Source organism: Hypanus sabinus, chromosome 8 (assembly GCF_030144855.1).
Source record: "Hypanus sabinus isolate sHypSab1 chromosome 8, sHypSab1.hap1, whole genome shotgun sequence".
NCBI classification, from domain to species: domain Eukaryota; kingdom Metazoa; phylum Chordata; class Chondrichthyes; order Myliobatiformes; family Dasyatidae; genus Hypanus; species Hypanus sabinus.
Genome location: NC_082713.1, coordinates 29,314,499 through 29,602,856, shown reverse-complemented (window position 1 = coordinate 29,602,856; position 288,358 = coordinate 29,314,499). Strand labels below are relative to the sequence as shown.

Sequence of the window (288,358 nt, the reverse complement as noted above, 5' to 3'; positions counted from 1 at the left end):
ACAAGTAATATTATCGTCACTGCAGTGGTAATTGCTCCCTTTACTGATAGTGAAAGAGTTAATAACGACATTGAACCTCCTGATCGAGATTCTGCTCACATTTTGCTCTGTCTAGTGTATGTATCTGTCAGCTCTGTGAATTCTGAACCACTTAGAAATAAATCCTGCCCATATTTTTTCTAATCTCCATTTGACATTTATTCTTTCATGGGATTCCCAGCACAGCCTTTTCCTGAGAAGCAGTGTCAACAGTTTCAGAATCTGTTCTGTTATAGACTAATAAAAAAAGACTTACTAACATTGTGCAAAGAGCAGATGCTTATAAATGAAGCCTCTGACTGTGTGTAGAATAGGATAAAAATTCTCTCTTTAAACCTTTCCTTCCTTCTCCATCCCTGGTACCTTTCTTCATTCCTTTCCAAAAAGATACAGAATTGCATAGTGTTTTGCATAACGTGATTGAAGCCCACATGCAGGGCAATTTAATGCAAATATTACATGCATTTGCCTGAATATATATAGGCAGCCTTGCCTCCCTTCTACACTGAAAACCTGTTTCTGTGCTGTCACTGCCATTACTACTCTAGTGAAGAGACTCCTAAACAGTGGGGTGATGGGGGGGGGGGGGGGGTGGAGATTTGACTTGTCAGGGGATAGGGGAAGTTGGAGCAATCAGGACCTTCACAGTCTTTAAAGGATGATCAGCACAAGACCTAACAACTCCTATTTCATTATTAACTGTTTTTGAAGTAATTAATCATGATAAAGTACTTTGGTGATGAATCTGAATGAGAGGAACAGCAAGTAAGGGCAAGGTAATGTTGGCGGGGAGAAAAGAATGCTTACTTCAAGGGGTCTTAAAATTTTGATGGAGACTCAACTGTATGAGGTTGACCTCATTTACAAAGAGTCACCAAATGGACTCTCTTTTGATTTTTCTATGAAAAGTTTTTGCATGTATTTTGTTTCAGTAGGGCTGGCCAGCACTGTTTGATGTCAACATGTGTTAAAAGAAATTTTAAGCAAGTGCCAATAAAACATGTAGTGAACACACTTGATACTTAACCACAGGTTTGACTGTCTCCATTCAGAAACGTGTCAGAAGAATAGGTCATCCAGAAGCAATCTGGCATCCTCTAGGTTCCTGTTTGTATTTTGTGGTATACTTTTCATTAAATTATTTTATGAATACACAAAATTATTGTGTTTTGCCAAATATGTTCTGGACTAAGGTACTTGATTCAAGTTGCATTTATTGATAATGATTGTCCGTGGGCTATTTGATTGTGGAAAGTATCACATTTGAGCCTAATTATATTTTTATTTGTCTGATTTGCATCTTTCCAGCAGGAATCACACTATAACAAACAAGAATCAAAGCCCCATCTGATTTAAAAATTATATATGCCTAATCATAGCAAATAAATCTAATTGCTCTTCAAATTGTACAAAAATACAATTTTAAACATATATATAAGGGAGTAGATTGGAGTGTCTCATAACACTTTTCTCTTGAAGATGCCTGGTTGCAAGCCTACTGAAAATGCTTATATTGTTTAAACATTTGGCAAAATACAGTCTGGTTAATGCCATGAAGGCATTAGCATTACTGCTTTTTTAAAAGCATAGAACTTGCACTTCTAAAAGATAAATTACAGATGAGAGAAATTTTGGTCAGATTTGTATAAGTGTCTTGACAAAAATGTGAATATGTTGTTTTGTACACAGAATTATAAGCTTCCAATTGAATTTATTTTATTAATAGCTTTAAAATCTGTTGTGGGCAATAGTGTATAAAACATTGGCAAATATATAATTATTTTGCAAAGATGTGATACATTTCTTACAATAATAAGTTTATTTGCACTGTGTTTACCTTTTATTTATGGGGTAACTTTATGTTGCTAATGACATAAATTCAATAAGCAGTTTGAATATATTTTTCCAAGATTCCTATTAAAACATCAAATCTTCACATACTTTTTTACAGCTCTGGGTAAAATCCCATGCAGTTTGTTTCTAAACATGTCTCATATACTGTTGAATCTTTATTTTTAACTGAAGCATGTGTTCAATTCTGATAAATCTAGCTTAAACAAATGTCAAATAGAATCAAAATACAGTATATAATTATCATAATTTCCATCATTTAAGGTCCAAAGTTTTTTTTAATGAAGTTTTATAAATAAGTATATATCAACTTAATGAATGAATTTAATATAGTTATGTCTCCTTAATGCATTCATGTTGAATCTGCAGATTCGGCAAAGTTATCGATTTAAAATGATGGTGTGACATTTCGCATTTTCATTTCCTTAATTGCTAGCCATCTGTAATCGACTGTAGTGATCAGATGTGGATCGAAACATTGAGTGGCAGCATAGCTTTAGTACTGAATCCCAAAAGAGACCGTTCCTTTTTTTTTTGTAAACATACCAGCAAAGAGAGCCTGCTGACATTCGCTGATTCAAAGTCTAAAAACCACCGACTTGCACGCTGGTGAAAACATCTGCCTTGCTGACATTATCCACGGATGAAGAGACAGGAACAATGACATGCTTTAATCTGTAGAGCACAATGACCACGACAACAAGCAAAAGGACCAGCAGGCTGAAAAATATCGCCACATAGGTGTAAATATTTGTCGGATTACCGACTGAGTCCTCTATAACTGTGGCCATAGTTGGCTGGTGGAACAACACAGCGGTGAAATTTCCAGGTTGCCTGAAGTAAGACTCAGTCATAGTCGAAATTTAGCAAAATGAAATTAACTCACAGGTTTTGCATGCTGAAGTAACCCAGAGATCTAGTTTCCTTGGCGTAGAGCTGAGACTCTCCTTCTTAAGCATTGAGCTTTGCAGACAGTTAGTAATGTTTTGAAGTTTCTGTTAGTACCATGCTGAAGCGTGAAAAATGTATTCAAACTATGTCGAGAGGTGGCTTCACAATGCTGTAGTAATGCTGCTCTCCCACTGAGCACTTAAATGCAGACGTGAGAGCACAAGAGTGCAAACGAGAATGAGAGGACAACATTTCATATTAGCCTCATTTACTTAAACAGATGCTTCCCCTAGTGACTAGAGGATCACTAATGATAATCACATTACCTGTCTGACAGCCAGCTTCCAATGCCTCTGGCAGCTTTCATGAGGTGAATCACCAGTACCGGCTCTGAAGCTGACAAATTGTCTCATAGGCTGAAGTCCCTTCCAACACATCACTCATGTCACAGATTCTTGCAAATAATGGTCTTCTCCCAATTGTCTTCCTTTCTCTGCAGCACTTTAGTAGTAAAGGAGCTTGTCAGTGAATCAAAATTTGCCTGATCAGCAGCATCAGAGCTAATGGGAAAAATTATGTCAAAAGTTCAAAGTAAAATTATTATTAAAGTACATACATGTCACCATATGCAACCCTGAAAATCGTTTTCTTGCAGGCACACACAGAAAAATGAAAAATACAATAGGATCAGTGAAAAACTACACACATATACTGACAAACAACTAATGAGCTAAAGGCAACAAACTATGCAAATACAGAAGTGAAAAAAATTAAAACACTTTGTAGTAATAAATCAGTAAGTAATAAATATTGAGAACATCAGATGAAGAATCCTTGAAAGTGATTCAGTGATGGGTGAGTGAAGTTATTGCTGGTTGAAGAGCCTAATAGTTGAGGGTTGTTAACTATTCCTGAAGCTGGTGGTGTGGGTCCTGAGGCTCCTGTACCTTCTCCTGGTGGCAGCAGTGAAAGAGAGCGTGATCTGGGTGGTGATGGCTCCATGTTTGAATAAAGATAGACAAATTTATCTTTCACTTCATGTTTTTACAGACTTGATTGAATCATTTCTATTTCTCATGATCTTGAAACAAATACCAAGTGTCCTCATATGGCTCTTAACATGGCGTGTACAAATCCCTGTACGGAAAACTGATGGTGGTTTTCCAATCAGTGTTGTTTTTGAATGTTGCATCAGAATAAGGTTAAGAGAAGGAAGATAAAATACACTGTTTGTTTTCATCACCAATCAACTTCCCAGCTCTTTACTTCCCTCCTTCTCCACGTTTCACCCATCACCTGGTGGTTCACTCTCCCCTCCCCCACCTTTTAAATCTACTCCTCAGCTTTTTTTCTCCAGTCCTGCCGAAGGTTTTCGCCTTGAAACATCGACTGTACTTTTTTCCATTGACGCTGCCTGGCCTGCTGAGTTTCTCCAGCGTTTTGTGGGTGTTGCTCTGAATTCCAGCACCTGCAGATTTTCTCGTATTTCTATTCTTGTTTCAAATCTGTGCAGTTGAAACCGATTGCTCATTTGTGCATTTTAATCCTTATGTTAATCTCAATGGGAAAAGCAGCTACCTGCATGAAGCAGGGTTTGCTTTCATCGTTTTGTATGTTTTTGTCTTTTCCCCACCTGCTGATCCATGAAGATGCAGATCCCATTGTAATTTGCTTCTTTCTAAGTGACTTTATTTTAATATAAATCATGACATCAGCAACACACACTCTGCTGGAGGAACTCAATGGGTCAGGCAACATCTATGGGAGGAAGCAAATTGTTGACATTGCAGGCCAAAGCTCTGCATCAGGACTCCTGATGTCAAAGCATCGACAAATCCTTCCCTCAGATGCTGCTTCACCCACTGAACTTCTCTAGCAGATTGTTTTCTGATCGATATTTATCTTCCAGGGCCCTAGAGGCTTATTGTTAATCTTAGCTTTTTAGCACAGCGGCATTGCCTTCCCAAAGGGTCAGAGTAGGGGGTGATAAACTTAAGCTTTTAATAAGTATTCTTTGCTCAGCTTTTGTTGTAAGCAAGAACTAGTCTCCAGCTCTTAATGGAAAATGCAAGCAGAAATCTGTTTGAAAGCACAGTTTTGCTAACAGTTACAGAACATAGGCTGCTCACCCACAGCATGGGAGGCTGGCTGCTAAGAGATATGGTTTTACAAACTGCTTGTCTGTATTAGCCAAAGACAAGACAATGGGGTTGTGTCACGTCAAACATGGTTACAAACTGAGATGTTTGTCTACTCAGACGGTCAGCCTTCATAGCATTGATTGTGGATGTTGGGGATCTCTGTTGTCTGACGCTTTTAAGACCGTCTGTCTGAGTTACTTTGTCCCAGCAAGGGTATCTGGAAATCATCGCATGCGATGACGTGATCTAATAGAAAATAGTATAAACATCATAAGGGTTGGGGATTGTTGGGAATGACAAGGACGATAACAGAAAGACGGGGTGGCAGAAAGAAGAACAAGGATTCATTCCTCAAGCTTCAGTTTTGTATGGATGACTCGTTCATCTGCAGATCATTGGTAAGTTCTTTAGTTTCTAAGAACGGTTTCTATGTTTGGAAATCATTTGTAGTTTGTAAATCTTTTGTAATTCAGAAATCTTTTATAAATCAGAAAACCTCTGTGAGTGTTAAATGTGTGTTAAGAATTATTTATTTAAATTTAAATGTACAATTCTGATTGTGGCTATATACGCTCTCCCTCCACACCCTGCCTCCTATGCTAATACTGCATGGGCTCTATGGCACCATTACTGTCCTGCAAACCACACACCCCGATGGTTTCTTCATCATTGCTGGTGACTACAACTATGTTAACTTAAAAATAACCCTGCCTAAACTTAATCAGCATCTTGACTTTGCTGACTGAGATAAGAAAACATTAAACCTGGTTTCTACCAACATTCCTGGTGCTTATAAAGCTGCTCCACGTCCCCACCTCGGATACTCTGTTATGTTAATTCCTGCATACAGACCACTGATTAAACACTTCAAGCCATTTCCATGGGAGACAAAGACCAGAAGGAACAAACTCAGCAATGTGGCAATGTTTTGAAAATGTGCCCTGGAACATGTTAGGGAGGTGGCTACCTACAACAACAACATTAACATCGATGAAAACATCGATGATCTGTGATTGGCTATATAGAGAAATGCACTGAGGACATCACCATTATTAAATGCATTTATATGATGGCAAATAGTGGCCATGGCCTACAGCAGAGGTCCAGGTACGGCTGAGAGATTGGGATGCTCTTCAGACCGAAGAATAAGATGGCTCTCAGGTCAGCAAGAGCTGCACTTTTCTGCACTGTTGGGAAGACGAAATAGGATCACTCGCAGAGAATACACAATCATTTCTGTGACACCAGAGACATGAGGGTATTCACATAGCAGGGTATTCAGATCATAATGGACTACAAGTCTACCCTATGCATCAACAATATCTCTCTTCTTGATAGGCTGAATATCTTTTAAGCTCAGTTTGATGCATGGAATGATGTGCTAGGGAGGAAGACCCTCTTTCCTCTAAAGAGCAGGTACTTTATCTGGCCACATCTGATGTGAGGAAGGCCCTAGCCAGGGTTCAACCCATGTAAATCTGTACAGCCTGATAACATACCTGGTCAGGTGTAGAGGGACTGTGCAGTCCAGATAAAAATACATCTAATCTAATCCTTTTTGCCTGCACTTGGCTCATTTCTCTCTCAACTTCTTCCAACATGTATCTGTCCAAGCGCCTTTTGAACGTTGTTCATGTACCTGCCTCAAACACTTCCTCTGGCATCTCCTTTCTGAGTCTCTGGTCATCTCTGAACACACTGTGGGTGTAAAGGTACCTATTATGTCTCTCTCTTCTGACGTTAAACCTAGGTCCTCTAGTTCCTGATTCCCTGACCCCGGGAGAAACACTGTTCCCCTGAGTCTATTGCCTCTCTTAATGAATCATGGCTGAACTGAATGAAGCTACAGTTAGTGTTGTAATGTTTCATTCCCTAATTTGTTACAAATTTATCCTTCTCTGCCTGAAATATATTCAAAATTCAAGATCGTCAAGATTACTTCTACATCAAAACATACAGTGATGTGTTAACAGCCAACACATTCTTCTTTCGCTACCTTTAAAGGAACAGATTTCCAAAAGATCACAATCATAAAAAAATCTTCTCACCCGTATCTCCAAATAGGCCACCCCTTACATTTAAACAATGAACTTTAGATGTAAGTGCTTTTGCATTTTCATACCCATCCTGTCAAGATCCCTTTCCACTTCAGACATGTCAGCTCTCACTCACCTGGTCTGTCCCACCCTTCCTCACCAAACATTCCACCCATTCTAGGTGTTAGCCTTGTCTGAACTACTTCCACTGTTTTAACTTGCATTGAAAAGGGGATGAATATAAAGTCATAGAGCACAACAGCCGAGAAACAGGATTTTGGCCCATCTAATCTGTGCCAAGCTGTTAATATAGTTGAAGTACTCCCAAAGTTGTCTTACCAATAGCCTTTTAACTGAAGCATAATAACCTCCAGTAACATTCTGTTAGCTTTTCTAATTACTTTCAGTGCTTGTAACCCACTCCTCTCTCTGGAAACTAACATCGTATTAAGATGTGTGAGTAAAACAGTATCATATTCTTTCCCAGTCAAGACCCTGCATCTAATTATAAGAAATGTATACCCTCAAAGATTAAATGTCTGATCTTGAATTTAAGGATTATTCCAATGAATATATTTAGTTTTGTTTGTTCATGACTTATAAATGTCATGATGCAGCATGGACTGTCTGTCTCAATTGCCCCCCCCCCCCACCCCACATAGAATGTTTTACTAAACCACTTTGGAGGACAGTTAAGGATTGACTAGATCAATTAAGCCTAGAGATGCATAGAGTCCATTTCAGGCAAATTAGTATTAACAAACCAAATAGATTTTTATGACACTCCAATAAACACCGTTACTGATTTAAGCATTTCTTTTCCAATTTTATTTAATTACTTGAATTAAATTCCCCAGATGCTATGATGAGAATGAAGCTAATGTCTTCAAATCAATGATTCATGCCTTGAGATAGTAAAAGGATTAGTTAACCCCTAAGCACCTGCAGTCTGAAATTTTGTTTTAAAGCTTGCTACTCATATAATTACTCTAACCTAATGAAATATCCATGGTTCCTTAAGAAAAGTATTATCATACCAAAATCCCAGTGTAACCTGAATCTATGGTGAAAGATTTGATGACAGAGGTAAGCTCAACGCTATTCACTCTCACACATGAAATGTGGGTTGTCCACTTGTTGTTTGCCTTATGCAGTTCATTGTTGAGGAAACAATACTTCCTCATATTGGGTGCGCTTACTTTTTATGAGTGTAAATCACTGTCACTGGTAAGTACAATATTGTACTTATCATTCCAATCCCTTAACTAATTCATACACCCCTTGGATCTTTCCATTCTATACATTTCAAATCACTTTTATCAGGCTAATTCTTTGACACCATTGCCCACTTTTGGTTATTTAAAGCACTGTTGCATTTTGCTGCTAACACAGCTCTCTAGAAAATGCAGTATTAAATGTAAGGATTATTAGATGTTATTAAGTGTTAGGATAGATTACATAAGAAACAAGATCTAAAACAGATGTTCCATTACTTTTGATGGGTCCACACCCAATTCTGCACAGCTCTATCTACTCAACTGCGTAATGTTCAGAGAAAAGTGTATTCTCCATGGTTGCTATGCAACATTGACACATTATGGCTGCCAAGACAGCACCCACATTCATTCAGAAAGACATGTCAGACCTGGTCCATGAATGTCAGGAATGTCAGGAAGGAATGTTTTTGCACTACGGGGTGAAATTTGAGATTGTGCTGACATATAAGACCTGCCAGGCCCACCATTAGAAGGGGCTGACAGGAGATGGCTATGGTAGTTTCCCCAAGGGTTGAGCATCACAACAGTATGGAGTAATGTAGAAGGACTTTACATGTCCACATAAAATATGTTTGAGTGAATCATGCACTAATGATAACACTGGAAGTCCAAGCAGGAAAATGTATTTTATGCAGGAGTCTGAGTTCTTTAGTGAGATTCTATTCATCAAGAAGCAGAGGGATGTTGTAGCAAGATATTTGGTACAAGGATTTATTTGTTCATATGTTACTTTCAGTTCAAGTAAATCTGCAGTGTTATATGTGGATGATTTCATGTCATCTGATCGTCCACATCTAGTTACTGGTGCATGATATTAATGGCAATGCTTGGATTATGATGAGAGTTTTATAGAGTCATAGAACATTACAGCACAGAAACAGGCCCTCCAGCACACCTAGTCCATGCCGAACTATTAATCTGCCTAGTCCGGGGGTCGGCAACCCGCGGCTCCGGAGCCACATGTGGCTCTTTTACGTCTGTGCTGCGGCTCCCTGTTGCTTTGGGAAAAAATTGGTTGTGGCGACCCTTTTCCTGGCACATCCGAACCGACTCACAATTAGATAGCTTACGGGGGTTTGCGAGCACAGAGCTTTGGAGCCTCTGCGCCATGGGGGGCAGGTTGAGGGAGGCTTAAAAGTGAGGCTGAAGATTTCGAATAAAGTTTTTTCCTTCGACTGCAGTTACCGACTCCGTGTCGTAATTTTAGCGCTGCGTGTAGCACACTGCTACATGGTCAGTATTTAATTAAAATGTATTTTATGTTAGTTTGTTAGTTTTTGAAATGTAAATCTAAATTTGAAGATTATGGTGATCTTGTACAATCTAAATAAGACGTTGTGGCGACCCATTTCCTGACACATCCGAACCGGCTCACAATTAGCCAGCGTTCAGGCTAAGGGAGATAGCCTACGGGGGTTTGTGAGTACGTGTCTTTTGCAGCATCCGCGCCCATGGGGGGTGGGTTGAGGGAGGCTTAAAAGCAAGGCTGTTTAGTTCGAATAAAGCTATCTTTGACTGCAGTTTACTGACTGCGTGTAGCACACCGCTACAACGTGTTTTTATCGCTGGCTGTCCAGAGGGGAGGTGCTGAAACGCTTTGTCGCGTGTCTGGAAGAAGTGAAAACTTTCCTGGGCAGCAAAGGGCTCACCTTTCCTGAGCTGGAACAGCCAGAGTGGCTAGAAAAGCCACTTCATGGTAGACATGACAGCACACCTGAACACAGCTCTTCAGGGGAAAGGAAGTACAGCCCTACACATGTTGGAGGATGTTTTGGCATTCGAGCGCAAGTTGACAGTGTTTGCCAGAGATTTACAGAAAGGCACATTGTCTCACTTACCCAATTTGAGAGAGTTCAAACAAGGTCACGACATGATAAATTTGGAGTGTTTACATTCTGCAATCATTGCAATGCAAACATCGTTTGGGAAACGCTTCTGTGAGTTCAGAGAGGAAAAAAACACATTATCCTTCCCGGTCACTCCCCTAAGCATCGATCCATCCCTACTGAATACGACTGCATTGTCAGGTGTGAGTCAACCTGACCAAGGATGATAAATATTTTAATTGCCTATTATTTTACGTATATTCATATGTTTTCATTGTTCAGTGAAATAGTCCTTTTATTTTTCAGGTTGACAGCTGGCTGATGTTATTTTTGGTTTGCTGCTGGCGGCAAATTTAAGTTTGGCGTTTTTCATAAATACAAGAAGGACTCAAATAGACATTGAGTATTTTACTTAAAAGTAACCTTCAACCCAACGTCTTTTTTTCGGAGGTCAAAATGTTTTTGTTGCATGCAGAAATGTAATTTCGTTTTCTCTGCAGGAGTTCATCAATTTCATAAATGCAACACATTATAGTTTGTTTATACATAGCATAAAGGCAAAACAAAACATTGTATGCAGTGTTATTTCATTTTAAATGTCAAACGGGTTTTGCGGCTCCCAGTGTTTTCTTTTCTGTGGGAAACGGGTCCACGTGGCTCTTTCAGTGGTAAAGGTTGCTGACCCCTGGCCCTAGTCCCATTGACCCGCACCTAGACCATAGCCTTCCATACCCCTCCCAACCATGTACCTATTCAAATTTCTCTTAAATGTTGGAATTGATGCAGCATCCACCACCTCTACTGGCAGTTAATTCCACATTCTCAACTCCCTCATGTTTCCTTTAACCATTTCACCTTTCACCTTTAACCTTTAGTTCTAGTCTCACCCAACCTCAGTGGAAAAAGCCTATTTGCATTTACCCTATCTATACTCCTCATAATTTTGTAATCCCCTATCTCCCTTCATTCTCCTACGCTCCAGGGAATAAATTCCTAACCTATTCAATCTTCCCCTATAACTCAGGTCCACAAGTCCTGATAATATCCTTGTAAGTTTTCTCTGCACTCTTTCAATCATACTGATATCTTCCCTGCAGGTTGGAAATCAAAACTGCACACAATACTACTGATGCACCATCAATAACTCTCTCTGAGACGTAAAGACGAGATATCGGCTTTTATTGACTGGAAGAAGGAACAAGCAGCGGTTGACCACCATACTACATCCTGGAGACAGAGAGGCCGGGCTCAGACCTCAATCGCCTTTATACCGGGGTCTGTGGGAGGAGCCACAGGAGCAGTCAGCAGGGGGCGTGTCCAGACAGGTATATGTAGTTCACCACAACTACATGTCAGGCCTCACCAATGTCTTACTACAACTTCAACAGAACATCCCAACTCCTGCACTCATTACTCCTGCATCATGAAAGCCAAGGTGCTAAAAGCTTTCTTTGTAACCATTTCTGCCTGTGGTGTCACTTTCAAGGAATTATGTTTCTGTATTCCCAGATCCCTCTGTTCTACTGCACTCCTCAGTGCTCTACTGTTTACTGTGAGTCCTACCCTGGTCTGTCCTCCCAAAGTACAAAACCTCACACTTGTCTACATTAAATTCCATCTATCATTTTCCAGCTAGTCCAGATCTTCCTGCAAGCTTTGCTAGCCTTCCTCACCATTCATTATGGTCACAATCTTGGTGTTACCTACAAATTTGCTGGTTTAGTTTACCACATTATAATCCAGATCGTTGATATAGATAATAAACAACAATGGACCCAGCACTGATTCCAGCGGCACACCACTAGTCACAGGCCTCCGGTCAGAGAAGCAACATTCTACTACCACTCTCTGGCTTCCCCCACAAAGCCAATGTCTAATACAATTTACTACCTTATCCTGAATGCCAAGCAAATGATCCTTCTTGACTAACCTCCCATATAGGACTTTATGAAAGCCTTGCTAAAATCCATGTACACAACATCTACTGCCTGGCTTTCACCAACTTCTTCAAAAAACTGTATAGAATTGGATAGACACGACCTACTATGCTCAAAGTCATCTATCCAAATACCCAGTCCCTGTCTATCCAAATACTTACATATACGGTCCCTTAGAAAACCTTTAAAAACTTAACCACTACTGATTTTGTATGCGAGGTTTCAGACTCACAGGCCTATTCTACAGGTTCTACAATAATAGTGTCTCCCTATTCCCACAATGCTTCTCTTCTGCGCTCAGTTGGGAAATAAGGCTGTTGATGCTGAGGGGGGCATCCCTCCTGCTTCTTGCCATCTTCCTCTCTTTGCTTCTGTTGCATTTTCAAATACTGTGGTCATAAGCCAATGTCTTTACTGATTGTGACAATGTACCAACTTGGAGTGTTTGACAGGTTCCCTCCTTTTCTCTCCATTGCTGAAGTATTGAAATCTAAATCTGTTGAGTATTCATTAATTCCATCTGTCATTTAATTCCATTAAGTTAAGAACTTTTCATGCAGACATCTAGGTAATAAACTTTGCTAGGCCATCAGAGCCAATTCTAATTCTGCCCTTACCAAATTTCCACTTCAGTGGATAGAAATGAAGAATGACAAACTAGAAAATTATTCCACCCTGACCACTTACAATGTCATGGATGCTGGTGTCCTGGCTGAAAGCATCTAATTTAACACAGGCTTATACTGAGCTGGGACATGTAGTTTAGTGCCAAATTAGATGGCTCATTCACAGGCCAAGTCTGTAGGAGAAGCTAAATCCTATTTTGTGAACGTACTCTCTGGATTCATCTCTGCTGATAAGTTGTTCAATGAACAGGTTCAATTCATATTGAGATTTATTGTGCTCGCTGTCAAAAAATATATTTATATACAAATATATTTGGGATTAGAGAAATATATTTCCCATAACAGGTAATAAGATGCAATAATAAAATAATGAATAAATTATCATATTTATATCATTTTTCCATTAAATCGTTTTTATCTAAAAGGGAAAGTTGTTCCTTCTTTTCTGATTTTTGTTTGAATTGGCTTTTACAAATAGTTGAAAAGCATTCTCACAAGCTGTGTTGCCTAAATAATATAGAAATGTAAAGGTACTTCAATTGTTATTCAATGTGCTATTAAGAAGCAGTCATTTAAATACTGATTGGATAGACTTGAAAAATATGATTGAAAATGCTAACATGCAAATTGGAGCAAGCACCTATTATTAGGAATGTGATTTGAAATAATGAAATAAAGTTTCTCAGAAAATGGCTTTGTAAATGAACTGCCAGTTAGGCTCCGTTTGACTTGGGTTCAAGCCTCTTTCTGGAGATGAACGCAGAAGTTAAATGCAGAGAGAAGGATAACTTATAACAGGACAGAAAAGGAAATGGAAGAATAGTTAAACAATTTCATTGTGATTGTTTTCGAGCAAACACACACACACAATCTGCCAGATAAATTAGAGAACCAAGGTCTGGCAAGAAGGGGGAACTCGAGGATCTAAGTATTAACTAGAAAACAGTTATCATTTCATAAGGTCACAGCCTCTCAAAATAAGGCCCTTCATCCCATCATCTTCATACTGTCCATTAAATCCCGTCTGTACTGATTCCTAGTCCATTTACATCAGTTTTTTTGAGGGAACTGCCTCCACCAGCTTTTCAGTCAGTCTATTCCAGATTGCAACTGCCTTTTGGATGAAAACAAATTGTACCTCTCATCCCTTATAAATTTTTCTTTCTTCACCTTAAATATATGCCCCCCCCCCGCCCTGGTCTTAGATGTCTTTACCATACGGAAAGAGCTTCTTACATTCTGCTTTATTTATGCCTCTCACAATCTTCCCCCCTGCACAATGTCCTCCTTAGAGAGCAAGATCGACTAGTCTACCCTTCCTTTCCTCAAATCTGGAACACTTCATTCCTTGCAACATGCTGGTGAATCTCCTCTGCACCCTCTCCAGAGCAATCACATCCTTCTAATCGTGTGGCAACTATAAATGTACACAATAGCGATGATTCTGAAGAAGTTGTTGGCTTGAAAGCTAATAAATCCAAAAATCTGGTTGTCTTCATCCTGTAATTTTAAAATAGATGGCTTTGAAGATGGTGGATATAATGGCTATCATCTTTTAATATTTTATAATTATTGAAATTCTTCCTGTGGATTAGAGGTTTGATTAATTAAGACAAAGGGAGAGAGGAAAATGGGAACAACTGACCAGTTAGCATAATGTTAATCATGTGAAAAATACTGCAGTATAATGAAACATGCAATGACAGATCACCTTGAAAAGTTATTTATGAATGAGCAATACCACAATTTATGAAAAGAAATTCCTATCTGACTATTCCTTGATGAGTAGGATAAAGGAGAACCAGTGGTTGTGATGTATTTATATTTTCAGTGGGCATTCAATGAGGTTCCATGGTCAGCTAGGTACAGCACATGGATGTGAAGGTACGTTTGTACTATAGTGACATGTTATTGGTCAGAGAGCATAGAGTAAATGGATCATTGACTTGTGGAGTACCACAGAAATCAATGCTTGGGCCTGGCTTATTATGATCTAATTGGCAGAAGGAACTGAATGTAATAACTCCATGTATGTTGATGAAACTGAGTGTGTCACAACCATGGATTCAGCAGCGCAGCAAATTTGGCAATTATGCTCGTGATTATGCACATGTCAGCTAATTATTATTTCATTGTGACAGTATTTAACTCCATACTTGTCATTGTAGTGCTTGTGGAGACTTGAACACAGCAACGCTTCGCTGCCTGCTTGCTTTCCGCCTTGCCTGAGAAATTGGACTGTTGAGTCAACTGACTCTGAAGACTAGCGATATTCATGATATTCTTACTTGTTCTTTTCAGCAGCAGTGTAGACTTTGTTTTCCATTTGAACGGCCCTGTTTGGCCTAGCGTTTATTGTTTTCTTTTCCCTTTAACACTGTTTGCATTAAAGTCTGTGAACTATCGACCTGCTTCAGTGTCTCTGCACTTAGGCCAGATCCACACCGGGTGACAGCAAGTCTTGACCACACAAAGATGGACCCAGCAGAGAGAGGGCAGCTGACCTTGGCCATAAGATTCATTGGTCAAAGTGATTTGTTGAGGCAACAACGGTTCGTTGGAATTTCTATGTATAAACTGTTGTTTCTGTCTCCATCATGACTGAAGGATCTTGCCAAGTAATGGACCCAGCAAAGTTTGAGCAGTGATGTTTTGATATTGGTGGCCTGAGGAGAGGGTGCCTTTATTCTGAGTGCATGTCCCAACTCTACATTCCAAAAGTCCTGAGTCTACATTCTGAGCTTGTCTAGTTTACATTGAGTTTCTGCGGTATCCATTCCAAGCTTTTCAAGTCACAGGAACCCAAGTTCCCAGCTTTGAGGTCCTATGACTCAGGTCTGCGTAACAAATGAGCACTTCAAGCAAGCTTATCAATTGATTCAACAAATCATCATTCAAGTCAATAGTGCAAATTCTCGAAGAGACCTACTCCAAAAGCTGATCCCTGGCTGGAGTGTGTGAATACACAAGTAAAATAACCCTATCAAGAGTATTTTTAACCTCTTGATGAAAGTCATGGTACAGACTAGGAAAATTGAACTTTCATGTGGCAAATTAAACAGGTCTACAGACAACCAGCTAGCTTAGCGATGTAAGAAATCTATCTATGCCATCTTGATCTCTTTAATTGAGAGTACATCCTAATTGCCTCTGAAAAAAAATTGCAAAAGATAAAACACTGGGAGCAAGATTTGAAACGACTCCTTCTCTAGGTTTCAGGTTTCAAGTTTCATGTTGTCAAGGTTTCCCAAGGACTTTTCTCTATGCACCCAAGGTTTTTATTTTTCCGATTGTTTCCAAGGCTTATTCAATGTGTTCAGGGTTTTACAATGTCCTCCCCATTTAGAGGACTCCCAAGCCACCCTCTTGGTTTTTTGATTTCACTCAAGGTTCCCTGGTTTCTCAGTCTGTTGGGGTTCCCAGGTCTCTCTGGATCTCCAAGTCTTTTTACCTCTTGAGTTCCCCAGGTCTCTCGAGTCTTCCCTGGATCTCGAGTTTTCAGGTCTTCCAGGGCCATCAAGTGTCAGCTATGGGGGGGCGGGGGGTGTTCCTGAGTGACTCCTTCAGGCCTTTGCAGGGCTTCAGAGAGCTTTTGGGCTCTGGGGCTTTTAGAGCACTTGAATTAGTTAATTGTTGCTTAACAGTTATTAATGATTTTAGAGTTTCTTGTGTTTTTTTCGAGCGACTCACTCTTTGAAATGCGGTTTCTTGGTGCTTGCTGTTTAAGTTTAGGTTTATTTTTGATAAGTTCGGATTCTGTCAACACACACAAAATGCTGGTGGAACGCAGCAGGCCAGGCAGCATCTATAGTGAGAAGGACTGTCAACGACTTGACCCGAAACGTCGACAGTGCTTCTCTCTATAGATGCTCCCTGGCCTGCTGCGTTCCACCAGCATTTTGTGTGTGTTGCTTGAATTTCCAGCATCTGCAGATTTCCTCATGTTTGCTTTTTAAGTTCAGATTCTGTATTAGTTTTATTTTTGAAGCAGATGCCGGATTAGCTCCAACTGGAGGCTCCTCATTTTGAAAATGATTTGTTCCATGGTGTCACTTGGTCGAGCTACCTCTGTCTAAGCCCTTGTTTCTGTCTCTACATAGAAGTCTTTGGCTGCAATATTGGCAGTGCACACTATGGCACTTATCTAGCAGCATCACTGAAGGACATCTTGGTCAAGTCCCTCATTTGGGCTTCCAGTGGACATAGGACTGTGGTGCCTCAGGGGCTATGCGTTGTTGGGGGGGGGGGGGCTGTCACAACCACAGATTCGATAGTGCAGCAGATTCAGCAATTGTGCTTGTGAATATGCACGTGTCAGCTAATTATTATTTCATTGTGATAGTACTTAACTCCATTGATTCCGTTGTAGTATTTGTTTGAGACTTGAACACAGCAACACTTCACTGCCTGCTTGCATTCCGCCTTGCCTGAGTAATTGGACTGTCGAGTCAACTGACCCTGAAGACTAGCGGTATTCATGATATTCTTAGTTGTTCTTTTCAGCCACAGTGTAATCTTTGTTTTCCATTTTGAGAGTTTTAGTTAATGGACCTGTTTGACCTAGGGTTAATTGTTTACTTTTCCTTTTAACACTGTTTGCATTAAAGCATGTGAACTATCCACCTGCTTCAGTGTCTCTCACTCCGCACTTGGGCCATATCCGCGCTGGGTGACAGAGTGTCATGGAATTGTGAGTATGAAGAAACAGAGAAGCTTCAAGGGGATATGGACATGCTGAATAGGTGAGAGAATTCAAAGTGGAAAAATCAACTGTGGTGCACATTACAGAAAAGGAATTTTTTTTGTTCAAAAGGTGAGTGGTGGGATACTATTTATGTTCAATGGGATGTAAGTGAGATTCTACACAAGTTGCACAGTTGTGAGGAAAGATATCCAACCTGAAATGTTGACTCTGTTTCCCTTCCCACAGATGCTGCCCGTCCTGCTGAGTGTTTCCAGCATATACTGGTTTTGTTTTAAATTTCCAGCATCTACAGTCTTTTTGATTTTCACTTAGTGCTATGGATGTTGGTCAAGGAGAGGATTTATTTTATTTTTATTTATCTACTTAGAGGTACAGCATGGAACAGGCCCTTCTGGGCCAATGAGCTGAGCCGCCCAGCAACTCACCGATATTAAATCCTAGCCTAATCACAGGACAGCTGACCAGTATATCTTTAGACTATGGGAGTAAACCCATGCAGTTACAGTGGAAAAGGTACAAATTCCTAACGGGCGGCGCTGGAATCGAACTCTGAACTCTGATGCCCCGAGCTGTAATAGTGTTGAGCTAACCACGATGCTACCATTGTCCTGCTCAGAGCTCCAGAAGAGTTGGTGGAGTTTTCAGACACCACCTTAGTGGTGCCTCTCCAGTGGCTTGGGACTTCTGCTAAACACAAAGTACACTGCGGATGCTGTGGTCAAATCAAGACGTACAAAAATGCTGGATGAACTCAGCAGGTCGGGCAGCATCCGTTGAAAGAAGCAGTCAACGTTTCAGGCCGAGACCCTTCGTCAGGACTAAAGAAGGGAGTGGCCGGGGCCCCATAAAGAAGGTGGGGAGAGGGTGGAAAACAATCAGAGGAAAGGTCAAGTGGTGGGGGAGGGGAAGCAGGGAGGGGATAGGCAGAAGAAGGAATTTAAGAAGAAAGCACTATGGGTAGTAGAAGAAGGCAGAGTCATGAGAGGTGATAGGCAGCTAGAAGAGGAGACAGAGTGAAGGTTGGATGGGGGAAGGGAGAGGGAGGGAATTACTGGAAGTTGGAGAATTCGATGTTCATACCAAGGGGCTGGAGACTACCCAGACGGTATATGAGGTGTTCCTCCAACCGAAGTTTGGCCTCATCATGGCAGTAGAGGAGGCCATGTATGGACATATCCGAATGGGAATGAGAGGGAGAGTTGAAGTGAGTGGCAACCGGGAGATCCTGTCTGTTGTGGCGGATGGAGCATAGATGCTGGACAAAGCAGTCCCCCAATCTGTGTCGGGACTCAGAGGAGGCCGCACCAGGAGCACCGGATACAATAGATGACCCCAACAGACTCACAAGTGAAGTGTTGCCTCACCTGGAAGGACTGTTTGGGGCCCTGAATGCTGGTAAGAGATTAGGTGTAGGGACAGGTGTAGCACTTACGTTTGCAGGGATAAGTGCCAGGTGGGAGATCCGTGGGGAGGGACGTGTGGACCAGGCAGTCGCAGAGAGAATGATCCCTGTGAAAAGCAGAGAGGGGTAGAAAGAAAAAGATGTCCTTAGTGGTAGGTCCTGTTGAAGGTGGCAGAAGTTGCAGAGGATAATATGCTGGATCCGGAGGCTGGGGGGATGATAGGTGAGGACAAGGGGGACACGGTCCCTGGTGTAGTGATGGGAGGATGGGGTGAGGGCCGAAGTGCAGGAAATGGAGGAGATGCGGGTGAGGGCATCATTGATGACGACAGAAGGGAAACCATGATTCTTAAAGAAAGAGGACATTTGGGATGTCCTGGAACAGAAAGCCTCATCCTTGGAGCAGATGCGGCAGAGACGGAGGAACTGGGAATAGGAAATAGAATTTTTGCATTTAGCAGGGTGGGAAGAGGTATAATCAAGGTAGTTGTGGGAGTCAGTGGGTTTATAGAAGATGTCAGTGGACAGTCTATCTCCAGAGGTGGAGACTGAGAGATCGAGAAAGGGGAGAGAAGTGTCCGAGATGGACCAAGTAAATTTAAAGGCTGGGTGAAAGTTAGAGGCAAAGTTGATGAAATTGACGAGCTTAGCATGGGTGCAGGGACCCATGTAGTCGTCAATGTATCAAAGGAAAAGCTGGGGAGCAATACCAGTATAGGTTTGCAGCATAGACTGTTCCACATAACCCACGAAGAGGCAGGCATAGCTGGGACCCATGTGAGTGCCCATAGCTACACCCTTGGTCTGAAGAAAGTGGGAAGAGCCAAAAGAGAAGTTATTAAGTGTGAGTACCAGTTCCGCCAACCTGAGGAGTGTGGTGGTGTTGGGGAACTGGTGAGGTCTATTGTCCAGAAAGTAGCGGAGGGCTTTGAGGCCTTCTTGATGGAACTTGATGGTCTTGGGACTTCTGCTGTTGTTCGTTTTTCTGCAATTGAAATGCTATCTTGAATTCCTCTTCCTGGCAGTGATAAACAAAACTGAATTAGAAACATGAAGGCATGTTGATTTCTCTTAACCTACTTCTTTCATTTGGGAAATCCTGGGGTCAGATGCAAGGCCGCTAATTGTCTATCAGTCAGGCTGATAGTTCATGCAGACTGTAATCTGTTAATTGTGCTGTTCTTACTTTTGCACCAATTTGTCCTTTAGGAGACATGTCACAAAATGACAATAGATGTCCAGTCCCTATACACCTCCATTCCCCATGAGGAGGTCCTTAAAGCTCACTGCTTCTTTCTGGACAACAGACCCAAACTGTTCCCCTGCACCATCACTCTCCTCCATCAGGTAGAACTAATCCTCACTCAATAATTTCTCCTTAGGGTCCTCCCACTTCCTTCAAATCAAAGATGTAGCTGTGGGCACTCGCATGGGTCCCAGCTATGCCTGCATTTTTGTCCGCTACGTGGAACAGTTTATGTTCCAAGGCTACACCAGTATTACTCCCCCTTTTCCTCTGTTACATCGAAGACTGCATTGGTGCTGCTTCCTACACCCATGCTGAGCTCACTTTTTCATCAACTTCCTCCAACTTCCACCCTACCTTCAAATTTTAGCTGGTCCATTTCTGACACCTCCCTCCCCTTTCTCGATATTTCTGTCTCTATCACTGGAGACTGTTTATCTATTGATATCTTTTATAAACCAATAGATTCTCATAGCTACCTGGACTATACCTCTTCCCACCCTGTCACTTGTAAAAATGCCATACCCTTCACTCAGTTCCTCTGTTTCCACTGCATCTGCTCTCAGTGAGAGGCTTTTCATTCCAGAACTAATGAGATGTCGTCCTTCTTCAAATAAAGGGGCTTCCCTTCCTCCACCATCAATGCTGCCCTCACCCGCATCTCTTCCATTTCACTCATGTCTGCACTCACCCCATTCTCCCGCTGCCACACTAAGGATAGGGTTCCTCTTGTCCTCATCTATCACCCTAGTGCCCTCCATGTCCAGCACATAATTTTCTGTAACTTCCACCATCTCCTACAGGATCCCACCACTAAGCACACTTTTCCCACCTCCCCCCACCCCCCCTTCCTGGTTTCTGCAGGGATCATTCATTACACTCCCTATGTGTCTCCCTTTTCCATTCGTCTCCACCGCTGATCTCCCTCCTGGTCCTTACCCTTGCATGTGGAATAAGTGCCACCCTTGACCCTACACCTTCTCCCAAACAGTCCTTCCAGGTGAGGTGACGTTTCACCTGTGAATTATTGGGGTCATCTACTGTATCCGGTGGCTCCTGGTGTAACTTCCTGTATATCAATGAGATCTGATGTAGATTGGGAGATTGCTTTGCCAAGCACCTACGCTCCATCCACCAGAAATATCAGGATCTCCTGGTGGCCACTTATTTCAATTCTACTTCCCATTCCCATTTCGAAATGTCAGTCGATGACCTCCTCTATTCCCACAGTAACACCTTATATTCTGTTTGGATAGCCTCTAACCTGAAGGAATAAACATAGATTTTTCAAATTGCCGGTAATTGCCCACCCCCCTTTCACCATTCCCTCTTCCCCTTTCCTTCTCTCAACTTATCCTCCTACCTGCCTATCACCTCGTTCTGGTCCTCCTCCCCCTTCCTTTTCTTCCATGACCTTCTGCCCTCTCCTATCAGATTCCCCCTTCTCTAGCCCTTTATCTGTTTCACCAATCAACTTCCCAGCTTTTTACTTCAGCTCTCCCCCTCTCCCGGTTTCATCTATAACCTTCTACTTCTTCCTCCCGCCCTCCCCACAACTTCTTACTCTGACTTCTGATCTTTCTTTCTGGTCCCGATGAAGGGTCTTGCCCAAAATGTAGACTGTTGTACTCTTTTCTATAGATGCTGTCTGGCCTACTGAGTTCCACCAGCATTTTGTGTGTGTTGCATAAGTAAGTGACACCAGCTTGTGACTATTGTATCCCCTGATTGCTATTCATTGCAATTACAGCCTGTGTTACTTGTATACTGCCAGTATTGAAAAGCAACCATGAAAAGCAACACATCTCACTCAGAGATTGATTTATTCCCTTGTTTCTCTTTGACACTTTCCCGATGTAAAGTAGGTTAAAAATACAATTAAAATAAATCTATTTTCTAACAGAATATTCCTTGCAAAGTTGAACATTTTAATAAAATTTTCTTATTAATATGCTGGCATAATCTCTGAATTTGTCTTTGAGAATATGTCTATATGATGTACTCTGTTAACTTTAATATTTATACATAATCGCATGGATATTTATAAGGGTGATAACTATTACATTGGTGTTTCAGCTGACAGATTCAGGAGGGAATTTGAGATCTGCTATGTACAGGATCTCCATGTATGTTATAAATGGTACAAGAACAATGATGTACTAGAGTACTTAATGGTAGGTTGGCACGTTATATCGACATTTCAGGCCAAGGTCCTTCATCAGGACCTTTGTATGTTGCTCTGGGTTTCCAGCATCTGCAGCCTCTTGTGTTTCCATTCAATTCATTTGAGACTAGTAGCTCACATTGTGAAGAAGTGCAGGCGTGATACTGTCCCTGTATTCTTTAACATGCCACATCCATCTGATTGCTGGATGGCCCTTTGTAACTGGTATAACTTAGTGTAAGGTTGGGTGACATAATTCTGCTTCTTTCTTAATAGGAGGGTAGAATTAACATTTCATTTTTAAAGTTGCATGGAGCATGCAACAATGTGCAATGTGCAATGATGGCTTGAATAGTCACTGGTTTTGCTTTCACGTTGTTGTCCTAACACTGGTGTGAGGCTGAGTTTGCACAGCATTTTCATCATATTGGGATGAACATTTAACACTCTTTAAAATGTGGAGAAAATGTATTAGGCAGACTAGGGGAACAATGCCACATAAACTCTTCTCAGGCTTCCAGTGGGTACAGGTATCAATTTTAACTGATGCTTCGATGACAAACTCTGTCACCTTCATCAGGGATGATGCCTGGGCATGACTAGTTTAGTGGTGTATATATCCCTGTCGTCCATCCCTCCTGATTGGTTAGTTCTCATCCAATCAGGTTTCTTCTGTGCCACCTTGTTTACAATCGAATTCCAGTTCTTTTCCTCTAGTTTTATTTCAACTACTTTGGTGGTCATTGAAATACAACTAGAGAAAAAGAATTTTAACAAAGATGAAGATCTCACTCTAAGTGAGAATGGAATTCGATGGTAAACAAGGTGGGACAGCGAAAGCTTGATTGGTTGAGGACTAACCAATCAGGAGGGACGGATGATGGGGCTATATATGCTACTGGACTAGACATGCCCAGGCATCAATCCTGTTGAACATGGCAGAGTTTGTCATTGAAACGTTGAAAGCCTGAGAAGAGTTTATTTGTCATAAATGCTGGGAAAGAACAACGTCCTTTCTCAACTCCACATAGCTTGTCTTAGTGATCCCCAACCAGGTAGCATCAACATTGATTGCTCTAATTTCAAGTAACCGCTCCCCTCAATTCTTCCCATCCAGTCCTTTGCTTTCCTTTAACTCTCTGGCTCCCTTTACCCCCTCTGCTTCCTTTTGCCCACCCTTACTACCTGTCCAAAACCCATACCTTCCTCACTCTGGTTCCCCACTTCCTTCCCTTTATTTCATGATCTACTGCCCTTCCTGTCTGACTCAATCTCTTTGTTTTTTCACCCATCACTTCTTTGCTTCTTGCTTCATTTCCACTTTCCCCCCATCTACTACCTTCTTCCCTCACCTGAATTTACCTATGACCCACCAGCATGTGCTCCTCCCTGTCCCCTACCCTATTCTGGTTTCTACACCTTCCTTTCCAGAGCTGATGAAGGTTCTTGGTCTGAAATGTTGACAATGGATTTCCTTCAATCAATGATGGAACTTTGCTCACATCTTCATTGCTTATGGTGATAGTTTACCAATAGTTAGTTTAAAAATGTTATTAATAATGGTTTTAATCAAATTCCTTTGCTTTTGAACTACCAGTAAGTGGCCACATGTCTTCAATACCACCATTTTAAACTGGAAAAATGTCCTTTAATATCTTAGCAAAAACCTAAATATAAACTCTCAAGGACACTGAGGAGGGGTGGGAGAGACTGGAAGGTGGATTTTGCTTGACCCTAGTCCTGTGGTGACAAGATTTCCATATTCCAATACAAGGTTGGCTATTTGTGTGGTTGTCAGAATAGGATACCCTCTTTTCTCGAAACACACACAGAGATACACACACAAAGTGGGATGACTGTGTCTGAGCTGTCAGCCCTCTCTCAGGCATTGCGGCACTGACTCTATTCAGCTGCTTTGTTGGTCAGGAAACGTGGACTGACAGCTACTACCAGACCCCCAAAGAAAGAGTTTTTTAAAATCATTATTTATTGAGTTACCGCATGGAGTAGCTCCTTTGGGCCCTTTGGGCAGTGCTGCTCGGCAATCCCTGATTTAACCCTGGCCAATGACTGGTCATGGGAAGAAAGTACAAACACCTTACAGACAGCGACAGGAACTGAACCCAGGTCGCTGTTACTGCAAAATCGTTGTGCTAACCACTATGCTAGCATGCCACTCATTTTGTTCCTTCGTGGCAAGCATTCTCCAGTGGGACAGTGAAAATGTTTGACGGTCTATCTCAAAACCTTCTTCAAAAAATGTAACACCTTTAACAACTCATGCTAACCATGGGCCACAGTCGCTCAATGTGGTGGAGTAGCATCTGAGGAAGGTGCAAAGAATTTTGTGTCTCTCTGATGAGAGCATACAGAAGCTTGGCTAGAGCAAGAGAAGGGGCAGGCAAGAACCAAAGTGACCAACCCATCTCCCCTGGCCAGCTACACCTGTGGTGAAGGACTCAGGCGGAATAGAGTACAAGCAAGTCAATTTCCATCCTGAGGAGCTGCTTTGAAAGATGTTTTTCTTCTTTGTTGAAGAACAGTTGTCCTTCAGAGCTGTGCCTCTCTGATAAATTTCAGCACAATCACCTCAACCACAGAAATAAGGTTGCAGACTTTTCTTTTGGCATTGCTCCTGCTAGACTATGTGCAACAGCTTGACTCTTGTAGCAACATAATTTGACACAGAGATTGATGGGAAAGAGGCCAAGAACGAAAATGCTGACAAGTTGGGTGAGCATTTGTAAGTGTAGTTGGCAACAACTGGAAAAAGTAACTTGAAAGGACAGTCAAGTGAAGCCAATAGATTCCAAAAAGGCAAAGACAAATGCACAAGGATTAAATAACAGATTTCAAGGTAAGAAGGATGTGAATCTGAGGTTAGTTGATTAGAGGGGGAGAACATCTGGTGAATCGGTTAGCCTGGGTGTCTACAGTGAGTCTTATTTTGCAATACTATTCAAATAGTAGCAGATTGCATTTATCAGCTGACAAACTATCAAAAGAACCTCCATGCTATATATAACAGAAAGCGTAGGAGGTCAGGCAGCATCTGTACACTGTGAAAAAGACTGGACATTAAGGAGTTTGTTTATTTCTGAACAAAGCATTTTTTGAAAGGTTGGTTATTTCAGATACTAAAACTTACTACATGTATAAAATGAAATAGAGATTCGTTGGCATGTACCTAATTTGTAAGTGCATCCAGATTGAAAAAAACAAGTATTTTAAAACAGGAAAATGGTGGTAACTAAATCCAATAATTTTAAAAAAGATTTGCCTTTAAAGCAATAGAGGGTTAACTCACAAGATTGTTTCTTCTTGTAATGAAGAGATAAGTTTATGTTCACAAGCACTTGAAACACCTATTAAAGCATCCAAATATCCCAGCAGGATTGACAACATGGATGCTGAATGTTTCTTCACGCTGGGGAGCCTAGATCTAAGGGCATCTTCTCAGCCTAAGGAACCAATCATTGAGGACAGAGATGGAGAGAACTTTCTTTACCCAAAGAATTGTTAATCTTAATAATTCTTTACTTGGTTGGCTGTAGATACTCGGTTTATGCAATACTGGACTGATAGTTTTTTTCACATTTAGAGAATTGAGAGACGAGAAAATTAGACGGGAAAATAGATCTGAGGTCGAGGCTAATTCATGACCAAGTCATTGGGTATATTTAAAGTGGAAGATGGTTGGTAAGGGTGTAAAAGGTTAAGGGAGAAGGCGAAAGAATAGGGTTGAGAGCAACAATAAATCAGTCATGATGGAATGGCAGAGCATACACGATGGGCTGAATGGCTTTGTTCTGCTCTTTTGGTCAAATGGTCTTATGATCTGATTGAAAGATTGATCAGGGCTGAAGCAGTTTTTGGCCAGTCCGGCTTCTATTTCCCAAGACTGATAAAGTTCTGATGAAGGGTCTTGCCCAAAACGTTGACTGTTTATTCCCCCCCCATTGATGCAGCCTGACTTGCTACATTCCTCCAGCATTTGCGTGTGTGTACCTCAAGATTTCCAGCTTCTGCCGGAACTCTATTGTTTATTCTTAGGATTATTAAGTAAAATAATACCAATGTTAGAAATTTGAAACTAACACAACAAGGATTAATAACGGTAATAAAACAGAAAATAATGGAAATATTCAGCAGATCGGACACCATCTATAGAGGGAGGAGCAGGGGAATGGTCATTGTCTTGATATATTAAGACTTTCACTCATGTCCATATTATTTCAGATGGTGGAAGTCTGAGACAAAAATAGAAGTATGTATTTCTAGCCATTTCTATTTTTGTTTCAGATTTCCAGCATCTCAAGTCATTTGCTTCTAGTTAATGTCAGTCCTATTCCTCATATTCCATGCATATTTTACATGACTCTTTGTGGCCTTTTTCTTTTTGCAACTCAGGGAGCATCTGGACATCTTGGAAACACTTCATGCTGATTGGAGGTGTTGCATCACCTCTGCTGCTATTCATGGTGTCTTGAATAACAGACCAACTTCCACTATCAGTCACTTCCTGATTGCTGCCGAATATGAATTAGAAGCAGGAGTAGAGAATTTGATTTGCTTGCTTTTGCAAAATGATCTGCATGATCTGACTGTAACCTCAATTTTGCCCTCCTGCATACCAAAATAAACTTCGACCTCCGTGCTTATCAAATTTATCCTCTTCTGCCTTAAAAAATGTTCAAAGATTCTGCTACCGTTGTTTGGGAGAGAGAATTCCAAAGACTGACAAACCTCTGAGAGAAAAAAAAATTCTGTTCATCTTGTGTTAATAAGTGAGCCTAAATTTTTCTCCTCCAACAGGAAGCATCCTCTTCATATCCATCCTGTAAATACCACTCAGGATTTTGATCAAGCCACCTCTCATTCTTCTGAACTCCAGAAACTATCAGACTAGCCTGTCTAACCTTTCCACATCAGTTAATCCACCCTTTTACATTAAATCTTGTCTGAATTGTTTCTTTTACATTAACACCCTTCTTTAAACAAGGAGACCAATACAATACGTGATATTGTAGATGTGGTCACATTAGTGCTCTGCTTAACTGAAGCATTAATTTTGTATTCAATTCTCTTTACAATAAACAAATAGGTTCTGTTTATCTGTTTATCTGGCATACTAGTCTTTAGATAACCACACACTTGGACACCCAGATCCCCCTGCTCCTCAGAGCTCTATAGGCTCTCAATGTTAAATAACATATACTTTGTATATCCAGCTCAAATGGACAGTTCAATATTTTCCTATTGTACTTTTACCCCCATTTGCTTAACTGATCTTAGGAGGATGATGGCGCTTGACAGCGACTCCTTTGCTCGCATCTTTGGAAACAGCTCTTTTTCTATCTTTGATATCTCTTTTTTGCCTTTTCAAGGTTTTTTCTTGACGACCTTGACCTGGAGTTACATGTTGTATTTGGTTCTTTGCAGGAATGGGACCCGCTCTCGGGGCCTCACGGCCGGCCGCTTTTCGATATGCCAAGCATGCGGCCTAGAAGACCAGCGTGCCTTCAGGGGGCCGGATTTTCGTAGCTCTGGAGGCTGGCGGATTCAAGGCCTGCGCCGCCACCTGATGCATCGTGGGAGATGGGAGATTGTAAGCAGAGAGCTGCTTACATATCCCTCTATGTCCCGGTTAAGAACCTTTATAGATTTTTCCTGCAAGTTGTTATTCCTGCCTTCAACAAATCTTCTGACAGCTCATTTCAGATACTACTCTTCTCCCTCACATCTTATACCCACGCCCTTCCATTTTTGACACCTCTACTACAGACATTGTCATATGAAGAGTGTTTGATGGCTCTGGGCCTGTACTCACTGGTATTCAGAAGAATGAGTGGTGACCTCATTGAAATCTATTGAATGGTGAAAGGCCGTGACAGTGGATATGGAGTGAATGTCTGGTAGGAGAGTCTAAGGCCAGAGGACACAGCCTCAGAATAGAGGGGTGTCCTTTTAAAATGAAGATGAGGAGGAATTTCTTTAACCAGAGACTGGTGAATCTGTGGAATTCTTTGCCACAGGCAGCTGTGGAGGCAAAGTCTTTATGAATACTTAAGGCAGAGTTTAATAGATTCTTGATTGGTCAGGCTATGAACGTATATAGGGAGAAGGCAGGAGATTGGGGCATGATGAAATAGCGGAGCAGACTTGATGGGCCATATGGCCTAGTTCTGCTCCTATATCTTATGGTCTTATGGCTTTCTACCTTAATTTATGCCTCTCATAATTTTACTAATACTGATTTCCTTCTGTAATTTCCTCTGTCTAGATCCTTGGTTACTATCATGAGCAGGAATGAAGAAACCAGTTTACTTCCAATACAAAAAGAAATTTTACTCTCATACAGTGACTTTCACATTTCTTTTAAGTTATCTCCAAGCAAATGCTTGCCTCAGAGGACTGGTGTCGTATCAGCAATGCAGACCACATTTCCTGTCCATTAAAGCAGCTGAATAGAGTCAGTGATTCAATGCCTGGGCAGTTCCCTCTTCATGTGTGTCCTATTCTGATAATCACACTGATGGTTATTTTTGTACCGGAATACAGAAATCTTGTTACCACATGACTGGAGTCAACCCAACCAATACCTTGCTGCCTCTGCCTTCTCCCTTCAGCGTCTTTGATAATATGCATTTTGATTTTAGTTAAGATATTGTTAAAATGTTGTTGGAATATAGATTCTGCTCTATTATTGATGCTCTGACAGCTAGTTTGCTCACAGGAATCTCCATAATCTGTATTAGTAATGCGAGACTGATAAATTTAGATCTGACTCTATGGATAATTCCCTTTGCTCTCTTTTGGAATAATGTCAGAGAGTTTTCATACAATCACTCAAAAAAATTTGGCTGAGTCTTTGGTTAACACACACACAAAATGCTGGAGGAATGCGGCAAGTTGGTCTACATCTATGGAAATAAATAAACATTTCAGACATTTCATCATGGGTCTTGGCCCAAAACATCTCAACTGTTTATTCATTTCCATAGATGTTGCCTGACCTGCTGAGATCCTCCAGCATTTGTGCGTGTTGCTCTCTATTTTTTACATCTGTGAATTCTCTTGTGTTTAGGAGTCCTTGGTTTAATGCCTCATCCAAAATACAGCCTTTCTGGCAGTGCAACATTCCCTCAGCACTACACTGGACCCATAGCTTACATCCTTGTGCTCAAGTCTCTGGACTTAGACTTGAACCCACCATCTCTATGCAACACTGGCTACTTCAGCTAATGCTGTTATGGAAGTAGCTCAGTGTTCAACATAAATTGTTACAATATATTTTGGAATTTTTAGTTATTGTCTCTTCGAATTAACTAAAATTAAATACGGTAGATTCCAGTTAGTTGGGCAATTGGTTAATCGGAGCAGCAGGTTATTTGCGACAACTCTTAAAGAACAGAAAATAATTGAGGAAACAGCTGAATTCCCCTAGATTATTTTGGACACTTCGCCACTTAATTGGTACAGGAAACTGTTGGATAGCCGTTTCTAATTAGCCTCAGCCATGTGCAGTTGTGTGGCCTTTAGACACTACACTGAGCTTAGTGCATCAATTTTTAATAGCATCAGCTGCATGTATTTGTGTTCAAAAAGTAGTGATTTTTGTCACTGATAGTTGGGAAGAAATAAGCAGTAAGACTTTCAGAACTGTTTTGTTCAGTATGGTTTCAAGCATTCAGACAGAGATGCTGGAAACAGCTGGGAGTAAAAATGAAACTATTTCATTACTTCAGCAAGTTAGGAACTACAAAGAATTTGAAGGCATTAACAATCATTTTGAATGTTACCTTTGGTCACCACCGGACACTCAGCTCTCACTTGTGGCTTTATGTAGCTTTATGCATTTGACAGCAGCCACACCCCGGTACGCTGCTTCAACAGGCGGGCTAAACCAAGTGAGGGTAGCCGGCGGGTCTTATTCCCAGCGAAATAGGGAAATGCCTGTCCTAGCATGTGATGTCAGTTCTGGGCGTCCGGGTGGATGAGAGCCAATGGCTGGGAAGGCAGTGCTGTTATGCTCTGTGGAGAGCAAAGGGCTTAACGAGGCACAGAGGACATCATGATCATCCACTGAAGCAAGTTGTGACATCTACTTATACCACTGGACCCAGATGCTTCCAAAGTTAATAACTCCTCCTTCTACCTTAGGCCATGAACTTATCAATCACCCATGATGAGTTATTAACTGATGCATTATTAACTTCAAACTTTCTGCATAATCACTCAAAGAGTTGAACTGCATGTGCATGTACGGAGAGCTGTATAACTCATCTCCTTCTACCTTAGACCACAAACTTATCAATCACCCCTGCTGTGGACACTTGCTGGAGGTCCAAGATCTGTATGCTCCATGGCCGCTGGACTAAGTGTGTAAATGTAGGAGGGGACTATGATGAAAAATAAATCTGCTAGGTGTTCTAAAATAGACCCTTCCGCCTTAGGCCACAAACTTATCAATCCCCGCTTGTATAAACTGCTCCCCGCGTGGCTTCAGTGATTGAATTTGCATTTATTAAGCCTATCCAATTCATTCAAGCCCTCTTCTAGTCTGGAACCTAAGTTTCTAACCTGCTGTATTCCTGTTCAACAATGTGTATCTCCACTGGTGCAGAATCGCCCATGCCATGGAATACCTCAATGCCTTTTATTATGTTCCTATCTTAATGTATAATGAGGAGTATCATTTTGTGAATAAAACTATTAGCAGCATAGTCATCAGGGAAGGCAATGGCATCACCTTAGCAAACTCATCTATTCAAAATTCTTTAAGTAGAAACACAACAAAGTGAAGATGAAAATATAATTTTAATTTGTTTTCAAAATTCATCTTTGGCCTTGTCAGCAGGTTTTCCAACCCAGCTTACCTTATAGGCTGTCTGTCCTACTATCTACAAAAGACCCTGCTGGATGTTGATAATGAAAGATGTGGCACAGCTGTTCCCCTTGTTTGGTGGCATGAATGGCAGCGGGGAAGCTGCGTAGCCTTGGTTGTAGCGAGGACTAGGCCTCAATCCATAGGCTCACCTGCTGCGGAGGAGGAGACGCCAGAGACGGTGCAGCGTGGCATCCATGCTCGTTTCAGGGCTGGCCTCTCCTGTTGGTGCTGCCCTCCAGTGTTCAATTGGTGGAATGACAGGCTGGACTGTCCTCATCTGTGCACTGCCGGGAACCGTACCATCAATTTGCAGGACATGTTGCTCAGGTTCTTGGGTTATATATGTGCTGCTTTTTTTTTGCATGATTGTATTTTTCGCTTGCTATTTTCAACATTGTATGTTGCACCTTAGCGCTGATGTTTCATTCAGCTGTATTCATCTATGGTTGAATGATAATTAAACTTGAATTTGATTTGATCTGAATTTGAAATTATTCATTTAATCACATTTCTAAGATCTCTTTTCTATATAATTTCTACAGTCCATGCAATTTTCATAAAATCTTTGAATGGCACAGCTACTTGAGCTGCTCTCATACAGCCCAGGAGACCTAGCTTCATTCCTTACCTTCAGTTCTCTGTACAGGTAGTTTACACATTCTTCCCATTACTGCTCCAATTTCTTCAATCATCTTAAAATGGTTAATCACTGTAATTTGCCCCATGTGTGTAGATAAGTGATAGAATCTGGGCAGGGATTTAATAGAAATTTGGGGAAAATAAAATGGGTTAAGACAGGATTAGTGTAAAATTGGTGCTTTATGGTCAGTGTGGAGTTATATAGACTACAGGACCAGCTTCTGGACTGTTTTACTCTATAGCTTATGACTCTAAATAACATTTTAATAAAACATGCATCGGTTTGAGTTGCAAACACGAGGAAATCTGCAGATGCTGGAAACTCAAACAACAACACACACAAAATGCTGGTGGAACACAGCCAGCATTTTGTATGTGTTTGGTCTGAGTTGAATGATTTGAAATTATTTTTACATCACAGATTTGAAGGGCAAAGTAACAGATGTAAGACTTCAGCAATCCTTTTCAACTTTGCAGGAACCAATAAATGATGCTGGGAAAGCCTAAGAACCACATATCTTTCTGCATCAATTAATGAGCAGAAGCATCTGCTCTCAGACCATAAGAGCATAAAACATAGGAGCAGAATTAGGCTGATTTATTATCCCTCTCAACCCCATTCTCCTACCTTCCACACATAATTTTTAATGCCCTGGCTAATCAAGCCTTGACTTTAAATTTACTCGATGAATTTAGCTCTACAGCTGTCTGTGGCAATGAATTCCACAGATTCACCACCCTTTGGCTAAAGTTGTTCCAATCTCTGGTCTGAAGGGACATTGTTCTAAACTGAGGCTGTGCAGACTGGTTTTAGACTCACCCACTATAGGAAACATCCTCTCTATGTAGGCCTTTCAAAGTTTGATAGGAATCACTGAAATCCGCCCCCCCCCCCCCCCCACCCGGCTCATTTTTCGAAACTCCAGCAGTACAGGGCCAGAGCCATCAAATGCTCCACATATGTTAACACTTTCATTCCCATTCTTGTGACTCTCCTCTGGACCCTCTCCAATGCTAGCACATATTTTCAAAGGGGCCCAAAACTGCTTACAATCAAGTGCTCTCTGACCAATGCCTTATAAAGCCTCAGCATCACATCCTTGCTTTTATATTCTCGTCCATTTGCTTCCTTTACCTCCAATTCAACCTGCAAGTTAACCTTTAGGGAATCTGCACAAGAACTCTCATGACCCTTTGTACCTCTGATTTCAGAATTTTCACAATGTTTAGAAAATAGTCTATGTCTTTATTCCTTTCATCTGGCTCCCTCCCTTCTTAAAGAGTGGAGTGACATTTGCAATTTTCCAGTCTTTTGGAACCATTCCAGAATCTAATGATCCTTGAAAAATCAATACTAACGTCTCCATCCTTTAGTTCTTTCAGATCTTTCAGATGTAGTCCACCTGGCCCAGGTGACCTTTATACGTATCTTTACACCATTTAGTTTCCCAAGTACCTTCTCCTTAGTAACAGCAGCTACAGTCACTGCCCCCGACACTCAGATTTCTGGCATACTGCTAGTATCTTCCACAGTGAGGACCGATGCAAAATACTTATTAAGTCTGTCTGTCATTTATTTGTCCCCCATTACTACCTCTCCTGCATCATTTTCCAGTGGTTAAATATCCACCCTCACTTCTCTCTTACTCTTTAGATATCTGAAAAAAACTTCTTCCTCTTTTATATTATTGATTAGCTTCCCTTCATACTTCCATCTTTTCCCTCCTTATGGCTTCCCACTATTTTTTGTTACATTATGTGCCCTCTCTTTCGCAGCCACAGAATCTGTCTGTCTGTCCCCTAACTACTGGGTTTCCTACCACTATCAGTTTGCCTGACATTATCCTTCCCTTCTAATCCTCAGAGCTGGCCACAGTACTAGTGGCTGCTACTTCTGATGGGTCAAACCCCCCCCCCCCACCCTCAGTAGTATCCGGAGAGGAATACTGTGTCTGAGGGGAATGGCCACAGTGGAACCCTGCATTGTCTACTTACTCCCCTTACTTCTCCTGGCGGACACCAATCTACTATCTGAAGCGTGCACTCCGGGTGTGACCACCTCAGTAAAAGGCTCGTTAGTGACATTTTCAGTCGCCCAAATGGTCTTGAGTACATCCTGCTCCAGCTCCACTTCCTTGAACCTGTCAGTCAAGAGCTGCCGTTGGATGCACTTCCCGAAGATGCAGTCATTAGGGAGACTGTCAGGTACCATGAAATCCCACATTCCACTGCCTGAACAATCATCCTGCCTGCACTTGTTATGCCCCTAACTTCTCAAGCTTCTAGCCTGTGCCTGTTCTTGCCCAGGACTTTGAGCCAAAGCTTAACCACTCCAATAATCGCCACTCTGCTTACACCTCACTTCTTTTTATTGGCCCTTGCTAAGTTACTAATAACCCAAACAACATCCTGCTCTGCAGACAGGTTCCTGCAGGCCCCAGTAGTTTTTTAAACCTGGTGGGTAAAGTCAAAAGGAATTGTCTCCAACTCATCCCACAATCTCCTGTGCCACAGACTGTGTTCAGGGTCCTGTTATTGCCTAGTATGTAAAATGAATAATGTTTTTAGAGCATCTTTTACAAAATTAGCTTTTACAAAATTATAATGCTAAAGAAAGGAGGCTTCTGTTTAGTCCAGATTGCCACCTTTAGTGTGATGACTCAGTCTTATTTGGGGATTTTTTTGTTGACTAAGCAGGAGCCTCCTTCTGGGTGTTTTGAGTGTTTGACAAGAGGTTGCAATCCAAACCATTGTAGATGCTCTATTTCCTCAGGCTTGGGAAAGCAAAATATTTCAAGTAAGATAAAGACAGAATATGGTCATTTCATTGCTTGTGAATGGGGCAAAATGGAGTGCTTCACATATTCTCCAAAACACACATGGTCAGATTTCACCCCACAATCAAAGATAAAGCAGACTATCTCCTCTGGGTCAGACCTCCCTCACCCTCCCAAAGGTTGGTAATCATGCCTACCTAGTCTATGAACTGCTTCAGGCACCCCCCCCCCCCGCCCCTCCCCACCAGTCCACCATCCACAAGTAGACAAACTTCTACTGTTTTCTAATAGGGAACCAAGCTGTGCAAAAGAAGCACATAGAGTCATAGAAATCTACAACACAGGAACGGGCTCCTGGACCCACATATTTCATGTGGAACTAATGTTCTACCTAGTTCCATTGACCTGAAGCTGCACCAAGCCCTTCATACCCCTCCAATTGATGCACTTAACCATATTCCTCTTAAAGATTGAAATCAAACCTGCATCCTTCCCTTCCATCCTTTGTTCCGCACTCTCACCACCCTCGGTGTGAAGAAGTTCCTCCTCATGTTCTGCTTAAATATTTCAGGCCTCAACCCATGACCTCTATTTCTAGTGTCACCCAACCTCAGTAGAAGCAGTCTGCTTGCACGTACCCTGCCTATACTCCTTATAATTTTGTATACGTTGAGAAGTTCAATGTCCATTGTGTGCAAGGAAACCCAAACCTTCCCCATTTCCAGCTGTGCAACTTGTCTGCAGTGACAAACCTAATCCTATAGATTGCTGGACCAGTTACTACTTAATTCCATTTAATCCTGCTCAGAAGTCAAGCCGAGATAACATCCCTGTAGTGAATGCAAGTATAAGTGATGATGCTTTGAATGAGATTTAATATATACATGATTGATACCCAAGTAATGTGAAGCATCTGTAACAAATTTCACATGCCAACAAAAGAGTACATGTATAAAACGAAAAGGTAGATTAAATTTCCAAAACATAAATGCACCCAAATTAAAACCAGAAGAATTAGCCATAAAACATGTTATTCAGATGCTAAGCACAGTTTTGTGTAACTTCAAACTGTATCTTTAATCCATTCTGTTTAAGTGAAATCATTCCACAAGCACCTCAGAAATTGATAGTCTCTCATCAACAGAAAACAGCTTTTGCATTGGCAAAGCTTGATGCCTTGAGAAGATTAAGCAGCAATCTCATGGGTCTGCCTTGCCAGAAGTCAGGCATAATGAAATGGACAGCTTGAAAGCTGAGAGATCATTACTCAGTTATCACATGTGAGTATGCAGCATCTTTTAGTCATAATTAAAATGGCAACACAGACCAAGCTCCATTATATCCAGTGCACTGAACTGGCCTCTTCCTGGCTCACACTTCTTGTAGCACATTGAAATATGATTTCACTTATTGACAATATAAATATGTTTCCTCTGAAACACATTTATCATAGAGGCTACAGCATAAAGTGAGCTGAGTTTGTAAGAGGAAGATGGCACTGTTTTCAGATTTGTTAAGGGTGCAAGAAGAATGTAAAAATTCAGGCTTTTAAAGATAAAATAAATCCTCTGATTTTATTATCAAAAAAACTGGGGAAATCATGAGAAGAAGGATGCATCAAGTTAATATGTCACATCAGGCGATTGGACAAAATGCCTCTTTAACCACAGTTAGCCTCCAATTGGTCATATGGGGATTGTTTATGATACATTTGTTTGGAGAAAATTCAAAGCCATTGTCACCACTGACCAACTGTCGAGTGGGCACACACCCAGAAAATATCAACTATACAGGAGGTTTGCTTCAATATTTCAAGATTATTGTGAACACTAGACTTAACACTAGCTTGTTAAGATTTTCAGCTTAAAAAAAAGTATATATTCTTTATGCACTCCGGGGTACAAGCACTTAATACCAGAATCCATGCATTGAAGTCAGAGATACCCTTAATTAAATATGGATTAGGACCTTTCTAATGCACAGAGACAATAGGCCCACCCCCTATTCTGAAGAGCACATTCCTACATCTGGAATACACAGAATATACTCCTTAGAAACAGGACGTACAACACAATTGGATGGATGATAATGCTCTATGGGAATCTATTTTTTAACTGTGCTAATGCAGTTAGCAAATCCTTCTGCTCCATTCCTGTTCGGGTATCACCCTACACTAGGTCAACTATAAATGGTACGGAATAGGCCACTTCAGTAGGTACACCTGCTCATTAATGCAAGTATTTTATCAGCCAATCATGTAGAACCAAATCAATGCATAAAAGCATGCAGACATGGTCAAGAGGTTCAGTTGCTTTTCAGACCAAACATAAGAATGAGGAGTAACTATGATCATGGAATGAGTGATGGTGCCAGATGGGGTGGTTGGAATATCTCAGAAACTGCTGATCTCCTGGGATTTCCACAGTCTCAAGAGTTCCCAGAGAATGGTGTGAAAAGTATAAAACATCCAGTGAGTGGCAGTTCTGTGGGCAGAAACACCTTGTTAATGAGAGAGGTCAGAGGAGAATGGCCAGATTGGTTCAAGCTAACAGGACAGTGACGTTAACTCACATAACTGTGCATTACACCAGTGGTGTGCAGAAACACAACACTTAGAACTTTGAAGTGGATAGGCTAACAGCAGCAAAAGACCACACCAGGTTCCACTTCTGTACCTAATAGAAAGGCCATTTAGTGTGCTTTCTTACTTCAGGTCCATTATACCGCTGGCATTTCAGGCAGCAGAGAAGCTCCTCCATCTGTCTCTGTCCTTGGCCATCTTCACATTGCAGAAAGCTATCCTGGTCTTGGTCTTGCCGGTGTTCAGGGCTTTCTTCACCATGTCAGTAGCTTCTTCTGGGTTTCACTACGGTTACCCATGCAAGTGCTGGGTGGAGATTCACAACACCGTCGCATGCATATGTAGAATGATTCTTCGTTGATGTTTCTGTAACAGTTTTGCTTGACCAATTAGGGTCGTTAGCCCTGAGCTGAACCTCTCAACCTGGAAGAATGGCGGGCCACTCTTAGTGTGGCTTCTACCCTTTGACCTGTTTGGCATGGCTGGCCCTATTAAGAGCCAAAGCATAAAGCCCTCACTTCAGCCAACATCGCTCTCTGGGTCATTGAGGCATGCAAGCCTCCAAACCACGACAAGGTTGTAGTTCTTAAATCCTTTAGGGGGCTTCCCCTTAAATCCTCCAGACCTAGTTGTTCTAAAGCTATAGTCCTCGGATCCTTAGGAATGCGTGATGTTGTTGCCTCAGGTGTCAGATTCCCTCTCATTTCCTCAGTTTTCACACCAACTCGTATCCTTTGAATGCTGCCTTAGACTTTTCACCTTCCTCTCACCCCATACTGTCTCAGGTGAATGCAGACAAGCAACTAAATTGTGCTCAAATTTGAGGGTATCTACTGGGTAGAAAGGGTTTTTTTTTGAAAGTTCTGGGAATAGGCTGAGGTATGGAGGGAGAATTTGTGTGCGTGCATGTGTACATATATTACTGGTTTTGTGAAGAAGAGAGGAAAAGTGAAAGAAAGGGTAGGAGAGAGAAAAAATATAGAGAAAAGGAGTGGAAAAGGAGAGGGAGTATGGGGAAAAACAAAAACTGAGGAGAGAGGGGTAGGGGGAGGATGTGAAAGAAGAAATAGAGCAAGATGCAGCATATGAGGAAGACAGTGAGAGACAAAAGGGTAATAATGGAAAGTGAACGAGAAAGAGGAGAGAAACAAAGAGGGAGAGTGAGAGGAGGGAGAAAAAGAATAGGGGACAGGAAAGTGGCAAGGGCGGGAGAGAGGAGGGAAGAGGTAGAAAAGAGACAAAAGATCCGTGGTAAATGAGGAGGGAGTGGGAAGTTTCAAGACAGGTGAGATTGTGAAGGGTGTAAGGGAAAAGAAAAAAAAGGAGCAAGAGGGAAGTGAAGAGATGAAAATGGAAAGGAATCAGGTGTGAATATAATTTGATACAGCTCTATGTTTGGTACATTGACTCCCTCCAATGGAGACTGGGGATAAATCATCCAACAATGTTCACTGTACAGACAATAGATTTTCACCAAGGTTCAGCATCTGAACATTTTTTTTAGATCCATTAAAAGGGAAGGCTGCAAACCTTCGCTCCCTGCATCTCACCTTAGCCTACTCCATGTGATACTATGATTCTTCTTTTAACCACACCTTATAAACCCATTGGAGTTCTTTGAAAGATGTTGTAATTCTGAATACAATTTGCTCTAAGCTGAAGCTTAAATGTGATAACACAACTTGGGTGCAGAGATGTAGGAATTATGTATATCCCAGTGGGTCTCAGCTCCATAAGATCAGCCATAGAGGATGAAAAGTGAGGGGATGTGTGTAGGGGGGGGGGGGGAAGGAGTAATTTTGAACTAAACATTAAAATGGCACTTGATTGATCTGTCATTTGTTTTTTTTTCTTGAGCTGTTTCCAAATGAATGAACACAACTAAAGAAAAATTCATTTCACATTAAAATAAATATTAGGCATTTGTACACAACAGTGTTGGGGGGGGGGGGGAACTTTAAGGCTCCAAAATATTCATACAAGCTGTTAAGAAAGTGTAAACTGTAGAACAAATAACATCTGTGGCTTGTAGCTGTGGTAAATAAGCAAACACGTCCCTGATACAAGGTCATCAATCTGAAACATTAGCTCTGTTTCTGTCCCTGTGGAATTTGTTTGATCTATTGAGTATTTCCAGAATTCTCCCATTTTATTCCAGGTTTGCAAGAGTGTTTTACTTTCATAAAAAAAAATTCCCCTTTTCTCATTTCTGACATAGATTGATTGAGAGATTTATTTCTCAACCTAATTTACACATTCGGATTGCAAAAACAGGTCTCAAACTTGTAGTAACATGCATTTTACAAATATTCAAAGCTAATTTGAATTAAGGCTACACATTTAAAAAATTTAAACTGCATGGCCCAGCTGCCATTCATAAATAATCTTATTAAAATAAATTCAATAAGCTTATTTAAAAAATAGATCCAGTTCTACAACAGGAAAATAACCTTATTTTTTAGAAAACAGAATGAATTTCAACAATCATGAAAGTAATATTTAACCAAGACAAAATTCACTCCATTGTCATTCACTAAAGACATAGGCACAGCTTCAGAATGGAAGTACGACCCTTTAGAACAGAAACGAGGAGAAATTTCTTTACTCAGAGGATCTTGAATCTGTGGAATTCATTGTCACGGATGACTATGGAAGTCAAGTCTTTCAGTACATTTTAAACAGGGCTGGATATGTTCTTTTTAGTAAGAGTGTCAAAGGCTACAGGGGAGAATCCAGGAGAATGGGATTGAGGGGGACAATAAATCAGCCGTGATGAAACAGTGGAGCAGACTTGATTGGCCAAATAGTCGAATTCTGCTCTTATGTCTTATGGCCTTATATTTCAAAGTTTTCCCCAAATCTGGTTATCGAAATTAGCACACCCGACAGTCACAGTCACACTTTCATGCTACCTTGAAAAAGAGAGGAAAAAAAATGATCCCTGCAGAATTGGAATTGGTTTATTACTGTCATGTGTACTGAGATACAGTGAAAAGCTTGTTTTGCATACTGTTCATACGGATCAATTCATTACAGAGTGCATTGAGGTAGAACAAGGTAAAATAATAACAGAGTAGAATAAAGTACAAAAGCAGCAGAGTAAGTAAGTAAACAATTGTGCAAGTCAACAATAAAGGGCAAATTTTTAACGAGGTACTGTAGATTGTGAGGTCAAAAGCCCAGCTTATCGTATTAGGTAATCATTTAATAGTCTTATAACAGTTGGCTAGAGGCTGTCCTTGAGCCTGGTGGTATGTGTTTTCAGTCTTTTTTATCTTCTGCCAAATGGAAAAGGAAGAAGAGAAAGCGTGTGTTGGATGGGTTCTTTGATTATTCTGGCGGCTTCACTGAGGCAATGAGAAGTACAGACAAAGTCCGGACATGGGAGGCAGGTTTCTATGATCTGCCCAGAGCTCTGCGCAGTCATGTGCAGAACAGCTACTGTACTAAGCCATGATACTTTCAGATAGAATGCTTTTTATGGTGCATCAATAAAAATTACTAAGGGGCAACAGAGACAGACCAAATTTCTTTAGACTCCTGATGGGTGTTATTGAGAGAGGCGCCTACATGGATAGGCTAGGAGCTTGAAGGTTTGAACCCTCCCAAGCACCACACCATTAATGCAGGCAGAAGCATGTGCTCCATTCCCATTCTGATGTTAATAATCACCCTTTAAGAAATATAGCCACTGTCTTGCCTTCTTTATAGCCATATTAATATATTGGGACCAGGTTAAATCCTCAAAGATCTTGACACCCAGGAACTTGAAATTGTCCACTCTCTTCATTTCTAATCCTTCTATGAGGATTGGTTTGTGTTCCCTCATCTTACCCTTCCTGAAGTCCACAATCAGCTCTTTTGCCTTACTGACATTGAGTGCAAAGTTCTTGCTGTGACACCACTCAACTAGCTGGTGTCTCTCACTCATGTACATTCTCTCATCTCCATTTAAGATTGTACCAACAATGGTTGTCTCATTAGCAAATTTATAGATGGTACTTGAGCTATACCCAGTCATTGGTATAGTAGAGCAGTGGGCTAAGCACACACCCCTTAGGTGCACCAGTGTTGATCATCAGCAAGAAGGAGATATTATCACAAATCTGCACAGACTGTTGTCTTCTGATTAAGAAGCTGAAGATCCATTTGCAGAAGGTGGTTCAGAGGCGCAGATTCTGTAGTTTATCAATCAGGGCTGTGAGAATGATGGTGTTAAATACTGAGCTATAGTCAGCAAACAGCATCCTGACATAGCTGTTTGTATTGTCCAGGTGATCTAAGTTGTATGAAGAGCCATTGAGATTGTGTCTGCCTTAGACCTGTTGTGGCGATAGGCAAATTGCAGTGGGTCCAGGTCCTTGTCGAGGGAGGATTTGATTCCAGCCATGACCAACCTCTCAAACCATTTCAACACCTTAGATGTGATTGCTACTGGGCGATAGTCATTAAGGCAGTTCATACTGCTCTCCTTAGGCACCTGTTGTCTTTTTGAAGCAGATGGGAACTTCCAACCGTAGCAGTGAGAGGTTGAAAAGGTCCTTGGATACTCCCACCAGTTGGTTGGTACAATTTTTCAGAAGATTCATTAGGGTCTCCCACCTTGAAAGGGTTCTTCCTCCATACAGACTGAGCAATATCGGCCTCTGAGACAGAGATCACAGGGTCACTGGGTGCAGCAAGGATCTTCACAGTTGTCATTATATTTTTTTATTTTCCCTTTCAGAGCAGGCATAGAAGGTGTTGAGCTCATCTGGTAGAGAAGCATTGTAGCCATTCATGCTATTGGCTCTCAAAAACTTCTATGGAGAGCATGCTGACAGGCTGTATCACTTTCTGGTCTTTCTGGTGTGGTGGTGTGGGGAGGCACTGCATAGAAGCTACAGAGAATTGTAAGATTAGTCAGCTCCAGCTTGGGTACTAGCCTCCATAGTATCCAAGACATCTTCAAGAAGCAGTGCCTCGGAAAGGTGTTGTCCATTATTAAGGACCACTGTCACCTCAGGCCATGCCCTCTTCTCATTGTTACTATCAGGAAGGAGGTACAGAAGCCTGAAGGAACACATTCAGTGATTCAGAAACACCTTCTTCCCCTCTGCATCCAATTTCTGAATGGACATTGAACCCATGAACACTAACTCACTTCTTTGAAACACGTATTATTTTTGATTTTGCACGATTTTTAGTCTATTTAATATACCTATATATAGTATACTTACCGGAATTGAGTTACTTATTTATTTCTTTTCTTTCTGTATTATCATGTATTGCATTGTACTGCTGCTGCTGATTTAACAAATCTCACGGTGATAATAAACTGATTCTGATTCTGATTTTTTTTTTGCGGATATTGAGGGAAAAGTTGTTGCCATGACACCATTTCATTAGGCTCTGTATCTCCTCCCTGTACTCGGACTCGTTATTTGACTACGGTGGTATCATCTGCAAAGCTGTAGGTGGAGTTAGAGCAGAATCTGGCCATGTACAAGGAGTAGAGTTGGAGGCTGAGTATGCAACCTTGTGGAGCACCGGTATTTAGAATAATGGTGACAAGATATTGCTGCCTAGCCTTTCTGATTGCGGACTGTTGGCAAGGAAGTCAGGAATCCAGTTGCAGAGGGAGGTGTCGACTCCCAGGGTCTGGTGTTTGGTGATTCCTTGCTTGGAATTATACTATTGAAAGCAATGAACAACAGTCTGATGTAAACACAAGGCATTCTGCAGATGCTGGAAATCTTGAGCAATGCACACAAGATGCTAGAGGAGCTCGACAAATTAGTCAGCATTTACGGAGGAGAATCAACAGTAAATGTTTTGGGTTAAGACCATTCATCAGGACTGACATAAGTGTCTTTATTGTCCAACTGCTCCAGAGATGAGTGTAAGGGCAGGGATTGGTTTGTTTTGGTGGTAGATGATTTTCAGCGAGTCAAGGATGTCTGGGAGGCTAGAGTTAATGTGTGCCAGGACAAGCCTCTTGAAGCACGTTGCAATGACAGATGTCAGAGCTACTAGGCAGTGTTGTTAAGACATGTTATCTTATTTTTAATAGGTACTGGGATGATAGTGGTCTGAAAGCAGGGGGAAACCACAGACTGAAGCAGAGTTATGAAATATTTGTCCAATTTTGTGATGATATTGGGTTGCTGACTGCAAAGTTCTAAACTGAAAAGAAGATCTTAAGCTCTATCTGATATAGGTTATACTGTAGCTAGGAGAGGTTATACTGTAACTACCTAGTCTTCAAAAATTAGTTCACTTTCATTGTTTATCCTCCATGGAGAGTTTAGCTGCCAATATCCACCTCCCTACCAAGGAGTAGATACTTCCTGCTAGCAAAGTAGCTGAACACTGTTTATTTAATTTTAGTTGTTGTTTATTTATCCTTTACGCACCTTGTGGTGCATCGGGTGGCATTTTTGCCATTTCCATAGCATTTGACTGCTTTTATGTTGCTAGCTCGATGATCAGCCCAGCCTGAATAGAAAGTGTGCGAGGAGCCTGCTGGACTGGAACTTGGGACCATTCACCTCGATGTCCGGTGCTGATGCCACTACGCCACCAGTGGGCAAATTGATTTTGAGCGATTTGTGCTTAAATCCAGACAAAACCTTTAATACACATTTAAAACTCACAGAGGATTTTTATCTCATAAAACATTTCCAAATTACAAAAATAATCTGAAACATAAAAGATTTCCAAAACACAGATTCAATTCCTGTAAGCCAAAAAGACATAACCAACATTATGACCTTTTTACACACACATTCTAAAAGCTTCTGGAGACGGAGTTTCCAGCTACCCACAATAAAAGCTCTGAGTCTGACTCTCTGAGCGCACAAACCTTCCAACTATTAACAGGTCAGTCATTTGATATGCTAAGTGATAACAGGCTGGCTTCCTTGAATTAAGTAACTTAGCCAACTTGTTTGGTTTGAAACAAGCCCAACTAAATAACCCCAATGTTTTACACTACAACTCTTGAGGAGTCAGTCCAGATGGTGTGGCGAGCATCCCAGTGCGTCTGTTTGGAAAGCTGTCATTTTAACTTTAAACTGATTATTGCTTTCCATTTACTTAAGAATTTAAAATGGCTCCCATTTACAACAAAAAGCTAAACAAATAATATTAATTGGAGGTTTACTTGACTCATAAACAACACTTTGATCACTAGAAGTATCAGCTGATGCATTAAAAAGCTGAGTCTGACAAAATAGAAAGAAAGGCCCCTGGTCCTGGACTGTTAATATCCATCACAATTTTGTGTGATATTTCCAAACTGAGATCCTAAGGACATGACTCTTAACATCCTCATTGCACCAATGATTTATCAATGATATTGGATTTCCATTGTCACTCTTATTTCAATGTCATAATGCATCAAGATATAAATCCTTACTGTTTATTGATTTTTTTTTCTCAACAGCTGTTCGTGTATCTGTGGTGAACTACATATACCTGTCTGGACACGCCCCCTGCTGACTGCTCCTGTGTCTCCTCCCACAGACCCCAGTATAAAGGCGATTGAGGTCTGAGCCTGGCCTCTCAGTCTCCAAGATGTAGTATGGTGATCAACCACTGCTCGTTCCTTCTTCCAGTCAATAAAAGCCGATATCTCGCCTTTACGTCTCAGAGTGAGTTATTGGTGGTGCATTAGTATCCCACAATGCTTTCTATTCAATACTTCTCTTTGTTAAGCAATTAACTCAATGGCAAGTGAACTATTGAAAAACAAGGCTTGAAAGAGAGTTATTAGACTTAGCTAAAGATGCAGAATATGGAATACCAATATGGTTCCACACTGTAGTACACCAGAAATGACATTTTTAAATGTTAAATAACAGGTAACTTAATTAAAACACTTAATATATGAGTGAGGGCAGAGTTAATTTAAATACCTTTCATTAAATGTAGCCATTTAGATTTAAAAGAGGTACCTTTGTAACTGGATGGTAATTACTTTTGTGTAGCACTTAAGCTCTGAGTATTTTACTCCTCGTGAGTCATGACGTGTTGCTGTGGTGGAATACATCAGTACCAAACAGTTCTATAATGTGCCAGTATCTACTGCTTTATTCTTAATATAAGTTGCAGATGATAACAATTATACACCAATGTCTGAACAATCTGAGATACTGTGACTTTCAAGTTGGAATTGTCCATTCAGAAGTGTTTCCTGAGGTCTGTTGAGTAGTTGCAATGTCCTGTTAAATGTCTTATGCAGGCACAATGGAACATGATGTGAAGTCACTGGCACCATTATTTTAAAGAGATGATGAACTCTTTAAATATTTCTTGTTGGATTATGTTTCTTATCAGCTGGTCCAATTTCATACTTGTCTGAAGTATGAACAGTCTGCTGTGCTGTTGTGCTCTCTCATTTAACTTCAGTGTTGATGAATGAGTTGCTTTGAGGCAAAAGTAGTCCGATAGACCATCCTCTTGAAACTGAGTGTGTCCAAGAGACTGTAGAGAAGGAAGCTGCCAGAAGGATGTCATTGCCAAGGGATTGTACGATATAATTTCTTTACCACAACTCTAAGTTCAAAGTTCAATGTACATTTAATATCAAAGTGCATGTACTTTATATTACCTTGAGATAAATCTCCCTACAGGCAGCTACTAAATGAAGAAATTTAATGGAACCCATTAAAACAAGTGAAGTCTGTCGAACACCCAATGTGCAGAAAGAAAAAAACAAATTGTGCAGACATCAAAAGTAAGCAAATAGCATGCAAAACTGAAGTTCATGAAAGCGAGTCCACAGCCAATTCGGAAACTCATTAGTTGCAGGCCACAGCCTCAGTTCAGTTCAGAGATGAGTAAGCCTTGTGAAGCAGTGTGTGTTCAGTGCAGAGACAAGTAAACCTTGGGGAGCAACAATCAGAACAGGGCTGTCCCTCACCTCCAATCGTGACACCCTGATCTTTTTGATCTGACTCAGCACCTAAATGGTCCAAACCCCGGATTGTTGCGTCCTCTCAGACCTGGGCCCAGCCACTTCAATACGCTCTCAGGCCTGAACCCCAACGCCTCGATTCAACTCATACCCAATCTTTCCAATTCAGCCCAATGCTTAAATAGATCAAATCTCGTGCCCTTCCTGACATCTCTGGCCCGGGCTCTGCTTCAACTCTGCCTTGCCTTTGCTCACCTCACCTTGGTTCTGCCACATCAATTTGTCTCCAAGTCCGCACCAGCAACGGCCATATATTGGCTCATTCAGTGCTCTCTGGCTGGACTACACCTTTCACAATTGTACTGCACCTTTTAGACCTGTTCACACTGTGAAAATGCCAGGCCATTCAGGCAGTTCAAAAGCTCTGCTCCTACAGAGAAGTTACAGGCTATTGTTGGCAGTGACCATTTACCAGAAAAAGTGTGATTAATAAAGTGTTTAGTTGTTTTTTTTTTGTTTTATTTGCCACCAACAAGTAGTCACTGAGCTTCACCAGTCCTACCTTAAGCTGAAACTGTCACCATGGTTTGGATATGACCCAAGTGCGGAGTGAGAGACACTGAAGCAGGTTGATAGTTCACAGACTTTAATACCAACAGTGTTAAAGGGAAAGAAAACAATAAGCGCTAGGCCAAACAGGGCTGTTAGTTAAAACTCTCAAAAGGAAAATGAAGCCTATACTGCAGCTGAAAAGAACATCCAAACATTAAACGTATACTGCTAGTCTTCAGGGTCAGTTGACTTGAAAGTCCAATACCTCAGGGAAGGCAGAATGCAAAACAGCAGCGAAGCTTTGCTATGCTTTGACCAAGTCTCCACAAGCACCACGATGACAAGTATGGAGTTAAATACTATCATGATTAAATAATTAGCTGACACGTGCAAATTCACAAGCACAATTGCCGTATCTACTGCGCTGCCAAATCGGTGGTTGTGACAGGAGCTCTAAGTGTGGACCAGTGTTGGAGGTGTCATCACTTCAATGAAGAGCCCAACTCAGAAATATGCTAAGTGCCTTAGCCACAACTGTAACCTCAACACAAGGGCAGCATTAGCTGTTGCCCAATGTTGTGATCTTCCTGGTTGTTATGTTACGCATTAAGATCATTCCAAGCTGCTGTTAAAGATATACATCACAAAGCTTAATGGTGAGTCTCACATTGCTGCATTTGGGGAATCATTAAAGTTGTTTCTGCACAGAAGCTCATTTCTTCTTGCCAGAGACAAACCGCCAGAGGAAGGATGAATATTAGGCAGATTGTAGGCTTCCTGGTGATGTCCAGTGCCATGACTGAACATTGTTGTGGATGTGCCTCATATCACACGTCCATATTCACCGAACAGAAGTGACTCCTCTCCTTCACCGTGCAGATGACAAGGCAGCACTGAAGTATTCTGTATGTGTGAAAGGGTATCAGTCATTTTTGCCAACTGACACAGGAGTCAAATCCCTGGACCTACAATCATGCGGCTTTGTTTCTTTCGTCAGTACTCAGTTAAATGAAGATTTTATCAAAAATGGCACATGAATACTACCCATTCCCATTTCAACATGTTGGTCCATGGCCTCCTCTACTTCCATGGTGAGGCCACTCTCAGGTTATGGCAGCAACACCTCATATTCCATCTGGGTAGCCTCCAAGAGATAGCATGAACAGTGATTTCTCTAACTTCTAGTAATTTCCCTCATCTCTCCCTTCTCTCTTTTTCCATTCCCCACTCTGGCTCCCCTCTTATCTTTTTCCTCTCCATTATCTCTCTCTGGTGACCCTCCTTCTTCCCTTTCTCCCATGGTCCACTCTCCTCCTGTACCAGATTCATTTTTCTTTAGCCATTACCTCTTAGTCAATAAGGTTATAAGACATAGGAGCTGAATTAACCAATTCAGATCATCTTCCAAATCCCAACTTCAATCCCCCCCCACCTACCTACCTTCCCCCTCACCTGGTCGCACCTATCACTTGCCAGCTTGTACTCCTGCCCCTCCACCCATCTCCCATCTCCTCATTCTGACTTCTTCCCCCACCCTTTCCCAATGAGGACCTCAGCCCAAATTGTCGACTGTTCTTTCCTTTCCATGGATGCTACCTGACCTGATGAATTCCTCCAGCATTTTTTTGTTTGTTATATGAATACAATCATAACCTAGGTATCTTTTACAATCAGGACTGGAAAGGAAGGGGGAAGAAGTCTAAATAGGGAGGTGGGGGAGGGGAAGGAGTTACTAGCTTGAAGACGATAGGTGAAGCCAGGTGGGTAGGAGAGGGATGTCTTGAAGTAAGAAGCTGGGATAGGTGGAAATGGTAAAAGGCCGGAGAATAAAGAATTTGATAGGAGAGGAGTGTGGACCATGAAAGAAAGGGAAGTAGGAGAGGCACCAGTGGAATGTGATGAGGAGGAGAGGTAAGGATAGAGCTAGAGTGGAGAATGAAAGAAGAGGTAAGGCGGAAGGGTGGGAATTAACTGAGGTTGAGAAATCTGCGTTCATGTGATCAGATTTGAGGCTACCCAATGGAACATGAGGTGTTGTTCCTCCAACCTGAAAGTGGACTCATCTTAACAGTAGAGGATGCCATGGACTGCCATGACGGAATGGGAATGGGGGCCAGAATTAAAATAGTTGGCCACCAGGAAATCGTGCTTCTTGTGGATGGTGTGAAGGTACTCGACAAAGCAGACCCTCACTCCATGTTGAATCTTGCTACGGCAGTGGAGTCCACATTGGGTGCTCCAGATACAGTAGATGACCCTAACACCTTTGCATGTGAAGCGTTGCCTCACCTGAAAGGACTTTTTTGGGCTATGAATGGAGGTAAGGAAGGAGGTGAATAGACAGGTATAGCACTTCTTCCGATTGCAGGGACAAGAGCCAGAAGGGCGATTAGTGGGGAGGTAGGAATCGACAAGGGAACCGTGGAGGAAATGATCCCTGTGGAAAGCAGAGAATGAAGAAGAAAACCTGTAACTCCGAGTGGAGTCATCGGGACGCCATCGTGACAGCTTTTTTTAGCAGGCTTTCTTATTTTTACGAGGCTGAGTTGCTAGCTCAACGCTCAACCCAGCACAGATGGAAAGTGTGAAAGGGGGCTGGCTGGATTCGAACCCGGGAGCCTTCGCTCTGAAGTCCACTGCAGAATGTGCGTGAACTTCGAGCCCTCAAGTGGCAATGCCTAAGAAACCGTCATGCTACTGTGACAATTATAGCCACCTGGGTTCGGGAGTACTTCAGAAAACCATTGTCACTTAACACAGTCCGTCGCTGCATCCAGAAATGCAATTTGAAACTGTATTACGCAAGGAGGAAGCCATACATCAACTCTGCACAGAAACACCGGCGAGTTCTCTGGGCCCAAGCTCATCTCAGATGGTCTGAAAGACTGTGGACCCGTGTGCTGTGGTCAGATGAGTCCACATTTTAGCTAGTTTTCGGAAAAAATGGGCGTCGAGTTCTCCGTGCCAAAGATGAAAACGACCATCCTGATTGTTATCAGCAAAAGGTTCAAAAGCCAGCATCTGTGATGGTATGGGGGTACATCAGTGCCCACGGCATGGGTGGGTTACATGTATGTGAAGGTACCATTGACTCTGAGGCGTATATTAGGATTTTAGAGAGTCATATGTTGCCATCAAGGCGACGTCTCTTCCCGGGACGTCCATGCTTACTTCAGCAGGACAAGGCCAGACCACATTCTGCTCAGGCTACAACAGCGTGGCTTTGTAGACACAGAGTGCGTGTGCTTGACTGGCCTGCTGCCAGTCCAGATCTATCTCCTATTGAAAATGTATGGTGCATCATGAAGAGGAGAATCAGACAACAGAGACCATGGACTGTTGAGCAGCTGAAAGTCTTATATCAAGCAAGAATGGACAAAATTTCCAATTGCAAATCTACTACAATTAGTATCCTCAGTTCCAAAATGATTAAAAAGTGCTATTAAAAGGAAAGGTGATATAACACAATGGTAAACATGCCTCTGTCCCAACTTTTGTTGAGTGTGTTGCAGCCATCAAATTCTAAATTTGTGTATATTTACAAAATACAATTAAGTTGGTCAGTAAAAGTATTGAAAATCTTTTCTTTGTACTTTTGTCAGTTAAATAAAGGTTCACGTGAATTAACATATCAGAGATTTTTGTTTTTATTGCATTTTGGAAAATATCCCAACTTTTCTGGAAATGGGGTTTGTACATCATTGTCTGCATGTGAATGTGTCTTTTCCTTCATTTAAATCCTGTTCTGACAAATGTAGTGATCAGATGCATTATTACTTAATGGTAATTATTGCCTGAGTGGCAATGAAGTTTTGAACATCCTCTTGAGAATTTATTCATGTTGAATACATCAGTTCCATAACAATTCTGCAATGTAAGGTCTGATGTCTTCTGTGATACTTATAGTAGTTCTTAATAGCTAAATTAAGGAATCCTTTATTGCCCCATCTGCAGTTGTCTCTGTCACAAATCACAGATGACTCTTCATGGTTATTAGCCTCAAACTCTGGAACACACAACCTTGACTCATCAAATTCCCATAAGACCATAAGATATAGGAGCAGAATAGGCCATTTGGCCATTCAAGTCTGCTCCATCATTCAATCATGGCTGATCCAATTCTTCCAGTTATCCCCACTCCCCTGCCTTCTCCCCATACCCTTTGATGCCCTGGCTAATCAAGAAATTATCTATCTCTGCCTTAAATGCACCTAATGACTTGGACTCCACAGCCACTTGTGGCAACAAATTCCACAGATTTACCACCCTCTAAATAAAGTAATTTCTTCACATCTCTGTTCTAAATGGACACCCTTCAATCCTGAAGTCTCTTGTCCTAGATTCCCCTACCATGTGAAATAACTTTACCATATCTAATCTGGTCAGGCCTTTTAACATTCGGAATGTTTCTATGCGATCCCCCCTCATTCTCCTGAACTCCAGGGAATACAAACCAAGAACTACAAAGCGTTCCTTATACAGTAACCATTTCATTCCTGGAATCATTCTTGTGAATCTTCTCTGAACCCTCCCCAATGTCAGTATATTCTTTCAAAAATAAGGAGCCCAAAACTGCTCACAATACTCCAAGTGTGGTCTCACGAGTTCCTTATAGAGCCTGAACATCACATCCCTGCTCTTATATTCTATACCTCTAGAAATGCATGCCAACATTGCATTCACCTTCTTCACCTCTGACTCAACCTGTAGGTTAACCTTTAGGATATCCTGCACAAGGACTCCCAAGTCCCTTTGTATCTCTGCATTTTGAATTCTCTCCTCATCTAAATAATAGTCTGCATATTTATTTCTTCCACCAAAATGCATGACCATACACTTTCCAACACTGAATTACATTTGCCACTTGTTTGCCCATTCCCCTAAACTATCTAAGTATCTCTGCAGGCTCTGTTTCCTCATCACTACCTGCTCCTCCACCTATCTTTGTATCATCAGCAAATTTAGCCACAAATCCATTGTAAGAGGCAGCGGTCCCTACAGCAACCCCTGTGGAACTCCACTGGTAACCGGCAGCCAGCCAGAACAGGTTCCGTTTATCCCTACTCTGTTTTCTGCTGATCAGCCAATGCTCTATCCATGCTAGTAACTCCCCTGTAATTCCATAGCCTCTTATATTGTTAAGCAGCCTCATGTGCGGCACCTTGTCAAAGACCTTCTGAAAATCCAAGTACACCACATCTACTACATCTCCTTTGTCTACCCTGCTTGTAATTTCCTCAAACAATTTCAGTAGGTTAGTCAGACAGGGTTTTCCTTTTAGGAAACCATGCTGGTTTTGGCCTATCTTGTCATGTGCCTCTAGGTATTCCATAATCTCATTCTTAACAATCGATTTCAACAAATTCCCAACCACTGATGTTAGGATAACAGGTCTATAGTTTCCTTTTTGCTGCCTCCCACCCTCCTTAAATATCAGAGTAACATTTGCAATTTTCCAGTCATCCAGTACAATGCCAGGATCTATCGATTCTTGAAAGATCATTGTTAACACCTCTGCAATCGCTTCAGCTACTTCCTTCAGAACCCAAGGGTGCATTCCATCAAGTCCAGAAGATTTATCAACCCTCAGATCATTAAGCTTCTCGAACACCTTCTCAGTCGTAATTTTCTCTACACATACTTCACTTCCCTGACACTCTTTGATGTCTGGTATACTGCAGGTGTCTTCCACTGTGACGACTGATGCAAAATACACATTCAGTTCCTGTGCCATCTCTGCATCTCTCATTACAATATCTCCAGTGTCATCCTCTATTGCTCCTATATCTACCCTCAACTCTCTTTTACCCTTCATATACTTAAAAAAGCTTTTAGTATCTTCTTTGATAGCTAGCTTCCTTTCATAATTAATCTTTTCCTTCCTAATGACCTTCTTAGTTTCCTTCTGAAAGTTTTTAAAAGCATCCCAATCCTTTATCTTCCCACTGGCTTTGGCTTCCTTGTATGCCCTCTCTTTTGCTTTTACTGGCTCTGACGTCACTCGTCAGCCACAGTAGAGTCCCCCTTCCATTCAAAAATTTCTTCTTATTTGGAATATATCTGTCTTGCACTTCCCTCATTTTTCACAGAAACTCCAGCCATTGCTGCTCTGCTGTCCTTCCTGCTGCCCTTTCCACTCAACCTTGGCCAGTTCCCCTCTCATGCCATTGTAATTTAGTTTATTCCACTGAAATACCAACAAATTGGAATTTAGTGCCAGCTGACCTGCAGGCTCAGAGGGGGTATATAATGTCCCGCGGCGTCTGAGTTCCATGATGCAGGTTCTGGCCTCATTGAAAATGAAACAGAATCTAAAATTGCCACATCCTTAATGGTGTTTGGCGGGATTGTAATTCTGTAGTTGGTAGAAGTCGTCTCTGTCCAAAGCCCATCATTAAAGCATCATCAAGGAATAGATTCTAAACAAACTTGAATCAGTACTAATCAGCAGCAAAAGAGAGAATACTGCAAAGCTAAGCATAAAAATAACACTGAGCGATAACACTGATTGCTGATGTGGATTCCTTTGTGACTGTGTAGACTCATAGATAATGAGGCTGTGGAATGTCAAAGGAATAGGACCATTGCTTTCAATGGCTATTCCACACTATTAACAAAATCACAGTATGCCCCAAGGGCACATACTTTCCTCTGATTTCATTTGGTGCCGCATTTCAAAAAATATTTGGGCCTGAAGCTTAAGCTATTGATAATGTTACAGCTTCATCATTTTGTCAATGCATTTTAATGAAATTTATTTGGAAATGCATTTAAGCTTTGACTTACTCATTTCCCAAGCCCAGACCTGAATATGGAGTGAACAAATAGAGAAAAAAATGGGAGGACAAATACTCACACAATGCTGGAGGCACTCAGCAGGCCAGGCAGCATCTTTGGGAAAGAGTACAGTTGATATTTCAGGCTGGGACCCTTCGGGAGGACAGTCCTGCCAACGGTTTTTGGCCCAAAATGTCGACTGTACTCGTTTCCATAGATGCTGCCTGGCCTGCTGAGATCTTCCAGCATTGTGTGTGTGTGTGTTGCTCAGATTTCCAGTATCTGCAGATTTCCTCTTGTTTTTCTCTTGGTGAAGCCATCCATGGTCACAGAACACATCCTGCACAGTCAGGAAAGCTCAGAAACATCTTTACCTTCTGAGCAGGCTGAACAGAGCCAGATTTTGCACATCCATACTCACATCATTCTATAGAAACACAGTGGAGAGCAACCTAACCACTGTATTGCTGATTTTACAGAAACTGCACAGGAAGGCTCTACAATGAATAGTCAAAACTGCCCGGTGTACCACTGGCACTAGTTTACCAGCCATCAAGGATATATATATTGAAAGGTACCAGAAAATGGCCAGTATGTCATGAAAAATCCCACACACTCTGCTCATGAATTGTTAGTCCAATGAAGGAGGTTGCATAGCATGCATGCCAGGATTGCCAGACTTAAAAACATTTACTTTCCCCAAGCACTAAGGCTGATCAACACCCCCACCCACTAACTCTACCATTATTTCCCATCAGTCACCTTATGTACAGCCTAGCATCTCTTTATGGACATGCAGTGAATCTTCTGTATGTATATAAGGTATCATATATTTATTGTCACAACAACACACACAAAATGCTGATGGAACACAGCAGGCCAGGCAGCATCTATAGAGAGAAGCACTGTTGACGTTTTGGGCTGAGACCCTTCGTCAGGTTATGCTATCTTGTATGTGTGAGGTGAGCGGGAGTTCGCAGTCTTTTTCAGGAGGAGAGCGAGGAGGATGGACGTGTGAGGAGTGGACAGCGGTTCCAGAGCGACGGATACTGGACGTCGGTGGTTCGGACAGTGGCCGAAGGCTCGGGAGGTCGTTGTGAATGGAACCAGAGGTGTGAGCTCCAACGTATTGAAATATATTATGTGCAAAAATTAATGAATTTATTTATTTGGCTCCTTTAGATTATCTGTTTCTACTAACCCATCACCAAGTGATAACTATAAGGTTGCAATGATTTATTCGCTTTTGGGTGTATTGTCTGGTATTTGTATTGTGACCATGTACTGGGGGAGGGGGGCATTACTCCATATTTACACCGATTATTGCACTATTGGCGGGGCGACGGTGGTTCACCCGAACGGGGGCCAACTGGGGGCATGGAGGCTACATAAAATTATTATATGTTCTTTATCTCTTGTTTCTTTTTGTATTGCATTGGATGTGGGGTAACAATTATTTCATTCTTACACTTGTGTACAGGAAATAACACTGAACAATCTTGAATTATTACATTGAACATGGTACACTGCAGCACAGTACAGGCTCTTTGGCCTGCTATGTTGTGTCAACCTTTTGACCCACTCAAGGACCAATCAAACCTTTCCCTTCTGCATAGACCTTAATTTCTCTATCATCTGTGCACCTATCTAAGAGGTTCTTAAATGCCTCTAACAGAATATTCTAATGATACAATAATTCTATAAATTCTTTTAAACATAATCTTGGTTTCATTTTCTTGATAGCTGCTCTGAACAAGCCTTTGTTAAGCCATTGTAAATATAAGGAAATGCATTAAGTAATAAGGTACAGCAGTATTAACAATTAGCAATGTTGAGGCCTGGTATGTTTCTGCAAGCAAATATAAACTGCTGGAAGAACTTAGTGGATGAAGTAGCATCTAGGAAGGCAGAGGGATGGTCAACATCTTGAGTTGAGAACTTGCATTAGGACTGAGAGCAGAGAAGTGAGATCACCAGCATTTCAAGGTGAGGGAGCGGGGCGATACTGAGGATGGCAGGGAGAACCAGATGAGGGAGGTTAGGGAGTGGCCGAAAGCTGATGGGGCAGTGGTGTGTTGAAAAAAGACTGTCAGCTGATAGGTGAAAACATAACTTTAAAACGGGTAGATGGATCCAACTGAGGGTGGGAGAGTGGAGTGAAGGGCAAAGGTAAGACTGAAGCTTATGATACGTGGTACCAGATGAAGGAAGACAACGGGCTGATGCAAACTGGTAGGGAAGATAACCAAAGAAGAAGATACCCAAGTGAAATCAGAGGCGTTGTTTGTATTTGTCCTCAGCATGATAGTGAAGAAAAGCAAGGACAGGCAGATTGGAATAGGAGTTAAAAATGACATGGAACTGGAAGGTCAGGGTGGCCATTTCTGACAGAGTGCAGTTGCTCTGCAAGATCATCCCCTGATGTTTATCTTTTCTGTTAAGGCAAGGGCTGGTAGCTGACAGGTGGAAATGTACAAAAAGGGGAAAAAAGCAAAAGTTTCACTTCTCCATGTCTCTTCCATATACTGCTGTTCTGCCCTCTACATTCTCAGTCCTGATGTAGGGTCTTGACACCCCCCCCTGACCAAAACATTGACCATCTCTTTGCCTCCACAGATGCTGTTCCAACAAATGAGTTCTTCCAGCTTTTTTTTATGTTCTCAGAATCAGAATTAGAATCAAGTTTATTATCACTGGCATGTGTCATGAAATTTGTTAACTTAGCAACGGTAGTTCAATGCAAAATGTAATATAGAAGAAAAAAAAATAAGCAAATAAATAACAAATAAATTACGGTATATGTATATTGAATAGATTTTAAATTGTGCATAAACAGAAATAATATATATTAAAAAAGTGAGGTAGTGTTCACTTGTTCAATGTCCATTTAGGAATCGGTGGCAGAGGGGAAGAAGCTGTTCCTGAATCGCTGAGTGTGTGCCTTCAGGCTTCTGTACCTCCTACCTGATGGTAACAATGAGAAAAGGACATGCCCTGTATGCTGGAGGTCCTTAACAATGGGTGCTGCCTTTCTGAGTCACCGCTCCTTGAAGATCTCCTGGGTACTTTGTAGGCTAGTACCCAAGATGGAGCTGACTAAAGTTACAACCCTCTGCAGCTTCTTTCGGTCCTGTGTTGTAGCCCTCCCCCCATACCAGAGAGTGTTGCAGCCTGTTAGAATACTCTCCACGGTACATCTATCACAGTTTTTGAGTGTTTCTGTTGACATACCAAGTTTCTTCATACTCCTAAAGAAGTATAGTCACTGTCTTGTCTTCTGTTTTGCTACATCGATATGTTGGGACCAGGTTAGGTCCTCAGAGATCTTGACATGCAGGAACTTGAAACTGGTCATTCTCTCCACTTCTGATTCCTCTATGATTGGTTTGTGTTTCTTCATCTTCTCCTTCCTGAAGTCCACAATCAGCTCTTTTGTCTTACTGACATTGAGTGCCAGGTTGTTGCTGTGACACCACTCCACTAGTTGGCATATCCAGTACATCCTCTCGTCACCATCTGAGATTCTACCAACAATGGTTGTATCGTCAGCAAGTTTATAGATGGTATTTGAGCTATGCCTAGCCACACAGTCAAGAGTATAAAGAGAATAGAGCAGTGGGCTAAGCACAAACTCGTGAGGTATACCAGTGTTGATCGTCAGCGAGGAGAAGGTATTATTACCAATCCGCATAGATTGTGGTTCTTCCGGTTAGGAAGTCGAAGATCCAATTGCAAAGAGTGGTACAGAGGCCCAGGTTCTGTAAGTTCTCAATCAGGATTGTGGGAATGATGGTGTTAAATTTTGAGCTATAGTTGATGAACAGCATCCTGACATAGGTGTTGTATTGCCCTGGTGGTCTAAGGCTGCGTGAAGAGCCATTAACCTATTGTGGCGATAGGCAAGTTGCGGAGGGTCCAGATCCTTGCTGAGGTCAGAGTTCAGAATAGCCATGACCAACCTCTCGAAGCATTTCATCACTGTAGATATCCTGATACTAGCATCTGCAGTCACTTTTGTTTCCCAATCTTTTACTACTGCCGAATAAGCAATATAGTGACTATTTGAACTTGTGAAATTGTTCTGTTTATGATGCACAGAAACAGGTTTATTTCTGCTAGTGTTCATTTGCCTTATTATGCTCTCAGCACAGTGAATCCCAGATGGCCGACATTCTAGTTGGACAAACCATAAATCAAGCATCTCAGATCATTTGCACAGCACTTCTCCAGGAACCAAAAGTGAAAGGAAGGTAGTCTCCAAGCACACTCGACTATGTTATGGACAGATATGATTTAAAGTGTTTTGCCAATATTTCAAACATATTTTGCAGATAATGAATGAGTTTATTTCGATGGATACCTAGAAACTTCAATATTTTCAACATGAAACCCTAATAAATGGCTAAGACATTCACAAAAAATCAGAAGCAGAATTAGGTTTAATATCACTGAATTAAGTTTAATATATGATATGGAATTTGTTGTTTGCAGCAGCAGTACATTGCAATACATAATAATAAAAACTATAATTAAAATAAGAAATGTAGATACAAAATAAATTAATAAATAGTGCAAAAAGAGAAGAAAATAGAAATAAAAGAGAGGTAATGGGTTCATTGTCCATTCAGAAATCTGTTGGTGGAGAGGAAGAAGCTGTTCCTGAATCATTAAGTGTGTGTCTTCAGGCTCCTGTATCTCCTCCTTAATGGTAGCAATGAGAATAGGGCATCTCCTGGGTGATGGGGGTCCTCAATGATTGATGCCATCTTTTGAGGAATTATAAAACATACATTCTTTTCTGATGTAAATGATAACAAAAAAGCAACACTAACATGCTGAACAAAAAATTATAGAATTAGATCCATAGAGAAACTGTATGATTAACCCAGAGAAGTTAGCGGGTTTGAGGATTGCAAGCACAAAATAGAAAAGCAAATTTACTATCAAAGTACTTATGCGTATATCACCATGTAAAGCACCGAGATTCATTTTCTTGCAGGCATTCATAGTAGAACAAAGAAATACAATAGAATCAATGATAAACTACACACAAAGACTGACAATGTGCAAAAGAAGACATAACGGGCAAGTACAAAAAAGACAAATAATAATAAATAAATAAACAAATGAATAAATAAGTAATGCTGAAACGCTGAGCTGTACCATAGAGCCCTTGATAGTGAGTCCATAGGTTGTGGAGATAGAAATTGTATACTAAAAGGGAAATGTTACAATAGTCATGGGGGATTTCAATATGCAGGTAGATTGGGAAAATTAGGTCCCAAAAGGGGTATTTCTAGGATGACTATGAGATGGCTTTTTGGAACAGCTCATGGTTGAGCCCACTAGGGAACCATCTATTTTGGATTGGGTGTTATGCAGTGAAATGGAATTGATGAAAGAGCTTAAGGTAAAAGAACTCTTAGGAGAGAGTGACCATAATATGATCAAATTCACCCTGCAATTTGATAAGGAGAAGCTCAAGTCAGATGTATCAGTATTACAGTGGAGTAAAGGAAATTACAGAGGCATGAGAGAGGAGTTGGCCAGAATTGCTTGGAAAAGAACACTAACTGGGATGACAGCAGAGCAGCAATGGCTGAAATTTCTGGAAGCAATTCAGAAGGCACAGGATATATACATCCCAAAGAGGAAGAAGTATTCTAAAGGCAAAATGACAGAACTGATCTGGCCCTCGGGTAGAAGTTCTAAACTTGCAAAAGGCCAAATTTGAAGAAATGAGAAAGGATCTAAAAAGCGTAGATTAGGACAGGTTGTTCTCTGGCGAGGATGTGATTGGTAAGTGGGAGGCCTTCAAAGGAGAAATTTTGAGAGTGCAGAGTTTTGTATGTTCCAGTCAGGGTTAAAGGCAAAGTGAATAAGAATAAGGAACCTTGGTTCTTGAGGGATATTGGAACTCCGATAAAGAAGAAGAGAGATATATAACATGTATAGGCAACAGCGAGGAATTAAGATGCTTGAGGAGTATAAAAAGAGTAAGAAAATACTTAAGGAAGAAATCAGGAGGGCTAAAAGAAGACATGAGGTTGCTTTGGCAGTCAAGGTGAGGGATAATCCAAACAGCTTCTACAGGTATGTTAAGAGCAAAAGGATAGTAAGGGATAAAATTGGTCCTCTTGAAGATCAGAGTGGTCGGCTATGTATGGAACCAAAAGAAATGGGAGAGATATTAAATGGGTTTTTTTGCATCTGTATTTACTAAGGAAACTGGAATAAAGTCTATGGAAACAAGGCAAACAAGTAAGGAGGTCATGGAACTTATACAGATTGAAGAGGAGGAGGTGCTTGCTGTCTTGAGGCAAATCAGAGTAGATAAATCCCCAGGACATGACAGGGTATTCCCTCGGACCTTGAAGGAGACTAGTGTTGAAATTGCGGTGGCCCTGGCAGAAATATTTAAAATGTCGATATCCTCGGGTCAGGTGCCAGAGGATTGGAGGATAGCTCATGTAGTTCTGTTGTTTAAAAAAGGCTCAAAAAGTAATCCGGGAAATTATAGGCCGGTAAGTTTGACATCAGTAGTAGGTAATTTATTGGAAGGAATTATAAGAGATAGGATCTACAAGTATTTGGATAGACAGGGACTTATCAGAAACAGTCAGCATGGTTTTGTGCGTGGTAGGTCATGTTTAACCAATCTGTTAGGGTTTTTCGAGGAAGTCTTAGTTAGGAAGATTCAGTCACTAGGTATACATGGAAAGGTAGTAAATTGGATTAGACATTGGCTCAATGGAAGAAACCAGAGAGTGGTAGTGGAGGATTGCTACTCTGAGTGGAGGCCGGTAACTAGTGGTGTGCCACAGTGATCAATGCTGGGTCCATTGTTATTTGTCATCTATATCAATGATCTGGATGATAACGTGGCAAATTGGATCAGCAAATTTGCTGATGATACAAAGACTGGAGGTGTATTGGACAGTGAGAACGGTTTTCAAAGCTTGCAGAGGGATTTGGACCAGTTGGAAGAATGGGCTGAAAAATAGCAGATGGAGTTTAATGTGGACTAGTGTGAGGTATTGCACTTCGGAAGGTCAAACCAAGGTAGAACATACAAGGTAAATGGTAGGACACTGAGGAGTGCAGTAGAACAGAGGGATCTGGGGGTACAGATACATAATTCCCTAAAAGTGGCGTCACAAGTAGATAGGGTTGTAAGGAGAGCTTTTGGTACATTGGCCTTTATAAATCAAAATATTGAGTATAAGAGTTGGAATGTAATGGTGAGGTTGTATAAGACATTGGTGTGACCGAATTTGGAGTATTGTGTGCAGTTTTGGTCATTTAATTACAGGAAGGATATTAATAAGGTTGAAAGAGTGCAGAGAAGGTTTACAAGGATGTTGCCGGGACTTGAGAAACTGAGTTAAAGGGAAAGGTTGAATAGGTTAGGACTTTATTCCCTGGAGCGTAGGAGAATGAGGTGTGATTTGATAGAGGTGTATAAAATTATGATGGGTATAGATAGAGTGAATGCAAGCAGGCTTTTTCCACTGAGGCCAGGGGAGAAAAAAAACAGAGGTCATGGGTTAAGGGTGAAGGGGGAAAAGTTTAAAGGGAACATGGGGGGGGCTTCTTCACGCAGAGAGTGATGGGAGTGTGGAATGGGCTGCCAGTTGAAGTGGTGAATTCAGGCTCACTTTTGAAATTTAAGAAAAACTTGGACAGATATATGGATGAGAGGGGTTTGGAGGGATATGGCCCAGGTGCAGGTCAGTGGGACTAGGCAGAAAAATGGTTCGGCACGGCCAAGAAGGGCCAAAAGGCCTGCTGCTGAGCTGTAATGTTCTATGGTTCTATGGTTCTAATAACAAGCCAGGATAGACTCAGTTGGGGAATCAGTTGATCTTCTGTACTTGGATTTTCAGAAGGCCTTTGACAATGTCCCACACATGAGGCTGTTTAACAAGCTACAAACCCATGGTATTACAGGAAAGAGCTGGCGTGGATAAAGCAGTGGCTGATTGGCAGAAGGTAAAGTGTCGGAATGAAAGGAGCTTTTTATGGTTGGTTGCTGGTGACTTGTGTTGCATTGTTCCACAGGGGCCTGTGTTGGAACCACTTCTTTTTACATTATATATCAATGACTTAGACAATGGAATTGATAGTTTTGTTGCAAAGTTTTATAGTTGATACAAAACAAAGATAGGTGTCAGGAAGTGTATGGTCATGCACTTCGCTAGAAGCAATAAAAGGGTAGACTATTCTCTAAGTGGAGAGAAAATTCAAAAATCTGAGGCACCAAAGGACTTGGAAGTCCTTCTCCAGGCACTCCCTAAAGGTTCATTTGCAGTTTGAGTTTGTGAAGAGAAAGACAAATACAATGATAGCATTCATTTCAAGAGGAGTAGAATATAAAAGCAATGGTGAGGTTTTATAAAGCACTGGTGAGACCTCACTTGGAGTATTGTGTGCAGTTTTAGCCTCCTTATCTGAGAAACAATGTGCTGACACTAAAGAGGGTTCAAAGGAGATTCACGAAAATGATTCCAGGACTGAATGGCTTGTCATATGAAGAGCATTTGATGCCTTTGGGTCTGTAGTCACTAGAATTCAGAAGAACAAGGTGTGACCTGACTGAAACCTGTGGAATGGTGAAGTGTCTTGATAGAGTGGTTTGGAGTAAATAATTCCTATGGTGGGAGAGTCTAGGACCAGAGGACACAAAATAGAGGGGTATCCTTTTCGAATGGTGATGAGGAGGAATTTCTTTAGCCAGAGAGTGGCAAATCTGTGGAATTCATTGCCGCAGGCAGCTGTGGAGGCCAAGTCTTTATGAATATTTAAGGCAGAGGTCGGTAGATTTTTGATTGGTCAGGGTATGAAGGGATACGGGGAGAAAGCCGGAGACTGGGGCTGAGAGGTAAAATGGATCAGTCATTATGAAATGGTGGAGCTGACTCAATAGGCCAAATGACCTAATGCTGCTCCTATATCTCATGGTTTAGGGACCTATCACCCAGGACATGCCCTCTTCTCATTGCTACTATCAAGGAGGATGCACAGGAGCCTGAAGGCACACACTCAATGATTCAAGAACAGCTCCTTCCCCTCTGCCATCAGATTCCTGAATTGACAATGAACCCGTGAACACTATCTCACTATTTTTTCCTTTTTTGCTATTGTTTTGCACTACTTATTTTTCTATGTATATTTCTTATTGTGCATTTTTTATTATGCATTGCAATGTACTGCTGCTGCAAAAATATATTTCATGACATACGATATTAAACCTGAGTCTGAGCCACTGAAAGCAAACAGGTGTAGCAAGCTGGGAAAAAAGGCACATGATATGTTGGCCTACATTGCAAGAAACAGGGAGTAGAGAAAGCAATGATATCTCACGGCAATCATACAGTGCCTCAGTGACATTACACCTGAAGTATCCTATGCTGTGTTTCTCTCCTTACTTAAGACTTGTTATAATATTCACAAAAGACTTGTCAGGTTGACTGACAGGATGCTTGGAATGTGATAAGAGGAGAGAATGTGTTGACTGAGCCTGATATTCTCTAGGATTAGATGACATCTCTTTAAAGTATATTAAACTCTGCAACATTGGAGCCTGCACATGCTGAAATCTGGGGTAACAAGTGATCTGCTGGAGGAGTTCAATGGGTTTGTTCAATGGGTTCCTGCTGGAGGAGTTCAATGGGTTTGTTCAATGGGTTCCTCCCACAAAGCATTTGTGGGAGGAAAGAACTATCCAGCATCAGGGTGAGGCAGTAGCCAGCTAGTAGTTACTAGGTGGTCTGAGAGGAGTGAAGGCTGATGGGCAGACGGATAAAATTCTGTCAGGACCTGACCGGCAAAATGAAGAGAGGATGATTTCTCTATTTGGGTAATCTAGAACCATTAGTCATTCTCAGGATTTGGGAGAGTAACTTCAGTTTGACAGAAGGTAAAATTTCTTAGTTCGGAAAGTTATAGAAGCATGAAATTTCCTAACTCAGAAGTCCATTGAGACAAAGTCTCTGAACATATTGAAAAAAAAGAAGGAAGATAGATTGCTGGACATCAAAAGTATGAAGAGGGGTGGGGAAACATTCTGACTGGTTACATCACAGCCTGAAATGGAGCTTTCAGTGCACAGAATTGCCGTTGAAGGTTGCAGATTTACCCTGCTTCAGTGAATACACAACCCTCCCTACCCATGAGGGCATCTTCAAGAGATGGTGCCTCAGGAAGGTGGTAGCTATCACTAAAGATGCTCACCATTTGGAGCATGCTCTCTTTTCATTACTTCTATCAGGGAAGAGCCCCAGATCAACACTCAATGATTCAGAATTAGCTTCATCCCCTCTGCCATCAGATTTTATGAAACCATGAACACCACCTAGTTATTCTATGTTTTTGGCAGTATTTATTTATTTTGTAATTTATAATAGTTTTATGTCTTTGCATTGTACTGCTGCCACAAAGCACCAAATGTCACGTCATAAAGACTGATAATAAAACATGATACTAATACTGATTCTGAGGAAAAATTGGTATTGTGACAGGGAATGGTTCAAGGTCATCTCAACCTTGACCTCCACAAGGTCAGAGTGGAGTACATTCAGACTGTTAAAAAGTCCACTCTTGCTTTTGTCTCTGGCTTTCTCTGGACAATGGCTGCCTTAATCAATTATAAACAAATATTCCAGAAAAAAACCATTGTTATGTGAAATGATTTGGTTGTTTTTTTTAACGCTGATTAAATATATAACTCAAGAGAAGTGAATGCCAAGTATTATGGGAGATGATAGATCTTTTACTTTGATATTTTACAGGAAAGGATAGGATGTGAACTGTTATAAAATATAGAAGCATTCCTAAAAAATAATATCTTCCCGTACAATTATGGAAAGACAGTCCCCACAGACTCAAACTAAAATGGTAATTTCAAATCATCCTTGTCATCTTTAACAAACAAAAATAATTTGCATTCATGTAGTGTTTTTGAAAAATATCCCAAGGCACCTTGGAGACATATCCAAACTGACAATCCTATTTACATAAACATTACTTATTAATCTGGAACAAGAAGACATTAAGTATGAAATGAGTAAGTGTTTTAACTCACCAGTTTCCACACATCTAAGATTAGTGCTGTTTTTTGTTATGGTGGATTTGAACTCACCTTTGATGAAAACCATTGTCTGTCATCTGGGTCTGCTACATTGCCCATGGTATTACTGGGTAATATGTCTACTCGTAGACTGCCAGTACCCCAGCTCATAGATAGCAGAACATTGGGATTTACCAAACTCAAATCATAGACACTCTTCTGTAGAAATGATAGAAGGACTAGTTTCTTTGAATCTTACAGGATAGGTTTTTAATTTTTTCAAGCTCTCTTGCAAAGGGAAATGTGCACAGAGTGGAAGAACTAGTTACCCAGAGGATAGATTACATTACATTATGATCTCATTGTATCGTTTGAAATGAATTTTTAAGTGAAACCCCCTGGTTTCCTTGGGTTTGTAAGTCCAGGGAAGACAACCTCCAGCCCCACCAAACTTGTGATATTGAGGCGCTCTCCAACCCCAAACCCCTGTTTGTGTGGATGTTGTGTAATTTGCCACCCCGTTACAAATTAGTGCCATGAAATAACAGACAGTACACCACATATGATTAAAAGATTATCTTTATGATCCCTAATTTGACTAAAAGGTTAGTTAAAAAAAGAACAAAAAAAGAAAGGCGTCCATTTTAACAAAACAGTCTAACGTGCACAAGTTGGAGCTCACAGTTTCTCCATAGTCACCCCTGGCTTCATCGAATCACGGTCCTGCTCCGGGTTGAATCCTACAACCTCTTCTCTCCTACATCTTCCCTCTTCATCTCCTCTCAAACGAAAGTCCCAAGCCCAACGTTAATGTCCCTCACCAGAGAAACCTCCCCTTCATTCGACCATCCTAATTGAATGGCACACATTTCTCCTCATCTCTTATCTTCAACAATATCCCAAACAAGCTGAAAACAGAACAGACTGCTCTTACAGAACTGCTAAATAAATTACCTACAGCATAGCAGTAAAAATGTGAACCAGGGCATTACATAAGGAAGGATAACTAGAGATAATGGCAGTTCATTGACAATATATTGACAGCTCTGTTGCAAGAGAAAGTGATTATTGGGCACTTCCGGTTGAATCAGTAACAGGCTTAATATCACTGATATTTGTCGTGAAATTTGTTGTTTTGTGGCAGCAGTGCAGCAAAGTATATTACAATAAGAAATATAAATTAAAAATTAAGTAAGTAGTGCATAAAGAGAGCAAAATAATAATGATTCATGAGGTTCCTTAAGGTTGTTACAGTGGTGCTAAATTCCCACAACCTGTTAAATGATTGTAAAAGCGTGCATCTCAAATAGCCTCTAACAGCCAAGTCCAAGACCTAGCCTTCGCATGTTCAAAGTTCAAAGTAAATTCATGTCATCATATACAACCTGAGATTTGTTTTCTTGTGGGATACTCTGTAAATCCAAGAAACATTATAGAATTGGAAGACTATTCCAATAGGATGGAGAAACACCTAGTGTGCAAAAGACTACAAGCTGTGCAAATACAAAAGAAAAAAAATAATAGTAAGAAATAAATCAGCATGAGAACATGAGGCGAAGATTCCTTGAAAGTGAGTCCAAAGTTTGTGGGGACAGTTCAGTGATGGGGTGAATGAAGTTGAGAGAAGTTATCACCACTGATTCAAGGGCCTGATGGTTGAGGGGTAATGACTGTTCCTGAACTTAGTGGTGAGAGTCCTGAAGCTTCTGTATCTTCCTCCGGATGGCAGCAGCAAGAGGGGAGCACGACCTGGGTGGTGGGGTCCTTGATGATGGACACTGCTTTCCTGCGACAGTGCTGCATGTAAATGAACTCAATGGTGAGGATGGCTTAACCCATGATGGTCTGGGCTGCATCCACTGCTTTTTGTTGGAGTTTCTGTTCAAAGGCATTGGTGTTTCTATACCAGTCCATGATACAACCAGTCAATATACACTCCACCACACATCTATAGAAGTTTGTCAAAGTTTTAGACACCATGCTGAATTTACGCAAAGATCTAAGAAGGTAGAGGCGGTGCTGCACTTTCTTCATATTTACACTTACATGCTGGGCCCAGGACAGATCCTCTGAAGTTATAACATCAAGGAATTTAAAGTTGCTGACCCTCTCTACCTCTGATATCTCAATGAGGTCTGGCTCATGGACCTCCACTTTCCTTCTCAAAGTCAATAAACAGCTTCTTGGTTTTTCTGACATTGAGTGAGAGTTTGTTGTTATGGCATCGCTCAGACAGATTTTCAGTCACCTTCATATATGTTCATTCATTGTCATCTTTCATTCGGCCAACGAGATTAGTATTGAAGCAGCGCTGAGCTTCATAGTCAAAAGTATAAAGTGAGTAGAGCAGGGGCTAGGCACACAACCTTATGGTGCATCTACTGATGGAGATTGTTCAGGAGATGTTTTTTCCAATCTGAACTGACTGGGGTTTGCAAGTGACGAAACTGAGGATCCAAATGCACAAGGAGGTATTGAGGCCAAGGTCTTGAAGATTATTGATTAGTTCTGAGGGGATGATAGTATTGAATGCTGAGCTGTAATTGATAAAGAGCATCTTGGTGTGCACATCTTTGATGTCCTGATTTCCAGGGTTGAGCGAAAAGCTGACAAATAGCATCTGCTGTGGACTCGTTGTGCCGGTAGGCAAATTGGAAGAGAACTAAGTCAGTTCTAGAATATAGTACAGTGCAGCACAGGCCATTCAGCCCACATGTTGTGCCAAACCAGCTAAAAAGCAAATCAAAAGCACTTAAACACTAACCCCTTCGACCTATACCATGTTCATATCCCTCCATCTTCCTTACATCCATGTGCCTATACAAATGTCTCTTAAAACACCTTAATGTATTTGCCTCTGCCTCCATTCCAGGCAGCACATTCCATGCATCCACCACTCTCAGAGTAAAAATCTCACCCCTAACGTCCCGCTTGAAACTACGCCCTCTCACCTTCAATGCATGCCCTGTGGTATTTGACAGTTCAACCCTGGGAAATAGATATCCTCTATCTATGCCTATCATACTTATGTAAACCTCTGTCAGATCTCCCTCAGCCTCTGGTACCCCAGAGAAAACAACCCAAGTTTGTCCAGTCTCTCATGATAGCACATACCCTGTAAACCAGGCAGCATCCTGAGAAACCCACTTCATAGCCTCAACATCCTTCCTATAGTGGGGTGACCAGAACTGTAGGCAATACTCCAGAAGTGACCTAACCAGAGTTTTATAAAGTTGTAACATAACTTCCTGACTTTTGATGCCTCGACTAATAATAGCAAGCATTCCATAAGCCATCTTGACCACTTTATTAACCTGTGTAGTCACTTTCAAGGAGCTATGAACTTGGATCCCAAGATCTCTCTGCCCAGTAGCACTGTTAAGGATCTTTCCCTTAATAGTGTACTCTCTCTGTGTACTTGCAGAGAGTACCTAGGTGCAACACCTCACTTTATCTGGGTTCAACTCCATCTGCCATTTCTCTGTCCATATCTGCAACTGATCTATATCATAATGTATTCTTTGTCAGTCTTCTACACTATGCACAACTCCGCCAATCTTGGTGTCATCTGAATATTTACTAATCCACCCATCCACAATTTCATTCAGGTGATTTTTCTACTGTACATCACAAACGGCAGAGGTCCCAGCACCGAACTCCACTAATTACAGACCTCTAGCTCAAATAAATTCCTTCAACCACTACCCTTTGTCTTCTATGCACAATCCAGTTCTGTTTCCAAACAGCCAATTCACCACAGACCCTATGCATCTTAATCTTCCGGAGTAGCCTCCCATTGGGTGCTTTGTCAAATGCCTTACTGAAATCTATGTAGACAACGTTTACTGCTCTACCTTTAATATCAGGAAACACACTCAAGAAGGGGTGCAGAGGAGATTTACAATGACCTTGCCTGGATTGGGGAGCATGCCTTATGAGAATAGGTTGAGTGAACTTGGCCTTTTCTCCTTGGAGTGATGGAGGATGAGAGGTGACTTGATAGAGGTGTATAAGATGATGAGAGGCATTGATTGTGTGGATAGTCAGAGGCTTTTCCCCAGGGCTGAAATGGTTAGCACGAGAGGGCATAGTTTTAAGGTGTTGGAAGTAGGTACAGAGGAGATGTCAGGGGAAAGTTTTTTTATGCAGAGAGTAGTGAGTGCGTGGAAAGGGCTGCTGGTGGCAGTGGTGGAGGTGGAAATGATAGAGTCTTTTAAGAGACTCCTGGATGGCTACATGGAGCTTAGAAAAATAGAGGGCTATGAGTAAAGCCTAGGTAGTTCTAATGAGGGGACATGTTCGGCACAGCTTTGTGGGCCGAAGGGCCTGTATTGTGCTCTAGGTTTTCTACGTTTCAATGTTTCTAATCTCTCTCGCCACCTTGTCAGGAAACTCATTAAGTTGGTAAGGCATGACCTGCCATGTACAAAGCCATGCTGGCGCTCCCTAATTACCGGTAAGCAATGGGTTTCCAAATCCTTATATATCCTATTCCTAAGAATTTTCTGCGGCAATTTCCCTACAACTGACATGCGACTCATTGGTCTGTAATTCCCAGGACTTTCACTTGTTCCCTTCTTAACTAGATGTAAAACATTAGCCACTCGCTGCTCACCTGTGGCTAGAGAGGACACGAAGATACTGATCCAGAACCCACAAATCTTGTTTCTTGCTTCCTTCAATAACCTGGAGTTAATTCCATCATTCCCTGGGGACTTATCCACCTTAATGCTCATTTGGAGGCCCAACACTTCTTCCTCCTTGACCTCTAAATACCCCAATGTATTTGTATACCCAGAACTGAACTCCTGGTCCTCCATATCATTTTTCTTGGTCATTACAGAAGCAAAGTACTCATTAAATACTTCACTCACTTCTCCGCACCCAAGCAAATGTTCCCCCCACCCATCCTTGAGTGGTCCCATCCTCTGCCGAGTTATTCTTTTACTCTTGATGTATTTATAAAATGCCTTGGGATTCACCTTAAACCTACTTGCCAAGGACTCTTCATGCCCCCTGCCTGACTCTCCTAACTCCCTTCTCAAGTTCTTCTGTATACTCCTCATGTGTTTTGTTGGATCCTAACTTCCAAAGCTTTACATACTTTTTCTTTTTCTTCTTGACTCAATTCATCACCTCTCTGGATATCCACATTCTCTGATCTTTTTATCCAATTCCTTTACTTCCAACAGGAGCATGCCTTTGCTGTATTCTGTGCAATTGATCTTTAAACACCCTCCATGTCTGATGTGGACTTGCCAGAGAAAAGGTGTTCCCAATTAATGCTACTTAGATCCTGTGTAATGCCCTTATAACTTGTTCGATTTGAGTTTATGGAGTTTAGAAAAATAGAGGGCTATGCACTTGGGAAATTCTAGGCAGTTTCTAGAGTAGGTTACATGGTCAGCACAACGTTGTGGGCCAAAGGGCCTGTAATTTGCTGTAGATTTTGATGTTCTATGACTCCAATTTAAAACACTCCCACAAGGAGCATACTCAACTTTATAGCTATCCTGAAATTTTTTTAAAATATTATTTTAAAAATTTTATTCTTTTTTTTCTACAAACAAACAACAAATAAAAAGCACATCCACAAAACCATGACCATAACAAAATCAAATCAAATATTGAGCAGCAAAAGGGAGAATAATATAAAGGCAAAAGTAAACATACACTGCAGAGGTGTACCGCACCAAAAAAACCTCAGTCCTCACCCCATAAGAAAGTCAAATACAGGGCCCCATATCCTTTCAAAGATGTCCCCTTTGTCCTATTCTGAAAGTTAAGGAGTTGTGGTCACTGTTCTGTAACTGCTCAGCTGCTAAAAGGTCAGTCACCTATCCTCTTTGAGTGATTATGCAGAAAGTTTGAAGTTACTCTTATACTTTAGGCCACGAAATTATCAATCACCCAGGTGAGTTATTAACTTCAAACTTTCTGCATAATCACTCAAAGAGTTGAACTGCATGTGCATGTAATGAGAGCTGTATAACTCACCTCCTTCTACCTTAGGCCACAAGCTTATCAATTGCCCCTGCTGTGGACACTTTCTGGAGGTCCAAGATCCAAATGCTCCAAGACCACTGGACTAAGTAGGAGGGGACTATGCTGAAAAATAAATGTGCTAGGTTTTCTAAAATTGATCAGCAAATCTACCGGCCAGGAAATGGGTTCCCCTCCAGTTCAGGTGCAACCTGTCTCTCTTGTACAGGTTACACCTTCCTCAGAAAAGGATCTAATGATCCAAGAAGTTGAAATCTTGTCCCTTGCACCATCTCCACAGCCATTCATTCATCTGTGCTGTCACCCCATTCTGACCTGCACTAGCCTGTGGCACAGGAAGTAATCCAGAGATTACTACCTTGGAGTTACTTCTCTCCAGCCTCTTTCCTAGCTCTATGCACTCACCGCGTAGGACTTCTTCTCCTTTTCTGCCACTGGAGCCAATATGTACCATGACCTCTGGCTGTTCTCCCTCCTCCTTGATAATATCCTACAGCCTCTCCAATACGCCATGAACCTTAGCACCTGGGAAGCAACACACCATCCTGGTATCTCTTTTGTGGCCACATAATCTCCTTTTTATCCCCCTAACTTTTGAGTCTCCTATAACTACTGCACTTTCTGACTTTTCCCTTGACTGTCAAGCCTCAGAGCTGGCCACAGTGCTACCATCCTGGCTGCTACCGCTGTGAACTCCTTCTCAGGCAAGGGTTGGTACGCTTCATTACCAACCTCTCAAGCATTTCATATTGGATGAAAGTGCCAGTGGACAATAGTCATTAAGGCAGGTTACCACGTTCATCTTTGGTACAGGTATAATTGAAGCCTGTTTGAAGTAGGTGGCTACCTCAGACTGCAAAGTGAGAGATTAAAGATATCAGTGAACACTCCAGTGATCTGATAGGCAGAGGTCTTTAATACTCAGTCAGGTATCCCATCTAGGATGACTGTTTTCCGTGGGTTCAGCTTCCTGAAGGATGCTCACATGTCAAGTCAGGTTGCTTTTTATTGTTATTTCGACCATAAACTGCTGGTACAGTACACAGTAACAACAAGACAACGTTCCTCCAGGACCATGGCGCTACATGAAACAACCCAAAACTACACAAGACTATGTGAGACAACTCAAGGCTAGACTACAGACCTTCACAGGACTATGTAAAGTGCACAAAGTAGTGCAGGGCAGTACAGTAATTAGTTAATAAATAATTAATAAACAAGACAATAGGCACAGTAGAGGACAAACTTCAATATAATAAAAAATGATGTAGATGTCAGTCTAGACTCTGGGTATTGAGGAGTCTGATGGCTTTGGGGAAGAAATTGTTGCACAGTCTGGTCGTGAGAGCCCGAATGCTTTGGTACCTTTTGCCAGATGGCAGGAGGGAGAAGAGTTTGTATGAAGGGTGCATGGGGTCCTTCACAATGCTGTTTGCTTTGCGGGTGCAGCGTGTGGTGTAAATGACTGAAATGGCGGGAAGAGAGACCCCGATGATCTTCTCAGCTGACCTCACTATCCGCTGCAGGGTCTTCCAATATGAGACAGTGCAATTCTCGAACCAGGCAAAGATGCAGCTGCTCAGGATGCTCTTGATACATCCTCTGTAGAATGTGGTGAAGATGGGAGTGGGAGATGGACTTTCCTCAGCCTTCGTAGAAAGTGGAGACGCTGCTGGGCTTTCTTGGCTATGGAGCTGGTGTTGAGGGACTAGGTGAGATTCTCTGCCATGTGAACATCAAAAAGTTTGGTGCTCTTAACAATCTCAATGGAGGAGCTATCAATGTTCAGCAGAGAGTGGTCATTCCGTGCTCTCCTGAAGTCAACAACCATCTCTTTTGTTTTGTTCACACTCAGAGACAGGTTGTTGGCTGTGCACCAGTCCGTTAGCTGCTGCACCTCCTTGCTGTACGCTGACTCATTGTTCTTGCTGATGAGACCCACCACGGTTGTGTCATCGGTGAACTTGATGATGTGGTTCAAGCTGTGTGTTGCAGCACAGTCATGGGTCAGCAGAGTGAACAGCAGTGGACTGAGCTCATAGCCCTGGGGGGCCCTTGTGCTCAGTGTGATGATGTTGGAGATGCTGCTCCCGATCCGGACTGACTGAGGTCTCCCAGTCAGGAAGTCTAGGATCCAGTTGCAGAGGGAGGTGTTCAGGCCCAGTAGGCTCAGCTTTCCAATTAGGTGCTGAGGAATGTTGGCCTCAGAAACTGAAATCACATGGTCATCGGGTCCGTGAAGCTTCCTCCATGTTTTTATAGTCAATGTGAGCACAGAAGGCATTGACTTTGTCTGGAAGTGAAGCCTTGCTGTCAACAGTCTTGCTGGTTTCACTTTGTAAGAGGTAATAATATTTAAGCCCTGCTACAGTTCTTGTGATCCTTCAGTGATTCATGTTTGGTTCAGAATTGCCACTTCACCTGCGAGATGGCTTTCCGAAGATCATATCTGGACTTCTTGTATCTCACTTGGTCCAAAGACCAGAACGCCATTGATCTGGCCTTCAGCAGATTGTGGATCTCGTGGTTCATCAGAGCTTCTGGTAAGGGAAGGCTGTGAATGATTTTGTGGGGTCACACTTGTCAAGGAGAGTTTTTATGAAGACAGTGCCAACTGTGACGTGTTCATTCAGATCCTCTGAGTCCTTGAATACGGCCCAGTCCACCAACTCGAAGCAACGGTATAGATGTTCCTCTGCCTCCTTTTACCACCTCTTTGTTGTCCTTATCTCTGGAGCCTTAACATGTGGTTTAGCTGCTATATCCGGTGACAGGAGAAGGGGAAAGGCGGGTTACTAGCACCTTAAAACAACTCGCTTCAGGCAGATAGGGCTCCCCTGTCATGGTTGGCAGCTCAGCTAGAAGAAGGAAAACTCTGATCTCAAAGCACCTCTGCCTTGTGGCTATACTCAACTCACAGGGAAACCTCTGACCGTAAACCCCAAGAGAAAAATCCAGATCTGGAGTTCCTGAGGGAGTCCTATGTTTAGTTCAATTCTGAGTGGCACTTCCTGTGACCATCGGTCTCTGCTATTCCTTTGAATTCATCAGCTGCATGGGAAGGGGAGAGGTCTGCTATATGGACAACAGTATACTCTCTGTATCATACTGCCCTGGCTTGCATATCATGTAGACAGCTAGGACAAAACATCGGTGGTCGAACCTGAACAACAGAGGGCATTATGTTCATTGACAATTTGGAAATCTGAAGGCAGTGGGGAAGAAGTTGTTCCCGGCCTGAAACATCGACTGTACTTTTTTTTCCATAGATGCTGCCTGTCCTGCTGAATTCCTCCTGTATTTTGAGTACATTGCTTGGGTTTCCAACATCTGCAGATTTTCTCTTGTTCCCAAATTGTTGAGTTTGTTTCTTCAGAGTCCTGTAACTCCCCCCTAATGGTAGAAGAGGGGAGAGCATGCTCTGAATAGTGGAGTCCTGCATGATGGATGCTGCCTTTCAGAAGCATCATCTTTAAAGATTACCTCAACAGTGGGGAGGCTAGTGTCCATGACTGAGTTGGCTATGTTTACAACCATCTGCAGTTTTTTTTCCAATCTTGTGCAGTGGCCCCTCCATACCCAGCCGTGATGCAATCAGTTAGAATGCTCTCCACACGACCTCTGTAGAAACTTGCTAGAGTCTCTGGTGACATACCAAATCTCCTCAAACACACAATGAAAAGTAGCTACTGGTGTGCCTTCTTTGCAAATGCATCAATATGTTGGGCCCAAGTTAAATCTTCAGAGATGTTGACATCCAGGAATGTGGAACTTCTCACACTTCCTTCTCCTGGTCCCTCAACGAGAACTGGTTGCTGTTCCCTGGACTTCCCTTCCTGAAGTCCACAATCAATTCCTTGATCTAAATGACATTCAGTGCAAGTTTTTTGCTGCAACACCACTCAAGCAGCTGATTTACCTCACCCCTGTACGCCTCCTTGTCACCATCTGAGATTCTGCCAACAGCAGTTGTGTCACTGGCAAATTTATAGATGGCATTTTTGTTCTGTCTAGCTAAACAGTCATGAGTGTTGAGAGAGTATAGCATGGATCCTTGAGGTGCACCCATGTTGACTGTAAGGTTGGAAGTATTATTTCTGCTCCACAGTAACTGTGGTCTCCCAATGAGAATGTCAAGGATCCAGTTGCCAAGGGAGGTACAGAGGCCCAGGCTTTGAAACTTGTTGATTAGTTCTGAGGGGATGATGGTGTTCAACGCTAAACTGTACTCAATAAACAGCAGTCTGAGGAGGTGTTGCTGTGGTCCAAAGCCAAGTGGAAAACCTGTGAGATCTCTGCCGATATGACATTGTTGAATCAGCTGAAACAGCATTTTATAGCTGTGGATAAATGAGAAGAAAATTTAGTCTTACTGGGAGAGATATGTTTTGCTGATTCTACTAGCAGCAAGATACATTTGAATAAATTCACTCTGCTTCCCTTATTTTCAGCTTTTGCTTCCTCATATCTCATTGAACAGGAGTAGGAGAGCATTTGAAAACCTCACATTAGCATTTAAAATTTACTTCATGATACAGCAGACGTACAATATCTGATTCTTTGGGAATCCCTGGAATTCTGATTGTGGTCACTGGCCTAAAGCCCTCCAGTTACTCACTGAAGAGAGTCGAATCACTCAGGCACTGCAGACTGACTGCTCTTGTGTGGCCATTAATACAAAGGGAGATATTTTTGTAGCAGCAAGCAATTTATCAGAATTGTTCAGTGGAACTCAAGGGGTCAAGAGGCATCTGTGGGGAGGATGTGGAGAAGGAAATACTGATGTTTTGCATTGAAAACATGAGGGTGAAGAGGGGAGAGAGAGACCACCAGTATAAAGAAAAGAAGCAATGGTGAAACGGGCCTAAGGTGATCGGTAGGCTGAGAGACAGAGGAGGGAAGAAGGCCGGATGAGGGTCAGGTGATATTTCTGTAATCATGTTATAACACTATCATAACCATGTCGTGACGCAGTAATAAAAACAGAAAATTCTGTGGAACACAGATGAAATGCTGAAGGAACTCAACAGGTCAGGCAGTATCTGTGGAAATAAATGAACAGTTGATGTTTTGGGCCAAGACCCTTCATCAGGACTGGAATGGAAGTGGAAAAGTGTCAGAATAAAAGGGTGGGTGGGAGAGGGGAAGGAGGATGTTAGAAAATGATAGGAGAACCCAGATGGGTGGGAAAGGTAAAGGGCTGGAGAAGAAGGAATCTGATAATAGAGGGGAGTGGACTTGGGAGTCCTTGTGCAGGATTCCCTAAAGGCTATCTTGCAGGTTGAGTCAGTGATAAGGAAGATAAATGCAATGTAAGAAAGGTGGATGAGCTTAGAGCATGGATTGATAACTGGAAATATGATGTTGTAGCTATTAGTGAAACATGGTTGCAGGAGGGGTGTGATAGGCAACTGAATATTCCTGGATTTCGTTGCTTCAGATGTGATAGAATCGGAGGGACAAGAGGGGGAGGTGTTGCATTGTTGTCAGAGAAAATGTTACAGTGGTGCTCTGGCAGGATAGATTAGAGGGCTCACCTAGGGAGCCTATTTGGGTGGAATTGAGAAATGGGAAAGGTGTAGTTACACTTATAGGGGTGTATTATAGACCACCTAATGGGGAGTGAGCACACACAAAGTACACTGCAGATGCTGTGGTCAAATCAACACATACAAAAGCTGGATGAACTCAGCAGGTCGGGCAGCATCCGTTGAAATGAGCAGTCAACGTTTGGGGCCGAGACCCTTCATCAGGACTGAAGAAGGAGGGGACAGGGGCCATATAAAGAAGGCAGGGGGAGGGTGGAAGGTGCAGGTGAAAAACCAATCAGGGGAAAGATCGAGGGGAAGCAGGGAGGGGAATCATTTGCAGCTTAATGTAAAAAAGACTAAGGAGCTGGTGGTGAACCTGAGGACGGCTAAGGCACTGGTGACCCCTGTTTCCATCCAAGGGGTCAGTGTGGACATGGTGGAGTATTACAAATACCTGGGGATACGAATTGACAATAAACTGGACTGGTCAAAGAACACTGAGGCTGTCTACAAGAAGGGTCAGAGCCGTCTCTACTTCCTGAGGAGTCTGAGGTCCTTTAACATCTGCCAGACGATGCTGAGGATGTTCTACGAGTCTGTGGTGGCCAGTGCTATCCAGTTTGCTGTTGTGTGCTGGAGCAGCAGGCTGAGGGTAGCAGACACCAACAGAATCAACAAACTCATTCATGTTGTCGGGGTGGAACTGGACTCTCTGATGGTGGTGTCTGAAAAGAGGATGCTGTCCAAGTTGCATGTCATCTTGGACAATGTCTCCCATCCACTCCATAATGTACTGGTTAGGCACAGGAGTACGTTCAGCCAGAGACTCATTCCACTGAGATGCAACACTGAGCGTCATAGGAAGTCATTCCTGCCTGTGGCCATCAAACTTTACAACTCCTCCCTCAGAGTGTCAGACACCTTGAGCCAATAGGCTGGTCCTGGACTTATTTCCACTTGGCATGATTAACTTATTATTATTTATTTATGGTTTTATATTGCCATATTTCTACACTATTCTTGATTGGTGCAACTGTAACAAATCCTAGTTTCCCTTGGGATCAATAAAGTATGTCTGTCTGTCTAGGCACGAGAGGTGAAGAAGGAATGTAAGGGGAAAGCACTAAGGGTAGTAGAAGAAGAAAAAATCATGAGAAAGGTGATAGGCAGCGAATGGGGAGCAAGCATTGAAAGAGCAAATTTGTAAGGAGATAGCAGACATTTGTAGTAGGCACAGGGTTGTGATTGTGGGAGATTTTAATTTTCCACACATAGACTGGGAAGCCCATACTGTAAAAGGGATGGATGGTTTGGAGTTTGTAAAATGTATGCAGGATAGTTTTTTGCCGTAATACATAGAGGTACCTACTAGAGAAGGGGCAATGTTGAATCTCCTGTTCGAGAATGAGATAGGTCATGTGATGGAGGTATGTGTCAGGGAGCACTTTGGGTCCAGTGATCACAATGCCATTAGTTTCAATATAATTATAGAGAGGATAGGACTGGACCCAGGGTTGAGATTTTTGATTGAAGAAAGGGTAACTTTGAGGAGATGCGAAAAGATTTAGGAGTGGATTGGGACAACTTGTTTTATGGGAAGGATGTAACAGAGAAATGGAGATCATTTTGAGGGTACAGGATCTTTATGTTCCTGTTAGGTTGAAAGGAAAGGTTAAGAGTTTGAGAGAGCCATGGTTTTCAAGGGACATTGGAAACTTGGTTCGGAAAAAGAGAGATATCTACAATAAATATAGGCAGCATGGAGTAAATGAGGTGCTTGAGGAATATAATGAATGTAAAAAGAATCTTAAGAAAGAAATTAGAAAAGCTAAAAGAAGATAAGAGGTTGCTTTGGCAAGTAAGGTGAAAATAAATCCGAAGGGTTTCTACAGTTATATTAATAGCAAAAGGATAGTGAGGGATAAAATTGGTCCCTTGGAGAATCAGAGTGGACAGCTATGTGTGGAGCCAAAAGAGATGGGGGAGATTTTGAACAATTTCTTTCAGTATTCATTGAGGAGAAGGATATTGAATTGTGTAAGGGAAGGGAAACAAGTAGGGAAGTTATGGAAACTATGATGATTAAAGAGGAGGAAGTACTGGCACTTTTAAGGAATATAAGAGTGGATATATCTCCAGATCCTGACAGGATATTCCATAGGACCTTAAGGGAAGTTAGTGTAGAAATAGCAGGGGCTCTGACAGAAATATTTCAAATGTCATTAGAAATGAGGATTGGCGTGTTCCATTGTTTAAAAAGGGTTCTAAGAGTAAATCTAGCAATTGTAGGCCTGTAAATTTGATGTCAGTGGTGGGTAAATTAATGGAAAGTATTCTTAGAGATGGTATATATAATTATCTGGATAGAAAAGGTCTGATTAGGAACATTCAACATGGATTTGTGAGTGGAAGGTCTTATTGAATTTTTTGAAGAAGTTACTAGGAAAGTTGACGAGGGTAAAGCAGTTGATGTTGTCTATGTGGACTTCAGTAAGGCCTTTGACAAGGTTCCGCATGGAAGGTTCAATCGTTAGGTATTAATATTGAAGTAGTAAAATGGATTCAACGGTGGCTGGATGGGAGATGCCAGAGAGTAGTGGTGGATAATTGTTTGTCAGGTTGGAGGCCGGTGACTACTGGTGTGCCTTAGGGATCTGTACTGGGTCCAATGTTGTTTGTCATATACATTAATGATCTGGATGATGGGGTGATAAATTGGATTAGTAAGTATGCAGATGATACTAAAGTAGGTGGCGTTGTGGATAATGAAGTAGATTTTCAAAGCTTGCAGAGGGATTTAGGCCAGTTAGAAGAGTGGGCTGGAAGATGGCAGATGGTGTTTAATGCTGATAACTGTGAGGTTATCTTTGGTAGGACTAATCAAAATAGGACATACATGGTAAATGATAGGGTATTGAAGAATGCAGTAGAACAGAGTGATCTAGGAATAATGGTGCATAGTTCCCTGAAGGTGGAATCTCATGTGGATAGGGTGGTGAAGAAAGCTTTTGGTATGCTGGCATTTATAAATCAGAGCATTGAGTATAAGAGTTGGGATGTAATGTTAAAATTGTACAAGGCATTGGTAAGGCCAAATTTGGAGTATTACGTACAGTTCTGGTCATGGAATTATAGGAAAGATGTCAACAAAATAGAGAGAGTACAGAGAAGATTTACTAGAATGTTACCTGGGTTTCAGCACCTAAGTTACAGGGAAAGGTTGAACAAGTTAGGTCTTTATTCTTTGGAGCGTAGAAGGTTGAGGGGGGACTTGATAGAGGTATTTAAAATTATGAGGGGGATAGATAGAGTTGACGTGGATAGGCTTTTTCCATTGAGAGTAGGGGAGATTCAAACAAGAGGACATGAGTTGAGAGTTAGGGGGCAAAAGTTTAGGGCTAACACGAGGGGGAGCTTCTTTACTCAGAGAGTGGTATCTGTGTGGAACGAGCTTCCAGTAGAAGTGGTAGAGGCAGGTTCGATATTGTCATTTAAAATAAAATTGGACAGGTATATGGACAGGAAAGGAATGCAGGGTTATGGGCTGAGAGCAGGTCGGTGTGACTAGGTGAGAGTAAGCGTTTGGCACGGACTAGAAGGGCTGAGATGGCCTGTTTCCGTGCTGTAATTGTTACATGGTTATAATGTCAGCATTCATTTTGAGAGAACTACAATATAAGAGAAAGATGTAATGCTGAGGCTTTAAAAGTTCAGACCATATTACAATCAGTTTGGGTCCTTTATCTAAGAAGAGATGTGCTGGTATTTGAGAGGGTCCAGAGGCGATTCACAAGAATGATTTCGGGAATGAAAGGCTCAGTGTATGAGGAGCATTTGATGCCTCTGAGCTTGTATTTGTTGAAGTTTCGAAGAATGAAAGGGGATCTCATTGAAACCTATTGAATATTGAAAGTCCTGTATAGAGTTGATGTTTCCTATAGTGGGTGAGTCTAGGAGCAGAGAGTACAGCCTCAGAATTGAGGGAAGTCCACTTAGAACAGGGATGAGGAGGAATTTCATTAGCCAGAGGATGGTGAATCTGTAGAATTCATTGTCATGAATGGCTGTGGAGGCCATATCTGAGTATATTTAAAGCAGTGAGGTTGATGGGTTCTTGATTAGTCAGGGTGTCAAAGGTTGCATGGGAAGGCAGGAAATGGGGTTGGGAGGTATAATAAACCAGTTTTGATGGAATGGTGGGGCTGAATGGCCTAATTCTGTTCCTGTAACTTATGGTCTTATAGTCTTATGACCATGGGACCTGCCAGAGTGGGGAATAAAAGAGGGATGCCGGGGGGTTTGGGAAAGAAAAAAGAAACTACCAGAAGTAGAATTCGATGTTCATGTCATCAGGCTGGAGGCTACCTAGACAGAATACGAGGTGTTGCTCCTCTACTCTGAGAGTGGCCTCATTGTGGCAAAAAAGGAGGCCATGGACCAATATGTCGGAACAGGAATGGGAAAAGGAGCTCATATGGTTGGCCGCTGGGTAGAGCATAGGAGGGCATAGGTGCTTGACAAAGTGGTCCCTCAACTTGCATCAGATCTCAGCAATGTAGAGGAGGCTGCATCAGGAGCAGCAGGAACAATAGGCAACCCCAGCAAGTGAAGTGTTACTTCTCCTGGAAGAACTGTTTGGGGCCCTGAATGGAGATGAGGGAGTAGGGGAATGTGTAGGCATAGCCCTTCTGCCACTTGCAGTGATAATTGCCAGGAGAAAACTTAGTGGGGAGAGACAAATATTCAAGGAAATCATGAAGGGAGTGATTCCTGCAGAAAGCGGAGAGCTGGGAGGGGAGGGTAAGGATGTGTTTGGTGATGGGATCCCATTGATGAATACAGAAGTTGAGAAGTATGATGTGTTGAATGCAAAGGCTCATAGGGTGGTAGGAGAAGACAGGAGGAACTCTATTCCTGTTGAGGCAGGGGAAGATGGGGTGAGCATGGATGTCAGGGAAATGGAAGAGATGCAGGTGATGGCAGCATCATTAAGGAAGGGAAATCCCATTCTTTGAAGAAGGAGGACATCTCTGATGTCCCGATAAGGAAAGCCCTCACCCTGGGAACAGATAAGGTGGATACCAAGGAGCTGAGAAAAGGGAATAGTATTTTTACAGGAGGCAGGATGGGAAGAGGCATTAGTTAAAAGTCTGAAGATACACAGAAGGTCAGACAGCATCTGTGGAGAGAGAAACCAGGTTGTTTCTGATCAATGCCCTTTCATCAGGACTTGGAAAATGAGAAAACAAGCATGATTTAAATTGCAGGCAGGGAAAGATGAGACACAGCAACAGATCCGCAGTGGATGGCAACTCCCTGGCACTCATCACTGGAACTTCTGGATAGCAAAGATGTCAGGCTCCTATATTTTGACTGCACTCCATCTTCAATACTATCATTCCAAATGAACATTACTTCAAACTCCTAGAACTTGGACTCAGCACCTTCCTTTTCAACAGGATCTTTGTCTTTCTGACCAACAGGTCATAATCAGTAAGGACAGACGCGCAACACCTCTGCCACAATTATCCTCAAATTAGGTACCCCACAACTTTGCATCCTCAATCCTCTACTTAATGCCCTATACATTCATGACTTTATGGTCAGATTTTGCTCATACTCTAATTCGTCGTGGCCCTCGTACCTCATTTTCTAGTTGCACCGCACGTTCTCTTTAATTGGAATAGTAACACCATATGCTACATACTGTTAGTACTTTTCCTTTGCACTACCCTGGTGTACTTATGTTTTGAAGTGATCCATATGGATGGCATGCAAAACAAAGTTTTTCACTGAATCTCAGTACATGTGACAATAATAATCCAATTTTCAATGACTTGTTACCTCTTCCTGTCAGTGAAAATTGCACCTCCGAATCAGGAAGTAAAATGAATCAAAGACAGCCAGGATTTCCACATAAATTACTTGTAGAAACAGAATAATCCTTTGTTGCAGGCAAAAAATATATATTTGTTGCCGGATTTTAAGTGTTGCAGATCATGAGTGAAGTCCACCCCTAATTTCCTGATTTTTTTTCCCCATATGTCCATGGGATGTGAGTATCACTGAATATAGCTAATTGTCTCAGTTATTGCAGAACTGAGTTCTTAATTAGGTCATTTCAGATGGTGGGATTCCATTAATCAGACTATCCAAGATCTACTTTCCTGGAGGTTGTGAAACAAATGGGATTTTACAACAATCTGATAGTTCTGTGGTGACAATTCCTTGCACCAGCTTTTAATTCCAGATTTACTTAACAAGTTAAATTTAATTTCCTTAGCTGTCATTTAGGTTTTGAACTGGTAAATTCAGATAAATAATCCAGGGCTCTGGATACTAGTCCGGTAATTTAATCATGATACTGGCATTCCTGCTCTTTGTATCACAGAAGACCGGTAACTGTATGTATCACTGATACCTTTCATTATTAACATACAGGCTTATGTAGCAATTAATATGAACACATTTACCATTAACTTGAATATGACAGTAATCTGGCTGCAGATCTAGTGCTATTACAGATTAACTCCAATGTTTGAATGTCAGTCTCATCAGCCATATTGTGCCTACAGCCGTGAGAGATAAATGTACTGATGGCGAAGGACCGGCTGTGCAGAGACATGATTACTTATTGCCAACTCAGCTTATTATATCATGGGATCTGAGTGGAAAAGGAGTTTTGTTTCAAAAATGTCAGTTCTTTAACATTTGTAGACATTTTGCATAAAAATTTAATAAATTAGCTATTAAAATATGCAAATGTACAAAGTCATACAGTAACAAAGAATATTTTTTCCCCACATTAAGTGTCCCCGGTACAATAGTGTCACCAACAGGGAGGTGGTATCACTACAGGTCCAAATGGATGGTATTGAGAGCACACAGAAGCATTGTGTAAATAGTGGAAAGAGCAGATCACCTCACACACTGTTCACTCACCCACCCCTCGGTAGGATTGTCTGCAGTTCACCCATCGGTTTCAGAACCTACTAAGCTGGAGTGGAAATAAGTCTTGTTTAATCCAGAGAGACTGCTTAAGAAGAATGTAATAGGAATAAGGTAACATGCCAACAAGCAGAATCGTGCAGCCTAGAAAAGCTTAACTATCATAAAGAAAAATCAACAGCCCACTGAATTTGTGGTAATTTTTTATGTATTGCTGCAAAACAACAAACTTCACAATATGCGGCTGATTCTGAGCTTAAAGATATCACAGAAATAATAAAAATGTGCAGTGCAGAAGGAGACTACTTGAGCTTTTTTGTTGCAACAATTTCCCCTAGGTTCCTCCCACTTCCCAGTTCCTGGTACATGGCCATGTGAGTTCATCTAGATACTTTCTAAATCTGCTGAGGCTCCACAACCTTTCAGGCAGTAGATTCCAGTTAACATCACGTATAAAATGAGATACCTTTTTTCTCATATCTTCTCTAATCCTCCTACCAATTATCCATGCTCCATTGTAATGACATGAGCATAGAAGGAAATTGGTCCTTCCTGCTCTAAGAATGACACTCCATATACTTGATTTAAATCTCTTGGCTGTCTCCTTATTTATCAAAAAACAATCTAAGTTTAGATAAATTAACTTACTACCCATTATGCTACTGGCATTTAAGGCAGCAATGGCGTTCAGGGTTTCCTTCATCACGTCAGTAGCTTCCTCTTTTTTTCACCACTATCAGTCATGCAAGTCCCAGGTGGAGATTCAGGAATACTGTCATACTCAGATGTAGAAGAATTCTTCATTGCTGTTTCCGTAACTGGCTGGAACTTCTGGAAGCAATTTGGAAGGAACAGGATTTATGCAGACATCCCAAAGAGGAAGTAGTATTATAAAGCATTGACACAGCCATGGCTTACAGGGGCAGTCATGGCCAAAATAAAGCCAAAGAGAGGACATATAGTAGAATAGAAATTAGTGGGAAGTTAGAGGATTGGGAAGCTTTTAAATACCAACTATAAAAGTCATTAAGGTAGAGAAGGAATACAAAAGGAAGCTAGCCAATACTATTAAAGAAAATACCAGAAGTTTCTTTAGATACATAAAGTGTAAAAAGAAAGATAAGGGTGGATATTGGATCACTGAAAAACAATGCTAGAGAGGTAGTAATGGGGTACAAGGAAATGGCAGACAAACTTGTTTAAGTATTTGGCATCAGTCTTCACTGTGGAAGATACTGTCAGGACGCTGGAGCAGGGACCCAATCACAGACCAAGTACTGTGCACACTGTGATTTTTATTGGGTAACAAACCCAGAGGTGCAAACAAAGTTGGCATCAAAGTTCAGGCAGAGATCAAAACAGCCAGAGAAATCCAAAACCAGAATTAGGAAACCTCACTGGCACAATCTGACAACAAAGAGGTGAAAACACAGGACTGAAATACACTGAGCAATAAACAGAGAGGCAGATAATAGTTGGAACACAATGAGACACAGGTGGCAGCAATACAGGTAATAATGAGAAACAGGTGAGGGTGGAGTACTCAGTGATACAGGGGCCAGAGTAGAGCAGGGGTGGGGACAGGAGCACATGGGGCTTGAAAACAAACAAGAGAACATGGCAATACAAAACCACAGAATGATAGCTGGGGGAAACACAAAAAAGAACGGAGTTCAACTGGATGTACTGACAGATACTAGCAGTATGGTGGAAGTTCAAGGTGTCAGGGGTTATGAAATGTGTGGTTATATAACTCAAGGAAAGGTTCTTGGGAAACTGAAAGGTCTGAAGATAGATAAATCACCTGGACCAGATTGTGCACATTCAGGGTTCTGAAAGAGGAGGCTAAAGAGATTGTGGAGGCATTAGTAATGATCTTTCAAAAGTCATTAGATTCTGGAATGGTTCTGGAAGACTGGAAAATTGCAAATGTCGCACCACTCTTCAAGAAGGGACAGAGGCAGAAGAAAGGAAATTATAGGCCAGTTAATGTTGTTGGGAAGATGCTGGGGTCGATTGTTAAGGGTGTGGATTTGGGGTACTTGGAGGCACATGATAAAATAGGCTGTTGTCTGCATGGTTTCCTCAAGGGAATATCTTGCCTCGCAAATGTGTTGGAATTCTTTGAAGAAATAACAAGCAGGATAGATAAAGGAGAATTGGTTGATGTTTTGTACTTGCATTTTCAGAAGGCTTTTGACAAGGTGCCACACGTGAGGCTGCTTAACAAGATGAGAGCCTGAGGTATTACAAGTACTATTCTAGCATGGATAAAGCAGTGTTTGATTGGCAGGAGGGAATAAAGGGAGTCTTTTCTGGTTGGCTGCCATTGACTAGTTGCATTCCACAGGGGTCTGTTTTGGGACTGATTCTTTTTACGTTATATGTCAATGGCTTGGATGATGGTATTGAAGGATTTGTTGCAAAATTTTCAGATGATACCAAGTTAGGTGGAGGCGAAGATAGTTTTGAGGAAATAGGGAGGCTATTGAAGGACAGGCAGATTAGGTAAATGGGCAAAGAAACGGCTGATGGAAAATGTGTTGGGAGGTATATGGTCATGCACTTTGGGAGAAAAAATGAAAGATTTGACTGTTTTCTAAGTGAAAAGAAAATACAAAAATCTGAAGTGCAAAGGGACTTGGGAGTCCTTGTGCACAATTCTCTAAATGATAATTTGCAGGTTGAAGTCTGTGGTGAGGAAGGCAACTGTACTGTTAGCATTCATTTCAAGAGGACTAGAATATAAAAGCAAGGATGTAATGTTGAGACTGTATAAAGTACTGGTGAGGCCTCACTTGGAGAACTGTGAGCAGTTTTGGGCCCCATATCTTAGAAAGGATGTTCTGAAACTGGAGAGGGTTTAAAGGAGGTTCACAAAAATGATTAGAGGATTAAACAGCCTGTCATATGAAGAACATTTCATGGCTCTGGGCCTGTATTCACTGGAATTTAAAAGAATGAGGAGTGACCTAATTGAAACTTATCAAATTGTGAAAGGCCTTGATAGAGTGGCTGTGGAGAAGATGGTGGGAGTATCTAAGACCAGAAAACAGCCTCAAAATAGAGGGACATCCTTTTAGAATGGCAATGAGGAGGAATTTCTTTAGCCAGAGAGTCATGGAAGAAGAAGAAGAAGAAGAAAAGCCCTCAACTCGGCTGTGGAGTTATCGGGGCACCATCACGACAGTGTTTCCTTTGCAAGCTATTCTTGTTTTTACGAGGCCGAGTTGTCAACTTGACGCACAACCTGACTTGGATTTGAACTCAGGAACCTTCACTCCGGAATCCGACGTTGATATTATTGCGCCACCAAGCAGGACAGAGAGTCATGAATCGGTGGAATTCTTTACCACAGGCAGCTGTGGAGGCCAAGTCTCAATGTATATTCAAAACAGAGGTTGACAGATTCTTGATTGGTCAAGGCATGAAGGGATAAAGGATAAAGGGGAAAGGCAGGAGATTGGGGTGAGAGGCAAAATGGATCAGCCACGATGAAATGATAGAGCAGACTCCATGGGCCACATGGCCTAGTTCTGCTCCTATATCTCATGGTAACAATTTTTTTTCCAATCATGGCTGTTAGCCTGAGCTCAATCCCTGAACCTGAAGGACTGGTGGACCACTATTAGTCTGGCCTCTACCCTGTTTGGCATGAGTGACACTATTAAGTGCCAAAGCATAAAGCCCTGAGTTCAGCCAACATATATCTCTGGGTCATTGAGACATGCAAACCTCCAAACCCAACGGCAAGGTCATGGTTCTCTTGGAAGTCTCTCTTTATCATTAATCATTTATAATTCTTCAGCCTCGACAACAATATTGTAAAACCTTTCTGCGTCCTACTGCCGTCAGATCCCTCCTGTAGTATTGTGACCAAACTTGTGCAGCATCCTGTCTCTGGACAAACCAATATTCTAATATAGCTCTTATATGCCTTAACCAATAAAAACAAGTACCCTACATGCTTTCTCAACAATCTTTTGCTCTAGCATTCACAATGACCATAGATTGACTTCAACAGCACAAAACTACTGAGCCAAACCAAAGACTTTTGGGACCGCTTGGTGAAGGAAGCCATTGAAATACAACTAGAAGAGAAAAATTTTAACAAAGAACCGGAATTCGATTGTAAACAAGGTGGGACAGCAGAAACCTGATTGGATGAGGACTAAACAATCAGGAGGGATGGATGATGGGAGGCAAAAAAAATCACCGGGCTAGTCATGCTCAGGCATCATCCTTGATGAATCGAAATCTTGCCATCGAAACATGGGTTAAAATTGATACCTGTACCTGGCTGGAAACCTGAGAAGAGTTTATTTCCTTATATTGAGCTGCTAAGTAAATGAACAACCACAGGATTCGCAAATGTGAAAAACATTTCAGTTCTGCAAGAACAGAAGCTCTGCTTCAATTAATGTAAATATTAATGCTTTGATTCACAATGTGTGTTGAAAGATTTGCTCATCACAGAAAGTTTGATCCTCGCTGGATGGAGCAAGTCCAAGGTGCATGTTGAGGTCTTTGCATGTCTGCTGGGTCAGTACACAGCAACCTTATGTCCCCTGACTTCAATACTTGACCTGCACTAAATCAGGCCTGGCCTTAATCCCTGATCTTCAATAAGCAGCTGTTCATTGGACCTAGTAATTATGTTTCTTGATTGATTAGAAAGACTGCATTGATTATAGGCTTTCACTGAAGAAATCAGGCCATTGATGAATGCCTTCTCCAGCCATGCACGTGAATGAATTGAATGCATATCCCTCTGTGACTTTTGATATCATCATACAGTTCAGCTGGCAGAAGGTGACCCCATGCAGTGAAATCAGACGGGATTGTCTCTCTTAATATTCTGGGTGCATCCACTGCTGTCAGCTGCCTACCCTTGGCTTATTAACACGTACCGAATAACTTGGTACACAACCAATGCAAATCACAATACAAATGATTGACAGACTGAAGAGAGCCAGCTGTCGGTAGGCGTCAACCACAGTAAATCAATATAAATCAAACATCCCAGTTATTATTAAAATGAATTATTGCTTCCACCATTTCATTACTAAAACACAATAATATCACTACCCAAGTCATTAATAAAAACTTTTACCCATAGAAACATTATGATTTAAAGAATAGTTGGAAACTGCTAAACATCAATAATTTTAAAATACTATAAACAAAATCAATGTCATGCTGCCTGGCTCTGCTGTAATTTCCCTTCTTTACTTGAAGGAAAACTTTTGTTTTAAGTGTGAGTGTGTAAGCTGAAATCTGTACGAGAGTTAAGTTTTATTGGACATGTGTGCTTCACAGGATGGAACTACACAAATATGAGATTTAGTGGACAATTTCCTCAAATCTGAATAGATGTGTGAAAGTCTGAACAAATCTCTTCTGTGATAGTGGAAGCCCTGTGGGACCTCACTAAAGTGATCTTATTCTGAACTGAGCTCGAGTATTAGCAGCAGGCTATTTAAGTACAACTGAAGTGACAGCTGAGGCTCTTGCATCCTCCAGTACCTCATCTGCCCTCTGTAAGGAGTTTGCACATCTTCCCCATAGAACGTGTGGGTTCTCTCCGGGTGATCTGGTTTCCTCCCACAGTCCACAGTAGGTGAATTGATCATCGTAAATTGTCCTGTGAATTAAGTTGGCATTAAATCAGGGGTTGCTGGGCAGCGTAACATGAAGAGTCAGAAGGGACCATGCCACGCTGTGTCTCTAAATAGGTAAATAAAATCTGATATTAGGTACAATTCTGTCAGATACAGATCATCAGTATTTACCTTCTGGCTTTCGATATAGTGAATGGTCACAAGTGAAAACATTAATTTCATTTTCAAAGATGATTAACATCAATAATTAACAAAATTTTCAAATACTATGTTGTGCATTTAGTAACACATATATCTCAACAAATTTTTCTTCCCTCCCAATCCCAAAGAATATGCTACCTCTAATCAGAAATTCTCATGGTTTTTCTCTTCGCTCCCACCCACCTTCCCCTCACCTGGTCTCACTTATTATCTCCCAGCTTGTCCTCCTTCCCCTCTCCCACCTTCTTATTCTGGCTTCATTCCCTTCCTTTCCAGTCTGGATGAAGGTTCTTCTGCCCAAAACATTGGCTGTTTATTCCACTCCATAGATGTTGCCAGACTTGCTGAGTTCCTCCAACATTTTGTGTATGTTGCTCTAATCATAAATTTCTGATCACTTTCTGATTATTTATCTTCATGACTTGGCAGCTTGCATCATCGATGTAATGATAATAAGAGGTCACTCTGGTCCTATTCATGATAGACAACAATGACCAAGCCTAAAATGGTGTAAGCCTCATTTCATGTATGCCCATTATAACTTCAGTGTTTCCCACAACATCTGCTAACAGGTGACCAATTGCTTGCACTTCCAGCTGACATTAAAACACTGGGATCTGTAAGAGTGGATGTGAAACCAGATTATTGTAAAACCCAACTAGTTCACTTGGTGAAGGAAAACCACTGCCTTTATTGGTTTTGGTCTATATGTGTTCGGCTAATAATTGTCCTCAAGCCACACAGTTCAAGACAAGTTGAGGGCATTAATGCTAACCCTCCTAGTGATTCTATTTAAATTGAGTGAATGCATTTTAAATATGGTTTATTGTGAATGGATGTTTCGGGGTATGTTAGCAAAAGAAAATCCATGGAACAATTGAACATTGAGATTTTTTTCTGGGTTGAAATCTGTGTTTGTTTCGTTATAAAATGTGTAATGGGGATGTGGGAACTGTCGTATCAGCTGCAAGTCTGTCTTGGTGACATTCCTGCAAGTTTTATTCTCTTTCAGAGAAAATCTGATAACTATTTTCTGTATTGTTAGCCGTATATACTACATTAACAAACAAACAAGATAAATATCATTACAGAGGCATTAAGATAGGGACATGGAGGAAGGATGCTGTGGTTGGCATGGAGCAGAAGGACTGAATGGCTTCTTTCCATCCTGTATTACTCCATGACTAAAGCAGGGTTTCCCAGCCTGGGGTCCACAGGCCCCTTGGTTAATGGTATTGGTCCACGGCATAAAAAGAGGTTGCAAACCCTTGGTGAGATTGTTACATGAGCACAGAGATACTAATGAAAGGAGGCAGAATGGACTGACTGAAATTGTGAGCGTTCCCACAGCCTGCCGCTCATGTCCTGTGCTTTGCTGATGTCCTGCGATTTTGGTTCATAGGAAGAGTCATAATAACCGGTTCTTTATTGTTGCCAAGTTATGTGTAAAAAAGAAAATGGAATCTTTTATCAAACAAAAAGTAACATGAATAATTAAAGTAATATGAATGATTATTTATCCATTGGTGAACAGCTCCTTCTGTAATAAACTCTGCTTATCCTGAACTACCTTGCATAATATTCAAGGAGAAGCTGCTGATGGATCAGACATGAACAATTAATAAATGAGTTCCTATTGCAAGCTGTTTGAATGCATGGTTTCAGTAAATTTTGTGGGTGTAGACACATCCAGTGTCCCAAAGAAATCTTGGACATCAGTGGCTGCATGCACACAGTCCCTAACTCCTTCCAGTGTTTTGATTATGTCGGCAAACTATTGAATACCGATCACTTCATCCTCTATCTCCCCACTGTTGCTTTAAATGGTGTGTCCAGTCTGTATGGGTGACGTCATAAGAGCTCCACGGCAACAGGTGTCGCCGCTGCCACTACCGTTGCGAGATTGTGGTGACATCACCTGTCAAAGGTTATCCCGCCAGAGTGTTAGCGGAGGGGGAACAGCAACGCCGATTGCCGAAACTTGGGAAGCAAACATTTTTGCAGCTTACTACAGATTAAGGCCATTCAATTAATGAAAGAGCCATTTAATTCAACCATATATTTTCTCCTTTTGTTTTTAAAATCATGTAGTTCTTTACCTTTCTGGGGGATGAGAGGAATGAGAAATCAGTAAGAGTACACCTATCTGAAAATGTGTGTCCCAGGATCACACTCATTTGTGGGAAAATGACTGGAATTGCTAAATAGCAAAAGTTGTCAATAACAAGAGCCCCCGAGAATCAGGGCTGTCGGATAAAGGTGAAGATGGCGCAGTGTGTCAAGGAGGGAGATCTACTGCAGATGTACTACAAGTCCACTACTCATAATGAATAATTTACTGCACTACTAACTAATGTTGTGTGTTTTGTTCTCTTCTGTCTTTTAATTACTCAAAGCAAGTTTCCCATCAGATTTGCCCCCCCCACCCCAGAAAGAATTCAAACTGACTTGCCAGCTACAAATAACAATCTCATGTATTCCCTTTGAGCTTCACTACAAACCTACAAGGACACAACAGTTTTCAGGATACTTACAAACTCTTGGCTTAATCTCAAACTGAGTGTGAGAAGACCGTCACTTATTGGAAAATCAGAAAGCTATTTACAGAACATATGTTAGTTTCAAAGGGCATTTACACATGCAATTAACTTTTGTATGAATAAAACATGCTTTGTTAAATACTATACTGCAGCAGTTGTGAAATATGTTGCCCGTTTCTGACGTCAGTCTGCTGGGATATGAAGCTATAACAGAATATGATTAAAATGAGTTTGCCTCACTGCAACTTTGCAATGAAGTCAGCAGATGGCAACAGACTCAGTGGAACTAGAAAACGAACAATGGGCACTCTGATTACTTTAGTTTTTGCATAATAAATACAGTTACAAAAAAAATGGATACATTATTCTTGAAAACAGCAGGAAGGAGCTGAGTTAAAAATAAACATATTCATTACAGGATATTTTAATATACCACAAAACAAATTTTGTTAAAGAACAGTAACAAGCTAGGAAGCAACAAAACCACAATAGCCACTGCAGTCTATCCTTTTTTTCACAGATCATGGGTACTTTGTATCTTTATACATGGTATCACATCTGATTAATCACAGAAGAGATTTTTTCTCTGGAAGTTCTTTGCTTATCAGTACACTGTGATGATTCAAATAAATGTTTACATCTCTTGTATGCAAATCAGTTGCCACACTTCCAAAATCCCAGTCTGATTAAATAAAGACGCATGGGATCCAAGGCATATTAGATCCAAGGCTGGCTATGTGGACAGGAAGTAGACCATAAAAATGTTTTTTTTGTGATTGGATAGCTGTTAACAGAATACTTCCACAGTCAAGACACTACTTTCTGTATGTAGTTTGTTTTTGCTTGTGAGATGTATTTTAATGATTCAGTTTAAAAGTACAAAACATGATTAAAAGGTTTGCAAATAACAGAGATGAAGATGAAAGCTTTCAGTTTCAGGAGGATATAAATAGTCTTGTTTGTTCAGTAGGAAGTGGCAAATTGAATTTAGTTCAGAAAAATGGAACATAGTGCCTTGTGGATGTGCAACAAGCCAAGAGACTTTTTATTAAATGACAGAATATTGGGAAATGTGGAGCATCAGAGGTGTATGTCTATGGTGACAAGACAGGTGAATAAACATCAATACATGGGATGCCTTCCTTTATTAGCTTAGGCTTAGAATACAAGAGCAGTAAGGCTGTTCTAAAATGATTGATATTGCTTACTAATCCACAGCTTGAGTTTTGTGTCTGATTCCAGGAAAAATGTGATTGCGCAAATGACTAGAAGTGGCAATTTCAAAGTATTTATCCAGACGTGGAGAATTCTACCAATGAGGAAAGATTGGATTGGCTGGGGAAATCTTCTGATATGAACGGGATTGAGATGACAACATTTTAAGCCTTTAGATTGAGTAAGAAGGACCTGTTTACTTAAGCAAAGGATTTGAAAAATCATAGAGATTTAAAGTAATTGGTGGAAACATCAGAAGGGATCTGGAAACCCATTCCTTGAAAGCATGGTAGAGGCAGAAACCTTTGTCACATTAAAAAGTTCCTGTGTATGTATTTGACGATTCATGACCTGGAAGGCTATTGTTCAAGTACTGGATGATGGATTAGTTTGAATCGTTCATTATTTGAATGGCCTCCATTTTATAAACTTCCAGTGGTTCTTCCCAGCAACGTGGTAGTTGCAGCTCAGAACTCAGTCCTCTAGCTTTGTGCTCATTGTCTCTACTGAATAAGTACGTATTCTGTAGCGGCTTCATTTTAACCCATTTTCTCTTCGAATATCTGGCCTTGAACAATGCTCAATAATGCCGGAAGCTCATTTTTAAAAGTGAACATTCTTACCTTAGCCGATTTATATTTGATTTCTAAAACTATACATGACAGTAAATGAGAATGTCATTTTAATTTCCATTCATGAGTCATTTCAAGATGAAAGATAAGGGAGTTGGGAAGAAGCTCATCCAGTGCAGGATGGTCACGGCATGGTGAGTACGGGCTGAATCGAGGCAGCAAATCCTGAGCCCGATAGCATGGAACGAGCCAACATCTGGCCTTTGCTGGAGCAACGCCTGGACTTGGAGGCGATTCGATGCAGCAGAGCTGAGGCAATGCAGAGTCGGGGCGATGGGGCCTGAGACTAGCTCCGAGAGTGAGGAACGAGCTGAGGTTTGTTGATTTAAGCGCTGGTTCAGGCTGTTGGGGCCGGAGGCAGAGTTCAGTCTGGCGTTTGCACCATTTTTTTTCTGCTCATTGGCTGTCTGACAAACTTCTTTTTTCAATGGTTTCTAATGGGTTTCTTTGTTTTGTGGCTGCCTATAAGGAGTCAAATCTCAAGGTTGCATAAAACATAAATACTTAATGTACTTTGAACTTTGTACAGTGAACAACTAGACATTTGGCACATTTCTTAGACAAGTGCTAGAATGGGTAAGACTGAATGGAGTTGGTGGAATTCCTCCACATAGATAGAGAAAGTCACCTTGCAATTGTAATGAGTACCTTAAAGATAATGCAAGGACTAATTGGGTCTGTTGTTTTTGGAGACTTTTGTGACATTTTAGTTTACTATATGGAATGTTGGATATTTTTGTAGCGTTGTGTCTAGAAGTTTTGCTTTATTTTCTGTTTCCTGTAATCCCCACTAACCTAGATCAGAGGTATGGTGCGCAGAAATCAGCTGTTTAGATACCACGTCCTTGCCAACCATGAAGTACCCTGAGGAGCAACACTTTATGTTCTGTCTCCTTCCATCCCTCTTTCCGATTTAAAAAAAAATCCCTCTCCTCCCTTCTTCTTCTATTTCCCACTCTGGCCTCTTACCTCTTCACACCTCCCCATGGATCCCCTCCTCCTTCCCTTTCTCCTGTGGTCCTCTCTCCTCTCCTATCAGATTTCTTCCTCTCCAGCCCTTTACCTTTCCCACCCACCTGGCTTCACCTATCACTTTCTAGCTGTCCTCTTTCACCTCCCCACACCTTCCCCTCCAGTCCTGAAGAAGGGTCTCAGCCTGAAACGTCGACTGTTTATTCATTTCCTTAGATGCTGCCAAATTTACTGAGTGCCTCCAGCATTTTATGTGTGTTACTTTGGATTTCCAGAATCTGCAGAGTTTCTCATGTTTAAAATAATTAAATCAGTGCTGGTATAAAATTTATCACTTCAATTGTCCTGATAATTTGCCTGATATGTTGTCAAACTGCAGTTAGAATTCTTCTTTTTATGTTAGTTTCTTTATACATTTTCTACATCGTTACAGATAAAAAAAACCCCCAGATCAAAATGAAGAACATTAATACAGTGCAAAAATAAACATACAATAATAATATAATACAAAAAAAGATAATTGAGAAAGCACCTAAATTGAAGACATGTAAAATTAGTATCCTCCCCAAGCCCCACAACAAAAAAAACTCCAGACCAACCACAACACAATATAGAGAATATAAATCAGGACTGCAGTTAGAATTCAATGAACCCCAGCTCTACTCTGCTCAAGTGCTTATAAAGAGGTTAATTGAATAAAACCATGCTGTAGCATTGTCCGTGCAATGCTACAGTAAACTAAAAATGTATATAATGTTGCATTTTCTCATTAGTTTGCAATACTTTAGTCTTTGAGAAAAGTGTGTCATTATCATTTGAATAGAATTTCTACAAATGTTTAAATTTGTTTTATTAAAATTTCTGTAGTTAAGTCAAAGCCAAAGTATATTTATTATCGGTACATATATGTCACCATATGCAATGGAGATTTGTTTTCTTGTGGGCATACTCAACAAGTTCAATAACCATAATAGAACCAATAACTATAGTGAGGAATTGCACCCAACAGGGTGGACAACAAGTGTGCAAGGACAATAATATGCACAAATACAAAATAAGTAATAATAGTAATAAATAAATAAACAATAAATAATGAGAACATGAGATGAAGAGTCTTTGAAAGTGAGTCCATAGCTTGTAGGAACAGTTCACCATCAGGATGTATCATGGAGAGGACTGCATCACCATCTGGTATGGAGGCACCAATACACAGATTGTAAGAGGCTTCAGAGGGTTGTAGACACAGCCAGATCCATCATGGGCACAAGCCTTCCCACCATGGAGGAGAACTTCTAAAGGTGGTGCCTCAAGAAGGTGGCATCATCACGAAGCACCCTCAAACCAGGGACGTGCCCTCTTCTCGTTACTATTATCAAGAAGAGGTATAGGAGCCTGAAGATACACATGTAATGATTTAGGAACAGCTTTTTCACCGCTTCCATCAGATTTCAGAACGGTTCTTGAATCCATGAACACCATCTCACTGTTCCTCTTCTGCACTATATACTTTTTATTGGAACTTATTTGTTAAGCCTGTACTGTGCTGCTGCCTCAAGGCCATAAATTATTTCACTAATGTCAGTGAAAATAAAACTGATTTTGATTCTGCTACTGAATGTGCAAATGTGACAGCAGCAGATGAGCTCAGGAGATGTAGAGGTGGAGATGTGAAGTGTTAGAGACCGTCTGCTTCCCAGTCAGGTGGCTGTCAAGATGAGGGAAGAATTTAGTGAGGTGGGATCAAAATTTGTTATAGGGAAACAAAGAACGTCAAAGTAGCTATTTCCCAGTACATGCAAGAGATTAGCATTTAAGTCCTATTACATTCTATTACCAATATTTTCTCCAAAATGTTTACCATTGAGCTGTGACAATGTTATTTATTATATGAAACCCTTTGAAATGTATTGATGAAGCACTACTGTTGTTTTTTACTATGCTTTAGTAGTATCATAAAAATATATTAATATTTTGAAGGGTAGATTTGAAAACCTTGACCATATTTTAGTGCCACGACCAACCTTGGGCATTAGTGAGAAAGTTGACATGCACTGTCGTATAAATGGAAACTAGATCTCAAAGGATGTTCCTGACATTTTCCTTACTTTAACTCAAGAATCTTGGACTTTTCTACTTAAGTTTCTTATTGGCTGATAGATGACTTTGGTCCCACTCATATCCTTGCTCCTGCCTTCTTCAATTCTGCATGTTGAATTGCCGGCATTATTACATCCTCAATGTGTTGTTACAAATTTGTTGCTTTCTTCACTAACCATACATAGAACTTGCCCCAAGGTCCTAAGGATGAATCAACTATGAAAGTTTTGCAAGTGAAAATTTTTTTAAGCTTTGTGAAAATATGAAGTTGGCATCTTAAACCTGGAGTTGAGATTCAAGCTGATTCCAAAATAAAGTGATGCTTACATGAACACTTCTGTCATCGTACTTCTGTTCAACCTAACTTGGATCTTACAAATCCAAGTATTTGATGCACCATCAATAATTCTAGGAGACTGGAAGTGAACGATGGGCTTTTATTAACAGCGAAAAATGGGAGCATGACCATGTTGAAGACTGAGGGGGGAACTGTGCCCCAATTGTCTTTATACAGGGGTCTGTGGGAGGAGCCACAGGAGCAGTCAGCAGAGGGGCGTGTCCAGATAGGTATACGTAGTTTACCACATTATGTATCAAGCTTGAAGTGAAAACAGCAGATGCCGGTTGTATGAAACTAAAACAAATCACTGCAAACTTTCAGCAGATCAGATAGTGTCAGTGGAGAAAATAACAGACTACATTTCACATCAATGACCTTTTAACGTGGCCATTGATCATTGGCATGAATAATAACTCTGTTTGACTTCCCACAACTGCCATCTGATCTGCTATTACTGGCATTTTCCATTTTATAACAAGCTTGCTTTGCAAAGAGATTTATAGGCTCAGTTATTTGATAATCCTCTTGACCCTAAAGTAAGTTTTTAGATGGAAGGGATTCTCTTGTCCTCTCCCTCTAAACCAAAAACTCACAACCTTTTTTATGCCATGGACTCCTACCATTAACCAAGGGGTCCATGGACCCCAGATTGGGAACCCCTGCTCTAAACATATGCATTTTTAAATTTTTGGACCCATTTGTATACCAGCCTGTGCAGAGGCACAAAAGAACTGTGGTCATATTATTGGACTAATATTTCTATAAGAAAGAGCTCATAAATGAAATAAATTAATTTAAAATATAAAGCTAGTCTCAGTAATGGTGTCCATGAAACTACTAGATAACTGTAAAAACCCAAATGGTTCATTGCAATCCTTCTGAGATGCAAAACTGAGCTTGGATCTCCCAGTGTGGAGGACTCTTAGCAGGTCTAGGAAGCTAATCTGTTTGAGGTGCAATTAGGTGTTTCAAAGTTCAAAGTAAATTTATTATCAAAGTACATATATGTAACCATAAACAGTACAAGCCTGAGATTCATTTTCTTGTGGGCATACTCAATACATCCAATAACTGTAATAGAATCGAATAACACCAGACCATGTGTACATGCTATGACTGACTAAGTTACTGGAAGTTGTTCAATGCGCTGTGCATAGGAAATGCTTAAGTACTGGTTGGTATCACATGGTATGATTCTTAATATATTCCGGTACATAGACACAGCAAATTTACTGTTATTGCAGTCAATGAAGAATGGTCTCACGGCATTTCTAGCTCTATCTATTTGCTTATGTTGGAAGCAACAGAAAAGAAACACAGTACTTTCCCTAAAGTGATATTTATGTTCCAGCCAATGAAGCCAAATAATAAAAGCTGCTTCTGCTTGGCTGCAACATGATTTATGGTTTATCATTCCGGTAAATGTTAATGTAAGTTTATTAATTGAATCACAGAAAATCTATAACGCAGAAAGAGACCATTCATCCCATCGTACCTGAGCCACTTAAGCAAAGAGTTTTCTAACCTAAACTTCCTGCACTATGTCCTCAGCCTTGCAGATCACGTCACCCCAAATAAATAGCCAGGAACTTTTTAACTTGCTCCACCTCCCTGACAGGTAACAAATTCCAAACACCTATTAGGGAAAAAAAATACCTTTCTGATGTAAAAATCCTTCCTCATCTCCCTGCTAATACTTCCTTCCACTAACTACTTTAAATCTGATTAATGACCCCTTTGTGAAAGGAAACACTGTAGGTCTTCTTTTTTACTTTATTTAGACCCCTTCATAATTTTAAACACCTAAACTAAAACTTCCCTCATTTTTGTCTATTCCAAAAGAAATCAACCTCACATTATTCAATTTTTACACGAACTAAAATTTTCCAGTTCTGGTAATATTTTGTTAAGTTTTCTCCGCACTATCTCTATCCAATGTGAACACTTTTTTAACTACAATGTATAGACCAGGATCATAGACTGCATTCAAGCTGTTGTCTATCAAGAGAAGCATAAAATTTGAGCATTAATTCATTGCCTTGTCTTAAAAAAGAAACTTTTTTTAACCACCTTATTGATCTACTCTAACAATCTGGCATCAAGGTAACTCTCAATATCCTTCCATTTACAGAGCATTTATTTGTCTTGTTATAGCTCTTCAAGTCCATTACCTCACTCTTCTCTGGATAAATACTGTTTGCAAATTTTCTATCGGAATGATCAATCAAAAATGTGAACAATTCCATTATTTAACACATAAATAATTGCTTTCATGCGGTATTTGACAGATGATGTCTCCTTGAACTGGTTAAATGTTAGTTAAAGTTCAAGATTATTGTCATTCAACTGTACACATGTATACTACCAAACGAGGCAACATTCCTCAATGCCAAGATGCACAACACATGAAATAATACTACCAAATTCACAAATGATATGGACTATGTTTTGTCACTCCAGAACATAAAAACTAATTGAAAGAAAGCCACGAGGAGACTAGGAGAAAACATGTAAGCTTCACTTGTTTACTTTAGCGAAGCGATTGCATGTGACATGGTGGTGTGATGACGTATACAATTTACATATTTTACATATAACTCATAATGAATTATTTAAACTATCAAAGAATGCTTAATCAGACAGGATATTTACAAAATTACTCAAATTTTTACTGAAATTTTAAATACAACATCCTTCCTGCATGGGTACAAACTCTAACTCTATATAGAATGTATCTCAACTATATACGGGATCAGACATAATGAAACGGTGGAGCAGCTTATGGTCTTATTGACACGGTATACTACATAATACAGCTACTATACAGACATTAGCAGCATAGTAAATTTTAAATTATCCCATTCAGGCCTAAAGATATAATCGCAGTGGAGGATTTCTTATTCTTGTGGGATAACGTTTTTCCTGACTGGGGTGGGGTGTTGTTAGGGGTGGGTTGTCAGTCACTCTGTTTGGCAGATGAGATTTGTGGCTGTGAAACAACCTCAGGCTATGAGGCGTGTGAAGCAATCTGGGGCCTCCTCTGTAGTGGTTGTAGGACTTGACGCTGGAATTGCAGTAAGTGTGTCTGGCCCTCCGACATCTTTCTTCTATTTACTTCTTTCCTCCCCAAGAAGCTCTTGGCATCTTCTGGTCATGTTGGCATCCCAAACAGTTCATGGCAGGCTGATCAATCTGTTAATCTATTCCAGGCATCCAGACAAAGTTTTGAGCTATTGTTTTCATTTTGACTACACCTAGATGACTGCACGAAGCTCCTCCAACACCTTAGCTCTCATCTGGATGGTACAACAGCTCTCAATCTCCACATAAGGCAACCCCCATCAAGGATAAGTTCATCCCAACACTGGTAAAAAAGTGCTGGGATTTATGCTGTGCTTTCCAGTAATTTTGGGTTTTCCTGTAGACCTAAGCAGAGTAGGGCCTTTTCTGGTTTCAGTTTGGATCATCTTTGCTGTAATAGGGAAACTTTTGATTTGCATTAGGGAGAAAACATCAAGAGGAATGTCCTCTTTTGTAAATTTAAGAGGAATGTCCTCTTTTGTAAATTTCTCAAGTATTTTCTTTGCCAAGGGTATATGGGACAATCCATTAGCATTTGCATGATTAGTTGTCCTCTTAAATTTGATCTTGTAATTGTGTCCTTCAAGAAACAGAGCCCATCTCTGCATTTGTGCCGCAACTGATAGAGGAACACCCTTCTGTGGATTGAAAATGGACTCTAGTGGTTGATGATTGTAATGATGGTAAACTTTCTCCCATACAGTTACCGATCTAAAATGTTTTACACCCCAAATTTGACTCAAAGCCTCTCTGTTACCCTGTGCATAATCTTTCTCTGTAGTGATAAGAGGACATGATGCAAAGGGTATTCACATCAATGGACAATTCACATCAATACCTCATAACATGTGACATAACTACATCTATACCATTAGGCAGGGTGTCACAGGCAAACTCCACTGGACAATGTGGATCATAATGTGTTAGTAAGAGTCTGACATCACCATTTCTTCCCCTTTTTGAAAGCCACTTCACATTGCTTTGTCCATTGCCATTTCTTCCTAATCTGGATTAGTGAGTTAAAGGGGTGGAGCACAGGAGCCAGGTTTAGCAGGAACTTATTATAGTAATTTACAAATCCTAAAAATTACTGCATATGTGACATATCCTTGGGATTTGGGGCATCCATTTTCGTGTGAATTTTCTCAGCACACTTGTGTAAAACTTGTGTGTCAATGGTGTGACTACAGTAAGTGATGCTTGATTTAAAGAATTCACACTTGTATCATGCTCTGAGCCCATAATTTTTATATCTTTTTAACACTGTCTCGAAATTTTGGAGATGTTCCTTGTCAGTTTTACCATTAACAATGATGTCATCCAGGTGACACTGAGAGTCTGGGCATCCTTGCAGCACCTGGTCCATTGCTTTCTATTGAGTGCAGATGCAGATGCTACTCCAAAAATAAGCCTATTATAGCCACTTGCAAGCGTTTGAAGGTAAGAAACTCTTTGGACTCTTCTTCCATCTTCATCTGTAGCTAAGTCCACTTTGCTGTAGTGCTTTCCTCCAGAAAGGTTTGCGAAGATATCCTCTATCCTGGGCAGAGGGTATTGATCTATTTTCAGTACTGGGTTGATGGTGACCTTAAAATCACCACAGATCCTGACAATTTTACCCTTAATATGGTTGAGTTTACCAATGCCATCTTGGAAGACTGCAATGGCATCATCCAGTACATTTGTTAATTTGTTTTCAATTGATTCAATTGCAGAGGGTGTGGCATGCAGATGGTGGATGGATTTCCAACCATCTCCATCTCCATCTCCAACTGGATGGATGGTGGTCTTAGCCAGTCATGTCTCCACAATGCAGGCTCTCCTGTTTATACCACATGCAAGTCAAGTGTGGCTTGTTGGTTGTTGTATTCCACAGTTACAAACCTCTTTCCCACAACAGTTATCATTTTCCAGTATAAGTTCTTAGTGGGATATCTGCAGTATCTTTGAAATGCTGTTCAAACTCATTTTGTAGAGTGATTGAAACAGCTGAGCCTGTGTCCAGTTCCATTTTACTTTTAATTTGCCATTGACTTCTGGTGTAAGCCATATTGCTTGTTTCTTGTTAGTTTTCACATTGTAAATCTCAAGGCTACTCAATTCTGTGTCACTCTAATCATAATCATGAGAAAATCTGCAGATGCTAGAAATTCAAAGCAACACACAGAAAATGTTGGAGGAACTCAGCACGCCAGGTAGCATTTACTCTTTTCCATAGATGCTGCCTGGCCTACTGATTTCCTTCAGGATTTTGTGTGTGTCCCTCTCGATATAATCAAATTTTTCATTAACAGCATGCCGATTAGTGCTCTTTTTGAAATTGCTACCTGACTTTTCATCTTTCTCTCTTCCATGTGCATTCCATTTATTTTTTTCTGTCCGACATGCTCTTTGTACATGTCCTATTTTGTTGCATTTTCTGCAAGTTTCACCTTTAAACCTGCATTGGTCTGGGGTATGTGAGCCCCTGCCACAACAGTAAAACAATTTGTTCAGCCAGGCTAGTTTCTGTTTATTCGTGCTCATATTCATTCTTGACTGCAACTTAATTGTGTCTCTGTATGCTGTTTCTATTGTTACGAAATTCCCGTAACTGGATCACTTACCAGCAAAGATAGAGAGGTCCGTTGAAGTCTGATGGTACTATTTTTAAAAGTCTTTATTTATAAAGGGGCACAAAAATAAAATTAATACAGACATTCAGATAATATACATCGTCAATACTCAATCTAAAAAAGCGGGTATAATAATAATCATTAATTTAAGCAATAGCTCTATCGTTTGTCTAGGGGATATTGTATTGTCCGATGGAAAGATAAAAGTCACTGTCCTTTCAAGCTGCAGCTCTTTGGGTTTAAGAGAGAGATGGTTTGAAACTTGCCCGGGTCTTTTATGAGGCCAATCCGTTGAGTCAGGGGAGTTGGTTCCCCGTTGTTAGTTCCAAGTTGTTTTCCGTGGTACCAGCCACCAGCCCCCAGGCAAGGGAACCGAATGCATGTGGCTTCCTTCAAATGGCTTCCCGCTATTACGGGATCGCTAGCGTTTCTTCTGGTGCGTCAGAAGGGGTTGTTCCCCAGACCCTCTTTTATACTTCCTCACGGGGTTTCAGATGTAAATCAGGTTGGGATGATGCAATCTCTCTCTCAACCAGCCCACTTTGCCCGAGGGCTTGCACGTAGCATAGTCCCCAGTCCACAAACGTTGTCTCCAGGAGACAATGGCCATGTCTCTCTCTCATTTCCTGGGTCCTCTGACCCAACCCAATAATGCTCTTGCGATTCTCACAAAGGAGGGGGCTACCCCGCACCCTTCGGCCCCTCAGAGCTGTGGTACATTCATAACACTATTGATACAGAAATTTCAACTGTTCTTTTAAATGTGAATTGTGCTTCAGTTAGGAGCCATTTTTGAATGCTTTCTTGCAAGATTCCAGATACTAACCAATCTCTAAGTACATCATTACCCCATCACTGAACTGACAATGCTCTTCAATTCAGCCATGTAGGCTGAAATAGACTCCCTTTCCTTTTGATTCTGCTTATGAAACCTAAAGCACTCTGCAACCAACAATGGTTTTGGTTCTAAATGTTACCGCATTACTTTCACGATATCAGCAAAGGTTATTTTGGCTAGTTTGGCTGGGTCAGTTAAATTTCAAAGCAAACTGTATGCCTTTATATCTAATGCACTCTGCAAAACCAGCACTGGTTTCTCATTGGCTATTTCATTTACTTTATGATACTGATAAATTTGCTCAGTATACAATATCCAGTTATCACTTGTGCAATTGGAAGTACTTCTCTTTCCGATGTAGCCAGGCATTTCTGCTTATTTAAAATTTATGATCATGATCACCTGGCACTCACCATTTATGAACCCATGAATTTATCCATTTTCTGCTATCTTTTTAAACTCAACCGTGTCTGCTACTTCACGAAAAGGCACATGCCGTGCTGTTTTTTTACTCAACCGTTTCTTGCTGCACTTCAACAGGCAGGTAGTTGTTTCTGGTTTGTTTCAAAAATACCTTGTCAACATTGTAATGTTTTGTAACTCCAAGACATGAAAAACTAGCCAAAGGAAAGACCGAAAGAACATGTATGTTTCATTTCTTCACTTTAGCAATGCACAAGCATACGGGTGGGTGGTGTGATGATGAAAGTAATTTACATATAACCCATAATGAATTATTTAAGCAAATAAAGAATACTTAATCAAACAATATACTTACAATATTACTCAAATATTACCAAAAATTTTAAATACACAACATACACAAGTTAAAAAGTAAACAGTTTAACGCTCCTGGCCCAACATATGTGATGAGACCTGGGTGGTGGTAGGGAGTTCAGTGATTTTATGGCTTGGGGGCAGAAGTTGTTTCTCACCCTAACATTCCTAATGCTATGGTACCTCCTGCCTGATGGTAGGAGGTCAATGAGATTGTTGGATGGATAGGAGGGATCATTGACAATGCAAAGGGCCCTGCATACGCTGTGCTCCTGATAAATATCTCTGGTGGGTGGAAGAGAGATCCCAATGATCTTCCCAGCAGTCCTCACAATCCTTTGTAAGGACTTGCAGTCGGATACCTTGCAGTTCCCGTACCAGGCGGTAACATGGCTGGTCAAGATACACTTGATGGTGCTCCTGTAAAAACTGTTTAAAATGGAGTGGCTGCCTCAAAACTGTGCTCAAAGCAGAAAAATACACTGATCATCATTGATCCCTTGGTCCATTAGTCCTTGTTACTAAGCAGCCCCAAAGTGCCAAACTTTCATAATGTACCAACTGAGGAATAAAAAACAAATCATGAAAAATTAAAATACTTAAAATATTTGGTTAAGGACTGACATGAGATTCTGCAGATGCTGGAAATCTGGAGCAGTGCACACAAAGTACTGGAGGTCAGGCAGCATCTATTGACAGGAATAAACAGTCAGCGTTTCAGGCTGAAAACCTTCATGAATTTGTTGGTTAACTTAACTATAGTGGGAGTTGTATGTGTTAAGCAGTATTTGGAATTGAGGAGATGTAGAATATTTGGTTATTTTGAGGTCACAATGTATGTATAATGTGTCTATATTCATGAAAGTCACAACCTTTGGAGATCATGTAGGGTCTGCAATAGGGAAAATGGTGCACAAACTGTTGAGGGAAAACACAAAATGCCACTGCCTATGTAAACAATGATTAAACTCGTTAAGGCCGCCTACCATCAGTGATGCTCAGCTGGATGTTTTACATCTCTGAATCGCTTTACCTGCATTGCAGATTAGCTCTTGTACTTCAAACGAATCTTCCCTTTTCAAATTGGATGTGCTTTACCATTCAATTAATATAAACAAAAATGCAAAATGTTCAGTTAATCCTGCCCTCCAACCCTGTTTGTTCTGCTTTTAAAATTACTTCTGGGTTTGATTCCCTGTGTGAAAGGTCAAAGGAAACTGACTAATATTTATTTGTGAACTCATAATTGGCAATATTACAAAGGAAACAAAAGAGGCTCACATTGATATAAGATCCCCATGACTTGAAGACATCCTAAAGCACTTTACAGTCAATGAATTGCTGTTGAACTGTAATACGGGTGTATTTTAGGAAAAGCAGTTGTGCTTTAATAATATGATTTTTAAAATTGGTTGAACAATAAATATCATTTGGAACTTGTGGAGAATGTCATGGTGTTCTTTGAAATTTTACATGGGAATTACATCCATTTGGGAGAATATACTTGACCTTGGTTCAATGACTCATCTGCAAGATTCATCTCAAACAACAATGCAACACTTTCAGTTCTATTCTGGGAAGTTAGCCTAAATTTGGTCTTGAGTTGCTGGAATTTAATGAATGCATAGCCTTCGGAGTCATTAGTGGGAATGCTACCACTAATGTGTAGCTGACAACTAATGGCACCCCATGCTTGCCATTAGAATGGAATACATCTGACTATTTCCACGTATAAAACATCAGCTCAATCCATCCCTGTCTCAGTTGCTGAAACTTCAACTATCTCTAGAAATGTGGACTTGACATCCACTTCTGACTAAATTGTCATCTTCCAATCCCTTTTCAGGTTATCCAAAACCTTGTTGAATCCTAATTGCTTTCGGCAGGGTGGTTTCGTGCAGAAGCTAGTAGAGTTGCTGCCTAATGGTTGCAGTAACCCAAGTTCAGTGCCGACCATTGGTGCTGTCTGTATGGAGTTTTGCATATTTTCTGTGACCTTGTAGGCTTTGGCTGAGAGTACTGCTTTCCTCCTACATCCCATATTTTGAGGTTAGGTGACAACTGTAAATTTCCTCTTGCCTGTAGGTGAATGCAGAATTGGAGGTGAGCTGGTGAGAAAGTATGGAGAATAACATAGAATTAATGTAGGATTAGAGTAAAACAACTACTAGATGATGAGACTGGAGCTGTCGGCAGAATGACCTGTTTCCGTGTTTTATGAAGTGCAATCAAGACTGAATCTGTACTTACTGACCTACATTGGCACCCAGTTAAGCAAGATTTTCTTATTATTTTTGTATTCCTCAATGGCATCTTTTTCCTACCATATTATTTTCTTCCACATTATTGACACGTTTCAAATTTTAGCAATCCAATTACATGAACATTCACATTTATGTTTTCAAGTGCAATGGCCTTAGGTTCTGGACTTCCCCAATCCTCTGTCTTTCTTGTTTCCTATTTTATGAGATGCTCATTACGTATTTCCTTGATTAAACTTTAAGTCAGCTGATGCAATCTTGCTGTCTCTCCACTCTGGATTGGAGCACCTAGATAAACAGCATAATGTCCTGTATATCGCACTGCTGCTTATCAGTTACAGCTCAGCTTTCAACACCAACGTCCCCTTACTACTAATTAACAAGCTTTAAAACCTGGGCCTGTGTACTGCCCCCTGCAACTGGATCGTTGACTCCACAACATTTGCCTCCCCAAAATGAAGCCTCTGCATCCAAAACATTATTCTCTGCAACTTCCCCCATCTCCAAAGCGATCCTACCACCAAACATACCTTTACCTTCCCTGCCTCCCCAACCAGTTTACTACAAGGATCGCTCCCTCTGTGATTCCCTTGTCCATTCATCCTTCCCCACTAATCTCCCTCCTGGTACTTACTCCTGCAAGTGGCCAAAGTGCTACACCTGCCCATTCACCTCCTCCCTCAGCTCCATTCTGGGCCCAAAACAGTCCTTCCAGACGAGGCAACACATTGCCTGTGAATCTGCTGGAGTCTCTATTGTGTCTGGTGCTCCTGATGCGGTTTCGGCTACACTGAGACCTGCCATAAACTTAGTCGAGTACCTCCACTCCATCTCCCAAAAGTAGAACTTCCTGGTGGCCAAATATTTTAAATTCAATTCCCATTCCTATTCCAACATGTCAGTCCATCTTCTTGTGCCACGATGAAGCCACCCTTACGGTGGAGGAGCAACACCTTATATTCCATCTGCGTAGCTTCTAACTTGATGGCATAAATATAAATTTTTCCTTCCAGTAGAAAATGTTTTCCTCCCCCTCTCTTCTTCTATTCCCCACTCTGATCTCCTACCTCTTCTCATCTACCTACCACATCCCTAGGTCTCCTCCTCCTTGCCTTTCTCCTATGATCCACTCTCCTCTCCAATCAGATTCTTTCCTCTCCAGCCTTTACCTTTCCCACCCACCTGGCTTCACCTTTCACCTTCTAGCCTTCCTCTTTCACCTCCACACACTTCTTTATTCCGGTGTCTTCTCCTTTCCTTTCCAGTCCTGAAGAAAGTTCTCAGCTTGAAGCATCACTTATTTATTTATTTCCATAGATGCTGCCTAACCTGCTGAGTTTCTTCAGTAATTTTTCTGTGTTACTTTAGATCATTGACTTCCTGATTAACAGAAACATAGAAACATAAAAATCTACAGCACATTACAGGTCCTTTGGCCTACAATGTTGTGCCATGTAACCTACTCTAGAAACTGTCTAGAATTTCCCTAGTGCATAGCCCTCTATTTTTCTAAGATCTATGTAAGAGTCTCTTAAAAGACTCCATTGTATCCACTTCATCCACTTTCATTGGCAGTGCATTCCACACACCCACCACTCTCTGTGTGAAAAACTTACCTCTGACATCCCTCTTGTACCTTCTTCCAAGCACCTTAAAAGCATGCCACTCGTGTTAACCATTTCACCCTGGGAAAAAGCCTCTGGCTATCCACACAATCAATGTCTCTTATCATCTTGTACACCTCTATCAGGTCATCTGTCATCCTCCGTCACTCCAAGAGAAAAGGCCAAGTTCACTCAACCTATTCTCATGAGGCATGCTCTCCAATTCGGGCAACAGCTTTGTAAATCTCCTCTGCATTCTCTCTATAGTATCCACATCCTTCCTATAATGAGGTGACCAGAACTGAACACAGTACTCCAAGTGGGGTAACATTCCCTCCCTCTCAGCTCTTGTTCTCAATCCCATGGTTGATGAAAGCCAAAACACCATATGCTTTCTTAACAATTCTGTTGACCTGCGCAGCATTTTTGAGCATCCTATAGACATGGACCACAAAGATTTTGATGATCCTCCACACTGCCAAGAATCTTACCATTAATATTATATTCTGTCTTCAAATTTGACCTACCAAAATGAACCACTTCACACTTAGCTGGTTTGAATTCCATCTGCCATGTCTCAGCCCAGTTCTACATCCTATCACTGTCGCTCTGTAACCTCTGCCAACCATCTAGACTATCCACAACACCCCCAACTTTTGTGTCATCAACAAATTTACTAACCCACCCTTCTACTTCTTCATCCAGGTCATTTATAAAAATCACAAAGAGGAGGGGTCCCAGAACACATCCCTGCAGAACACCCCTGGTCACTGAACTCCATGCAGAATCCAAACCCTCTACAACCACCCTTTGCCTTCTGTGGGCAAGCCAATTCTGGATCCACAAAGTAAGGTTTCCTTGGATCCCATGGCCCCTTACTTTCTGAATGAGCCTCGCATGGGGATCCTTATCAAATGCCTTACTGAAATCCATATGCACTACATCCATTGCTCTACCTTCATCAATGTGTTTTGCTACATCCTCAAAGAATTCAATCAGCTCTGTAAGGCATGAGCTGCTCTTGACAAAGCCATGCTGACCATCCCTAATCAGATTATGTCTCTTCAAATGATGATAAATCCTGTCCCTCAGGATCTTCTCCAACAACCTGCCCACCATTGAAGTAAGACTCATTGGTCTATATTTTCCTGTGTTATCTCTAATCCCTTTCTTGAACAAGGAAACAACCTTCCACCCTTTTGGTACTAATCCCATCCCTATTGATGATGGAAAGATCATCATCAGAGACTCAGCAGTCTCCTCCCTTGCTTCCCACAGTAGCCTGAGGTATATCTCATCTAGTCCCGGTGACTTAGCTAACTTAATACCTTTCAAAAGCTCTAGTACATCCTCTTTCTTAATGCCCATACACAAGCATTTCAGTCTGCTGTAAGTCATCCGCACAATTGCCAAAGTCCTTTTCACTGATGGTAAGTACCTCTGCTAACTCCTCTGGCTCCATGAACATGTTTCCACTCTTCTCACATGACTCATCATCTTGCTCTTCACGTACTTGTAGAATGCCTTGGGGTTATCCATAATCCTGCTCACCAGAGCCTTTCTAGCTCTCTTAATTTCATTATTGAGCTCTTTCCTGGTACCCTTGTAATTTCCTAGAGCTCTAACAGTACCTGGTTTCTTGAACCTTTCATAAGCTTTTCTTTTCTTCTTAACTAGATTTTCTACATCCTTTGTGCACCATAGATCTTTTACTCTACTATCCTTTCCCTACCTCATACCTATGCATAACGCCATGCAAATGTTTCCTGAACATTTGCCACATTTTTTGCTGTGCATTTCCCTGAGAACATCTGCTCCCAATTTATGTTCTCAAGCTCCTGTCTAATAGCATCATATTTCCCCCTACCCCAATTAAATGTTTTCCCAAATTCTCTGCTCCTATCGCTCTCCAGCTCTATGGTAAAGAAGATAGAATTGTGATCATTATCTCCTAACTGCTCTCCCACCGAGAGATCTGACACATGACCATGTTCTTTTCCCAATACCAGATCAAGTACAGCCTCTCCTCTAGTTGTCTGATCTACACATTGCATCAGGGAACCTTCCTGAACACACCTAACAAACTCCACCCCATCCAAACCCCTTGCTCTAAGGAGATGCCAGTCAATATAAGTAAAGTTAAAGTCACCCATCACAACAACCCTATTATAATTGCACCATTCCAGAATCTGCCTCCTTATCTGCTCCTCGATGTCTCTGTTACTATTTGGGGGGGGGGGGGGGGCGGGGGTCCATAAAAACACACAGCAAAGTTATTGCCTCCTTCCTGTTTCTTACTTCCACTCACAATGACTCAGTAGACAATCCCTCCATGACTTCCTCCTTTTCTGCAGCCTTGATACTATCCCTGATTAGCAAAGCCACTCTCCCACCTCTTTTGCCTTCCTCCCTGTCCTTTTTGAAACATCTAAAGCCCAGCACAGTCAGCAGCCATTCCTGCCGCTGAGTCATCCAAGTCTCTGTAATGGCCAAAACATCATAGTTCCACGTATTGAGAGTGCACAGCCAGTGCAGATCGAAAATAACATCTCCTCCTCACTGACAATCAATACAGGAGTACTTAGCCCACCGTTTTATTCTGTCTACAGTCACAACTAAGAACAGTTCAAATGCCATTTGTAAATTCACCAATGACACCACTGTTATTGGTAGAATTTCATACGATGGCAAAGAAACATACAGAGGTGAGATAGGATGCTGTTTGAGTGGTATTGCAACAACAAATTCATGTTGAAATCAGCAAGACAAAGGAACTGATTGTTGACTGCAGAAAGAGGAAGTTGGGAGAACACACAATGGTCCTCACTGAGAGATTAGTGAGCAGCTGATCTCTGAGGTGAAGTAGGAAGTGAAGGGGCACTTTGGCCACCTACAGGAATAAGCATCAGGAGGGAGATTAGTGGGGAAGGATGAATAGACAAGGGAATCACAGAGTGGGCAGCTTTAAATTGTTGTGCATCAACATCTCGGAGGTCCTTTTGTGGACTTACCATATTGACACAGTCAGGGAACAGACATTTCAGTGAGTTTACTTTGTTAGGAGTTTAAGGAGATTTGGTTTATCACCAAAGACTCTTAAAAATATTCTCGGGGAATACGTGCAATGGGGGGCAGGGGTACTTTGACTGCATCACGATCTGGTGTGGAGCTTCCAATGAGTGTTAAAAGCATGAAATTTGCTACCACAGAGAGCTGTCAAAGCAAAATCTCTGAATATATTTAAAATGAGATAGATATTAAAAGCATGAGGAGGTATGAAGGAGGGGGAGGTGGGGTACAGTATCTTGACTTGTTGCATCACATGCCATTTCCATCATGGGTACAACACTCCCCACCGTAGAGGACATCTTCAAGACTTGGTGCCTAGTGAAGGTGGCATCCATCACTAAGGACGCTCACCATCCTGGACATGCCCCCTTCTTGCTGCTACTGTCGGGGAGGAGGTACGTGAGACTGAAGAACCGCACTCAATGATTAGGAACAGCTCTCTGAACTGTCCATGAACCCATGAACACTGCCTGTCATTCATTTGTTCAAAAAATTGTTCATATTTTAAAACTACTTTTTGTAGTTTATAGTAATTCTTTGCACTGTATTGTACCGCAAAATATCAAATTTGATGCTATTTAAGTGGACGATAATAAATCTGATTCTGATACTAAGCTGCCTTAATGTCTTTCTCTGTGTCTTGGGGTCAGATCTGCTTGATAATGTTCCTGAGAAGTACTTTGGAAAGCTTTACTGCATTTGACATGCCACATATTCATGCAAAAGGATGTTGGACCTTCCTTACTTTAAATAAATCAACACAATCATGGACGTAGGAATTTTACAGGGAAACATTTGAAGTAATTGTCTTTTGACGGACTTTTGCTGTCTATAACTATCAACATAGCAGAATATACTTTTCAAAGTAATGTAGGGAATAAGGTGACATAATGGATCCTTATTGGAAGTGACCTCAGTTTGTAATTAAGGAGTTATGAATGTTATGCTCCGGATCTAGTTCTTAGGTATTCCCCCCAACACAGACCTCGCCTTTCAGACACCCATTTCCAGATGATATAGTGCATTTTCTGTAAAGGCACTTAAAATATTCCAGCACAGCACATCAATTTCACTTAGTGTACTTCATGAATACTCCTTTATTACCGTTCAAAGAATTTCACACTGAACCATTAGTAACACACACCATTAGTTTAAGAGTTTAACTTCTTATCACATTTTTTAATCTAAATGTTAAACAGTATAACAAGCTTTGTTTTAACCTGCATATATTGTACAGTTACATTGAGAACCGAGCAGTATTGCATCAGGTACTTATTTGTGTCTAAAGGTTCAGCCATTCCCATGCAGAGTTGATGTTCCTCTTTCACGTTTTAAATATTTCGGAACACTTTATCTTGGAGAAGAGCAACAATACCCAATGTTCAACCCAGATAAGTGTGAGATGGTTCATTTGGTAGGTCAAATATGATGGCAGAATATAATATTAATGGTAAGACTCTTGGCAGTGTGGAGGATCAGATGGATCTTGGGGTCCGAGTCCAGGTTGACTCTGTGGTCAAGAAAGCATACGGTGCATTGGCCTTCATCAATCATGGGATTGAGTTTAAGATCTGAGAAGTAATGTTGCAGCTGTAAAGGACCCTGGTCAGACCCCACTTGGAGTACTGTGCTGAATACTGGTTGCCTCACTACAGGAAGGATGTGGAACCCATAGAAAGGGTGTAGAGGAGATTTACAAGGATGTTGCCTGGATTGGGGAGCATGCCTTATGAGAATAGGTTGAGTGGACTCAGCCTTTTCTCCTTGAAGTGATGGAGGGTGAGAGGTGACCTGATAGAGGTGTACAAGATAATGAGAGGCATTGATCATGTGGGTAGTCAGAGGCTTTTCCCAAGGGCTGAAATGGCTAGCACGAAAGGGCATAGTTTTAAGGTGCTTGGAAGTAGCTACAGAGGAGATGGCAGGGGTAAGTTTTTTATGCAGACAGTGGTTAGTGCGTGGAATGGGCTGCCGGTTGCGGTGGTGGAGGTGGAAACAATCGGGTATTTTAAAAGACTTCTGGATAGCTACGTGGAGCTTAGAAGAATAGAGGCCTATGGGTAAAGCCTAGGTAGTTCTAAGGTTGGGACATATTTGGCACAGCTTAGTGGGTCAAAGGGCCTGTATTGTGCTGTAGGTTTTCTACGTTTCTATAGGTGCAGATTTGCTGCAGAACCAAAATAGAAGTCTACTGCCTAAAAATGAAGACCCAACTTTTGGCAGAAACATCCTCCCGATAGTTAGATGTAATATTTCTTAGCTCCTGCTCATTTTCTCAGTCTTGCAGAGATAATGAAATTTATGGGCCTTAGAACATTTGTCTTAAGACAGTGTGAACTCTTCTGAGTCCACTGTTTGATTGCTTTTTGATCCTTTTGTCATGGATGGCTGGACAACGGCCACTGCAACACCCTGGGTATTTCTATCATTTGGGATATTGCTTATATATTATAAAAAATGCTTCAGACCATGAGGGTGTTGATCCAATTCTGGACACAGCAGCATTAATATTCACATTAAGAGCAAACAGGAAAAAAAGAAATATAATGATATAAGAGGCTGGAAAAAGTGATTACGCATCGCAGATGAGGCTTGTCTTCAGAAATCTAATAAAAATCTCAACAAATTACTGTAAAAGACAGGTTAATGTTGGTCCATCTATCTTATTGTTAGGCAGGCACACAGTGAATGGCATTCATAACTTTATTATCCAATAACAGACTTCTGTTAAATAGATATTGATTGCTGTGGAAATAAAATGCCACCCCTTTAGGGCCTCATTGGTTGAAAGTAACAAAAAGAAAAAATTTCACTGCCTTTGCTGTAGTCAGAGATTTCTGTGTAAGATATTAAAGAGGGGAGGGAAGAGCCTCTTCTCGTTAACAAATCAGAGAATGAATGCATGTTTATTTTACTTAATTATGAAATTGTAAATCTGTTTAAAATTAGAGATTAAAATCTGACACGTGGTGGGAAATGGTTCAGATGGTGGCCACACCTGCATTACAGTTAGTCTCTAAAAGCTGCGCTGCAGAAACCTCAACGTTTGGTCCATTTCTGCTGACTATGGGACTCCGCCAGGGTCCCAAAGCCCATCCTTCTCTGCGAAAGTTAGTGTACTGTACAGAAGATGGGCAAGACACCTTGGGGTCAAAATGTCTCCGGCAGTTGGTGGGCAATCAGCTGCCGTAAGGCAAGCCTAATTATTTTTTTGTCTTCCTTTTTCAAATCAATGAATTCAAAGGAAGTTTTAGTGACTGAGAAAGCATAAAGGCAAGGGCTGAAAATGTGGACATATTACAGAATCTTCACCAGACAAGTCAAACAATTAAATTAACCGCCCAAAAATAAAAACTCCTTTGACACAGGCTGCAGCTTCCTTTACTCCCCACCCCCATCAAACAATCCACACGAGGAAGTGGTGGGATTACAGAAAAGATAACTAGCTTCTATTACTGGATTGAACAGTACCGCATCACTGTTTTAAACTACGATGTAAGACAGCTTCTCCTGTGAGAAATAAGCCAACAGCCATTTCAAGAGATGTTACTGACCACTGGATATATTTTAGGTCAGGTCATTCTTGTCTGTTGTAAGCACATAAATATAGAGGTAAAGACAAGAAATTCAGTACTTTGGAGAACATTCTCAATGGCTGCATTGTCATCTGTTATGGGGGTGGGGTGGGGCTACTGCACAGGATTGAAATAAGCTGCAGAGAGTTGTAAGCTGAGTCAGCTCCACCATGGGCTCTAGCCTCTGTAGTTTCCAAAACATCTTCAAGGAGAAATGCCTCAAAAAGTGGCATCCATCATTAAGGACCCACATCACCCAGGGCATGCTCTCTTCTCATTGCTACCATCAGGGAGGGGTACAAGAGTTTGAAGGTATACAGTCAACAATTCAGAAACAGCTTCTTCTCCTCTGCCATCTGATTTCTGAATGGACATTGAACCCATCTACCTCAATACTTATATATTTTTATTTTTGCACTTCTCATTTAATTTGACTATTTAATATATATGCTGTATATATACTGGTGCCAAGTTGTATGGGTTCTAATGCCCTTCCCTTGGACGATATTGGTGGCATGGAGAGGGGAGACTTGCAGCTTGGGCAACTGCCAGTCTTCCATTAAAAAAACCTTGCCCAGGCTTGCGCACTGGAAAATTTCCAAATCCATGGTCTATCGAGACTAACGGAGGCCTACTGTGTGTATGTGTATATTATACATACAGAAAATCCAACCAGTAAACTCTCCTTTCAGAATAATTATAAATCACTTCATTGAAAATTACATGTGTGTATATATATACTGTAATTCACAGTTTTTATATTTTCTATTATTATGTATTGCAATGTATAACTGCCGCAAAGGCAACAAATTTCATGTCTTTCGTCCATGATATTAGACTTGATTGTGCCGATGCTGGAAATCCAAAGCTAATTCACAGAACAATGCCATTGACGAGAATCTTGGCCTGAAACATAGACTGCTTATTTCCATGTATGTTACCTAATCTGCTGAGTTCTTCCAGCATTTTGTGTGTACTATGAAATATTGAGGTACATTATTCAGTAGGGAGGAGTCATATGCTCTTTTAGAATAACCAGAACATAATACCTTTATTTGATTGTGTGAAGTGTTAGAAATTGTGATCCTGTGACAACATGTAAAAATCACTGTGAAATGCAACAAAGGTCTGACTTCCCAGAATATCATGAATAATTTTAAAATAAACTATTCTAACTCATGAGTAATTTTCAATGAAGTGATTTATAATTATTCTGAAAGGAGAGTTTACTGGTTGGATTTTCTGTATCTTGTTTAATTGATTGATATTATGTAATAACGTGTTGGAAGTTTTCATGCAAAACACCCGCTTCTTGAAAAGTAAAGCACTATAAATACTGGAAATATAATATAAAATAAAACAGGCTGGAAATAACTCTGTTGGATGCTGTCTTTCAGTGATTACAGCTTGGGGCATTGAGGAGTTCAGGGTTCAATTTTGACTTTAAGAAGTCTGTATGTCTCTCCTGTAGTTTATGTGGGTTTTCCATGGATTTTCAGATTTCTTCCTACAATCCAAAGATGTACCAGATAGGTTAATTGGTCATTTTAAGTTGTCTCATGATTAGGTTAGAGCAAGGGTTCCCAAACTTTTTTAATACCATGGACCCATACCATTAATTGTGGGATCTGTGGACCCCAGGTTTGGAACCGTTGGGTTAGGGTTAATTGGCTTTGTCAGTTGTTGCTGTGGCAGCATGGCTCGTAGGGCCAGGAGGGCATACTCCAGACTACATTGCTCAATTAAATAACTAAATCACCATATACAACCCTGAAATTCATTTTCTTCTGGGTGTTCACAGTAAATACAAGAAACATAATTTAAACCGAAAGACAGTATCCAACAGGATGGACAAACAACCAATGATCAAAAGACAACAAACTGTGTAAATACAGTAAGAGACAAAAAGAGAAATAATATTAATAATAATAAGTAAATAAGCAATAAATATCCAGAACATGAGATGAAGAGTCCTTGAAAGTTAGTCCATTGGTTGTGGAAACAGTTCATAGATTGGATGAGTGAAGTCATCCACTCAAGTTCAAGAGTTTGATGGTCGAGTGGTAATGACTGCTCCTGAACATTGTGGTGTGGGTCCTGAGGCTCCTGGTCCTTCCTGGGAACAGCAGCAAGAAGAGAGCATGGTCTGGATGGTGGGGGTCCTGTGGCAGCTTCTATGCAGGTATGTTCAATGGTGGGGCGGGCCTTAACCGTGATAGGCTTGGCTGTATCTATAGTATTTCCCGTTTTGTTTTTATATTAGCTTGAGGAGTTGTTTGAGTATTAATATTTTATAAATATTTATAATACAAATACTTTTTAATTTCCATTTATTGATCGCTTGCGTTGCCTTTACGAAGGAAACATGAATCTCTTGGGATTAATTTGGTTATTTCTGTGGAAGGTAACCAGCCTCGCACTAGGACCCAGGGAAGCACACAGTTCCGCCGTGGAGGGTCTGGCCAGCTCGAGCGCAGACAACAAAAGCAGACTTGAATTGTCTCTCTCTCTGCATCCACACCCTACCATACACAGTTTGGTGAGTTGCTTCTTTCGTTAAATAAAAGGCTGAGTGGGGAAAATCGGCAATCTGTGTCTATCTCCTTATAAATAAATGTAGATACGCTGTTGTTGTAACACTTTTATCGAACTCGGGTTTGACATGCTGCAGTAAGATATAGACGCAATGTGAAATGAGAAAATTGGGAGGTGATTTATTTCAGTATCTCTGCAACTGATATATGGAGACGGTAAGAATTTTCAAATTCTATCATACGTGCCGTGTTCATTTTTAGACGTCGGATATTTCCTCACCTACTAAATATTAATTCCACAGTATTTTGCAGGATTAGCGGATACGTTTTCCATTCAGTCCATTATGAATACGTTCTGCAGATTAGCAATTATGAACAATAGTACTTTCTCTTCAACTACACTGTAACATTCTCTATGTTATATAATTGAATGAAGACTTACATCTAATCGTACACGAAGTTCCCCCTCTTTGAATGAAGGTAGCATTTTTCGTTACCAGTTCAATGTTTGATAAATCACAGCAATGTATCCTTTTGTTAACGCGCCTTTGACAGTATGTGTTCGGAGGGCTTTTTGATGATTCACTTATCGCGCCTTTGTTAACAAGTGTTTCGTACGAAGCCTATTTACCTTTTCGATGCATAGGAGTTCATGAAATATGTATTTTATTTGTACTCCGTTATGCGCTGTTCATTACGAGGAGAAACCCTTCCCCAGACATTGTTACCTTAACGCATGGGGTCAGAATTGCCGTCTGTGTTGGAGGTTTCTGCTTACTACAGGGAGTAAACGCTTGTGTTCCTGTGTGTGTGTGTGTGTGTGTGTGTGTGTGTGTGTGTGTGGGGGGGGGGGGGTTCAAAAATCGCATTTTACTGTTAGGTCGGTTTCGAAAGTCGGTTGGAGCTGGAATAAATACGTCTTGTTTGAGTAATTCTTTTTTGCAGTGAAGGGATGATGTCATTTTGAGATGATCTGCACCTCTGTAGTGCACAGTCTGTCAGATTTGGCGCAGCCAATCCACCCTTCTCTGCTCCCCTGGTGCAGCCGCCTGACTCATCCATTTGCCACCAAAGCACGTCCCGGGGGAGGGGGGGGGGGTATCTGGATGGACCCGTGGCACAAAATGATGTGCCTGGGGATTCAGTGGTCACGTGGAACAAGGTGAGGTTCATCAGAGTTACCTCACACTCTGCAGCGATGGCAGGTTTTGCCCATGAGTCAACTGATCGTGAAGTCTAGCACTACAACACAAAAGATGTCTGGCTCTCTGGTCAGCTATTTCTTCAGACCAACAGCTTTCTGAATCATTTGTTGCTGCTTGCATTATTGGTAGGAAGAGGTCATGGTAATTATTTAGATAATTGTTAAAACTGTTTTTTTCTACATTCTGATTAGTCAAAAAAATTACTTTCTTCACAGATGCTGCCTGAATTGTTGAGTATTTTCAACTTTCTGTTTTTATTTCTCATTTTCCAGCATCTGCATCTATGATTTTCCTTATAAGAAAAGTTAATTTGCAGTAGGAATTTGTACCCATATTTCCAACCTACAGTGGGAGTAGTATCACTTGGAAATCCCACTGGGTTGTCTGTTAATAAAGACTATATATTTGGGGAATGGAAGATCATGGTTACTTTTCCATTTCATTGACTTAACTTTCCATTCACTGTGACTCAGAGAACAGACAACTAGAATGTTGGTAGAACAATGTTTAGTGCAATAATATTGCTGATAGCCAGTCAGCAATCTCTGCCCTTAGGACAGGGAAAACAAAGGGATAATGTTAAATTACAATGGCAGAGACTTGAGATCAGATAATAAATCCCAATAATGTAAGCACTGTAAAAAAAAATTTAGTCTGGTAATTTCTTGATTGAAGACAAGAGAATGTGTTGAGAAGAGGCCAAGGAGATTTCCATCATGATTTTGCATTCAAGTCTATAAAGACCTTGGTGTTTGCAATATGGACCATGTTGTTATGACGCACAAGTTGAACAAACTGCGACAGAGAAGTGCAAATTTTAAGGCCTGTGTAAGTACAATGTATCACGTACAGAATACAATAAAGTTAACAACAAAAATGTGTCCTGCCCAACTGTGTAAATAATACTTTGTTGTATTTTGTACATTATACATTTTTACTTGAATGCAAACATTAACAATCACGGTAAATACATTGTGTCTGATTAGGTCCACTATCTGGGTTGCAAAGATACCAGTAAAATTTAGTATATTGACATTCAGGACTCAATTATTTTGTAGCCTGAAAGGGGGGTGGGAGGGAGGGAGGGGGAGGGTGAGTGTGTGTGTGCGTGTGTGTGTGTGTGTGTGTTTGCTTCGGCTAAAGCACAGTCAAATCAGACAGAAAAGTTTGTGACTTTCAGACTTGAGCAGTGAAGAACAAGTTGGTGTTCAGTCCAGTACTGAGGGAGTGCTGTATTGTTGGAAGAGATGCAGTTAGGATGAGGTATTCAACTAACTCTCCATTCACATGTTCTGATGGAGTGGGGTTAATGGGTAGTGTATACTCTAGGTGACCTGGTCAATATTATTTTCTCGACCATCATTATCAAAATCAGATTAACTGACCATGTTTACCATATCTTTAAACAGGACAATTCATAGTTTTTTCATGTTTGTCTACCTAACAATGGTGACTTAACTTCAAAAGTATTGCCTTCCTTGGATAATGACACGAAATATGCCTAAAGCTCTTGGGACTATATAATAAATAAAGGTGTGATTTTTTTTCTGTTGGAGTGGAATTATTCTAATGTTTCACTTTAATGAAATTGCATTTTAGAAAGGGCATTTTTGTGAACGAAAGATCTTCTGGGAAAGAGCCAGATAAGGCTAAGCTCTGGTTTTAAATCTTTTTTTTATTATTTGCATTCAAGGCTTATCTGAAGCTAATTATTAGTGTTTGTTAACCAGAAATGTGATGGGATTGTATTGGAATTTGAAGATGGAAAGCATTGGTGGAAATGTGACTAGTATACTGTGATCAGTTTACTCATTGAGTATGGATTTCTTTAATTCCCTAGAGTTTGAAACAGAATCATAACACCCAAAAATTCAGCCCAAAAACACATTCATTTCTGCACTTGCATCATAATAGGAAAAACACTTCTGAGGGAATTTTCCCATTTATTTCAAGTCCATCGATTAATTGGTGGCATCCGTCGGTCTCGAGAGACCATGGATCTGCGCCTGGAGTTTCCAGGGCGCAGGCCTGGGCAGGTTTATATGGGAGACCGGCAGTTGCCCAAGCTGCAAGCATTCCCCTCTCCACGCCACCTATGTTGTCCAAGGGAAGGGCACTAGTACCCATGCAGCTTGGCACTGGTGTCGTCGCAGAGCAATGTGGTGTTAAGTGCCTTGCTCAAGGACACAAACACGCTGCCTCAGCCAAGGCTCGAACTAGCGACCTTCAGGTTACTAGTCTGATGCCTTGCCCACTAGGTCACGCGCCAACACCCATTGATTAACTGGTGAGTTAATTAGTATTTTTCTATCACAAGATGATACTGTACAGTTTAGAAACAACAAAGAAAATTCCATTTAAAATTATGCAACTTAAATCAATGTAGGTGAATGGCCAGAAGAGGAAGTTCTTGCATTAGTTTTTGTCCATTTAGCACTGGAGAGTGGAAAGCTTCAAGTCAGAAATCATGTGTCAGTGATAGCTCTGTTAGATTCATTGCAGGTAAAGAAAGCTCCCTCTGCTGTATCTAGTGGAAGAGCTCAGAACTAACACATTACCCCTGTGTAACCTTACAATTTTAAATTCTAGCCTACTGCTCTCTTCAAATATGATGGTCATTACTTTCTGTATGCAGAGAGCTCAGCAGTCTTATCAATTCTTAGGAAAGATCTAATAGTTGGATGTCATGGATGAACAAAGTTGAGTCAATGATCCCACCCAACTTTAACAGATGTTCCAGTGGTTGGAAGAAGGGCATTTAAATTGGTGTCATGAATGTGATAGAGAAGAATTGCTTTACGCTTTCCAGCAATTAGAAGCCAAAGGCCATGTATTTTCTAGAGTTTGTGAGTTTGTGCTATGTTTCATATTGAAGCCTGTGTCTGTTGCAGGTCTGTTTGATCTTCCACTCTGATAAGTTAACCGAAGCATGTTCCAAGAAAAAGAGCTGGATTTCGGCCATTTTGACGAAAGGGACAAGACGCGTTACTCAAAGGGTTCGAGGATGAATGGTTTGCCCAGCCCCACGCACAGTGCTCATTGCAGCTTCTATCGCACCCGAACCTTGCAAGCCCTTACCACTGAGAAGAAAGCCAAGAAGGTCCGTTTCTACCGTAATGGGGACCGGTACTTCAAGGGCATCGTGTACGCAATATCTGCTGACCGCTTCCGTACCTTTGATGCTCTGCTGGCAGACCTGACCCGAACCCTGTCTGATAATGTGAACCTGCCTCAGGGAGTTCGCATTATCTTTACCATTGATGGAGCTGGGAAGATCACCAGCCTTGATGAACTGGAGGAAGGTTAGTACCTGGTGACCATAGTAACTGGTCTGATCTTATTTTGTCTTGCTTCCTTCAATTTTATTTTCTTTTGGTTTGTTCAAGTAACTGTTACTGAATAGCTAAGTATCATTCTAAATCAGGTCGCAATGCAACCCAGGCATTAAATGTATTGAGGTTTGGTGCTGTGATCTCGTTTTATTGAAGTTTTCCTGATTTAAGTCAATGTATTTAACTAAACAAAATCTATTGGCTTGAATTTAAAGGGCACCTATCACAGATAGATGATCATAGATAGTTAACTTATTAAACAGCTAAAATGCTTTTATGTCATCCAGGATTTTGATAGGTTTCCTCACTGTAAAGAGTTAAGAACGGTTCCCTACCCCTACTCTTGTCTTGGACTATAAGACTGTAAGAAATGGGAACATAATTAAGCCATTCAGCCCATTGAATCTGCTCTGCCATTCCTTTGTGGTTGATTTATTAATGCTCTCAGTCCTATTCTCTTGCCTTCTCCCTGTAACCTTTGATACCCTGACTAATCAAGAACCTATCAATGTTTGCTTTAAATGTAGCCAGTAACCTGGCCTCCAAAGTCATCCACGGCAATGAATTCCACAGATTCACTGCCCTTTGGTAAAAGAAATTTCTCCACATCACTAACCTGAGACTGTGCCCTCTGGTCACAGGGCAGTCACCCACAATAGGAGGCACCTTCTCCTTATCCACTCTATCCAGGCTTTTCAATACTCAATAGGTTTTAATGAGATCCCCACCCCTCAATTCTTCTAAACTCCAGTGAGTACAGACCCAGAGTCATCAAACACTCCTCATGTGTTAACCCGGACATTCCCTCTTCAATGCCAGAATATCTTTTAGATAAGAGGCCCAAAACAGCTTAGAATCTTGCATGTGTCGTCTGACCAATGCCTTGTAAGGCCTCAGCTTTACATACTTGATTTTAAATTCTTGTCCATTCAGAATGAATGTTAACATAGCATTTACCTTCCTTACCACAGACTCAACCTGCACTTTAACCTTTATGGAACCATGCATGAGTACTCCCAAACCTTCTGATCGTTCTTTTTCTGCAGTAAAGCTGCAAATGATCCAATTTCCTTTGCGGAATTATCACCGGGTATGAAAGAAAAGGGGTATAGGTTAATGCAAGCATGCTTTTGCCACTGGGGGTTGGGTGAAACTAGAACTAGAGGTTAAGGGGTGAAAGGTGAAACATTTAAAAGGAGCCTCAGGTGGAACCTTTGAGTGCGGTGCAAGTGTGGAAATAGCTTCCAGTGGAAGTGGTGGTTGAGGGTTTGATTGCAATATTTAAGAGAATTTTGACCAGGTACATGAATGGGACTGGTATGGAGAGCTATTGGCCAGATGAGGGTCTATGGGATTAGGCAGAATAAGAGTTCGGCATGGACTAGATAGGCCTAATGGCCTAATTCTGTGCTGTAGTGCTCAATGACTAAAAATAATCAGGAGGATAAGTTGTGTCAGCATTGATCTCTTTGATAAAGCTGGGCATAGGAAAGCCAATTTTAATCTTGCCTTTCATTCCCTAATAATGTGGAATTGGGATTGTGCATTTCATTTTAACAAGGGTGTGGTAAAATTTCTAGGAAATAATTCTTGATATGATTGGAAAACATCTAAAATGGTCATTGTTGGAATTAACCCATCAACCAGTTCTCCAGCCTCATTTCTTATTTCCACCATTATAGCGTTGATCAGCAACAGTGGGGTAGCTTCCTTCACTGCCTTCTGACGGATACATGGTGAATATTATCTTGCTATCAACAGGGAGTGACACCAGTATCGCATCATTTACTGTTTGGGTGGCTAAACTGCCATTGTACAGTCAGCAGCAGCTGTGATATAATTCCTTTTGAAAGCTGCCCAACGCATTCCTCGCTGTAAGGAATAGATAGCAGAATTATTAATAGCTCTCCTTCATAAAACTAGTTAGTTAATACCCTGAATTTGATAATTACAGTATATGGCAAAAAAATGTTCCCAAGTGTAACGATTCATGGCAAATGGAGGTAGCTGAGCAGTTGTGGTCATAAATGTGTTTTTTTTTTGTTGTAACTAAAGACTGGAAACTAATCATCTGCAAAAGTTCTTTGGGGTCAACTTAAGTGTCCAGAATTCTTTTAAATTTATACTTCAGACAACAAAGCCTCCCCTTCGGCCTCATTTCACTTTAATCACCCTATGTAACAATATGTTGCTTGTTTAACCCTGTGCTTGTTACTTGCTCAGTTGAGGAATAATATTAAAAGTGAGGAGAAGTGGGTTAATTAGTGGCAGTGCAAGAAGCAAATGCTAATACTGACTGAGTGATTGTCCACTTTCTAGTATCTTACTAATCACTGCAATCCTTCAAGTCAATCGGTATGCTATCAACTAAAAATCTCATATGGTGAAATTATCTTAAAAATTAAGAATCATTGATGTTAGTTTGGGCTTCACATAACATTCAGGTTGACAACAAAGGCAAGCCATCAAAATTCAGTCTGTGCAAAGACACAGACACCGGATCCAGTAAGCCCCATACATGTCATAAGTCTTAATATATTTGGCTTGCTATGTAGAGATCGCCAGCCTGAAGCCCAAATACCATTTCTGTGCCAAGTGTCTAGAAAAGATTTTTTATTGTGCCCTAGACATGTATGCACCAATTTCACATAAGAAACCGAAATGTAAGCAGGACATGAATTTCTCTACAGCACAATGTAAGTAGCATTAATCTAGTCTGTTATTAGCTCCCAAGTTGGTGGGTTAATACCTCTATTGAACTGGGTATTTCATAGGTACTCACTGGTCTAGCTGATTTAGTGAGCTGTGGTAAGTGTCAGTTCTGGATTCATCTCTGCAAACTCCAGTAACTCCCATAGCCTTAGGATCTATCCATCTGTCTGTCTATCCATCCATCTATCTATCTATCTCACAGATCCCTTCTGGCTCCCCTGAGCTGTGCCACCGAGCAACCCCCGAATTTACTCCAAGCCGAATCACAGGACAATTTACAATGACCAATTAACCCACCAACCGGTACATCTTTAGACTGTGGGAGGAAGCCCACACGGTCATGGGGAGAAACTCCTTACAGGCAGCAGTGGGAATTGAACACTGGTTGCTGGTAATATAAAGCGTTGTGCTAACCAGTACACTACTGTGTAGCCTGGCAGCAGACCTGCCTTCCAATGGTTAAAGGATTTAAGGTATACTCACTTCAGTTCCAGAGCCTCATGAGCCCTGTAATGTTATTTTATGTTATTATCTCCCTAAGTTTGGAGTGGAGAATTTATGCACTGGCTGCCATCATTTGATATGGTAGAACCCTGATTTCCTCCATTACTCATGGTAGCTTAGTTAGTTCAATCGAAAGTTAATAGGGCTGACCTTCAAATACATCCGAGAACTAAGCTGGGTTTAGGGAGAGAGGGCTGGACTCAGGGATGTGACTGGGTGGGAGGTAGTGAGAGCTTTTGGTCCGACACCCTGGGTCATTGGGTGTATTTAAGGCAGAGATAGATGGGTTCTTGACTAGCCAGGGCATCAAAGGGTATTGGGTGAAAGCAGGGGAGTGGGGATGACTGGATGAAGTGGATCAGCCCATGATTGAATAGTGGAGCAGACTCAATGGACCAAATAGCCTACTTCTGCTCCTATATCTTATGGTCTTATGGACACAGGTAAGGAGCCATTTGAGGAGGGGGTCATGGAGACACGAGAGATGTTGGAACCTCGAGCAACAAACAATGAGCTGGAGGAATTCAGAGGGGCAAGTACTGTCTATGGAAGGAAATCAATTTTTGAAATTTTGGGTATGCCTCGCATCAAAACTGCAAATAGAGGGACAAGATAGGGTAATGTTAAATCGAGTATTAATGAAGTGGATCTAGGATGAATGGATTGTACTGACCAATTACACTGCATAAGAAGCTGTGGAGTGGAGATGGAGGTATCGAGGACTGGGCTGAAGAGGATTGATGGGTGAGCCAGTGGTGTTGGTACCAGGAGGAATGTTGACAGTCCAGCACTATCAGTACTATCCTGGGAGTGCCTGACAATATTGGCTCTTAGCAGAATGAGGGTCGGTTTTCCAGTTGTGGAAATGACATTGTTTGATGGATGTGTAATGCTCAAACTGTATCAGAATTGCAAGCTAGACTCAAGCTGGGAAGTCTCTGAGTGTATGCCTGGAACTATGCAAAATGAATCAGGAATAGTTGGTATCATATTCCACTTTTCTGAGTTTTATTTTGAATCATATGCCCTGAAATAAACTGTTAAGTGATTTGATTTCTTGGCCTTTGTTCTCGTTTAGCATGGGAGCACTGTGTATGAACTCTGTCAAATCTGTCACTCTCTTAATGTGAAAAGTTGAATGTGATGAATAAACAGGCATGGCCAAATTGTGACTTCAAGAAGAAGAGAGATTATGGAAAATTAGTGAACCTCTCCTATCTGTTTCTATTTACTGAATTTAAAGCAAAGCCGAGAGCACGATATGGGTAGAGCTGATAGCTTTGTGAGCATCCATTTAATGCCATCTGTGTAAAGCTATCTGGCCTACACTCTACATTTATTGGTTTGGCTTTTATTTAGTATTTGCTTATTTATGTGACAACAATTCACTTTGTAGCTATCTCATTATTAATTTATTTCCTTTGGAGACAGAATTAATTTTATAGGCTTTGTTCAGCATTTAATATTGGAAGCTGTAAAGCGCCTCGATTCAATGCCTGCAAAGACTTTTCTTTTCATTAGCGAACTTCCCTTGTTGGCTGACCCTCTTTATATCGTTTTCCTTTTACTGAACAAGACTGATGCGTATTAACAGTTCACATCGGCATTAGAATGATTTCTTGTCAGGCATCAGTTAAGATGAGGAAATGCAGAACTTGGGTTGGCAAATTTTTAAAATACATTCCCAAGTTTGATTTCCCCCTCCTCCCTGTTTAGTTAGTGGTGCTCAGCTTCTGTGGTAGTGGGTTTCCATTATAATAGGTCACAATGTCTGTGGCCTGGGAGGACAGACAGATCAGGCATGTCTCTGGTTCTTCAGTCCTACTGTTGACTTCATGAATATGCAGACAAGGTTGAGTTTAATTGTGACACGCCATGTATGTGGGAAACGTACTTGCAGCTGTATCACATTATATAAGCAGCATTCACGAGGATATAGAAATTATGCCTGGTTGTTCCGAGAAAGAAGGCAATCATATAAAAAAAAGCCGAAGTCCAATTTAGTGATCAAAGTGGACATGGTGTTGCTAAATTGTATTGATTAGGGTTTTCAACAGGAGTAAGCCACATCATTCTTCCCCACCTCTTTGATGGCTCAATGTGTATGTCCATTACCAATCTCTATTGAGCAGAAAGTTAAAAATGTAATTCCATATCAACTGATCTGAGCAGGTAAGATGGTAAAGCTCCTTAAATTAGCCTTGATCCAGTCAAGCATGGAAAAGGAGTGAGGAAAAATTGGAACACCTGCTGTCTGTTAACTGTTGGAAATTGCATTAGTATGGGCCTGGATCAGAACACATTTGGGTTTGGATGTGATACAGTACTTTCTAATTTTAATACAAAACTACATAGGCACAAGTATGGCCTTGACTGAGAAGGTAGGTGGCTAGCCCCAAGATGGTGCTTGAAAATAGAGGCAGAAAAATATATAAATAACATGGTATAGCTTTAGAATATATTGCCAGACTGTCTCTGTCCCACCCCCAGAATATTTCCTTTTTATGTATCACAATCTTTCTGAAGAGCCAGTCAAAGTTAATAAAGAGTTACACGTGACCTTTCAGCTGAGATACTTGATTCAGTGTCGATTTATTGTTATTTATAAAATAAGTACATCATTTTGCTGATAATAAGGTCCTTAATATTGTCCAACACTCCCTTTGACCCCTACCATCAGCTTCAGATACCGTAGCATTAGGACAAGGACTGTTAGGATGTGAATCGGCTTCCTTCCTCAGACTGTGACGTGACTGAACTCCCTGCCACCATCCAGATTTCATCACGTATGAAATGCCAGTAGCATTAAACTCTTTACTTTTTAACATATATCATAAATACACCTTATTATTTGTAAATTTATTTGTGTTAAATTACACACAACACAAAGTCATTTATATGTCCTGTGTTCTGCACATTGGTCCATTGTAATGTTCTTTTGTTTGGTGATGTACATATATATGGTTGATTGACAATAAAGTTGGACTCATTTTCCCGAAGCACGTGGATTGCCATGCATTTGCCAGTTAAGTTATTCTGCTCTTTTAGTTTTTTTCTGTATTTTGAGAAAGTGGTAACAATATTCTGCTGTTACCACCCCCAAAAAACAAAGAGAAGTGAACTTTAAATCAAATGTTATTAATTAATTGAATGAGAATAGACACAGATGAGTTTTCAGTTTAGTTATTAAGTAAAGAATTACATAAGAATTTTTATTCAAAGCCTCAAATGGGATCAAAAGCAAAATGAGAAGCAATTAAGAAGCTGAAGCACATCAATGTGCATATTGAAGCCATTCATAACATACTGTTTCTTTCCCCTATCTCTCCTACTCTGAAAAGGAATATTGGCCTACTGTGTGCTTCAAAAATTCTAGTCCTTGGAATTTACGTAGATCCCATGTACAAGGTACTGATTAGTGTGTGGCGGGCTTCTCTAGAATTGCAATTAATTCAGCAAATTGACAAAGTGAGCAGTGCACATTCCTTACTATGTGTTGCAGGGATCCTGATTAAACGTATTCAAAGGCTCATTTCATTCAAATATATTCAAAGTATACAACTCTGAAATTCTTCTTCTCCAAATAGCCACAAAATCAAGAAAGAAAAGGACAGCAGTGTGACCATCAACCCCCCCCACAATCCCCCCTCCATGCACAAAATAAAACAAAAACTAAATAGGCACATTGACCCCCCCCCATCCCTCCCCTCCACACATAAAAAACCAAGAAAGATTGCATGAAAAACACAATATTAAAAAAACCTTTAAGACTGAAAGAAGTCCATGGTCTAAATCTATATTCAAAATGCAGAAAACCTGGGTAAAATTCTCTGGGCGTAGCAGCAGGCCACGCAGTCTCCCCTCCCCTGCAGCAGAGTGATTCCACCCACGATCAAAAAGCAGTCTCCCCTCTCCTGCAGCAGAGTGATCCCTCCCACGATCAAAAGGCAGTCTCCCTTCTCCGGTCGGAGAGTGATCCCACCCGCGATCAAAAGGCAGTCTCCCCTCCCCTGCAGCAGAGTGATCCCACCCGCGATCAAAAGGCAGTCTCCCCTCTCCTGCAGCAGAGTGATCCCTCCCACGATCAAAAGGCAGTCTCCCTTCTCCGATCGGAGAGTGATCCCACCCGTGATCAAAAGGCAGTCTCCCCTCTCCTGCAGCAGAGAGATCCCACCCACGATCAAAAGGCAGTCTCCCTTCTCCGGTCGGAGAGTGATCCCACCCGCGATCAAAAGACAGTCTCGTCTATCCAGTCGGAGAGTGATCCCTCCCGTGATCAAAAGACAGTCTCCCCTCTCTGGTCGGAGAGTGATCCCACCCGCGATCAAAAGACAGTCTCCCCTCTCTGGTCGGAGAGTGATCCCTCCCGTGATCAAAAGACAGTCTCCTCTATCCAGTCGGAGAGTGATCCCACCCACGATCAAAAGACAGTCTCTCCTCTTCGGTTGGAGAGTGATCCCACCCGCGATCAAAAGACAGTCTCCTCTCTCCGGTAGGAGAGTGATCCCACCTGCGCTCAAAAGACAGGGAGCTGGCACTCACCTTCCGCACTGGTCCAATGTTTCAATCTCCCTTGTCGCTTTAATTGACAAGCAACAGAAGCTTTAATCGGTATAATGGAGTCAAAGTCTCGCTGGGAGGTTCAATCACTCTGCTTCTGCCTCCCAGAATCCTCTCATGCAGAGTACTGAAATACCCAAACAATCTCCAAACTGCAAATCACAGGAAACTTAGTCCAAAATAAATAAAAGTAACTTGAAAAGTTGCAGGTTCTTCCTCAAAGGATGCCAGATTCTTTGTCATTAATGGGTTAACTTGGACTTTTATATACGTTGGGTTGACTTGATTTTGCTAGGCTAATGGAAAGTTTGATCAAGAACTTTCATTTTCTATTACAATTTGCAATTCAAGCTACCATACTTATTTTTCTTGTGGGTTTGAGGTATTGCCAAGTATATGCCAGCTACTGTCCCTGCTGCCAGTAATCATTTACAGGTTATGTCCTCAATCTGTGTTACCCCTATAAGAAGGTATATTTACTACAAACTATTTCTGTCACTGATATTTATGGCATTTGTGGATTCGTCACTTTTTGGAATTCATCTAATTCATTCAGTGTATTGCTGGCTATTAAGTTAATTTATATACAGCTATATTGACTGTTTGGCCTTAGTAAACATCCAGAATAGTCATATCAGGTATCTAAACTGTACAACAATACTAAAAAAAAGTGAAAGCATCCCTTTCTGTCTTTATTTCAGTGTCAAATGATACCCTGTATTTTCTTTCTCTTCTCTTTAGGGGAGAGCTATGTTTGCTCGTCACATGACATCTTTAAAAAAGTGGATTACACTAAGAATGTGAATCCCAATTGGTCTGTGAATGTCAAAGCCTGTGGTACCCAGAAAGTGCCTCAGTCTCTGGCCAGTGCCAAGCACATGACTGAAGTCAAAGAAACCAAGGATTTTGTCCGCCCTAAGCTGGTGACTGTTATACGGAGTGGAGTCAAGCCACGCAAAGCGGTCAGAGTCCTGCTCAACAAGAAAACGGCACACTCCTTTGAGCAAGTCCTTACCGACATCACTGAGGCCATTAAGCTGGAGACGGGGGTAGTGAAGAAGTTGTACACATTGGATGGCAAACAGGTGAGTTTTGCTGTTCTCTCAGCTGCAAGGTGAGCCATCAAACCTGTGCATGTACTCCTGTACTACAGTCAATAGTTTGTCATTTGAAATCTGCATTGTATTTAAATCACTGACACTCTAAGTTTTCCACTACCTCAAATTTCTGATATTCTGTAAGGCAAGTTTGTTTTGGAAGCAACTTGTAAAAAAAAAAATCATTAAAACCTGGACATTATTAAAATAAGCATTTTACTACGAGTCATCATCTAGGTCAGAGGTCGGCAACCTGCGGCTCCAGAGCCACGTGCGGCTCTTTGATCTCTGTGATGCGGCTCCCCGTGGTTTGTTAGCTTTTGAAAAGTAATTCGAAATTTGAAGATTATGGTGATCTTGTACAATATGAAAACTTTGCGGAGACCTCATCTCCTGGCACATCCGAACCGGCTCACAATTAGCCACCGTTCCGACTAAGGGAGATAGCCTACGGGGGTTTGTGAGTACGTGTCTTTTGGAGCATCCGCGCCCACGGGGACGGGTTGAGCGAGGCTTTAAAGCAAGGCTGTTTAGTTCGAATAAAGTTACCTTTGACTGCAGTCTTTATTTTAGCGCTGCGTGTAGCGCTACACCGCTACAACGTGTTTTTATCGCTATTAATATACATCACCACTGCCAATGCCTGACACCCGCCAGTGCGCGCATTCTTTTAATTCTTCGATCCAAGGTAGGCTAACTATGTAGTAACCTTCAACCCGACGTCTTTTTTTCGGAGTTCAAAATGTTTTTGTTGCATGCAGAAATGTAATTTCGTTTTCTCTGCAGGAGTTCATCCATTTCAAAAATGCAACACATTATAGTTTGTTTATACATAGCATAAAGGCAAAAAAAACCGTTGTATGCAGTGTTATTTCATTTTGTGGCTCCCAGTGTTTTCTTTTCTGTGGGAAATGGGTCCATATTGGCTCTTTTAGTGGTAAACGTTGCCGACCCCTGATCTAGGTGCAAATCTTTGAAGTCCTATTAGAGTGACCCCGTGTTATTCTTGGTAATAAAATAAAGTAAGTGTTCAGCACGGACTAGAAAGGCCGAGATGGCCTGTTTCCGTGCTGTAATTGTTATATGGTTATAATGAGTTTAGAGCTTAATTTGTTTGAAGTATCATAATGATCGTTAGCATAATTTGAAAGCATGATAATAGGGCATGTTTGGGTAAGGGGTAGCGCAATCATTTTATGGTGCCAGTGGTCACAGATCACAGTTCAATTCCCAGCACTATCTGTAAAGAGTTTGTATGTTCTCACCATGACTGCTTGGACTTCCTCCCTTATTCCAAAAACATACGGTTAGTGTTAGTGAGTTATGGGCATTTAACGTTGTTGCTGGACACTTATGGGCTTCCCCCAGCACATCGCAAGCGATAACACAATTGTTGCAATTCACTATATGGTATCGCTATTTTCATGTACATGTGACAAATAACACTAATCTCTTTGAAATCTTTAAACAAAGATACACTTGATAGTGATAGAGGATCGGCAGAAGGAGTTGAATTATTGATAGATCATCTGATGCATGAACATGCCTCAGTCTTTCAAAGGTGCAAGGAAGAACATATGGTAAAAATGTGCACCACTTTTTGTAACAAGGTTGAGTTGATAAAATGAAACAGGTGGCCAGGTATACTGGAGGAAAGAGGTTAAAGCTCCATGTGATATCTAGTATTTATTGAGGACTGCCACAGCAATTATCAGATACAACAATAAAGGAATTGCCTACCAATGGAGAAGATAACATCACAGGTGAGGGCCATCTCTGATGACTTATTAATCTTGCCACATGTTCTTTGTTTTGCATTTTAATTTTGATAAATTTCATTTGAAACTAATAAGCCCTTCCTTTTGTTTCTGAAACCTTGCCCAAGTGTTATGTATTGACGGTGTTTTAGCTTGAGGACAATGCACTCTTTTCCAAGCAATATGTACAAAATGGTGAAGGAACTCAAAAAGTCAGGCAGCATCTATGGAGCAAAGCATCCACAGAAGCTCTCTTTGTTTATGATTTGCCATCTCCTCTGATTCATTTTGCAAATCTCCCAACTGTTCTCACATATGTTTAGAGATAATGTTTGGAGTAGCAATTACTTAAAATGGGTTGATCTATCTTGGTAACAAGTGAAATTAGTAATGACATTATTAAGATGTACTGTTCATTACCACATCTCCCAATATAGAATGACTTTAAGTAGAGCTGTGTCCTTGGGTTTATATTCAGATGTGTGCAGCTTCACAATAACAAGTGCAATAAGAAGGATACGTGAGATTTGCAGTGGAGTGGGTCATCTCATGTTGTTGAAGGCAGGTAACAAAGCCCCTGTATAGCAGTGAACATCTCTATTTGAAACATAAAACTGTTTGGCCCAAAAATTACTCAACAGCTTGAAGGTAAGCATTCCCCATGTTTTTCAAACTGGGCCAGATTCCAACGATAGTTATGGTCTTGACTGCAGTTAATCTGACCTTACAATCCATCTTGAAGACTTCGGCTAAATTTGAGTCTCCTGTGATTTACTTTCACCTGCATGAAATAGACATCTCCTACAGTGTTGTGAGTAAAATGACAGTTCAGCATCATGCAAAAATCAGTCTTGTCCATTACATGTGGTCCACACCACGTTTGTCATCTAATATTAAAAAATAGTTGATTAGCCTCACTGGCTGTGCCATTTCTTGGAAAGTAGTAGGTTAATGATGACCATAAGCAACAAGGAAACTGGGAACTTCATCAAAAGTATCAGGTATGTCATTTCCCTTCCTTATCTTAATAATAAGGCGTGATTTAATTTGCAGCATAGTATTAATGTTAGTCATTTCTTAGAAATGTGTCTGAGTAAGACAAATGACCTTTAGAAGAGAAATTCTGCAACACCATACTTACTATGAAATGATGTGAAAGAATTGTATGCAATGAAATTTTGATTGTTATTAATCTTGACGAAGAACAGACAGTGCCAGAGTCAAAATTAAAATTCAGACTGCTTGAGTTTAAGGAGGAGTGGTAGGGAGGTGTCACAGTTTATCATGCCTGATTTTTCACTTGTGTGTGAGATGTTTGTGGATGCTTTGGCAGTAATTCAGCATCATCAATGCACATAAAGTTAAAGGACTCCACTCTGAATTACTACAATCCAAATTATCAATGCTTCATTAGATTTCATTCTTTACATGGTGGGCTAAACAATACTCTGTATCATACTAACATATAGACAGATCAAAGTTCAAAGTAAATTTATTATCAAAGTGCACATACATCACCATATACAACCCCAAGATTTGTTTTCTTGTGGGCATGCACAGTAAATCCAAAAAATACAATAGAATCAATGAAAGGTCAAGATCAACAGGGTGAACAAACAACCAACATGCAACATGCAAAACAGAATGTGTAAATACAGAAGAGAGAAATATTAATAATAATAAATCATTATGCAAGAGTTCTCTTCATCATAGCAACACACTACCATTTTGTCATTGAGGCAGAATAGTCAATGCCACAACCAGCAATAAAGTCAGGCTGCTTGAGTTTGAGGGAGAGGAAGGGAGGAGGTGTGGAGTTGGGGAAGTAAAGAGTAGCATTAGTGCCACAGGATCTGTGGCTTGGAGCAGTGCAGGCTGTGAGAAACGTCTGCCAGGTCATTCTCCCTCAGGAGCAAGGCTCCCTGCATGCTTCCCAGAAACATTATGTTCACCATGAGGAAGATCTTTCCATTGATCCACAATGACCTGAACATTGTGATGATCAGTGAAGGGAAGAGATGCCACACAAAAGCCTTTCTCCCAGTCAATGGGGAAATGTGTGTGGCATGTAACTAGTGATGTCATTAGACAAAAGATAGGCTTTCTGAGGTGAATTGCTCTTGGATGTACCTGGTTCAGTCTCCGATGGGTCCAATGTTCTCCAAGAAATTATCACTAACTTGCTTTGACTCCACTAAAATCTTTTTTACACTCTATTTGTACATAACAGATGGGACCCACTTTCTATTTTGAATTAGTATTATGGATCCCCATGTACTGTATTTGGGTAAATGCAATGGACGATTTTAAAATGGTTTGTGTACAATACAATATGTTTGAATGGAAAGCACAGTATTGCATACAAATAGTATTTAGAATTCTATCTGTTATATTTAAAAGCATGCACTGTTAAGAATGGTGACTATTTTTAAGCATGTAGATGCAGCAGAATCTGAATACTGAATAATTCCAAATTATGCGGATTCATAATCTGCTGCATCTATATTTTAACTTTGACATTAATTAGTTTTTTGCATACTTGTATGTAAAAGTCCTTGTTAGAAGTGGGGTGGTGGGAGGAGGGGTCTCTGTGACTATTTCCAGAACTTATAAAAGGGCTGTTTAAATCACATATTCACTAGTTTCCACAAGTACCCTACAGTAATTAGAATTGCAGAATCTGAGCAAGTGCACCTGGGATCTCTGCAAGGTTCACAGAATTTGCATGTTTTCTACTTTGTTAGCTATTTACATGTACATCCCCTGCCAAGTTAGTGTCATACTTGTGTGCAGGTTATTTCACTCATTTACAGGGCATGCGAAAAAACTTAGTGCAAGTTATTCCGAAAACTTTATGGTAAATTCAATACAATGTGTTTGCAATCATTTTGTGACTGGAGTGGATGAGAATTAGCAACCTGTATTTCGGGTCGTAGGTACAGGTTGTCCCCAGATTACAGCTGGTTCGTTGAATTGCTTGTAATGTGAACCATTTTCTAGTCCGATATGTGGCCACGAACCAAGTTCCAAAGTGGCAGAAGATGCAAGCATCCATATCATTATCATCAGCTGTGTTATCTGATGTAGGCAATCATGGTCCATGATCTATATTCCCTCTAAGCTGTGAGCATTTGCATGTGCACACACGTTTTTCAACCAGTGCACAAAGGAAATTAATGTGCGCACAAGAGGTTAGTTACCTAAAATAATGTAGTAATTAATAATTATACCTATTGAAAATAGTCTTTTAGCCAAATGCTTCTGTTAACAAGTTATTCGGTTTTTCAAATACCGCAATGCACGTCACAAATTTACATCACCTCATCTTTCCTGTTCCGGTTTGTACAGCTGCATCACAGCGGCAGCCATCTTTGGCGGACAGTGTTCATATCATAAACTTCACATTTGGCAATGAACAAGTTAATGCCTTATGTCTAAAATATGATTTTCTAGCTGAAAATACTATAATAGACGGTTTAATGATTTAAAATTTTCCATGCAAGGAAAAATTAAATCCAAACTGATTTCAAACTTTGCTCAAATGGTGGCATTTGTACTTCAAATTGAACAGTTTTTGTGACCTTGCACAGTTGATGGACATTGGGGGAACCTTTCTTGTGTCTAATGCGGACTGTGGGGAGGTTTTAGCCTAATGAATCAACTCAAAAACAAGCTGAGAAACCATTTAGGTGAATGTCATTTGGATATGTTAATAAGGATCAAAAGCTATCAATTAGATGGAAGTTCTATTAGTCTAGATAGAGTTTACAAAGAATGGATAAATGCCAAAGACAGGAGAGAGAAAAAATAACTGAGTGACTTAAATATGTATGTTATTTTGTTGTTATTCTGTGCAGTTTTATGTCAAATATTTTATAAACCTACATAAACTCTGCCATGTGTGCATTCAGTGCCCATATACTTTTGTCACAGGAAAAATATTTGCACATAAGATTTTTGCGCACATTGACTACTAAAAATTAGAGGGATCATTGTCCATGACTATGATCGTTCTTGGTTAAACTTTTTACAGAAGTGGTTTGCCATTGCCTTCTTCTGGGCAGTGTCTTTACAAGATGGGTGACCCCACCCATTGTCAGTACTCTTCAGAGATTTCCTGCCACGTGTCAATGGTCGCATAACCAGGACCTGTAATATGCACCAGCTACTCAGACGACCATCCATCACGTGCTCCCATGGTGTCTCGTTACCCTGATCGAGGGGGCTAAGCAGGTGCTATACCTTGCCCAAGGGTGACCAGGAGGCTGGCAGAGGGAAAGGTGCCTTACACTCTGCTAGAGAGGTATTTCCACCCCTCCAACTAATTACCTGTCCCAAATGCTTGTTTGTATGTATGGGCTGTACCTAGATCAAGCATTAGTAAGGTAGGCTGGACCTGTATCTGTATTGTTACTTTGACTGTTGTCAATGGGAATAAACATAGTTTAGATGGCCCAGCAGAAATGAGTTTGTTCCATATTCACTTGTGAATAGTGTGTTCGGTGATGCGGTGGAACAAATTCTGTAACTGCACTGACCTATCTCATTATTGGAAGAAAGATAGATAAATGAAATTGCATTTGGTGTGTGGAGAGTGGTGATAAAATAAACCTATTCTTTTAAAATCATGCCCCATGATTCTTGGCAAGGATAAGAGTACATATTGTAGCATTTTCCTCCTCACTCACATCTAAGAGATGCCCCAGTTTCTCATTCAGTCTTGCCTTTAAAGTGGGAGACTTCTCCTCTTTCTATTACTGTTGGATTTATGACAATGGGATCAGTTTAGCTAAACGACTAATGATTCCTGCTACTGATAACCCCTTTGTGATGTCTCTTGGTGGGAAATGTAGTTTTTGATTTTCACTATAGAACTTAGATTTCTGTTCTAAATAAGTAATTGAATGCCTTTGAAGAAGCAGGTACTGGTGTAAGACACTTTCCTAAAACACATGCACATAGGACAACCGTAAGAATTGCAGAAAGTTAATTTCAATACTTTGAGCCGAGACTTCATGGCTCATCTCATGGAATTAGAGCCTCAGAACATTACAATGAAAGAAATTTGGGATGTTGTGTTACAAGATATTACCATGTACCTTGGCCAAGCAACCGTAACCAGTTCTGCTTGTTGACAACCCTCTGACTGAGAGGTTTGGGAGTTGAAATCCCTTTAGAACTTTAACACCTCAAAGCTGGTTTGAGAGAGTTGACAGCTTCTCTTTTTTGGGGGTTATGGAATTAAGGTGAAGCTTTAACTGTCTATTCAATTGAACATGAGGTCCAATGACAGTATTTGGGGGAAAAAAAGTGTGGAATTCCTGAGCTGGCATTTATTCTTCAAGCAATGCCGCTCTAAACACCAACCTTATGAGGAATAACAAGAGGGCTCCAATAATTATGAAATAACAAGCGGAATTTTGTAATAGACCGCCTTTAATGCACTTTTTCTGTTGGTGCAAGAATAGTTGAGGACTTCTATTTAACCTCTTTCTCCCCACCCCACCGAGATGCAAGTGATGGAAGATGTGTTTAATTGCAGAATCCATCAATGTTTCTTTGCATATCAGAGTTAAATTGAATTTTCATGATTCATGAAATCACATGCTTTCCCTATTCATTTTATCACATTACTATCAATGATATTTCCAACTTTGATATCAGGTTGGAGATAAAAGGGCATCTTATATTTTCAAAGTAACAGGAGCTTTGAAAAGCTACAAGTGTATAGTTTTCCATTTCGCTTTGATACAAAAAATCTTGAACATTGTTTTAGATAATATAGCTGATAGATCCCCAAGTGCTTTTTTAAACTCTAATTCTCTGGTGCTCCATCACCCCTCCTTCTCTACTTAATTTTAAATGATTATTATTAACATTGAGATAGATTAACAATTGATGATTAATAGAAGACAGACTTGGTGCTTTGCTTCTCATAGGATACTGTAGAAAAGCTCTTGGTTAAATTGTCTGGCTCATCCCAGCAATAAATGAACATTATAGGATTTTGTTTTCCAATTTCTCATTTCTGAAGGCATAGCCAGAGATGAAAGTAGTAACTGCCTATGCCTGCATTTTGCTCTATTTTTGTGAAATAAGTCATTGGAGGGAGATGTGTTCCCAGCACTTCATCAAGTAAGGATAAATATGAGAGTCATGGACCTGCTCAATGGATATAAATTCTGTAATGTCCATATATGGAATGAAACATATTTTACTTGCCTTCAGATTATTCTTTTCCAAATGTTTATTTAATTAAACTTGGGAAAGGAACAAGCATTCTTTCAAAAAAATGGTGATGTAAAACGGGAAAGCTGTGGAAATGGCACCAGACACAGCGATCCTGGATGTGCAAGGTAAGGAAACCTAAGTAGGTGATGTTGGTACACTTATGCCCCTCTTTCTTTTATCTCTTCTTCTCTGCTCAGTGACTGAAACTACCTTTTAAATCCATCCTGCATGCATGAGTTTACTGACATGCACTGGCCAAACCAGAATCCTGATTGATCCCTCAGTACAGACCTCATTTCCACTCCATTAAGTCCAAGTAAAGTAGACTTGATATTCATAGAAACATAGAAAACCTAAAGCACAATACAGGCCCTTCGGCCCACAAAGTTGTGCCGAAATTACTAAACTGAGCTAAAGCCCTCTATTTTTCTAAGCACCATGTACCTATCCAAAAGTCTCATAAAAGACCCTATCGTATCCGCCTCCACCACCGTTGCTGGCAGCCCATTCCATGCACTCACCACTCTCTGAGTAAAAAAAACTTACCCCTGGCATCTCTGAACCAACTCCCCAGCTCTTTAAACCTGTGTCCTCTTGTGGCAACCATTTCAGCTCAGGGAAAAAGCCTCTGACTATCCACATGATCAATAGGATAAGTCTATTTCATCTTGTCTCCATTAATAAAAAGTACATATTCACTTTTTTCTCGCTATGATCTGATTTGGCTGCTACTACTGTTACTTCTGATAACCATCCTGCTTCCTAAGCCTTACTTTGTCCCAAGATCAAGGTTGAGGCCCCCTGAGACCATGCACCCCACATCTCATCTAATTTTTTAACCTACTTACCTTCTGCCCTTCCCAAGTTGATCTTGGCCATGAGCTCCATCTCCACTTCTCTCCATCTTGTACCCAATCAAATGCCTTATCAGGGTTCCTTTTTAGCTGATGCATTCTATTGTGTATGCGGACTTTCACTCATTCTTTGAATCTGCTTTCATTACCACTCTCTCAAAAGAACAACTCTAGCACTGTAAATTATGATACGATAATACCACTATTTCATCATCTGTGAAACATGCCACCTCACTAATTTAAGTTTATTTTGCACATATAGAAGTCAATGGATATAATAATGAAGGCCAAACTTGTTGCATGATTGCACTTCATCTGCAAATGTGTAATGTGACAAGTAAAAGATTTCCTGGCAATTAAATAGGGAGGGGGATCAGTGTGATAGAATTTAAAATTCAACTTAAGAATGAAAAACCTGGGCCTAAAACGAGTCTCTGAGGCTTCGATAACATCATTTACAGTGGCTAATGAAAAACATTGGCTAAAATGGACCAGGAAGCTTGATAGAAGTTTCAATAAAAAATGAGCTACTGTACATGGATCATTCAGAAATCTTGTGGCAGAGGGGAAGAAGCCATTCCTAAAATGTTTGGTGTGGGTCTTTATGCTCCTGTACCTCCTCACTGATGGTAGTAATGTGGAGCGGGCATGTCCCAGGTGGTGACTGCAGCCTTCTTAAGCACTGCCTGTTGAAGATGTTCTTGGGGGACTTGGGCCCATAATGCTGCTGGCTGAGTCTACAGCCCACTAAAACTTCTTATAATCCTGTGCATTCATACCAAGGGCTGATGCAACCAGGCAGATTACTTCACTGTGGAATCTGTAGAAATTTGTTAGAGTGTCTGGTGACAGAGTCTCCTCAAACTCCGAATGAACTGTAGCCACTGGTGTGCTGCCTTTGTGAATGCATCAACTTACTGGCCCCAGGAGAGAACCCCTGGGATGTTGATACTGAGGAATTTTCCATTTCCACCAAAGCTCAATGAGAATGGGTGTATTTTCTCTCCCTTCCTGAAGTCCACAATCAATTCCTTGGTCTTGCTGATGAGTGTAACGTTCTTGTTGTGACACCACTCAACCACTTGATCTGCCTTGCTCTTTGTTAACTTGAGGTCATTCAAAGCTAGCAGTTCATTTCCTAACATCAAATTTTCTGTTCACTCATCACCCTGTATCTGCTCATTGATGTTTTCTGCTAGTTAAGCTACATGTTAACACTTTCACACTTGCTTGAAGCCTATCCAATGTGGATTCAGCCCTCCCTGGCTTGGTAATGCCATAGAGCTTCTGATCATCCCTGCTTCTCTGGCTTCTAAATCATCTGCTTTTCATCGTGCACCACTGGTAGTCGTGGTTTTAGCTGCAATAGCGCTAGGCTTTGGAATTTCTTCCCTACATCTTCCTACCATTCCATTATCCTTTTAGATCCTTCTTTAAAATATACATATTTAGTTGTCTCAGCTTTTCTTATGTGAATTTATAGAAAAATGTCTTTACCAATGGCTGTGCAGGGGATATTTTGCTGTATTAGAGATGATATATAAATGTAAGTTCTGAGGTGTCATATTAAGTTTAAGTTCTCATTTAAGGTTGTTTAATGACATTTAGTCTACACAAGTGTAAAGGAGAACAAAATAATTGTTACTCCAGATCCGGTGCAGCTCAAAACAACAAAAGAAAAAGAACACAATAATAAGAAAAAAACAGAATAAATATAAATACATAAAATAGCTCATGTACATAACTTGATTGCGTAGCCATAAAATGGTCCTAGGCTGTACGTAAGTTGACTGACAGGTAATAATAAAGTAATGGTGGAGTTAGTCCATAAGATATAGGAGCAGAATTAGGCCATTCAGCCTATCAAGTCTGTGCTAAGATTCCATGATAGCTGATTTATTATTCCTCTCCACCTCGTTTTCCTGCCTTCTCTCCCGTAACCTTTGATGCCTTGATTAAAATAAAACATTATCAATCCCCACCTTATGTATACCCACTGTAGTGGCCTGCACAGCGTCTGTGGCAATGAATTCCACAGATTCCCCACACTCTGGCTGAAGACATTTTTACCCCACCTCTGTTCTAAATGGATGTTCCTCTATTCTGAGGTTGTGCCCTCTAGTCCTAGACTCGCCCACTATAGGAAGCACCCTCTCCACAGCTAATCTATCTAGATGTTCAATATTTGATAGATTTAAATTAGATTTCCCCCTCCCATTCTTAATTCCAGCAAGTACAGGTGCACTGCCATTAAATGCGCCACATATGTTAACCTTCCCATTCTTGGGATTGTTCTCGTGAGCCTCCTCTGGACTCTCCCCAATATCCCCATCTTTATTCCTTCTACCAAAGTGTATAACTACGCACTTCCCTTCTGTTGGTTTACCTTCCCAATCATTTTTGCTATATTGTATACCCTCTCTTTTCTTTAATGCAGTCTTTGAATTTCCTTATCAGCCATAGTTGCTTCATCACCTTTGGGATGTATCTTTTCTGTGCCTTCCAAGTTGCTCCCAGAAACTGTAGCCATTGCTGTTCTGCCATTATCACTGTTGGTGTCCCCTTTCAATCAATGGTGGCCAGCTCCCCTCTCATTCCTCTGTAATTCCCTTTTATTCCACTGTAATACACAGGTGTACCAAAAGGCTATATGCCATATTTTGGTTTGTTGATTACACTACTGTCATTGGCCGAATCAAGGTGGTAACGAATCAGCATGTAGAAAAGAGACTGAAAATCTGGCAGAGTGATGCCACAACGACAAACTCTTACTCAATGTCAGCAAGATTAAGGAACTGATTATTGTTTTCAGGAGGAGGAAAGTAGAAGTCCATGAACCAAACCTCACTGGGGGATCAGAGGTGGAGAGGGTCAGCAAATTTAAATTCCTCTGTTATCATTTCAGAACGTGTTACCATTTGAGTCCAGCATGTAAGTGCCTTTACGAAGAATGCACAGCAGTGCCCCTACTTCATTAGATGTTTGTGAAGACTTGGCATAATGTCTTAAACTTTGACAAACTTCTATAGATGTGTGGTGAAGAGTATATTGACTGGTTGTATCACGGCCTGGTGCGGAAACACCAATGCTCTTGAATGAAAATTCCTACAAAAAGTAATGGATATGGCCCAATCCATCAAGGGTAAAGTCTTCCACACCATTGAACACATCTACGGTACATCGCGCTGCTGCATGAAAGCAGCATCCATCATCAGGGAACCTCACAACCCAGGACATGCTGCTGCCGTGAGGAAGAAAGTACAGGAGCCTCACCACCAAATTCAGCAACAATTATTTCCCCCTCAACAGTCAGGCTCTTGAACCTGTGGGAATATCTTTACTCACCTTCACTTGCCCCATCACTGAACCGTTCCCACAACCTGTGAACTCACTTTCAAGGACTCTTCATATTTTCAAAATTTATTGCATATTTATTAATTTATTATTATTTCTGGTTTTCTTTTGCTTTTGCGCAGTTTGTTGTCTTTTGCACACTGGTTGTTTGCCCATCCTTTTGGATGGATTCTTTCATTGATTCTGTAATGTTTCTTGATTTACTGTGTATGCCCAGGTTTGTATATGGTGATCTATGTAGTTTGATAATAAATTGATTTTTAACACTGAAAGGATAGGATAGAAATTTATTGTCATTTTTCAAGACAATGAGATTGCTGTACATCCAATATTAGCTTTTCCTTCTAATATTGCAGGGTGAATTCAGTCATATTATGATCATGCCTCCTGAGGGTTCCTGTACCTTAACTCCCTAATCAAATCTGGTTCATTGCTTAACACCCAATCTAGAATTGCTGTACCCCCAGCAGGGTCAGCGGGGTCAACTAAAAAGCCATCTCGGAGGTGATCTACAAATCCCCTCTTATAGTTATCGTAGTTAGGAGCTTGGGATCCAGCACAAACCTAATTTTCCCGATCTACCTGCTATTTGAAATTCTCCATGATCATTGTAACATTGCCCTTTTTGCATGCCTTTTCTATCTCCATTGTAATTTGTAGCCCACATCCTAGCTACTGTTCAGATGCCTGTATATAACTTTCATCAAGATCATTTTAAGTTTCTTAACTCTACCCACAAAGGGTCTACATCTTCTGATCCTGTGTCACTTCTTTCTAAAGCCATTCCACCCTATCCGCCTACTGCCTATCACTTCAATACAATGTGCATCCTTGAATATTAAGCTCCTAACAATGATATTCTTTCAGCCACGACTCAGTGACGCCCACAACATCACTCTGCGCCATAAGATCATTTACCTTTTTCCATACTGTGTGCATTCAAATGTAACACCTTCACTCCTGTATTTGACACACTTGTAGATTTTGGCCTCCTTTTACACTTTACCTCATTCCACTGACAGCAGATTTGCCCTATCATCTGCTTGTTCTTCTTAATACTGCATGGACCATATACTGCATCTAGTTGTAGACTAACTGCCCTATCCTCAGCCCTATCACTCTGGTTCCCATTCTCCCCAAAAGCTCTAGCAAAACTGCCAGCAAGGATATTGGTCCTCTTCTGCTTCAGGTGTAACCTGTCCTATTGTATAGGTCATATTGCACAGAGATTGCAATGATCCAGAAATCTGAATCCCTGCCCCCTGCACCAGATCATCAGCCATGCATTCATATGCCAAATCAGCTCATTCTCACCGTTACTGGCACATGGCATAGGCAGAAATCCAGAGATGACTGTCTTGAAGGTGCTGCTTTTTATTTCTATTTAACTCCCTATATTCTCTCTTCAGGATCTCCTCCTATTTCTTACCCATTAGTGGGTGGAGGAGTTGATCAACCTTTTGAGTCTGCTGGTCCTGACACGCATACTGCGCAGCCTCCTCCCTGATGGGAGTGGGGCAAGTAGTCCATGAGCAGGGTGGGTAGGATCCTTCATGATGTTACTGACCCTTTCCGGGCACCTTTCTGTATATAGGTCCTTGATGATGGGTAGGCTGGTACCGCTGTATCCTTGGGCCATTTTGACTACCCGTTGCAGAGCCTTCCTGTCTGCCGCAATGGGGTTTCCTTGCCACGCAGTGTTGCAGCTGTTGGGATGCTGTCCACTGCACATCTGTGGAATGACGTGAATATAGATGTGCAAAGTCCAGCTCTCCTCAGCCTCCTCAGAAAGAAGCATTGGTAAGCTGTCTTGGTGTGTAGAATGTATTCTGGGACTGTGAGAGATTGTGTGAGATGTGCACTTCCAGGAGTTTGAAACTGCCCGCTGTTTCCACTGCTGCGCTGCCAATATAAAGGGGGGGGGGGTGAGTCGTGTGAGTTTTCCTTAAGTTGATAACCATCTCCGTGTTGACATTAAGGAAGATTTGATTTGCCTGGGCCCAGGCCTCACACTCCTGTCTGTAAGGCATCTCATCGTGAGTCCCATCACTGTCGTGTCATCGGCAAACTTGGCAATGTGATTACTTGGGTGTTTGGCCATCGATTCGTGTGAGCAGAGTGTACAGCATGGGCTCAGCGCACAGCACTGGGGGTGGGAGGGGGGGAGAGCTGTGGGAGGCACCTATTCTGAGTGTGATGGAGGGGGAGAAGCAGTTGATCAATCTGGGATATATCACATTGATCTTTTTTCCTAACGAGAATTGCCAGGCAGATTTTCTGGAAAGGATTGTATATACTGAGATTTTTGCTGTTGTCTTTTCTTTGTCAGTGGTTACATTGAACAATTCTTAAATACAAGAGATTCTGCAGACGTTTGAAATCCAGGGCTGCACATACAAGATACTGGAGGAACTCAGCAGGTCAGGCAGCCTCTATGGAGAGGAAAAAGCAGTCGATGTTTTGGGCTGAGACCCTTCATCATGACTGGAAAGGAAGGGGAAAAGAAACTGGACGGACTCTGTGTTGTAATCAGTCCTCTACTGAGCAGTGGTTGATATGAAGGCCTTGCTTTGTGTCTTAATTCACTCTTGCATCTGATGATGCCACTTTGAAATAGTCTGTGTATTTTGACAAGATAACTTTTAAATCTGCATTAGGTTCATAATGAAAGGAATATTTTAAGTGCAACTTAATCTTCAGCAGAACTCTGTGAGCGGAATAGCAGCTTAATGAATGAGAAAAACCAAGAGCTTGGATAAGTAGTAATTAATCTAATTGCAGTGAAAATGTCTGTCAGTTTTTTGGTACATCTAGGACAAAAGTGATAATTAAAACGCTAGGCTCGAGTTTGAACATTGTAACATTCTATTCAGCAGATTGTGTGTCATGATGGGGAGATTTTTAAGCAAATGCTTTTTTGGATTGTTCACAACTGGAGCTGGGCTATTTATCCATGGTACAAAATATTCTTCCACATTAAACTCAAGGAAAGGATGTTTTATTGAATTGCCCAGCAATTTCTAAAAACTATAAAGCGAGGGAACGGTACAATTACTGAGGTCTCTGCTGCCACATTTAATAGTTTGAACTACTGAATTGAGAATTCTAAGATCTATATTATTGTACCTTGGCCATATTACTACAGTAATAAATGTTGTGTAAAGCACATTAGTGGGGGAGTGAAAGAAACCAGGGTTTGTACACATAATGCTTTCTGTCAGGCTGTGTATATACCCTCAGAGGCCACTTTATTAGATACCTTCTGTACCTAATAAAGTGGCCACTGAGCCTATGGTTATGGTCTTCTGCTGCTTCAGCCCAACCACTTCAAGGTTCAACATGTTGTATCTTCAGAGCTGCTCTTCTGCACACCACTGGCACAATGCACGGTTATGTGAGTTACTGTCACCTTCCTATCAGTTTGAACCAGGCTGGCCATTCTCCTTTGACCTCTCTCTTTAACAAAGAGTTTTCACCCACAGAACTACTGCTCGCTAGATTTTTTTTTGTTTCTCGTACCATTCCTGGCAAACGCTAAATTCAAAGTACATTTATCATCAAAGTATGTATGAAGAATACAGTTCTGAGGTTTGTCCTCCGGCAGGCAGGTGCGAAACAAGCAAACTGTGGAAACTGTACAAGAAAAGGTCACACAGCCAACATGCGATACGAGGAACAAATTGCCCAAACAGCGAACACCGAGCGAGCAACACATGGAATATCAAACATCAAACCAGGAGCCCAGTTGTATTCAGTTTAGTTCAGTCCAGTGCCTTACTGCTAGCCCGCTGCAGGCCACAGAGCCACTCTTTACAAAGCACACCAGTCCATTTCGATCAAACCACTCAAAAACATCAAAAATAAAAAGAGTAACCAGAATCCAGAAGCACGTGCAGCATGAACCTCAATGTCCTCCAAAATGAGTCCACAGCCTCGCCGGTCAATCCTTACAACGTGGATCCCAAAACTCCTGCCCTTTCCTCCGATAGCAGATAGCGAGAGAGAGAAGGACCAGTCAAGTGCAGGCAGATGGAGCTGAACACCGGTCCGTCCTCCACTCTTGTCCTTCTCGACTTCAGCCTCGCTCAACACCCCGACTGGAGAGAAGCAATGGAGTTGAGTGGAGAAATCGGCGGCAGAAGAACATTGCACGCATAAGGGACATAGGATTGACTTTGACAGCACAAAACCACAGTGCTGCACCAGTGGCTCTTGGGACTGCCTGGTGGAGGAAGCCATTGAAATAAGACGAGATATTAGGAATTTAACAAAGACAAAGGTTTCAGTTTAAGTGAGAACTGGAATCCAATTGCAAACTAGGTGGGGCTAACCAATCAGGAGAGGCTGACAACGAGGTTACATATATACACCACCAGACTAGACGTGTCTAGGTATCATCCTGGACAGAGGTGGTGGAGTTTGCCATCGAAACAAAGGTTAAAATCAATACCTGCATCCGGCTGCAAGACCGAGGAGAGTTTATTTGTCTGAACAATTTGCTTATTGATTATTACAGAATGACTGTCTGGTGCTTCCTGTTCCCTTCCCCTTTTCCCAACCATGAACCCCTCTCACTGCTACCTTCCTACTCTAAGTCCACAATAGAGGCCCATATCAAAATCAGGTTTAACATCATTCACGTCATGAAATTTGTTTTTTTTTGTGTTGCAGTACACTAAATTACTCAGGACAGTCTAAAAGTTTTAGACACCCTAGTTATATCTGTGTGCCTAAGAATTTTGCACAGTACTGTAGGTCTATGAAACAGATCTGTGACATATACTATTTATGCCACATAAAATAGAACAGGAACATCGACTCCCCCCAAAAAAACAGCCCCTTCCCACACAAAAAATCTAACAGAACACAATGGAACATCAACCCCCAAACACCCTCTCCTCACACAACAAAGCAGAAAAGGAACAGGTGATTTAAAACACAGAATATAAAAACCATATGTCTGAAAAGCACTACAGTCCATAAAGGCAGAACCATGATGCCATCCCACAATATCACCAACATTCATCGAAAGAGAGAGGCACCACATGAATGCAAAGAGGACTACTCACCTGTCCTAGCAAGGCACACAGCTATAGGCCACTCCCAGACTCCTTCTCCAGCAGTGACCAACGGGAAAGCAGTCAATGCTGAACTCTCATTCTCCTTCCGTGTTCACCTCGCTGTCTCAATCTTCGTGATGCTTTAATCAGCAATTAATGGATGCTTTAACTGGTGAAATGGAGTCGAACATCAGCTCGCGCCCTGTCTCGAAGTTTCCTTATATCGAGGTCATCAGAGTACGTGCTCACTTTCCAGAATCTTCTAGGAGACAGCGAAGTGTTGGATCATTCAAACTATCTTAAGACTGTAAATTACAGACTCTAACAGTTCCAAAACCATTTTAAGGTGAAAAACAGATGTAAAAAAAGTAAAAAAAAGACATTTTTATAAGCTTTCTGGAAGATACCTGCCAAGGGAGCAATGTACACTGGTGCTATTTGACTGAAACATCTCTGGAGCATCTGGATGATAAAGATATCTGTGTTGCACCATTGCTTACTAACTACAGTTCTGCCTTCAGTACTATAATTCCAAGCAAATTCATCACCAAACTCCTTGACATGGGTCTCAACGCCTCCATTTTTAACTGGATCCATGAATCTTGCTGCCCATCAAATTGCAATCAGTAAGGTTAGGCAGCAATACCTTCACTGTGATCATTCCCAACACTGGCCCACAATATCACACAAGGCTGCACCCTCAGTGTCATATACTCCACTTCCTATAGACCCACAACTGCATGGACGTGTTCTGCTCTAACTGCTGTCTATAAGTTTGCTGTGGGACGTATCTCAAATAATAATGAGTTAGAGAACAGGATAGAGAGCCTAATGACGTAGTATTATGACAAAAATCTTTCACTGTCAGCAAACCAAAAGAGATTGTTCGTTGCCTTCAGGAAGGGGGAGCAGTGCTCATGCTCCTGCTTACATCGAAAGTCCTGAGGTCAAGGGAGTTGAGAATTTCAACTTACTAGGAATTAACATTGCCATTAGCCTGTCTTGGTACAACCATGTTGACACCATAGTGATCAGCTGAGTCTGTCCTTCCTCAGAAGGCTAAACAAATTCGGCATAACCTGTTTAACCCGCACCATTTTATTTTCTTGATGCACAATAGAAAGCATCCTATCTGAATCCAACATCGCTTGGTATGGCAGCTGCTCTGTCCATGATGGCAGGGAATTACAGAGTCGTGGAAACAGCTCAGGACATCAAGGAAATCTGCTTCCCCTCCACAGACTCTAACTACACCTCTCACTGATTTGTAAAGCAGCCAGTGTAGTCAAAGATCCCATCCTCCCCTCTATCTCTGCCTGGACAGAAGATACTCAAGCCTGAAAACTCATACCACCAGGGTCAAGGACAGCTTCTATCCCCCTGTTGCAAGACTATTGAATGGTCCCCTAGTATGACAAAGAAGGGCCTCTGATCTCAGAATCAATCTCATTGTGACCATGCACATTACTGCCTACCTGCACTGCACTTTATCTGTACTGTGACATGTTATTCTGCACTCTGTTATTGTTTTGCCTTGTATTATTGCAGTGCACAGTTGTAATGAATTGATCGGTATGGACAGTATCCTAGGCAAATTGTCACAGTACCTCAGTACATGTGACAATTATAAACCAAATTATCAGTTTATCATCCTCCAGGCTATCAAAACTGCTATAAGATTGAATGTCTCTGACATTCACAAATTTGAAAAACTTTCAACATAAAATTCAATATACCAGTAACAGCTAGTTGTGTTCCCATGCGCCTGAAGCTCTTTTCCCTCACGGTAAAGGTCACAGGTTTGGAAGGTGCTGACAGAGTAGCCTAGGTGAGCAATAACATTGCATTTTGTGGTTCGTTGAAACTGCTACTGTGGTATGTCAATGGTGGAGGGAATAAATAGTTGTGGTGGTAGATAAACAAAGAAGCTGCCTGCTTTGCCCTGGATGTGTTAGTGTTGGAGCTGCTCTCATCTATGGTATTCATGGCTGTTCTATGGTATTCATCTCATCTATAGCTATGGTATTCCATCATATTCCTGGCTTGTAAGTGGAAAGTCTTTGAGATGTAAGCAAATGACTATCTACAGGATAGCCAGCCTCTGACCTCCTAGCCCCTTTGTTATGTAACTAGTTCTGAATGAGGTCCTGGTCATTGGCATTGCCCAAAGCATTGATGCTGGAGTGTTGCCAATGGTCGTAACATTGAATATCAAAGATAAATCATTATACACTGTTATTAGAGTCTGGCACCTATGAGGCATGAATGTTACTTGAATCATCCATAAGATGCAAATCAGATAAAGCTTGATACTAAATCTTCAGCCATCAGTGAGATTGAAATAATGGATTATTCAGTGAGTTCAGTTTGCTGAACATGCATTGCATATCCTAACATCAGTACATGCTGTTCCACACTCTTAGATGTAGAAACAAAAGATGGGAAAAATTATCTTAAAAATCAGTTTTAGTAAAGTTAGTTATAAGAAAAATTGCCTTTATTAATGCGTGGAATTCTTCACAAATTGCTTAATGGATTGGAATGTTGCACATTTTGCCTACTGAAGTGAATTCTTGATCTTGTAGGTGTACTTTAACCTGACCTTTCATTTTTTTTAGGTCAGCCTAGGCTGATGGTTGGTACCTAAGTGAATTACATGATCGGCAAGGAAATTATCCTCACAGCAACTTCAGTGATGATTTTTAGGTGGAATGTTATTTACAACATAGTTTTTCCCTCTTGAGTTGTGAATAGGCATTTTAATTGCTTAGCCATATTTTCAAATTTTGTGTTTTACAAAGCAGTGCAGAGTATGTGGTGGTTTTGTAGCCGTGCCAAAAAGTAGCTGCTCCTTGAAAGTGGTTTAACACACTTTATTGCTCTGCGATTTGGGGGCAATAAGGAAATGTGAATTTTCCCCCAGGCTTTTTGTGATTTACAGTTAATCCCCAAGTGGCACATAAACAGCATTTAGACCATAAATCTGAATGTGTGGATTTAATGGACAACAAGCAGGGAAGTACTGAGAAGTCAGTGAAAAGCTAACATTATGAGAAGATTCTGGAGAATGAAATCTCATTATTTCAGTCTTAATCTCCTTGATTTTTTTTCTGGTGAACTCTCATAATCAGTTGCATGTTTAGGAATCCCAGCATTTGTAGCATAGCCATTAAATGTATGCACAGAGTCATCATTAACTGCAGGAGTTAAGGGATTAGACTTCCAGCAGATTAAAGAAAATATGCATACCATTAAGTCCCCTTCATTTGTAAAACCCACAAATAATCAAAAATAACTCCCAGAACAATCATGGCATTAATAAACACACTAAAACAATTACGTACTCTAACTGAAAATGTTATTAACTATAAACTACTACTTTTGAAAGTATTGATAATTTGTGAACAATGATTGGTTTTGTGATCACAAGGTGCAGCTATGTAAACAAGATTACTTTTTTACAACAGTGTTCAGAAGGAACTACTTAGCACAAGTGGTGTTGAAACTGTATTTATAGAGACAATGATTGGTTCCTTAACAAGATATATACTTGATTGAAAAATATTGAGATGACTTCAAGGGCTGATCATACAAGTGCAGGGGTCTGTAGATTGCAACTCAGTGGATAATGAGGATTAAGTATATGTGTAATTGTAGAGTTATTGCCTGGATAGTGAGTTCTCTGTGATTCCATTGGGTCATGCCCTAATGTTCATGCAGAGTTCAGTATAATAACCTACAAAATAGGTTTAGATTCCACCTTTGGGATTTTGTTTCATGAGTGGGGGGTTTTAACTACTGGCAGACCATTAGGAGGCTTTGACAACATCGGTGAGGTTTCCATTCTTGTGAGATAAAGGAGACCTTTCTAAGAGCAGATCGCTATGCTGTGTGAGCAATCCAAGTTTGGTAGATTCTTCTTAATTGATTTATTTATATAAAAGTAGGTATTCAACAAACCACCCCTACCCAAACCTTTTACTAAACTCTCAACCTTCATCAAAGACAATATTGCCCTCTCCTCAACAGTCCACACTCCACCTTGCTGATGACTGCATGTTCTTTCAGCCACAAGCACCACAATTGATTGACAGTAGTCGATTCTTGTTCTACCTCCCTTTTCTATCCTTTTGATCCAAGACTCATTTACCAGCCTCATTCCTGCCCTTCACCCAACCTGCATTTTCAGATGTACTGAAATTTCTAGCTAATAGAATTGCACCAGGATAGAATTGCCCATACCAGCTTGATGTACAAATAATTTAGTTTGTCCCATCTGTCAGTTAATTCCTAGCATGTTTCTCAAAGTCCAGGATTGATTCTGATTCTGTGTGAAGCCACAATCCCTAATGCTGTAAAACTTAAGCTAAAACAGAGTGTTGGAAATGTTCAGCAGATCTGGCAACATCTGTGGAAAGAGAAACACTGTCACTGTGTCAGGTCAAACAGAATTCTAATGAAGTCAACATCAAAAGTCAAAACAAATTTGGTCAAGGCCTCAGGTCATCATTCTCAGTGTTTTATCAATTATAATTATCAATATTGTTGCACTTTGGTGTTTTTTTTATATGTTATTGTTGGATCTTCTCTGGTTTATATTTAAATTGCAGTTGTCCTTGATTACTTCCAATTAATTCTTCAAGTCTTTGCAGGTGTCCAATTAAGTATCCTAGGACTTTAGTCTTTTATTAGAATAATTATTTGTTAGCTTGTAATTAGCCTGGGGTTTTATCAGTTGGGCACTGATTCTTTCATGGCCTGGAGTGTATTTAAAGGAGCAGTGCTCATTCCTTGTTTGCTCGGTCATCTTGATCCTTGCCGAGTGAAGTTCTGGCTAAGTTATCCAACACCCTGGAAGTTCTACTGTCTAATAAAATTTCTAGTTTTGTTTAACCCTTCCAAGTCTCTGTGTGATCCTACACTTGGGTCCAAAGATGTGTCAAAACTTATTATGAAAGTACATATAGGTCACTATATACTAACTTGAGATTCTTTTCCTTGCAGGTGTTTACAAGAAAATAAAGAAATGCAGTAAAATTTATGAAAAACTATACATAAAAATGCCAGACAATCAATGTACAAAAAAGACAAACTGTGCAATTAAAAATAAATAATACTGAAAACATGAGTTGTAGAGTTGTTGAAAATATGCCTGTTCGTTGTGAAATTGAGATGATTTAAGAACTGAGATTTGTGAAGTTATCCACACTGGATAACACACAGGAGCCTGACGGTTGTAGAGACAGTACCCAGATTTTGTTTTCTTCTCTTGGAGGTTGTCAGACCTACTGAGTGTTTTTGGTAGATTATGTTTTTAACTCTGCATCCACTCTTTTAGAATTGGAATTACTTGCTGTGTGATTTTCTTCTCAAGCTATCTGAAGTTTTGCCAGTTCTCTTAAATAGTACAATCTACTCAAGGAAAGTCAACATGGCTTTGTGAAGGGAAGGTCGTGCCTCATAAGCCTAATAGTTTTTTGAAGAGATAACGAAAGAAATTGATGAGGGTAGGGCAGTAGATGTGGTCTACATGGATTTTAGCAAGGCATTTGACAAGGACCACCAGGAGAGACTCATCCAGAAAGTCACGAGGCATAGGATCAGTGGAGCCTTGGCTGTTCGGATAAAAAATTGGCTTACAGGAAGAAAGCAGAGGGTAGTAGTGGAACGAAAGTATTCTGCCTGGAGGTTGGTGACTAGTGGAGTGCCGCAAGGATCTGTCCTGGGACCCCTGCTATTTGTGATTTTTATAAATGACCTGGATGTAGAGGCGGAAGGATGGGTGAATAAGTTTGCGGATGACACGAAGATAGGAGGAGTTGTGGATGGAGCTGTAGGTTGTCAAAGGTTACAAGAGGATATAGACAGGATGCACAGTTGGGCAGAAAAGTGGCAGATGGAGTTCATTCCAGATAAGTGTGAGGTCATGCATTTTAGAAGGACAAACCAGAAGGCTGAGTACAGGGTTAATGGTCAGTTACTTAAGAGTGTGGATGAACAGAGGGATCTTGGGGTTCAAATCCATACATTCCTTAAGGTCGCTGCACAAGTTGATAGGATAGTTAAAAAGGCCTATGGGATACTAGGCTTCATTAACAGGAGGATTGAGTTCAAGAGTAGAGAGGTCATGTTGCAACTCTACAAATCTCTGGTGAGACCGCACTTGGAGTATTGTGTTCAGTTCTGGTCACCTCATTGTAGGAAGGATGTGGAAGCTATGGAGAGGGTACAGAGCAGATTTATCAGGATGTTGCCCAGATTGGAAAACAAGTCTTATGAGGCAAGGTTAGCAGAGCTGGGACTTTTCTCTTTGGAGTGTAGAAGGATGAGAGGGGACTTGATAGAAGTCTACAAGATTATGAGAGGCATAGATAGGATGGATAGCCAGTACCTGTTTCCCAGGGCACGAATAGCAAACACCAGAGGACATATGTACAAAGTTAAGGGAGGGAAGTTTAGGCAAGACATCAGGGGTAAGTTTTTTACACAGAGGATTGTGAGTGCATGGAATGACTTGTCAGGGATGGTGGTGGAGGCAAAAACATTAGGGGTATTTAAGAGCCTCTTGGACAGGCAGATGGATGAAAGAAAAATAGAGGGTTATGGGGTAGTGTGGGTTTAGTACTTTTTTTTAAGGAATATATGGATCGGCACAACATTGAGAGCTGAAGGGCCTGTACTGTGCTGTAATATTCTGGTGTTCTAGTTTTATGCATCTACCAGTGCAAAGTGCCCTGGCAGTAGAACATTTCTCTTCACATTTTTTTATCTGGTTGTGTCATAAGCATAAATTCTCAGCTGCAAGTCCCACCTAATGGAAGGTTATTCATCTCAAATATTATCTTCGCTTCTCTCTCCAAAAATGTTCCTTTAATAACTGTGTATTTATAACATTTTCTATCTTTGTTTCAGATTTGCAATGCCTGCAGTACTTTTTTCTTTTGAAATCCTATCTCCTCTATTCTATCAACATAACTGAATCTCTTCGTTGCTGGGGCCATTCTAATAAAAACTTTACATGATCCATATAAGGGGTTCATCCTTGTTAAAATGTGATGAATGGAGTTGAATCATCTACTCAACATTTAGTGCCCTTTCTATTTCTGGGGCTCCCACCATCAACATCCTGTCGGTCAGAATTTTAACAGCAAGTCAAGGCACAAAAATACTGAGGCTAATTGATTAGATCAGCGGCTGGGGAGCCTATGGCAAGTGATTGCTTTCCAACACTCCAAAGCCTTTCTGAAGTTTATTGGGCAGTTTGTGACACTCTCTCCTTGCCTGGATGAATGCAGTTCCCCAATAACACTCTAATTTCAATGTCTGCCTACTTTACTGGTATCTATCCACCTACCTACACGTTAATTTCCATCACCCCCATGTTCATGGATGTTGGCTGCTGTTCGTGTCACCTATGAAATGTGCTGCAATTATTCACCAAGGCTAATCAAAGTTCAAATTTATTGTCAAAGTATCTATAACATATACAACCTTGCAATTCATCTTCTTGCAAACACTCACAAAACAAAAGAAATACAATAGAATTTACTAAAAAACACATACAACAAGACCATCACATTTCCAATGCAAATCATGCAAGCAGCCTGAAAAAAGGTAAGCGAAGATACATGGAAGACGAACTGCCGAGTCCCTGGAACTGAATCCATAGCTGTGGTGAGTGAAGCCCACCCTGGAGCCCAGTGGGTGCAGGGCAACAAGTACTCCTGAATGTGGTGGTATGGGACCCAAGACTCCTGCACCTCCCGCCCGACGGTAGCAGCGAGAAGAGAGGAAGACTGGTCAGCCACAGGCAGACATCACTGAACAGCTGTTTGTTTTCTGCTCATCCTCGATTTTGATCTTGCTCGATGCTTTAATTGGCCAGGACAGCAGTTACTGGGGCTGGACACTTGCATTGTGACCTAGCAGGAGGCAAAATCATGGAGTAATAGAGCTGACCATGGTTTTGCCTTCTGCTATCAGGCCTCGATGCAACTGTCCAGACCCAGCAGTGGCTGTCTGGGCCATACCTGCAGTCTCGAGAGCCTAGTTTGCTGAATCCCCCAGGAGATCACACTTCCCAATCCTACATTTTGTATTGCAGGTTATTGTATTGTGGCCTGCAGGGTCCATCCTAAGTCCTTATCCTGACTTGGAAATGCATCACTATATCTCTGCTGTCTAAATTCTACAAAGTGTTGCCCACAGCACTGTGGAAGCGCCTTCAGCCAAAGCTGTGCAATAATTCACCCACCATTTTCTAGGCAACACGCACAACTTTGTTCTTCCCCTCCCACCACCTTCATACTCTGATTATTTTTTCCTAGTCCTGATGAAAGGTCTCTACCAAAACATTGACTGTTTATTGCAACACGTACAACAAGCTGGAGGAACTCAGCAGGTCTGGCAGCATCCATGGAAATGAACAGTCAATGAAGGGCCTTGATCTTTCCCCTTACTGGTTTTTGACCTGGCACCTACCAGCCTTCTCCTTCCCCTCCTCCCTCAACCTTCTTTATCTATTCCCCTCCCTATTTAGTCCTGACGAAGGGTCTTGGCCCAAAACGCTGCCCGACCTGCTGAGTTCCTCCAACGTGTTGTACATGTTGCTTTGACCCCAGCATCTGCAGTGTACTTTGTGTTGACTGTTTATTCCTTTCCATAGATGCTGCCGGACCTTCTGAGTCTCTCCAGTATTTTGTGTGTGTTGCCTCTGGATTTCCAGCATCTGCATTTTTCTCGTGTTTATGACTATTTGCTAAGGATGCGCAAAAAATTCTGGCCAGATCCCCCCAAAAAAAGAGTAAGTGGGCGTAAAAAAATAAGAAAATGTTCTAATTGCAGCTGAACTCACATTTTATGATCTATCATTGTGTTTATATCCTCTGCTTTCAGTTATAAAGCCCAAGGGCCCAGTTACAGTTTTAATTACTTTTTTGTCTGTCCAGCCACTTTCAAAGATTTACGTAGATTAATTCTATTTAGGTCTGATTTCTCCTGCACTCCTTTTAGAATTGACTCTGTCTTTTTAACCCTCTCAATTCTTCCCACCCCAATATTATCACTGCATTTCTCAAAGTTAATTTTATTTAGCAGCCAGGAAGTGTCAACTTGAAGACTATCAATTTCCTCCTTCCTGTTAAAAGATAGAGAAAACTTCTGTTTTGCCTCACTTCAGTATTTATTGAAGTATGCATTGTGCTGATCTGAAAGTAAGTTAAAAGAAGACTGCATTTCTCTCGCAGATAACCAGTGTAGATGTGGTTACTAGATAATGTTTGTTTGTCCATTTGTTTTGCTACTCACATTTGGTGCATCTTGTTGACAACGACCAGGAGGACAAGGATATTGTTAAAACTGCCTTTGTATGAACAATGATCCCACAGAGATCACCTATGGGTGGAAACATTCATTATAGGGGATTCCTTTAGTGATATTAGTGTACTTCATTCCACAGTGTGACCAATGAATACACTTATGAAAGATAGGTTCCACAACAAAGAGACAGTTGAGGCTCACACAGTATAAAGCTGAATGCTGTACAGAAATGTAGTCAGAGGTTAAATGGCTCTGACATTTCTTTCAGTCCAGTCATATCGCGTACATATTTTTAGTAGATTTCTGTTGTTTCCTCTTCTGAGATGTGTAGACTTGTATCTCTTTTGTAAAAACCCAGTGTATCTTAACTAATTTATTGAGATAATTTGCTTATGACCCTACAATAATGCTGCATGATCCGTCAGTGATTATCCCAATTCTCACTATTTTATAAGACTTTTAACAATCTCAGTACGTCTCAAGAAAACTACTGAAATGTAGCCACGGTTTTAACGGGGAAGTGCAGCAGCCCATTTCCCCACCGCCAGATCGTGCGAATAGCAATGTAATGAAGAGCAGCTAATGTGTTGTATTCCTGGTGGATGAGAGAGAAATGTTGGCCTGGAATCTGTAGATAATCCTCTTCAAAAGATTTACTTGTTATCAAAGTATGCATAGAATATACAACTCTGAGATTCTTCTCCAGATACCTACAAAACAAAGAAAAATCATGTAAGTCAGTTCAGAGAAAAACACTATCATCAACGCACCCCCGAAACCCACCAATACTATCATCGACACCCCTCCCTGAAACCCAGCTCCTCTGCACAAAACGCAACAAGAACATTGGTCTCCAACCCCCTCTCTTCCCAAATGAAAAAACCCAACATAAATACAACAAGAACAACCACCCCACAACCCCCTCTCCCGCACAAAATGCAACAAGAAAATTGACTCCCAAATCCCTCTCCCCCCGCACAAAAAGTAACAAGAAAGAATGGCAAAAACACAGCATATAAAAACCTTAAGACTAGGAAAATATGTCCATACTCCATAATTCAAAATCCATGCACAGAAACTTCGGTAACATTCACCAGCATTATTGAAAGTGGAAGGCTTCAGGCCCGATGATAGGCCGTACAGGCTTCCTCTTTGGCAGCAGAGCGATTCCTTCAGTGATCAGCAGGCCGTCAGTGCTCACCCTCCGCATTTGCCTCAAGGTTTCAGTCTTCCTCGTCACTTTAATCAGCACATAAGAAGCTCTTGCTCTTCAGAACAGTGAAATGGAATCTTTTGTGTACACCTGATGGGGTAAAGCATTGCTTCTGAATGACAATTACTGAGTACATGTATTGTCACTGTGAGTAGGACATGGGACAATACTTCTTCAACTTCTTTGTCTCTGCTTAAAGAGAGTGTTGCCTGGTAAGGTATTCTTACTTTCTTATTACAAATGGCAGTAAACCTGGTAGCAAAATTAATTGGTCTGCAAGCAGACTCATTAATCACTTAGTGTAGCCCAGAAGTGCTGGACTTTCCTCCAGTTCTCCCAACCCCCTATCCGCTAGCGACTGTGCAAGATCCATGAGCTGTGACTTTCAAACAGCATGTGGTACTGATGTGAAATCTGTTTTTCTTATTAATTCAGGAGGTTCTGTAGCGATCCAAGAACCAACTTCAATTTGGAAAACACTACACTTCATATTAATATGGCCAAGCCTTTGTTGTGTGAAAGATGTAGAGGAAGGTCGCTTCATTGGCTATTTGTGGACCAGTACCATGAAGACAGTGCTGCAGCTAGTAGAGACACATAGCTTATAACTCCAGAGAAAAGAGTTCAATCCTGATCTTGGTAACTTCTATACAGAGTTAACATGTGACTGTGTAAGTTTTTCTCCAAATTCCAAAGCATTCAGGTCGGTAGAATAATGGACCACGGCAGATTGCTTGTGGGGTGAATAAAACTGGGAATAATTGGCAAAGATTTAAGGGCCCATTTTGAAGGTTTTATCTCTCTAAGATGAAAGAATTATGCCAAAAGTGAGACTATTTGGAGGAAGGGAGCAAGTGTAGCAGCAAGGACTGACTTGTTACTGAATACTCTAGAGGTATCTTCCTGATGACAACCATTTTGATTTTAGACCTGCCCCAAGCACATTGCAAAGGCATTGCATGGCTCGCTGATGAAAGTATTTGGGGGATTAGGGTGGGGAGTGAGAGCTGGGATTAGTTAGGCTGGTAATCAGTTTAGTGCTCGGTGATGACTGGTGATGTGATGAGGCTTTGGATTGTGGGTGGTGATTTTAGTATTCAGATGATTAGGAGATTATGGGAGTTGGAATTAATTGGCGAGGTTGAGAGGTGGTGGAGAAAGGGTTGGTCAGGGCCAGAGCCAATTGGGATTGTTGGGTGAAGAGGTTGATTGGGAAAGGGGTAGGTACTAAAGAGGAGGATACTAAAGAGTGTGGGACTTTTGCTGAGTACAGCCCAGACAGGTGATCTGCTACAAAGGCCTCCTTGTCATAGGCATGTCAATGAAGGCACTCCCAGATCCAGCAGGGTGCAATTTCTTCTGCATTGTTCCTAAAGAAGAATTACACAGGGTCTGAGACAATTTGTTATGTGTCAGAATCTGAAATTTCAGGTTAGACTGTTGTTAATAAATGCTCAGTCAAATTTAAAGAATGATGTAGGAATCATTGCAGAAAGAGGCCATTTGGTCAATTGCATCTGTCGTTATCCTTGGTAAGTACATCTACAATTATACAATGTGAATTATATCCAGGATCAATTTTCTCAACGTACCTTATTAAACCACATAAAATTTTAAGCAGTTCTTCTTAAGTCTTTCCCTTTTCTCATTTTCTCACTCTCTCCTTGTAATGTCTTTCATTCTTGGTGTGTAATAAATCTTTTCATCCGTTTCATGGTCATGACATCTTCTCTAAAAGAGAGTGCTCAAACATTGACTTTACTCTAGCTGTGGCTTAATAAAAATCAGAATCAGCTTTATTATTACTGTCTTGTATGACATGAAATTATTTGTTTTGCTGTAGCAGCACAATGTAAAGGCATAAAATTACTATAAATTACAAAATAGATTCATAGAGCAAAAAAGGAACAGATGAGGTAGTGTTTATGGGTTAAAAAATCTGATGACAGGAGAAGAACCTGCTTCTGAATAAACAAGATAAGCAATATTTGAAATAGACTTAACATTTGCGTTTTACCATTTGTAAAAGCTAGAATTATAAATTTCCAGTTTTGATGATGTATGCATCTAAACCACTTAGCCTTTCTATATACCATTTTAATATAATTCTCTTATTAAAAAGAATGGCTAAAGCAAGTGGGTATGGCATTGATGGTGGCTAAACTGTTGGATCAGATTCTGACAAGCAGGATCTACCAACATTTGGAGAAACAGCATCCGATTCAAGACAGTCAACACAGCTTTGAGTAAGAGAAGTTACGTTTGACAAATCTCTTGGAGTTCTTTGAGGAAGTAACCAAAAGGGTAAATGAAGGCAGGGCAGTGAATGTTTTCTAAAGGGACTTAACCAAGGCCTTTAATAGGGTGCCTCATGGCAGGCTAGTCTAGAAGATTAGGTCGCTTGGGATCCAGAGTGAGATGGCGGATTGGATTCATTATTGGCTCAGTGGTAACAAGCAGAGTGTGATGATGATGGTTTTTTCCTCAGACTAGTGGTAAGCCTAAGAGTTTGATGCTGGGATGTTTGTTTATAATTTATATAAGCAGTTTGGGTGTAAATGTATTAGGTGTGCTTGATAAGTTCGTGTTGATATTGAAATAGGTGGTCTAGTAGATAGTATAGAAGGTTAAGAAATATTACACGGGTTTCTTAGTCAGCTAGGTATGCGGGCTGAAGACTGGCAAATGGCTTCCAATCCAGATAAATGTGAGGCATTGCAGTTTTGGAGGTAGAAGCAGGAAGGGACTTGTCCATTGAATGCTAGTGCCCTGGTAAGTGCAGTGGAACAAAGGGACACTAGTGGATTGTCCCCAGAACGTATTTGGATTTTGTTGGCTGTTGATGTAAAAAAGACTCATTTCCCTACATCAATGTACTTGGGTCATACAAAAATAGGTGGAGGAGCAGGTAGTGTTGAGGAAACAAAGAGCCTGCAGAGAGACTTAAATAGTTTAGGGGAATGGGCAAAGAAGTGGCAAATGAAATATAATGTTGGAAAGTGTATGGTCATGCACTTTGGTGGAAGAAATAAATGGGCAGACTATTATTCAGATGGGGAGAGAATTCAAAATGCAGAGATGCAAAGGGACTTGGGAGGCCTTGTGCATGATACCCTAAAGGTTAACTTCTAGATTGAGTCGGCGGTGAAGAAGACGAATGCAATGTTGGCAGTCGTTTCTAGAGTAATAGAATATAAGAGCAGGGATGTGATGTTGATGCTCTATAAAGCACTCATAAGACCACACTTGGAGTACTGTGTGCAGTTTTGGGCTCCTTATTGTAGAAATGATGTACTGACGTTGGAGGGTGTTCAGAGGAGATTCATGAGAATGATTCCAGGAATGAAAGGGTTACCGTATGAGGAACGTCTGGCAGCTCTTGGGCTGTATTCCTGGAATTCAGGAGAATGAATGGCGATCTCATAGAAACATTCTGAATGTTAAAAGCCTGAACAGATTGGACATGGCACAACTATTTTGAATGATGACGAGTCTAGGACAAGGGGGCATGGCTTCAGGATTGAAAGATGTCCGTTTAGAACAGAAATGCGGAGAAATTAGTTTAGTCAGAGGATGGTAAATCTGTGGAATTTGTTGCCACGAGCGGCTGTGGAGGCCAAGTTGTTGGTGCATGTAAGGCATATATGGATAGGTTCTTGATCAGCCAGGGCATCAAAGGGTAGGGGGAGTGGGGATGACTGGAAGAATTGGATCAGCAAATGATTGAATGGTGGAGAAGACTTGATAGACCGAATGGCCTACTCTTGCCCCTTTATCTTATGGTCTTATGGTGACCAATAAATCTAAAATCTTTCCATGTGATTCACTTTGTTTGTTTGAATTACCTGATAGCTTGCCATTTTACTGCCAGTCCTCTTCAGTTCATATCAATTTCTGTTCCCCTGCTAACCTCAGACATAGATATATTATATCATAATACCAAAGTCCATTGCATTCATATATTGACAAAAACATTAAGTCCCTTTATGACCCAGAATTAATCTGTATTTGTGTCATGAATGTTTCAAAACATCTGTTTATTGCTATTGTGTTTTCATCACATGACTCTATTATGCAACCCTTAATTCCATCCATACTTCTCAAATTTAATATTTTGTTAAATGTTGTTTAAAACATATATATTCTATCATTGTATTTTTTTCTCAAACCAATTAATTTTGTCAGAGGTGATTCTTGTTTTGCCTTTTTTGTTGTTGTTTCAGATTAGCTGGTGTCTTTTTAAGTGAGAATTCATGTTAACCATGACCTTGACATCTAGAAGCTTCCTAACCTTTAAGATGTACAAATCTACACTAATTAATTTGCAGGAACCTTTTGAGATAAATTCTGCTGTTTGTATGAGTAACACTGTAAACTTGAAAATATCTATTCAACAATAACTTATTTTCATTCAAAGGAATCTATTGTTATAGATATTTAATAAGCCCATTAGTGACCAAATCTTTCAACATCTCTTAACAAGTACAAGATCTGAGAGCTTTATAAAATACATGTAATAAACTGTGGAGTATTGAATAGTAATCTTATAAATGTTATAAGAGTATACAACTGTGCTGAAAGTGCTCCATTTTAGTTGCTGACTGTTCTGATGATTGAAATTAGATGCTAATTTATGCACAGATTTAAGCTCTGATTGCCATAATGAATAGAATTAGGTTGTAATGATAGAATTAAAATAAGTTGTTTCCTTTGAAAGGGTTTTGAATTTTAAATGCCACACCCTCAACATTTCCACAGAGACCATACCTTTGATGTGATTTATTTTGGAGGTCCTTTCTGAAGCAAGGCGGAATCAAACATTTAAATGCTCTTGTCTTTGAAAGTGGAGGGGAGGAGGATAGTAGGCTGTTGAGGATGAACGTTGCACATTGGCAAAACATGAGGGTACAAGGTAGAGAGGAGAAATCTTGTACAGAAGGATTGTAAGGCTCTTTTCTGGTGTTGGTCAACCAAGCTATCCACTAGCATGACCGAAGAGCAGCCTTACAGATTGAAACAGAGGCGAAGGAGGATTCCCTCTGTTTGTAAACTGTTAATTAGACAATTAACAAAAAATGGAAGAGTCAAATAATTGTTCTTATATCATCTTAATTTACTCAAGACCAGGGTAATTGCTCATGACAACTATGCCACCTAAATTGATACTGAAGTTACTGTCCTGTTGCCAAAGATGATGTGAATGAATGGCTTCGATCATGAATGGTATGGAAAAGGCCCAAGGCTAGTAGTGGAATGATGATGGTAAATATAATGTCCATAACTATTGCCTCCTACATTGTTCCAATGATGCCTCAGTCACATCAGTTTTCCTTCCTGTCCTGCTCTGATCTCCGTCTGTAGCCTCCCACATTGCTCCACTTATGCCCAACATAACCTTGAGCATCAGCGTAAGAACAAGAATACAATAAAATAGAAGCAGGAATGGGCTAGCAGACTTCTCAAGCCTGCCTTGATATTCAATATGATCATGGTTGATCCATGCTATCCTCAGCACCGGTGTCATTTCCCCATAATCCTCACACTGACTTCTTCTATAACACGTGGGATGTAATACTAAATTTAACAATTCTGTGAATCAATTCTCTCTGTATAGGTTTGGTTTATCTTTGTTTCTTTTTTTTGTCTTCAACTACTCTTTTTTTAAAGTATTTCTTTCTTGGACAGCTTTGTTCTGTAGATTATCACAGACATCCCCTTTGTTCATTCCACCTCACCCGTCTCGGCAACTTAACACTTAGTTATTCTCTCATTTTTCCAGTTCTGATAAAGGATGCTTGGCTGGAAATTCCTCACTTTCTCCCCTGCACAGATTATTGCTTGACACCCTGCATGCTTCCAGCTTTCTCCTTGTTTGCATCTGATATATGCAATCTTTTTGAATTGGTGATTACTTGGTGTAGATCTTTGAGGCCATGAATTTTCTTTATACACTTACTGTAAGTGGAGTGTTTTGGAGCACAAAGCCATTAATAATGTAATTTTTGGAAGGGAGGACATTCACAAATGATTGTGGAGGCCCGGTTCCCACAAACAATAGATAAGAGTTATCAATTAAACAGGCACCAAATAAGAATGGAAAATGCTGGAAATACCCAGGCAGCATTAGTGGACAATTAAAGTGACTTAGTATTGAACCTGTACACATTGTTGGTTATGGGATAAATATTGACATGGTAACAGTATAAGATCTTACAGACAATGGCATATCCCCTGAGAAGGAAAGGTAACTTCAATATTTAACATCACCTCGGCATGTCTCCCTCAGCACAGTAGTCCAGTTTACATACTCTGGTCTTAGCTTTCAGGTAACTTCAGACTCTGAAGCTTGGTAAATCAGAATTTTGAGATTCCTTTCTCAGTTATTTTCTCATGTCTTCTTACAACATGGAAAGAAGCCCATAAGTCCTCATCAGGTCTTGAAAAATTCCTATTCCTAGGGAAGGTAAGGGAGAAATACAAAGAGATCTAGGAGTCCTTGTTCATCAGTCACTGAAGGTGAATGAGCAAGTGCAGCAGGCAGTGAAGAAGGCTAATGGAATGTTGGCCTTTATTACAAAGGGAATTGAGTACAAGAGCAAGGAAATCCTTTTGCATTTGTACAGGGCCCTGGTGAGACCACACCTGGAGTATTGTGTACAGTTTTGGTCTCCAGGGTTAAGGAAGGACATCCTGGCTGTAGAGGAAGTGCAGCGTAGATTCACAGGGTTAATTCCTGGGATGTCCGGACTGTCTTGCGCAGAGAGGTTAGAGAGACTGGGCTTGTTTCTCATTTGGCATTGGATAGAGTCAAGTTCTAGTGGATTGAAACAATAGGTTTGTGCTCTTGAGCCCATTATCTTAACCAGGCCAACCACCTGCAGGATAATGGCACTTTGACCTGGTGGCAGAGAGGAAGTAAATCCCCACCCTCAGCCCCATTCCATCTCCCCTGAAGCTATGACTTTTGCTTTGGTATCATTGCAGGAGCCGTAAGTGGTGTATTGTGTCTGATTCGGCCATATTCCTTTCTTTCCCCATGCATTCATGAGCATGGCTTAACATGGGTCACTCAGACTGATCCAAACTTACCTCTCTTGCATTGTTTATTCTGGTTGAAGTGTGACCTCTCCCTGCCCCCTGCTCAAAATAATGATTGAGCTTCACTCACAAGGACATCACACAATACATTTCCTTATCCAGTGCTCATGGAAATTGCTTAGCAGCTTTTGTAAGGTTAAAGAATAATATTGAATCATCTTCCTGGTGAAAATTTGGGAGGCATCCAGAATAAGCCACCTTGTTTCTGAAAATTGTGAAGAAATGATCAGAGATATCCTGGCATAGGAGAAGTCACTAATTCTCTTAATTTTAAGTTTCACCACTTGGACAGATGCATCTCGGCTGCAATTTTAGAAGATTGTGTTGTTGCACCACAGAAAACCCCAGGAAGCAGACCTTGATAGAGCAGTAGCTGCCCTATTCAAGATTTTACATTTGTCACTGGGAGGTGAGGGGATGGAAATGAGATGTAAAATTTAAATATCTGACACCTGCCGCCATATTCTGAAGCACAGCTGTGCTCAAAATATCATAATTACTTATTGCAGTCAGTAACAGGACGCCTTTCCTTGGCTCCAGTCACTTGTGGCCCTTTGTCATTCTGGTTCCTGTCCTTGGGCTTTGCTTACTGCAATCAACTACATCGATTATCGTCACTGAATGTTCGGAAGCCGCCATGTTGAGAAAGAGCTTTGCAGTTTGTGGGTTAAAAGCAGCATGAGCGAACGAGGGGAGAAATCACAATTAAAACAAATCACTCCATGTAATCTTGCCACTGTTTCTTGAAAGCTTTCCCAGCCTCTACCCCTGGGACCTTGATTCCAAGTGGGAGTACTCAGCAATTCTGAGCCTAGCTGTTTGCTCTCAAGAGGAGTGATTTTATGCATTGCAGGGCTGAAGCAGACAAGGCAGCTGCCCCTCCCTCTCTCCTGTCTCGTTCTCTGTGCTGGTATCACCCCCCTTCTAGCAGTCCCCAATCGTGTCTGCGGCACTGATTTTTTTAACTGAGTGCAGCCTGCCTGCTGGTAGAGCTTGTTGCTAGGAGACAGCATCTGCAGAGGAAAAAACCTCGCAAGCTGAGGAAGGTCAACAGTGTGTGTGTGTGTGTCTGCCATCTCTCTCCTTTCTGTAAAGCTGCATAATTAAATATATTTCCAATTAAAAGTTTGGGGACTCTGAGAAATAATTAAATGAAGTAAAGGAATTTTTTCAACACCCTGTCCTCTGCCACCCACTTCCCTTGTCCCCCTGAGCAAGGTTATCGGTGAGGAGTGTGACGATTGATAGTTTATTTTTAGGGCTGAGATGCGAAGCAATTGAATCCAGTTATGTGACTGAAATGATAAATAATGTTTTATAGTGACAGATTGCAATAATTAATTCAAGTTTGACTTGTATGGATTTCAGTTGGAATGGAAAAGGGGAATAAATATCACAGATTAGTTTTTCAGATTAATTTATGTTTTATTCTGCTCAGGCTGGTCCAATTGATACTTGATTCGTAAATGCTTACAGAGGATGCTTACTAGGTATTTGGGCCCATTATCCGCGTGCTAGCATTTTGTCAGAGAAATCCAAAGCTAAGGCGCTTCTCACTTGACAGTCGCCTTAATCAAAGCTTCCATCCACTGGTGATAATAAATGTCAGCCTAGAGCTCTGTTGTTGCAGTGCTATTTATTGCTGTGGTACTTAATTTGAAAATGGACATTGAAACAGTGGAATAGTGATCACTTCCAAGTTACACGAATAGTCTGAATTCTCCAACATTCAAGCACCTATTTATAATAATCTTGCACTATTCCATCAACTGCCCTCAGATCCTACCACTCAGGGCAATTTACAGTGGCCATTTAGCTTACTGATCTGTGTGACTTTGAGTTGTGGGAGGATGGGGAAAACCTGCAAACTCCACATGGAGAGCATCAGAATTGGACCTGGGTCCTGGTGCTGTAAGAATATCAACTCCATGTGTCAACAAGCTCCTCTCCTCACCTTCTGCCCCGCATCAAGTTGCTTTGGGTCAGTCCAGAACTTCGTCCAGGCACTGGAATAAATTGTACTTCTGCAAAGGCACTGGCATAGCAGGAACAGGGTATGCAGGATGCACTCAACAGCAACGGGGTGAGAAATTTTCATAACGATGAGGGATTGAGACTCCTTAAGGATTAACCCCCTCACTTACCTACTATCTTTGAATGTGTCTGACATTGTAACCATAGCCAGGTGTGCCTGCATTCTGCCATGGGTAAAATCAGGCACAGTTACAGTACAGATGGCACAGTAGCATAATGCTGTTACAGTGCCTGCTGTAGGAGTGTATAAATTTTGTACGCTGGCCCTATGATCATCGGAGTTTCCTCTGGGTGTTCCACTTCCCTCTCACATTCCGAAGACGTATGATTAGATTTAATGGGTTGTGGTGCCAGAAGTGTGCTGACACTTGTGGGCTGCCCTAACTTGATTCGATGCAACTGATGCATTTCACTGTGCATGTGACAAGCAGAGGTAGTCATCATCATTATTGTCATAGGCCTCCTCAGCCAACTCTCGTTAGTACTCACAGGATTACAGTGTGGAGTTTGTCAGTTATAGTTGGTCATTTGTCAGTGGATTTTGTCTGTTTCAATGGAAATGCAGAGGACACCACCAACCACTATTGTATGCACGGTCTTCCTGATCTCACAGAAGTCTTTGACTAGGCCTTTTCTAACTGTTGGGGGGGGGGGGGGATATGCACGTCAAATTTAGCAGCCTTTACACATTGCTCTCCATATTACATCTGCTGCACGATGACATGCACGCAGTGTCCCTATCAATTGGGTCCACTTCAGAGCCAATCACAGTGGAAATCTGTGCTGATCAAGGTAGCATCATTGCCTTGACATGTTTTGCAGTCTTTGTCATTGCAAGGTCTCAGCTCCTCTCTAGTGAGCTTTCTGCTGGATTAGAACAAAACTGTAAGACCAGTGGGGAAAATGGTTAGCCTCAGCTCAAGTACAGAATGATACCTGTGGTTGTGTACAAGAGCGCCATGTCATCTTCAACTTCACTAGATCACCTTAAGAAACTGAGCCTTCCACTAACCAATCTTTACCAATCTGCCCCTGCTCCTGACCACTGAATCCCAGCAAGAAAAATTTGGTGGTGATCATGAGTTAAAATTCCCAAGTGTCAGTGGGAATGTTGCATTATATGACGCATGTCTACTACTACTGATGGAAATCATTTTTAGATAAGTATCATACAGCCGATAAAGAAAGTGATGCCACGGTAGCATAGTGGTTAGCGTAACGCTGTATGGTGCCAGCGATCACTAATTGGGGTTCAATTCCCACTGCTCCTTCTAGGAAGTTTGTAGGTTCTCCCCATAATCAGATAGGTTTCCTCTGGGTACTCGGTTTCCTCCTGTATTCCAAAGATATACATGTTACGGTTAGTAAGTTGTGGGCATGCGATGTTGGCGCTGGAAGCGAGGTAACACTAGTGTGCTGACCTCAGCACATCCTTGGGCTATGTTGATCGTGGAAATACCCCTTTTTACTGTATGTTTCAATGTACACATGACAAGTAAAGCTAATATCTCTTCAATCTCTTTAAGAATTTTTATTGCCTTCAGATGATGCAATGTGCCTCAAACCAAATTAAAAGAGTACATAATCTTTCTCATATTTACTGTATTTATTATTCCTTCATAAATAAGGTGTTCTTTTCATGTAAATTCAAATACAGACCAGCAGAGTTTGGAGTAAGAGCACAACAACCCTTTCCATCGGTTACAATACTTACCTAGTTTTTTTTAATGTACATGTTTAAAATCCAAATGGCACAGAGCCAAGTATTGCACTTCATAATCTTGTAAAGCACTAACCCTTGTTAAAATGGTCCCTGAGGACTGTGTGGATTTGCTGCTTGCCCTGGTGACCCTGAAAGAAGAGGAGAGTGCTTCTCCAGTTGCATATATTGCAAACAAAATTGATTACCCTGCCATAAAATATGATGTATTGCAGCAGCATTTAATAACATGTAGAAATATGTTTCCTCGCTATTAATAAGATATTTTGCCAATGCAGAAATCATTTTAAAGAAATGGATGTATCTTCAAGTCAAACAAAAGAATTATTTCTAAAACATTTTAGGATTGTGAGTTGATTTGAATTGATCTTAATGTATCAATGATAAAAACAGAAAATACATAAGAACATAAAGAGTAGGAAAGGAGTAAGCCACTCAGCTCCTCATGTCTGCCCCACCATTCACTATGGTTGTGGCTGATCTGCCTGAGGCCTGACTGCTTTTGTTACCCATAGTTCCCAATTCTTCGGCCTTTCAAGGTGTATCTACTTCCTAAACATGAGAAATTCTGCAGATGGTGGAAATCCAAAGCAACACACACACACACACACACACACACACACACACACAAAATGCTGAAATGCTGGAGAAACTCAGCAGGTTAGGCAGCATCTATGGAAATGAATCTGCAGTTGATGTTTCGGGTTGAGACCTGAAGAAGGGTCTCAGTCCGAAATGTCTACTGTTTATTTGTTTCCATAGATGCTTCCTGACCTGCTGAGTTTTTTTTTCCAGGATTTTGTGTGTGTATCTACTTCCTCTTTAAATACCTTTTAATAACCTAGTCTTTCAGAGGTCCAGAAAGTGATTACCCAGTGTGAGAAGAAGTTCCTACACACATTAGTCATAAATGACTGCTTTCCAATCCTATAACTACATCAGTTTACTTGAGATTGTTGCACTAGTAGAAGAACAGTGTAGAACAAGATTAGGCCCTTCAGCCACAGTTCTGCTGAATTAATTAAATTGGTAATCAATTGTCCAATAAGTTATCTCTTCATCTTACGCAGTGTTCATATCCATCCATTTCATACACATTTGTGTACCTATGTATGAGGCTGTTGAAAACGCTTTTGTGTTTGCTTCTAACACAAACCCATAGAATATATTTTGGGCACCCACCATTCTCTTTAAGAAAATCCAATTTGCCCTGCACATCACTTTTAAACTTACTCCCCATTACCTTAAATGTATGCTATCTGGTATTAGATATTTCAACACTGAGAAAAGGATACTGACAGTCTATTCTATCTATACATCTCATTACTTTATAAATCTTGGCCTCCTTTTCTTCAAAGAAAATAACGTCTTGTTATAGTACATGCCCTCTAATTTAGGCAGCATCCTGGTAAACTTTTTCTGCATCCTTTCCAAAGTGTTTATCTTATAATGGGGAGGCAAGAACTGAATGCAATACTCCAGATATGGCCTAACTAGAGTTTTATAAAGCTGCTACAGAATTTACTTTTGAACTTAAAGCTTTGATTGAGGTACAACCCTGAGATTCATTTTCCTGTGGACATATCTATAGAATAGTAATTATAACAGGATCAGTGAAAGATCAACCAGAGTGCAGAAGACTACAAACTGTGCAATGCAATAAATAACAAGAGCATAAAATGACAAGATAAAGAATCCTTAAATTGAGATCAATGAAAGTGGGAACATCTCAGTGGATGGGCAAGTGAATGTAGATGTCTACTTTTGTTCAAACGCCTGATGGTTATGGATACACACTGTTCCTGAACCTGGTGGTGCAAATCCTGAGGCTCTTGTACCGTCAGCCTGATGACAGCAGCGAGAAAAGAGCATGGTCTAGATGATAGGAATGTCTATTGATGGATGCTGCTTTTCTACAACAGTGTTTCATGTAAATATGCTAAATAGTTGGGTGGGCTTTACCCGTAATGTATTGGGCCAAGTTCACTAACTTTTGTAAGATTTTCCATTCAAAGGCATTGGTGTTTCCATACCAGGCTGTGATGCAGCCAGTCAGTAGCCTATCCATTACACATCTCTAGAAGTCTTATCAAAGTAAAATAATAGTAAGCATGTTGTATGCCTTCTTAGCCACCCTGTCAACCTGTGTAGCCACTCTCAGGAAGCTATGAACCTGGACCCCAAGTTTATCTTATCAATATTGGCACATCAGCACCTCTTTCAGCTCAGACAGTTGAACAAGTTTGGTATGGGCCCCCAAATTCTAAGAACTTTCTATAGGGGTGCAATTAAGAGCATCCTGACTGTCTGCTTCACTACCTGGTATGGGAACTGTACTTCCCTTATTCGCAGAATTCTTCAAGGAGTGGAGTGGACAGCTCAGTGCATCTGTAGATGTGAATTTCCCACTATTCAGGACATTTACAAAGACAGATGTGTGAAAAGAGCCCGAAGGATCACTGGGGACCCGAGTCACCCCAACTACAAACTGTTCCAGCTGCTACCAACTGGGAAACAGTACCGCAGCATAAAAGCCAGGGCCAACAGGCTCCAGGACAGTTTATTCACCAGGCCATCCAACTGCTTAATTCATGCTGATGCTACTGTATTTCTATGTTATATTGGCTATCCTGTTGTATGTAATATTTACTATAAATTACTATAATTCCACATTGTACATTTGAATGGAGACATAACAAAAAGATTTTTACTCCTCATGCATATGAAGGATGTAAGTAATAAAGTCAATTCAATTAAGGGTTTTGCCATTAACAATGCATTTTTTCTTTAAATTTACTCTTCCAAAATGCAACACCACACACTTGGCTGGGTTAAACTTCATCTGCCATTTTTTCCACCCAAACAGATCTATAGTCCACTGTATCCTTTGCCAGTTTTCAGCTGAGTGGACTGAAATGGACAATGGTAGGCGTAAGAGGTTAGCATAGTTGGTCATTGATTAGAAATGTAATTGATTTGGCAACGTTCTGGGCTGAAGGGCCTGTTCCTGTACTCTACTGTTCTAAGTTTTTCACCGTCTATTTAAATTGATCTTAGAGTAGGTTTAAAAAATGTCAGAACAAATCTGAACTTCCAACATATGAAATATTAACTGACATTTTGTCTATTTCCAACAATTTAAGGATTTATATTTTTTGCCTTTCCAGGGCTCAGTTTTTAAAGTGGATTTGCTAAGTTCACTTAAAGCTAATGCTGGACGTTGGTATCAGTCCTGTGACTCCACAATGATCACTGTTTTAGTTTCATCACTGTGGATAGTGACTGTTGCTGGCAGATCTGGCATTGTCTGGAAAAGCATCGTTTGCACTATCCACTTACTTTGAGATGTAGAGAAAAGATCATGTGGACTTACAGAGACATTGAAGAGAATATTTGCCCAGCCCATAATTTGAAATGAAAACATGAGTGGGCACCACAGTAGTGTCGCGGTTAGCGCGACACTATTACAGTTGGGGTGTTGGAGTTCAGCGTTCCATTCCATTGCTGTCTGTACGGTACCTTTGTGTGTCCTCCCCATGGAATGTGTGGGTTTTTCCGGGGTCCTCCCGTTTCCCACTACAGTCCAAAGCCATACCAGGAAGGCTAATTGGTAAATTGTCCTGGGATTAGTCTGGGGGTAAATCAAGATTGCTGGGGCGGTGTGGGTTGAAGGGCTGGAAGGGTCTACCCTGCGCGGTTTCTCAATAAATAAACGAAGGAAGTACAAAGAAACATAATAAGAACAGGAGAATGATGCCGCAATTCAGTATTATCTTGGGTGATCTGTCTCTGACCTCAGCTCCTCTTTACCAGTTCCCCATAGCCCTCATCTTTCAGAAGTCTTTACGGAGGCCAAGCCTTTATATATATTTATGGATATTTAAGGCAGAGATTGATAGATTCTTGATTGATCAGAAAATGAAGGGTTACAGGGAGAAGGCAGGAGAGTGGGGCTGAGGGGAAAATTGGATCAACTATGATGAAATGCCGGAGCACTTGATGGGCCAAATGGCCTAATTCTGCTCCTATATCTTATGATCTTATAGGTGTATCTGCTTCCTCTTTAAATAGCTCTGTTGACGTAGTCTCTGAAGGAGAGAACTCCAGGGATTCATTACCACCTGTGAGGAGTTCTTACTTACCCCACTTACCGCCCCTAATCTCGCCACAAATAGCACGATAACATAGCAGCTTGTGTTACGGTGCCAGCGATTTGAGTTCAGTTTCTGCCGCTGTTAGAAGTTTTACGTTCTCCCCATGTCTAAATGCTTTTCTTCTTCGTGCTCTGGTTCCCACCCACATTCCACGGACATACGGGTTATGGTTAGTAAATTTGGTGCTGGCATTTTTGGTGCTGGAAGCATGAAAACTTGCAGGCTGCCCCCAGCACATCCTTGGACAGTGTTGGTGGCTGAAGCATACAATGTAGTTCACTGTATGTTACAATGCAGATGTAACAAGTAAAGCTAATCATTAACTCTTCATTGGCCTTCCCTCGTTTTGTGCTTATCTCACCAGTAGAAACATCTGGATGTCTGATAAGGAGACATAGGAGAGCGTCAATGCAAAGACTTGTTCAGGGAAATTTCTGGAGGTGCTTCACACAATGACTTATCCCCAGTGGACTTCAAAAATGAGAGATTTGTGACTAGAACTGGCATTATATGACCTTTTTCTCAACCATTTTCTTATCGAACAAAGTATGTTTGCTTTGCAACTCTAAACCGGAAGCATATGGAAAGAAAGCAGCCAAAATTCAGTAGATCTTTTGTGTGTATTTACACTGGATACTGTGTATGTCTTTCTTCTCAGTGATGACAGCTCGACTAACTGACAGCTCTTTCGGGATTTGTGTCCTCATTTCCTTAAGTTTCCTTTAAAACCACTAGAGTACATTTTTCAAAAAATTCTTTTGACATTCTGTCAAATAGAATCTTCATTAGGTAGCAGTTCAAACAGTTGTAGCTTAAAAAAAAAGAGTGGGCTTATTTATAATCTGTTGAATTAAAATGGAGTATAAAATTTGAAGATCGGCCTTTGCTAGTTTGAACTTCCAGTGTTTGGATAACATTACACTAACATTATTCAGGTTGCATTCTGTACTGATTAAAACTCTTCAGAGTAATGGAGCTTAGATGGAAGGTTAAGGCAGGGTGTGGGGTGGACAGTATTCATTAGAACCTCTGGAGGATGAAGAAGTCGACTTTATAGGAAGTGCTTCCTTTTTGCTAATTATACCTTGACATTATAACTATAAGACTTTTACATCTCTTCACGTTTCGCTGATCATCTTAAAACGGCAAAATGGCTCAGCTGGCCGAGTTACTGCCGTGCTATCCTAATGACTTAGATTAGTTCCTGAACTTTGATTATGCATGTTTTGTGGTTCTCTGTGGATAACCTGAAGACAGAAACTCAGTGGCCACTTTATTAGGTACACCTCCTCATGAAGGTAAATACCTAAGCAGCCACTTGTGGCAGCAGCTCAATGCAGACATGGTCAAGAAGTTCAGTTGTTGTTCAGATCAAATATCAGAATGGGGGGAAAAATTGTGATCTAAGCGACTTTGATTGTGGAATAATTGTTGGTGCCACACAGGCTGATTTGAGTATCTCAGCATCTGTTGATCTTCCACGGTTTTCATGCAGAACGGTTTCTAAAGTTTACAGAGAATGGTGTGACAAAAAACATCCAGTGAGCAGCGACTCCATGGGCAGGAATGTCTTGTTAATAAGAGAGGTCAGAGGAGAATGGTTCGTGCTGACAGTGGTGTGCAGAAGAGCATCTCTGAATGCACAACACTTTGAACTGTGAAGTGGATGGGCTACAGCGACAGAAGACCACGAAGATACAATCAATAGTTCCTTTATTACGTACAGGAGGTATTGGTGTCCTCCCCTTTACAAGGGTAGAGCTTTCCTATGAAATCTTTCTTAAGCCGAAATGGTGTAAAGCAAAGAACCGTTAATTTATATGGGAAAATTTTTCGTAAAAATGAAAATCCTCTTTGTAATGCGAAAACAGGTTACTAATGTAGGTCTTTTGTAAAAGTGAAGTGGCGTAAAGTGAACATTCATACAGCGGGTGACACCTGTACCTAATAGAATGGCCACTGTCTGGTTTTGATAGGTTAATTGCTCATGATAAATTGCACTTAAGGGTCACCATGGTAGCGCAGCAGTTAGCACATTATCATAGCTCACGGCGTCAGAGTTCAGTGTTCAATTTCACCGAGTGTAAGAAGTTTGTACTTCCTTCCTGCGAGCGCATGGGTTTCTTCTGGGTGCTCTGGTTTTCTCCCATAATCCAAAGATGTAATGGTTAGAAGGTTAATTGGTCGTTGTAAATTGTCCTGTGATTAGACTAGGGTTGAATAGATGTGTTGTTTGGCAGTACGGCTTGTTGGGCCAGAAGGACTCATTCCACGCTGTATCTCTCTATAAATAACTAAAATAAAATATGCATACGAAGTAGAATCGGGGGATGTTGTTGAGAGTATGGGGAAAATAAATAGGGATAAGCATGAATGGACAGGTCTAAAATAACCTCCTTCTTTGTCATAAATATTGACCATGTGTTGTGACTCAGAGGCTGGAGCAGCCACCTACAGAGTTGCTCAAAAGACTCAGATTACTGCAGCTTTAACTCCAGACCTTTGCATTACACATGCCTGCTTGGTTGTGGCAAGTGTTGCCAACATTTGCTTTAGCACTGCTGAGTAATTCCAAATGCGGGCTTTAATTGGCTTTGCATGTTGGAACTTCAGTGAGCAGGACATTGTGCTGTAGGATGTGAGTTGGCACGTGGAATTGTGTTGAGTCTTTTCTCTCAGCCATGTCAGGTTGCAGAAGCACTGAGTGGAGGCCAGATGCTTTCACAAGAAGGGGAAGAAGAGGAAGTCAGTGCAAATTAGCAGGGCTGCACTTGAAGCACAAGCATTGTAGCTGACAAGTGCCTCAGAGGAGTTTGGCATTCAAAATCTCTGCTGTGAATAGCAAGGAAGCTATTATGCAGAACGAATATTACTCTAAAAAGAACTGATGGAAGACACATAATGATACCTTTATTTGGTTTTGAAGTGTTTTTAGTAGAAAATTATTCTTTTTTTTACTGAACACCTCTCCTTTGGAGCTGCATGCAGCTAATTAATATTGGATGGTGATTGTGCTCTGAATAGCAGAATCCATGATCATTGCTCTCCAAGAGAAAGTTGAGTCTCACAATCTGCCGCCTTTGAGCAAGGTTAAATCTAATCAATGTGGGACTAGATGGAGAGCATACATTATTGAGTTCTGTGGTAACAGTGGCCAGCTTTGTATCAGAAAGGCACATACTTTTGGCTGCTTTGTGTCAAATTTATTAACAGCTGTCACATTGTAGGAGTTGTGCTTGCAATAAAAGGACACTGATGGAAGATGATGCCGCTTATCAGTCTAACTAAAATGGACGGGCAGATGACCTGTCCCTAAACATTCATCATTGCCACTACAGCTATTGTGTGGATGTAAGGTGTGGCTTACATCGACTCCCATATTGGAATCTGTCAGGGCGAGAGACAGAGGGTGAGGTATTCCCTCAGAAAATAGGAACAAAACCATGTCTCACCTCAGTGACCAGACAGATAGAAAGTAAAATTAGATTCTAAAATTATCTCTAATTGAGAGTAATATTTAGAATAGTAGCAGCTGTTAGCTGTTGGAGCTATTAGTAAGTGAATTCCTTTTCCTTTAGACACTTACCAATAGCTCTGAGGTGATCATATCCATTTGCCTTTTCATATAATTTACCACACCCTATGATATTCATTTCCAAGGCATTACTGTATTATATAGAGAGAACTTTCTCTAAGTTGCTAAGACTAAATGGCTAGGAAGTGAATCCTGAGATATGTTCCACTGACTTTAGTGCAACTGGATGCCAATACTTTCAACTGGCTTTATTATTGGTGACAAAGAACATTTCTCCCCAATATAGCATCAGTGATATTCCTAAGTCAATCATTCATCATGACTGACTTGTTAGCTAACTCTGCCCTGGACTGTCCCAAGCCTGACTGCAGAAGGAGGAGGATTGGGGATGGGGCTAGCAATGCCATCCCATTTAAAAAAAACCTTGAGCTAAAGAAATCCCAACAGAAGCTCCAAAGACCTCTTTCCTGGGAGAGGAAGGACCTTCACCTAGAAGATATATGAAGCCATGTGGTGAAAGCCACGTGTCTGTGGAAGTCACGGGGTCGATCCTCCTATCATCCAGGACCATCACCATTGGAACATGGAATATAAAGAATATGCGTGAAAGTGAAATGATAGTGTAAGTGACAGCCAAAATGAAGAACAACAAACTGATCCTGCTGGGTATCAGCGAGACAAGATGGACACAGTCTGGGCAGAGGTGGCTGATGACAGGAGAACTATTGGTTGATTCAGGGTACGAGGAAGATGACGACCTGCACACCTAAAGAGTGGCATTAATGCTGTCAAAAGTAGCACAGAAGGCATTGATGGAATGGGAAGCCAATGGTCCCTGCATCATCTCGGCAGCCTTCAGAACAAAGAAGAAGAAGATTAAGATGAACTTTATACAGTTATGTGCAAACTAACAACAGCGATTTAAAAAAAAACAAGGGTGCTTCTACAACAGAACATCCTAGAGGTGTACCCCGAGAGAAATATTAATATTCTCATTGGAGACGTCAATGCAAAAATAGGATCAGATAACACTCTCTACGAAGACATGATGCGAACACACTGACTGGGTATGATGAGCAAGAATGGAGAGTGCTTTGCTGACGTGTGCATTGAATAACATGATCATTGGAGGCAGCGTCTTTCCCTACAAACGAATTCACAAAAACCGCTGTGTGTCACCTGATCCCATAAAAGAGAACTAAACAGATCACATCTGTATATCCAAGAAATTCGGAAGGTCACTTCAAGATGTCAGAGTGAGGAGAGGAGCACATGTCGCAGATGACCATCACCTCTTGGTTGCAAAGGTAAAATTCAAAATGAAGAAGTATTGGATGGAATCAGTATCAGTGAGACAGAGATTCAACATCAGCCTTTTGAAAGACGTGCAGACCCAAGAAATATTCAAGTTGGCCCTCAGCAACAAATTCCAAGTGCTACAAGAAACATATGAGGAAGAGGATCTACACAACAAATAGCAGAATGTTAAGGAGACACTAGTCTTGATTTGTCAAGAGGTACTAGGTGGCAAAGAGAACCAAAAGGATTAGTGGATCTCAGCTGAAACGTTATGTAGGATCAAGGTGAGGAGGCAAAATAAAGCAGCCATGAATCATAGCAGGACTAGAGTGGGAAAGGCAAAAGCACAGGAAGAGCGAGCAGAGGTTCCCAGGGCAGTGAAGAAAAGCTTTAAGACAGACAAGCACAGTTACATAGATGGCCTGGCAAAAGAAGCAGAACAAGCAGCAGGGTATGACAACGTGAGGAAGCTGTACGACACCACTGGGAAACTGTTGGCAAATACAGCAAACCTGAGAGGCCAGTCAAGGACAGGGATGGAAAGGCCATAGTGGGAACAGAGCCGCAGCTGGACATTTGAAGATCTTCTAAACAGACCCACACCTCTAAACCCACCTGAGATTCCTCCAGCTAATACTGAACTGCCTATAAACTGCGATTAGCCTACCAGAGAGATCAAGAAACCAATAAATGCTAAAAAATGGTAATGTATCTGATCCAGTCTACGTTCTTGGAGAACCTCTCAAGGCAGACCTGAACACTAGGGAAAAGATGCTGTACCTTCTCTTTCAGAAGATCTGGGAAGAAGAGCAAGTACCAACAGATTGGAAAGATTCCAAAGAGGGGAGATCTTAGCAACTGCTCCAACTACAGAGGCATCACACTTGTCAGTCCCAGGAAAAATATTCTGCAGAATAATATTAGAGGGGATAAGAGATGCTATAGGCACTAAACACCAGGAGATGAAGAAGTGGGCTTCCACAAGAAGAGATCATGTACTGACCAAATAGCCACACTATACATCATATTTGAGCAGTCACGTAAATGGAATTTACCTCTGTACAGCAGCTTCATCGATGATGAGAAGTCCTTCAACAGCGTAGACAGAGAGACACTGTAGTGAATCCTGTGGCACGATGGAGTACCATGGCAAGGTGGTCAGTTGGATCAAGAATTCATATAAGGGGATGTCTTGAGGAGTCAGTCATGGCAGACAGTTCAGCAGCAGCTTTCAGGTGAAGACAGGAGTCAGACAAAGGCCCGATGTCCCCTTTCATGATCACTCTGGTCATGAAGGTATCTAAGCACAGAAAAGGAATGGGATCCAATGGACCCCATAGAAAACTTTGAATGACCTGGACTTTGATGATGTATCTCTCCTGCCCCATACCCACAAGCAGATGCAAGAAAGACACAACTGACATGGCAACCATTTCAGTAGTTCACCTAGGCCTTAACATCCACAAAGGGAAACCAAAGACCTCAAGATCAACTCAACCTGAGTCAACCAAGTCTCCGTCTCTCTTGAGAAGTCCACTTGAGGAGGAACAAACCTTCACCTACCTGGGTAGTGTCATTGACAGACAGGGTGGCACCAATGCAGATGTCAAAAAAGGGTTGGCAAAGCTAGGGCCGATTTCTTCCAGCTCAGGAACATCTGGTGTTCTAAGGATCTGTCTCAGCACACTCAGATCAGGCCATTCAACTCTAAAGTGAGGTCAGTTCTTCTCCATGGGGCAGAGACTTGGAAGACAACAAAGAGAATCCGTTGGGAAGTGCAGGCCTTTTTGTCTGAGAAAAATCCTCTGGATCCACTGGCTAGAAGTCATCAGCTGCACCAATCTATGGCAAAGAACACACCAGCTAAAAGCAGAAGAAGTATTAAGTAAAAGATGGGTTAGATAGGACCAATGCTGCATCAGGTGAGTACAAACATCAATAAGCAAGCACTAACATGGAATTCCCAGGGAAAGCAGAAGAGAGGCCAGCCAAAGACCATCTGGTGGCATGACCTTGAAGCTGAGACCAAGATGATGAGCAACTTGAAATACTGGCCCAGGGTAGAGAGACTCTGGCGAGTTGTTATCAGTGGCCTATGACTCAGTAGGGGTGATGGACTTAACTAACTAATATTTGCTTTAAATGCAATTGGATATTAGAAGAGAAAGATATCAACAGTTGTTTGTTGAAGATCGTTTGAATACTTTGGAGTTGTACACCAGAAAAAGAAAGTAAAATACTTTGTAAGATAAGATTCCACATTAGGAAGAGATTTCAAGGCTGTGATCTAATTGTATCTTCTCAGTTTAATCAGCAACTTGAGGTTTGCTCTATGGTTTATGTTGTCATGTTGATCTCATGATTTAAATAACTACATGGTAGTTATTTCCAAGTGTCCATTGTTCTCCATTTAAAAGCACTGATACTTGGGATAAATCAATTATAAGGCTTTCAAGGTTTTACCAAATACTGTTTGACTACCCACTTTGTTGCTATTGTGATTATCAGCACTCCTGACTGTGTTTTTTCTTCTATTCACTTTAAAAATGCTCATTACAGCAATTATATTGGAGATTGTAGTGTGATTTTATGCCTACAGCCAAAATAGTACAGATTTTCTTTTAAACTATCTCACTCTGTTATCTGTCTGAATTCTTTTTAAATCAGGAGTTCCCAACCTGGTGTCCACATGCCCCTCAGTTAATGGTAGGGGTTCATGGCATAAAAATGGTTGAGAACTCTTGCTCCACGTGCTGGTGACAATGTCCCTTCAAATTTGTGTTGAACAGATAAAAATATTAAATTATTCTTGTAAGTGATTGTGCATGTGTGAACAGTTTAATGGAAGGCATTGGACATTATAATTATTCCCATTACATTGAGCTGTCATCTCATTGCTGATGCGCAGAAAGTCTATTATCATTAATAAACATTGAGAGAGATAAATGGAAGAGCAAAAGAATAGGCATTGTTAAAAATTTGCTTAAAATACCAGTCATGAGTATACTCTAAACATTGGCCTTTCAAACACTGCTTCGTTCAGCAGTTTACTGACAAGACTTTGGAAATGGAAAATACTATGGAACAACAAAGAAAATTCATTAAATATTTCTTAAAATACTGGAAGAAATCATTAGCAATCAGGTTTGCTCTGAATCTTTTTTTCCCTCCAAGATAAAACCATAAGCAGAAGTGGTGGCCATTGGAATTCAAATGGTTTTCACATTAAGCTGCTGATGGAGTGTGGAGCCTGAAAGGATTTCAGGCCTCTTATCCACAATACCACTGTCTCACGCTCACATTCATCAATGTCTTGTCTGGCAAGGAGGGGTGAACTTTGCCATAGTCTAAGCTTTTAATTCTCAGATTCATAATGGATTTTCTCTCCTACCTTATGGCCACAACTGCTTTTCTTTCTTATTTTAAAGTCAGACTATTCAAAAAATAGCTTTTAGTGTTTCTACTAACTCATGAAGTCAACTGGCTGATGGATCTTCTTAGCTTTCTTATTAAGATCAAGTTTTAAAGAGTCAGTCCAGCACCTGATAGACTGGATGGGAGGAGGATGACCCCCCCTGCCTGATAGATCTCACACACTGGGATTGCATAGTTTAAGAATAAACCGTTTGTGACCAAGGTGAAAAGACATTACTTCACTCGGATGCAGTGAAACTTTTGAACTCTTTACCATGCATTGCTGTGGATATCCAGTCAACATGTTCATTTCAAGCATCCTGGTCAGGAAGGGAATCAAAGGGTTTGGGAGAGTTCTAGAAAATGGTGCTAAGGTGCAAGGTTATTCATGGGCAAAAATTACTAAATTTGAAATTGTTTTCTGCCCGAAAAGGTAGAGTATTAAACATGGTGGTTACCTGAGGCTTGGAAACACGTGGCCTCCATGGTGCCCCTGCTACCTACCCCACCAGTTATGAAAGAAGCAGTATCAAAATACATCATTGCAAATAAGATGAAATTGGTGAACTGACTGGCAGGTGAAATCCATTCCACCAATCACCACACAACGGGAGGAAAGCTCCTCACCAGTCACACTTGTTAAAAGTTTGTGTCCCCGAGTAGAATCATACTCCATGTAGAAACACTGCCTTGACGTACAGTGCATTTGTCCATTGGCTTGCACTGTCAAAATTTGGAACAAGAGAACATAAATAGGAGCAGGAATATATCATCTGGTCATTCAAATGGGCTTTGCTTTTCCACATGCTATTTTGCTGCCTGATCCCTAACAAATGACCCCAGTAGCACTTCTTGGACTTGGATTGGATCAGTGCTACAGTGGTCTGGCCGCAGGATGAATTTCCATTTGTCTTAAGTATCTCCAGTTTCCTTTCATAGATGTACTGTCAGTCTCCATCCTCCACACATGCAGTTCTACATTATCTTTTGCAAGGAAGCAACATTGTTTTTAAAAAAAAGAGATGTCTTTTTGTGAATAAACAAAGATCAGTAAGTTGTCGAGTCTTCCAAGCAAACACCAGATTTCGATGCCTTTTGGCTACTTGGTGTCCTCCTGACAGGATTGGGCTGAAGCAGTCAAAATGGGGGTACAGATCATTTTGTTCTTGCTGCAATGCCACTCTTGTAGTTCATCAGTCTGATGGAAAAGTGATAGGACTCTGGAGAGTGGAATGCCCCACCCTGACCCTCTCCCTGACTTCAAAGGAATCTCTCTGTACTAGAGTGTGGTTTTACACTGTAAGCATAGTTCTGTAAGGGTTGCAGTATTAATCTAAATTAACACTCCATTATAATCTCAACGAGAGTTCATCTGTTTCATTTTCTGCTTGATTGAAATCTCTCTCTTGAGACTGAATTCCTTTCAACTCTCTGGAAAAGCCACAGATATTCGTCATGCATATTAATGACTTGGATGAAAGATTACTGAGTTTTTCAATCCAAGGTTTGCAAGTAACTTTGGTTAGGTAACACTGTAAGTAGAGTGGATAGAGTGAAAAGGATACAAGAGAAAATGAAAGTTAAGTGAACAAGTGAAAAGCTTAGAATCCAGTGTGTGAAATGCGAAGTCAGAATCAGAGTCAGTCAGGTTTATTATCACCGACATGTGTCATAAAATTTGTTAACTTAGCAGCAGTTAACTTCTATATTATATAATGCACTTCAATGCATTATATAATATAGAAGAAAAAAATAATAATAAATAAATAAATTACAGAAATAACATATATTGAAAAAGTGAGGTAGTGCTTACGGGTTCAATGTCCTTTAGGAGTCGGATGTCAGAGGGGAAGAAGCTGTTCCTTAATCTCTGAGTGTGTCCCTTCAGGCTTCTGTACCTTCTACCTGATGGTAACAGTGAGAAAGGGGCATGTTCAGGGTGCTGGGTGTCCTTAATAATGGACGCTGCCTTTCTGAAACACCACTTCTAGAAGATGTCCTGGATACTTTGTAGGCTAGTGCCTAAGATGGAGCCGACTAGATTTACAACCCTCTGCAGCTTCTTTCAGTCCTTTGCAGTAGCGTCCCCCCCCCCCACTTCCCCCATGCCAGACAGTGATGCAGCCTGTCAGAATGTTCTCCACGGTACATCTATAGAAGTTTTGGAGTGTTTTTGTTGACATACCAAATCTGGTCAAACTCTTAATGAAGTATAGTTGCTGTCTTGCCTTCTTTACAACTGCATTGATATGTTGGGATGAGGTTAGATTCCCGGAGATCTTGACACCCAGCAAATTGAAACTGCTCACTCTCTCCACTTCTGATCCCTCTATGAGGATTGGTATGTGTTCCTTCGTCTTACCCTTCCTGAAGTTCACAATCAGCTCTTTCGTCTTACGGACATTGAATGCAAAGTTGTTGCTGTGACACCACTCCACTAGCTGGTATACCTCGCTCCTATATGCTCTTTCATCTCCATCTGAGATTCTACCAACAATGATTGTATCATCAGCAAATCGATAGATGGTATTTGAGCTATGCCTAGCCACACAGTCAAGGGTATGGAGAGAGTAGAACAGTGGGCGAAGCACACACCCGTGAGGTACACCAATGTTGATTGCCAGCGAGAAGAAGATGTTATCACAAATCCCCATAGATTGTGGTTCTTCTGGTTAGGAAGTCGAGGGTCCAATTGCAGAGGGAGATACAGAGGCCCAGGTTCTGCAACTTCTCAATCAGGATTGTTGGAATGATGGTATTAAATACTGATCTATAGTCAATGAACAGCATCCTGACACAGGTGTTTGTATTGTCCAGGTGGTCTAAAGCTGTGTGAAGAGCCAATGAGATTGTGTTTGCCGTTGATCTATTGTGGCGATAGGCAAATTGCAGGGGGTCCAGGTCCTTGCTGAGGCAGGAGTTCAAACTAGTCATGATTAACCTCTCAAAGCATTTCATCACTGTAGATGTGAGTGCTAACATCTTGTAAGTTGGTCATTCTTGACCTAAAAAGTAGTGAGAAGCCAATATGTGGGGGCATAAAGACATTTAGCTATCCGAATGTATACAGATGACTAAATGAGAGACCAGGTAATGACTGGGTTTCCCTCGAAGAGATTTAATCCAAACATTGTGCAGTTTCTTAGATTCCATCTGGATTAGAACATTCAGGTTTGTGTACTGCATTTTATCCAAGGTCATCAAAATGCTACCAGGATTCAAAGGATTAAATTACAAAGACAGGCACCACATATTAGGCTCAAACATACTTGATATGAAAGGAACAAAAGGTGGTGAGCTATAAAATGATGCAAGGGGTTTCAACAAGGGGAAGCTGAACAAGATACAAGTTCAATACTGGAGTTCGACCGTTCTGTAACAGGATGAGCAAAAGCATAGAAATCTGCACTTTATTTTCTCAAGACTTTGGGTCAGTTAAAACATTCATGACTAAGATTGGTATTTGCCTTGTAGACACCAGGTCCTAAAATATGGAATAACAACAAGATACAGTTTAGCCTGATCTAACAATATAACTGACTCAAGGGGCTGAGGGACAAATTCCGTTCCTTTGAAATCAGATAAAATGTGACCTATCAAAAATATAAAAATACGGGATTGAGTATGGAATGTTGAATGAATGTTTCAACCTTTCTGCTGCTTTAAAAATGTTTTAGAGAGATAAAATGTGTTTGAAATCAAAATATTCTTGAATTTCATGACACCAAATGTCTGGCACTGAATAAGACTTCACACTTTCATTGCCTTCAGGGACTGTGTCTAAATCATTTCTCTTTGGCTTGGCTGGGCAACTATAAGCCCCCAGGAAGGTTGTAAAAAGAGTAATTGTAGATGTTTGCAATGCTGCCAACACATTACAATGTGCTGCCCTGTTCTTGCAGACATATAATGCTTTTTTAGCAGTTTAAGATTATTCTGTTCATTTCAAAGGATATCTAGCATTTGATTTTTTTTTGTCATACTTCTCAAAGAGTTTTTTTCTGGTTTTGTTTGATTTCCCACTAACTATTTTCACCCACCTCCACCATAAAACTTGATGAATAAGTTGTGCTTCTTGTCTGGTGGAGTTCAGCATTGTAAATACATGCTGACATGTGCTACCTCAAGCCAGGAATCAACTCCTCTGTAATTAATGGCATGTTTGATTGCAGGGCAGCAATTAAACAGTGAGGGGCAGTTCAGACAGATTATGAATCATCATCTTTTGTTGAGCTTAAAAAAAAGGAATAATTGATCTTTACCAAGCTCACTGGGTGACCTTTGTGGAAAAGCAAGCCAGTTGATTTCACTGTAGCTGAATATGATAAATTGAAATCAGGACTGTATGAATACAGGGGTATGGACTAATTAGTAATAAGCAAATTTTTCACCCGGTTTTTACAGTAGCCTGGTTGGGTTTGAGTTTGGAACTTGGTCATTAAGTTTTGGGTTCTTGAGGAGCTATCAACTCCCTCCTACTTGACCCTGTCAGCCAACATCCTCCATAGCCTGCCCATCTCTCCATCTAAGTCCCTCTATTCCTAGTTCATACTTTATTCACCATTCATATTACTTGATTGAACAAATACAGAACAGTCATAAGTACTAAGGCTGATACATTTTGTAAGGACTGAAACCAGCAGGGTAAGAGTGTACAAAGTAACAGCTGGAAACATTTTTCTTCCCAGATTTGTTATTTTCTTTTATTTATTTATTTTCCAGGATATAGACCCCACTGGCAAGTCCAGTGTTTATTGTCCAAATCCATTGGTCCTTGAAAAGGTGGTGGCATGCAAAACCACTACAGGCCTTCTCATGAAGACACGTCCACTATACTGTTGCGTAGGGAGTTCCAGAATGTAGACCCATTATCAATGAAGAACTGGTAGATGTATTTCCAAAGTAGGATTCTGTATTTAACCCAAACAAGCTTCCAGCGCTCTCTCGCAACAAAGAAGCATTCCTGCTTTTAACAAAACAAAGAAGCCATTTTGATTACATACACAGTAACAAAGAAAAAAGAAGAAACCCCATTTACACTCTCCTCCCACCAAATAAAAGACATGTCCTCATGACTATTAAATAACTCGCCACCTTTCCTGCCAACACACCGTAACTCAAGCACAAACAGTGACATCTCCTCCCCACACAGTAAACCTCACGCCCTGTTCCTCAGGCGCTACATAGGCCAACTATCTGGGAGTTCCCTAACCCTTCTGAGACCTCCGTACCCCCTCACCTAAACCCTTCAGGCTCGGACACAACTGGGGATACCTTGGGCCCGCTACCAACTCCTCTCTCAACCTCTCACTCATGCCCCACACTGCACACAGCTAACCCTCCCCGCTACACCTGACTCAGTGGGAGAAGGGCCAAAGACCTCTTCCTCAATCAAGGGAAAGTCAGCAAAAGGCAGCATGTACCACACATCCAGCACATTATCCATCGAATCTGTATTCTTCCTCATTTCTGCGATCGGTAGCTGCTGTTTGATCTTCTCCAACCGGAAACACGTGGCCTGCACTGTTCCTGCAATCTCTTCAGCCTCCTGCAATTGAGATATCAGCTTCTTCTCTGGCCCCTGCAACTCTCGCCACAGGCTCAGCAGTTCTGACTCTCGCATGCCGGCCATCTCAAACTGGGACGCAGTTACTCCAACAGCTTCTTCCACCCTGACCTGAAAAGCTGCAGTGAAAGATTGGTCAGCCTCCAGTTCAATATTCACTGCACTCCTCTCCAGTTTTTTCTTCCTCATGACTTCTTCCAGATCAACTTTCAGGTTTTGCACTTCATTTGAACTGTCGATGGTCATCTTCAGGTTCCCTTCAAGCTTCCGCTTCTCTCTTCTGAGATTCGTCTGTAATTTCTTCACCTCCGCAAACTCCCCTCTCCAGGTTCTCAGTTTGCTGTTGCCCTCAGTCAGACAACTTTCTTCATTCTCTCCATCTTGTAAGTCTTCCAAATGGTTCCAGATCACTTTCTCCAGTCTCTCCGTCTTCATTTCAAACTTGATTCCGTAGAGACAGTCACTCACGAGCTGCGACCTTCGCCAGCCCTGGCACGTGTCCAGAAAACACTTTGTAGTTCTCAGCCGCTCCTGCAATGACCTCACTTCATATTCTCCTGAGGCCAATCCAAATACCAAGAGATCATCCACATACGCCAAAACTCCAAACGCCTCCACATCCCCCATGGTCTTCCATATGCCCTGCGGGAAGGTTGCAAGGGCTCCGGATATGCCTTGTGGCATCTTTTCGGACCGGAAGAGTCTTAGGGAACTTATAACGGCTGTCTTCTCCTTGTCGGTCACACTCATCGGGATCTGGCAACATCCACTCCTCAGATCCAGCACCTTAAACCACTTCGCACCACTCAGACAGGCCATCGCCTCATCAGCCCTCAGGGCCGTATTCTGGTCACTGACAGTGCGCCTCTTCAGCGCAATATAATCCACACACACGCTGCCTACGTCTTCCATGGCTGTAGGGGCCAGTCGCCACAACCTCTCTCTCACTGAGGTGTCTTCAGCAGTCAACTCCCCTCCCTTGTGGTATTTCGCAGCGTCCACGAAGAGGGTCTCACCCTCAGATACTTCCCCCAGGCCGTACCACCACCGGCTCTTGTTTGAAATCGGTATCAGCCCAGTGTTGCTACACATGTCCGCACAAGCAGCTCGAAACTCTGGGTGCAAAGACAATGCCTCCAAACAGCTCTCACCTGCCTCCTCCGGGGAGGCCCCCAAGCGCACCAACAGGATATTGGTTCTCTCCAGAACCGAAACGCTGCCCGTCTCAACAGTGTCCGGACACATCAGCATTAACGATTCATGAACCTCAGTCACCTCCACATTTGCCTCTAAGAACTCCATTTTCACTGACCAACAACCGTCGTCTGGATAATCACCGGCACTGGTACCCCGAATCTCCAGTGTCCTCAATGTCGTCAAGGGTAAATGCTTCCACAGAAATCAATCCCGGATAAGCCCCCACAATGTAATCCCCTGGGTCACCTCAGGCTTGCTCAGCTCGTTCTCATCTAGGGGGAGCAGCCTTCGGCCCTGCCAAACTGAGTAATCAGCTGGTGTGGATGCTGTGTGATGTCCCCGCCAAAAACAGACAGTACACCATATGCGATTAAATGAGTACAATTTATAAAGGTTATTATAACTAAGTGATTAATAACGATACAGTATATATGAAGAAAAAAATAAAGAAAAGGCGCCAAACTTATCAAAGTCCAAACCACTTGGTGCACAACCGTTGGAGCTCAATTACTGAAGTCTTCTGGCCACCATTTGATCCCCTCTGAACTCCTTGACTTGCAGCTCAGGACCCTCCGAAGTGGTCAACCAAGCTCATCTAGCTTCATCTCCTCTCCTCGGGGTACCTCCTGGCCTTGGATCCCCGCTTGGGGTCCGTTCCTCGCCCAGCTTACAGCATCGTATCCTCTCTCTCTCAACCCCTCGCGCCAATCTCCCCAAAAGCCCGCCAACAATAGCTTACAGACTCAAAAGAAAGAACAACATTAATCCCAATTGGTTTACAAAGGAATACAATTCTCGTTATCAGTAAATTTTAACCCAAACAAGCTTCCAGCACTCTCTCGCAACAAAGAAGCATTCCTGCTTTTAACAAAACAAAGAAGCCACTTTGATTACATACACAGTAACAAAGAAAAAAGAAGAAACCCCCTTTACATGTATGTTTTGTAAGGGACTCTATATGTGGTAGTGTTCCCATGCACCAGGTACCTTATCCTTCTTGATGATAGAGGTTGCAAGTTTATAGAGCACCTTTTGATTAGCCCATTTTGTATATGGCATACACCGTGGGCACTGTGTGCTGGTGTTTGAGGTAATGAATGTTCAGAGTGGCTGATGGGGCACCAGCATGGTCTTCAGTTTCCTCAAAATTGTTGAAGCTGTAGTCCTTCAGTGGGGTCCTTGTGTCTAATAGAGGATGAAAAGACTTTGTGGTGTTAAGATCTGAGGGATTTGCCACAGGATACCCAAAGTCTGACATACTTTTTCCGCAATAGCTTTTTTAATGTAGTTGTCCAGTTAAGTTTCTGGTCTATGGAGTCCTCAATGTTAACGCAAGGAGAATGGATGAGCAAAATGCCATGGAATGTGAAGAGCAGGTTTCATCTGTAGAAGAACTAATTTAGTATTGTCGAAAATTCAGAAGTTCAATGGTTGAATTTAATGTCAGAGAAATGAATACAATATACATCCTGAAATGCTTTTTCCTTTGCAAACATCCACAAAAACAGAGAAATGCTGCAAAGAATGAATGACAGTTAAACATGAGAACTCAAAAGAACCCCTCAATTCCCCCCTCCTGCGCATAAGTGGCGGAGAGCAACAATCTCCCCTCTCGCCACTGGCAAAATGAAGTGCATCAGTACCATCACTGAGCCCAAGCGTGTGCTAAGAAATAGCAAAGACACAGTCCAAAGTCACCCCAAAGGCTTTGCATTTCATCTGACATTCAATAAACCACAGGTTCCCTCTCTCCCTGCAAGGGAAAGAGAGGTGTCTCCTATTTCCACAGAGAGCAGGAGACATAACAACAGCTCGCTGGTTTTACAATGTTAAAAGTCCGTTTCATCGTATTTTTTCGAGCTCTGTGTCCGAAGGTCACAAAGACCTTGGGAATTGGGGCCCACGACGAAAGATTTTCCGGCCTCCCAGACGACACACAAGTCTCCTGCTGTGACTCCGACCCTCAATCCGCCCGTCTCCCGAGCCCCAAGATCTTAGGTTTCCGAACACAATCGAGACTCTCAGGCCGAACCCTTGCCATGTCGAATAACGTCCAGAGAATGGGTCCCATTCCCTCAAAGAACTGAAGCCTGCATGTAACTCCAGGTCAGGGTCTTCAAAAGAACCCTGAAAGGGAAAAATAAAGATTAAATTAAAGGTGGAAATAGAGCTGTTTCCAAAGGTGCAAGCAAAGGAGTCGCCGTTAGGCGCCATTATCCCTCCTAAGCTCCAAAATGTTAATAATAATTCAATGCATCTCAAGACAGAAATAAGTTAAAATAAAATCATGTTGGAGTCCTTACATTTGGTAGTGCTGAATGTTCTATGTGGCAATAACGGTGTGTTACCTTCTGCTTTCAAAATGCAGTTTGGAGCCAGATTACAGAATATTTAGTGATATAACTGGGGATGGAATTCAAGACAAATTACTTTTACTTTAAAAGAACCAGATGTTTGCTTTATGCAAAATTCAGGCATCCTATCGAAGAATAGATGATCCATTCCAAAACCAACTAAGAAGTATTACCATATGTTGTTAGAATTGTGCACGTTTATAGTCTTCAGCAATCTTCCAAATAATTTGAAAAGCAACTCAGTAATAAAATTATAAATAATTCTTTAACAGGATCTTGGCCCGTGGATCAGTGTTGTGCGGTTTGTAGCATTTTCAAAGCCTTTTCAGTCAAAATATTTTGATGCCAAATGCAGATTTGGAGTGTGTTGTAAAGCATTAAAGTCAGAGTTGTACAGCATGGAATCAAGCCCTTTGGCCCCTCTGGTCCATGCCAACCTAGATGCCCGTTCCAAACTAGTCCCATCTGCCTGCATTTGGCCCATAACCTTCTAAATCTAGCATTGTCACTAAACTCTTCAAAAACCTTGTGATTTTTGGGAATACAGAAAAGTTTGGAACCTCGAGCTGCCAAGTTATTGATATTCTGATTTGCATTTTGGTTGTACCGACATTATGTTAAAAGGATATCTCTTTGAGACATTTTCTATAGTGGAAGTAAGCTTTTCACTGAGAATTGCTTCATCAGCTATTTCGTAAAATCTTGAAATATCCCTGCGACTCCTGAAATTGCATCGCTAAACCTTTTAGGTAACTAACTGCATAGCTCAGTCCACAACTGGCCACGTTTATTTGTTTATAGTATCAATGAAAACTGTTTTGATGTAATCCAGTCCTCCTTAATTGCAGCCACTCTCCCGAATTGACTTGAATAACTTCACATTAACCAGATGTTTTCAATGCACGCGAAACAGACCCACGTCACTTTCATGCTTTGCCAGTGCAGATCTTTTCAAATTATAAATATGTTTTCAATTGCCTATGCATTATGGTACACTTATCCCTATTAGAATCTACTTGCCAGTTTTCAATCTATCTACACAATAGTTCCTGTCAAAAAGCTGGAGAAACTTCCAGCTACTCAATGCAAACCCACGTAAGTTTCTTTTAGTCAGCAAATTTAATCAAGTTATTGTGATTCTATAATATTCACAAATGGCATGAATGATAAGAAGCCGGAGTACTTGCTTATGAAACAGGGTCAGTATTATTTTGCAAAGCAAAGCAGTTTTCATTTTTTATTTTACTCATAAGACTATGAAGATTATAAGTCTTCTGTTAAGTCAATTTTCAGTCTTTGTGGATATGTGCACTTGGCATTCTTCACCAGATTTTGCACGGGAAGTTTAAATTTATTAGTAATAACCAGACAGATTATTTGTAGTTTTAAAAAATTATTCATTAAAAATTTTGAAGAAGGCCCCCGTAACCCAAAATAAAGAAGTAGCTCTTGGAAATCTGAAATAAAAATTACTGGAAATTCACAGCAGGTTGGGCATAGTTGTTTGTAGAAAGCTAAAAGAATAAATAGCTGGTCCCTGCCCATCAGCACCTTAGGTTAATTAATTTATTTATTTATTGAGATGCAGTGCGCAGAATAGTCCCTTCTGGCCCTTTGAGCTATGCCACCCAGCAAAACCCCTGATTTAGTCCTAGCCTAATTATGGGACAATTTACAATGACTAATTAACCTACTAATCAGTACGTCTTTGCACTGTAGGAGAAAACCCACACGGTCACATACAAACTCCTTACAGGCAGCAGTGAGATTTGAACCATGGGTCACCTGCACTGCAAAGCATTGTGCTAACCACTACTACCCAATGAGGCAGTAAAGTTCATAATTGCTGTTCATTACCTTCTCTGTGTTAATTGATGCCACCTGAAGTTTGCCAACCATGATCAGTTCAACAAAAATATAAAGGTGTGTCAAATCTGTTTATTCATACCCAACATGAAAAAAATGCCATAATGAAAAAGAAAGAAGAATTTGCCAAGGAAAGTGACATTAAGGATCACATGCAAACTTATGAAACAATAATGTATTTGTGATAGGAAAATCAGCGTTAAGAAAAACTATTACTAAGTGATAGAAAGGTGTCCTTGGGCTTTAGGTTTATTTACTGAATGGCAGCTTCCTTTTAAGTTTTATTGACATGCTTGTGTAATTTTTTTACAGATTGCTGACAAATTTTCAGTCTTGTTGAGAGCATTTCTTCAATTATCATTAATTTTCTCTTCTTCCAGTTCATTTGGCTCTGTGGTCATTATCAGTTATTGAACCAGGGAAGTACTATGGTATCCTCTGCCTCCATCCACTCCTAGCATGGACCATGAGATAGAGAGCCAAAGTTGGCTGTGCTCTCCATCACTCACTGTGACAAGACAACTTGAGATGTTATGTTCATAACATGCCAATTTTCCATTATGGAGATAAATCAACTGCGCATTGGGCAAATCTATCAGCTAGGTTAAGAACCTTTGCCATAATTTTTATTCAAACTTCTCACTATTCTTGCAGCAAATCATGAGACCATCAACTTAGGAGCAGAATTAGGCCATTCTGCCATACAGTTATTCATCTCAACTCCATTCGCCTGCCTTCTCCATGTAACCTTTGACGTCCTTACTAAACAAGAACCTGTCACCTTCTGCTTTAAATATACCCAATAACTTGACCTCCACAGCCTTTTGTGGCAATGAATTCCATAGATTCACTACCCTCTGGCTTATGAAATTCCTCCACATCTGATCATGTGGATAGTCAGGGGCTTCTTCCCAGGGCTGAAATGGTTGCCACAAGAGGGCACAGGTTTAAGGTACTGGGGAGTAGATACAGAGGAGATGTCAGGAGTAAGTTTTGTACTCAGAGAGTGGTGAGTGTGTGGAATGGGCTGCTGGCAACAGTGGGGGAGGCAGATATGATAGGATCTTTTAAGTGACTTTTGGATAGATACATGGAGCTTAGAAAAATAGACGGTTATGGGGAAGTCTAGTAATTTCTAAGGTAGGGACATGTTCGGCCTGTATTGTGCTGTAGATTTTCTATGTTTCTAGCTCTGTATTAGAGAAAAGTCCTTATATTCTGAGGTCGTGACCTCTGGTCCTAGACTGTTTATTTAAGCGAGTTAGCATGTTTAAGAAAGGATCTTTCAGAAGCCAAGTGGTCAGTGCTAGAGTGAGGAGGATTGAGTACAAGAAACTTTTTCTGATACCAATTTGATTCAGATCTTCATCTCAAATTCACTGTGAAGGCTAAGGTATATTGATACTGATAACCTTATGAGATAACTAAATAATTACCATACATAACTGATAAACCTTCAATGAAATAAAGGAGTCTGGTTGTTTGTTAGAGTAGATGGCTTTAATTCTGCATATTACAAATTATTCCATGCATTCCCTGCCCCCCACCATTTGCACATCATCCTAACTTTTGATAATGAATAGCAGTGACCAACATTCATTATACAGTTGGCCCTCCTTATCTGCGGGTTTCAACCAACTCTGGATCGGGAAAACCCAGAAGTTCTCTCTCCAGCACTCGTTGTTTGAAGATTGTTCACCTCGCGTCTCATTCAGTCGCTACTCGCTCATTTCAGTCGCTGAGAAAGTAGAAATCTTAGATCTTTTGAAAAGTGGCAAGTTGCTTGTCGAAGTGGTCCTCGGCCCTCAACCTCCACAGATCCTGACCCTCCTCCAAAGCGTCCTTATTCCCTAAATACAGTGTAGCAATTATTTACATAGCATTTCCATTGTATTAGGTATTATAAGTACTGTAATCTAGTGATGATTAAAAGTATTACACATTGTTTGAACATTGCTCGCCTTGCGTCTTGTTCATTCGCTGCTTGTGTTGTGAGTGAGAGCAAGGAGTTTAAAACTGGTAAGGAAGTAAGGGATAGGTGGCTAGATATGTAAAGTGGAGAATCGGCATTGGCTGATGCTGAAGAGGCATCGGTATTCCCAGAAGAGCTACGATGGTTGCGTCTGTACTGAAAATATACAGACTTTTTTTCTTGTCATTATTCCCTAAACAATACAGTATAACAACTACTTACATAGCATTTACATTGTATTAGGTATTATAAGTAATCTAGAGATGATTTAAAGTATATGGGAGGATGTGCATAGGTTATATGCAAATACTACACCATTATATATAAGGGACTTGAGCATCCGCATTTTTTGGTATCCATGGGGAACCAATCTCCCGTGGATAAGGAGGGCCGGCTGTATAAGACAACAGAGGATCAACTTTTCATACAATAGTCTCTTTTAATGGCACAGTGTTTAGAAAGGTTGTCTTTAGCTGCAAAACTTAAAAGGAATGCTTCATCTCCTGGTTTGGTCAAGTGTACAGGTGTTTTTTGGGGTACAGTAGAAGTATAATCTTAGCCTGTGTGAAAATGCATTTAGCAAATACAGAAGCAGGTTTATTATCACCGGCATGCATTGTGAAATTTGGTAACTTAGCAGCAGCAGTTCAGTGCGATACATGATAATATAGAAATAAATAAATACATTATAGAAAGTGTATATATGTATATTGAATAGATTAAAATAGTGCAAAACAGAAATAATATATATTTTTAAAAAGTGAGGTGGTGTTCGTAGGTTTAATTTAGGAATCGTGGCAGAGGGGAAGAAGAATTTCTCAACTTGTTTAGTGGGTCAAGTGAAAAAAAAACTGCTAACATTAAACTGAGTGAGTTAAGTGCTAATTTCTGATTGCAGAATTCCTATTTTGGGCTCAGTGGCCCAAAAATTCAATCATTTAGCACGTATTTATCTAGCGATACTATTTAATTTACAGTGGGATTAATTTGTTAAGCATAATGATCACTTCCAAGTGCAGGGTGTTAAATTTAATTGTGCAACTTTGTGCTTATGATGAGCTTGCATGTGGAAAGTTCCGGGCATGTTGCTGTGGTATCATTGAATGTACATCCCATATGTGAGTGTAGTAATAGTGATCACATTGCTAGCATCAGCCTGAAAAAAATTAATAAATTAAGCAAAAATATGCAAAATAATTGAGAAGTGGAGTGGCACTCCCATGTTTGCCTCATTATTACATGCCAAGCCCAGCCAAACACAGATCATTATTTGCTACAGCGCACCCCATTGGCAATAATTGCTGTCAGCTCTTCTGGGAAATTCTGTAGGTAAATTTGTCCTCTCTGGTAGGACTGAAGTGTGGTTATTGTGCATAACTCTCCAAAAGCGCCAGAGTCACAAAGTTTATCTATGTGTGGCCATCCTTGCATAAGTAGAAGGATGGTCCTGTTTAGTGCCTTATAGCATACCCTTCTGTGTTTCAATCCAATGTATTGTACCTATATAAATCCCTCTGTAAGGAGCTGTTTGTGGTGCTGAAAACATGATTTATTACACTGGCAAAGGTATTAAGATGCAATTGTTTTCTCAAGCAATTTTCTTTTTACAAATTACTTTCTGACACCATTGGTAACGCAGCAGGCTTGGTGGGAGGAAAGGAAGATTACCTCAGACTTCTGGCATCTATTGACACGTTGTGGCTCTCAATCTACCCCCTCCATCTTGACACTCTGAAAGACCTAAAGTCTCTCCCTTTTACATTTATATTGCATTTTCAAGGTATGTGTGAAGTTTTAACTGATTATGGCACTCTGACAGCCAAAGATTGCATTAGTGGCAATACTGAAAGCAGAATTACTGAGTTTTTTTTCTATTTTTTTAATGCTCACCATTTTTTTTAAACCATCAGTATTTCAGAATTTGGTTGGCCAAGTGTTACATGATGGAGGGAGGCATAGAGTACTGTACAAAAGTCATAGGTACATATATAAGGCAAGTTGCCTAAGACTTTTGTACAATACCTGATATTATGTCTTTCTAGTTGCCAAATAGCACTTAATACTACTGCGCTAATACAAAGCCAAGTATTCTTATCTCTGTTTCCCAGCCACCTTCCTATTTTAAAAAATATGCAGTACAATACAAAAGGCTTAGGCACCCTTGCTATACATATATGCCAAAGTCTTTTGCACAGAACTGCACATGGTAGAATTTCACCTTTATTCACTTGTCTTAATTGTATAAGATGGAAGTGCATGAGCATTATACTCTTCAAAATTTCACTACCATCTATGGCTAGGATAGGCTTTTTCCATTGAGAGTGGGGGAGATTCAAACAAGAGGACATGAGTTGGGAGATGGGGGCAAAAGTTTAAGGGTAACACGAGGGGGAATTTCTTTACTCGGAGAGTGGTAGCTGTGTGGAAAGAGCTTCCAGTAGAAGTGGTAGAGGCAGGTTCTGTATTGTCATTTAAAGTAAAATTGGATAGGTATATGGACAGGAAAGGAATGGAGGGTTATGGGCTGAGTGCGGGCCAGTGGGACCAGGCATTCGGCACGGACTAGAAGAGCCGAGATGGCCTGTTTTCATGCTGTAATTGTTATATGGTTATATGGTTACAGTTGGCCATAGAATATTCTGCCAAACAAGAGAGAGGTTGAATGTCCTGAAATTTATGGGGACGCACCAGCAGCCATTAACACCATCGCTATTCCAAGAAGATCTGCAGAATACTGTGTTCTAAGTAGTTTCCCACCTATTTGGACAGACTCATTGTATTACTCTTGTGTTTTGTTTCAGATGTAATGGGACCATTTTTTGCCAGTGTTACTTAATAATCATGTTGCAATGTGCCACATAAATTTGTTTGAACATGTTGCCTGCTGCAACTCAATTAAATGAGATGTTATGGAAAAACAGGTAAATTTCAGCACATGTCCTGTTGTATTTCACGGATCATTGGTTGCTTGGGCAGCACAGTAACATAAAGGTAGGTACAATGTTTTGTGTGACCTGGATTCAAATCCCACTGCTGCCTTGAAAGAGTTTGTATGTTCTCCCTGTGACCGGGTGGATTTCCTCCAGGTGCTCCAGTCTCCTCCCACAGTCCAAAGACGTACCGACTGATAGGTTATTTAGCCATTGTAAATTGTCCTGTGATTAGGCTAGGATTAAAATCGGGGAATTGCTCGGTGGCACCGCCCAAAGAGCCGGAAGGGCCAATTCCGCGCTGCATCTCAATGAATAAAGAAATAAAAATCTCATGTTTAGACATTGGTGAGAATACTTACTGCCTCAGGGATTAACATTATCTGGCAGTATTGCTCAGCCGCCAGCATAGTCAGCAACTGTCAGATCTGGTACATGGAACTGTCTATCTTCAAAACTTCCTGGTATAAGTAGGGATTTGGGTGGTTGTAGTGGTGTACAACTTTGGAATTCGTTGCACATTGCTGTTGGTTTTCTTGGAGATGTTAATCCAATATATTTTCAGTTTTATGATCAGAGAGAACCAAATTCAGTGGAATTTAAGTGGATCAGCTGAGCTTGGGCTACCACAGGATCAGTTGACCAGTCTATTACTTTTTTAAATTTTTTGTGTGCAAATGGCATTATCTGTGCAGTTTTCAGTGATTCGGGATCTCAGTGCTTGAACTGGAACACTGGTGGAGTGCAAGAGTGGCAAGCATCAGATTCATATTTATGACCAGAATTTGCTCATTTTTAAAAAAAATCATGTTTCTGAAAATACTGTATAGCCATTTTGTAACTTGTCCCAGTCACCATGGAATCATTTTCCAAGTCCAAAATTGGAATAATGGAAACTTTGAAACATTGTTCTTGTGGGCAGGCCCTCGCACATTATAATCTTTTGACTGTATGCTTTGATGTACACAATGCAAATCAAGATAATTATTTGAATCTTTTCTTTCTCATTATCAAAGCAGGTATAATTTACTTTCTGTTCATATGCTGCAAGGAGTAGGAATTACCAAGTAGGAGAAACCACACCTGATATTTCAATTAAAACTTACTAACTGTATGAAATAATCTTATGATTTCTGCAGTGAATTAATTCTAGGTAACTTCAGTGCCATTGTTTTAGTTTAAATATCCAATGCTAAGAACAATAAATTGCCTTGAAGGCCCTCACTTGGAGAAGAGAAGAGCCTGATGCGCCATCAATAACTCACTCTGAGACGTAAAGGCGAGATATCGGCTTTTATTGACTGGAAGAAGGAACAAGCAGTGAGTGACCACCATACTACATCCTGGAGACTGAGAGGCCGGGCTCAGGCCTCGATCGCCTTTATACCGGGGTCTGTGGGAGGAGCCACAGGAGCAGTCAGCAGGGGGCGTGTCCAGACAGGTATATGTAGTTCACCACAGAGCCTGAGCTTTATTTAATTATTGCAAAACCGCTAACTTGTGTTGATTAAAAAGTGTTCACTTGGACATCACTACTCAATTTCTAATGGTGTGTAAGGCTGTGCTAAAGTCTATCAAGTGGCAGCCAGAACTTCTGTTTTTGAAATATCAGGGCATAAGAAAAAATAATGGAATTGGATTCACTGTTTAGTTTCCCTTCCTAAGCAGGGATAGACACAAAATTTATATAGGAACAATTTTGGATTGCACGTGGCTGGGAATATCAGCAGCTCAATCTAAGACCTGGCTAAAATACATTCATAACCCTGAGGGACAAATTGGACTGAAGCACGTAAAGTAGCAATCTGTAACAGCAAAAGGCTCAATAGCTGCTGTTGTGTGATATGGATGCTCCATTAGCTGTGCACATTTTCCATAGTCATGAAAGAAAGGCCACTATTACTGAACATTATACTGTTACTGTCCGTGTAGTTAGATGAAATGGAGTATAACGACCCGGGACTATTCTGGACACTGATTCTGGAATCACTAGGTTCTGGCCTAGGAAAATAAAACATTGTTGAACCGCGTCAATTGGGGATTTTGTTTGTTTTTACACATTACTTTGGGTTATAGGTAACCAGTTCTGTAAATTTACAATTGATTACCTGTAGGAGAGCAAGGGAAATATCATTGGTTGTTATGTAGATGGAGAAAGATCTTCTGGCCTCTTTTACAGCACAAATGAATTTGCAAATTGGCCTCTTGATAGTGGAAAAGGTATTTTTTAACAAAGAAAACAAAAATTGTCCCATGCGGGATGCCAAGATAAGTGAGTAAATTCTCCCTGACAAGACTCTTTGGCTGTGGGACCGTGGATAGGAGCCACTATTGTTCCCACTCATTCAGTTTCAGGGAGTGAAGATCGTAACAGATTACTAAGTGTAAATAGTTGCTGAAATTTTAATTGAAACACATTTGTGGTGTTGTTGCTGCAGATGTTCCAAAGTCATGGCTTTATTAATGACACATTGCCTGTTGCGTACTCCTTGGTTTGTTAAATGGTGTTGTCTCTTCCATGGAAACCCAGCAACCTTGTTCAAATCAAATCAATGAAAAATCCAAGGGGAATGTACAGTTCTGTAGCACCATCCATGCCTCTTTTCAGGGCATTCAGAAACACTTTACTGACAAAGTGCAGTAGGAAGTATAGCAGCCAGCTCTCATGACCAGCAAAATGATAATTTAAGATATTTTGCTGAGGTAATATTGATGGAGAAGCCATCAGTGATAACTTGAGATAACTTCTGTGCTATCCTCAAAGTTGTGGAAGCTATTGTGTCCTCTGAAGAAGTAGAAGGGGCTTCACTTTAACATCCTATTAAAAGAGAGCTTATCTGAGGGTGAAGGAATCCCTTAGCATTACACTGGATTGTCAGACCAAATTTCAGCCTTCCTGCAACTGGATGGGTTTATTATGAAGTTTGTGGTTTATCCTTCGGTTCTGATGCCGAAATTTGGTGGCACAGCAGCATCGCAGTTGGTGTAATGCTATTATAGTGCCAGTGATCAGAGTTCAATTCAGACGCTGTCTGTAAGGCGTTTATACGTTTTCCCTGTGAGGGTGTGGGTTTCCTCCAGCTGATCTGATTCCCTCCCACATTCCAAAGGTATATGGGTTAGTAGTTTAATTGGTCTCATGGGTGCAATTGGATGGCATGGATTCATTGGGGCAGAAAAGTGTGCTACCACACTGTATCTCTAAATAAATAAATAAAGGGACACTGGTGTCTACCATCCTCAAAAGCCACAAAGGTACGCAATGTTCCTCTGGGCACCACTCTCATGGAATCCCATTGTAAAAAAAGGCTCAAGATAGTGAGGGCCACTGTTGCGAAAGCTCATGTTCACTAAAAATATGACGGCTACTTCAGCGATGATAAAATGGGACATTCATATTCAGTTCTGTCTGTCAAGCCCCAACTGCTATTACTATTGGTTATTATTGCTGCATATACCCAGATATATAGAAAATCTTTTGCAAGCCATCCATACAGATCATTTCAAAACGTATGTACTTCAGTGTAGTACTAGGGAAAAGCAATAGCAGAATGCAGTGTGTCGTGATATGATTACAGTTACAGAGAAAGTGCAGTAAAGGTTCATTATATCAATGTATACAACTCTGAAATTCTATCTCCAGATAGCCATGAGAGTAAGAACGAAAAGATCGGCAGCACGATCATCAACCCCCAAATCCCTCCTCCCCACTCAAAAAATGAACAGAAACAGAACAGGCACATTGGCCCCTAAATCCCCCTTCCCTGCACACGAAAAAAAGAACAAGAAAGATTTGGTGAAAAACACAGAATACAAAAACTCCCATCAGATTGAAAAAAAAGGTCCACAGTCCAAGTCCACATCCAAAACGCAGAAAACTTGGGCAACATTCTCCCTCTCTATAGTAGAGTGATCTCACCAGTGATAAAAGGCAATCTTCCCTCTCTGATAGAAGAGCAACAGCTGTACAGGTACAATGTAAGGTGCAAGGGCCATGACAGGATGGATTGTGAGGTCAAGAGCTTATCTTAATAACACGAGTTCGAGTCCTACAGCAGTGGTTTAGAAACTGTCTTGAGCCTGATAGTCCATGGTTTCAAACTTACATATCATCTCACACTTGGGAAGAGGGGAGAAGAGAGAATGTCTGGATGAATATGCTGGTTTTCTGAGGCAGCAAGAAGCGTAATCAAAGCCCCTGGTTACACTTTTGTGATGGATTGAACTGTTCATAAGTGCATGATTTTCCATAAAAGGGATGGATACCATACAGATTAATTCCTCTTTTTGGTCATTGGTTATGGGCTGGGACCTTCTTTTCTTGCAGTTTATCTCCTTGCAGTCATTTTGATATGTGATAACCCAGTGATCATTGTTGATGAATGTGAGCAAAAGGAAATTTGATGATTGGGAGTGTTGGATCTGGAGACTATATAGACGGGAAGTCAAGAATGAGGTACAAATCTTGTGGTACAGCACATCCATTTTATTAGATGTTCATAACAAAGTACGGTAGTAGGTAATTAACTTTAACTGTAACCAACTCAACTCTACTGTAAGTAAGGTGGAAAGAGAAAACAAAGAAAAACACAAGGAAACTTGCCTCATGGCTGATCCTTATACTGAAAGCTGGTTCAAACTGGATAAATACGGGAACAGCCTGTGAGACGACGACGACAGTTTGATTTGCACTGCTGTGAGCCTCAGGCTTACAAGCAAAGAAGATATAAAATATACAAAACCAGCTGCACTACAAATGACTGAAAATCCACTGAACATTTACAGACAAGCAGGTGATTATACAAACATATAAGCAAGCATGAAGAAAATTTGACAAATGACACCCTCGGCCCTAATGCAGTAGGTGTGTGGAACCAGAGAGGCCAGGCTGATGTTGACTGGTGACAGAAAATCTCCAGTTTTTGATTATATATGTGGAACAAAGCTGGCAGCAAAATCAGCTATGAAGTGGGCCTTGTACTTTCATCAGTTGATCTGCGTTCAGCATCTTATCTTGATGGAAATATATAAAGACTTAGTCTCCCTGTCCATGATAACACTGTTGTCAGAACATGACATAACTGCAGGGGAGGTGGCCAGCGAAGGAAAACAGCTGGTTATAATCAGACAAGAGGTTCTTGCAAATACTATATCTGGATGTGCCTTTGTAGTGAACAGGGAGAAACTGTATGTGGCTCATCCTTAAGATTAGTTTGGTTTAAGTCCATAATGATTTAAGAATATAACAAGTTTTGTTAATCTTTGCTGGAAATGTCCATGTGACAATCTGTGACTCATGAGAGATGGTCATGATGATAGTTTTAGTTTTCATTTTGGGTTTGCAAATCTATGTTCTGTTTTGCTTAACAAACTATTCCTGTCCTTTCCCTCCCTTGGTCTATTTGAATCTGTTCTTAAATCAGGCCATGGAGAGATTTTGCCTCCAAAAATACTTTATAGTAGGAGGTATGTTATTAGACCAAAGCTGATAATCTGTTCAAAAAGTATTGTGAAATTATTAATATTTGTAGATCATGGAAACAGGTCTTTGACCCATAGGGATATTTGTCTTTTCACTGATTATTTATAGACATACCTGCAAGTAGTTATTCCCAGTGCACTTTTGTGAAACAGTTTTTTCATACTGAAATCAGGCCATCCACTCATGGCCTTAATTTGCAGGCCATCTTTATTCTTTTTGAATAGAACTTGCAGTGTAATGTTCACTATGCCTGAAATGTTCTCCTTCCATTTGCCTGACTAAATTCCCAAAGATTAAATCCATAACTACTTTCAAAGCTGTGTTATCTGCCTACTGATTCTCTGAGCTCTTCTGGACTTTATAAATTCTGCCCCCTGAAAGCTTTCCACACCAGCACAAAGCAGATTCATATTGGAGAAGTTAAAATCCCTGCTGGAATGGAATTCACAAATCACCAACCAAAAATCTGAGGCACGGAATAAAATTCACTCTTATAGAACTTACGTGAGGAAAAATATTGAATAAGTAAACTCAAAATGAAAAGGAAACAACACAATTTGTCTGTTTAAACCAGGGGTCCCCAACCTTTTTATGCCATAGACCAACACCATTAAGCAAAGGGTCCATGGATCCCTGGTTGAGAACCCTTGGTTTAAACTATCTTGCCGGTATTTAACATGCTAAAAAGTATACATCTCTGTTCACACTGAAAGTTGGAAAGTGATAGGCAGCTGTATCTGGTTATGTCTTCAAATATAGCTGTTGGCCACTTAAAAGATTTTCTTTGGAAACTGACAAGGCTTTAAATCATAGAGATATTGTGAAATTAACTTAGTTTGGAGCATTGTGGCTAAACTATTACTTAAAGATAATAGGAAAACATCCTACTGAATTATGTGACTGTGGTAGTTTAGAGACAGTTCAGCATGTTTTGCTGAGTTGTAATTGATATAAAATTGAGAGAAACATATTGTTCAAGAGGCCGTCTGTATTTTGTTTTTCTGTTAACTCTTTGTTTGGACAGCAAGAGAACCACCATCTGATTGAAAAGTTTATATTTCTCTTTCTGCGTGCGACTAGAGCGGGGGTCGGCAACCCGCGGCTCCGGAGCCACATGTGGCTCTTTTACGTCTGTGCTGCGGCTCCCTGTTGCTTTGGGAAATAATTGGTTGTGGCGACCCTTTTCCTGGCACATCCGAACCGACTCACAATTAGATAGCCTACGGGGGTTTGCGAGCACAGAGCTTTGGAGCCTCTGCGCCATGGGGGGCAGGTTGAGGGAGGCTTAAAAGTGAAGCTGAAGATTTCGAATAAGGTTTTTTCCTTCGACTGCAGTTACCGACTCCGTGTCGTAATTTTAGCACTGCGTGTAGCACACCGCTACATGGTCAGTATTTAATTAAAATGTATTTCATGTTAGTTTGTTAGTTTTTGAAATGTAAATCTAAATTTGAAGATTATGGTGATCTTGTACAATCTAAATAAGACGTTGTGGCGACCCACTTCCTGACACATCCGAACCGGCTCACAATTAGCCAGCGTTCAGGCTAAGGGAGATAGCCTACGGAGGTTTGTGAGTACGTGTCTTTTGCAGCATCCGCGCCCATGGGGGGGCGGGTTGAGAGAGGCTTAAAAGCAAGGCTGTTTAGTTCGAATAAAGCTATCTTTGACTGCGGTTTACTGACTGCGTGTAGCACACCGCTACAACGTGTTTTTATCGCTGGCTGTCCAGAGGGGAGGTGCTGAAACGCTTTGTCGCGTGTCTGGAAGAAGTGAAAACTTTCCTGGGCAGCAAAGGGCTCACCTTTCCTGAGCTGGAACAGCCAGAGTGGCTGGAAAAGCTACACTTCATGGTAGACATGACAGCGCACCTGAACACGCTGAACACAGCTCTTCAACGGGGTAAGGACGTACAGCCCTGCACATGTTGGAGGATGTTTTGGCATTCGAGCGCAAGTTGACGTTGCTTGCCAAAGATTTACAGAAAGGCACATTGTCTCACTTCCCCAATTTGAGAGAGTTCAAACAAGGTCACGACATGATAAATTCGGAGTATTTACATTCTGCAATCATCGCAATGCAAACATCGTTTGGGAAACGCTTCTGTGAGTTCAGAGAGGAAAAAAACACATTATCCTTCCCGGTCACTCCCCTAAGCATCGATCCATCCCTACTGAATACGACTGCATTGTCAGGTGTGAGTCAACCTGACCAAGTATGATAAATATTTTAATTGCCTATTATTTTACGTATATTCATATGTTTTCATTGTTCAGTGAAATAGTCCTTTTATTTTTCAGGTTGACAGCTGACTGACGTTATTTTTGGTTTGCTGCTGGCGGCAAATTTAAGTTTGGCGTTTTTCATAAATACAAGAAGGACTCAAATAGACGTTGAGTATTTTACTTAAAAGTAACCTTCAACCCAACGTCTTTTTTTCGGAGTTCAAAATGTTTTTGTTGCATGCAGAAATGTAATTTTGTTTTCTCTGCAGGAGTTCATCAATTTCATAAATGCAACACATTATAGTTTGTTTATACATAGCATAAAGGCAAAACAAACCGTTGTATGCAGTGTTATTTCATTTTAAATGTCAAACGGGTTTTGCAGCTCCCAGTGTTTTCTTTTCTGTGGGAAACGGGTCCAAGTGGCTCTTTCAGTGGCAAAGGTTGCTGACCCCTGGACTAGAGTATACTCAAGGATTTGAGTTTCTTGAAACTCTGTAACTAATTATACATCCTGCGGAGGGCAGTAATACGCCCAGATGCGTCTAAACTGCTGGAAATGGAAGAAGAAGAAGAAGAAGAAGAAGAAGAAGATGAAGAACTGACAAGGCAAATCTTAAAGTGGTCCCCGACAGTGAATATGTCATATTGGAACAGATCTCTTAGTATAACCTAAGACTCAATGGGAAATAAGATTTCATGTACTGAAAATCATGATACAGTTTTCTAGGAGTGCAATCCTTTCATGATGTGAGGATTACCTGCACCTTTGTACACAGTATATAAGGTAGTATATCTGTGGCCTCATAGCTACAATGATCTAGATTTAATTCTGACATACGTTATGTCTATACTGAGTCTGCATGTTGTCCCTATGACTGCAGGCATTTATCACATTCTCCACCAGCACCCCATCTGCAGGTTAGCAGGATGTTGGGCCACAGTGAATTAGCAGGTAAGTGGTAGAATCTGGAGTGGGGTGGGGGGAGGATTATGATGTGAATGAGGAGTATAAAAGAGGATTAGTGTAAATGACTGCTTGGTAGTTTGTATGAACCTAACGGCCAAAGGACCGGTTTCTGTCCTAAATGGTATGACTGAATGAAACATTGGTGCAGTAATGTGATCAGATTACTTGAGATTAATTGTACATTCTTTACTCATTTTAAACAATGCATTCGCACACTCTGTTTTATAGCTTTCCAGGTAAGGGGTTCTCGCGCTGAAGCTACATTAAGGGAACCTCAAGAGGACTATATTAATATAAATGGTGTACAATCTTAAAGACAGATGTTCCTTGGCTTGTTGAATCATTATCCATTAGTTTCCTATGATGGCCAGGATTAGTGATGAGCACAATTATTGTGATGTCAAATAGGGGAAATTCTAACCCAATTTCAAATTGATTTATGGTAAGCAAGAACAATAGAAGACTGACAATGTTTTACTAACACAGTACTTTGAGATCATTTATAGGATAGCTAAGCAGTATGAGTAAACAGCCAGAATTTTGTTCTTTGACTTAGGAACTTAACCTAGTCATGTCGGAGAATCAGTCATTTGTAACCATTAAATCATAAATTAGCATGTTGGATCATGCTTCATTGTTGTAATATTATATTGTAATAAGTATTCAATATATGACTGAATTGAAATAACCTTCTGTGAGACGTGGACTTCCCAATGGTTATAGATGTGGGCAATTCCATTTGGGGAAATTAATTACTCAAAGTGCATTCAAAAGCATTACCCCTGCAGACTGGCCATTTGGAATGACTTCCAAAGTGCATTGTCCTATCTGTTATTCCTCACTTAGTGCAATACCAGGGCATTTGTTTCTTTACCTCTCATTACCACCACTCACCACTGAACAGCCTCTTAACCTTACTTGTCCTCCATCTCCACTATACTTTCCTCACCCTCCCAGAGGTTACTACTGACTAGACTTATCCAGGGATCTAATCTAGAGGGATCATTGACGGATTAGCGTGATCCACGAGGCATCGCCCATCTCATGCCACTTTTTCACTGCCACGCACTCTTGGCACCATTTCACTTGAAAAGCACAAAATACCAGATTCTGGAACCTAAACCAGCAAGGGAAAATCTTGTGGATACCCAGGCGGTATCTATAGAGAGTTAACAATTTATGTTGATCACCTTTCATCAGGAGTTTGATGAAAGGTTGTAGACTTGAAACACTAACTATGTTTCTCTCTCCAATGATGCCATGTATTCCCAGCATAACCTTCTTTTTGTCAAACTTTCACTCCTCTAGCCTGTTTCCAGGGGCTTCTAAATTTTGCAGACTGTGGACAGGTACTTTCTTTACAAGTACTTTGAGTTAACCAAGTCTTGCTTTATCTAATAAGCAGTAGCAGTTGTGTCAAATAGATCACTAATAATCTCACATGGCAACACCAGGAAACGTCCATATTTTTCTACTCTTTGTTACTGTAATCATCTTATATTTTGCTGCTTAGGCAATGTGTCTTGCATAACAGATGAAAATAAAGGCTGCTGAAGCCTCCAGAATGCATGATGTAAAGGCGCAATAAAATTAATGTTGACTGTGAAAGGCACACAATCAATATGTGTTGTACAATATGTACAACTCAGTCAATGTTGCTATTTACCAAATTTGGAAAAGCCTGTAACACCCTCAAAAGAACAAAGTATAAATAAAAAAATAGATTGGATAAACGAAATCTGTTGTTAGGAATTTTCTGTGTGTTTAGGTATTGCATTCCACAATCCATTTTGGCTTTCTCAACAGGGGGAGAGAAATAATTATGGTGGAAGTATTTTGGACCCTGAATTAGACATGACTTCAGCTGAATGTCTAACAAATGCTCCATTGGTTGAACCATAAAAGGAAATAACTTGATGTGCCAGATAAAGTGTTTTTGTAGGGGTGCATTTAACGATACTTGATGCTGATTTTAGTAATGCACAGTGCTTTTTTCTTAAGAGCATTTGGGAACTGGAGTGTAAGGTAGTTTTTGCTGTAGTGGGTCATGCTGTCTGTTTAGTGAAGTTGTTGTCCTATTGTGTTACTGGAATTATTGATTTTGCAGGGAAATATAAATGTTAAAATTTTATGACACACTTACATTATCACCATATCTAAATTGCGGAATTGCAGAGGCATCTGCTGTTTGGAATAAGTTTACTTGTATCCCTCTGTTACCTTAGCTCAGTGCTATCCTATCTTCTTGACTCACAGCCAGAGAACCTGCAGCATTTACGACTGTTTCCTTCAGTTCAATGTTGGGAAGACCAAGACAGCATGTGCACCAATATTCTGTACCATCAATGTTAATAACCTGGCTCTGCTTAGTCTCAGTATGAAGCAGACTGCTCTCAAAGCAGGTGCTCAGCTGAGCTTTTGCTTCCATAATGTATTCAGCTGAGAGCTTACCATGCTGTAGCTTTACTATAGGCTCTTTCTAATTGCACTTGCTATGTCCAATTGCAGTGATTTTTCTCAGTATCAAAAATGCTCCGTGGCAGAGAACGTTCCTTTTGCTGCTTGTATTGAAGCTGGAATAAAAACAGTGGCTATTTGTTCTACCCGCTTGTGAAATTTGACCATATTGACTTTAATTGAGCAAAGTTTCAAATACTGGTATGATTCATAGACTATGTGCCTTCAAGTTACTAAGTTGGAAGTTATATCTGTATTTGCTATAGTTAGTTTATGGGGTTATTATGATTTCCACATATAACAAGCTACAGTGATAAACAGTTTTGTATCCTATCCAGACAAATCATTTTATTCCATTAGTGCATTAATATACAGGCAGTCCCCGGGTTACAAACGAGTTCCATTCCTGAGTCCATCTTTAAGTCGGATTTGTACGTAAGTCGGAACAGGGACATCCGGTATTATTTAGCGTCAGTCAAACGTTTGTCTTAATATATAGTATATATTTTACCTTTCTATGCATATAAAACACTTAAGAAACGTATTTATTTTGATAATTAAACCACTGCGTTGCTTAGTAATAATTGTAGCTTTCATCCGGGCAGGGCCTTTCACATGCTCCATTATTCTCACTTTCCCTGTATCCTTTAAAGTTGTTCTGATTGTTGACTGAATGTAGCCTAAAGCTTTTCCAATGACCAATGGTATTTCACCTCTTTCCAATCACTTTATTATTTCCACTTTTATCTTCAATCGCATCGTTTTCCGTCAACGGAACAGAAAACTGTAGATTTTATGTTCTATTGCTGAGCCGCAATGAACCATCTGATTGGCCTATCAGAGTTCTCTTTAGGAACTAGTTGACTTGATCAGCATCTGGCTATTGTTCATGATCACACTTAATAAAAATAATACAGCAGCAGCCATGGGTGGCAGGTCTTGTGCTGCTCCGGGTCCTAAGGTCCACCTGCACTAAGAAAGGTTAAATGGGACAATTGGGGACGGTGCTGACTGGAAAAGTGGGGGGGGGGGGGATCAGGGTGAATCTTGCTAAGAAATATTTAAGCCAAATACAAAGTTACACACTCAACACAGTGTCAACGGCAATGACTTAAAGTGGAGGACAGTGTCGTGATCCGACTTAAAATGGCAGACAGCGTTCTCCTCCCTCCGTTCGTAAGTACGAGTTGTCTGTAAGTCGGACGTTCGTAACTCGGGGACTGCCTGTAGGGGAAAACAATAGCTGAGTGCAGAATAAAGTGATGCAATTATCAGAGAAAGTGTAGTGCAAGCAGATCATGAGGTCAATAATTTATCTTATTGAACCAGCAGAAGATTCATAGTCTTATGAAAACAGTAAGGAAGCTGTTCTTGAGCCCAGTGGTACGTGCTTTCAGGCTTAGTACCTGGGAGGGGAAGAAGAGAGAATGTCCAGGGTGGGTGGGGTCTTCATTAGGCTGACTGTTGTAGTGAGACTGTAGATAGTTCATGGAGTGGAGGCTGGTTTCTGTGATGCGCTGAGCTGTGTCCACGACAACACAGTTTTGTGCGGTCTTGGACAGAGCACTATTTCAGTGTGAGAAGTGTTCTTAAATCATCTCTGCAAGTGGATGGAGTATTGTATGTAGTTCTGGTTGCATTGTTTAGAAAGGATGTAGAAGCCTTAGAGAGGATAGAGGGGAAATTTAGTAGGAGGCTGCCTGGATTAGAGAATATGTCTTATAGAGACAGATTGGACGAACTAGGGCTTTTCTCTTTCGAGCAAATGAGGATGAGAGGCAACTTCATTGGCATGTACAAGATAAGATGCAGAGATAGAGTGGTTGGACTTTGTCCTGGCATAGAAATGGCTCGTACAAGGGGCATAATTTTATTGAATGATTGGAAGAAAGTATGGGGTGTGTGTCAGAGGTAAGTTTTTTTACATAGAGAGTGGTGAATGTGTTGTTAGTGGTAGAGGCAGATACTCTGAGGTAGGCACGGTAGCATAGTGGTTAACACAACACTTTACAGCAGCAGCGGCCTGGGTTCAATTCCTGCCACTGCCTGTATAGAATTTGTCTGTTCTCCCTGTGACCATGTGGGGTACCGTTGGGTGCAATGGTTTCCTCCCACAGTCTAAAGGCGTTAATCAGGCATTGTAAATTGTCCTGTGGTTAAGCTAGGATTAAATTGGGGACTGCTGGGGTGTGTGGCTCGAAGGTCCGGGAGGACCTATTCTGCGCTGTGTCTCAATAGATAAATAAAAATAGAAGGCTATGTAGGAGGAAAGAGATAGATTGATCACCACAACATCATGGGCTAAGGGGTCTGGGCTGTGCATATTCTTCTATGTTCTAAGTGGTTGTCTATTCCCCGTAGAAATAGTTGCAATTTTAAACTGTTTGAACATAATTGATAACTGCATTACCCAGTTTCTTCTATCCATCTGCTGAAACATCACATGCGCACTGGAAATATTGGGACCCTGTTCGGGTAAGAAAATGGTGCTGTCAAGTTCCCTTTCGTCCTTTCCCAGATCTGTATTTGTCCCATCAATCCTGGTGTGTGCTGTCTGCTTGTCCCAGCCTATGGCAAATTAGATGATTCCATTGCTCGGACATAAATTTTCTTTCTATTTTGAAGTGTATTCACTGAAGTGCTTCTCATCATCCTCAAGAGGATTAATAGCGTAGTCACTTTCATAAACGTCTCCAAAGCCATTGATCGGATTCAGTGAGAAGAATTTTTTATTTCAGTGGTTTCAACAATGTAACTCTCTGACCTGATTGTGATCCTGATGGTAACTTTAATATATTAGATTTGCCGAGTGAACAGACAGCAAAAACTGGAAAGAGGAGATGTTTCTCAGGGCGGCAAACCTTTTCAGCAGATCTAGATTTATTGCCAAGAGGCTGAATTTACTTTGTGGCACAGATCCAAATAAGCCACAACTTCAGCTTCAGTATTTGTTTTCAGTGTTTGGTTTCTTTCCTTGTGACGGCTTCCTTCATTCCAACTAGGGTGAGGAGAGGTGGGAATCCAGTGAGACACTCTCACTGCTTATCCTTTCTTTCTAGTCCTGATGAAGGGTCTTGGCCCGACATGTTGGTTCTTTATTCCTTTCCATAGATGCTGCCTGACCTGCTGAGTTCCTCCAGCATTTTGTGGATCTCCGGCATCTGCAGAATCTCTTGTGTTTATGCCTCACCCACATCAGAACTGGGATAAAAATGATTTGAAGCCACTGTCATTACAGTGACCAGGAAGACCTTGGTGTGGGTTATGTAGATCGATATATTGTAGATGGTTAAAATGGTATAGGGGTCCTCAACACCTTGGTTTATGGAAGGAGAATTAATCCAATCATTCCAACTCAAAAGGACATCGGAGGAGAACGGTATTGTACTCAGCACTGCAGTGCCTCATCTCCATTAGTCACCTAGTCCCCCAGCTTCAACCTGTTCAATCAATGGCTGTTTGACTGAGGTGCCAGAAGATGTCATTAGCATGCATCCATTTTGTAATGGAGCAAAAACCACTTAAGAATAACAGTGCCTAAACCCAGATCTGTACACAGACTTTCCTGGGTCTCAGCTGAGCTTGTGGACTGAGTGGAAGCAGAGGGTAAAAAAAAGTAATACAATAAATATCTTTGAGCTAGAACACTGTAGGATACTTCAAAGAGTTATTATCATCTGAAAGTGCTGTAGAGGACACCTTTAAAATTAATGTGAGCTGTTGCTTTCAGAACAACATAGCACAGTAGCCTAGCAGTTAGCACAATGGTCTTACAATGCCAGCAATCATTAATCTGGGTTCGATTCCCACTGCAGTCTGTAAGGAGCTTGAATATTCTTCCTGTGACAGCGTGAGTTTCCTCTGGGAGTACTCCAGTTTCCTCCCACTTTCCAAAGATGTAAGGTTCAGGCTGGTAAGTTGTGGGCTTGCTATGTTGGCGCTGGAAGTGTAGTGATACTTGCTGTCTGCCCCCCTGCGCGTCGCAAACAGCGCAAATGACGCATTTCACGTTTCGATATGCACGTGACAAATTAAGCTAATATTTTATCTAGTCTTCGAGCTAACCTATATAAATCTATCCAAAGAAATTTGTTGTTCGATGAGCAGGGTCTTGCTTCTGCATTTTGTCAAGCCAGGCTGGTGAATTGCCTTGTTTTGGGTCTGTAGTAAAGCAGCAGAAGGCCAGACTGTGAACATGTGCCAATGACAGATGGTGACGTGATGGTGTGAAATTGGTCATAAATACAGGGGTAATGCCAGGCTTGCGTGCAGCCTGAAGAGGTACAGTGGGTGGCATGAGGTGGACAGTTATGCTACGTCAAGGACCTGTGGAAAATTTGTCCAGTATTTATGAGCTGCTAATGGAGCCAGATGGATAATCGGCAAAAAACCCATGAGCTTGTAGATAACTGTGGGGAAAATGACAAAATATGTAATTAATTAGGTGCCATAATCAGCTTTAAACTGTGTAATAGTTTAAAATAAATCCTCTTATTTTTGCATTTTTTTACAAAGCAAATTAGAGTGCAGCACAATATGGGCAGGGGACATATTAACACACTCCTTCAAGAAGAAGGATATGAGTGATTTAAAATGAAAATGATTACTCAGATCACTTGGAATGCATAAGTACTCAAAAATCTTGGAAGCAGCAAGAGTAATAAATCAGCTTGGGTCATTCCTGAGGTGACGGCAGTACAATTTCAACTGTAGTGCTTGATGGAAAGGATTGTAACTGTAACACAATACAATGTGTTAATGTGTACAATGGAACAAGTTGGAAATGCGCTGATTAGAATTTCAGTCAGTTGTAAATTATAAACAGGTTTAGTGTAACTTAACAAGAAATAAGAGCAGGAGTCGGCTATCCAGCCCATCGAGCCTGCCCCGCGATTCAATAAGATCATGGCCGATCTGTCTGTAAACCCAGCTCCATCTACCTGCCTTTACCCCATAACCCTTAATTCCCTAAAACCTATCTAACGGTAACTTAAATATATTTAGTGAGGAAGCCTCAACTGCTTCCCTGAGCAGAGAATTCCACAGGTTCGCCACTTTCTGGGGTAAAAACAGTTTCTCTTCATCTCCGTCCTATATCTTCTCCCCTGAATCTTGAGGCAATGTCCCCTAGTTCTAGTCTCACCTACCAATGGAAACAACTTTCCTACTTCCATGTTATCTTCCCCTTTCAAAGTTTTGTATGTTTCAATAAGATGCCCTCTCATTCTTCTGAACTCTAGAGAGTACAGTCCCAGGCAACAGAATTCAGTTCCTGGCAAATTTTTAGATGGTGACCCATACAATTTTTGACTGTGTCCAATTTTAGCAGTTTGTTTTATTTCTTTCTTCCAGGTTTTTAGCCCTGGAAACATTTTCATTAGGAGCCGGGTTGTTGTCATCTGCTATTGTGACAAATGAATTTGTTAATGTAAGAAAAATAAATCATTAATATTTTCTTTACAAATGAGCCTTCAGTAGAAGGATGCACTATTATGTCTGAGCAATACGTCACAGAATGACGATTCCTGTTTTTTATTGGAGAGGAAAGAAAACATTGCAGGTGCACCATTAGATTTTAACATTGTTCAATTTCATTTTAATGCTTTTTATCAGATCAAGCATTGAGTTGTGAGATAAATTAAAGAATCATCTCATTCAAGTTTATCAATAATTCAAGGTGATTAGCAAATAGTTGTGGGAGACCAATGTATTGTAGTACTTGACGAGTTTTTTAAAACACAGACTCTCTCATCACAGACAGTGTGAAAGATGAGAGTTGTAAATTAGTCTTTCTACACCATCTTGGCAAAGTGTAATGCAACCTACAGACTTAACAATGACTTGTATTTGTTGCCTAGGCAACTGTGTTCGATCTTAACAATTTATAGTACCTAGTTGTCTTTTTATATCCATCTGAAGATGCTGGGTACTACAAGTCAGTGAAAACATGTTGCATGAATTCGAAATCTAGTTTGTCGTCAAGAAAAAAGTGAGAAAATCCTAGCAGGTATCCTTCCTCTAGTCTATCACAGACTGACATGGTTTTATTTAACTGCATATCAAATGATCTGTGTACAATTTACTGTACACTCCTGTTTCTAATGTAGAATATTCTCATAATCTGTGTATCCACAAATCTCTTAATTATATCTCCTGCGTCCAAAATACTCAATACTAGATTTATTATTAAGTATCAAGAGTGTTTAATATAATTTCCTGTCCACAAGTATAAATGAGAACAAAATCAATGGTCCTCCAGATCCAATGTAGTAGAAGAAAATCACAAAAGATAAAGAACAAAAACAATAATTAAAAAAAACAATAAATATCGATATTTAAGATGGCTTATATGCATAAGGTGATTGTATGTCCATAAAGTGATGCTAGGCTCAGGACTGTCTGTACATAAGGTGACAGACAGGGAATAATAAAGTAGTGCCTGATTGTCCTGGCGTGGATGTAACAGAGTCTCCTCCCTGACAGGAGTAGAACAAACAGTCCATAAGCAGGATGGGTGGGATCCTTCGTGATGTTACTGGCCCTTTACTAGCACCTTTCTGTGATGATGGGTAGGCTAGTGCCGGTGATGCGTTGGGCAGTTTTGGCAACTCGTTGTAGATCCTTCCTGACCCCTGCAGTGCAGTTTTTGTACCAGGCAGTGATGCAGCTTGCAGGGCGCTTTCTACCGGGCATCTATAAAATGGTGTGAGTATGGGCAAAGTCCAGCTCCCTTCCAGTCTCCTCAGAATGTAGAGATGTTGGTGACCTTTCTGACTACGTAGGACGTGTTCTGGGACCATGAGAGGTTGTGTGTCATGTGCACTCCCAGGAGTTAACTTGCACTTATTGCAGCATTACTTGTTTCACCCAGTCACTATTTCCCGAGTGCGTTTGCCAGTAACTATTGCTTTCATTTTATTGGGATTGTTATTTCTCTTTCCACTATGTTTTATGACTGTCGACATAAATTTCAAATCCTATTTCCTGTACCATCTGTGCAATTGATCTAAATATTTTTCCCCTTTCTTTCAAACATAGTAATTTATCTTTACATTAGGAGCAATTTTTATGAAGTAACATTCCCCATCAAATCAAAGCAGCTTTTGAATAGAGATCAGTCATTTTTATATAACCATATAACAATTACAACATGGAAACAGGTAATCTCGGCCCTTCTAGTCCATACCAAATGCTTACTCTCACCTAATCCCACTGATCTGCACTCAGATATAACCCTCCATTCCTTTCATGTCCATATACCTATCCAATTTTGCTTTAAATGACAATACCGAACCTGCCTCTACCACTTCTACTGGAAGCTCGTTCCACACAGATACCACTCTCTGAGTAAAGAAATTCCCCCTCATGTTACCCTTAAATTTTTGCCCCCTAATTCTCAACTCATGTTCTCTATTTAATATGTTTCTATTTATTATTAATTTCTTTTCCCAATGCTGACCTGCTCTTTAGTGTAATTAACTAATTTTTGCATAAGTTCATGAGCTTTAATTGCAGCATTATGTAGATTGATTGTAATGAAGTTGCAAAGCATCCATGTGTGAAGGAGGCATACTGGAACAGAATAGATTAGCCATTGGAGTGGTGTCGCATCAACAGCCTTCTACTCAACATCACCAAGACAAAATGAATTGAATATGGACTTCAGCAAGGGGAAGTCAGGAGAACACACACAGTGGTGGAAAGAATGAGCAGTTTCAAGTTCCTGGGCATCAACATCTCAGAGGATCTATCTAACCTGGCCCCATCATATTTTGTAATCATGACACAGGAATGCCGGTGGCTGCACTTCATTAGGAGTTGGAGGAGGTTTGGTTTGCCTAGCGAATTTCTGCAGGTATACAGAAGGAAACATTCTGACTGGTACGGAGGTTTCATGCAAGATCACAAGAACCTGCAGAGGGTTGAAGAGCTAGCTAGCTTCATTGTGGGCAAAACCATCCACACCATTGAGGATGTCTTCCAACAGAGCTATCTCAAGAAGACAGCATCCATTTCTTAAGAACCTCACCAACACGGACAAGTCTTCTCATTACTACTGTCGGAGGATGTGCAGGAGCCTGATGGCCCAAACTCAAATGTTTTAGGAACAGCTTCTATCCCTCTGCTATCAGAATTCTGAATGGTCCATGACTATTACCTCACCATTCCTCTTTTGCACTTTAATCTATTACTGTAACTTATTTATTATTGTAACTTATAGTAATGTGACGTGCCTGAACTGCCCTGTTACCACAAAGCGACAAATTCCACGGCTTACAAAATGACAGTAAACCTGATTCTGATTCTGATGTTGGGGGTCAGTGCCTGCTTTCCTTTGCTATAAAAGTTGGCCCGTTCCTTTTTTTGTAATGAAATAATGATCACCAGTCAGACTGTAAAATCCATCCAGGTGCAAATGGACTTCCATAAAGCCAATGAGGTGTCAGAAGAGGGATGAAGAAAATTGCAGAACAAAGAAAAATGTTCAATGCAGCATGTATTCATAACATTGGCACGTAATATTTCTTGAGAATGAGGATTGAAATTGAGCATTGAGGGCATAGGAGTGAAATTACTTCCAGATTTGTGGATCAGATTCAAGTTTTACTGTTCTCATTGCTATAACTAAATGGTTACATAGTGGGTTCGATCATTTTTATGGCATGAAATAAACTCGGCCTCTTCCACAGCTGCTAGCTGCTAACATGCTCAAAATGGATTCTTTATTGCTTTAAGCCATGGCAGTTTGTTGATTGAAAGGCTGGCGGGCGGGAACGGCAGAGCATTCTCTGCACTGTGTGCTGGTGCGTAAATAAGCTGACCCTGCGGTACAATGCAAGGTCAGCACATCTCCGTAATTTTGTGGCGCTCCAGGAAGGATCTGCAGGACAGGAATGCCAGGATGGTAATTATGAATGCCACAAGGCAGCATAAGGCTACTGGCTGCTTCTTGTGCAAACATATCATCATGTCTTCTAGCACAGCAACTGTAAAATGGTCTTGTATAATCGCCAAAACTACAAATTTACCCCTGTAACAGTACACTTTTCGGAGCAGTTAATGGTGCGCCCCAGGGATCTCAGATTGGACTGCTTTAGCGTTTATATGATTATTTTGGAACTGGCTACAGGAAAGGTAGTGTTGATAATTTTTATAGCTCAGAGCTATAATGCCTCATAATGACTTTGGAAGAGGAGGGCTGTCTAAATATTATTTCTTTGCAGGATTAGTATCATGTTATTTCTTTAGCCCATTTCCTCTTTCCCTCCTGGATGTATTGCTGTTGATAAAATGGAATATCAGAGGAGGTGATATTCCACTACAGGGGGTTTTGTGCTCCTGATCAAAATCACCTAGAATCTATCTTTACCGAGCATTCAGAGTAACTGTGGTAAAACAAGTATTCACTCTGGTTTTCTCAAAATGGAAAGTATTTGTTTAGAAAATATACTCAGTGACCACTTTATTAGGTACACCTGCTTGCTAATGGAAATATCTGATTAGCCAATCATGTAGCAGCAATTCAATGCACAAAGCATGCAGACATGGTCAAGAGGTTCAGTTGTTCATATCAAACATCAGAATGGGGAAGAAATGTGATCTAAATGCCTACAACCGTGGAATGATTGTTGGTAATTGTTGGTCAGACAGACAATGTGGTGCCAGATGGGGTAGTTTGAGTATCTCTGAACTGCTGATTTCCTGGGATTTTCACACAAACGGCCTTGAGTTTACAGAGAATGATGGAATAAACAAAAAAAAATCCAGTTTGCAGAAGTTCTGTGGGTGAAAACTTGTTAACGAGAAAGATTAGATGAGAATGGCCAGACTAGTCCAGGCTGACTAGAAAGCGAAAGAAACTCAAATAACTATGAGTGGTGTGCAGAAGAGCATTTCTGGATGCACAGCACAATGAACCTTGAAGTGGATGGACTACAGCAGCAGAAGACCATGAACATACAGGACAGCCAGTGGCCACTTTATTAGGGACAGGAGGCCACTCAGTAGACTTTTTTTTGCACTAGAAATGTATCTATCAGCATTGTGTACAAATTATTTGCGGAAATCTCACCATAAATTCAGCTCGTGTCAAGCGGCCACAGCATATCCAGGAGAATTTTTCAGCTACTTGCATTTGACCAGGAGTATTACCCTGTTGTAGTTTGATGACATGTGTCCTACGAGGCATGAGAGGTTTTTCCCTTCATCACTGGCCCATATGTATTGACCTTACAGCATCTGAATCAGAATCAAGTTTATTATCACTGATATCTAACGAGAGACTTGTTGTTTTGTAATAACAGTATAGTGCAGTACATAAAAAGTGCTGTAAGTTACAATAATAAATGTAAACAAAATAAATTAGTGTAAAAAGAGAGCACAGTGTGTTGATGAAATCTGATGGCAGAGCGGAAGGAGCTGTTTCTGAATTGTTGAGTGCATGTCTTTGGCTCTTGTACCTCCTCCCTGATGGCAGCAATGAGAACAGGGCATGTCCTGGATGTTGAGGCTCCTTAATGATGGATGTCACCTTCTTGAGATTTTGCCTTTTGAAGACGTACACAATGGTTGGGCAGCTAAATGGATGGAGCTGGCTAAGTTCACAATCTTCTACAGCTTTTTCCAATCTTGTGCATTGGAACCTGATTACTAGATCAACACAACGGCATGTGGAGGCCTGCGTGCTTCAAGGACAACATCAGGTGGTGCCAACTGTAAGGGCCATCCATGTTGTGGACAAGATGCCAGACAAAGATCGATCCAATCCCAGCTTCCGAACGGACAGACTCCAGTGAATGCCATACAAAGCAACAAAACTACGTGGTGATGCAACCATTCAGAATGCTCTTCACAGCACAGCTGCAGATATTTCTCAAACACTTAATGAAACATATCCACTGGCATTCCTTCTTAGTAATGACATCAATATGTGATGGATTAGATGGTGACACCCAGGAACTTGAAGCTGCTTAACTTCTGCTGTCTGCTCAAAGAGGAACGGTATGTGTTTTCCAACTTAAAGGGTTAAAGTCCTGCTCCTGAATTAAAATGCTGTGAAGTCATTTAAGAAGTAACTTTGTGGATACACCCAGCCACATTTGAAACACTGGTTATAGTGTGTAGGCAAAGAAGTTACAGTTTTATTAAGTCTCTATCTTGGACAGAGAGCAATAATCCTTTGGATCTCTGAGGAATGGTAGCAAAATTCAATGGTTATGATGAAGCAGCCGGGAGCCGAGACTGTAGGCTGGTCTGAGAAAAGCCCCCCTCCTGATCTATTATCTCACTGAAGTGAATCACAAGCTGCTTGATTCATCCAAACAGGACTGGGGTTGACTGATTTGTCATCAGTATTTGGGAGCCGATAGCTGTCCCAGTGCTTAATGTAGAGCCCTGCGAAAGATTACTGACAAAAGTATGCGGTCTTTGTGGCCTTGGAGCAGCTGCTGTATGAGGAAATGCTGTTGAATATGCCAGAGCCAGGGATGGGGGCAGGGACATACTGGAACACAATGTTCAGGGAAAGACTCTGGAGTTTTACTGCCTGCTTCGTGTAGACCTGACAGAGCATTCATCGCTGACTAATGTTGTGAATGTGCAGAGCTCATCCACTGAAGTACAGAGGCACACAGACACTCTGATGTAATCCCATTTCTGGCTGTGTGCTCAGCACTATGCAAATCGCTGTTGCAGTGCTCAATCAAAACACCATCTTTGTCCTGAAATCACTCCATCATTCACCATGCATTATGCATAAGGTTTGTTTCATGAAGACTTGCAGCTGATTGCAAATAATTGTTTGCGGAAACATGAAAATCTTCAATGTTCAGTCTCTCTCTAGCTATGAGTGCTTATTTAAACCCCAAAAGCCGTGATGGTCATTCTTTTCCTGAATGAATAAGCTTACTCTTGGCTTGTCAAGAGAAATATGCTTGAATATAAACATCAAAGTGTTTTCTGAGAGGAAGATAAATGCTTAATTTTAAAATTCAGATCATGTACTCACTGCAGATCTTTTAAATAAAAGACTTATATTTTTGTCACTGCAATCATTGATTTCATTTGGCCGGAATTAAATTGGAAATTGAAACTAAATGCTAAATAAGGTTGATGAAGTAAGAAGTTAATTTCTTTGCTGGGTAACTGATAACATTAATGTATAATGTTATGTTTTTACCCATTTTCTTTTATTTGTTTATTTCTTTTTGGTTCCATGAGCTCTTGCCAGGAAATTTTCTGAATGATTTCGTCACAAGTCGGATTAATCATGTACATTGAAAAATACAGTGGAATGTGTTGTTTGCTTTAATAAGCAACACAACCTGGGGATGTAGGGTGGCTGTGCAGCCCATAAATATCGGCGCACATTCTTGTGCTAATTAAGCATGCCCACCATGTTCAGCAGATCAACATCAGTAGAAACAAAACCAGCACACCAACAGCAACAAAGCAAGCCTTTTCCCTCCCTCCCCACCCACCCACTCACACACAGAGACAGGCCTTCAACCCCCGGACAAGCCACCTCTAGCCCCTGGCCCGGACTCACAGTAATTCCTTTTTGAGTTTATTGATCCTTGGTTTTAACTTGATCTCAGCCTTATCTGGTTTCTACAGGCAAACATTCATCAATGGAAGAGGTTAGGTAATAATCCGGATTAGGAATATGGTAGAGCTGTCTTGTTGTAACTCCAGGATAGCTATGGTCGGTAGGAAATCCCAGAGGGTGATGTTTTCCCTTTGGCTGGGTTATTTTGATAACGTACCAATAATTTCAATTATCCATTAAACAGTGGGGCATTTTGGAATGAAGTTTCCTGCTGTCAGAGCTTGATATGGCACAATGCTTTTCAACTGCTGGCTGTTTCGTTAATTGAATTTCAGTTCACCCAGTTGTTATAGTAGACAGAACTGGCCCTCACAGTTTTCATTTGGTAGAAAGGGAATAGGTTATGATTGAAAGTGAGGAACAGATGGATGTGGTTTTTCACTTTGCAGTGGATTCTGCATTGTTGATGTGCTCTGTTATGTTTCTGCATTGGGCTTTTCTTCGCTAAATGGGACCAGAATGTGCATCTGGGGATTGTGGTCAGTACATAAAGTCAATCCAGACTTGAAATTGCAACTGAAGAATGTTTAGCCAACACATCTACCCAAAACCAGTCTGAGTAGCAATTTTAGTATATTTAAAAAATTAAAAATGCACGAGTGGAACTAGCAAGATCATATTTGCTGATTTTTCAATGTTTTGGTGAGCGTCAGGTTGAGTCTTTTAACTGAAAGCTGTGAGGTATTAGTCATCAGTTTTCAACTTCTTAAATCCATTCGCTGTATCAAGTCTGGTAACCACGTCCCCTCTGTCCCTTTTCCCTTTTGTCACTCTTTTCCATTCTCCCTTCTGCATGTCATTCACATACACTTCCCACTGGTTCTCAATTCCCACCTTTATTCAATGCTCCATCTTCCTCTCTTAACAGATTCCTTTATCTTCAGCTCTTCGTCACTTCCAACGATCACTTCCCAGTGTCTGACATCATTCTCACTCTCATCCCTCCCTCAACTGCCGAGCATCTCCCACACCTGGATCCGCCAATCACCTGCCAATTCTTGCTCCATCCCTTCATCCACCTTTTTTTTATACTATCTCCCCTCTTTCCGTCCAAATGAGGGGCATCACACTGAAAGGTTGACTGTCTGTTTTCCTCCATAAATGCTGCCTGATGTGCTGAGTTGCTCCAGAGCTTCAGGTTCCAGTAACTGCAGTCCTTGTGTCTCAAGTCTGGGATAGCCTGAGTTTGCATTGGGCTAAAATATTTTTCTAATAAAACTGGGTAGAGCATAACTATCACTTGATAAATTATAGGTTTTGCTATTCCAACATTCAGGCTTGTAAAGCTTTTTTTCAGTCTGCTGTCTACTAATAAATACAACTTTGAAAAATGCTTATTCTGATTACAGCTGGTGTCTATGTGCACAGTTATACCATTGAACGTTACTGTATAAGAACACAGGAATTCAACCCCTTCTGCACTGGGCCGAGATCTCTGTATTACACACAGCAGTCTCCAAAAGCAGAATTATTGGTTTCTGCACTGTGAACCTGCCAGGTTTGATCAGAACTACAACATATTTCAAATAATATCTTTGTACTGAGAAAACTTGGAAGTGGAGTATTGGTCTAGACAATCTACTTAATTTTTTCAAAATGTTCTGATAATATTTTACCTTCATTTGCAGATGTTGATTTTATACAAAAAATATTTGTCTTTTTTTATTAAATGAAAATACCAACATGTCTAACATACTATAATATAATCAGCTTTAGTCACAGTCATTTTGGAAAAAAAAGACCTAGCCTCATAGGAAAGTGACGTAAATTTGTCTTTTAACTTCTCTTTTGTCATACAATTATAACAAGTATCTTCACTCGCTTATTGTGTTGATACTGTTTCTAAGTCAGCTTTGTATTCTGCAGACTGTGTAATCAATTGCCTCTCTCTAATGAATAGAGATGAAAAAGAGCCAGGCAGGAATGGCAAAGGTGACCCAAAACATAATTATATTAATTTTCCAACAGCACAGAGGTCTTGCTAATAGTACCCATATTTTCCAGGGAGCACAAGTGAAAATGGAGTTTAAGAGAATTCTGATTATGCAGATTCTTTGTTACCTCCAAAAAATGCTGCAAAATTTTTAAATTTAATGTGTTAAGACAGAAAATTTGATTTTAGTTGTTAATGCAAATGAATGCTGTACTGTTGAAAGAGCCATTTGACTCATTGGTCATGCTGACTCCTAATAGATCAATCCAGACAGTTACATTTCCCTGCTGTTTCCTCATGAGGGTGCACATTGTTCTTTCTCAAGTGTCTATTCAACTACCTTTTAAAGCCTTGCTTTGGCTCTCTTTCTACCCACCCCTACAGGAGTATAATAACGTTTGAGTTTAAATACTTTGAATAGTCTAATAATTATAATTGCTTTTCTACTTGCCTAATCTAAATAGCTGATAAACTTATACACTTATTTCAAATCTCCACTCAGATTTCAAGAACAACTCCAGTTTCTCCGCTGCAGTTTTGTAGTTGAAATTAATTTTCCCTAGAAGCAATCTATTAAATCTTTCTTCCATCTCGATGAGGGCTTTCTCTCTGTACTTAAAGCAAAGTGCCAGAATTGGAGGCCCAAAAAAAATCAATATGAACACATTCAGACATCACAGACATGACAAAGCATTTTCTAAACTCTTCACAGAGTTGAGATTCATTAAGATATTTAGAGTCAGGAAAATTCTCAGCTTACCTGTTCTCTGTTCACATCAAGTTGTAGGGACAACTATCCTGTCTTCATTTCTCCAACCTGGTTTAAAGTTTCACCTTGAGAGCCATTGACAACTGATGGATCTTGCTGAATCTACTACTAACTACTTCCTCTCCTCTTGTTATGGATAATAATAACTTTCTAGTGCTCTTGTCCCACAAAAGACATCCACATCTTCATCTAAACTCTAATCTGTCTCGGATGATTGCCATTTCTTCCAGCTGGACTTGTGGATTACACAAGTAATCCAATCCCTAATGATCATCTGCAAAATTACAACTATTCCTTATAATATTAGTTCCATTAAAATTATCTAATGTGGAAAAGTTGATTGTTTCAGTTTTAGATGGATTGAAATGGGCTTGTAAAGCATCTACTGTACTTTTCCAATTTTGTTTGATAGCTTAATGGTACGGTACAATTCACTGCCCTTGTGACCAGTAAGATGCAATATCTTTGTTATTTCTGTCTGCACTATTTTATCTGCCAAAGCCAGTTTAGTAAGTAGTGTAAACACATTTTTTTTCCATTTCTCCATTACTTATACAGGTTACTTGTCTGAATATGCAGCAAGTTGGCCTGTTTATTTGTTGCATGTTATGATCTCTGGATTGAATCTCCCAGTTTGCTGTTTCTCTGCAAACGTGTTTATTCCACATGGGAGGGAATCATGCCTAATAAACAGTATTCTGTGAAACCTTTTGAATTCCATAATTTCATCATCTTTCACTTCTGGTAACATGTCTGAAGATCTTTAAAGTACTAGAAGTGATTGATACCTTGAAGTATCTACAATGGCATGCAACTCAAGAAAATGTTTATATAGTCGAACAATGGATATTTCAATTTCAGGTAACCCACACCCTCAGTGTTTTGCTCTGGCGCATTCTCACTAGTTTTCTTCTCCCTTTATGCATCCTTCCCATCCCCTTCCCCATCTTTCCATCATTCCCTCCCCATCTGGTTCCACTTACCATCTCATTAACTCTGTTCCATTACTTCCTCTCTTCCCTGTACTGCTTAGTACTGGCAAACTTTTTTCTTCCCATTCAGTTTTGACCCAAAACGTTGACTTGTATCTTTTGCCTGCACAGATGCTGCTTGACACACTGTGATCTCGCAGCACCCTGCTTTTTTATATTTACCTAGTTATTTCAGACATTCTTGTTCTGGATTTCTCCTGTTGCAACACCGGTCAGCTATAAATCACAGGAAGCAATCCTTAATGGAGTGGTAACGTTAAATATTGGATTATTGTTCATAAACTTATATGTGATGCTTGGAGTGTTCCTACTGTCCTGCTTTTCTGCACCATTTCAATTTATGAATCCCTCGATCCCATCTACTTAATTAACTGCTGTACGGTACTGCTTTCAAACATTGAGGCAGCAGATCAGTTCCGTTGAACTATCATTACTCAGGTCTGTTAATCGCCATAGTTGAATATATAACCTGGAAATAATTCCTTTCCTCCGATCCCAACACACTCAGGAAGTTGTTTCCAGACCAAAATAAGACGCAAAAAAAAATTCTTCCACCTCTCCTTTTTGTCCATTATTTGTGTCCAGAAAATGCGATGATGATTGAGATGATGATTGCTATTAATCTCATGATTGAGATTAATAGCATTACCTTTCTAAATCCCTCTTCAGGATCTGCTGTCTCTACACTTAGTTGATTCACTTTATTGTTGGGCCTCATTCAGGTAAATCTCAACTTTATCAAAGCTTTGACATCTTTTCTAAAGTGTAATGGACAACACCATGCACAATACTGCAGTTGAAATTTAACCAGAGTTCTGTAAAGATCTACTGTGACTTACTTCCTTCTTCTATGCTCCTTACTTCTATCTATACTTGGAATTATAAATTAATGTTTGCTTCTTCATTTGCTCATTATCTTGTCCTGCTTTTTCAAAGATCTGCAAATGTATATCCCAATTAAAACTATTTTTAAACCCCCATTTCTATTTAAAAAGACTCAGTCCCTTACAAACGAGCAAAACAAAAATCTCTCTCTCTCCCCCCCCCTCCCCTTCTCTCTCTCCCTCTCTCTCTCTCTCTCTCCCCCCTCTCTCTTTCTCTCTCATTCTCATATAGAGCCTTCCGCATTTCCTTTTGGTATACCCCAAAAGGGGATGGGAAGGGCAACACAAACAATCATGTTTACCAGCCAGTGGAGTATTTTTAAGATGTCATTGCTGTTACAGTATAGAAAATGTGGTAACTATTTTCAGCTCAGCAAGCCTCCACAAAGAGCATTGCAAATATGATCACATCTGTTTTAGCAATGTGGAATGAGGTATCAATAATGGCCTGTACACCAGGTGTGATTCCACTCCTCTTCTGCAAGATGATGTTGTGTCTTTTTCTAATAATCTTTCCTTAAAGGAACAAACTGGTCCTGGTTTATCATTCCACCCAAAGGATGGCACCTTTAATAGTGTAGTAGTTTCTCAGTACACTTCAGGAATGTTAACGTATTATTTTATGCTCAAGTGTCTATCATAGGATTGGAACCTTACTGAGAGGTGAGGGACACTACTGAACCACTTATAACCTAAAATGCGTTAGGTCGCCGATTTCTGGTGGGGCAGTGGTCATGGGCCCTTATCCAGCACCTCTGCACTAGGGTGGAGAAATTCCTAAGGATTCAGGGTATCACCTTAGCAAGACCCTGCTGAATGTGATCTATGTTAAAGTATCTTTCCTGAAGGTTGCTGCCCTTTTTGTAGCCAGCGTATCATTGGAGGATCTTTGGTGGTTGGGTGTGTCTCCTATGTGCCCATTAAAGTAAGACTGATGAAAGGTCTCGGCCCAAAACGCCGACTGTACTCTTTTCCACAGATGCTGCCTGGCCTGCTGAATTCCTTCAGCATTTTGTGTGTGTTGCTTGGATTTCCAGCATCTGCAGATTTTCTGTTGTTTTACATCAGGAAAGTTGGTTTGTGGTAAAGCCTTAATAATATTGGAATATGATGAATATTTTCACTTATGAATACTTTTAGATATTAAGTATTTAGCTCAGATATTCTATAGATGCACAGTGGGAGTATCCTAACTGGTTTGTTCATAGCCCTGTATGGAAACATCAATGCCTGGGAGTAGAATAGGGTACAGAAACTGGTGCCTGCATCCTCATCCATCACAGCCAAAGCCCTCCCCTCCTGTAAGTATATTTACATGGAGTGCTGCCACAAGAAACCGGTGACCCCCAACATCCAGACCATGCCCTCTTCCTGCTGCTGCCATCAGGCAAGAGATACCGAAACCTTAGGTCCTACACCACCAGGTTCAGGAGCAGTTATTACCCTAAGATCATCAGGCTCCTGAACCGACATGAATAACTCAATTCAACACTACTCTGAACTGATTTGACAACTGACAGGTTCACTTTCAAGGACTCTTTATGACTCATGTTTTCAGTATTATTTTCATTTGCACATTTTGACTTCTTTTGCACATTGGTGTTTGTCAGTCTTTGCTTACATATAGTTTTATCTCTGTAAAATTCTATTTTATTTTTTCCTGTAAATGCCCACAGGAAATTGAATCTCAAGGTATTATATCTCTTACTCATCTGGACTCTTAAAAGCTTTACTGTCTCTTGATCGTGGAATCGCTAATATGCTGGTGTAAAATCTGTTCTTTTAGCTGAAGGATAAAAATCCATTCTTTAACTTTGACTTGCTTTAACTGCCTATCCACCACAATTGCTATTTGTATAAAACCACTAGAAGTAATGATTTTGCTGAAATGCCAAAGTCATTTTGTATTTTGATAACCAAACATTCGCTGAAATGCCAAAATTGCAAACTTGCATTGTAGACTGGGTTTTTCCCATTTTTCCAATCACAGGAGTTGCCAATTTTTCGTCTTGCTTGCAACAGAACATAAGATCCTGTTTCATTGGAATAACTTTGATCAAATGAATTTGCAGGAAAGTGTAAAATAATAACAAGATCATTAGGTACAACAACAGGCTGACCGAGGACTGGTATGTCTGTCTCTAGTTTCTCTGGGCTCTGGACCCTGAGTTGGAGGATAGCCATTTAAAAACATTCCTTGGGAACACCTGGAATGAAGAGTATTTCACAGCTAGAGTTAACAACAGCTTGGAGTTAAAGGTTAAGAAGATGTACTGTTGAAATGTGGTTTATATGCATTTAAAAGGTGCTTGTTACTTGGCCCGATCAAGTATACACATTATAAACATGTAAAGAAATCAGATGGTAGGATGCTGAAACGGCATGTGATTTGCTTTAGTTAACAATGAATACTCGGGCCTGAATAGGGCAACTGTTAATTGTAGCAGTCACATCACAATTAAATGTGGAAATAAAAAAATTGCAGTTGCTGGAAAGCTAGAATAAAACAAAAGGCAGGTCAGGCATGTCTCGTTTTTGGAAAGAAACAGTGGATGTTTCAATTCAAAGCCCTTCATCAGAATTGGAAGGAGACAAAAGAAGCTCATTAAGCTGCAGGAAAGGTTGCCAACATAGTCTATTTTTATTCACAATTAAAATGTGGCTTGTTTTTCAAACTGAAATTGATTCTTTTACTCTTCTGTACATACCTAGATATTGTCTGAGGGTAATTCCAGTGATGCTTTAAAGAAATCATATTTTTCGGCCCTAAAATTTCTGGTTTGCAAGTGTATAAATTTTATGTGGCTGTGGATCTGGAGGGGGGATCCGTGGATAAGTGCACCACTTGGACACAAGTCGAGGGCAGATCACCCCCAGCTGGGTTGCCCACACGAGGGTGTCTGATGATTGAAGACCCGAAACATCCAATGACCCTGAGTTCACCACTGAAGACGTGTCCAAGTAACACCAGAAGGTGTATTCTACAACTAAAAAAAACCCCAGGATAAACTGGTGATTATTTGGCTGCACCAGACACCAAGTGGAATGAAATAAGTCCAAATTCAATAAAACCTGTGGGCTTCAGCATTCCCGCAGCTCACCATGTCTCTGCAATTCAGCTTGCGTACCTGCTTTGTCAACCAGGAACAGGAATATGTCCTGGAGGATTATTACAGTTCTTCCAAAGATATGAGGATAAAGACAGAAAGATCTTTCATACAGTGAAAATGGTCACACTTTATTAAGTACTGTTAGATATTGGAGCAGATTTAGGCCATTCAGCTCATCGATTCTTATCCGCCACTCAATCATAGTTAATTTATTATTCCTTCTCAGTCCTATTCTCCTGCCTTCTCTCTGTAACCTTTAACACCTCTACTAATCAAAAATCCATTAGTTTCTGTTTTAAATATACCTCATGACTTGGTCTTCACAGATTCACCATCATCATTCCTCCTCATTTCCATTCTAAAGGGAATATCCTTTTATTCTTAGGCTGAACCCTCTGGTCCAAGGCTCTTCCGCTATTGGAAGTATCCTCTCCATGTCCACTTTATGCAGGCCTTTGAACGTTCAGTATGTAACCCAGGATAATTTAACCAAAAGATGTAATGTTAGAAAGCTCCACCTGTGGAGGTTTACCAAATTTAAAAAAAGGGAACTTGGGGGAAAAAAGGCTATGCGATAATGAAGTGTGGCTAATGGAGGCGGGAGAAATGCAGCGACCTATTAGAAACAAACGATATAAACTGTTATGAGTGGAATTAGTAGTGAGTATCTTTACTTGAAAACCTCATGATGAAACCCCTGGAGGAGAGCCGATAGCAATAAAAGATCTATTGAAGCAGCAGCTATAACGAGACAAGATTGGTAAAAATGAGTGCCCAAGATCTCTACCGTGTAACCCGGAATTAGTTCTGTTATATCACACCAAGGAATTTGTGGTTAGGTTTTTTTTCTCTCTGTAAATATTGTGAAACAACTTTCCTGGGATGATCAAATATTTCATCCAATGAACCAAAAAACAAGATGGCAAGCCACCCAAGATCGAAGAAAGGAAGTGTTCAGGAATGAAATGTTTAATGACATAGAGGACTTAATGCGGTTGGATGTATAAATTTATTTTTACTCGAATGATCTGGATTTGATTTTCTGTAAACTGATTTTGTTTTGCAAATACTTTGATAAGTTACTGATCGAGATTTGCTTTGTTTAAAAGTTGTGATATTGGAGAATGGTCGTGAAAGGAGTTAAGCTGTATATATAGAAAATTTTTAAAATTTGTAGTTATGCTGACTTGAACTGAAACTGACGATAACCATAATAACAGGAATTTAATTAGTTTTCTAACTAGGGGATAAATAGAAAGGAAATTGCTAGTCTGTAAACCTTTAAATAGGGAATAACACTAGATCTAGTTAGAGAACAAACATGAGGAAATCTGCAGATGCTGGAAATTAAAGCAACACACACAAAATGCTGGTGGAACACAGCAGGCCAGGCAGCATCTATAGGGAGAAACACTGTCGACGTTTCAGGCCGAAACCCTTGGTCTCAGCCCAGGGTCTCGGCCCGAAACTAAATAGAGAAGTTGGAATAACAAAGGTTATTCTAGTGAATATCACTGATTCTAACTAAACAGGAATTTGGTTTTTGTTGGTATCTGAGATTTGGAACCTAACAGAATGTTGGAATTTTGAATTGTTCTTACTTGTATAAATATTTTGTATATCTTACTTTTTTTTAGTGAACAAAACTTACCTCCAGAAGTGTGTGTTTTCTATTCACTTCCTCCTTCTGATACCCAGAGTTTCTGATGATATACTAGCACCTAGTGTAGCGCTATGTAACGTGATTTTTCTCATAAAGAGTGCAGTGGCCAGTCACTAATGCTACACAGGTGTTACAAGTAGGTTTCAAAGAGATCCCCTCCGATGAGATCCTTCTGTACTCCGGTGAGTACAGGACTAAAGCCATCAAGTGCGCTTCATATGTTAACCCTTTCAACCCCAGGATCTTTCTCGTGAATCTCCTCTGGACTTTCGCCAATCTAAGCATATCCTTCCTGAGATTCAGGCCCAGAATTGCTTGCAATACTCCAAATGTGTTCTGACCAGTACATTAAATTCTCAGCATTACATTCTTACTTTTCTATTCTCGAAATTACTGCTAACATTGTGTTTGACTTCCTTACTACCGACTCAGCCTGCAAGTTATCTTTAGGGAACCTTGCACTACGACTCACAAGTCCCTTTGCACCTCTGATTTCTGAATTCTCTTCCCATTTAGAAGACAGTATATCCCCAAATTCCTTCTTCCAAAGTGCATGACCGTACATTTCCCTACATTGTACTCCTGCCATTTCTTTGCCCATTTTCCTAATCTGTCCGAATTCCTCTGCAGACTCCCTCCTTCATTAACATTACTTGCCCCTCCACCTATTGACAAACTTGGCTGCCAGTGCTGTGGAGGATTGAATTAAGATTTTTTTCATAGAAAGTAACAACGTAACAAAGAACTCACATTTACATTGAGGTTTGGAACATTGAGCTGTGAATCCATGTTGGTGGATGATATAAAATCCAGGAAACTCCTTCTATTTGTCCTTGTGTCAGAAGGAACTGGAATGAACGCTTGTGGTGTCCAGGGCAGTCTGCAGATGCTTGTGGAAAAAAAACACGTATCAGGGTCTCAGTACAAGTTAATTACCTACAAATTTCCTTAGGGGAGAAAATGGTGTGAAACCACATTTATGCCACAGCGATACTGAAGGTCTCCAGGAAATTTGCTGGAACCGGAATAGCAGGATCCATAGAATAAAACAGTGCGGTTGTATTTTTATAGACCACACAGTTTTAGTAAAATTAAAAACATTGACAAACTGCCAGCTAACAGTTGTTCTGGTTACCTTGTCTCCAGTGGGATCTGAATACACACCACTTCGTATTGCCACATGGCCGCGCCCATCGACAGCCTCCTGAAATGCCTGGTATACTACCTTCGTGGTTTCCAACCTGACAGCATGAACATTGGTTGATTCCCCAAACTTGTGGTAACCATTCCTCTCTTTCCACTTCTTCCCCTTATCTCCTGGCCCCATCACTGCATCTCTTTCCCTTCCTCTGAAATCTCAATTCCTCGCACTTTCACTCCACAATTACTTCTCCCCCCACCAGTTCCTCTCCTTCCCTTTATTCCATGATCCACTGTCCTCTCCTATCATATTCCATCAGTTTCAGCCTTTGTCACTTCCATCTATCACCTCCCAGATTCTCACTTCATTCCCACTCTGCCACATCCCCCACCTGCCTATAAACCCTGCCCCCCCACCCCCAAGGTCCTCACCTGATTCCACATATCACCTGCCAGCTCTTGCTCCTCCCCTTCCTTCTACCTTTTTTATACTGCCTCTCTCTCCTTTTTCTTTGCAGTGCAGATGAAGGGTCTTGGCCCAAAATGTTGACTATTTTCCTCCGTTGATGCTGCCTGACCTGCTGAGATCCTTCAGCACTTGTGCTGCTGCATTGAGTTTGGTCTAGGCCTGTGCTGGTGTTTTTCCAGTCAGAATTGCTCGAAGGAGGGAAAGAGGAAAGGATGAAGGAGGGGAGCGAAGAGAGAGACTTGCTTGCAGACTGTACATGAGAGAAAGAGAGAGAGAAACTGTGTTTTATTTTATTGGGATACAACACAGAATAGGCCCTTCGAGGCAAAACACTCAGCAATCCTCTGACTTAATCCTACCTTAATTTACAAAGACCAATTAACCCACCAACCAGTACGTATATGGACTGTGGGAGGAAACTGGAGCACCCGGAGGCAACCACGTGGTCATGGAATTGAATTGCTTTATTACTTAAATCATTCATATATATTAGGAGTAAAAATCTTTAAGTTACATCTCCATCTCAATGTGCAATTTATAGTCATTTATAATAAATCTTGTGTACAACACGATAGCTAAAGTAACAAAGAAATACAGTTGCATCAGCATAAATTAAGCAGTCTGGTAGCCTGGTGGAAGAGGCTGTTGGCCCTGGCTTTTTATGCTGCGGTACCGTTTCCCGGATGGTAGCAGCTGGAACAGTTTGTGGTTGGGGTGACTTGGGCTCCCAATGACCCTTTGGGCCCTTTTTACACACCTGTGTTTGTAAATGTTCTGAATAGTGGGAAGTTCATATCTACACATGTGCTGGACTGTCCTGCGATTGAGGGAGGTACCAGTTCCCATACCAGGCAATGTTGGAGCCAGTCAGGATGCTCTCAATTGTGCCCCTATAGAAAGTTCTTAGGAATTAGGGGCCCATACCGAACTTTTTCAACCGTCTGAGGGAAAAGAGGCACTATTGTGCCTTTTTCACCACACAGCCGGTAAGTACAGACCATGTGAGCCAAGGAGCTTAAAACTGTTCACCCTCTCAACCCCAGATCCATTGATGGGGAGAATGTACAAACTCCTTACAGGCTGCGGTAGGAATTAAACCCCGGTCACCTGTGTTGTAGAGCATTGTGCTAAGAACTACACTACTGTAACCTGCTGCCCGACATTGTGTATGTGTATGGTGAGGGAGACATGTTGGCAGATAAATGGGTATGTCTCTGTGTGGGTGTGTGGGGGAGAGAGAGAGAAACCCAGTTGGGTCAAATAAATTATAAATTCATGCTTCTATACCAGACCAAGTCTCTACTCCACTTGCAGATGGTGTATAGTCAGTACATTAGAAACACTTTGTTCCATCCTCCGTACAGCCATTTTCATTCTGTGTAGTCTATCTTTTTCGCCTGTCTCGGCAGTGACAAAAAATCCTCGCTAAGGGCCCTAGAAAGAGTTAAAAGCAATGTTTAACCTTCATGTATGACTAGTTTGTCTGCTGCTTGAGGTGAAAAAGCCAGCCAGCAAGTGCGCCCGTCCCTTCAGGACCTGGAATTTCATGAGTCAGTGCCGTGAGAGATACAGCAAATGCAATTATTCATTCTGCATGATGATCTGTCTGTGACCTGCTTTCAAATGACTGCAGAGCAATAATAGGCTTAATGCTTTCTCTATAAAATTTGTCGACCTAAAGTCACAATGTTTAGGCTCTTGGTAAAATTGAGGATTTAAATCTTGTGTCATGTTCAAAAAAAATTACAGTTAGTTTGTTCTTCACCACAGCTCCCCAGAGGTTCAAATATTTGGAGTACTTTTGACGCAATACTATTGTTATGTAGATAAACACTGCAGAGAATCTGTGAAAGGCAGATTACAAACAGCGAATGAATAATGAAAAGCCGGTACTGCTTTAACATGTTCCCTTGCAATTGTGATCTGGCTTGGAGCAACAGTCCTGGTTTCCAAATGAGAATGCTCCCAAGTGGGCTGAGCCAATCCTTGTAATGGGTCACAAAAGTCTCCAGCTATTCATCTGACAGTTGAGATTTGCAGTGACATTTAGTTTCACTGCTGGGGACTGTTGAATTGTGGAGTTGCCTGCTGGGTGAAGATTTTGGATCTGTCACATTGCTTGTCTGGAACTTCCACTGTTCTGCCACTGTGATTAGCAGCACAGCATGCATCTTGCTATATTTTAAAAAATATTTTTAAAAAAGCTACTTTACAGTTTCTAGTGCTTATGTGAGTGATGTTATTGCATCTGGTATGACCTGATTTCATTCTTGGGTTTCTTGGCGTAGTTTAGTTGAGCATTTATCAAAGACTACAGTCCTGTTCATCTTTCTCTGTTCCTGGAAGTAAAAGTAGAATTCTTTTTATTCTTCGTTAAAACTTAGTAAATGAGTGCCACAGTGGAAGTATAGCTTTTTGTACAAGAGCTCCAGAAGATATGACCAAATCAGAATTTGAGATCAACCTGCTCCTTTATTCTTCAGACATATAAATTCAACTCTTCTGTATGGAATTGTCTCGTCCAATACAAATTTCTGGACAATTCCATTCAGATTTTTCCCCAGTTTGAAAAAGCTTTCTTAGCTAGTGGATTCTGCTTCTGTATTTATTATTTCAGAAAGCTTGCTAATGTACAGTTGCTGAGTTTAGCATTATGTTTGTTTTAAAGGTGACCATGTATATCTCTAATAGAAATTGATCTAATTTTTTTTAATCAACGCTTGATAGAATCGTCACCACCCTCATATCTTCCAAACAGCTTTAGATCTGTGGCTAACTTGGTGTGACGGTAGGTACTCATCTCTTGGTCTAGTGCCAGGGGGCGGTGTGGTCAAGTAATGGTTAGCACATTGCTTTTCAGTACTGTCAGTCTGGGTTCAATTCCCACCACTGCCTGTAAGGAGTTTGAATGTTCTCCCCAGGACTGTGTGGGTTTCCTCCAGCTGTCTGGTTTCCTCTCACTGTCCAAAGTTGTACCAGTTGATAAGTTAATTGGACATTGTAAAATGTCCCATGTTTAGGCTGGGATTAAAATTGGGGGATTGCTGGGCAGCATGTCTCAAAGGGCCAACAGGGCCTATTCCACACTGTATCTAACTAAATAAATAAAGGTGAAAGCCATGATAGCTGGACCTGTATACACTAACCAGGACCTTCCAATTCTTTAGAAAAATGCTGACCATCAATACTACTACCTCTCCTCTCCCACTTCCAATACTATTATTCCTTGACGCACAAGGGTCTGTGAGTCTACCAGGCCACACATCTTTGGAGCATGGAAGAGACCCATTGTATCACAGGGAATGTCCTCTACTCACTGAATGCTATGTTTCCAAAGGCCTGCTTCTGTTCCATTTGACTCATTACTGTGATACAGAGTGTAGAATTCTTTGTAAAAGTTGAGGGTAGAAAGTTTTTAAAGTAACAATGTTTTCAGTACATATTACTTCCTCCTTTTAAATATCAGGCTTAATCAAACTTTATTGTAAACATCACACTTTCATTCAAATTTGATTGAGGCATTTTCATTCGGTTTACCCTTTTGCACTTTTGTAACACCTCTTGCAATCAGGAACTGTAAAATAGACAATAGAAGCACAAACGTCATGCATTCAAATGATGGAAATGATGGAATCAAGCCAATACATTCCATTAGAGAGGTGGAAAGGGATACCACACTGTAAAAGAAAGCATATTAATTTTAAAGAAATTAGAGCTTGTGCATAATAAATCAGCAAATGGCCAAACAATAGGAGCAATCAATGGGGGAAAAATGAAAGAGAAAGAGAATTTGTAACTAGAGTTTAACAAAGCCTCAGAAGAATAAGCAATGTTTAACCAACCTAGAAAGGGACATTGGAATGTCCAGTGATATTCTCGTGCCCCATCTACAATCAGATTGCCCGATCACTTCAAGAGAAATTCACGTTTTTTCTTTTCAAATAATGTTGTAATGTAATAAACAGATGCACATATTCCAGTGACGAGCCTCGATCACTCTTTTACTCGCTTTCTGCTTTAGTTCACAAGGGACATTAGTTCATGCAGTCTTTCACCCAGTCACAGATTAATGCTTTTCTCAAAGCCAGCAATTCGTAATTGTTTCTTACTTATTAAATAATGTTTTTTGACACCTGGGTAAAGGAAGGTGCTGTGCCTCCCCCTTGTCCCCACCTCAGCCCAAGTTCTTATTGCCATCTCATCATCTGATATTTTTTTCTTACCCAATTCTTAAAATTCAGCCTTATTCTCTCCCCCAACCACATGATGTATTTTTCTTTTCTTCTCTATCCAAAGAACTACAATGAGGTTCTGCTTTTTTTGTAGAATCATAGAAAATGTCAGAGCTGATGAAGGACATTTAGCTCACCATGACCAAACCTTGTTCATGGAGAGCTTCCCAACACAACCCCTCAATCCAGCATCTTTAGTTCTTTTCCCATTCAATCTATGTAAAGTAAATTTCATCCCTGCAGTCTCCCCTTGAGTCTGTGGACTAATGTGCCAGAATGGGCTCCTTTCCTCTTGGCATTCTTAACAACAAAACTTAAATAGTTGTAAATGGGAGCTTGAATTTTCATTGTTTTGGTAAGCCAGAAGGCATTGTTGTGATGCTGTTTCCCTCTACACCTCTACGGTGCCTCATTCTTTCTCCTACTTTTGTCAGTCTATTGTTTCAATTTATCTTCAGAAAACAGGCAAATTTGGAACATGTGTCAGGTATATTTCATGTAAAAATTGCTAATCCTTACAGTTAGCAGTGATTAGAACTGTTTTTCTTTATACAAATGCATTCTGCATATCTGTCTGTTAATTGGTTACAGAGCTGATGATGTGGAGATTGGCTAGTGCCGAAGTGAAAGCTATTAATTTCATTTATCTGGACAGTTCTAGTTGTGTGATTTGATTTCTAGTCCAGATGAAGCTAAGTAATACAGAAATCCAGCTAAGATGTGCAGGAACTGACAAATAAACATCTAGTTTTTCAACTATGCTTGTGAGTTGCAGCAAAGTTATAAAAAGTCTAATTGTGTGGAATGGTGCACTAATGCCAACTCAATTTTAATTCCAGCTTTATAATACTCAATTGAATTATGCTGATTGAGTCCAGTCTTCAATGACATTGTTATTCCTTTTAGTAACGAACGAAAGACAGTGAGTTAAGATAAGGCAAGAATATGAGCTTTTATATATTGATATTCATCAAATCTGGGAATTATTTGAATGCAAGGTTAACTTAAGTGGCTAGCAACTGTTCCAGCCCCTTGCTGCCTTCCACACTCAAGTTGTCAAATCACTTTTATTGTCATTTCGACCATAACTGCTGGTACAGTACACAGTAAAAAGAAACAACGTTCCTCCATTGCCATGGTGCTACCCGAGACAACACAATACTACACTAGACTACCCGAGACAACACAATACTACACTAGACTGCCCGAGACAACACAAAACTGCACTAGACTATGTGAAACAACACAAAACTACATTAGACTTCAGACCTACGCAGGACTACATAAAGTGCACAAGACAGTGCAAGGCAGTATAATAATTAATAAACAAGATAATAGGCACAGTAAAGGACAAATTACAATATAATAATAAATGATTAATTGTAAATGTGAACAATGTAAACAATGTTTTAGCAGGAATTGAGAAAGAAATGAGCAAAGATTACAAAGGGAGTGGAGTGGCGTGTGTGTGTGTGTGTGTGTGTGTGTGTGTGTGTAAAAGTTGGTGTCAGGCTAGACTCTGGGTATTGAGGAGTCTGATAGCTTGGGGGAAGAAACTGTTGTTACACAGTCTGGTCGTAAGAGCCCAAATGCTTCAGTACCTTTTGCCAGATGGCAGGAGGGAGAACAGTTTGTATGAGGGGTGTGTGCGTCCTTCACAATGCTGTTTGCTTTGCAGATGCAGCGTATCGTGTAAATATCTGTAATGGCCCGAAGAGAGACTCCGATGATTCATTTACAAATGCCCCTTTTAACAGCTTTCTAAACATTTAAAGAAGAAATTCAAACATTGTATTTACCTACTTGTTCTGCTTTCTCCAATTTTCCATCATGGAGATGGGGGATGTTTTGGGAAAACTGGAATGAAGCAGTTCTTTGTGAGAGAGGACAGTATTTATGTAGTAAAAAGGTGTAATCTGCTGACAGTTGTCAATCACTGTATTTTATTTCCTTTAACTTCAATGGGTAAAATGGGATTGATGGCTCTCTGGCATCCATATTACCCAAGTGCACAATGTCAAGAATACTAATGTCAGTGACTAAAAGCCTGTATCTCCTGGTTATTAGTTAAATGCTGATGGCAGTCTTCAGGATTTTTTGCACTGATTCGCATATCTCATAGTATTTAGGCACTGGTCCTCAAGGTTGCTGTTAAGAAACTGTCTGTGATTTTTCTGGTTACCAGTTGTAACAATTGTCCAAATTGCACCAATTTGAAGTGGCACAGTAGTGTAGTGTTTAATGTCATTTTATTACAGCATCAGTGACCTAGGTTCAATTCCACCACTATCTGTAAGGAGTGTGTACTGTACATTCTCAGCATGATTACGTGCGTTTCCTCCAAACGCTCTGGTTTCCCATGTTCCAAAGATACGCACGTTAGTACGTAAATTGGTCACATGCATGTATTTGGGCAGTGCAGGCTTACTGGGCTGGAAGAGCCCGTTAACATGCTCGATCTCTAATTTGTACTCTTCCCCTACTATGTCTTGCAATCACTGACTTGTAGGCAGCTCTCTCAGTCATACTAGCTGGTATTTTCACTTAATGTTTTTTAATTCTCTTCCTGTAGCAGTGTTCATTTGAAAAATAGATGCAAGGTTCAATATCTGGGACTCTTTGTACTTTAATATTCAAATGTAGGGTGACAACTTGTAACGTGTTCTCATTTCCCCAGCCTCATAGTGTTTGAGATAAAGTGGGTCTGAGAATGACATCTCTTTTCAAATCAATATCTTTATCAATCTTCATGATTTCTGGTATAAGAAAGTGTGATGCACTTTGATTTAAAAGAGAAAAACACCTTACATTAGCAGCATTAATAATGAGGTCTTGACATTCCTAATGTAAGCCATGACAAATTAAAAGCCAAATGATTGAAAGAGGGACCAGCTAGCTTGGCACTGTAACAGTTGCAGAATGAAAAAGAGCCAATGATTTTCTGCTCAGTCTCCTTGCTGATTTTAAACTCTGCCCCCGTTCTGACCCACAATTTATTGACCACATTGGTCATATACTCAGTTTGTATGAATCTCTCAGACCTTTTTTTTAACCCTCCTTTAACCACTGAGGGAAAGTTGGATGAATGCTATCAGGCATTATAATTGATTCATTAATTAGCATTTTATAACATCTTTTTTACTGGCAATAAAGGCGACCTAGTTCTGCTAATGTGATTTTTTTTTGCACACAATCAGTTTTAGTTTGAGCGAGGAAATTAATTTCTAAGTTAACTGTAATATTTAATTGCCTCTGTGGCAAGGATAACTTGGAAATATAGAAGAAGTCTTTAATAGCTGTTGGGAAATAATTCTTTTTGACCACACATGGTTCAGCCACTGGGAAATGTCATTAGAATTGTGTATGGAATGCAGATTTATACAAGCTTTGAAGATCTGTCTCTTGTTGGAAAAGTTTACAAAGAATGCATGGACAACACACATCCTTTGTTTGCACTCCCACTGCTAATGATGGATAGCTCTCATATTTTTTGCTGTTTTTTTGTGATATCCATTTTAGGACATATGGTATCCCTTTAAAAATTACAGACACTCCCCGGGTTATGTACGAGTTCCGTTCCTGAGTCCGTCCGTACGTAAGTCAGAACAAGTATATCCAGTATTATTTAGCGTCAGTTAGTCAAATGTTCGTCTTAGTATATACAGGTGTAGTATATATTTTACCCTTCTATGTATATAAAACACTTAAGAAACATATGTATTCTAATAATTAAACCACTGCGTTGCTTAGCAATAATTGTAGCTTTCAACGGGGCAGGGCCTTCCACATGCTTCATTATTCTCACTTTATCTGTTATCCTTTAAAATTGTTCCGATCGTTGACCTACTGTAGCCTAACGCTTACCAATGACTGATAGTGTTTCACCTCTTTCCAATAGCTTTATTATTTCCACTTTATTTTCAATCGCGATCGCTTCCCGTCAATGGAACAGAAACACTGCGGGAGGTAGGTCCCGACCTGCACTGGCTTCCGAGGTCCACTGGGTCCTATGGACCACCACACTGAATTCCCCGGGTCCTAAACTGCACCGCAGTGAGACAGGTTAAATGGGACAAGTGGGGGCTGTGCTGAGTTTGGGTATTTGACCCTCCACAATATTCCGCATGGGAATTTAATTTGGAGGTGCTGGTGGTTTTTTTATGAGGTCGAGTTGTGAGCTCAACATCAACCTGGCACGGATGGTACGAGAGTCACTGGATCAACATCAACCCGGCACGGGAGCGGTCTGTCACTAACTCAAACTCAGGAACCTCCATTCTCTTGCCCGGCGCTGATCTGACTGCGCCACCAGTCGACCGGAATGGGGAGGGGGAGGGTCAGGGTGACTCTTACTAAGAAAAGTTTAAGCCAAATACAAAGTTAAACACTCAACACAGTGTCAACGGCAATGACTTAAAATGGCAGACAGCGTCACGATCCGACTTAAAGTGGCGGACGGCGTTCTCTTTCCTTGGTTCGTAAGTACGAGTTGTCTGTAAGTCGGACGTTCGTAACTCAGGGACTGCCTGTACTTCCAAATCTGATTTTAGAATCATCACCTCTTGGTATTAAAGGCAAAGTTACCTTGTTCAGCTAGTGTTGAGGTTGTTCATTGGGGTAGACAGCCATGGACACAAATGCTCAAAGTAAATTTATTAACAAAGTACACACGGTGGTTGGCATCCTTCTTTCTCAAAGGACAATGGAATCACCAGCCCTGGCAGAAAGTATGGAGATCCTGAGATCCCCAGCCATCAAGATCCCTCTCTTGACCTCACTAGTGTAGTCCAAAGGAAAGCTTACAAAACAATATGTTTGGCTGCAGCAACTTCCAGAAGGATGTTCAATGATGTCCAGTTGCAACTGTCTGGGTTTACTCCCATAGCCTCCATCTCACCTGAGGCTGCCCACAAAGCCAGTGAGGCTGTTTACCCTTTAAATGGGGATCTGGTTCATGAGCACCGGGGCTTGTCCACATACCAGTGGGCCTGCGTGCTATGTGTACAGGGGCCAGACCTCTGTTGTTCAGCCTGAGTCTGAAAGGAGTTCAGTTTCTACGTGTTGCCAGTGAGGAGGCGCTACTTAAGGCTTGCTGCTGGAGGGGCTATGTACTGGCAGGGAGAGTCTTACACATTCAGTTTACCTTTTCGCAATACCGCTAGCCAGCAATGGTGGAAACTGAAAGTGAAAGCTCTACCCACTACACCTCCACACTAGATGCATAAAAATGGCTACTTTGACATCAAAGTACCTAGACGTCACCATACACAACCCTGAGGTTCATTTTCTTGCAGGCATACTCAATAAATCCAATAACCATAATAGAAAAACTGAAAGACTGTTCTAACAGGACAGACAGCCAGTCTGCAAAAGGTAACAAACTGTTCAAATACAAAAATAATAATAATAAATAAACAATAAATATTGAGAACCTGAGAGGATGAGTCCTTGAAAGTGAGTCCATAAGCTGTGGGAACAATTCAGTGATGGTTGGAAGTGAAGTTATCCCCTCTGGTTTAGGAGCCTAATGGTTGAAGTTGATAGTTCATGTTCAATTAACATCTGGCGGTCGTGGAGCATACGGATCTTGGACGTCCAGAAAGTGTCCACAGCAGGGATGATGATAAGTTCATGGCCTAAGGTAGAAGGAAATGAGTTATGAACTTCAAACTTTCTGCATAATCACTCAGAGTTGAACTGCATGTGCATGTAAGAAGAGCTGTATAACTCATCTCCTTCTACCTTAGGTCATGAACTTATCAATCACCCCTGCTGTGGACACTTTCTGGAGGTCCAAGATCCGTATGCTCCACGACTGCTGGACTAAGTGTATAAATGTAGGAGGGGACTACGTTGAAAAATAAATGTGCTATATTTTCTAAAATTGACTCCTTCTACCTTAGGCCACAAACTTATCAATCACCCTTTGTATACTTAATATGCCAACGTGGTAGAGGGTGACAAACTTGTGAGCAGTTTAAATTCCTTTGTGCGCTGGTAGCAAAAAAGGTGTGTGTGTGTGTGAGTGTGTGTGTGTGTGTGTGAGTGAGTGTGTGTGTGTGTGTGTGTGTGTGTGAGTGTGTGTGTGTGTGTGTGAGTGAGTGTGTGTGTGAGTGTGTGTGTGTGTGTGTGTGTGAGTGAGTGAGTGTGTGTGTGTGTGTGAGTGAGTGTGTGTGTGTGTGTGAGTGAGTGTGTGTGTGTATGTGCGTGTGTGTGTGTGTGTGTGTGTGAGTGTGTGTGTGTATGTGCGTGTGTGTGTGAGTGTGTGTGTGTGTGTGTATGTGCGTGTGTGTGTGTGTGTGTGTGAGTGAGTGTGTGTGTGTGTGTGTGTGTGTGTGAGTGAGTGTGTGTGTGTATGTGCGTGTGTGTGTGTGTGTGAGTGTGTGTGTGTGTATATGTGCGTGTGTGTGTGTGTGAGTGAGTGTGTGTGTGTGAGTGAGTGTGTGTGTGTGAGTGAGTGTGTGTGTGTGTGTGTGTGTGTGTGTGTGTAGAGGGAACGTTGATTGGCAACATTGTTTTGGAATATTTGCATTTGTAGTGGTATGAAAAGGAAGCTGCAGAGGTGCTCGTTTACATTTTGACAATGAAGCTCTTTTTTATATTATATAGCATCCTTAAACCTCTTCTGCCAAATAATCTGCAATCACAGGCTGTGCTTTAATCAGTGGGTCAAAGGGGGAGCGTGTTAATACTGCTTCATTCAGTTGAGAGGGTTGGATTGTGGAAAGCACCCTGTTTGTGGCCACAGAGTGGATTCCACTGAAACTGAGCAGTAAAACAAGCCAACCAGCTGCTCACATCCACATCAGTGCCTGTGTACCATTCAAACTGTTTACCATTTTGTCTTTGGCTACAGTCATTTCCCTACTGCTGGTGAAGATCTATGTCTGCAAGTTAAAGCCTGAAACTTTGTTTCTACAGCCGTACACTTTCCATGTAAAATGGACGGCCACTTCTCCTGCTACCAATTCCCCTTGGGGGTGTAGCAGCCTTTGTAGGTGCCAGCAGAATCTTCCAAGATGGAAACATTGTCTTCTTTAGCATGCCGAGCCTGAAGTTTGGATTGCCTTTTCTACCCTATGCAACAAACATTAAACTGTCTGTAATAAAAAGAAATCACTGTAATACATTCATACAAGAAAATATTCTGGAAACTTTCAATGTTAAGAATTTGAAATTAGATTCCTGTAAAGCACTCTAAAGCCCCAAATAAAGAACTGTTCAAAGTTTTAAAAACATGTTTTAAATATATAGCAGGCTATGCTTTGAAGTGATTAAAATAAAAAATGCTGCAAACCTCATTAGGTCAGGCAGCATGTGTGGAAGGAGAAACACCAACTCTTCAGGTTGAAAACTTTCCATTGGAACTGATATATTGATGAATTTTGACTTCAAGTTTCCAAAAATTGCAGCTTTTAGATTTTTCATGAATGTTGTATTAAAGATGTTTACAATGGTGCAGTTAAAGGTTGTGCTGGTGTTTCCTTCGATCACTCTGCCTCAGATGGAGCTTGAGGAGATTTGGTATGTGACCAAAGATTCCAGCAAAATTCTAGAGATGTATAGTGGAGATTATTCTGATTTGCTGCTTCAGTATTTGGTATGAGGATCTTAATTTGCAGTAATATGGCAGTGCGCTTGCTCACAGTGGCTTCTCCACCCCAACAAATGCCGCAAATGCGTGTCTTCTTGTGATTGTGTGGCTGGACATTGGTAATACAAAGTACAACAAGTCTAGTTTATTGGTTCATTGGGGAGACTGGCGGCGGGAAAGCTGCGAGGCCTTGGTAGCCGTGCAGGCCTGGCCCTCATGCGACGATGTCACCTGTTACGGCCACCCAGGGGAGGAGGCGCCAGTGGTTGTGTGGGAGAGAACAGAAGCACGATGGGAGCACTGGAATCCGTGCTGGATTAGGGACTGGCCGCCCCTGTCCGTGCTGCTGTCTGGTGTTTGCTGTATGGAAGTGAAGGCTGATTGCCTGCGGCTGATCCGACAGGAGGCAAGCTGAATTGCTTTCATCTGCTAACACAGTGCGAGATGAGGAACTGCTGTGTACTTGTTCTTGCATGAACGTGGTTTCAGGACAGCATCCCACGCACCATCAGTCTTCACGCTGTGCCTGTCAGGAACTTGGGATAGTATTGGTATTGGCGACCGTACGCGCGATTATAACTATATGTGTTGTGTGTGATTGTGTGCACTGCGCTTTGCACCTTGGCCCCAGAGGAGAACTGTTTTGTTTAGCTGTAGACATGTGTATGGTTGAGTGGCAATTAAACTTGAACTTAAATAATGTGCAGAATCACAAGATGCTGTAGAAGATTGTAGACTCAGCCATCTCCATCATGGGTACAACCCTCCCACCGCCATGGACGTTGTTGAAATGTGGTGCCTAAAGAAATCTATACCCTATACCGTTATCATTATCATTAAGGACCCTCACCATCTGGGACATACCCTTTTCTCATTTCTATCATTGAGATACGGGAGTGTGATGACATAGACCCAGCATTTTTTAGGAACAACTTCTTCACCTCTGCCATCAGATTTCTGAATGATCCTTAAACAATACCTTGTTATTCCTCTAGCATGATTTATTTATTTATTTGTTTGTTTTTATTGACACTTATAATGACTGCCTGAACTGTACAGCTGCCACAATACAACAAATTTCACCACTTACATCAGTGGCAATAAACCTGATTAATTGCCAAGGGGAATACAGTTAGGCACCTTGGAAAAATCCAGGTATTGTTTGAATGCAGCAGATCCTTGTTGTTTTCTTGACCATATTCTTGTGGCAGAGTCAAACTGTTGTACATTTCTCTCTAGTTATGCACAGTTTGCTAGCAGGAACCTTGAACGTTACTAAAAGGGTTTGCAGCATTCTGATTGCCCGACTAAATGTTGGATAAGTTACTTTGCTCCTGGAGAGATTGTTAAATTTTCCAAAATGTATGGAGTGGAATATTGTTCTTTACTTCAGCATTCTTGAGTTAAGGGTGGCATTAAGGTCAGGGATTATGCTTCTGGTATCAGTGAGCCAAAGTTTCCTCTCTAGACTGATAGCAAAAAGATGATAGCTTTGACGAAAGTTGATGCCCTGGGAACAGAGCCTGTGTTGGGATGATCCTGAAGGGATTGACATAAGACCATAATATTTAGGAGTAGAATTAGACCACTCCGTTCACTGAGCTTGTTCTGCCATTCAATAATGGCTAATTATTTTTAACCCCATTCTTCGGCTTTCTCCCACAGTCCCTTGGTCACTTTAACAGTCAAGAATCTATCAATTTTAGCCTTAAATGCACTGAATAACTTGTTCTCCATAGCACTCTGTGCCAAAAAATTTCATAGATTTATCACCCTTTGCCTGACTTTCAGGAACTTTTCATCTCATATTCTCAATATTTATTGTTTATTTGTTTGCTTATTTAATTATTTTCCTTTTTCTATTTGCACACAGATTGTCCACCCTGTTGGTGCAGTCTTTCATTGATTCTATTATGATTATTGGATTTATTGAGTTTGTCCATAAGAAAATGAATCTCAGAGTTGCATTTGCACTTTAATAATAAATTTGCTTTCAACTTTGAAGAAATTCCTCCTCATCTCAGTTTTAAGGGGACATCCATTTATTGTGAGGCTGTGCTCTCAGATCCCTTGGACTGAATGTGGAGAAAGAAAGAAAAGCAGAATTTGTTACTAAAATATGAAGCAGTCATAACTTTAAGGTGGACAGAATTTCCCACCTAAACGAGTGTGAGAGTGTGTGAGTGAGTGTGTGTGTGTGTGTGTGTGTGTGTGTGTGTGTGTGTGTGTGTGTGTGTGTGTGTATGTGTGTGAGTGTGTGGGTGTGTCTATGTGTTGAGTGTGTGTGTATGTGTGAGAGAGTGTGGGTGTATATATGTGTTGAGTGTGTGTGAGTGTGTTTCTGTGTGTGTGTGTAGGAGGAGGCAATGCAGGGGGCTACAGGTATTTCACTGGGGCATCAGTGCATCGCAGCCTTGCACACCTCAGGTGGGGAATCTTCCTATCAAACCTGAAATCGGCAAATCTCAGTGGCCCTATTGAAATAAATGGGAAGAAATAACAGCTGGAAGACATTTAAAAAATACTTGTCAACTGGTTTTAATGTATTTAATTGGTATAAGCACATGTGAGTGTGCTTAATTCTTTTAATATTACATGTTTTTAAATACTTCCCAGACTTTTTGAAGGCTTGGGTGCCAAAGACGTTCAAGAGCATTGAATTTCAGTGACAGCTGGTGAGACTGGGAACACAGCCTGGTCTGCTGTCACAGACTCTCTGTTAGTGTAGCTGGCAGCACAGATATGTTGGGAGCCAGGCTTCCAGGCAAAGACTATATCCAGGACCACTCAGGAAGAACCAAGAGCAAATGGCTAATGATCCAGTGGTCAGTGCATGAACCGTCTGTAGGGGAACATTGATTTATAATTTAATTTGCTTTGAATACAACAGAACAATCTCAGAATTATCTGGTGAACTGGAGCTCATGGTGTTTGTGCATATATATGGGTGGGAGAAAGATTCTTGGTGATTACAGCTCATGACAGGAAGTGGAGTGCTGAGGGGTATCTGGTCAGGAAAATCCATTTCCTTTTCTCATGCTCAGGGAGGAAGCAGGACATGTAAAATAATGAATGGAGTTGATTACAGAGTTGGAATGTTTCTAAAGATTAGTTGACCTTTAGGTGCAATTGCAGCCTCTAACAGTGAACTCCTAATACATCATATGATATATATAGTTTTAAGCAATCAAGAGAATTATGGCTGATCAGGAAAGATCATGAAGGTTGCTGGGTTAATTTTCCACTGATAAGTTACATTTTCTTTTTCAAGGTGGAGTATTAAATAAGGGTTGAATACCGGTTTCAAGCAGCTCTGTTTCAAAGAGATTAGAAGTTTAACATATCTATCTATACTTTATTTAAAAATTCCTTGCATTCTTCAGCTAGTCTCTGCTTTAGGCAAATAACATGTATAATGGTTTTCAGAGGAATGAAAGAGCTATGCATTCAAATTGGTTTATGCTTACTGTTTTGTTCCTGCTGTTCCATTTTCCAACCACAATTCAAAATTTGGATATCAAAATATTGCCACATTTTTTTTATAGCATCTGCTTTTCATTACTGTCACAACTTTGTTTAATCCTGTAAAGAAAACTGAACTGGAATGAACTGGACTGATCTGGGTTTACAGAATGTTGACTGACTACTATGCAGACATAATGTCCAGGATTTCCATTGAGCCTGACTAAGCAGAAATGCTTGACTGCTCAGCCAAATAGAGATAAATTTGGAGATTCTTTGAACACAGGATAAGGGATCATTTCAACAGTGCAAATCTCAATCAAAGACATTGACACTTCTCTCATTATAGGAGACACACAATCTATGCCTTTTGTAGATAATAGAAAATCAGTTTCAAAGGTGTACATTTCTTACTGCAGTGTTCAAAACCTTCGGTAAAGAGCAGTATTGAATGTATTATAGTTCTGAAAGACAAAGATACCAGTTAACAGAAAGTGTAGATGCATTTCAAGCATTGTCATTTTACTGCGAACACTAAACAATTGAGATTTTCATGTACACATTTCTGGTAATAAAGTATTTGGAGATGCAGAAGCATTTTTTTCAAAAAGGTCAAAATCAACATGAAATCATACTCTGCATCTCTGAATTAAGATTTTTTTCTTTGAATTTCAGTCCAATGATGTAATTATGTTTTTCAGTTTGAAGCAGTTTTCAAAGTTAACAGAAATAGCTGCCTCACTGGCTGTGAAACACAAAGGATGCCCTGAAGCAATGTAATGTGCTACATATATGCAAGCTGTTCCTTGTTCTCAAAGAATCCAGTCAGAAAAATACACTGAAGCTCTTTTTTATTTTAATAACAGTTTACTTTGAAAGGAGGCCTGATGATTAAACTCTTACTTTGAAACTGATTAGGATGTTCAAACGAAAAAGGAATTGAAGACAGAAATTGAAAAAATATATTCAGCAAGTCACGCCACAGCTTTGAGAAGAAAAGAAGAGTAAATATTTCAAGTTGAAAACCTTTGGTCAGAACTGCGGAGGAAACAAGAAAAGCTCTATAGAGGGTAAGGGTATGTCTCTGACAAGTTAAAATTGGGACAACCAATGGAATAAATGTTGGAACAAGGCAACTGGTTGATGAGTGAATAGGAGCACAGATGAAAGAATGTAGTAGTTGCAAAGTGCAGATCAGGACGATATGCCTGTCGGGTCAGGCTGGGCATGTCTTCATCTCCCAGAGAGAGAAAAAAAACAGAAGGGAAAAAGACAGACAATCTCAAACAAGCTGAACTAGTATCACAGATGGACACACAAGAGACGGCAGATGCTGAAAATCTGGGCTGATACCCTCCAGATGAAGGATCTCAACCCGAATCATTGACCATGTATTCTCCACTTCTCTTGGATGCTGCCTGACCTGCTGAGCTCCTCCATCGCTTTGCATGTTTATCGCAGATGGGTGACCGATACAGACAGGGGACATGGAGATGTGCATCATTGTTCTATATTGATTGCAAGGAATGTGTTTTTAATTCATTCACACTATGTGAGCATTGCTAGCTAAGCCATCCTATACTGACCATTTCTAATTGCCCCTTGAACTATATGTTTAAATGCGATTTCACAGATTAGTTAAGAATCAACCAAACTGGGGTCTGAACAGACCAGATCTGCTGGGAAAGCAGATTTCCATGATTCATTTAAATTTTTGTAATTTCATGGTCACCATGACTAACAAAACCATAAAATATAGGAGCAGAAATTGGCCATTTGGCCCATCGAGTCTGCTCCATTTCATCACGGCTGATCTAATTTTCCTCAGAGTCCCAATCGCCTGTCTTCCTCCTGTATCCCTTCCTGCCTTGACCAATCAAGAATCTCAAAAATGTAGGTGATCCTGTTTTACGTTGGTTCGCAGATAAATTCTTGAGTCTTACTCCATAACTCAAATATTTGGGAAGTAATTTGTGAAATCTGTAAGGGTAACCTGAATGTTCATAACACAAGAATACCTAAATGTTTTAAAAATAATCCATATTTATTTAAATTTCCCAGCTAAAGTGGTGGGAATTTGATCTCCTCTATCTGAAAAAAACAAAACTATGTTCAGTATCTTAAAAAGATAACATTCTAGAAAAAATTGGAGCACGTAGCACCCAATTTCCTTGTGCAAATAATACGTAAACATTTTAGCATGCTTTTAGGTGGAAGTCCCACATATTGGAAACTGGTCCAGGTACCTCTGGCCACTTGTTAACTTTCTGTCTGATGATGTCGCAGCTCTCGTCCCGGCCTGACTGATGGAAATGGTGAAATAATGAGCAATCTACAAATGGTTAAACAAATACAGAACCCTGCAGCAACTTGGACTGATCACTTCTCTATTTATTCATTGTATGAAATGTTATTCTTTATCGTGTTAACTGCAGAACTTCAAAAGCACGCACATCTCTGCCGGAGCTATGAGTCTATGGCTTGCACTGATGTAGGGCTGCTTATGAAATGCGATCCATTCTATGTGGACAGTCACAGCTGGGGTGTGGAGTGGGGTGGGTGTGTCCACATATTCAAGTGTCACTTGTCTCCTTTGCTTTCTTAGAACCCCTGACAGTCTTTGCTGCTGTACTGAGACCCTGCCTGAAAGAGATCTTTGAGGACCGCGCAGTCTCCCCATGCATCTCAGTGGCTAAGAGACTGAGCTGCAATCCCCAAAGACTGCTGCCATCAACAGATCCTCTCTTAAAACAGGAATCAGCGTGAAAATTAGCCTGACAAATCTCAAAAGTAAAATATGATTTTCTTTCGGAGGCCCCCGATTGGGCTTTGATGCTAAACAAAGCACCTATTTAGTACGCCAAATAAGACTGAAATTCACAGACTAGGCATAAATGCCTTCTGAAGATGACACATTAAGTCTTTTTTAGAAATCTTACATTATTTCATAAGCCACTAATACTGAATTGATAAATGCTTATGTTGCTTTTGAATTTCAAATTCGTCAAAGAAAAACTGAGAGCTTTCAATTGTGCTAGGCTTTAGTGAAAAGGTAATTGTAGACAGGATTGAAATCTCCATTAATGTGTCAAGTAATTTTCATTTTCACCGAAGGTCAGTCTGCTAATTGTGGTCCCAGTAGATTTTGAATTGGCAAACAGCACTTTGTAATTGAGCATCCATTAATGGATGTTTTACCTTTCCCTCATTGGCTATGGTTTTGTTGCCAGAAACTGGCATCTGATTCTTAGCTGTGTATTTTACTATAGAAGAGTGTAGATGTGCCCAAGGATGGCCACATAAATGGTTTTCATAATCCTCTGAGAGTTACTTTTTGTTTCTGAGGTCCTATCGTGGGCAAATGAGGAAATAACAGGCAGGGTAGATGAAGGAGAATCGGTGGATGTTATTTACTTGAACTTTCAGAAGGTCTTTCACAACATGCCATGTGTGAAACTGTTTAACAAGATACGGGCCCATGGCATTACAGGACAGATACCAGCACAGGGTAACTGACTGCAAGAAGGCAAAGAGTGGGGATAATGGGGGCCTTTTCTGGTTGACTGCTGGTAACTAGTGCTGTTCCGCAAGAGTCAGTTTATGGACTGCTTCTTTTCACATTGTATGTCAATGATTTGGATGTTAGAATGGATAGCTTTGTGGCCAGGTTTGCGGACAATCCAAAGATATGTGGAGGGGTAGATAGTGTTGAGGAAACAGGGAGTGTTCAGAAGGACCTAGATAGATTAGGAGAATGGGCGAAGAAGCGGCAGATGGAATATAGAGCAGAGAACAGCATAGACTATTTTCTAAAGGGGGAGACAGTTCAAAAATCAGATGGCAAAGGGACTTGGAAGTCTTTGTGCAGGATTCCCTAAAGGTTAACTTGCAAATTGGTCAGTAGGAAGGCAAGCCAATGCAATGCATTGATTTCAAGAGGACAAGAATATAAGAGCTAAGATGTAATACTTTATAAGGCATTGTTCAGACCGCACTTGGAGTATTGTGAGCAGTTTTAGGCCCCTTATCAGAGAAAGTACGTGCTGGCTTTGGAGAGGGTCTGGAGGAGGTTTACAAGAATGATCCCGGGAATGGAAGAGTTAACATATGTGGAGTGTTTGATGGCTTTGAATTGAACTGACTTTATTTCTTATATCCTTCACATACATGAGGAGTAAAAATCTTTATGTTACATCTCTGTCTAAATGTGCTATGTACAATTTAATGTAATTTATATAAAAAAGTATGTACAACAGGACAGTCAATATAATGTAGAAATACAGTTGTGACAGCATGAATTAAGCAGTTTGATGGCCTGTGGAAGAAGGGCTCTGGGCCGTTATTCAGTTGAGTTTAGAAGAATGGGAGTGGGGTTAACACTGAAACCTATTGAATATTAAAAGACCCAGACAGAGTGGATGTGAAGAGGATGTTTTGTATAGTGGGGGGGGTGGGGAAGGAGTCTAGGAACAGAGGGCACAACCTCAGAATCAAGGGACACCCATTCAGAACAGAGATGAGAAGGAATTTCTTTAGCCAGAGAGTGGTGAATCTGTGGAATTCCTTGCCACACCAAGTTATTGACTATATTTAAAGTAGAGATTAATATGTTCTTGAATAGGGTGTCAAAGGTTAAGGAGTGAAGGCAGGAAAATAGAGTTGAAGGGATAATAAATCAGCCATGATGAATGGTGGAGCAGACTCGATGGGCCGAATAGGCTAATTCTGCTCCTATGTCTTATATATTCTTAAGTGCAATGGATATGCTTTAAAATGCTCTTGGCTGGGTCTGAGAGCAAGCGAATCAAAGCACTTTCAGCCACAGAAGCACTTTGACAGGCTTCGAAGTGAAATGTTAAGTCTGTTTTCCTTTCCAGGTTTCAAATTTAATTATCATTCGACCATACGTGAATATAACCAAATGAAACATTATTCCTCTGGGGCCAAGGTGTAAATCTCAGTGCCAACAGCACATAGCATAAATAGCACATATGGTTATGATTTCAGAAAAACATACAGTCACAAATCGAAAAAATATATAGCCCAGGTCCCTGAGTTGTCCTTGACCAGCTTACTCTACCATTGAGCGAATGGCAGAGAGCTGGGAGGGGCCAGCCTCCAGTGCAGTACGAAATCCAGTGACACACAGCCAGCCCTGGTATCTCCTTCACCAGCGACGGCAACAAGTGAGTCTGTGTCTGTGCAACAACCAACGCAACATAGCTCCCCCGCCGTCGGTCCCCCCAATGAGCCATGGTTACAGTTTTCTATGTTACCAATGCCCAGCAGGGTCCTGCAATCACAATAAAAACATCCAAGGCACTTTTTAGTGGACTGCGTACCATCTCGGCACAATGGTATGTGACAAGTCCAGACAACAATACGAAAATGGTTCACAAGTCTGACACTATTGAGCAACTCACTGATGGGATAGTCCTGTAGTACTTGACGTTCTTTGTATCCAGCAGAGACTTAGGATAGTAAAAGAGGCATACAGGTTAAACAAGTACCTTTGATTGGACTCGGAGTGGTCACTGCATCTAAGCGTGCTGCCATCTTGCCGAGAGGTAACACATTGCTTTCCAAATGAAGGAGCAATTGGAGTGAAATTTTCTTCCCCATTCACAGGCTTGTCTTCTGAGGTATCAATGAATGTGTCTGCTATGGAAAAAAAATGTATATGATTGGAACAGATACTCACAAGGCAAGTTTGGTGGCAAATACCATGGAACTGAAAAAAAAGGGGAAACCAGGCATCAATGTCCATACCAATTCAAACACCCATAGCTAAAACGTTGTCCTCCCAGAACATCGTCACGGTGTTCATTCTGAGACTGATCGAATGATTAATCCAATGGTATCTAAAGATGTCAATATTGGAGAATTATGAAGGGGCATGCCAGTTCAACCTCATTGATTTCTGTAGAATGTACAAAACAGCTTGTTTTACAATTATATACTTTACATGAGTGCTACCTGAGCTGTTGAGTGTTTCCAGCAGATGTGCTTTCTTTTGGATTTCCACATCTGAATTCACTTTGGATCTTTTGCTTTATTCACTAATATTAAAGATTTGAAGTACATTTATTATCAAAGAATGTATAAATTATACACCTTGAAGTTTGTCTGCTTACAGGCAGCCATAAAGCAAGGAACCCAAATAAACCAATAAAAAAGACCATGGCACAGAGAAAGAGAAAAAAAAAATCTCACATCATACAAACAATTGAAGCAAGCCAACAGCATCCCAAAGTCCCAGATCCGCTTTCAGAGCAGCCGGAGTAGGCCCAAACCAAATCTCGATCCCTAGTCCATCACAGCAGAAACACACAACAGCCGGATCAGTTCACAGCCTCGGCGTGCAGAGAAAGGAATAAATATTCACAGGAGAGCAAGCAAAATCAACACGACCCTAAAGATTAGCTTTTTTTTTGTTACATGTACATTGAAACATACATAGAAATGTGGCATTTGCGTCAACGACCAACACGGCCCAAAGATGTGCTGAGGGCAGTTCTCAAGTGTTGCCATGCTTCCGGCACCAATGTAGAATGCCCACTACTTACTAATACTAAACAATATCTCTTTGCAACGTGGGAGGAAAGCACAGCTCACGGAAGAAACCCACGCCATCACAGGGAATATGTAGTGACCCTTAAAGACTCTCTTGGCTATTGAACCCTGATGTTGATAACTAATGCTGTAAAGCATTATACTAACCACCATACTACCGCAGAAGTTTACCACAGATATAGGCAATGTCTTAGATGAAGACCAATAGTGCTTTAGCATTTAATCTGTTTGCCAATGGAATAATAGAAGCCCGACCTTATCAATACTCTTTTAATGTCAATCAGAAGAGAAAATACTGAATTGTACTTCTGCTGCCACTCCATGACTAAGTGAAGAAGGAAAGCGGAAACTAAAAACAGAGATAATCTTGTGTTTAATGGTATTTTGATGAAAAACAAAAAGATGAAAATTCTTCTTCTCACCTTTAATATGACTTGGGTGACGGTAGTCTTGTAGAACAGAATATTGTGAATTCCACCCAACCCAGGTCATGATAAAATAAGGCTGATATTTCAACAGGAAGGACACTTCAAACGTAATTCATTTTCTGGTAAAGTACTTAGTAATCTCCTTATTTATATAATTATATATTCTATTGTGTGAGTGTTGCACCGTTGATGTTATGGGTTGGAAGGGGCCATTAAATCGTAGACAATTCAGGCAAATGGAAAAAATTCAAAGATTCACAGTGAAGGAACAGCAGGGTGTCCTCGCAGCCAACAATCAGCACTACACTAAAATCTCCTTTAAAGCAGATTAGCTTGTCACCTTCATTGTATTTGTTAGGATGTTGCTGAGTGAAACCAGCAGCTACATATGCTTCCAATAACAAAAATAGTCAAAACGGTTTAACTCCTGTGAATATAGTGAAACATTCTTTAAGTATTTTGTTAAAAACACTAGAGATTCTGCAGATACTGGAAGAGCAACACACAAAATGCAATTGAACATGGCTAGTCAGGCAGCATCTATGGAGGGGGAATAAACAGTCAACAGTTCGGGCTGATACTCTTCATCAGTATACATCAGTATTTCAATCATCAATACTGACATTTCATCAGTATTTTGTTTATATTCTCTCTCTTTCTCATCTTCATTGTCCTTTCACAGTTCTCTAGTATTTCCATGTTCTTAATTGTTGCGTAGCAACTGTTGCTTTCTAAACTAATCTATAAATATTGTTTTGTATGAGGGAAAAGATGCTGTAATATATATTGTTAAAATATTGGAAATGATTCCTATATTTCAGCAGTTTCCAGCCATTTTAAATGTCATGAACCAATACCATTAAGCAAGGGATCCACGGACCCTAGTTTGGGACCCCCTGCTCTAATTGGACTTAGATCAAATGAATTTGCAAATTATTTTTAGAAGGTATGATTCATTCTTCTCATTGACACGACTGTACTGTACTTTCACTAGAGTTCTGGAAGACCATTGAATGTCTGGATTATTCTCCAGTGGCACAGATTTGGCATGTGTGTATTCTAGGCAATGTTTCTTGATAATGCACAATTTGGCAGCTGTTCTGCTGTTGAAAGCACTTTAGTAAGCTGTCAAGTAAGACAGATGTACTGCAACCACCTGGATAATATAGCGGGATCCACAGAATTACAACGAAAGCCATATTACATAGGTCTAGATCAAAATGCTGTAGTGTGGCGACCCATTTCCTGGCACATCCGAACCGACTCACAATTAGATAGCCTACGGGGGTTTGCGAGCACAGAGCTTTGGAGCCTCTGCGCCATGGGGGGCAGGTTGAGGGAGGCTTAAAAGTGAGGCTGAAGATTTCGAATAAAGTTTTTTCCTTCAACTGCAGTTACCGACTCTGTGTCGTAATTTTAGCGCTGTGTGTAGCAGACCGCTACAGTAGGACTATAAGCTATTTTCCCTTTTGTACTAGAATCTACAGTAAGGTTTTGCTGGAGATTATTTGGACAGGACTATGACTCAAGATACAGGGCATAAGAATTAAATGGCACCTTATTAAACTGAGCTGTGTGAAATTTTACGGAACAGCCACGTATCTCATGGACTAGCCAGAGAGTCCTCCATTATGTAGCCGCTCAAGATGAACCTTGACAAGGACTCATGCCTCCATTTCCACATCCTTGCAAGTCAGCAAAGAGATGAGTGGTTGTCTCATCCTTAGATCAATAGCAACGAATGTTGTGGGTGAGACGGCGTCTGTATGGAAAAGATTTGATTGGCCCTTCTCACCACAGCCACGTGTAGACTTGGTATTTGTTGGTGACTTCTGACAATGAGACATTCTGCCAAATAGTTCTACCAGTCTGCTTGGGAATCCACCCCATACTTTTTAATTTCATAAATAAACTTTATTCATAAAAATATATTCAAGAAATCCAAAAAATTCTAGGTTTTCTTTATATTCTGTGTGGTTCGGTCTACTTATACGCTCAGTGGCCAGTTTATTCGTTGGCTATACGTGTACGTCTGCTTGTTAACGCAAATATCTAATCAAACAATCATGTGGCTGCAACTCAATACATAAAAGTATGCCGACCTCAAGTTCAAGTTAAATTCTCATACATGAATATTCATGATTGCAGCCCAACGAAACAGCATTACTCTGGGGCTAAGGTGCAAAACACAGTACCGACAGTCCTTCCAGCACAAGGCACACATTGCACACATAAGAGAACAGTAAAATACAGTCACACATTTTCTAAAAAGGTAGTCCAAGTATCTGAGTGCATGAATGTTGCAGCGGTCTGGAGTCGAACACAATACATCTTGTCTTCTGCTGAGCGGACACTGGAGAGCAGCACTGACTCCAGCATGGACACCGCGCCACACCACATCCAAAACTCCTGTCGGGTGTACCGACTCTGATGCTTCTCTCCCGGGCAGCTGTGAACGGGCGACACCACAGTAGGAGGCTAGTCCTTGCAACAACCGAGGCCAAGCAGATCCCCCGCTGTTTACCAATAAAAACAGTGAATCAGACTTGCAGCTTTCCACTTTACCAGTACCCAAAAGGCTCCTCTGATCACATGAAAAGCGACTAGGACAATCACTTACTGTTTGACTGCAGACCGCCTTTGCACACCGATACTTCTCTGCGCAGGTGGAAGCATGATCTGTACCAAGTCCAGCTCCTTCATTTTTTGCATCGACGAGCAACTCGCTGATGGGGCAGACCTGCAATCCTTTAAGATCTTAATGTCCAGCAGGGTTTTTCAAGTGTAACAAATATGTTTAAAAAAGACAATAGTACCTTTGGTTGGCCCTGTAGAAGCCACTGCATCTGAGATTGCTGCTATCTTACTGGAAGACATAGTCAAAAGATTCAGTTGTTTTTCAGACTAAACTTTGGAATGGGGAAGAAATGTGATCTAAATGATTTTGACCATGGAATGATTGTTGGTGCCAGGTGGGGTGGTTTGGGTATCTCAAATACTGGTAATCTTCTGTAATTTTCATGCACAACCATCTCTAGAGTTTACAAAGAATGGTGTGGAAAACAAAAAAAACATCCAGTGGGCAGCTGTTCTGTGGGCGGAAATGCCTTGTTAATGAGAGAAGTCGGAAGAGAATGGCCAGTCTTGTTCAATCTGACAGGAAGGCAGCAGTACAACAGTGATGTACAAAAGTGCATCTCTGAATGCACAACATGTCGAAACTTAAGCAGATGGGCTACAGCAGTAGAAGACCACACCCGATTCCTTTATCTAATGAAGTAGCCACTGATTGTATGTTATCTGGTCTATACATTTATGTTGTTAGCACATCTGATGCTTGTGGCCCCTCTGGATAATACAAACTTTTGGGATTTTGAGAGACTTTTACCAGGGCTTATTCCCTCAATGTTTAGTGGCAGTAACGCTCTAGGCTTCAGTTCCTGCCCACAAAGCCTTTGAGTTGGAAAATCATGTTCCATACATCCCTCAGCCTGGAATATGCCGTCAAGAGCAATCCTCGTTGCCCTGGAAGACCAGCATGTTTTGGGCAGACTAAAGTTTGCTCTTATTGAGTTGATGATCTTACAGCAGTACATGATGTTTGTCTTGGTATGCATCTCTGGGAACAGCCCATGGATCAGAGATCAACTGCTATGCAGCTGCCTGGTTGAACCTCAGTAAAGACCCTTGCGTCCTTTTCCAGGCCTTTACAAATCCACAGCCCACAAAGTCATGGGCGGTCAACTCATACTCGTCACAGCTACACACGGGCAGTATGCATAGGGAATCCTACGTCCTGGGCTGAATATTCATGAGCCATATTCTGACATACAGTGCAAACTCCCCCAGCAACCAGAAGTATTTTTACAACTACGCTTATACCATGATGGTTTGACCCTTTCTATTTCCACTTGTACATACTGAAATATTGTAGCGAATGAAGTTCATTCTCCCTCAGTCACCTCATCTGTCAGATAATTTGTAATGCAAATTAACTCCTTGGTAGACGTTCTCATTTATGTACTGCTGCACTGCAGATTTTAATTGCATTAATTTGGCTCCATCTTTATGCCAGATTCTTCTTATTTGCATAAAATTAATGTAGATTTTTGTTTAGGGTGTAATTTGATGGACAACTTTTAATCAATTTCCATGCATGTGGATCTCTGTAGCTTCCTGCAGTCAGTGTGACACATGGCTCATTTTGTTTTGTCTTGATTACATCTTCTTGTATTTCCACAGATTTAGTCAATAAAATAATACTTTAGTTTCTCCTACTGACGTGCAAGCTTAATGCTGTTGAGGAGTAATTATCCAAATTTATGCACCCAGTCTTTGTAAGATTCAAAGCACGTTTACTGTTAATGTATGTCTGAAGAATATAGTCCTGAAATTCATCTTCCAAAGAATACAAAGTTATAAAGAAATAGGAGCAGGAGAAGGCCACTCAGCCCTTTGAGCCTATGCCACCATTCCATATGATCATGGTTGATCAGCTACATTGAATCATTTTTCTGCTACTGAATGGGATGAGTAACTGAAAATCTTTGATTGACAATTGACTGTATTGAGACTACCGCCTGAGTCCTTCAGCACCACATTTCTGACCTAGTGCTTACTGGAGCTCTACTAAGTGGTATTACATAGGAGAAAGTGAAGTCTGTGCCTGTGTTTTTCTTCACAATCCAAAACCATAATGAAGATGAGCAAATATTTAAAGGCTGATTCTATCTCATCCTGCCTTTTCTTGTAGTAGCAGCTTAATGCTCATCCTGTGGTCTTATATCATGAGCAGAGTGAACAAGACTTGTGGAAGGACTGAACACAATGGGATGAATGATCTCTCATTGCATTTCTGCAATAATATTAATGGATTATTGTTTGCTTTCTACAGGTGTCATGTCTGCAAGACTTTTTCGGAGATGATGATGTGTTCATAGCTTGCGGTCCAGAAAAGTTTCGATATGCCCAGGATGACTTTTCACTGGATGAAAATGGTAAGCACAATATGGATTAAGTAACTTACTAACCAATATTGAATCTTTAGCCCCAAGAACTTAAGTTTGGAATCATACACACCAAAACATTTAAGTGAAATCTTTCCCAAGATGAACCGACCAAAAATTAATTGAATTCCTATAAATATTGTATTTCAATATTCTATGGAAGAGCCTTTTATTAGTTGAGAGGCCTGACTGTAAGACTGCACACACAAAGACATTACTCAGAGAATGCAGACAGTAGAAGTACAATTCTCAACCATTTCAGAATTGGTAAGAAACTAGATGTTTTCTAACTTTTAAAGGACATTTAAATTGGCGTGGAGCATCATCCTGTTTATTGGGTGATCATGAATTCAGCATATTCAGTGTGGGTTGAAGAATGACATCTTTCTCCTACACAGTTCCCTCTCTTGCAAAAAAAAACAACACCACAAGGGATACTGCAGATGCTGGAAATGCTTGAGTAACATGCACAAAATGCTGGAGGAATTCAGCAAGTCAGGCAGCATCTATGGAGGGGAATAAACAGACAATGTTTCAGTCCAAACCCCTTCATTGGGAATGGAAGGTATGGGGTAGAAGCAAGAATAAGGTGGGGGGAGTACAAACTGGAAGGTGATAGGTGAAAACAGGTGAGAAGTAAGGTGAGTGGGTGGGGCAGGGTTTGAAGTAAGAAGCTAGGAGGTGATAGGTGGAAGAAGTAAAGTGTTGAAGAAGAAAGAATCTGATAGGAGAGGACAGTGAACATGGATGAAAAAGAATGAGGAAGGAAACTAGAGGGAGGCTTTTGGTGAACATCTGAAATTGTTAGAAATACTCGGTGGGTCAGCCAACAGTTGAAGAGAGAGAAACAGAGCTAATGTTTTAGGTGGATGAAATTTAGTCAGAACTAAGAAAAATTAGAAAACAAATACAATTTGTTACAAAGAAAACGAGAGACAGAGAAAAGAAAGGGATAGCATATCAACCAAGAAAGACAGATACAAAGGTGTGATGAGGAATGATGGAGCGAGTGAAAAGATGCTGAAACAGTGAAATACAATTACAACAAATCTAAAATTGAAGAGATTGCTGGAAACACTCAGCATCTGTGGAGAGAGAAGCACAACATGAGAAAATCTGCAGATGCTGGAAGTCCAAAGCAGCACGTACAAAATGCTAGAAGAACTCAGCAGGCCAGGCAGCATCTGTGGAAAAGAATAGATCTCTGCCTGAAATCTCGACTGTTTGCTCTTTTCCATAGATGCCGCCTGGTCTGTTGAGTTCCTTCAGCATTTTGTGTGTGTTGCTATGAACAGAGAAATTTCAGTTAGCTTTATAATTTGATGAACTTTCACCACAACTGGCCAGATCTGACACAACTGGAAAGGCTGCATGTCTGAAATTATAAAATCTGACGTGGAGAGCTGGGCTAGAACTCGGGAGATGAGGTCGAATTGATGTTGGGCTCTGTTGAAACATCGTAGGAAGTCAAATTTAGAGAGGGATTGGGATGGAGAATTAAAGTAACAAGTAACTGGAAAGTCAGGGGTTTTCTTGATGGATTGACCTAAAGTAGCCACTCGGTCGGTGTTTGCTTTCTTGACTGTTGACAAGACCACATCATGACCAGGCAGAGTAATAGTTTGGCATGGACTATAAGTGCCAAAGCACCTGATTCCATGTTATATTGCTCAGTAACTCTTGAGTATTACATGCAGGACACTGAATTGGAAGAAACATGAGTAGATCACCAATAGGGCTGGAAACTAGATTTGGACACCTGGATGGTAGGAAGGGAGGAGGCAAAGGAAAAGTTTCTGAATCTGCTTGCAGTTTTATGGGAAGTCCCCATGAGAAGGGAAACACTTGCAGGAGGAAGCAGAGTCACAGAAGAAAAGGTCCTTACGGCATGCAGGAAAGGGAGGGGAGACTGGTGTGACATCACTTTGAGTGTGCTAAAAGATCTTAGAGGTAATCTGTTGAATGTGAAAGGTGAGAAAGATAAACACTCGGAGAACCCCAGCCTTATGGGTGGGAAGGTGAAAGCAGGAGTATGAAAAATGGAAGAGTTACAATTAAGAGACCTGCCAACTTTAGTGGCAGGGAGGGACTAACGAGAAGGAAGACATCTCAGAAGCATGGTCTTCTATCTCACAGTCTTCCTATTGTACTTCTTTGTCCTTATTCATCCCGTTTACTTCACCAACAACAGTGGTTAAACCTTCACCACACGCCCTGTGCTGGCACCATTGATATTAGGTCAATCATTTTCTCAAATTTGCTGCCCTTTAATTGACATCCTGTTGTTCAATCTGCCTCTCTCCTCTATCTAAACATGCTTGATTTTTAACATTACTAGGTATTGTTGAAAGGTGATGGATTTAAAGTGTTAAGTTTTTTCTACAGATGCTTCCTGACCTGATGAGCATTTCCAGCATTTTCTTTTTATTTTTCTTTCCAAAGCTTTTTATCCATGTTCATTAATAAAAACTTGCCTCTTTATCCTTTCTTTCAATGAAAATTCATAGATTAACTAAAATCAGCCAGCCAGAAGCATAAAAATTCATGCGTCATATCAAGAGAAGACTGTGCTTTCACTGAAATTAAGAGTCAGTTCTGTCTTTATAATGTCTCAAGCCCTTGTTTTCTTATTTGGTCAACTTTCAGAAGACCAGGCTCAATATTCTCTCCACAACATGCATTTTGTTCTGAGAATGCATTTTGTTTATTGACATCCTATTTGTTGTCATCTTTAATGGTTATCATCTCCATTTCCGAACAGCTCATTTCTCCCTGAAATCCTCATCCTCCTTATTCAATTAGGAAGAAAACCATTCAGACACAGGCAGGGTTCCATGATTAAGGAAAGGAAAAACAGAGACCACATCCAGAGCAAGTGAACTCTCCAGCCACCTACCTCCTCTTATAACCTACAACATCTCTCTTCACTAGTTTGAAGTCAAGTGGAGAATTCCCTCACTTTCCAGCTGCGTATTAATAACACAGCTCAATCAAATGTTTTCCAATCAACTATTTAAGTGTTCTTTGGACTCCATAGTTTCATAATCACTAAAAGCACAAATCATGGTGCTTTACTCCCGCATATGATGCAGTGTTTTTAAGCTTCTGGCGTGGCAACTATAATCACTTGAGAACTTTAATATGAAAAAGCGATAAGAACTTTTGTTGTATGACATCTTCGGGCAAATGCTCCATAAGTTTCCTGAATTTTTAAATGATTGTTATTACGTGTCATATTTTGATTAATCTTTCTTATTACTTCTGAACAATGTGATTAGCTTGTGAAGTTGAATTTAAAATGTATTTTGAAAATAGCCTTTTTTTTGTATTTATTTTACTCGTAGATATAGGTGAACACTGTTAATTTACTGTTTTGCTTTGCGATGTGTTCATATTCTCGGTTCAAAACCTTGCTTTGAAATTGAGTATCTTATTTTAAGAATTATGTAATTATTAATGAACTCAAACAGAGACATTCTGACTAATAGCTACAAGACAACTACTTTACCCAGAATATGATGGTATATTATTCATACATTCACTTAATAATGTTTTGGAATGTGGTTACAAATTGCAGGTAAACTAAATTTTCTTCTATTGTTCACCCTTTACACCATTTAGTTCCATTGTCTGAGCTTACATGCTTAAGCAGACTGAATAACTGCATTTGTTTTTTTTGCTCAGAATACACAAAGGTTTTGTGGAGTGCAGTGTCAAATATTATAGAATATGTGTCCATAACATTAGTCTTATCATTTAAAGATACAGTGGGGGAGCCTAGGGCCAGAGGACACAGGCTCAGCATAGAGGGACATCCTGTGGAAGTTGCGGTAAGGCAAGATTTTAAAGACAATGTCCAGGGAAGGATAGCCTGAGGCAGTTTTAGAGAAATGAGAGCTTTGAAATGAGACCACCATAGACACCACTGATTACTACAAACTTGTTACATGGAGGTGACTGTGGCAAAGTGTACCCAAGCCAGACAAGAGAGGCCTCTGTACTGAGACTTTTCTAGAAAGTTCTTCATAAATCATAGTGCCCTTTGACACAAAAGGGGGTGTCAGAGACAGACGAGATAAGAATAACAGAAAAATGTGAAACATACCCAATAACCAAGGGATAATTGTCTTTACTAACTTCAAATTATCATCAACTGCCCACTTGAAGTTTCAGTTGAATTTTGACATCTCTATTGGCTTTACTAACTTCAAAATATCATTGGTTGTCAATTTACTTTCAACACCTCTATTGTGAATGCTGATTGATCTTACAAGTAAGGAATTCAAACATAAACAACTTACCAAATAAGGCTATTCTGTATTAAAAATAGCATGTTTTCTATCTTGTCTTGAGAACAGTGTGGGTGACAGGGGCCATGCTGTTCTCCTTGTGCACCAGTAAAATAAACAGAATGTTTGAGACATAAGGGAGCCTGTGTTCTGAGCCCATTTATTTTAGTTATCCTATTTTATTTTATTATTGGCAACAACAGTCCCTTTAGAACAGAGATGAGGATTTTTTTTTAGCCAGAGGGTAGTGAATTTGTGAAATACATTGCCACAGATGGCTATGGAGGCCAAGTCATTGGGTATATTTAAAAAGGAGTTGGTAGGTTCTTTATTAGTAAGTGTGTCAAAGGTTACTGGGAGAAGGCAGAAGAACAGGGTTGAGTAGGATAATAAATCAGCCATGATGGAATAGTCAAATGGCCAAATTCTGCTCCTATGTCTTATGGTCTTAACAAGAACAAAGTCTCACAGAAAGCATGAGCTAATTGTGTCAGCATTTGTGCAGTTCTTAGGAAGCAATAACGATCATTGTCATCTGCAATGTTCATTTGCACCCATAGTTCACAATGTTCAGGGTATTAGGTTGCAGATCAAAAGAGAACTTGATAAGTGGAGTGGGAAAGTATTTAATTGGATTTGGTGCTGCTCATAAGGCAAGATGCAAGAGTAAAATAAAAGTTTCCAAGGACTTGTTCTGAATTGTTTTGAGTAGTGGGGAATTTTCAATCGATGGGCTAGTTTTCTAAGGTTGAATTTAGTATACAAATCCCCCTAGCACTCAGTGTGGATTAAGTACATGACCATGAATGTTAAGTTCCTTGCACAATGTACGATTATATGTGGTAAATAATGTATAAGCTCAGCACTTGGCCAAAATATTCTTGTTAACTTGGAACATCAGGGAAATGAGGATGGATGAAGCTGAGAGACTGATGGACGTACAGGTTATAAATTAAGCACTTCTAATTGCTGCATATTTATTTCTAAACCAGCCAGTATTTTACTGCTGATAAATGTTTTCTGTAAATGTCTGCCTGTGTACTTTAGTTTTCTCATTTTAAATGAGAAAAATTAAACTGTTTAGAAAGTCAGTTCAGCCATTTCTGCACAAAACATATTAATCCAGGGAATTTAAATCAATTCTAACAGTGACTTAATTAGATGCAGAAATCTGCCCTCAAACATGCTCAGAGAGCACTTACTGCTTCAGTGATTGGAAAAAGTAGCAAGATCTACTAGGTCCACTGGTGTACTGGTTTTCAATTGCATTAGTGATGACTAGAAGTACAATCCCATCTAATAGTTACATGTTGCTCAGGACGTAGGCATATGGAGCAGCGTATTGTGAGTCATAAATACTTTTGGATCCACAATTTTGGAAACATCACGTTGTTCAAACTCGTTTTATAGGGATAATGCCATTTGTTTAACTGACTTCCATGTCTATAAATGTGTCATTAAGTTTCAGGAATACAAAGTCCTAGTAAAAAATATTTATACAGAACATTGCTTGTGGAGAGATCTTTATCTTAAACTGGATTAAAAGTGACAATGTTTAAAATGTTATTAAATATGTGAGGTAAAATAATATTTTACTCATGGGGCGTTACCGAGATTGAAACCGAGATTATCAGAACATAGTTGAGACAGAAATATCCCCCAGGAGGAAATAATAAAATAATCTTGAGGAAATGGTTCAGAGTTTGCTAGGTGTTTTAACTCTCTGATTAAAACTTTTTACTCTCCAAGAGGTGCACAGAAGTCGGACGATGGGAGGTTTTGATGTTGGTAAGTAAAGGATTCACTGGTGAAAAATTTTCAGCAGCAGAAATGTTTGCAATATTGGGGGATGGACTTATGCAGAAAAGTTAGCAACTGGATAGGCATTCTAATAAAACTGACTGCAGAAGTGATTTAGCCAACAACCTTCTGTACAGTTTGTTTTCAAAAGACTCGATAATCTGAGAGCTTTACTCTTTCTGTTAATGTTCAGTTTTTGCCCAGTCTCATTGATTAACTGTAACTAAATCTTTTGAAGGTCCCAGTTACTTTTTTATCTTGCAGATTTACATTTGACCAGCCTCCCCTTTTAAAATTCAATTATTTATGTCCTTTTATTAGTGGTTCTTCAAAATGTCTTTCTGTCAAATGCTGCTGTCACTTCTGGTCTATGTTTGAATTTGGATTCTGTCTTTCTTTGATTTTTGTTTGCTTTCCTTTTCCTTTTATATTAACTTCTTGGATTGACTATGCAACACGTCACTTTCTCTTCAGTTCTTGTTTAATGATAGACCAAGTCCAGACACAGTTCATGCCTCTTGGACCAGGGAACTAGCTCTGTAAGATTGTGCCTAGACTCCTATTTCTTGACTTAGCTTGAGGGCTCAGAATGCATTGCCTGACTTGCCATGCCATTTTTGGAATGTATTAAGAAGCAGATAAGACTGAATAACTTTTAGCTTAAAGATTAGAAAGAGGTGTTATCATATACTGTACAACATTTGGTAAAACTGAAAAATCTGGTAAACATTAGTAAAAATTACAAATTGCATGTTACTATGTACTGAAGTTACATAGTTACATTTCTGCAAATTTAATACAATAGTTGAGCACACAAGTCTAATTTAGCCATCAGATCTTGGAAAATGGCACAGTAACTTAGCAGTTAGCATAACACAATCACAGTGCCAGCGAGCAATTGGGGATCAGTTCCATCACATTCTGTAAGGAGTTTGTACATTCTCCCCGTGACTGTGTTGGTTTCCTCCCACATTCCAAAGATGTACACGTTAGTAGCTATTTGGTCAAAGTGGTATAATTGGGTAGCACAGGCTTGTTGGGCCGAAGGGCCTGTTACTCTGTTCTGCCTTTAAATAAAAAAAATACCTTCCCTTCTTCTAGCCATGGCACGTGTCATCAAACTGAAAGGGACATTTACGTTCAGTATATTTCACTGTTACTTTATAAATTTTTATCTATAAAATAATTAGATACAAACTTCAATGCAGTTTAATCTTATCAGCCTCGGGTAAAAATCTCTCAAACAGGTTGTCTGAGCTTCATGCACTAGCGACCAAATACTTCAAAATGCTGCTTTCAGATGATTTGCCAGTAATATTCCACTGATTAGAAAATCTAGTTCATATCAAGGTCAGACAATTTTATTTCAATCCAGCAGTCATTTAGTTCCTCTGTTAGTACAGCTCCTCTGCACTGATCCATTTTGAAAGGAACACTGAGGTATGCAGCAGCCTCTTACAAAAGCAACCTCTGATTGTGGTACATATCCTTGGTACCATATATATTGTCCCTGGCTGCCCTTTAGTAAATTACATAAAGTACCCTTGCTTTCATGCATCCCTTAGTGAAGTGTCCATTTTACTGCTTTGAAAGATGTCCTCAGAGAGAGGCTGTAGTTTAATCTAATGAAAAACAGATGAGCCAACCTCTTCTCAAATGCATTGTGAGCAGTTTTGGGCTCCTTTTCTAAGAAAAGATGTGTTGGAATTGGAGAGGGTTCAGAAGAGGTTCATGAGAATGATTCTAGATGAAAGAGAAAACCTATAATGGGTGTTTGATAGCTTTGGACCTGTACTCGCTAGAATTTAAAAGAATTAGGGGAGGGGGGATCTCGTTGAAACGTATCGAATATTGAAAGGCCAAGATAGAGTGGAAATGGAGAGTATGTTTCCTTTTGTGGGGGAGTCTAGGACTAGAGGACACAGCCTCGGAATAGAGCAATGTCCCTTTAGAACAGAGATGAGGAGGATTTCTTTGAGCCAGAGTGTGCTGATCTGTGGAATTCATTACCATAGGTGGCTGTGGAGGCCAAATCACTGAGTATATTTAAAACAATAGTTGATAGGTTCTTGATTTGTGAGGGTTTCAGGGACAAGGCAGAAGAATGGGATTGCGAGGGATAATAAATCAGCCATGGTGGAAAAGTAGAGCAGGCAAGATGAGCCAAATGGCCTAGTTCTGCTCCTGCTGAATGTCTTATGGTTTTATAGCAAGGTACTTTGGATTATGGATTGTGGGACGTTTTAACAGGTAAGGTGGTAAGAATTAATGATAGTTGCATGCATTTAGTAGGAAAAGGCTCTTTAAATTATAATTTATTTTCTTTTCCTTTCTGTTTATCTATCCAGTTGATCTTAATTAATTGGTTAAAAGTATTGTTAGAAGTGTCAGGATTTATTAACCATCCCCAGATGCATTGAGAAGGCATGACATTTGTCAAGAAATTTGCTGTTTTGTGGCACCAATGCAGCACAAAACATAAAAATTGCTTTAAGTTACAAAAGTAAATAACCAGTGCAGAAGACAAAAAATGTGGTAGAGTTCATGGATACATGTACCACTCAGAAATCTCTTGGGGAAGGGGAGGAATCCTTTCTTAAAACACTGAGTGTAGGTCCTCAGGATCCCATACATTCTTTCCAAAAATAGTAACGCAAAACATCTTGAACCATCTGATGAAGATACCCTTACGATGCTGGTTGAGTGAAATTTTAGGATTAGAGTTTTAGAGAGATACAGCATAGAAGTAGGCCTAATAGCCCACTGAGTCAACGCCAACCATCAACCACCTAGTTACACTATTCCTAAATTGTGAGATAACGTGGCAGCTGTATGTGAGACCACACTTCAAATAGTGTGTTCATTTCTGGTGCCTTATTATAAGAAGCATGTGAAAAATTTAGAGAGGGTTCCGAGGAGATTGACCAGGATTAGAGAGCATATCTTATGAGGATAACTTGAGTGAACTAGGACTTTTCTCTTAAAGTAGCTCCTGGAATTATCATCGTGAATTCAGGAGAAATTTGCTAGCCTTAGAATGATAGGATTGATATTCTAGTTGAGGACACAAGAGAGCCATGTAAAATGAGGGTAAAGAAAGAAACAGGAACTGGTATCAAATCTGATAGAATTAGGTGAAATGGGGCAGACAGACTCAAGTAGAGGATAAAGGACAGCACGGGCCTGGCGGGCTGTTCAAGCTGCTCTTCAATCTTGTCACCAAAACGAGCAGCATTTGTGACTGCTGAGACAGCCGACTGCAAGGTAAGCAAGATGAATAGGACCGTAACTATGACATTTCAGCCTTAAAAAAAGCAACAGACCGACTAATAAAAGAAATAATCATGTTTGCATGGCTGAATATGAGAACCAAAGCTTAATATTGAAAGTAAGGTTACCCGTCATTATATTAGATTAAATTATTGTCAGAATCTGAAAGTTTTTTTTCCCCCCAGCATGATATTGTGGTTTAGCTCATAGGTTTGGGTAAGGGGTTTGAAAATATTTTTAAAGATAGTTATATCATACTATTTTCTGAGCAATAATAAAATCAGAGAGCACTACAACAGAGAAACAGGCCTTTTGGCTCATTTAGTCCATGCCAAAGTACTATTCTGCACAGTCCATCGACCTGCACCTGAATCATAGGCCTCCAAACCCCTCCCATCCACGTGCCTATCCAAACTATTCTTAAATACTGAAATTGAATGCACATCCACCACTTCAGAATTTTTTTATTTCACAGCTATCCAAAAGATTTTGTCTCATATAAGTTGACTATTAAGTAAAATAGAACAACACGTTCAGATTGAACATAAACATTTCAGAAGACAGTACTTGTAGACTGTTTGAAGATATGTATGGACTTCCATACACCAACACTGACAGAAAAACAGAAGTTCTAAATCTTCCTTCCATTTAGTGAAGTCAGAATAAATCCTTCATTCACAGGGGCTCGGGATTAAAAATTGCTCTCTGAACTACAAATCATGAAACATATGGCAATGGCAAGGTGTAGACTTGGAAGATTAGTTACCCATTCATTTTTGTGTTCATGGCGTCTACCTAGTCTGAACAAATGGCCTTCTAATAGTTGCCTGTAACTACATCAGATGTGGCATTGTTTCCAGCACAAACAAAAATATAGTTTTGTAAACATCCAGTTGATAAATGCCCCGTTGCTCAAATCTCATACCTTCACAGTGCTTTATGGGAAAACCACCACATGCACCTGTTTCCAGAGGCTCGCTTGTAACATGAAATTGAACAACCCTGAGAAAATGAGGAGCTAGACAGAGAGTCAGATAGAAACGATCATTTCTAATGCTACAGTACATTTAGCATTATTTGTGCCCATTTAATGTAAACTGTTACTCTTTTCTATTTTAACTTAGAATGCCGTGTGGTGAAGACAAATCCCGGGGGTAAATCTGTTAATGCCACACAAAGATCTACAGGCAAGAGCTCTGGAACTTCACGTCGTAGTAAGTCTCCTGCTGATTCTGGTAAGTGGAACTTGTTAGTATTTCAACAACCACAGCGTGCAAGAAAAAACTGCTAATTGACTTTTTATTCTAATTTCAAATATGTGGATCACAATTCCCTCCACAGGGACCAATTACAATGTGAAAAATATTATAATTATTCAAATACAGTTCAGGAAAATATATTCTTTGTAAATATTATTATATATAATTGAAAAAATCTACAAGGGTTCTGTAGACATGTCTTGCAGAGTAACACACAGTATATGAATGTTAAGCAAAAATGTATGAGCATAACCTTGAAGTTGGGCAGAGCTTTGGTAGAGGATTGACCATCTCAATTAACTATGGATGGAGTTAAGTTTCCTACTTTGCAGTGTCTATCACAATAGATTGAAAAATTATTTAACAAATTACAATCCTTAGAAGAGAATATATACTTTAAAGCAAAGCCCATGCCATAACCATTTAAAAAAAATACTTGGCCAAAGTAATAGCAACTTCTGTCATGTTGGCTGAAGTCTGGGACTATTTAAGGATTATTTTACCTTTGTAATCTTCCTACAGGTGACAAATTCTATCTTAGCGCTATCAAACAATGAGTATTTAGTGTTCACTGTGGCTTTAACCTTTATGTACACTGGGCAGATTTACCTGCCTTGGCACAAAAAAGAAGAGGTAAGCAGGAACAAAAAATAATACTTGAAAGACTTGGAAGTTTCTGTGACCAGTGCTTTCCGGAAGGTGCACTAGAATGCCACACAGGCAGGGTGCCATTGAACCTGAGCTCAGGTTGATGTTGGTTATTGGGCTTATCAATCTTGAGTGGGAAAAGCAAGTTGAAGCTGAAACAACAGGCTTTTCAAGTCTGCAATTAGGAGGTGAGATCTGTCTTCTTGAACTTGTGGTTCATGAGAATGGGGTAGGGATTGTTTCAGAGGGTTTGGATACTCAGTGTGCTAGGTGGAAGATTGGAAACTATAGCAGATCAAGGAGATTATGCTTTCATATGGAGCGTGAATAGGATGCCCAGATTTTGGGCTTGGTGGCAGTGTCGGTCAAGGGGGTGTTGATGCTTTCGTTGTCGGAAAGTATCCAACCTTCTGTGCCTCCCATACCATCCCAGTGGTCCCAGTTTTGAACCAGAACAGGTGCCCCGAGACAGTGTGATCCATGCTGTCCTACAGTGTTCCAAAATAGACAGAGGAATTGTATTGAATCACAAGGATGATGCCTAGTCAAATTTTCTGAGTGATATAAAATGATCCAGACTTGGTCATACTCACTCAAGGAAAAACAAATCATTAATTAGATAGGAAGAAAATTGATACTGCATAATTGAATTTTGAGGCAACGTAGACTTTGGTGACCTCAGGTTGTAGCAATGTAAAGCTATTGAAGTACTTGTTGATGTGTAGTCACTGTGTAATATGACACTGTATGCAGGCAGTAAGGCCCTGTGAGGAATAATATGATGCTTCATCACTGATAATCTGTAGCTGAGGTCAGGAGGATGGTGATGGGATTATTGAAATCAGTTAGCAGACAGGATTTTAATATTTCATCCAAAATGCATTAACCCCAACAGTACTGTGCTCTCTCAGCAATGATGTGTCAACCTTAAAAACGTGCTTAAATCTCCTAAACAAGAATCGTCTACTGGGCTCAAGGCTTACAGTGGATCCTGTTCTAATGGTGTCCTATAACTGTCAATACTGATGTTGTCCCATTTCTAACAGTTGTAACGTACAGTGGTGAAGAGTGCATTGTGCATTTCCCTTCCATCCCGCACAAAACCATACATTAAAACATTAAAAAAATAACATATTTCATTACAATCCTTAATTAACGAAATTAACGAAACTGAGCTCCAGTCTAGTGGCTTACCTTCATCCTTTTTATCATTCTGGTTACCTTAACTTTACTGCACCCAATATGCAATATAAGTATTTTATGCAGACCCCTCCCTTTGTGATCCCCTCCCTATGTCCAGTTTTTTCCTTATGACCTTCTTCTTAATCCAGTTGGTCCAATTAAACCTGCAACATCAATTTCAGAGAATATAGTTTTCTTCACACTGAAAGGCCCCATTGGACTGAAATTCCATGGCAGCCATACTCTGCAGAAAAGTTGGTTGGGTCATTGGGTTAATATTATTTGTGACCAAAAGGGAATTTTTTTGCACAGCTTTTTGTTTTGTAAAATGTTGCTGTATAAAAGATAAAATGGTCTCAAAGCATGCTGAGTAATTTTTAGTCCACATTGATTACTCTAGAGTTAATCACATTCCTTCTGAAGGGTTCTCATGAACACACAAGATTCTGCAGACGTTTGAAATCCGGAGTTACACACTCAAAATGCTGGAGGAACACAGTTTCGATGGAGAGGAATAAACAGTCAACATTTCGGGCTGAGACCCTTCAATAGACCTTCCAGCACTTACTGCTGTGTGTGTGTGTGTGTTGCCTATAGCTTCTTGTTTGTATAGTATCCAATTATTTAAACTCTCGCTTCCCTGGGATCAAAGTGAGGAAAAATACCTATCCTTCTACAGTTTGCATTACTGTCACAGAGTACATCACACAAACCCTCACTGGTCAAATGGACCATACCTTTATTTGATTGTATAGTTTGGCTTTCCTTTCACTTGGAAGACTTTTTTAAGAAAGTGGTTGCATCTTATATTGTAAAGCATGCATTATTATCTATAAACATTTACAAGTCAAAACAGATGGTGTTGCTGTTCCCCTGTTGACTGAAACACAACCGGACTAACAGTACGATTATAGCAGAACGTCAATTCTTAATGGAGGCAGTCAGATTATTCCAGGAGTTTCATACTGAGTGGTGCAGACTCCTGGAGCAAAGTCACAAACATATTTTCATGCTTCATGGATGGATTTAATTAAATATTGGTAGTTTTGTCCAACTCTCCTTGAATGTAAATTTACATCAGGGTAGTAAAAGTCATTGGAAATGTGTAACTAACGATTGAGGATTTCTAAAGGTTCAAAATAACACATATGTGTAACCTCCACTGTTATTGCATTTCCTAATTAGTTGGCATTTGATTCTTTGCAGTAACATAACTACTGGCCCGAGAATAAGCACTCGGCACCGCCTGTTAAATCAAATCATAGGCTTTGCACAGGAAACCTGGATGCGGCCGCAGGAGATGTCCTGGCTCTAACCACCTTTTAATTGGATTTGACCTTGGAAGCCCATGATTCTGATTGGTGAATGACAGACGCTGAACTATAATTTGATGCTCTGACAGTGAAAGATTTAAAGACAAAGAAATTGCCTTCTGCATGAACCAGCAGCAATTTCAAACCTGATAAGAGGTTGTCAGTCTCCTTGCTGAAGCAGACGCTGTTCCCAAGAGTCATTAGCAAAGGAAATGTTCAATGCCAGCAGATGTTCTTCAGTCATGTCTGTTCCAATTTTCATGCTTGCTACAGCTTCTTGCTGTAAAGTGTGGCTTACCACTGATTTTTAATTACATTTTACCTCAATGAAACAGGCTAGCTCAAAATTTAATTTCAAATTGCCTACTTTTTTTAATGTTAGGCAATTGAAAATTAACTCCATCTCCCCCCCCTCCCCCCACTGAGTGAAACACAATACAACCACTTCCAGGTTGTCTCTCATTACCCTGGAAATTTAACCAGGCACTTCCTGATGTGAATCACCCTTGCGACATCAGATCTTTAGTTGCACATACCATGATGTCATTCCCTGCACAGGGCTCCATTTAGAGCAGGGGGTGGGGGGAAGGGGATGCAATATCATCCTCCCCACTGAGCAGTGTGAGTGTAATCTTCAATGGTCACACATATGACCTCTATCCTGTTTCTTCTGCCCATCATTGATTAAGGCTACACCCAGACACAGCCATCACCTTCACCTAGGCAACTTATCTCTTTACTTCTTCACGCTGGCCCTCTTTTCTCATCTAACCCTTACCCAGTGGTCTGGTATCACGATGTAGAAGGCGGCCACTCATTCCATTGATTGTGGCAACTCCCCTGCAACCCAATTTCCTTCAAGTGGACTCAATCCAGCTGTGTCACCAGTCACAGCAGCAAACTATACCTCCCATTTAGTACGCTTGATTTCGAGATTGGATTGTTTTATTGTAAATAATATTTTCAGTGGCAGGCTTGTTGATAGGAATGAAGAACATCTGTCTTTGTCGAGTCACCTTCCACAATGAATCAGTTCACACTTTTCTGGTTTGAACTCCATTTGCCACTTCTCTGTCCAGTTCTGCACCCTGTCTATGTCCCATTGTAACCTACAATGACGTTCAACGATTCACACCACCATCCACCTTCACATCATCTACAAGCTTAGCAGCCCACCCTTCCACATAGGATTTATAGTGAACCATTTCTTTAGCTTGGAGTTATACCTAAACTGAATGATACTCACCAATTTCAGCACTAAATGGTTTTGAGATAAAGACTGAGGAAACGAGTTAAACTGATGGGGCGCATGATACTTCAGGTTAAAAAAAATAGGTCAACAAGGGCATATGACATCCAAAATTAACCGAAGGTCATTCCTGCCACTGTCAATATACCACCTAGTTGTCAGAACAATTATGGCTTCAGTCTGCTTCTTGTAGTATCAACCTGTCCTCATTGATCCGGATGCAGTGGGCTGACCGAGCTGACACTGGGAGCGGGAACGATGCCACAAAATGGGAATATTTAATAAAGAGTGAAATTAAGATGATAGAATTCTTCATTAAGATGGACAAATGAATATTTAAAATTTTGGAATTTTCCACGCAAGAGCACTGGAAGCACATGAACCCACACTGAAGACCCACAATCAGTGGCTCAGAAACACCCCCCTCCCTTTTGCTATCAGATTTTTGAATAGCCCATGAATACTACCTCATTATTCCTTTGCTTTGCACTATTTTGTAATTTATAGCAATTTTATGTCTTTGCACTGTACTGCTATTGAAAAGCAATAGACAATAGACAGTAGGTGCAGGAGTAGACCATTCGGCCCTTCTAGCCAGCACCGCCATTCACTGTGATCATGGCTGATCATATACAATCAGTACCCCGTTCCTGCCCTCTCCCCATATCCCTTGACCCCGCTATCTATAAGAGCTCTATCTAACTCTCTATTGAATGCATCCAGAGACTTGGCCTCCACTGCCTTCTGGGACAGAGCATTCCACATATCCATCACTCTCTGGGTGAAAAAGTTTTTCCGCATCTCTGTTCTAAATGGCCTACTCCTTATTCTTAAACTGTGACCTCTAGTTCTGGACTCACCCATCAGCAGGAACAGGCTTCCTGCCTCCAGTGTGTCCAATTCCTTAATAATCTTATATGTTTCAATCAGATCCCCTCTCATCCTTCTAAATTCCAGTGTATACAAGCCCAGTCGCTCCAATCTTTCAACATATGACAGTCCCACCATTCTGGGAATTAACCTTGTGAACCTACGCTGCACTCTCTCAATAGCAAGAATCTCCTTCCTCAAATTTGGAGACCAAAACAAATACTCCAGGTGGGATCTCACTAGGGCCCTGTACAGCTGCAGAAGGACCTCTTTACTCCTATACTCAATTCCTCTTGTTATAAAGGCCAACATACCATTAGCTTTCTTCACTGTCTGTTGTACCTGCATGCTTGCTTTCATTGACTGATGTACAAGAACACCTAGATCTCGTTGTACTTCCCGTTTTCCTAACTTGACTCCATTTAGATAGTAATCTGCCTTCCTGTTCTTGCCACCAAAGTGGATAACCTCACATTTATCCACTATAAACTGCATCTGCCATACATTTGCCCACTCACCCAACCTGTCCAAGTCACCCTGCTTTCTCATAACATCTTCCTGACATTTCACACTGCCACCCAGCTTTGCGTCATCAGCAAATTTGCTAATGTTACTTTTAATCCCTTCATCTAAATCATTAATGTATTTTGTAAACAGCTGTGGTCCCAGCACCAAAACTTGCGGTATACCACTGGTCACAGCTCTGCCATTCCGAAAGGGACCCGTTAATCACTACTGTCAGCCAGCCAATTTTCAATCCATGTCAGTACTCTGCCCCCAATTCCATGTGCCCTAATTTTGCCCACTAATCTCCTACATGGGACTTCATCAAAAGCTTTCTGGATGTCCAGGTACACTACATCCACTGGCTCTCCCTTGTCCATTTTCATAGTTACATCAGGCAGAGTCAGTTTTTTCCTGATCTATGGAAATTTGGCCCTAATTTACCGTTTTATTGATTGCAGAACTTGAGATTGGGCTGAAACAGTCGGTGACTGACCATGGTAATTAACGCATGATTGTTATCACAGAGGTAACTAAAATCAAGTCCAAACGCTCTCAGTTCTCGACTATTTCAAGAGTTTTGTACTGAGAATGATGAACAGTTTGAGCACGTACAGTTGGATGCAGAAGTCAGATAGCTCTCTAAAGGAAGCAGCCTGTTATGCACTTTTTGAAACTGTGATAAGGTCATTTGAAGACTTAATTGCTTCATTCAGTAATCAATTCTAAAATATTAGGAATAACATTGCTTATTTGTCAGAACTATTTGCAGATTTAATAAAATCAATTTTCAATGGTAAGGAAATGATGTGAATCATATCAAAGTCAAATCAGTTGTCCAAGTTAACCCTATCTAACTGCACCATTGGCCATTGCGACCACCATTGTCGGGCAGCTGCAAGAAATTCATCCAGAGTTTTTCAATAGTACCTGTTGTTTCTAAAGCAGTGTTCTGTCGAGTGTTGTGAACTTTTCAGAGCATTTTAAGCAATGGCACAGGAAAATGCAGTGACATTTTCAGATAGAAAGCGTAATAGTGCAATGTTTCGCCATACAGGTAACCAGGTTCAATGCCTGCCACTGCCTATAAGGAGTTTATATGTTCTCCCCATGAACGTGTGCGTTTCCTCCGGGTGCTCCGGATTCCCCACACGGTCCACAGGCGTATCGGTTGGTAGGTTAATTGGTCATCGTAAACTGTCTGGTGATTAGGGTAGGATTAGGTCGGGCGGTTTGCTAGGCACCCTGGCTGGAAGGTCCCATTGCACACTACGTCTCAATAAATCAATCGTAAAACAGCGTTCAGATGAGTCTCTGGGTCACTCTGTATTGCATCATTCAGGTAATTGGAATGGAAGGTGCTTATGATGTTTAATTAGTTGTACAATTCTTCTGTTTGTTTTATCAGTGGGTGCCTTGAGCACTTTCTGATCAGGTAGAGATGAGAGATGATGCAGAATGAGTTATCATCTCATTGTCCGCATGTAGGCTCTTAACTCCTGTCTGTGTGAGATTACGAAAAGCACTGACCTACTCCTGTAACTTGGCATCTCCACACTCACTGCAACCATCATGTGGCCTCACTGTCTGACATTGCCAACTTAATGAATGTTGCTGTGGGAGTTAAGCACGGCTACGTGATAGAAGCTTGGGTGAAATGGCCAAAGCCATTTTACCTGGGTTGCTACGTGCCAGTAGATGTGGAATATTTCCACAGCGGTCTGGGGAAGATTAATCGCAGCCTCCAGCAAAATGCATTTTCCTCCTGATCCCCCACTTCTGAGCCCCCTTGAGGCTGAATGTTGGCCTCCAAGCCTGAATTGTGAGGTGGTTTGGTCCTGATTGTAGGTGTGTGAACATACTGTGTGCTTTGCCGTAGATGCCAATCCTGGAGCTGTTACTAATTTAAAAATTCGGTTCCAATCTGCCTGCACTGAATGTAACTCCATCTCCAGCATTGTTCTCTCAGAGTACAATGACCTTTTGATGGTTTTGCCAAGTAAAAAATGGTTTTCATTAAGTGCTACTTAATTATTACTCTGCTCAATTTTTACAATAGACATTATAAATGTAACTTATTACTGTTTCATGTGAAATGTCATGCTGCTAATAATGCACAGTGGAGGAAATGAAGAATTTCAGAGTTTCATTATTTTGCAGAAATGCTGCTGTATTTTTCAAGTGTCTTTTTCCTTCGATTCCTCCTCCTACCCCTGGAAAATTCTTTTTCACGCGGAGGTGCATTTTCCAAAGCTTTCCAGATTTCACGTATCTTGCTCAGCTTCCAGCTGCTGTCCTGGGTTTGTCTCCAATGAGGAAGGCAGTTCACACAAATCGGAACTGCCCTCCTTAAATGTCACCAGAATAGGATGTGAAAACAGTTCAGTAAAAAGAGCAGTCTGGAAGTGAATTACATGGTGGAATATTATCCAGTGCCAACCTAGGTTTATATTGAAAATTAAAGTCACAGTTCATGTATATATTTATGGGATGTTTATTTGTATGTGTAAGGTTATACTTGTAATTAGGTCTGTACTTTGCAAATATTTGACATTTACATTATGTTGAAAAATTATCTCACCTTATGGATTTCTATCTCATGGGCTCCTCTTGTGATATAACGTGTTGAGAATACAAGCATTATTTTCTAGCCTTTAAGTTGTCAGGATAGCCAAGTGTTCTAAGGCTCCAGACACAAGGAATAAACTCCATCTGTAGTAAAACAGGTGTTTTGCTCTCCAACTGGAGGCATGGGTTTGAATCCCACTTCTGACATGTACTTTTTTGCCCAAGTTTCATTGATTCTATTATGGACTTATTTTCTCTGCCTGTAAGAAAATGTCTTAGGGTCATATATGGTGAAATATGTGTATTTTGATATTGTGTATGTATTTTTAACTTTGAACTTTAAGAAAGTTATGTACCAAGGTGTCCCCATTTATTCAGAACATAGGTGTAGGTGGAGGGGAGAATCAAACAACACACACAAAATGCTGGTGGAACACAGCAGGCCAGGCAGCATCTATAGGGAGAAGCACTGTCGACGTTTCGGGCCGAGACCCTTCATCAGGACCAGTCATTAGATTGGGAATAATTCCATGATAAGCCAGGTGCTACGCTGTTCTAGTGACCTGGATTCAATCCTAATTTCTGGTAGCGTGTTGGAAGAATTTGCAAGTTCTCCCTGGGATTGTCCCTGGCTGTTCAGGTTTCTTTCTGCATCTCCAGAAAATGCAGGTTGATTGCACAGTGTGTATTACGCCTGGTGTGGTGGGTGGCAGGAGACGGTGGGAGCTGATATGTGGGAGAAAATTGATTGCGGGGCAAACACAAGGAAATGGAACTCATGGGAATGCTCTGAGCGGCACAGCTGGACACCAGCTTTTTATGTTGTAAGGAATGTGAGAGAAAGCAGAGTTACACATGCTGGAAATATTGAATAAAAACAGAGAATGCTGGCAAATCAGGCAGCATCTGTGGAAAGGGAAAGTGTTACCGTTTCATACCGGACTAATGCTCATGTTCCATCTGGTAAGTTCATGTTTCCTGAGAAGCAGAATAAAGATGCAACACAGTACAGTGCAGTGCAGAAACTGACCCTTAGGCACATGGTGTTGTGCCAAACTAATTTAACTAGTTATTAAATGCCTAATTAAACTAGTCACTCCTGCCTACAGCATCCACGTTGCTCTAAACTTTGCATATTATTGTGCCTATCTAACAGCCTCATAATAACTCTGGTATTTGTCTTGACTCTCACCCCTGGCCAATGCATTCCAAGTACCCATCCCTTATCCCATTCCAAGCAGTAATGATTAAGAAATGACTATGAATTCTGTTCCAAAAGAAGTGACTTTAATACTCGGAACTGGACCAACATGGCTTTACAATGGTCACGTGATTAGGACTCTACTATTTGTTTGTTGTCTCTTCTTTCAGCTAATGGGACCTCGAGCAGCCAGCTCTCCACCCCAAGGTCAAACAAGTCTCCAGTCTCGACACCCATTTCTACACCAACCAGCCCAGGATGCCTTCGCAAGCACAAGGTCAGCTGACAAGTTTTACCCCACTTTATCCTCTCCTTTTTGAGCTATCGAGAAAGGCGGCACAATAGCATACTGGCCAGCAGTGCCAGTGACCCAGGTCCAGTTCCGCCATTGTCTGTAAAGAGTTTGTGTGTTCTCCTCCAGGATGTGTGGGTTAGTAGAGAAATCGGTCACATACATGTGACCAGGTAGCACGGGCTCATTGTGACTTTAAGCAGAATAGTAAAATAAAAGGACTACAGTTTCAACACAAGGTATCTTTCTATTTTAGTCTTGAACTACACAGATTTCTGGGCAAGGAATATAAAACATAGGACATCACAGCACATTTCAGGCCCTTTGGCTCACGATGTTATGCTGACCTGAACCTACTCTAAAATCAGTCCAGCCCTTCTTCCTACGCAGCCCTCCATGTGCCTACCTAAGAGTTTCTTCAATCTGCCTAATGTACCTGCCTCTGGCCGGGTGTTTTTTGTACTCACCTCTCTCTGCGTAAGGAACCATCCTCTGTTATAATGTACTCCAATCACTTTTATAATTACCCCCCTTGAACGAGCCATTTCCGCTCTGGAGAAAAGTCTCTGGGTACCCACTTGATCCGTGCCTTTACACGCAGTGGCCACTTTATTAGGTACCTGCTGCTGCTTCAAGGTTCAACCAGTTCCGCATTCAGAGATGATCACCACTGTTGTCAAGCATGGTTTTTTGAGTTACTGTCGCCTTACTGTCAGCTTGAACCAATCAGGCTGCTCTCCTCTGACATCTCTCATTAACAAATTGTTTTCACCCACAGAACTGCCACTCACTGGATGTTATTTGTGCTTTTTGCATAATTCTCTGTAAACACTAGAGACAGATGTTCATGATAATCCCATATCAGCAGATTTTGAGATACTCAAATCACCCCATCTGGCACCCAACAATCACTCCATGGTCCCTTAGATTAAATTTCTTCCCTGTACTGATATTTGATCTGAAGAAATTACCCTCTTGACTATGTCTGCATGTTTTTGTACTTTGAGTTGCTGCCACATGATTGGCTGATTATTTAAGTCAATGAGCGAACGTATAGGTGTGCCTAGTAAAGTGGTCTCTGATTGTATATCGATATATAAGGATATTTGGTATTTTTAACTGTTAATCTGTTATAAGCACACAAGAAATGACCAAATTTCTATCTCAAAATTGTTTAACATCTAGTGACCATTTACAAAAATATCTTTTCCCTTGTCCCATAATCTTGTTAAGTTACCCAATGTCAGGACATAGAAGTAAATACACTCAAAATGTATGCTAATAAACAGGAGGGGACTATTTCACGCTTTTCTTTGATGAAAGCTATTTAAGGAAACAAATTTACAAATCCTCTAATTTATTTAAAAATTAAAATTCTTGGTAAGCAAATTGAGAGGCTGGAATTATGAACTGCAGTCATTCAGTCACGATAGCTTATTTTGAAGAGGGTTAAAGCAATCAAGGAAAGGCAGATTTTTACAAAGGAAAATCAAAGACAATAACTTCTTGTTGATTACCTGACTGTAGAAAAGTTAATATTGGCATCCTTCTTCCAAACTGCTGAATAACATTTATGCTGTATACAAGATATGCTTGTGCCAAGAAAAATATCAGCAGCAAGACCGTGCTGTACTGTACAGTAGAACAATGCCTCACATGTTACATTATATAATGTTCTTATCCTTTCAAAGTTGTCAGTTCTTCTGGACCACAGAACTTTAAAGATATTACAACAATCTTGCTCTCCGATTTGTCCATTTTAATTTGAAGCATAATCTTAAATACTATTGATATTACAGATCTGACTTTGAGAGCGTAAAATTGTAATAGAGCCGATTTCATAGGTAGAAATGGTGATTATCAGTGTGGTGCCTGGTGTTAATTATTGAACCAGTCCATGTGAAAGTGTTGGATTCACTGTCAGCAGAAAGGCATCCATTAGCATTGAAGGTTGTCTACTACAAGGGATCATACATACTACCACATTATGAGGACAATGAAAGTTGTGCAAAACCTATAATGACACTATTCTTTTGAAGGAAAAAGCTGCAATTTCTGAATTGCTTTACTCGTGGAAACACAAAATATATTTTTGAAGTATGTGCATTAGGTTGGATATTTATGTATATCTACTTTTGTAGGAGAAGAATTCATTTTAGATGCAAGGTTTATCCCAATCAAGAAGGTTCAGCAGTAGAGATGGGTCTCATTAACCATACTGAGTGATTCCTGGCAGTTGCTATGGCTTCACAGGAACCATGTACATATCAGCTGAGCTGTGTGTGCGCAAAGAATAATGGTTAATTGGATTTTAATTGGCTCGATGGTAAGAAGCCAATGATGGTGGTCGTTGAAAGTTCTTTTTTTCGTGTGTAGGCCTGTGATTAGCAGCGTGCTTGGAGGTCAGTGATGCCACCTTTATTGTTAATCATGGTGACGAAGGCTTTTGGTATGCTGGTCTTTGTCAGTCAGGGCATTGCATTTAGGAGTTGGGATGTTATGTAGCAGTTGTACAAGATGATGGTGAGATTGCATTTGGAGTATTGTGTACAACTTAGGTCACTCTGTTGTAGGTAAAATGTTATTAAACTGGAAAGGGTGCAGAGAAGAGAAACCCAGATGCCTATTGTAGGCAATGAAGCCAACAGCAATAAGAATGAGAAGGGATGCTGGAGGCTAAGACCAATTCGCTGTCACCAATTTCACACAATTGAACAGTGAAATCATTTAAAGTGGAATCTGCTACAAAATGTTTTATTTATGTTTAAATCTTTCTGAAGTTTCCTCTCTCATTTCCTCCAGGACCTGTATCTGCCACTTTCTCTGGATGATTCGGACTCACTGGGTGACTCGATGTAAGCCACCGGTGTGAGCGGAAGAGCAAGCAAGCAAAGTCTGGAATTAGCCACCTGAAGTAGTGAGACTTGGAAAAGGAAATCTGCCCAGTGCAGAGGTATTGCTGTTGGTGCTCACAAATTGCCAAGTGACACCAATGAAAAAAAAACTAAAAAAAAAGCCAAAAAGTTGCCCTTTTTTTTTAAACAGTTTGTCCATCACATGAGAAACCTAGTATCTTGGAATATCACTGCCTTTTTCTAAACATCTGATATAAAGCACTGTGAGAATATTTCGTAAAACAAGCAGGTCTCTTGTACATCACATGTTCTGTGAAAATTGTGCTCCTTGATTTTCAATTTCATTGTGCAGCGTGATTTTCCATTCCTCTTTGATATTAATGCGCTGTTGTTATATGCTTCGTTTAAAGATCTGTTTTAGTTATTGAGAACCTCTGCCAGTTTTTTCTTTGTACAAGAAAATACTCTGCTGAGCAGAAATGTTTTAACATCCAATTTGTTTAAAAAAGGAAAGAGAAAAAAACCCCAAAAAAATCACTTAAGACACATTATTTAAACATAATACATTGATCTGAAAATGGGAATGAATTTGAAAATGATAAGCAACTTAATAAGACTAAGCATAATGCTTTTCTAAAATTCAATTTGATCATGTTTGTTTAATACATTTTTTAGCAACAAAATGATTCTGATTCTTGCTTTTTATGACATTTTGAATGGTAGAACTATTTAGGATTAGATTAACACAACAAATCTACAATTTACTAATAAGAACACAGTGTTCTTAAACTTTTTTTTAATTTGTGAATGTGTTCACTGTGCAATTATTAAAACCAGTTTGTAATTAAACTTACTGAATAGCATTAATAGAATACTTGTAAGATCTGGTGGTGAAGGTTTTTCTTTGAAGACAGATTTGAAAGTGAAAAGGAATGTTGACTTGTTACTGGACTAGAATTAGCATGAAATAAATTTCCCATGTATAGAACTGATCTTCTTTCTTGATTTAGAGGAGATATTTACTGCTTTGCTTGACTTGACATTCAGCTTGCAGGCTGATGTTGCTTGATGTGGAATTCAAATGTCAGGGCACAGTGAGGCCTCTTACATTCCACAAGCAATCTTTGAAGATTCATGATCAGATATTCTCTGTTCTGTTCTATACTCGCAGAATTTCTTAAGATGACCATGTTCAGGAAAGAAATGACCCTGTAATACCCTGGTTTTCGCAGTGCCATGAATTCCGTCCCTTTTCAACAGTGCAAGTTGGATCCTGTAGAAATAGCTAAGTAGCCCTTTGAGCTCCATTTTATTGAATATTGTAGCTAACAACTTTATTTTTAGGCCATAAGCTCCTGTCAGCCTTTAGCCAAGAAAAGTATATCTTGAAAGGGATTGGTTGAAAGAAGCCTTCAGGGTGGAAATTTATCTTGTAGTAGGTTGTGCGCAATTGATTGTGCTTCTGAAATTCAGTTCCAGACGTAAATCTGAGGAGTGGTGGTCAGTGCGAGCATGCACGTTTAGCATGTACAAAGCTGGATGAATTTCAACACTTTGATGTATTGCGATGAGTACATTGCCAATTAATAACTATGATTGATATCCATGGTTCAAATATCCAGTGGTGCCATAGTGCAAAAATTTATTGCTCACTTATATTTAAAAGCATCCATTGTTTAATAGCCATAAAAAGAGGGAGGTAGAGAGGATTATTAAGGAAGACGTTTGTCTATAGGAACAATCATAGAACACAATGGTAATCTCTGCCTTCCGAAATACTTTAATTACTTGGATTCTTTTGTAATCTTGTCGCCATTTTCTAATGCGGGCTATTTTTGATACAATTCTAATTCACTTAATACCAACTCAATACAGTTCAAACTGTGCCCAGGAATTAAACACGTATCCATTAAAATGATAAGGGATTTTGAGAAGAAAAGGAAGACACTCAACACAATTTCTGTACCAGGATGTCCATAGTTTTGGCCTTGGAGAATTATTTTCAAAGGTGTTGTGAGACTTCTAAATGGGTAATAGACTAACCTGTAGATCATAAAGGGCATGCACAATAATGCCACGTTTGGGTACATCACTTGTTGATATTTCTTGCATAAAATTTTATTGTATATTTGAAGCCCTTGAAAACACTGAAGCAACCAGAGGTTTGAAGGCTGCTCAACCCAGTTTGGCTGAGCATCAAAATCTGAGGTAGTGATTTTCTCACCAGTAATTTCCCAAACCCCGCTCCTCAACCTCTCCTTGTTGCCAGATACCTCAGAACTCCAATCATGCCCCACTTCCAAAATCATCTGCCCAATTATCTTCTCATTTTCCTGAACCATCTTAGTTATCCACCACATCTCAGACGTTCAAGGTTTTTAGAGAGAGCTGACCAGGAGGAAGTGTTGACAGCCTATATTTCTCCTCCGCCTCTCACCCCATCCTCAGCTCACCTCCCAGTGGCTTGATAATAGGAAGCAGAGGCTGATGCTGAAAGCTCGATTCTCTGACTGGAGGCCTGTGACTTGTTGAGTGCCCCAGGAGTCTGTGCTGTGACCTCTGTTATTCATTATGTATACAAATAATTTGAATATACATGGTACAAATTCCAAATTAGAGGATCTTGTTGCTAGAGAAGCAGGTTACAATGAACTATACAGAGAACTTGATCAATCACAAAATGGGCTAAGGAACGGCAGAAGGATTCTAACTTGGATAAGTGTGAGGTGATGCATTTTGGACATTTAAACCAGGGTAGGAGCTACATAGTGAATGGAAGGGCACTGCCGTGTTTTGTGAAGTAGGGAGACCAAGGAATATAAGTACACAGTTTGCAGAAAGTGGCCCCACAATATACAGGGTGGTAAAGATGGCATTTATCATGCTGGCCTTCATTAGTCAAGGCATCGAGCTTAGGGGTAATATGTCGCAGTTATATAAGTTGTTGGTGAGGCTGCACTTGGAGCATCATGTACAGTTTTGGTCACCCTGTTACAGAAAAGATATTGTCAAGCTGGAGAGGGTGAAGGAGAGGTTTACTAGGATGCAGCGTGGATTACAGGACCTGAGTTACAGGAAGAGGTTGACCACACTGGATCTTTATTCCTTGGAGAGTAGGAGAACAAGGTTTGACCACTTAGAAGACTATAAAATCACACATGGTATGAATAATGTGGACAGTCAGAGTCTTTTCCACAGGGTGGGATGTCCAGAACTACAGGGCATAGATAAGAAGGAAAGATTTAAAAGAGACCTGAGAGGTAACATCTTTACATAGAGGGTGGTGAAAACCTGGAATGAACTGCTGAGAGAAGTGGTTGAGGTAGGTGTAACTGCAACACTGAGGGGGCATTTACTGCAAATAGATACATGGAGGCAAAGGGCTTGGAGAGTTATGGGCCGAGCGAGGGCAGCTGAAACAAGCAAGCTGGATGCTAAGGAAGGCACAGGCCATTTCGGTGAGCCTGTTTCCATGCTGTATTGCCCTATGACTGTGGATTCTTATCTTCATAATCCCAATTACCTGTCAGATACCTAATCCCGAATTGCCCCCCCACTGACACTCCCTCTCATTGTGTTGATCTTCCAATTCCAGGTCCATTACCATCTCCCCAGTTTTCCACCCAACCCACACAATCTTCTCTCTAGCTTTCTATGCAGTCCCCATTCTCTACACAGATGGGAGATCTCAGTGGAAAGTGCCACTCTACCGACCCTCTCCCACACACCTCACTATACCCAGGACAGTGCCTTATTTGCAGTCCTCAAAGGGTTAACTCAATAAAGATTATCAAGTATGGAGTCACAGAGTTTTGTTGGACATTACACCTGATTCCGAATGTTTCTAGCTGACTAGCTTCCATGGAGTCATAGAATAATAATACAAAATGGCCATAGGCCCTTTGGCCCAACTGGTCCGTGCTGTTCACCTTGCATTCAGCCCTTAACCCTCTAAACAGCTTCGGTCCATGTACCTATCCAAATGCCTCTTCAGTGTTTCAATTGTACACTCCTCGACCACTTTCTCTGGCAACTTATTTCAGATATTCAGTACTCTTCCATTTAATTTCCATGATCCTGAATCTCAACCTTTGGAGTTAATACAAACTTTAAGATGAAATATGACAGCGTGCCCTCATCAAGATGAGGAGGAATAGTCAACAAAGAAACTGTTCCCAGCCTGCTACCTCTCATTCTTCACCCAGCAGAATCGTATCAGTCATGAAGAGGGCAGGAGCTAACATAATTCCACAATTCCAGCAGGAAGCAAACATACTGACAGGGAGTGGCTGAAGATAGGATCTGGAGCAGGGAATGCAGAACATGGATTATAACTGTGTCATGTCAGTTCATCAACATGAACTGAAGCCACGTCATGCCATTTCAAGTTCAGATGAGCTAAGTGTCACTCCTTTAATAGCAAATACAGTGCAGTATTACATGTAAAAGCAGGAGTTTGCATTGTGTCCCTTATGGACAACTTGTAAAGTGTAGCAACAGAGCAGTTGGCCTATGAGTAGTTCAATTAGTATCAGTGCACAAGGTTCATAGCAATTGGAGAAGAGGCTTGGGCCTTTTATAAGCAAGATCTGCTTAAGTGCTTTAAACTGCACATCATTAGACTTTATATTGTGGCAATCCCTGGCTGCTCAGGATTTGCCCTGCATACACTGTAGGGTGGATTAACTGAGGTAACTGAGCACATTAAAGCCCGCGCACAAGCTGTGATTCAGTAATCTCCATTCGTGGGTCTTCGCAGTTACTGGCCTGGACAGCTGATTAAACTCCTGCCCCAAGAAGGTAGCTTTTAATAGATACAATTAGTTGCTCTGGTGGCTCTTGGCCTGTCCAGGCAGATCGACCTTGCTGTGAGGTTACGCTCTGTGCTTCCAGGGGAAGGGAGTGAGACCGCTTTATGAGGCGAAGCTCTAGGCTGCAGCAATTGAAATGACATGAGACAAATTCCCCTCAAATCCCCCTCAAGGCAAATTCACTGGTTAGTCTACGTTGCAGCATGCTCCTGTGAAGAGAGCGTAGGTGAACTGCTAGTAACTGAAAAGAATGCAGTTTGATAGTAATACTAACAAGCACTATATTTATTCAACAAAGTATCATCACCTATGGCTCTGAGTGTATTACAGTGGTATCTTTTATTTTTAATTGAATATTTTAGCCAAAGTGGCAGTTGATTTGTATGTGTCCTTTTAAACTAGACAAAGGCTCACAGAGACTAAAGCCAGTCTCTGATTAGCATATCTGGCCAGCCTAAAATGAAAGCTGGTGTAAATGGTCCAAATGTTACAAATAGAGAGCAAATTACAAAAGATAAAAAAGAAACCTTTATAATAGACTGAAGCGTTGCCTGCTACGTTCTGCATTCATTCTTCTTTTTGCCGTGCACATCATGGGCAGTGCAACCTGGGACTGCCAGCGTTCCCATGGAAACAGATGGGCTGTTTTTGTCGCCATGCAACAAGAGACATGCGGGAATCAGTGGCACTGTTCCCATAATTGGCTGTTGCCGTGTGAGGCAGCGACATCAATGTAAAAAAGCAGTGAAGTTAGTTCAGGATACAAGTTATCAGCAGGGGCTGGGCACAATATGAAATAAATTAGCACGATGGAGATTGGTTAGAATGCTGACATAGAATGCAGTGGATCAGCACTCAACCTGGTTAATACTGATTTCAGGATTATATTTATAGTGTTTTATATCCAGAGAAATGTATTGCTGAACAGCTCCACTGTCCTCTCTAAATACTTTATCAGACTAGAGGGTAAATGATGATTCTGGCATTTCTTGTCATAGTATCTTCACAACCTCTCCATACGAATTAAAGTGTAATACTCTGGTGCACACAATGACAGTGCTCTTCAAACCTAGAAGCTGGACTTAAATGCAGCCAGGCCGATGTGATGCAAATCTTATCTCTGCACTTTGATTTAAA

General features: G+C 40.7%; 2 protein-coding genes across 4 annotated transcripts; one reads left to right on the top strand and one right to left on the bottom strand.

The window, feature by feature from the left end:
• Positions 1-2,474: 2,474 nt before the first annotated feature.
• LOC132397878 (serine-rich and transmembrane domain-containing 2) lies at positions 2,475-2,744 on the bottom strand. Its single transcript, XM_059976634.1, has one exon. The coding sequence runs from the start codon at positions 2,742-2,744 to the stop codon at positions 2,475-2,477; it is 270 nt and encodes an 89-aa protein (XP_059832617.1).
• A 113,955-nt stretch (positions 2,745-116,699) lies between these two features.
• Positions 116,700-287,960, top strand: LOC132398006 (neuronal migration protein doublecortin-like). 3 transcript variants are annotated; one of them, XM_059976887.1, is made up of 8 exons: positions 116,700-116,783; positions 120,875-121,285; positions 129,833-130,176; positions 258,999-259,101; positions 265,149-265,187; positions 269,594-269,704; positions 279,434-279,540; positions 282,358-287,960. In XM_059976887.1, the coding sequence occupies exons 2-8, from the start codon at positions 120,913-120,915 to the stop codon at positions 282,412-282,414; spliced, it is 1,134 nt and encodes a 377-aa protein (XP_059832870.1). In that variant the 5' UTR covers positions 116,700-116,783; positions 120,875-120,912; the 3' UTR covers positions 282,415-287,960. The 3 variants fall into 3 exon arrangements, with proteins under 3 accessions (XP_059832870.1, XP_059832871.1, XP_059832872.1); XM_059976888.1 differs by lacking the exon at positions 116,700-116,783 and adding an exon at positions 116,889-116,994; XM_059976889.1 differs by lacking the exons at positions 116,700-116,783; positions 265,149-265,187.
• Positions 287,961-288,358: the final 398 nt, after the last annotated feature.

Excerpts from the sequence above, each read along its gene's own strand:
- LOC132397878 (XM_059976634.1), bottom strand. The coding sequence starts at position 2,744 with ATGACTGAGTCTTACTTCAGGCAACCTGGAAATTTCACCGCTGTGTTG.
- LOC132398006 (XM_059976887.1), top strand. The coding sequence starts at position 120,913 with ATGTTCCAAGAAAAAGAGCTGGATTTCGGCCATTTTGACGAAAGGGAC. Across the intron at positions 259,102-265,148 it reads CTTTTCACTGGATGAAAATG|AGGTGCACAGAAGTCGGACG; the intron begins GTAAGCACAATA and ends TTACTCTCCAAG. Across the intron at positions 265,188-269,593 it reads GATGGGAGGTTTTGATGTTG|AATGCCGTGTGGTGAAGACA; the intron begins GTAAGTAAAGGA and ends ATTTTAACTTAG.